A 262,130-nucleotide genomic window follows, 5' to 3' on the forward strand; every position below is an offset into this window, starting at 1 on the left:
GGCGGTGGGATAGGAGTTGGCTTTATAGGTTGGGGCAAATCTTTTTGGGAGGGGGCAGGGGTACTATGGAGTAAGATCCTTTACAGTGGTGGGGGGAAGGGGCAAGGAGTATACATTACCATAAGTTCAGTTACAATGGCAGGTGGGGTAAGGTGTAAGAGAAGTTAAGATGACAGGGTGGGGTGAGGAGTATTCACATTATCATAGTAACAGTTAAGATGGCAGGGTAGGGTGAGGGGAAGCTCTGCTGGGTGATTAGGGAGGGATAATGGTGAACTGGGTGGGGTGGGGTGGGGTGGGGTAATCAGCCGAGGCAGGCAGAACTTTAGACTTTCTGGGTCCAGGAGGCCTGACACTAACACCATCACACTGGGCATGAGGATTTCAAGAGGAATTTTGCAGGGACCCAAATATTCAGCCCATAGCGGCCTACGTTTTGTAGCGGCCACAGGAAACGGATCTCTTGGACACCGAATACAGGAGGAAGGTTTATTTGGCTGGGAGCAAGGTGGCACAGTTGCCTAACAGCCAAGCTCCCCTAACAAAGGAAGGTTCCATCTTTACATAGGCTTATACTTGAGATGTTACACGTGGAAGAATCTTAGGTTTATAGCTTAACATATGAAAAGGGTCTCAGTTTACAGTCTCAGGAATTACATATGAAAAGGGTTTCGGTTTACAGTCTTAGGAACGAAAAGGGGAAGTTGATCTTAGATGCCTGGGTCTCCCTCTTCAGTTTAAGCACATCTATAAACTTGTGTAATCCACACACCAACTCTTACAGGTCACTGTTTTATAGATAAGAAAACTGAGATTCAGAGGGGTTAAGTCATTTGCCTAATACACAAAACTGGTATGGGCGGTGCAGAGATCAGAAGGTAGGGTGTCTGCATGCTGAGTTAAGTGCTCAGCCATGACACAGCGAGGTTCCGCCTCTCAGTCACAGCAGCCAGCGGGGCAGAGCGGGTGGAATAGAACTCAATTCTGAGCCACTAGTGGCTTGAAAGCTGAAATTCACAAGACAAGCTTTTGGTGAGAGAGAAAGTTAGCTTTATTTGAGAAGCTGGCTACCAGGTGAGGCAGTGTACTCATGTTCAAAGACTACCTTGCTGAGTTGTACCTCCGAATTAGGGGTTTCTATGAGAAATTAGGGGAGTACAAATGATGATCAAAGCATTTTTGTGTGATGCCCGCAGTCTCAGCTGCATCGTAGTCATTAGTGTCTTGGTCAGTCTCATGTGGCCTTCTGCAGGGACCCTTAAGCTAGTCTTACCTGGCTGGTCAGCCAGTTTCTAGAGTTCTTGGCCAGTGTTTTTTCTTTTTTCTCTGTTAAAGTCTCTAGGGCTGTTTTTAATGAATAATCTACAAACTCAAGCAAAGCAATAATTATATTCAAGCAAACAAGCTTTTCTCAAACAGAAGTCAGTACTGTTACATCCACGCATCCATGGGCTACATCATGTCCTGAGGCCCATGGAGATCCTGCAAGCAGGGCCCTGTAAGGTGCCAAAACGCTAGGCCCTTCCTGCATTCCCGTCTGCAGGGGATATTAAAAGGAATTCTGCAGCCTACCATGTTCGCCTACACCCACAGCAATGCCACCTTGCTCTGCAGGTCATGGATTGAGTCCCTGGGTGACCCGTGCTGCTGTAACCTACTTCCCTTGTCCCCTCTTCTCTCCCCTACCCCTCTCAACATGCAGATTCCTGGGAGAGGATTCCCCATACAGAAAGGCAAAAGGGAAACGCTAGCTTAATGCTTCACCTCTGAAACATTGCCGAGTCCCTCAAGCTTTCAAGCATTGGTTCCTCTAACCTATGTTGGTTCTTATTGCCATTCTGCTCACTAAGAACAACAAAAATGAGAAGCAGGTGGGACCTGGTGCACAGCAGCTCACAGTCTGGAGAGGGGCTCCCTCCAAGGGAGCCTGGAGTTTTGGTGCATCTGTCGACAGGGCTGCTCAGTTGTCACCAGGCATCAGGCTTAGTTTCTCTGCTCTCACTTCAGGCCCCTCTACTGGGGGCAATGCAGCCATTCCTGCTCTGGGGGTGGCAAACTCGAAGGGCCAACCCCAAGGATGGAGTATGATGCATTCCACTTTGTGTCTGCTACCGAGGGGACTCCAGAGTCCTGCCTTTGCCCCAGGTGCCAGGCGAAAGTGAGCTCTGCTTTTACTTGGCGCCCTCCTCCTCTTCTTCTTTGCCTTTCCTCTCCCCATGTTGAGAGGAAGGACTCAGATATGAATTCCTGGGGCCAGGTGGGAGGTTGCCAGGGCGGCAGGTGTCCTGCTGGGGTACTCAGGCTGCAGCAGTCTCCCACACCCCCTACCTGGCCATGCTCCTGGGACCAACTTCCTCCCCAACACTTTTCCATACACTCCTTGCTTTTCCTAGCCAAGTTCTGCCGTCTATGCAGGTAGATTTTTGGCAGTTTTGTCCTACCAGAACAAAGGAATAGACAACTTTGGGTTTGAGCTAGGACATCTGCTCCTGTCCCCACCCTGCCAACACCACAAATGAACAACTGGGCATTTTCTGGAATTAGACAATGGTGATGGCTGCCTAGCATTGTGAATGTACTAAAAGTCATTGAATGGTACATTTTTAAGTGGTTAAATTGGTAAATTTATGTTATGTCAATTCTCCTTCATTAAAAGAAAAAAAGCCAATTAGACTGAGTCACTAAAAGGGGCATCGTTTGACCTAACCTTGTCCCCAAACCTGTACAAAGCCGAGTCATGATCAAAGGGAAATCTGTTTCCTCTGACTAGGGTGAGTCCAAGTCATGTAGGACAAAATGTAGCAGAAATATTTCAAAAATGTACATTCTGGGCTGGGCGCAGTGGCTTATGCCTGTAATCCTAGCACTTTGGGAGGCCAAGGCAGGCAGATCACGAGGTCAGGCGATTGAGACCAGCCTGGTCAACATGGTGAAATCTCGTCTCTACTAAAATAAAAAAAAGAAGATATTAGCTGGGTTTGGTGGCATGCACCTGTAGTCCCAGCTACCTGGGAAGCTGAGGCAGGGGAATCACTTGAACCCGGAGGTGGGGGTCGCAGTGAGCCAAGATCACACCACCTCACTCCAGCCTGGTGACAGAGCGAGCTGTCTCAAAAGCAAAAAGGACACTCTGACCAGCCATGGTGGCTCACGTCTGTAATCCCGGCACTTTGGGTGGCTGAGGTGGGTGGATCACCTGAGGTCAGGGGTTCAAGACCAGCATGGCCAACATGATGAAACCCCATCTCTGTTAAAAATACAAAAATTAGTCAGGCATGGTGGTGCACACCTGTAATCCCAGCTACTTGGGAGGCTGAGGCTAGAGAATCACTTGAACCTGGGAGGTAAAGGTTGCAGGGGTTCAAGATCACACCACTGCACTCCAGCCTGGGCAATAGAGCAAGACTCTGTCTTAAAAAAAAATTTAAAAAGACACTCTGATTTTGACAAAGTCAAGGCTTACACCTTCAGTGATCTTTGCCACACAGTGTTCGTATTTGAGAGAAGCGGTCAGTTCACCCCTGGAGCAGTAGTGAGCGGGAACCCTCCTATACATACCATGCCCCTGGCAGGGCCATCTGTTGTCTGTGCATGTCCCAAGGGCTGGAAATAGAAACATCAGCCTTAGAGAGAAGTAAAACTCCTCCTACTTTTTGGGTGGAAATGAGGACAGTGGGTGAGCTAACTGCCCCTTGGGGATTACTGAGGGATTAAGGGGGAAGCTCTGCAAGCATGGCCAGGGAACGATGCCTCCTAGATACAAAGGATTACTTTTTCTGACCCTAAAACTTTACACTAAGAAGTAAACATACGGTCCATGTTAGATGATCCCGCCCATCCTCAGGTCAACCCAAATGAGCATGCCAAAAGGGACCAGGTCCAGAAATCAGTGCGTTTCTTCAGCCAAAAAAAGCCGGAGGTGCAGACTTCCCAAAAAGTGTTTGCGATTTGGGTGGCAGCCATTCACACCTATTAGAGCTCAGCTCTGGAAAAACATCATGGGGGAACCTGTGTCAGGCCATCTGCACTCTGGTTTTATTGCTGCACTGAGGGAGAAAGGGGGAGCCCTGGGAGCTCACTGAATGCTGAACCAGAGTGCACAGCTGGACACAAGGCACAGGCCTGGAGAATGTGGGTAAAAGACCCGTGCTTTTCTCAGCCTTGTTCTCTAAATCATGAGCTTTGGCTTTTCACTCATCTTCTATTTTTCTCACTAATCCCCACACACTACCTAGGGTGTGTCCAGGTGTGGGCTGGATGAAATGTGATGAAATGTTCACTGCATGCTGAGCTTATCACATTGTCATCAGCGAATCCAAAGATTCTTGGAGAAAGAGGAACCGGGAACATGGTCAGGAGGGGCCAGACCTTCCCCAGCAACCTGAGCTCTGCTTGGCAGTGCTCTGCTGCAGCCTCAGGAAGTCTCAGGAAGCCGAGGACTGAAAATCCCAAGAACTTGAAATTCCAAATGTGTGCTCTAGGGAAACTCGGCTTTTCCTAGATCATTTCTACCTGTAGTTTAATTTTTTACATTGTGTTAATGTGTTAACATTTCCAATTTGCAATTTCTATTGTAAAAATGTAAAGCTCAAATCCTAAATTTTTGCCTTTAAAATGTATTTAATTGTTCAACTGCTATCAAAATTTATTTTCTCTTCTTTAAAGAGCAATGAAAAGAGAAAGTAAATTTGATTTGTATGTATATACACACACATATAAAATATATATACAAGAAAATACATAGAAACACTTATCAGAAAAAATATATATATTTGTTACATATGTCAAAAAATACAGATAGCCCTCCCTCAATATTCATGGGAGATTGGCTCCAGGAACCCCCATCGATAATAAAATCTACATATGTTCAAGTCCTCTGTGTAAAATGGCATAGTATTTGCATATAATCTATGCATATCCTTTGAGACTTTGCACATCCTATGATACTTTAAGCATCTCTAGATTACTTATGATATCTAATATAATGTAAATGCTATGTAAACAGTTGTTATACTGTACCAGTTTTTTAATATGTATTATTTTTTATTATATTTAAAAAAATATTTTGATTTGCAGTTGGCTAAATCTATGGATGAGGAATCTGCAGATACAGAGGGCCAGCCCTGTGTGTGTGTGTTTGTGTGCATGAATGATACACACATATATATGAAAACACTTAAACTGGCCCAATAAGTGATGTCAATGGATGTTTATAGTTTCTTTTGAATAAACATAGAAACTGACCTTCCCAGTCTTAAAACTTGAGAAAGTTACAGTTGTCTTATCTGAGCATTCTTCTCTCAAGAAACCAACAATCAGGCTTCCCAAACACCATCAAGAAACTGAAATTTACCAACCACAGCATCTGGACAATGAGATGCCAGACCCCTCACCCCTCATGATTGCCTACAAGACCACCTCCTTTCTGTTGATCAATTCCTCTTTCTTGCCCATCCCTGACTTCTATTTTTCCACACATGGTTACATTTCTTACTCATTATATAAACTCCCAGTTTTAGTCAATTGAGGAAACAGATGCGAGAATCTTCTCCCATTGCCTCAGCTAGAGCACCAAACTAAAACCTTCTCCTCCTGTAAAACATGTGTTAGGGATTGGCTTTCTGTGCAGTGAGCAGCATGACCTACACAGAACCCCTGGTATTTCACTAACAATACTCTGAAAAGAAGAGAAAGTGAATTTGATATTTATATGTGTATGCATCTACATACACACCCATGTAAGTGAATTCACTTGTGTTTATGTTTTTATTACTTTGCTTTAATTCTGGAAGCACATCCTGTACTTCGTCTTGTTGTCTTCCTTAATTTTTTGAAATTATTTTTAGTCTTTGCTTTTCCACTTGTATTTCAAAAGTTTGGATATTTATTTTAGATCCATGAGGTAATATTTTGAAAGAACAGAAGAACCTGAATCAATTGTCCTCAAACAGATGGTCTATAATAACGTTGCCATTAAACCACTTGCTTCCTGCATTTTTTAAAAGATGAGGATTAAATGACATTTGATGACACACAGATTTGATACAGTAAATAATACTATGCACTTTAAAATATCTTTTGGATTCTTCTAAAACAATTTCTTACTTATTGTCACATTATCATTTAATCACTCTAAAGGCAGTGGAGGGCCGGCATATCATTGCTTTGTCTGTAAGACAATTGAAGTCCGTAAGGGAAGGAAGTTAGCCAACCCCAAATCATAGAGTATATAATGGCGAGGTGTATTTTCTAAAACTCTCTCCCAAGGTGAGCTCGTCTCCCAAAGTGTAGCTTATTTAACCTGGCCAGTGGGAAACTAAGAAATCATTGCAAAAGAGCTCCCAAGTCTATATGTCCACTAAGAATTGTGTATCACTGATATCTACCACTCATGGATTTTCAAACATATGTAAAGGTTATGTATGGTTAGCAAAATAAAAATGTATTTTAAAATACCTTCAGAGTAGCTTTCACACAACACATAATTTCCTAGTCATGGATATGTTCAAGTCCCTGAAGTAAAAAGAGGTCTCATTGTGGAAAAGTCATGAACCACTGCCATTAATGACTGCATCATTCAGGATGTGCTAGGTCAGATGCAATAGAAAACAACTCCCAAATCTCTGTGATGTAAAACAATGTGGCCCATTTCTCACTCATTGCGATTGTTTGGGACCTCTACTCCACATCTTCCTCCTATGCCAGGGCTGACTAATAGATCAGCTGCTACCATCTGGATCATTTCCATTTACCATGGCAGAGGAAGTGAGCACGGTGAATTATGTACTGATTCTTAAAGCTTTGCCTGGAATTGGCACCTGTCAATTCCACTCATACTTTAGCATTGGCCAAAGCAAGTCACATGGCCATCACTAACACCAAAAGGACAGGAAACTACAATCCTACCAAGTGCCAGAAAGGCAGGAACTTTCTGGTGAGCACATTAGCGACTCACCACAACCATATTAACTCTTGCACTGTGGTTGTAGGACAGGGGACACCAGAACTTTCCAAAGGTAGATTGCAGGATTCTGGAGGAAGAATTTTACAATTCATACTCCTATATAATCCAGTAGTTGTTAAACATTTCAATTTTAATGACCCACTTTCCTCATCTTTGTTTCATGCCACATATTATTTTTCCACACGCAAAAAAAAAACCCCAAATCCTCAGAATCCTCTCCAATGTGCATTTCATCTCAGATCTCAGACAGAGACCAGAGGTTAAAAACTGAAAGCAGCTGGGCGCGGTGGCTCACGCCTGTAATACCAGCACTTTGGGAGCCTGAGGCGGGTGGATCATGAGGTCAAGAGATCAAGACCATCCTGGTCAACATGGTGAAACCCCATCTCTACTAAAAATACAAAAAGTTAGCTGGGCATGGTGGCGTGTGACTGTAATCCCAGCTACTCAAAAGGCTGAGGCAGGAGAATTGCCTGAACCCAGGAGGCGGAGGTTGCAGTGAGCCGAGATCGCACCATGGCACTCCAGCCTGGGTAACAAGAGCAAAATTCCGTCTTAAAAAAAAACAAAAACTGAAAGCAATGAAGTGAGAAGTGTTTACCTTTTGCAGTTTGCTGAACAGAATTCTGGAGCTGTCTCTTCTCTTCATTTCCCTTTGATATTTGCCAAACTTTTCATTTGAGAACACTGATGTCACTATAGTTCATTTTGCATTCTGATATCAACGTCATTGTGATCAGTTTTCACTCTATTCTAAAACCACACGGTTTCACACCCTTTTAACATCAAGTTGTAGAAAATCTCTGTTCATGTGAAAAGTCCTTTTCTCCTTAGATTATTCAGATGTGGCTGCTGATGCAGATATAATGAGCTAATTCCAAGTAGCCACATGCAGACTTTCTAACTGCAAATTACTATTTCATGTCCTCCATGACTAAAGATCCTCCATCATTCTTAGCAAGCTAACTGACACTAGGATAGTCCTTCTCCCCAAATGACTCCAGATGGATCACTTACCCACAAATCTCCTAGATTGCCTGTTAAAATGCAGATTCCTAGGCCCCACCCCAGCTTTGCATAATTATGGATGGGAGCCAGGAGTTTGTACTTTTCATCGGCACTCCAAGTGACTCTTACAAACACTTAAGTTGGAGAGGCACTGCTATGGTACAATCTGAACAACAGAGCTCCATCTTCTATTGAGGGAAGTGTGGGAGACAGCTTGCAAAGAACAAGAGGCAGAGAGCTAAGCAAAAGATTTTTGAGCTTCCATGCTCAATTTAAGGCGCAGTCATGCTGCCTTGCAGCAAGGCACTCCACAGGAGACAACAGTTCCTTTCAGTGATGCTGATAAATAATTTTGCCAGACAACTAAGTGCCCACTCATTTCAGAAAATGAAGCAGGAATTAAAGGCTTTGAACGCCACTCTGGATTATTTATTTTGTAAATGGTATTAAGAGTTTTTTAAAAAGTTTACATTTTATATAGTATCAATTAACAAATACTATTAATCTGAAGAGTATTTCTTTTCAGCTTATTTTTTACCTCAACTAAAATTGTTCTGTTTAGTTGTGAAGTGGAATCTCCTTAACTTTAAAATAATATTAGTTGAAAAACGTTAGATGCACCATCTGTTATTGTAGAAGTGGTGGTTAAAATTCAGTCTTTCACCAAGATTCCTTGGAGAAAAGGCCAAATGCAGGAATGGAGCACAGAAGGCACAGATGATTCTGGAATATCTCCTTGTGGCAGAAAGTACAAATGTTCAAGGTGATGGGAGCATGGCATGAGACACAGGAGAAGTCCAGTGGCCAGATCAGGGCAGCTGAGTGGTAAGCACAGTGCGTTATAATCCACCAAACAAAATGAATGGAAAGGCGCACATAGAGAGAAAGAAAAAATGGAGAACGCAAAGTTTGCCCTTACAACAGAAAGCCGACTAATAAATATATAGAGTATAATGAAGTTAGAAAATCATCTGTGTATGATACAACTAGTAGATGAAAGTTTAATGAAGAAACAGATGTTGGCACTGTCTCACAGTATCACCCAGAAATTACTTATGAATTCCAAAGTGAAAAATAAAAACGTTGTAGTGGAAAACGCTGGTAGATGCCATGTTCACCAAGCAATCAGATCTTGCATCACCAATACTAGGACACACTAGCCTCAACTGCCTTCTGATAAGATACTCTGAGAGGATCACACATCACCTCTGAAATATTTTTCCAAAAACATATAACCTGAATCTAATTATGAAAATATATCCTAAAAACCCAAATTGCAAGATATTCTCCACATAACTGGCCTGTAGTTGAAAACAATGTCAAGGTCAAAAACCACAAAGACAATTCCAGATCCAAGAAGATTAAAGAGAAAGGACAGCAAATGCAATGCGTAACTCTGTATTGGATCTTGGACTGGGAAAAACAATCACTGTAAAGGACATTACTGGAACATTTTACAGAATTTGAATATGAGCTGTGGATTAAATTATGTAATGGTATAATGTTAAATCTGGGATTTTATCAACTCTGTGGTTAGTTATTCTTTGGAAATATACAAAAGTATTTTTCATGAATCTAGGTGAAAGGGATGCAAGCATTCCTTGTGTCATCCTTGCAACTTTTCTGTAAGTCTGAAATTATTTTAAAATGAATGTTTAAAATAATACTTTTAGAGAAAAATCAACCAAATGATGACTTATTTTTATCTCAAGTGAAATGAACCAACTCTAAATAGACATATTTGAGACAATCAGGAGAGGCTGCACATGGACCAAGTACTATATGATACCAAGGAATTATTATTGATTTGGGGACTGTTATAAAGGTAATTATATTAAGAAAAAGGTTCATATTTAATATATCTTGAAATAGTGACAGATGAAATGATATACTGTCTAGGATTTGCTTGTCTTTAGATTTTTTTAAATACTCCAGGAAAGAAAAGGTGTGGAGATAAATGAATTAAAATCAGCAACCTGTTGGCAGTTGTCGCATCAAGCCCTGATTACTTAGGGCTTCATTACACCCTTACCTCTTCTTTTAAGTATTTTTTCACTTTTCCATAACAAGTTTTTTAGAAGTTAAAAAGAAAAAGAAAAATACTTCCCTGAACTATTTCCTTGCTGGATGATTTTATGTAAAATGATTAGTAATCCAGTTTTTGTCATTTTCTCTTCAATTCTCTTGCCATTTTATTTTATTTTATCTTATTTTATTTATTATTATTGTTATTTTTTGAGATCAAGTCTCACTCTGTTGCTGAGGCTGGAGTGCAGTGGCGTGATCTCAGCTCACTGCAACCTCTGCCTCCTGGGTTCAAGTGATTCTTGTGCTTTAGCCTCTCAAGTAGCTGGAACTACAGATGTGAGCCACCCCACCCAGCTCATTTTTGTATTTGTGGTAGAGATAGGGTTTCACCATATTAGCCAGGCAGGTCTTAAACTCCTGACCTCAGGTGATCTGCCCATCTTGGCCTCCCAAAGTGCTGGGATTACAGGCGTGAGCCACCATGCCTGGCCTGTTTTGCCATTTTAAAGAAAACAATAGTTCTCTGTAAAACAAAACAAAAAAAGTATGTTTTTCCCGTGCTCTTGTATTTCTAGACAAATGTAATGATGGGACAAATATTCCAAACATTCGTGCCTGCAAGATCTGGTCTTTTAGTGACAAATCTCTTGACATGTGGCTGGGATGACTACTCATCTTCCACTGAGCAACTCCAACGTGACAGGTGTGTCAGTCCCCAGACCCATGAGGGTGATATGCGATTCTGCTATAAAGAGATACATGCTTTAGCCGTGAGGTGTAGCATAGGCGGGCACCCAGCAGAGTGGAGGCAGCATGGCCAGCATCGGCTCAGGTCATAGGCAGCAGTAGGTGTCTGTAGAGGCAGTGCCAACACTGAGCAGCAGGGTCCTCAGTTCCCCCAGTAGGGATGGTCTAGGTCAGGGCCAGCTTTCTAGGAAACATAAAGCTTGCAATATGTCTTAACGATCAGTGGGAAGTTCCTTGCCAGGCCCTGTACTTAAAGGAAAGTCATTCTTAGCAAAAGGTACAGGCATGGGCAAGGGCCCTGAAGCAAGAAGCAACCCAGCAGCTGCAAATAAATCTTCCAAGCTGGAAAGCAGGATGAGAGAGGCAGGATGGGAGGGGAGCATGAACTGGAGAGAGAGTGCCAGATCACAGGGCTCGATGGCACACCAAGCTGAGGGCCCCTCAAACAATCCCTGGAGAAGGGCCTGGAAGGGACAAGGCCAGTGACGAGGAGACGGCGGACCAGCAGAGTGCAGAGGCGAGGGCCGGAGTCTGACCTGAGCAACTGATCGCCTGTGAAGTGCCTTACTGAGCTGATGAATGCCACAGAAGAGAAGGTGGGTGGAGACTAGGACCTGTAGAGTCCTGAGTAGGTGGAGCCTGTCACAGGCCAGCAGGCATTTCCAGCCATATCAGGAGAGGACTGGCCAGGGGAACAGACGGGATGGCTTAACAGATGGGATGTAGGAGAGAAGAAGGGCCAGAGGCAGGAGGGAAGAATGGAAGGACCCGCAAGGACAGGAAAGGGAGAGAGCTGGGAAGAAGAAAAGCTGCCCTCAGCCTGGCTTTTGATCAGCAGCTTGCCATTGTCAAGTAGTTTCCCAGAATGTGGGAGTGAGTCTGTGACACAGAACCACACAGTCAGTACTCTCACAGAGATTCCTCCACTGTGGGTCCATTCCTGCAACACTGTAACTGATCAAGCTATAAACCCTGTGAGTGCTGAGAACCAGGCATTCTTCCCTGCCTCATGAAGAGTTAAAAGAATGTGGCACAAATTCCACATAATGATGTCCGCAATGGTTTCCAGCAATCTTTGCAACAATTCTTCAAGAATATTTCCCCAAATAACCTTCGTTTCTGAGCTCATAGTCATGAGTGCATAAGTCATTAATATTAAAATTCATCTCTTTTACAGTCTGTTTCAAACTTCACTGTCCTCCCACCCACTGACTAAAGGAAAGACACATTTCCTAAGTGTCTTATTACAAGAACACTTTTAACGGAGACCATAACATCTTAAATTTCAAAAGCAGTTTACTGATCTGATCTTTGGTTGCTTTTTCTCTCAGGAGACTTTCCTCAGTACATTGAGAGGAGGGGACAGCTGCGACCTCAGTTTACAAAGGTCTCTCGGTGTATTACTATCACTGCATCAGTGGTGTGAGATCAATATCACACTACACTGGGAATTAGAAGCTCTAGGTCTGAGCCATAGAACTGAAACACTTGTAATTTGGTTAAGTTTCTTACATTCTGAGATACTCAGTTTCCTCCTCTGTGTTTGCATGAGTTTTCTCTGGCTGCTGTCACAAATTTTTGGAAACTTGGTAGCTTAAAACAATACAGATTCATTATCCGACAGTTCTGGAGGTGAGGACCTGCAGTGGGTCTCTGTGGGCTAAAGTCAGGGTGTCCACAGCCCCTCTGCAGGAAGGGAGCATCTGTGTTTAGATATTTAAATATTCCACTTTTCATAATTAAACTGGACCTGGAGAGATTTACTTTTACGTTCCTAAATGTTCTCCAATATTTTTAAGCTTCTCAAGCAGCTCTGACCAATAGAAATAATAATGTAAACCACATATAGAAATAAAAATTGTCTAGTCACCACATTAAAAAGTAAAAAGAAATACAGGTAGAATTCAATTTAACAATATTTTGCATTTAATCTAATGTATAACCAACATTACCTCAACACATAGTTAAATATTTAGAATATTTAATGAGATATTTTATATTCTTGTGTTATTCACTTGAGTGAATAACAATCAGGTGTGAGGTTTACACCTAGAGCCCACTTCAGTGCACACTCACTGCATTACACATGTTCAAAGTCACTCAGATGACAATTGGCCACTGTATCAGACAGCACAGTTTTAAAGTTAAACAAACACTTTACATAATGCAGAAGGTCTCAAAATTTAAATAGCATTATATTTAATGGACATTTCCAATTTTTTTTTTTTTTAGATGGAGTCTTGCTCTGTCATCCAGGCTGAAGTGTAGTGGCATAATATCAGCTCACTACAACCTCCACCTCCCAGGTTAAAGTGATTCTTGTGCCTCAGCCTCTCAAGTAGCTGGGACTACAGGTGCCTGCAACCACACCAGGCTGAGTTTTTAATTTTATTTTATTTTATTTTTAGTAGAGATGGGGTTTTGCCATGTTGGCCAGGCTGGTCTTGAACTCCTGATCTCTGGTAATCCACCTGCCTTGGCCTCCCAAAGTACTGGGATTACAGGCATGAGCCACCATGCCCAGCCTACATTTATTTTTGGAATCACCGCTGATCATTAGTTTATGACAGTTGAAGAAGAGCTACATACAGCATGATTTGTCTCCCTTTAAACAATCGTTGGGCTTATACTAGCTAAAGATCAATGTGTTTAATTCCCCAGAATATAAATTAAGTTTCTTTTCCCTTCTTTGACTGAAGTTCATTCTTTTTTTTTGGGGGGGCGGGGAGGAAGGCAGGAAGGGAGGAAGGAAGGGAGGAAGGGATGAAGGAAGGAAGGAAGGGAAGAAGGGAGGGAGGGAGGGAAGGGAAGGAAGGAAATCAAGCAATGAGAGAGACATTGCCGACCTGGATCTAGAGGTTTACAAGTTGATTTCTTTTTTTGAGAGAAGGAAAGAAAAAAAAATAATAAGTAAAGGAGAGGAAGAAACAGGGAGAGTAAACGGAAATATTGCTTTAATCTGAAAAAAATTGGGTGTTAATAATGGCCAATCAATGTTGCATTTAAACTTATGAGTAGGTGTGATGTGGTATTGACAAGAATGTATATTTTGTGTATTTGAAGGGGGGAGCTCTATAAATATTTATTAAGTTTACTTGTTCCGGATCTGAGTTTGAGTCCTTGATATCCTTATTAATTTTCTGTCTCATTGAGTCTAAGTCTTTATGTATCTGAGTGTTAGGATCTTTAGCTCTTGTTGTTGCATTGATCCTTTTACCACTGTAACTTTGTTGCTTTAAAACCTATTTTATCCGATACGAGATTTGCAACTCCTGCTTTTTATTTATTTATTATTTCTGTTTGCTCTCCATTTGGTTGGTAAATCTTTCTCCATCCCTTTGTTTTGAGTCTTTGTGTATCCTTGCATGTGAAACAGGTCTGGATGTAACATGCCGTTGGGTTTTGGCTATGTCTTTTGATTGGGGGATTTAATCGATTTAAATTTAGGGTTACTGCCATTTGATGTTAACTGGCTGTTTTATCCATTCATTGGTGTAAATTCTTCTTTATGTTGGTGCTCTTTACTTTTTGGTATATTTTTAGAAAGGCTAATACTGGTTGTTTCTTTCTGTGTGTAATGCTTCTTCCAGAAGCTCTTGTAAAGCAGGCCTGGTGGTAATAAAATCTCTGAGTTCTTGCTTGTTCATAAAAGATTTTATTTTTCATTCAGTTGTGAAGTTTAGTTTGGCTGGATATGAAATTCTGGGCTGAAGGTTCTGTTCTTTGAGGATGTTGAATATTGGCCCCCATTCTCTTCTGGCTTGTAGAGTTTCTGCTGACAGATCTGCTGTAAGTCTGATAGGCTTGCCTTTGTGGGTAACCTGACCTTTCTCTCTGGCTGCCCTTAGTATTTTCTCCTTCATTTCAACCCTGGTGAATCTAACGATCATGTGCCTTGGGGTTGCTCTTCTTGAGGAATATCTTTGTGGTGTTCTCTGTATTACCTGGGGTTGAATATTGACCTGCTTTGCTAGTTTAGGACAATTTTCCTGAATAATATCCTGAAGGGTATTTTCCAGCTTGGATTCATTCTCTCCGTCGCATTCAGGTACACCTATCAGACATAAATTTGGTCTTTTCACATAGTCCCACATTTCTTGGAGACTTTGCTCATTCCTTTTTATCCTTTTTTCTCTAATCTTTTCTTCATGTTTTATTTCATTAAGTTGGACTTTGACCTCTGATATCCCTTCTTCTGCTTGAACAATGTGAGTGTTTAAACCTGTGCATACTTCTTGGCGTTCCTGTATTGTATTCTTCAGTTCCATTAATTCACTCATACTCCTCTCTAAGTTGTCTATTCGCAATAGGATTTCATCAAACCTTTTTTCAAAGTTTCTGGTTTCTTTATGTTGGGCTACAATATGTTCTTTTAACTCACCGAAGTTTGTTATTATCCATTCCTTGAAGAGTACTTCTGTCATTGGGATGCACTCATTCTCCATCAAGCCTTGTTCCATTGTTGATGTGGAACTGTGATCATCTTTAGAGGGAGACTAAAGATGACTTTGAGTATTCTCAGCTTTTTTATGCTGGTTTCTTCCCGTCATTGTAAATTTATCCTCCTGTCGTCTTTGAATTTACCAACTTTCAGATTAGGTCCCTTGAGTGGGCCTCCAGGTTGTTAGTTCCCAGGGCCAGAGCAGCGGAGTTAAAACTGATGGTGCTTTTCTTCCCAGGATTCTCCTGTCAGGCTTCCTTCTTGTGTCCGTAGTAGGCGACTCTGCCTTCCCGGGGCTCCAAACCTGGGTCAGAAGGGGAACCGGTCCCGTTTACTCTGTGCCATGCGCTGCCCTGCCGAGGTGCCGTCACAGCCGCTGCGCCGGGCTCTGGTGTTGTGCTGGGGGCCCGTGTGGGTCCTCCGAACTTGTTTACTCTGCTCCGAGAGCTGCCGCACCGAGGTGCAGGCGGAACTGCTCCTCCGGCCATGAGAGTCGCACTGGCAACCCGTGTGTTTCCTCCACTGGGGATCTTCTGCTCCGTGAGTGACCAGAATTTGTCTGAAAGTGTTGCATCCTCTAGTTCTCTGTGCCTTCACTGAGAGCTGCAATCCCGTGATGTTAGCAATCGGCCATCTTTGATCATCCAACGAAGTTCATTCTTTTAAGGAAACTAAGTGCGCAAAAAGTAACTCAGGCTCCTGTATGTTGACTCAAGGTACACATAGTTTAAACCACTTTAAACTGAATATTTGCATCACTCATCATAAATAATTTATCTTAATATGAATTCACTCTTTACTAATGACTTGAAAGCACCTGGTTTTAAACAAGCTGGGCCTATTAACTCAGTAGAGAAACACTGTGTTTGAGAGTCTAAGATTTCTGGTTAAGGCAAAAGACTCAATATATAACCTGAGGACCCATCCCATAAATGCAAGGCAGGACTCTATTAGACGGGAAAGGTGAGGGCAAGTGGGTAAAGGTAAACTTGTCAGTACTGCTGAAAATAGCCCAAAGTTCATGCTTTAACGTTGCTGTCTGGTGGTGTTATTTTTATATTGAACAAAGGCACATCATATTTATTTATAAAATAAAGCCATAATACTTATCAAGTTCCTGTCAACAAAAACATGGCAACCAGCTGGTGTATGGATTCATTTATCGCAAGAATATTTTCAGATTTGTTTCGACTTATGCTCCAACTGCTCCAGGGTACATTTTGAGAAATAAAAGTGCACAAAAGTAAAGAGTAAATAATGAATATAGTGCTTAGTAGCAATTTGTTATTATCCAGTTCAAAGTTCAGCAATCCCTGTTCATCTTGCTAGAAAGCAACGAAGGGTCTCTGGATAACACATTTTGGATAAACACATTCTACTAATGGATATTACTTTTCTCAGTTTAGATATGCATTACCCAAGGTGCAAATTAAAATTTCAATACTCAAATTTTTAAAAATTATCTTTCCCTAAGACTGTCAGATTTGCACTGATAAGTATTAATAACAGGAGTACTTACTTTTTTAAAGCCACCTTTCATTCATGCTTTCATTCAAGAGATAATGTGGAATGTTTACTTCTGACATTGGTGGAATTAACCTCCTCATTGCGAATAACTAGAAAAGTTGGAGATAATAAAATAAATATCTTTGTGAAAATCCCAGATAGATGAGAAACCCAGGAAAGACAGCCCAACATGCCATCTAACTTTTTCTCCTGGAGACATTTGCCAGTCAGACAACAGAGACCAAGAAGCACAGTGTCAGGACAGAGAGCAGATGCTAAGAAACTAAGTGTAGCTTGACACAATCCCAAGGAACTGGCGGGAAAAGCAAAGAAAGCTGTTTTCTTTCAGTGAAAACAAGGGACCCTAATATAGAGCCAAGCTTCCAGTTTGGACCTCGAAAGGGGTATACCCTAGAGATGGGGTGCCAGAAATAGACTACCCTCCCAAAGAATGAGGCCCAAGTTCAAGTCATCTCACTCTGATTATATTAAAGGACCCACCCCTCTGTGAGAAACAAAAGTAAATCCTCTCTTGAGGAAGATAACATCACACAGAGATTCAAATTAACTACAATTAATGTGGAGACAAAAGTGACTCCATCTTGGATGCTAATCTGCCACATTGACTTCTGATTAGTCCCAGTCTCATGAACGCCTCCTGGTTCCTACTTTACTTGATGTTCTTAGTGTGAGAACATGTACTCACCATAAATCCTGCCTTTGGATCCAAGCACCCTTGATGTGGTCACACAGATTATAGGCCACAGCACACAACATCCTTGCCTGTTCTGGAGGGTTGCCTTCAACTGTCACTATAAAGCCCGTACCCCTTTCCCTATGGTATATAAGCCCTGAGTCTAGGAAGTAATGGTGCAGAAATCTACCCTTCTTGCAGCCTCTCAAGACCACACTTTCATCCATAAGTTCTCTAATAAATTGCCCTCCATTGACAAACTTGATTTGTCTGCTTAGTTCTTTAGTTTATTGGATCTTTCCACATTTGACAGTCACTTTGTATAAGTAATCCCCACATACAACAAATACACATAGCATACATATTCATCTGGCATTTATGTAAAATAATCAGGGACACAAAAAGACAGATAATCAAATATGAAACTTAAAGCCTACTAACAAAGGAATCCTAGGCATAGATGGCTCTACCTGTGAATTACTATAGATGTTTATAAAAGAAATAACAAAAATATTACACAAAATTTCCCAGGAAACATAAAAAGAGAGACTGCATTTGACTCCTTAAATGTGGGGAAAACCTGAATATCAAAATCTGAAGATACTACATGAGATGAAAATTATTGACCAAGCTTTTACATGAATGCGAAATGCTTTCTCATTGATGAAAAAACTTTAAATAAAATATTTTAAAAGTATAGCCTAGAAATATTTTTAAAAATCACAACCAGTTGGAGTTTTCATGGAATGTAAGGTTGGTCTGATGTTTGCAAATAAAATAGTGTATCTTACCACATTATTAGAATGAAGAAGGAAAATATATGATCATATCAGTAGTGCAGCAAAAACACTTGGTAAAAACAAACATTTATTTATCTTTTTAAAGCACCATAAACATATATCAGGGAAAGGACACTCTTCAATAAACAGTGCTCTAAAAATTCATATGCAGAAGAAACTGGACCCCTTTCACTATATACAAAAATCAACTCAGAATGGATTAAAGACTTAAATGTAAGACTTGAAACTATACAATGATTAGAAGAAAACTTAAGGGAGACACTTCAGGAGTTGAGTCTAGGCAAAGATATTACTCAAAAGCACAGGAAAGAAAAATGGCAATAGAATGATGGAACTTCATTAAACTAAAAAGCTTCTGCACAACAAAGGAAACAATCAACAGAGTGAAGAAAGACCCAGTTGAATGGGAGAAAACATTTGCAAACCTTTCATCCAACAAGAGACTAATATCCAGATCTAGAATATACAAGAAACTCAACAGTGGGGAAAGAAAATCCCATTAAAAAGGGGCAAAAGACATGAATAGACCTCTCTCAAAAGAAAGCAAACAAATGGCCAACAATGAGCTTATGAACGTTTATAAAAAATGCTCAACATCACTAATCATGAGAGAAATGCAAATAAAAACTACAACGAGACAGCATCTCAACCCAATTAGGATGATTATTATTAAAAAGACAAAAAAAAATTACAGATGCTAACAAGGATGCAAAGAAAAGGGAACTCAAACACTGTTGGTGAAAATGTAAATTAGCAAAGCCACTATTGAAAAACAATATAGAGATTTCTCAAAAAACTAAAAGGACAACTACTGTATGATTTAGCAATCCCACTACTGGCTATTTATCCACAGGAAAAAAAAATCAGCATATAAAAGGGATATCTGCACTTCCATGTTTATTGCAGCACTACCGATAACAGCAAAGATATAGAATCAACTTAGATGTCCATTAGTGGATGAATGGATAAGGAAAATGTGGCAAATATGCACAATGGAATACTAGTGAGGCATAAAAATATTAAAATCATGTCATTTGCAGTAACATGCATGGAACCAGAAATCATCATGTTAAGTGAAATAAGCCACATACTTAAAGACGAATGTTGGAAGTTCTTATTCATATGTAGGAGCTAAAACAGTTGCTCTCATGAAGGTAAAGAGTAGAATGATAGAGACCACAGGCTGGGAAGGGTGTGTGGCTGGTGGCAGTGGGTGGAAGGGAATAGAGAGAGATTGGTTAATGGGTACAAACATACAGTTAGAAGGAATAAATTCTAATGTTTAATAGCAGAGTAAAGTGATGATGATTAATAACATGCATTATATATTTCAAAATAGCTAGAAGGCTTGAAATGTTCCCAGAATACAGACATGATTAATACTCCCAAAATACCCTGACTTCATCACTACATATTTTATGCTTGTAACAGCAGATCAGAGGTTCAAATGTTACATATCAATTAAAAATCATCAGCAAACTAGAAATAAAAACAAACTTTCTTAACCTGGTAAAATATTTATAAAAACCCATAGTGAACATGCAAAAAATGAAATTGAGAAAACAATTTCATTTATAATAGCTTCAAGAAGAATAAGATACTCAGATGATTTTAACAACAGAAGTGCAAAACTTGTACATTGAAAACTACAAAACATTGTTGAAAGAAATTAAGAATGAAAATAAATAGGCCAAGTGCAGTGACTCACACCTGTAATCCCAGCACTTTGGGAGGCCAAGGCGGGCGGATCATGAGGTCAAAAGATGGAGACCATCCTGGCCAATGTGGTGAAACCCCGTTTCTACTAAAAACACAAAAATTAGCTGAGTGTGGTGGCATGCACCTGTAGTCCCAGCTACTCAAGAGGCTGAGGCAGGATAATTGCTTGAACCTGGGAGGCACATTTTTTGCAGTGAACCCAGATCACACCATTGCACTTCAGCCTGGTGATAGAGACTCCATCTCAAAAATAAAATAAAAGACATTCCAAATTTGTGGACTGAAGGACATAATGTTGCTAAGATAACAATACTCTGCAAATTGATTTACAGATTCAACACAAGCCCTGAAAAATAACAATGGCTTTTTTAAAATCAGAAATTGACAACTGATCCTAATATTCATATGAAAATACAGGGGACCCAGAACAGCCAAGAAAATTTTGAAAAACAAGAACAAACAGAACTCTCTCTCATTTCCCAATTTCAAAATGTATTAACAAAGCTATAGTACTAAGGCTTTATGGAATTGGAATAAGGATTGACATATAGATCATGAAATAAACCCTTACATTTATGGACAATTGAGTTTTGGCAAAAGTACTAAGACAATTTGGGTGACAAACAATACCTTTTTCAACAAATGGTACTGAGACAATCAATTCCACATGTAAAAGAACAAGGCTGGACCCTGATTTCACACATACAAAAATTAACTCAAAATGAGTCAGAGACTTAAATGTAAGAGCAAAACTATAAAATTCTTAGAAAAAAAACAGAAGAAAAGTTTCATGACCCAACATTAGGCAAAGCCTTCTTTGTTACAATACAAAAGCACAAGCTACAAAATTTAAAAATAGACTTCATCAAAAATAAAAACTTTTTACTTCACAGGACACCTTCAAGATAAGCCAAGAATGAAAGGAAATGAGTGCATGCAAGTCACGTATCTAATAAGGGACTTGCATCCAAATGTAAAAAGAGTTCTTAACAACTCAAAAATAAAAAGACAAAGGGACCATTCAAATGTGGGCTAAGGATCTGAATAGGCATTTCCCCAAAGAAGATACACAAATGGGCAATAAGTACATGAAAGGATACTCAACATCATTAATGATTGGAGGAATGCAAATTAAAATCATGAGATACCCCTTCACACCCACTTTGATGACTATCATTTTAAAAGACCATATAAACCCAAGAGAAATGAAAACGTGTCCCTACAAAAAGTGTATATGAATGTTGAGAGCAGCATTATTTATAATAAACAAAAATGGAAATGATCCAGTCTATCAATTGATAAATAGAAAAATAAAATATAGTATAGTAATATAAAATATTACTTGCCTATAAAAAGAAACAAGTGTTAATATATGCTACAACATGGATGCATCTTGAAAACTTTATGCTAAGTGAAAGAAACCCAGACACTGAAGTCTACATATTGTATTGTTCCATTTACATGACTTGTCCAGGATAGGCATATCCACTGAGAAATAAAAATTAGTGGTTGCTGGGTAAAGAAGAAAATGAGAAGCAATTGCTAAAGGGTAGAAAGTTTCCTTTTCGAGGTGATGAAAATGTTCTAAAATTAGATATTGGGGGGTGATCGCATAATCTAAAACATATGTAGTTTTACACTTTTAAAGAGTTAATTTATGATATGTTTTTAATCTTCATAAAGCTGTTACTTTTAAAAAGCTATACTCAACATATATAATGGTTAAATATTGAAATTTGGTCTGAGGCAAGAACTCTAGCTATCACTAAATCTAACATTGTTCTGAAAATTCTGAGCAGTGCAATAAAGCATGACAATAAATAAAATAGATAAAGATTTGAAAGAAAGAAAGAAAACTCTCATTGTTTACATATGACGTGATTGTGTGCATAGAAAATCAAAAAACCCATAGGAGAAAAAACTATTCAAATAAATGAATTGGGCAAAGTCCATGAACACCAGACAATAAACAAAAATCAACTGCATTTCTTTTAAATGAACTGATAAAGAATAAAAAATTTTAACTTATAAAATTACAATAGCATCAAAAGTATGTAATACCTAGGAGCAAATCTAATAAAAGATGTACAGTACTTCTCCTATACTAAGAAGTAACAGAAGCGACAGGTGTCACAGTGTCTGGGAATTTACCCAGCTTTCAAATTAACAAGTTAGCCAGACATAGTTTTATGGATGCTGGCAGAAGACACAAGTTCCTTGGGGCAGAGAAAAAAGATAGTTTAATCCTTACAGCACTAAACTAGCCAGGGTATTGACATTTGTGCTGGTTTTCCAAATCACAATTCATATAGGGCAACACAAGAGTGCCAGAAGATGCCTGCATTGAAGTAGGTTGCATTAAGGGAGAGGAACTCTCAGCCTAGGGAACTCAAATCTTTGATAATGGGTAGTAAGCTTTCCTAACCTTTACCTCAAAGGCAAACATTACCTTTATCATTCTAGACAGTAAATAAACTTTTCTTTCACTCCGGAGGACACTAACAACATCTTCCAGGGCTGTTCACTACATACACACCCCTAAAAGACACTCCAGAGCAAAGGTAGTCAGGTGCCTTTGCTTATAAGATGTACATAAACCTGAGAGACACATGGAGCACTGTCTCTTGACACACTGAAAAACCATGCAATTTGACAGAAACTAAAGAATACCTAAGTCAATGGAAGGGTATGTTATGCTCAGGAACAGGAAAACTCATTAGAAGATTTCAATTTTCGCCTTTTTGGCTCTCTGAGCAGCACCATGGCTGTTGGCAAGAACAAGCGCCTTACGAAAGGCGGTAAAAAGGGAGCCAAGAAGAAAGTGGTTGATCCATTTTCTAAGAAAGATTGGTATGATGTGAAAGCACCCGCTATGTTCAATATAAGAAATATTGGAAAGACGCTAGTCACCAGGACCCAAGGAACCAAAATTGCATCTGATGGCCTCAAGGGTCGAGTGTTTGAAGTTAGTCTTGCTGATTTGCAGAATGATGAAGTTGCATTTAGAAAATTCAAGCTGATTACTGAAGATGTTCAGGGCAAAAACTGCCTGACTAACTTCCATGGCATGGATCTTACCCGTGACAAAATGTGTTCCATGGTCAAAAAATGGCAGACAATGATTGAAGCTCATGTTGATGTCAAGACTACCGATGGTTACTTGCTTCGTCTGTTCTGTGTTGGTTTTACTAAAAAACGCAACAATCAGATACGGAAGACCTCTTATGCTCAGCACCAACAGGTCCGCCAAATCCGGAAGAAGATGATGGAAATCATGACCCGAGAGGTGCAGACAAATGACTTGAAAGAAGTGGTCAATAAATTGATTCCAGACAGCATTGGGAAAGACATAGAAAAGGCTTGCCAATCTATTTATCCTCTCCATGATGTCTTCGTTAGAAAAGTAAAAATGCTGAAGAAGCCCAAGTTTGAATTGGGAAAACTCATGGAGCTTCATGGTGAAGGCAGTAGTTCTGGAAAAGCCACTGGGGATGAGACAGGTGCTAAAGTTGAACGAGCTGATGGATATGAACCACCAGTCCAAGAATCTGTTTAAAATTCAGACTTATAATAGTGGCAAATAAAATGTGTGGCAAATAAAATGTCTTATTTGTGGCCGGGCGTGGTGGCTCACGCCTGTAATCCTAGCACTTTGGGAGGCTGAGGTGGGTGGATCACCTGAGGTCGGGAGTTCAGAACCAGCCTGGTTATCATGGTGAAAGCCCATCTTTATTTTAAAAAATAAAATAAAAAAAAGATTTCAATTTTCCCCAACTGAAAAGAGTATTTTTACATCCTACTGGATAAATTGAGTATGTAAGTGGAAAAAGCTAAATTGGATTCTTACCTCCATTATACACAAAATCAATTTCAGGTAGATTGTAGATCTAAATACAACACCTAGAACATGTAACCCCCTAGAAGACAATATAGGAGAACATCTTCATGACCTTGCGTAGGCAAAATTTCTTAAAAGGAAAACATAAAGAAAAAGATTGATAAATAGGATACATCAAAATTAGAAGTCTCTGTTTATAAAAGACTGCATTAAAAAGAATTTACACCATCGTGTGGAAGGAGATAACTAAACTAAAACCACAACTACACATATATAAAAGCTAGACAGACAGATAGATATCAACTGATCTATTGAGGGACTAACCTTGGGTCTGCCCCCTCCCAAGGGTAGCTTATTCTTAGTAGGCAGCTTGACACTGAGTGTGTGTTCCAAATGCAAACCAACCAATCCAGAACCCACCCAACCATCCCCATTATCAGGCTCTCACACTCCAGCCACTATCCACTTGCCCTGATCACCCTAAGACCAAGAACCAGACAACAAGGGCCAGCCCTATGCCTCAGAGCCCTCTGAAATTCTTCAAACTAGCCAATCCTAAGCCTGTTTACCCTGCCTCACCTGTCCCTTCCCACAGAAACCACAATGAAGGTTCTTGTCCACACTTCCTCCCTCTCCTTCTACCTCCTGACTGACCCTGGTGCTCCCCTGTGCGGCCCCCTGGTAAGTGTGGGATGCCCTCTCCTCTTGGAAACTGTGAGTAATAATCTCTCTTTTCAATGATGATTGTCTCCTGATCTGTTGGACATCAAATTTATTATACTATACACTATATTTGAAAACAATATCACCCATTATCAGATTATATAAACTATCATCTACATAGAGAGGGGAGGAAAAGAGAGATCATGGAATGCACATTCTGTATCAGGCAGGACCACCACTTACGTTTGTGTAAGTGATGCATTGCATGTTTTCCTCACAGATATTACAGGTTTGCAAAATTATCCCAACAAATATCAGGCAGGTGGTTGTACAATGTCATTGGGAAGGAATGATTTTTACATTTGTCATATCACAATACTACATAAACGTAGGGTTACTGTCATTAAGAAAAAAGTTGAGCTGCTTTTTGGCAAAATTTTGCATTTATCATTAATTGGGGCTGGGCAAGGTGGCTCACGCCTGTAATTCCAGCACTTTGGGAGGCCAAGGCAGGCAGATCACCTGAGGCCAGGAGTTTGAGACCAGCCTGGCCAAATGGCGAAACCCCATTTCTACTGAAAATACAAAAAAATTAACCAGGTGTGGTGGTGCACGCCTGTAATTCTGGCTATTCAGAAGGCTGAGGCAGGAGAATTGTTTGAACCCAGAAGGCAGAAGTTGTAGTGAGCCGAGATTGTGTCACTGCACTCCAGCCTGGGCAACAGACTGACTCTGCCTCAAAAACAAAAACAAAAAACTCAGGGCTTCCAAATCCTTGTTTCTCCCCACCCCACTCCCTATATTTATAAGACACAATCTCTGAACCACAATAGTCTTGTAAAATTGAATGCCAATAATTTCGGTCTAAAGTACTAAGTTATAATAAAAGCCTTCAGTAACAGAAGCTTAAGGCATAATCTCTTCTGGAAGCAACTGTAGTTTAAGTACAGACAACTGCAATTTTTTTAACTATCAAAATGAATAAAATCAAAATCATGCAATCACAAGCAGTAGGGTTATCTGAGAGTAGATAATAATATCTGCCCAATAACTTCTATTTTAGCCCCAGTATTGCTCATCCCTAAATAAGTATTCAAAAGATAAAATTAGCACAAGCAAATGGGGCTTAGGTGGTCATCCATCTTACCCGATGACTTTCAAAAATTATTCTACGAAACTGCTGTGTTCTGAGATAGCTCTACACCCACCTTTCAGTTAACAAATTAAGAGCATTGAAAAACAATTTATGTAGTCTCTGTCATTTGAAAAATGAAGAATCTGGGCTCCAGAGAATTGACATTACCTACATTCATTCCTGGATCAAGAATTATGATACCTACTTCTAAGAAGAAATGACATAAAAATTTACTCAAAAGGTCTGTCTCTTTTAGTTTGCAAAGAATTTCTAAAAAATGCTCTTCCAAATACCATAAAATCTGACCACAAGTACACTATTATGGAGGACAGATTTCCATTTACTGTGGAAATATTTGTGGGAGGGGCTCATGAGCTTCCAAAGAAGTGATGAAGACATAAGTTATAATCTGGTTCTTTGGGTTTGGCCAAAAATCAAATGCAATTCCTAGGACTGTATTTAATGCCATAACTTTTTATAACTATGCTACCATGGAGCCCAAAATTCAACTCTTTGTACTGGAAAACATCCTTCTACTGAGTAAGCTTTATTTCTAGGGCCCAAACACAATAAAACCATACAAACAGGATTTGAATCTAATATCCTCAAAGCGCTTTCATGATGCTTTTAGCCAAGTTGCACTACTTTAAAAAAAAAATGACAAAAGACTAGCCAAAACAGCCTTAACAGAAGTGTGTTTAGTGACTTCTGTCTTGGTGTGTTTGTGCTGCTCTAATAGAATACCACAGACCTAGGCTGGGTGCTCATGCCTATAATCCTCGCACTTTGGGAGGCGCAAGGCAAGAGAATCACTTGAGCCCATGAGTTTGAGGCCAGCCTGGGCAACTTAGTGAGACTCCACCTCTACTAAACAACAACTACTTACAAAATTAGCGGGGTGCAGTGGTTTATCTCTGTAGTCCCAGACTACAGGAAGAGGCTGTAGGTGGGAGGATCACTTGAAACCAGGAGTTTGAGGTTATAGTGAGTTACGATCATGTTGCTACACTCCAGCCTAGGCAACAGAGTAAGACCATCTCTTTAAAAAAATAAAAACACCACTGACTAGGTAATTTATATAAAAATAGAAAACCCAGGTCATAATATCAAAAGATGAAAAGAACAGAAATTTATTTTCTCAAAGTTCTGGAGGCTGAAGGCATGAAGGCAAGAGAGTTGAATACTACATGAAGTCTCCTTTATGAAAACCTTAATCTTTTTCACAAAGGAAAAGCCCTCATGGCCTCATCACCTACTGAAGGACTCATTTCTTAATCCTATCACATTGGCCAGTAAGTTTCGACACTTGAATTTTGAAGGGGACACATTCCAACCTTAGCATTTGTACTATATGTGATTTAATATTTCTCTAACATAATATTTCACGATATTAATAAACTCCATTAGAGTCAGTTTTTGTCATCTTTCATGAATGGATGAAATATGACAAAATGTAGAAGGTTTACTTTTCGTAAGTTGAAAAGTAAAATTCCCAGACTGTAATTTAGTCAATTGCCCCTGGTGTTTTACTCTTATTATTGTTGTAGCTGTTCAACTGAATTAGTAAATAAAAAGACTTATTTTGTGGAAATACTTTCAGATTGTGCATATTAGATCAATTTTGTCAGACTAGTTTACTTATTTTTGCTAGCTAAGTGGTCTCACTGACCAACCAGCTAGCCACAATAAATTAAACATTGAACAGAAATTGTACCTTAGTCTCATCTCACTCAGTCATCTTGCTATGTTGTTGATTACAAAGAAGACCAGTCAAGAGACGTCAGTGAGCACTTCCACTACATAGCTACATGGGTCTGCACAGTTTTCCCCTCTGCTTGGAAATTAAACAAAAGCAAAAGAAGAATGAAAAATTGACAGAAATAATTCCCAGATGCTAAAATATCTGAAAGAAATGTCAAAAATAAATATGATGTTGAAGAAGACAAAAAAATAATGAGCAGGTGAAAGGGGACCCTGCAAAGGCACAACTCAGAATGTACCATTGAAAATATATGCTGTGCTATAGAGGTAAGTGGCTCAACATAGAAGGGAAAGACCATATCCACCCTTTGTAGCAATAATTGAGGATACTGGAGTAAGTACAGCCAGTAGCAGAAACATTGCTAGGCTATGTTTGACTCATAGAAGCAGAAGAAAGAATCATACATGCGATCAATAGATGCAGAAGTGGACATTTTTGGTGGGAGAAGTGAGACAGCCTTTGAATTGTGAAGCTTAGGAAACCAAGCTTAAGTCTTCTCCTTCCCTCTCTCCAGTTCTCGACACTCCTCTATACACACACACACACACACACACACACACAATACACACACACGCACACAGACACATACAAATCACAAGCAAATAGCTGGCTCATAAAAAGTCAATTAGTTCAATAGTTTTATGGATATGTAGAAAAACAAAAGTTTTCAAAAGGACTACATAACACTGAGATAAAGATATTATAAGAATAAGTATTTTAGGCTGGGTGCGGTGGCTCATGCCTGTAATCCCAGCACTTTGGGAGGCCAAAGTGGGCAGATCACCTGAGGTCAGGAGTTCAAGAACAGCCTGGCCATTATGATGAAACCCGGTCTCTACTAAAAAAAACACCTATAGAACCACTATTCAGGAGGCTGAGGCTAGAGAATTGTTTGAACCCAGGAGGCAGAGGTTGCAATAAGCCAAGTTCTCACCAATGCACTCCAGTCTGTGGTAGCTCCATATAAAAAAAATAAAAAAAGAATAAGTACTTTTTAAAATGTATCAAAGCAACTAACCTTTAGTAAGAAAAACCACAAATAGAAATGCAGGAATTTGGGAAAGATATCCACAGAGAAGTAAAAGAAAAGACTCGTTACAAATTTAAACACAAAATTAAACGCACATAAGGAGATCAGACAGTCTAAGAAAAACATTAGAAATGTATACATATGGTTATAAATGAGAAAAGAGAATACAATGAAATCGATAATGTCAGAATATAAAACAAATTACAGAGAAAAATAGAATGACTGGAAGACACATGAAGATAACTAAACCAATTTTTTTCCTGAAGAAGAAAACCAAAACAATAAACCACAAAAAATTTAAATATTGAAATCAAGAAATGTTCCTGAAATTCAAGAGGTCTAGAATCTGCATAAGGCTCACTGTTCACAGGGAAAAAAAGAGTCCAGAGTGCTCAACATTGAAGGATATCTCTACAAGAAGAACTACAAAACACTGCTGAAAGAAGTCATAGAAGTGGAAAAACATACACACTCACAGATTGGAAGAACTAATATTGTTAAAATGGCCATACTACCTAAAGCAATCTACAGATTCAATGCTATTCCTATCAAACTACCAGCATCATTTCCACAGAGCTAGAAAAAGAAAACTATGCTAAAATTAATAGGAAACCAAAAGAGCCGAAATAGCTAAAGCAATCTTAAGCAAAATAGAACAAAGCTGGAGACCTCACATTATAAACGATAAGGCTTATACTATACTATAAGCTACACACTATGCTATAAGGCTACAATCACAAAAACACCATGATACCGATACAAAAACAGACACGTATACCAATGGAACAGAAAAGACAACCCAGAAGTAAAGCCACACACCTACAGCCATTTGATCTTTGACAAAGTTGACAAAAACAAGCAATGGGTAAAAGACTCCCTATTCAATAAATGGTGCTGGGATAGCTGGCTGGCCATATGCAGAAGAATGAAACTGTATCTGTACCTTTCACCATAAACAAAAATTGAAGATGGATTAAAGACATAAATATATGACTCAAACCATAAGAATCCTCGAAGAAACCTAGGACATACCATTCTGGACATTGGCCTTGCAAAAGAATTTATCACTAAGTCCTTGAAAGCAATTGCAACAAAAATAAGAATTGACAAGTGGGACCTAATTAAACTAAAGAGCTTCTGCACAGCAAAAGAAACTATCAACAGAGTAAACAGACAACCTACAGAATGAGAGAAAAATATTCACAAACTATGCACCTGACAAAGGTCTAATATCCAAATCTATAAGGAATTTAAACAATTCAACAATCAAAAAAAAAACCCTGTTAAAAAGTGAACTAAAGATATGAACAGACATTTCTTAAAAGAAGACACACATGTAGTCAACAAATATATGAGAAAATGATCAACATCTCTAAATCATCAGAGAAATGCAAATCAAAACCACATTGAGATAGCATCTCACACCAGTCAGAATGCTATTATTTAAAATGTCAGAAAACAGGAGATGCTGGCAAGGAGAAAATGGAACATATATACCCACTGATGTGAATACAAATTAGTTGAACCACTGTAGAAAGCAGTCTGGAGATTTGTCAAAGAACTTAGAACTACCATTCAATCCAGCAATCCTATTACAGGGTATATATCCAAAGGAAAATAAATTGTTCTACTAAAAAGACACATGCACTCCTATGTTCATCACAGCACTATTCACAATATCAATGCTGTGGAATCAACCTAGGTTCCCATCAACAGTAGACTAGATAAAGAAAATGTACATATACACCATGGGTTGCCATACGACCATAAAAATGAATAAAATAATATACTTTGCAGCAACATGGATGCAGCTGGAGGCCATTATCCTAAGTGAACTAAAGATCACATGTTCTCACTTTTTTTGTTGTTGTTGTTTTTGAGACAGAGTTTTGCTCTGTCACCCGGGCTGGAGAGCAATGGCACCATCTCAGCCCACTGCAACCTTTGCCTCCCAGATTCAAGCGATTCTCCTGCCTTAACCTCCCAAGTAGCTGGGATTACAGGCACCCACCATCAAGCCCAGCTAATTTTTGTATTTTAGTAGAGACGGGCTTTCATCATGTTGGCCAGGCTGGTCTTGAACTCCTAACCTCAGGTGATGTGCCCACCTCAACCTCCCAAAATGCTGGGATTACAGATGTGAGCTACCACACCCAGACACGTGTTCTCACTTACAACTAGGAGCTAAACATTGGGAACAAAGAGACATATTAATGGGAACAACAGACACTGGGGACTACTAGAGGGAGGTGGGAGGAAGGAAAGTGGGCAGTGATTGAAAATCTATTGGGTACTACCCCGGCGCAACGGCTCATGCCTATAATCCCAGCACTTTGGGAGGTCGAGGTGGGTGGATTGCTTGAGGTAAGGAGTTCAAGACCAGCCTGGCCAACATGGCAAAACCCCATCTCTATTAAAAATGCAAAAATTACCTGGGCATGATGGCACACACCTGTAATCCCAGCTACTCAGCGGGTTGAGGTAGGAGAATCACTAGAACCCTGGAGGCAGAGGTTGCCGTGGACCGAGATCGGGCCTGGCTGACAGAGTGAGACTGGGTGACAGAGTGAGACTCCATCTAAAAAAAAAAAATTATATTGGTTACTATGCTCACTATCTAGGTGATGATGGATTAATCATATCCCAAACCTCAACATCACACAGTATACCCATGTAATAAACTTGCATGCCCTGAATCTAAAATAAAAGTTGAGATTATTTTTAAAAACACATGATGAAACACTTCGAATATATAATTCAAGAAAGGTTCCTAAAATTAAAGAAAACTGGCATCTATGTAAGGCTTATTGTTTGCTAGGAAAACATTAATCCAGAATGGTCAACACTGAAGCATGGCATAGTAGAAGGCACATACACACACACACACACACACACACACACACACACACACACACATCACTTATAAAAAAATACATTTATCTGGTCACAAAAAGATTTAATGCTAAATGATAATAAAACAACATCTATAAGATACTAAAAGGAAGAAAGTGTGACCCAAGATCCATCTAAGCTGCTTCCAAAAAATAAAAGCTACAAGTAAATTGTTTTAAACATGAAAAAGCTCAAACAATATTCCCACAAGCCTTTTTGAAGACACTTCCAGCAGATTGAACGGTAGTCAAGCAAGAGCTGATGGGACAGCTGAAAGGACTGGTGATCAATATCAAATATATTTAACTTCAGCAGTAATGCTGCAACTTCTGGGTTTCAGAAGTTGAAGAGAGAAAATAAATAAAAATTATACATGCTGACAAAAACTTAGGGAAAAAAGGGGGAAAAGTAGGTATGCATGTGCACTGATACAGAAGAGAAAGAAATTATTGTGGGATTTATAAGTAATAGCTGAGAGTCAGAGAATTTTAAAGCCAATGAATCATGTAATAAAAATCTAAGCATATTTAACAGTACAAAAGTAAATAGTAAGAAAGATAGTATTTGTTAATATTTGGTAGTAGAGCAGAGATAGAAGGGAAGAGGAAAACAGTAATTATATTGCACATTTTAGGTGGAAATAATGTATCGTAAAAGAAAAGGATTAAAGTTGTTACATAAGGGTATAAATATAAGCCCAGCTATCACAACACAAACACAAACATTTCTAAAAATCAAAACTGCACACATACACAAAAAAACAGAGAAACCCAACAATATAGTGAACAACCTAAAGAATAATTATCAAAGTAGAAAATCCAACAAACAAAAGGACGTTTCCTTTTTTTGTTTTTTCACACATGCATACTGAGTTTACTCAAAGCTAGTCTGTTCTGCTTTTTCTTCTTCTGGGATGAGAGGGGGTCAGAGCCAGGGGTCTGCGCAATTGTGGTCTGCAATCCAGAGGAATCCCTTGCCTTACCCCCCAAAGTCAGGCCTTCTGTCTTTTGTTAATTTTTCTTCTTGCTGACATCCTGTTAAGACCGGCAGAAGGGGGCCGGGCTTGGTACCTCACGCCTGTAATCCCAGCACTTTGGGAGGCTGAGGCAGGTGGATCACAAGGTCAAGAGATGGAGACCATCCTGGCTGACATGGTGAAGCACTGCCTCTATTAAAAATACAAAAATTAGCTGGGTGTGATGGCATACTTGTGTAATCCCAGCTACTCAGCTACTCAGGAGGCTGAGGCAAGAGAATCTCTAGAACCCGGGAGGCAGAGGTTGCAGTGAGCCAAGATTGCACCACTGCCTGGGTGACAGAGCCAGACTCCATCTCAAAAAAAAAAAAAGAAGATTGGCCGAAGGGTAAGACCCATGGAGCACCTTACTGTAAGTCACTACTGATGAGTTGTTTGTGTGACTACTGGGAGACAGATTTATAGAGTTCTGTGACAATCTATTCTGGTGTTGCTCAATTTGGTCAGGAGCAGGAGTCCCTGTGTTTTTGCTGGTTGAGTTGAACTCGGAACTCCCAGAGTCTTTTAAGTTGTTTTCCATGTGTCTGTGTGTTGAACTTGGTTTCAAAAGATGACAGCTGCTGCGTTATTCCTAAAAGTCTGCCCACCTCCACACTGAGAATCACCTGGATGACATCTCCATAGTAGAGTCCTATAGCAGTGCACATCCGCCACTGTCCCTGATAGATTCCTGCCCTGCTGGGGCTGCACATCTGTATGCTGATATCTGTAATCTCCTGGGGCTCTAGCCATCTCACTCACCATCACCATGTGCACATGTCCAAATTGGTCTCCCCTGACATACTTAAGACAAACCCCTGGAGGCCACGCCTCTACGCCAGAATTCTGGATCCACCATGTTTTTACAAACTGAGTATCAGGAGATATTGACTCTTCTTCTCCTATAGTGACATCTTTAACAAAGGACATAGAGGGTACACACTGATGTTTGGGCTCTCAAAGTCATAATAGGTGCCATTTTTGGCTTGTAGGTTCCAGTTGTTCATGTCCAGGAGTAAGGTGCAACCAGCAGGGTTGAGCTGGAAGCTGAGAAGCCTCTGGAACTCAATGATGAGCCTATCCTTGTTGGTGGTGCCCAGGCAGCTAACTTCTGTATCAGCCCCTGGTCCAGGTCCACGTCCATGCCCTCCATGGTGTCATGCCTGACATCCACGTCCCTACTTCCTCACAACTGAGCCGCATGCCCCCCGTCCGGGGACTGGGAGGGGGCCCACTGCTAGTTAGCCTCGTGACCCCACTCCCTTTGGGTAAGCCCTGGGCCTCTCAAAGCCTCATGGAGGTAAACTCACTCTGCTACTCACTCTCCCCTCCCTCCCACCCCCGCCAGCTCCTCCGCCTCCTGCCTCTCCAAGAGCAAATATCTTACCAAATTAATTCACCTTATCAAGTTAATTCACCTATTAAACACAAAATATCTTTAGATTCCATTACAATGCAAAATTCAATTCTATCCATATAGAAACATACAGCTGCTTAACAGACAAATTTAAAACAATAATTATATATTATGAGTATATATATTAATAATTATATATATAATAATAATTATATAGCCCCAGCCTACATAGCTTGCAGTCAAGCTATATAGGCTGGTGCTGCAGCCATTTGGTGGCTCCTGGATCCCTTCCAAACTCATTCATGTGATTGTTGGCTGGTCTCAGTGGCACCGAGGGCCTTATTTAGTTCCTTATTATGTGAGCATCTCCACAGAGCTGTTTGAGTGCCCTTCAAACATGGCCACTTGCTTGCCCCTGAGCAAGTGAGCTGAGACATAGTAAGAAACAGAGAGAGAAGAGAGAACAGAAAGAGGTAACAGAGAGAGAGAGAGATAGAGACAGCCCAAGAAGGAAGCTGTAGTTCTTCATAACCTAATCTCAAAAGTCACTTATCATTAATTCTTCTATATGCCATTCACACAGATAATTTGTTCACAATCACACAGATTCGCTCTGGTAAAAAGGAGGGGCCCATTCAAGGATGTGGAGAGCAGGAGGTGGGGATTTTAGGTCATTGGGGCCATTTTGGAGACTCCCTGTGGAACACCAACAGACCCTGAGCGGAGCAGAGGGAAGGATGCCTAGAAGCATCCTAGACGGCTGTGTGCTCCCAAGAAGGCCGCGCCCCAGTCTACCGGGGTGGCCTTGATGGAATTCCGCGCCTCTCCCAAGAGCGGGGCTGCCCCCTTCACCCCTGCAATGTCATGCCCTGGGTTGGAGCAGCCCCTGGGAGTGGCCCTCTGGCGAAACTGTAACCGCTGAATCCGGAGTGCGCAGCAGGGCCTAGGCCCCACGCCCTGTGGCTGAGCCCCGCGCACAGATCACACCTCTGCGCTGTCTGCATGGTTTTATAAATCCTTAAACTCAAATGCTCAGTGGTCATCTTAACCTGACCATTTAACCACTAGACACATGTTTTTTTTTGTTTTTTTTTTTTTGAGATGGAGTTTCACTCTTGTTATCCAGGCTGAAGTGCAATGGCGCGATCTCGGCTCACCACAACCTCCGCCTGCTGGGTTCAAGCAATTCTCCTGCCTCAGCCTCCCGAGTAGCTGGGACTACAGGCGCGCGCCACCATGCCCAGCTAATTTTTGTATTATTAGTAGAGACGGGGTTTCACCTTGTTGACCAGGATGGTCTTAATCTCTTGACCTCATGATCCACCCGCCTCGGCCTCCCAAAGTGCTGGGATTATAGGCGTGAGCCACCGCGCCCAGCCTAGACACATGTTTAAACTTCTCTGAACCCCTCTGAGCTTGTGCTTCTGATTTTGTAAAATGTAGATGATGATGATTGCCTCTGAAATAGGAAGGGGAATCCCAAAGGTGCAGTATTCTGTGGGATCCCTGCCAAGTGAAAGCAATCGCTGTCGTGATGAAGACAATATCTCTATTTATGTGCTTCATTAAACCATAAAACTTGGGGCTAAACCTCGGGAGGTGATGCCTGCCTGCTGCGCTAGTGCTAGTCCGGGAGGGTGCCGCGGGAGATGAGCGACACCCTCCCGAGGCCTGGACGCCCCACAGGAGACCTCTACTGAGATCATGGTGAATGAGGCGCGTGGGGGACACCGCTGTGGGTGCGATAGCAACCGTGCTGTGATAAGGAACAAGCAGAGTCTTCTTCCTCCCGGGGGCAGGGAGTGTGAAAGGTGCCGAGCTTGGCCGCCACGGGAACAGCCAGGCGACAGCAAGGAAGTGCAGGGTGCTGAGGCTGGCTCGGACTCCGGGGAGGCTCAGGCGCTACCAGGGATGGAGGCTGAAACGGAACGACTGAAGTGCACTATTCTAGCCACCTCGCCACCCGCAGTGAAGACCAGCGGCTTTGAGGTCGTCTCTGCCTGGCGCACGTGAAGCATGTGGCACATAGCCACTAACAGTGGGTGCCTTAGAGCTTTGGCGAGAGGCCCGCCGACAGAGGAGTTTGCCATTGGCACCTCTGGACCCCAGGCCCTGCTGTTGTCTGCATTAGCTAAACTACCTCCCACCTGAGGGCTTTCTCAGGCAGCTGGAATGACAGATAAAGATCCCCCGGGAAGCCTCCAAAGAAAGCCAGAGCTCCCCCAGCGGTACCAGGCCATCATGCCCACTGTGGTAACTGGCCTGGAGGAGTTTTTTTGTTTGTTCTTTTTGAGATGGAGTCTCGCTCTGTCACTCAGGCCGGTGTGCAGCGGCCCAGTCTCAGCTCACTGCAGGCCCAATCTCGGCTCACTGCAACCTCTGCCTCCCGGGTTCAAGCGATTCTCCTGCCTCAGCCTCCCAAGTAGCTGGAATTACAGGCACATGCCACCGTGTCTGACTAATTTTTGTATTTTTAGTAGAGACTGGGTGTTACCATGTTGGTCAGGCTGATCTCAAACTCCTGACCTCCTGATCCACCCGCCTTGGCCTCACAAAGTGCTGGGATTACAGGCATGAGCCACCATGCCGGCCTGGAGGAGTTCTTAAAGCCTTGCTTACACGCCCCACCTGCCCCCTCCCTCCCTGCTTCCTTTCCCGCTCTCCCGCTGGCGTTTTCTGGGATCGCCTTCTAAACAAACTGCACCTTGTCTCAGGATCTGCTTCCAGGAAAACCAAGTAAAGACAAAAGTATAGTCCTACAGTCCTTACAGAAACAGCCAATTAAAGACAATGTGCATCTCACCTCATCACTGGCATCTCTGGGCTGAGCATCAGGCCAAACAGGATTCCTGCACTATCCCATCATCCATCAGTCAGGAGCCTTCTTCTGAGCGGACACCTGCGGAAACAATCAAGACAGGCAATTCACAATGCTGTGTGTGTGGCAGAAGCACAACTGTAGTGTCTCTGAAGGATAAAAGCAAGAAAAAAACTGTTTTTACTTTATGCCACTTCATTTTCAGAAGGGCACCAGGAGCCTAACGGGATGAAGAAACAGACTCCATCAGGCTCTGTAACTTGGCTTTGTTCACAGGCTGGAAGCTGGACACAGACCCCAGGCTTTCTGATTTTACCCTTCCTTTTGCTGTGCCCGAAGGTTTTCCCCATGTGGTCCCTGGACCAGCAGCATCAGCATCTCCTGGGAACTGGCTAGAAATGCACATGTTCAGGGTCACCCGACCGGCTACATCAGAAACTCCAGGGCAGGACCCAGACATCTGTGGTGCACAAGCCCCCAGGGGACTCTGATGGACACTAAAGGGTGAGGCCCACATACTATAACATATTCTCCCAATAGGAAGGTCATTTTTGTTTTTAAAGATCTAAAAGGGTGGTATTTCTATATTTGGCATGGATGATAAGATCATCACATTATATATAGTATGAATTTATTTCCATTTTTCCTCATTTTATTGAATAGATAATAGATACCCACCAAGCAGAACTGGGTTCTGTCATAGACACAGGAGATGGTCTAGTAGTTCCAGGGCTGGCTCAGATGACATACTTGATATTAAAGTCAATTTACCTAATCTCTATGTCCTGATTTACCAAAGAAAACATGATACCAAATCTAACAATATGGTCATAAAGCACAGCACATAAACATGTGCTGAATGAATACAAAAATCTCATTGTCTGAAGGCAAAGTGGTACTCATTACTGAGCTTCTCAGCCCCTGTATATAACACATGAAAGACTTAAGAAATGTGAAAATTATTTTATAGCAAATCGCGTAAATAAATTATTAGAAGCAGTAATATAAGTATAGCATAGTGGTTATATTACTATACTTAGTAATATAAGTATTTATATTACTTTGTGCTAAAAGCTTAGTCTGCCTGGGTTCAAATTGCAGCACAGACACTTAGTATCTAACTGACCTTAGATGGTTACTTAACCTCTGCCTCTCAGTTTTCCCAGCTTAAAAATGGCATAATCAGCTGGGCGCGGTGGCTCATGCTTGTAATTCCAGCACTTTGAGAGGCCAAGGCGGGCCAATCACGAGGTCAGAAGATCAAGATCATCCTGGCTAACACAGTGAAACCCCGTCTCTACTAAAAATACAAAAATTAGCTGGGCCTGGTGGCGTGTGCCTATAATCTCAGCTGTTCGGGAGGCTGAGGCAGGAGACTCCCTTCAACCAGGGTGTCAGAAGTTGTAGTGAGCTGAGACCGCAGCACTGCACTCCAGCCTGGCAATAGAGCGAGACAAGACTCTGTCTCAAAAAAAAAAAAAAAAAAAAAAAACCGTAATAGTGACAACAATTGCAAGAGCTCATAATTCCTACTATTCGAATACCACTGTTCACAGGACCAAGGACGATAACAGTGGGTGCTACTGTAACACAAGAATTAGATGCAGGATACTCAGTTAAATTTGAATTTCAGATAGACTGGGAATAATTTTACAGTGAAGTATGGCCCACATATTGCAGGGAGCGTGCTTATATTCTAAATATACTAAAAAAATTATTCCTAGCTTATCTAAAATAAAAACACAATTCCGGATACTTTTTTTTTTTAAGCAGGTAACTTATTTATCATCCCCATTTAATGGGAGAAGGACCATAGCTTACCTAACTTTATATCCCTGGAACCCCATAGAGTTCCTTGCCCGCAATAGGTCATTCATAAATCTTTGATTAGTGGATGAAGAGGAAATATTTCCATGAAAGGCAGTAGGTCTCCCCTTGATTGGGCAGTGTCAGAGCTTCAAGATTTGACTGTCAGGCTCTCTGACTTGAGTAGGGAGGTTTTGGTTTTTGGTCAATCCCTAGAAACTACCGGTAGGAGAATAAATATGCCTAAATTACACACCATAAAAACAAGCTTTTCCTGCCAGCATGACATAGGACCCCATATTAGAGAAGAGAGCCAGATATGCATTCTTCATTGAAGAGCTTTCTCTGTACTATGCACTGGGCTAAGAACAAGGGACTTATAATCTACATGTGAGAGAGAAAATAAGATTAATAGAAGAAAAATGTTGGCATTGAACTAAAGAAATTGGGGCCTCCAGAGTATCAAACATTCACTGAAAAGAGGAACTGTTTCTTTTTTCAAAGCAGAGAAAATTTATCTTGACATGGGCCAGCCTTAGGGGTCTGCATCTTCCTTTCAAAACATAAAGTGATATAGCTCAGGTCTCTAGAGTGTTCCTTCCTCCTGAGACCTTGAAAGCTCAGCTACTGTAGCTAACAGAGTTAAGTCAAACTCTGGGAATAAACTTTCCTTATATTAAACATTTCTTTTTCTTCTAAGGTGAAGCTAAACTCATTTTTTGAAACTGGATTGTTTCCTGAGATGTATCAATCAGGACCTTTGCTATCTTGTACTGCTTCATGAATGTCTATGCTCTTTCAGGAATAGGTGACTTTGGATTTTATGAACCATGCTAAGGGTAAAACATGGCAAAGTTGTGGTAGAGAAAAGGGGAAGAAAGGGCCCTGAAGAGCACAGACAGTGTCCTGAGCTTTATGATCAGAACTAGTGAGCAGCCCCATCCATAGCATCACAGCTGCTCATATAACAATAGAACTTGTAAAAAAAATAATTAAATTTATGACAGGCCTTCAGTAGTCATATCCTTGCATGGGGTTGAGTCAGGGAATTACAGGCATAAAAAATTAATGAGTCCCTCAAATGAAGCCATATGTGGAGACATGGATGAGTTTCAGAGATGGGAGAAGATTTGATGTTTCCTACTTAGAAGTGGTTTGGTGCTGAGTGAAAGTGACTTGTGCACAGACACAGAGATCTTCAAATTTCCCAAGACATTTGTTCTTTGTCCCCCATCACTGGAGTATCTCATGATTCATCTTCTGGGAAAGCATAAAGTTTCGCAGGGCCTAAGTCTGGTTAAATCTCAAAAAATGGTTAAATTCTGTTACCCAAGATTTTAATAGATACATAAGAAGCAAGAGACTGCTTCTGTGGCTGTTGAAAATCACAGGCGTTCCAATCTGGAAAGACTCTTAAAGAACATATTTTCCAAGTTTTAATTTTAGAAACAAGGAAACGGAGCCCCTGAAAGGACGAGGACCCCACATAACCTGACTGCATAACCTGATTGTCCTGTGATCACCCAAGTCCCACACCAATCCTTGCACATGGGCACATAATGAGCAGTACATATTTAAGGAATGAATGCATGAATCTCTTGATTGAGGGCAAGGTAAGACACAGTACAGTTTCTCAGTCCCTCTCTGTATCTTGTTTTGCTTCTCAATGATTACTCAATATCACTTAGAGAATACAGGTCCAAGGTGAATGGTATTTTAAAATTGTCCTGCCTCTGGAGTATAAAATAAAAGCCTTTCTCATATGAAATTCATCACCCTGGTGCTTGAGCATTTCCGATAAGCCAGGGTTCAAGGTGTTTGGCTGTTTCTGCATCGAGAGGACATATGTCCATCTGAGTGTCTATCTGTAGGTAATAATCAGGAGGCACTCACAGACCTTGATGGCACACAGCTAGTTGGAAGCCAGGTTGGACTGGACGCCTGGCCTCAGAACCCAAGACCACAGCTTCATCAACAATCCCCATTTGCTTCTCGGCTTGTAGAAGATGGAGATATGTGCTCCTCAAACAGCTGCTTCTGAGTGGGAGGAAATAGCATGCAGCATAAGGGATTAAGTAACAGACTCACACAACAGTCTCAGCTTTATCCTAAATAGAATTACCTTTCTATATTTACTCATTCAGTCAGCAAACATGCTCTGAAGGCCCCCCTTTGCACCAGACTGGATGCTGGGCTGGCTCTGCCCGGATCTAGTGGGCTGGGCATAGTGCCTGCTCTGTAGAAGCCCACACTTCAACAGGGAGAGAGGACTAAAGGCAACAAAATGATCCAGGTGCTCCAGCATGTGAAGTTTTGAGTCAAATATACCGTATATGAAGCACAAAGAAGTAAGTATATTTGATAATCATGGGAGGCAGAAGAAGAGGACATGAGATATCAGAAGGAAGCTTCTCTCTGTTCTACAGTGAAATACTCAAAAATGTGCGTTTATGTTGTTTCAGTAACCTAAAGCATGTGAAGAGAGAAACAGCACTCTGGCCCATTTGACTCATAGCATCTAGTCTTTCTTGGACCAGTCAGAAAGTGTAGAACTCTCCAAGGCTGTTCATTTCTGTCCATAGTGATTGTGGTCAAATTAGCAGGTCTCCTCTAAATTGTCATCCCCCAGGAGGAGACACACCCACATCCTATTCCCACCCTCACTGCCTCTCATAAGCCTCAGTCTCAAGGAACTCTTTGAGCCTCAGCAGTGCTCAAAAGCCTCAGTCTCAGGAACTCTGCGTTCTGAAGAATTATTGAGGACTCAGGCGGGCGCAGTGGCTCACACCTGCAATCCCAGCACTTTGGAAAGCTGAAGCAGGTAGATCACTTGAGGTCAGGAGTTGAAGACCATCCTGGCCAACATGGTGAAACTTCAACTCTACTAAAAATACAAAAAATTAGCTGGACCTGGTGGCAGGTGCCTGTAATACCAGCTACTTGAGAGGCTGAGGCAGGAGAATCCTGTGAACCCAGGAGTCAGAGATTGTGGTGAGCTGACATTGCACCACTGCATTCCAGCCTGGGAAACAGAGCAAGACTCCATCTCAAAAAGAAAGAAATAAAAAAGAAAGAATTGGCCAAGCACAGTGGCTCACGCCTAACCCACCACTTTGGGAGGCCGAGGCAGATAGATCACCTGAGGTCAGGAGTTTGAGACCAACCTTACCAATATGATGAAACCTCGTCTCTACTAAAAATACAAAAAAAAATTTGTTAGGTGTGGTAGCAGGCATCTGTAATCCCAGATACTTAGGAGGCTGAGACAGGAGAATTGCTTGAACCCGGGAGGTAAAGGTTGCCATGAGCCAAAATTGTGTCACTGTACACCAGCCTGGGTGACAGGGCGAGGCTCCAACAACAACAGAAGGAAGGAAGGAAGGGAGGGAGGGAGGGAGGAAGGGAGGAAGGAAGGAAGCAAGGAAGGAAGGAAGGAAGGAATGAATTATTGAGGATTCCAAAGAGCTTTCGTTGAGGTGGAGAATGTCTGTCAGTAACTACCATATTAGAAATTAAAACTGAGACTCTAAAGAGTATGTACTAGTAACTCATTTTAGCAAATAATAAACCTACCATATGCTGACATAAATGATACATTTTCATGAAAATAACTACATTTCAAAATTTAAAAAGTAATGCGAAGAATGGTATTGCTATATATTTTGCAAATTTCTCTCTCTTTTTAATGGACATCACTCAGTATAACCTCTGTCTCATACTTTCCCAAAGAAAAGGAGAATGAGCCTCAAGGGCAAATGGCTGCTGTACCGCAACTCCGAGAACCATCCTCCCCTCAGGGAGACCTGGCTGCCTTTTCCTCCTCGTAGCTTCTGATGTTCTGCACATTCAGAAAAACTTCTCTAGTGACCACAGAAATGATCTCTGAAAGTATAGCCTTTTTTTCAAATCTTTTTCACGGCTGGACTCTCCTAACTGCTCCTGCATTTAATCTGCTATAATATAGAATTGTGGTTGATAAATAGAGTCCAGGCTTACAACAACATGCCATTAAAAAAGAGAGGAGTATTGTATACTCTTTCAATGTATTAACACTTGTGAACATTCGTCTTTGATACTACACCAAAATTCAGTAAGTAGTAATTTTTTAAATGTTTGTTGCAGTATAGAATCCAAACCTACATCAATAACTTTTCATTTCTGAAAAATTCATGCATGATTTTGTAGCACCATGCATTGGTCATCTGGAAAATATTGGTTCACTGAATTGTACAGATCTTCCAAACATTGATTCATTTCATTTTGCAATGTCAGAAAAATCCCATTTGCTAATATCATCCTGACCACATCAGAAAAGTCTGTTAAGTACTAGAAAGCTACTGAAGCATTCCAAGTTTCTAATTTTCACCTCAGACCTTGAATATTAGTATCGGCCACAAATACTGCCATTTGTTTTTCTTGACATGACAGGCTCACTTTGTTAATTTTTGAGGAAATGTCTGCCAGGTACCCAACTTTGCGTGGCCATAGTTTGCCTTCCAGTTGTTCTTTCTGAGTAAAAATGGTGTTGTATGAAGCGAAGCTGCCATTCCAGTTCACAAGTGAATTGCACAAGTGCTGTTTCCCATAGCTTCTAGCGCAGTTGAGCGCCACTGCTGAGATCTGAGCTGAGGCATCCGCAGTCCTGCCCATCATTGCTTTTGCACTGTCAGTGCAAACATCAACACAGTGAGCAAGGCAAATAATGACCTAGCATTATAATGAAAACGGTTTTGGTCTACACCTTCTGAAAGAAGTTCGTGGACCCCACTTTGAGAATGACTGATCTGCCATGCCCAGGAGGCAGCAGGGGCCCAGCACACTGGAACCTGGCTTTATGGTTCTCTCCACTTCATTTCCTGGGAAAGCCCTCTCACCCAGCTGGTGTTGTGAAAACAATCTTTTGTTTACCAGTGAGGGCTACATTTGTGTTCCTTTAGGTCAGAGTTAGGTTTGAGTTTATTAAAACTTCCTTTAGAAATGCTTACATCAGAAGGAAAACCTACGCCACGACCACGTTAGCATCCGCATACTGAACACTTATTGGTACAGGGCACTGCTGTGTAAAAGCATGATAGGGCATGTAATGCAGTCCTCATCTTGCACTATCTGACGCTGACCTGGCAAAGAAACATAGAGACAAACACATACGTGATAAAGCAAGGCAGCACTTCCTGCCAAATGCACAAAGTTAAAACTGCAACAGCTCTTTAGGGAAAGGCAAGATTACTAATGCCTGGAACATCCATGCATTCACTCATGTGCCCGACACTATTACAGGTACACGTGATCTGGGGATGAGCAAGACAAAATCACTGACCTAATGGAATGTACTTTCTAGGGCAGGAGACAGACAATTAACAAATAAATAAGATTAAGCATATAATGACAGGTTTAGAGAGTTCTCTAAACTCTATTTGATTAGTATTTTAGACAGGGTAATTAGGGAAGCCTTCTAATAAGGTGACACAGGAGATACAATCTAAATAAAGAGAGAGAGTAAATATCTATGGAAAGAAAATGCTCAGTATGGAGAACTGGAAGGGTCCTTGTTTGTTGGAAGAACTACAAAGAAACTTGTGCAGCTACAGCAGAGAGTAGAAATGGCACGACTCTGATTGAACTCTGGATGTGCTGCAAAACTACTGCAGGTTTAGAAGCCTTCCATCACATTATCTCATTAAGATTGTTCAGAAACCATCCAGGGAGACAGAGCCAGGGCTATCAATATACAGTGGAGGGTCATCAGAACATAAGTAGTGTTCTACGTGTTCATAGGACTGGGTGAGGCCGGTAAAGTGCAGAAAAGGGAGCCAGGGCACTGCACCATGGAGAAGTCATGAGGAACAGGAGGAGGCAGCAAGGCCCTTAGAAAAGGCGGCCAAAGAGAGGAAAGGAAGACCAGGAGATCATGGTGACCATGAAGCCGAGGCGAAAAGAATGATACGAACAAAGCCGTTGATAAAACATGTCAAGCGCTTGCCGAGAGGTTAAATGAAATGAGAACTGAGAGCCACCGTGGGTTTGACGAGAGAGGCTTCAGTGGAGTGGAGCATCACAGCCTGACCATGGGGTGCCACAGGAGAATCAGAAGGAAATGAGACCATGAATAGAGACTAATATTGCCTGGTATGACTGCTCTGAAGGTGAGCAGAGAAAAGGTCCATAATTGAGATATGGGGTCTAGGGAAGAGATTTTTTTCCCTACTTATTATTGGGGCGTATTTCAATGCTTAGGGTAGTAATTCAGCAGAAAGGTAAACTGCATTTTTCCTGAGAGAAGGTGAATAATTTCAGGAGTAGATCTCTTAAGCAGGCGAAAGGGAATAGGATCATAGATACTTTGGCAGATTTGTAGGTGGAAAAGTAGGTTATTCTCTCCTTGCTTCTGTTTTCTTTGTGATGTTAGAGATGGAGTTATTAACTGATAGGCAGAGGTTTAAGAAGAGAGAAGATGTGGGTGTAAATTACCAGGGAAATGCAGGATTGAGGTTGAGAACTGATAGAAATTTGTAGGCATAAACTTAAAGCGAAATGAGCCAGGAATATCTCACGAAGAGATTCAATTTGTGTTGGGTTCAAAAGAAACAATAACACTCAGGCTCAGAGAGACTTGGGACACTGAGTTTAAAAAGAACAAAGAGAAATGTTAAGTACCTTGAAAGCCGGTGTCACAGGGTCTTGTCATAGCAACAATAAGTACTGTATAAACATTTGTTGAATAAATGAATGACTGAATGCCAAGATCAATTTAGAGTACAGTGCATGTGGGCCACATTAGCTGGGAATTCTTTGTCGGGCATTGAGGGTAAAGGTTAAAAAGTAGATAGGGACGAATTCAGGCAACTCTCAAACTCCATGATAAACGCTTGGCCTTACACCTTTCATAACTGTACCAATAAATCAAAGGTGGTACAAACTTGGTTATGGAAATGATGGACTTCATGGAACCAGGACCTACCCTAGTTCCAGACCACCCCAGACAATACAAATCTGTCTGCATTCTTCTGAGGGTGAGGTCTAAGAAGGAATGCTCTAACTTGGGGGCATGGAAATCTTATCCAATTACATTATGAAAAAACTCGACATGAACATTTTTTAAAAACCAACATGCTTATTCAGATATTTTTTTCCAGGGCACTTTAGGGATCAGGAGACAACAAGAAACCATTGTCATGTGACACTTCAAAGTAGAGTGAGAAACGTGTATCACATAGCAGTGTGAACCCTTATCAAAACTGAACGTTGTCGCTCCTTTCTGGGTGAAAGTGGTGATTTGTGGACAAATGTGCCCTCAAAGCTTAGTTGCCTCCATGGTCTTAAACAGTGTTTAATTGGCTTGCATTTTAATTCAATAGAGTTCCAGGAAGAAGATGAGCAAGTTGTAAAAGTCAGAGGCCAGACGCAGTGGCTCATGCTTTAATCCCAGCACTTTGGGAGGCTGAGGCAGATGGATCACTTGAGGCCAGTTTTTTAAGACCAGCCTGGCTGATAGGGCAAACTCCCAATTAGCCAGGCATGGTGGTGCACACCTGTAATCTCAGCTCCTTGGGAAGCAAAGGTAGGAGAATGGCTCAAACCCGAGAGGCAGAAGTTGCAGTGAGCCAAGATCATGCCACTGCACTCCAGCCTGGGTGACACAGCAAGACTGTGTCTCAAAGAAAAAGAAAAGAATTAAGGGGCTTTAGTGTTGGAAGCAATCTCAGAACCCATCTCATCCAACAGCCCAGCTAATAATGCAAGAGTTCCTTCTATTACAACAACTTTAGAGTTAACTTGACCCACAGGACAGTAGCACTTCAGCATTGTGTTTGGGCAAGGAGCTTAAGAAATGAAAAAAGCAGAAATCATTCAGCAAAATGCATGACATCATAAATAAATGCTGCCAAATAAAACACAATGTATAGAACCAAGGGCCTTTGAAAAAATATTTCCTGTGAAGTGTCCAGCCCTTGGCTGGGAGTTGCTGCTGGGTGACATTCACACTCAGCTGTCCTATCCCTCTATACCGTGGCACCCTGCAGCTGGGATGCACTGAAGCAAGGTCCATGGCCTGTCTCAGCAGGCAGCAGACTCTGTTCTCTTCTCTCTGCAGACTCCATCCCCATTAATTAACCACTTATCTCTGCATCACTCCTCTGGCAAGATCCTCCAGTAAGATCCTTTCAGTCACTTAAGGTCTATTATACTTGGTTCAACCCCCATGTGCCCTTAGGACAGAGGTCCCCAACCTTTTTGGCACCAGGGACCAGTTTCATGGAAGACAATTTTTCCATGAACCCAGGGGAGGGTGAGGAATGGTTTCTGGATGGTTCAAGTGCATTACATTTATTGTGTACTTTATTTCTATTATTATTTCATTATAATATATAACAAAATAATTATACACCTTACCATAATGTAGAACTGTTACCAAAACACCAAGGGTTCAGTCTAGGTCCTGCTGCTTACCGCACATAAAGTCAATCACTGAGATCATGAGTATTACCAAGGAAGAAGGCTTTAATCAGGTTTTACGTCCAAGGAGATAGGAATTCAGTCTCAAGGCAATCTCCCTAACTGACAAAAACTAGGGGTTTTTATAGCAGGGACGAAATTGAACAATATGTAAGAAAACAGGAACTAGGGAGAGGTAAGGAAGCAATCATGATGAATGAGGGGTCCAGGTCTCATTGTCTTGATGTGGTGTTCTGGTGAGTTTCGGTTCTTTGATACTTTGTTTGAGAGGCCTGAAGGTCCTTTCCTGAGGAAGGAGCTCAGATAAAATAAATGTAAGCTTCAAGCTTTAAGATCAGGAAGGTTAATTTCTATGTTTATCCAGAAGAACAGTCTATGGAACTATTGGGTTGGTTTCAGAATCAGTAGGAGCTTTGAATTTGTTTTCCTGCAACTAGACAGTCCAATCTGGAGGTGACAGGAGACAGTGACAGATCATCAGCCATTAGATTCTCATAATATCATTCATTTCTCATAATATCATCCAACACAGGTCCCTCATACATGCAGTTCACTAGGGTTCACAAGCCTTCGAGAATCTAATGCTGCCACTGATCTGATAGGAAGCAGCGCTGAGGTGGCAAATGATGGGGACTGACTGACAATACAGATGAAGCTTTGCTTGCTCTCCTGCTGCTCACCTTCTGCTGTGCAGCCTGGTTCCTAACAGGCCAAGGACTTGTACAGGGGTTGGGGACCCCTGCCCTAGGATATCACCCTGGGGTCAAATCTTAGAAAAACTGTGCTTCTTGCTATACTTTCATTGTCAAGGATATACATTTTCACTACAGAAAAATTGACAGTACTGGAAAGATGTGAAAGAGCCTCTGAGTCCCATGACTCACACCACTGTGGTTAACAAGTATGGTGTTATTTTTAGTCATCACTGTATGGATATTTATCTTTTTTACCCTAAAACTTTTTACCATCAACTGTGTATAGATCATAGTACATCATGCCTTTCCACATATTTTTATAGCAGAAGTGTTTTGCACATTTAAATCAATTCAAAAATATTGATTCACACTCAGATGTGGCAATTTCCTCACTCAGTGCTGGTGATACAGAGAACTAAAAAAGAAGCCTTGAGTCCAGAAAATAACTTTTAGGGGCAGGGTATTTTTTAGGTGAAGATGTACCAGTGTGTCCTTTCCTGAGGCAAGATTCCTGTGGTCCTCCTAAGGAAATTCATACTCCTTTTTTTTTTTTGTAGGACAAAGGAAGTTACTTAGGAAATTCCACATAATAAAGTAAGCTCTCTTAAGTTTGCCTAAAACAGACTCCAGCCAAGGAGAGCAACACACTGGTTGAAAACACTGATAAGTGTCATTACCATGGAATACATTAAATAATAGCAGCAGCAAACTCTCATCTGTGTCTACTTTATGCCAGGCACTGCTCTGAGCCCTTTACTTGTATTAATTAGCTCACAGTGATGGTTACCTTTAGATGGCTACTTGACTGAAGTAAAGGATACCCAGATGGCTGGTAAAATATTGTTTCTTGGTATGTCTGGGAGTGTGTTTCCAGAAGAGATTAGCATTTAAATTAGTACAATGAGTAAAGAAGATCTGCCCACACCAAAGTGGTTGGGCCTCATCCAATCTGCTACAGGCCCAGATACCATAAAGGATGAAGGAAGGGCAAATTCTCTCCATCTCTTCTTGAGCTGGGACATCCACCTTCTGCTTCCCCAGGACATAGGAGCTCCTAGTTCTCAGACCTTCAGATTCAGACTAAATTACACCACTGGCTTTCCTGGGTCTCCAGTTCATAGACAGCAGATTGTGGGACTTCTCAGCCTCCATAATTGCGTGAGCCAATTCCCACAATAAATCTCCTGTGATTCTCTGGAGAACCATAACTAATACACCACAAAACATAAAACATTTGCAATCTGGTTCTTAACAGATAAAGTTTGCTGACCTGGATCCAAATAAAAAAGTAAAGTCTTCCCCATACAACACCACTACCACCACCATCAATCACACTTTTTTCCCAGAGCTGACACTGCTCACAGTTGGAATGCAGGCTTTCAGGCTGTTCTACGTACATTTATAAACACAGATGTATACATACAAGTCATTTTCCACATGAGTGAGATCATATAATACATACAGTTCCATAACTTGCTTTAAGCATCCATACCTTGGAGCCCTTTGAATGCCATAAAGAGCTAATTCATCCTCTTCAGTGGCCACAGAGCGTTACCCAGTGCAGACTCAACAATAATTTACTTAACTATCCTTTCAAGGGAATGAGTTTTTTGGTGTTTTCTATTTATCAGCAATATCATTATGGAATATTCAGGAGGCCAGAGAGACCAATGGGTGAAACAGGAGGATTTTATTAAGGCAGCCATCGACTCAGCAGCTAACAGGTTTACAGAAGTCAGAACAAAGAACAGCTAATTAATTTGCAACATGTCTTGTGATGTACGTTACATTTGAAAAATCGCATTTTGAGAAATGCATTGTACATTCTTTGGGCATTATCTTGCCCTGTGACCTTGCAGCAGGTCAGCAAGAAAAACAGGAGTCTTGAGATGCCTGGAAACTTTGCTGAGAATGTGGGGACAATAGATAAGGTAGGTTTTACAAGGAGTTAGTTAATTTCAAGCAGAGCTGGGGGTTAGGACAGCAAAATTTACTTTACAAATTATAACTACAAATTATAAGGTTTTGTTTTTACTATTATTGCTATTATTTAATTCCCTTCTTCAATATTACAAAGAATATTAAATGCATATTTTTGCACAGGTAAAAATATTTTTGTAGAATACGTATTTAGAAATAGAATAACTGAACCAAAGAACATGCCTTTAAAATTTTTATTTTGATGTTGTCAAAATGCCCTTCAGTAAGAGGATATCAATATTTCAGTTGTTAACAACAGACTATACGATTACCCATTTCCTTCAAGTTTTATATGGTATTATTTGTTTTCTTCATCCCAGGCAATATGATGAGTAAAGAGTGTGTCTTGTGGCCTTTTTCCAATGAAGAAACGTTAGCCATGACTTTTGTCTTGTGAATAGCCTGTTCACAGCAGTTGTTCATTTTTCTATAACAAGGCTCATTCCACACAGTGTTTCATAGTTCTTTTCAAATTACACCAGTTGTCAACAGTTAGAAATTGAGATAGTGAATATTTTTAAAATTTGTATTTGCAGCTTCTCTAGAAGATGTGGAGGCTTTGACAACACTGGGCCCCCACTGGCAACAAATGGCTGAAGCAGAAGAAAGGCTCTTTGGGCCGGGGCACCCATGGATCCCATGTCCCTCTACTCTTGGAACAGGCCACTGCCCTTCTGTTACCTGCCTCACCTCTGCAGGCACTTGATTTTACAACTCCTGTTCTATTAGGTTATTTACCTTTTGTTTTCAGTAGATTTTTTAGTAGCTCTTTGCACATGCAGACTTATTCTTGTATCTCTTGTATACATTAACTATTTTCTTCAATTAGTTCCCTTTCTGAAAACTTTGGTTATGTTGCCCTTTGATTTTTCAGAAGCTTAAAAATCTTCCTGTAGTGGAATCTGTCAGCTTATTTAACTTTATGACTACTGGGTTTTGCAGTTGCTTAGAGTTTCCCTCAAAGTTTATTTAAAAATGCCTGTAATCCCAGCACTTTGGGAGGCCGAGGCGGGTAGATCACAAGGTCAGGAGATCCAGACCAGCCTGACCAACGTGGTGAAACTCCCGTCTCCACTAAAAATGCAAAAAATTTGCTGGACTTGGTGGTGCGTGCCTGTAATCCCAGCTACTCAGGAAGCGGAGGCAGGAGCATCGCTTGAACCCGGGAGGCGGATATTGCAATGAGCCGAGATTGTGCCACTGCACTCCAGCCTAGTGACAAAGTGAAACATCTTCTCAAAAAAAAAAGTTTATAAAAAAATTTTATTTTCTACATTATTGGTATTGTTATTATAAGTTGAAGAGTCCTTATTCAAAATTCTTGGGAGCAGACATGTATCAGAATTCAGATTCTTTCAGACTTGGGCATACTTGTAGAATACAAACGAGTTGAGCATTCCTAATTCAAAAATCTGAAATGCAAAATGCTCCAATGAGCATTTCCTTTGAGCATGTCAGAGCTCAAAGAGTTTTGGATTTGGAGCATTTTGGACTGTTGGATTATGGGTGCTCAACCTGTATCATTATTATATCTTGTGTTCTTTCCTGTTCCTGAAACTAAATTATATTTTGCGTGTATTGTGATAGCCAATTGCCCAATTTTATTTTTAGAGTATTTCATTATTTGCTCATTTACTTGAAATGCCACTAAAAGGAATACACTATCCTGTACTATCTTGTGTGTTTTTTGTTTTTTTTTTTTTGATGGAGTTTTGCTCTTGTTGCCCAGGTTGGAGTGCAACGGCACGGTCTCAGCTCACCGCAACCTCTGCCTCCCTGGTTCAAGCAATTCTCCTGCCTCAACTGGTCCAGCTGAGATTCAAGGCATGTGCCACCACACCTGGCTAATTTTGTATTTTTAATGGAGACAGGGTTTCTCCATCTTGGTCAGATTGGTCACAAACTCCTGACCTCAGGTGATCCGCCTGCCTTGGCCTCCTGAAGTGCTGGGAGCCACTGCACCCAGCCACATTTTTTTGTAATGGGGTCTCACTTTGTCACCCAGGCTGGAGTGCAGTAGTGCAATCACAGCTCACTGCAGCCTTGACCTCCCTGGGCTCAAGTGCTCCTCCCACCTCAGCCTCCCAAGCAGCTGGGACTTCAGGCATCCTCTACCACACTTGGCTATTTTTTTGTATTTTTAGTAGAAATAGAGCTTCACCATGTTGTCCAGGCTGGTCTCAAACTCTTGGGCTCAAGCAATCTGCCCTCCTTGGCCTCCCAAAGTGATAGTATTACAGGCATGAGTGACTGCACCCAGCATCTGTGCATTTTTTAACTAAAACAGTATATCTAGATTATTTTATCTTTGCATACATAGATCTATTTGATTATAACAGCAATGTTAATAATGTCATTATCAGATACCATTTCACAATTTATTTAACCAGTCCTCTTGTTTGGTAAACATTTAGGTTTTGTCTAGACTTAGGCTCCTACAAAAAGTGGCACAATAATATTTATGTTTCATTGTGCACCTGTATGAACATTAGTAGAATCAATTTCTAAAAGCTGAACTACTAAATTTAAAAGTATATGCATTTTTGAAGAAAATTGCCTAATTGCCCTCCAAAGATAAACTTATACTCCCACCAGCAATGTATGGGAATGCTGGAAATGCCATTGCCCCATTCCCTGTGTATTACTGAATTTACTGATCCTGATGAGTCGTCTGATTTATCTGATAGGTACAAAGTGACATCTCATTATTTTAATTTCTATTTCTTTAATTTTCAGTGAGAACAAGCATCCTTTTAGATGGTTCAGCCACTTAGATTTCTTTCTTAATACCTTGCTTATTCATATCCTTTGCACATTTTCTAAGATCTGTTTCTTATTGGTGAGCTAATGACCTTATATTGAATGATCAAGTCCTTGTTATATTCATTGCAAGTATTTCTTTGCCCAGTTTGTGCTTTGAATTGGAACTTTTTTTTAACTTTACTTTTTGCATTTTCTGCTTTATAGAATTTTTAAAAATGTAGTCACATGTATGATTGATACTTTTCATGGTATGTTGGTTTTGAGTATTGTTGGAAAGGATCTTCTCAGCTCTTACTATTCTCTTAATATTCTTTTAAAATTCTCCCATGCTGACAGTCAGTTTTTACATTTAAATTTTTAAGTCACTTGGAATGGATTTGGTATCAAGAGAATTATAATCTTTTTCTTCAGTTGTCTCAACCATTTGTTAAGTAACCCATCTCTTCCCCCACTGCTTTGAAATTATCATGTATTGAATTTTCTTAACTATCTGGGGCTATGTCAGGACTCTACACTATTCCAGTAATTTGTCTATTCTTTATCAGCAGGTCACTGTTTTAATTATTATGGCTTCATGGTACAGTGTTACGACTTAGAGATTGAAAGAGGTAGGGCTGATCCTTTAATCAATATTAACTGAACATATTGTCTCAGTTTTTTTTTTACATTTTTTATTGCATTTTAGGTTTTGGGGTACATGTGCAGAACATGCAAGACAGTTGCATAGGTACACACATGGCAGTGTGTTTTGCTGCCTTCCTCCCCTTCACCCACATTTGGCATTTCTCCCCAGGCTATCCCTCCCCAGCTCCCCCTCCGCTGGCCCTCCCTTTTCCCCCCAATAGACCCCAGTGTTTAGTACTCAGCTCCCTGTGTCCATGTGTTCTCATTTTTCATCACCCGCCTATAAGTGAGAATATGCGGTATTTCATTTTCTGTTCTTGTGTCAGTTTGCTGAGAATGATGTTCTCCAGATTCATCCATATCCCTACAAACAACACGAACTCATCATTTCTGATTGCTGCATAATATTCCATGGTGTATATGTGCCACATTTTCCCAATCCAGTCTATCATCAATGGGCATTTGGGTTGATTCCAGGTCTTTGCTATTGTAAACAGTGCTGCAATGAACATTTGTGTGCATGTGTCCTTATAGTACAACGATTCATAGTCCTTTGGATATATACCCACTAATGGGATTGCTGGGTCAATTGGAATTTCTATTTCTAAGGCGTTGAGGAATCGCCACACTGTCTTCCACAATGGCTGAACTAATTTACACTCCCACCAACAGTGTAAAAGTGTTCCTTTTTCTCCACATCCTCTCCAGCATCTGTTGTCTCCAGATTTTTTAATGATCGCCATTCTAACTGGCATGAGATGGTATCTCAATGTGGTTTTGATTTGCATCTCTCTAATGACCAGTGATGATGAGCATTTTTTCACATGATTGTTGGCCTCATCTATGTCTTCTTTTGTAAAGTGTCTGTTCATATCCTTTGCCCATTTTTGAATGGGCTTGTTTTTTTTTTCTTGTAAATCTGTTTGAGTTCTCTGTAAATTCTGGATACCAGCCCTTTGTCAGATGGGTAAACTGCAAAAATTTTTTCCCATTCTGTTGGTTGCCGATTCACTCTAGTGACTGTTTCTTTTGCTGTGCATAAGTTGTGGAGTTTGATTAGGTCCCATTTGTCTATTTTGGCTTTTGTTGCCAATGCTTTTGGTATTTTGTTCATGAAGTCCTTGCCTACTCCTATGTCCTGAATGGTTTTGCCTAGATTTTCTTCTAGGGTTTTTATGGTGCCAGGTCTTATGTTTAAGTCTTTAATCCATCTGGAGTTAATTTTAGTGTAAGGTGTCAGGAAGGGGTCCAGTTTCTGCTTTCTGCACATGGCTAGCCAGTTTTCCCAGCACCATTTATTAAACAGGGAATCCTTTCCCCATTGCTTGTTTTTGTCAGGTTTATCAAAGATTGTATGGTTGTATATATGTTGTGTTGCCTCTGATGCCTCTGTTTTGTTCCATTGGTCTATATCTCTGTTTTGGTACCAGTACCATGCTGTTTTGATTACTGTAGCCTTGTAGTATAGTTTGAAATCCGGTAGTGTGATGCCCACCGCTGTGTTCTTTTTGCCTAGAATTGACTTGGCTATGTGGGCTCTCTTTTGATTCTGTATCAAGTTCATGGTGGTTTTTTCCAGTTCTGTGAAGAAAGTCAATGATAGCTTGATGGGGATAGCATTGATTCTGTAAATTACTTTGGGCAGTATAGCCATTTCCATGATATTAATTCTTCCTACCCATGAACATGGAATGTTTCTCCATCTGTTTGTGTCCTCTCTTATTTCGTTGAGCAGTGTTTTGTAGTTTTCCTTGAAGAGGTCCCTTACGTTCCTTGTGAGTTGTATTCCTAGGTATTTTATTCTTTTTGTAGCAATTGTGAATGGCAGTTCGTTCTTGATTTGGCTTTCTTTAAGTCTGTTATTGCTGTAGAGCAATGCTTGTAATTTTTGCACATTGATTTTATATCCTGAGACTTTGTTGAAGTTGCTTATCAGTTTCAGGATTTTTTGGGCTGAGGTGATGGGGTCTTCTAGGTATACTATCATGTCGTCTGCAAATAGAGACAATTTGGCTTCCACCTTGCCTATTTGAATGCCCTTTATTTCTTTTTCTTGCCTGATTGCTCTGGCTAGAACTTCCAGTACTATATTGAATAGCAGTGGTGAAAGAGGGCATCCTTATTTAGTGCTGGATTTCAAAGGAAATGCTTCCAGTTTTTGCCCATTCAGTATGATATTGGCTGTTGGTTTGTCGTAAATAGCTTTTATTACTTTGAGATACGTTCCATCGATACCGAGTTTATTGAGGGTTTTTAGCATAAAGCGCTGTTGAATTTTGTCGAATGCCTTTTCTGCGTCAATTGAGATAATCATGTGGTTTTTGTTTTTGGTTCTGTTTATGTGGTGAATTACGTTTATAGACTTGCGTATGTTGAACCAGCCTTGCATCCCCGGGATGAATCCTACTTGATCATGATGGATAAGTTTTTTGATTTGCTGTTGCAATCGGCTTGTCAATATTTTATTGAAGATTTTTGCATCTATGTTCATCATGGATATTGGCCTGAAGTTTTCTTTTCTTGTTGGGTCTCAGCCGAGTTTTGGTATCAGGATGATGTTGGTCTCATAAAATGATTTGGGAAGGATTCCCTCTTTTTGGCCTCTTTGGAATCGTTTCAGAAGGAATGGTACCAGCTCCTCTTTGTGTGTCTGGTAGAATTCGGCTGTGAACCCGTCTGGACCTGGGCTTTTTTTGTGTGGTAGGCTCTTAATTGCTGCCTCGAATTCTGACCTTGTTATTGGTCTATTCATAGTTTCAGCTTCCTCCTGGTTTAGGCTTGGGAGGACACAGGTGTCCAGGAATTTATCCATTTCTTCCAGGTTTACTAGTTTATGTGCGTAGAGTTGTTTGTAATATTCTCTGATGATGGTTTGAATTTCTGTGGAATCTGTGGTGATTTCCCCTTTATGATTTTTTATTGCATCTATTTGGTTGTTCTCTCTTTTCTTTTTTATCAATCTGGCTAGTGGTCTGTCTATTTTGATGATCTTTTCAAAAAACCAGCTCTTGGATTTATTGATTTTTTGAAGGGTTTTTCGTGTCTCAATCTCCTTCAGCTCAGCTCTGATCTTAGTTATTTCTTGTCTTCTGCTAGTTTTTGAGTTTTTTTTATCTTGCTCCTCTAGCTCTTTCAATTTCGACGATAGGGTGTCAATTTTGGATCTCTCCATTCTCCTCATATGGGCACTTATTGCTATATACTTTCCTCTAGAGACTGCTTTAAATGTGTCCCAGAGATTCTGGCATGTTGTGTCTTCGTTCTCATTGGTTTCGAAGAACTTCTTTATTTCTGCCTTCATTTCATTGTTTATCCAGTCAACATTCAAGAGTCAGTTGTTCAGTTTCCATGAAGCTGTGCGGTTCTGGGTTGGTTTCTGAATTCTGAGTTCTAACCTGATTGCACTATGGTCTGAGAGACTGTTTGTTATGATTTCAGTTGTTCTGCATTTGCTGAGGAGTGCTTTACTTCCAATTATGTGGTCAATTTTAGAGTAGGTGTGATGTGGTGCTGAGAAGAATGTGTATTCTGTGGATTTGGGGTGGAGAGTTCTGTAAATGTCTATCAGGTTTGCTTGCTCCAGGTCTGAGCTCAAGCCCTGGATATCCTTGTTGATTTTCTGTCTGGTTGATCTAATATTGACAGTGGAGTGTTAAAGTCTCCCACTATTATTGTGTGGGAGTCTAAGTCTCTTCGTAAGTCATTAAGAACTTGTCTTATGTATCTGGGTGCTCCTGCATTGGGTCCATATATGTTTAGGATCGTTAGCTCTTCTTGTTGTATCGATCCTTTTACCATTATGTAATGGCCTTCTTTGTCTCTTTTGATCTTTGTTGCTTTAAAGTCTATTTTATCAGAGATGAGAATTGCAACTCCTGCTTTTTTTTGCTCTCCATTTGCTTGGTAAATCTTCCTCCATCCCTTTATTTTGAGCCTTTGTGTATCCTTGCATGTGAGATGGGTTTCCTGGATACAGCACACTGATGGGTTTTGGATTTTTATCCAATTTGCCAGTCTGTGTCTTTTGATTGGTGCATTTAGTCCATTTACATTTAGGGTTAGTATTGTTATGTGTGAATTTGATACTGCCATTTTGATGCTAAGTGGCTGTTTTGCCTGTTAGTTGATGTCGATTCTTCATTATGTTGATGCTCTTTAGCATTTAGTGTGATTTTGGAATGGCAGGTACTGGTTGTTCCTTTCTATGTGTAGTGCCTCTTTCAGGAGCTCTTGTAAAGCAGGCCTGGTGGTGACAAAATCTGAGTACTTGCTTGTTCACAAAGGATTTTATTTTTCCTTCACTTATGAAGTTCAGTTTGGCTGGATATGAAATTCTGGATTGAAAGTTCTTTTCTTTAAGGATGTTGAATATTGGCCCCCACTCTCTTCTGGCTTGTAGAGTTTCTGCTGAGAAATCTGTTATGAGTCTGATGGGCTTCCCTTTGTGGGTGACCCGACCCTTCTCTCTGGCTGCCCTTAGTATTTTCTCCTTTATTTCAACACTGGGGAATCTGACGATTATGTGCCTTGGGGTTGCTCTTCTTGCAGAATATCTTTGTGATATTCTCTGTATTTCCTGCCTTTGAGTGTTGGCCTGCCTTGCTAGGTGGGGGTATTTTCCTGGATAATATCCTGAAAAGTGTTTTCCAGCTTGGATTCATTCTCTTCGTCACATTCTGGTACACCTATCAAACGTAGGTTATGTCTCTTCATATAGTCCCACATTTCTTGGAGACTTTGTTCATTCCTTTTTGCGCTTTTTTCTCTAATCTTGGTTTCTCATTTTATTTCATTGAGTTGATCTTCGACTTCTGGTATTCTTTCTTCTGCTTGGTTAATTCGGCTGTTGAAACTTGTGCATGCTTCGCGAAGTTCTTGTATTGTGTTTTTCAGCTCCTTCAATTCATTCATATTCATCTCTAAGTTATCCATTCTTGTTATCATTTCCTTGAATCTTTTTTCAAATCTTTTTTCAAGGTTCTTAGTTTCTTTGCATTGATTTAAAACATGTTCTTTTAGCTCACAAAAGTTTCTCATTATCCACCTTCTGAAGTCTAATTCTGTCATTTCATCATGCTCATTCTCCGTCCAGCTTTGTTCCCTTGCTGGTGAGGAGTTTTGGTCCTTTCTAGGAGGCGAGGTGTTCTGGTTTCAGGTGTTTTCCTCCTTTTTGCACTGGTTTCTTCCTATCTTTGTGGATTTATCCACCTGTCATCTGAGTTGCTGATTTTTTTGATTGGGTCTCTGAGTGGACACCCAGATTGTTGATGATGAGGGCTTTCTGTTACTTGGTTTTCCTTCTACCAGTCTAGCCCCTCCACTGTACGACTGCTGAGGTCCACTCCAGGCCCTGCTTGTCTGGGGTGCACCTATAGCAGCTGCGGAATAGTGAGGGATGCTACCAGTTTCTTTTTCTGCTTTGTCCCAGAATAATGCCTGCAAAATGTCAGTCTTCTGGATATAGAGGTGTCAGGGAGCTGCTTGAGGGGACAGTCTGTACTTTATAGGAGCTCAAATGCTGAGCTTTGAGCTCTGTTGTTCATTCAGGGATGTTAGGCTGCTACATTTAATTCTGCTGCAGCAGAACTCATAAAAAAAAAAACCTTTTTTTCTCATATATTCTGTCTCGGGGGGTTGGGGTTTTCTTTATGAGTGTCCGTTGCACTGTCCTGCCCAGCTAGGAGGCAGTCTAGTCACTATTTGCCTGCCGAGGCTCCGCCCTGCTGGTGTGAGGTCCGCCCTGTTGCTGCAGGCTCTGCCCTGCTGCTGCGGTCTCTGCCCTGCTGCCACGGGCTACGCCCTGCAGCGGAGTCTCTCTGTTGTGGTGGGTTGCCTTGGCAATGGCAGGCTGCGTCAGCAATGGGAGTGTACCTCAGTAGGGGCGGGTTGCCTCGGTAATGGTGGACGCCCCTCCCCCACCGAGCTGCACCGTCCTGTGTTCAGCTGTGCCCACAGTGAAACTCCACCCAGAGCATTTGGAATCGCCGTTTTGTTTGTCCTACTGCCCTGGCCCAAACGCCGTTTCGCTGGAATCTCCTGGCCTGGCTCACTGTCCAAGTCCCATTCAATCAGATGGATATGCCAATCTGCCCTCTCAAGTCTCAGATTGCCGGTTCAACAGGGCACCCAGACCAGTGCGCTTTGTGTGGAGCGCTGTGGAGCGCTGCTGCACTGCAGCGCCAGCCGCCAGCTGCACCGGCCGCTGGCTGCACCAGTGAAAACCACTGCGCTGGCGTCCCGCGTCTCTTTTATACCTGGGAATTTCCCTGTTCTGTGGGCAACAAAGATCCGTCTGGAAATGTGGCCCTGACTCACCCTCCGCACATTCACCGAGAGCTTCAATCCTGGGTTGTTCTCACCGCGCCATCTTGAGTCGGTCCCTCATCTCAGTTTTAAAAGAGACACAAAAGAAGTTCAGATACTTCCATGCCCTTAGGAAGATAAGAAAGAGGCTGCTGCCCTATAAACCCCCGTTTCTCTAATCCGCAGCTCAATACCACCCAGACTGCAGATCAGAGGCTCTCAGTGGACCCTAGTTGAGGAGATGATGGTATTGGTGTGACTGGAGGGCAGGCAGGGTCCTTAGCTTAGAGAAATCTCAGGTCAGTCCCAGATCCCTTAGTCTAGATATAGATTTGGAGAGACAGAGGGAAAATTTCCCCTTTGTCCTCTGAAGATTTGCTGAAAATCACTGCCAAGGGGACGATTAATAGGAGCAAAGGCACACAGATTTACGTGACCACAGTTTTAATGGACATGGGAGCCTTCAGAAAGAAGAACCAGAGATACAAGGGAAAATGCCCAGGTTTATGCTTAAATTCAACAAAGTATGGACGGCCATGAAGAAACAGGATTGGACAAAACAAGTAGGGTGTAATGCTAATAGATCGAGTGGGGAACCCAGTGAGGCCTGTCTGTCTAGATTCTTCCTGGCGTCTGTTACTCCTTCTGTAAGATGAAGTAAGAAGCAGAAGAAGGGCTGCAAGCATAATTTCCCAAAGCCCCTGCCTCTGTGAGGACCCTGTGCAGCTCCTGGAAAGATGCTTTGAAGACAAAACAGAATAAAGCACATGGACCCCATGTCTCTTGCCCAAGTCACTATATTTCTTAAAAGATAAATGATCTGGCTGGATGCAGTAGTTCACACTTGTAATCCCAGCACTTTGGGAGGCTGAGGCAGGTGGATCACGAGGTCAGGAGAACGAGACCATCCTGGCTGACAAGGAGAAACCCTGTCTCTACTAAAAGTAGAAAATATTAGCCGGGTATGGTGGTACACAGCTGTAGTCCCAGCTACTTGGGAGGCTGAGGCAGGAGAATTGCTTGAACCTGGTAGGCAGAGGTTGCAGTGAGCTGAGATTACTCTGTTGCACTCCAGCCTGGGCGACAGAGCAAGACTTCGTCTCAGAAAAAAAAACTGATCCTAGTCCTTGCCTTTTCCTACAAATAAGAAAACATCTGGCAGAGTTAGTGATTATGCTTCTATAATCTATAACCAAATATGTAACCAGATACATTCTTACACCCAAACTTTGATGTGACTGTGGTTTAGTCTAACTTCTGAGCAAGAGTGATGTAATTTTGCCCACATGAACCCCATTCCTGTGTATAAGCAGTGGCTAAAACATGGCCAAAGCTCTCTCACAAAACTGCTCCCTGGCTATAGGCCTCTGTCTACAGTCCTCAGTAAGACTCCTGAATAGAATCAACTTTAATTATTTTTCTTATTTTTTGAGAGAGGGTCTCACTCTGCCACCCAGGCTGGAGTACTGTGGAACCATCATGGCTCACTGCAGCCACAACCTCCTGGACTCGAGCAATCTCTTACCTCAGGCTCCTGAGTAGCTGGGACTTCAGGTGTGCACCACCATGCCTGGCTGATTTGTGTATATTTTGCAGAGACAGGGTCCCACTATGCTGCCCCTGCTGGTCTCAAACTCCTGGGCTCCAGTGATCCTTTCATTCAGCCTCCCAAAGTACTGGGATTACAGGCATGACTCACTGTGCTCGGCCCAATTCTTTAAAAAGTTTATTTGTGGGGTTTTGTTTGTGTGTTTATTTGTTTTCTTTAATTGAGACTTTCTGGGTTTGGGGCTAGACCTTCTCTGGAATGAGGGTCCTATGACCTACAGTCAAACAAGATGGTCAGATCATTTCTTCATGGCCAGTTTTTACACAGAAAGGCAGAGGTGAAGTTAGGGTAATATTTTTAGGTTATATCTGGCTTTGGAGAAAAAGGGTTCTGGTTTCTGTGACCCACCTTGAGGAAGAGAGGTTCTAGTTTCCAAGGTTCAATCTGGGGAGAATGAAGGGTTAGAGACACAAGGGAAGGCAAAGGCCAGAGAGAAAGCTGCTTCTGAAGCCCTCATTTTGGGGGTGTTATTTTCTGAGACCCTACAGATCTCTGTACAGATTTCTTGTACATGTATTCAACTGCACCAGGCAAAAACATATTCAAAGATTGCAGAATAAAGTCCGCTACTTGACATTTCTTGCTTTGGGTCAGGCAAAAGTGGTATCCTAGCCTGCTTGTTTCACCTCCCCTTCCTGGTCTGATGTGTGCTGCCTGTGCAGGGTGTGGGCAGCTTAGTCACTGTATCACCCTGATGTGTCACATGTTCAAATGCAGGGGAAAACTAAACATTTTGTTCACTCTTCTCGATAGAGTAACAATCCATTCCCCCCAGATAATCACTTTTAATAATGTCTCAAAGAGACAGCAAGTAAAACCATTTAGCTGCTACTCTCTAGAGAACTCTGGGCAAAAAAAACAAAAAATCACATATTGTATAGGATTCATTTTCTCCTATTTTTCCTTCAGACCCAACATCAATCTCACTTCTAGCGTAAGGTGAGATGTCTGAGGAATGAACAGCTTCTCAGCAGTCACAGCGTGGAAGCTGTGCATGAGGCTTGAAATGAAAACATTAAAGTGACGGTCTTCTAAGAAAGATCAGCAAGCAATAAATAACAGTATAAAAGATACCCATCAGTGGCTTGCCTCTGGCAACTGAAAGTAAATCATAGGGACCTCTGGCAGCTTTTTTTGATCAGAACAGAACTCAAAGGCTCAGCAGAGATGAGAAGCTCAGTGTTAACTAGTGCTGGTCTCTTACACAGCTATTGGGATTATGCTTCCCCTCCCCCTCTTTTTTGAGGAAGCTTTTCTCAAGTTCAAAGAATTTCAGAACTGGTTCTGCCAGAGAGAGGGATTTATATCAAACCTGGCATCAGTAGAGTAAATCAGCAGTTCTCAATAGAGATATACATGTAGACAGATACATGCCAGATAGATTGCTGACTGAATGAATAGAGAGAGATAGAGAGATGGGTGGGTGGATGGATGGATGGGTGAGTAGAATGGATGGATGAACAGACACATAAATTACATAGACACAGATATATGAATTGATGGATATAGAGAGAAGAGGTAGATCAATCAATAGATAGATAGAACATATATCTAATTTTTAGATGCATCAACCGGAGGAAAGGAAGGGTTACAAAAGGAATCAGAGAAAAGTGGGAAAGAGATAAGAATACAACATGGGTGGGCAAGTTTTATGAACTGTTGGGCCACTGTGTGCTTTAGTAAAAAATAACGATAGGCTTTAATTACCAGAGGTTAACTTTTACTCAACAACATAGCTTTCTTTAGTACTATTAAATGATTTAACACTAAAAGATGCATAAAATGATACAAATTCGTGGAAAGCCCCACATACCTGCCTTTGCTCAACTGCATTCCCTCCTCCCTTAGCCCTTCCCCAAGACTCTCACTCCCAGCTCATTAGAATTTGGTATTTGTCATTGTCTGTCCTTTGTACATTTCACCATATTCATATATAATGTATAATATTCCTTTGCAATTTTCTCTTTTAAATTCAACACATAAGTGAAATTTATCTGTATTTTCAATGTCTGGTTTTGGCTTATTATTTTCACTGATTCGTAATATTACATTACATGAATAAATAGTAATTAATCATCCTGCTGAGATATTTAGCTTGTTTCCCCATTTTAAGCTCTTGTAAGCAATGTTGAAATAAACCTTCGTTGATATAGTTCTTTTAGCATATGTGTGAACATTTTTCTAGGGTACAAAACTAGGATTGGAATTTCTGGGATAAATAACAACATATCCTCCCCTTATAATCCTCCCCTTATAACAATTCAATCCTCCCCTTATAATAATTCTTTTGATTTAAGCTATATGTTATCAAAAAGTGTGGCGCCCTCAGTTCTTAGTCTTCTTGGAGGAAAGAATTTGGCCAAGAGATCAATTAGTGAAGTAAGCAAAAGGCTTACTAAGGAAATAAAAGAACACTGCAAGACAGGAGCAGGCTGACCAGGCTGGGAATGGCCTGGAGAGCCCTGCATTGTGGTTTGTGTTTAGTTTTGTTTTGAGACAGAGTCTCGCTCGGTTGCTCAGGCTGGAGTACAGTGGTGTGATCTGCGCTGATAGCAACCTCCACCTCCCGGGTTCAAGCAATTCTCCTGCCTCAGCCTCCCTAGTAGCTGGAACTACAGGCACTCGCTGCCACGCCCGGCTTATTTTTTGTGTTTTAGTAGAGTCAAGGTCTCACCTTGTTGCCCAGGCTGGTCTCGAACTCCTGAGCTCAGGTAATCTGACTGCCTCAGCCTCCCAAAGTGCTGGAATTATAAACATGAGCCTCTTAGAGGTTTATATTATGCGGGACTGTTTAAAACTTCAGTTCCTGCTTCTGTCTTACCTCTCCGCCTTTTTCCCCAGGTTAGTTCCCCGCCCAGGGCCTGTGAATTACCCCTTTCCATCAGTTGATGTGCATGCATGGACGAGTTGGTGATGGTTAGGAATCCTTCCTAAGGGCGGCCTTGCTCATGGCCACCACCCCAGGAAGGTCTATGGAGGTCAAACCTGTACTTATTGCCCTGGGGTTTCTCTTAGGAATTTTCCCTTTGTCCTTTTTTCCCTTTTTATCAGCATTCAGCTAGCTACATTCCGACAGGGTAACTGCAGAGTGAACGATTACAGGGTGTTTTGGGGCGTTCCTTTCTGTGTAGGTATCTCCCCTTCTTTCTCCCCACATCTAATTGCTGGCCCACTCCAGCATTAGAAATGTTATTAGCATGCAGGTTTTGGGTGGTCCCTCAGGTGTGAGGCGTCCTCCCCCTCCTGCTCATGTCTAGCTATCAGCCTACTCTAACATACATATCAACAACAAAAATGACAGTACAGAACAGAGATAAACAGCAAGTTTTTATATTTCAATTCAACCACTGATTTAATTCATTACAAAGACTGCAATGAAAGACTCCATTTTATCTCCATGTAAAGCACTGAGACTAGAAATATTTTGAATTATAAAGCCTACTAGAAGGTCATTGAAATAGACTGTGTTTCTCTGTCACACACAACTGTGAAATCTTGATATTCTTCCTAATTGTCTGACACATATAACTCAATCATTTTCTTCCCAACCAAGCTATCATTCAAGTATAAAGACAGGGAAGAAAAATATCTTCTCCTCACCCATAGCTGGGTTCATGGCTAAAGTCCCTATAACAAAAGACTAACAAAAGAAAAGTGTATTTAACAAAAGCTTTCCAGGACTTGGGAGCTTTCACAAGGAAATGCAGGCTCACAAAAACAGTTAAACTTGTGTATTTTTATGCAAAATTTGAGGAGTGAACCATCACGGAGAAATATAAATAGACAAAGGAGTGTGATCTAATGGCAGTAAACTAGGAGAAACTTACAAGTCTTGCTTGCTCAGATTTTTCTGTGTCCCTTTGTCCTCAGAGATAAGGATTTTCCTTTTTTTCCCAGTATAGAGAGAGCACCTCTCACATAAAGGCCTTACAACCTGCTTCAGGCAAAGGCCAGAAAATCTTTCCTAGGTTTTACAATCTGCTTCAGGGGAGAAGGGGGCAGAGAGTTGAGGGTAACCTTTCTGCTTCTGCCATTTCTCAAGTGCCAAGGTGTCATATTTTGCAGTAGCATTTTCCTGAACACCATGACAACATTCAGGTATTTTTAAATGTGTCGTGGACCACTGCACTCATCAGCCCTCCTTGAAGAAACATCTTAGGGACTAAAGCCAGCAACTAAGAGATGACTACCATTAGCAAGGGAGAAGGACAGATGGTGAGCACCAAACTCACTTAGATAGACTGAAAATTACAAAACAGCAGCAATCACGGTTCAACACGGACACGTTATCCAAGGCCATTGTGAGAGTTATATAAATGCAGACAATGAAATGTGGAGGAAGTCACAGAGGCAGAGGGTGGAATGTAAAATTATTTCTGTATCTTATATATGCAGGATTGTGTAGATACTTTTTAAAGTCTATAGACAGTATATGTCTTCATTTCACAAATATTCCTTGAGCATTTACCATATGGCAAGCATGGTACTAAATACTGAGAAAACAATGATGAAAAGAAGATGCTGTTAAAATACCATGGGACATGAGTAGAGTAGAAGGAAAAATAGACATCAAACAATGACTCACACAAATAAAAGTATGATGACCCTGAAAAATGATACAAAGTGAAGGCACATGACACAATGAGGTGTACATACTAGGGGGCTTTACCTAGTCAAAGGAGCTGCAGAGGGCTACTCTGGAGACAGCCTGCACTCCTGGAGTTGAGACATAGGAGATGACACAGGTGATGAGTGAGAGAGAGGAAGCAGCAGGAACAGCAGGACCCAGCCTAATGCTCAAACACCAGGCAGGAGACAGAGCCAGAGGGAAGTAGCAGGGTGTGAGAGACTTTGCAATCAGAGATAAGAAAAAACATCATTAATTAAGCAGCATATTCAGAAAATGATTCAAAGCTGTAAAAGTACCCATTTCATACCTGCCATTGTCCAGCCATATCTAACAAATGAGATAACTGGCTCAATTTCTTCAACAACAACAAAAACGACAAGGAAGGAATAAGAAGGAATATGTTGACCAAAGGTAGGGTGTAGCTTTTCTCTGTGTCTTCTCAAAAAAGCCTAACAGTAAAATAATATTTATGAGACACTTGGGGAAATCTGGGCTCTGGTTGGACGGTAGGAAGGAATTGTTTTTAGGTATGATCCTGGCATTGGGATTACATTTTTAAATAAGTCCTCATCTGCTAAAGACAAATTCTGAAGTACGTGCAAATAAAAAAGTGGGATCACAACATCAATTCTCCTGGGTAGGAAAAACAATCAGACCATAGGAGACACTTTCTGAGTCTAACAAAGCTCTTTATTTGCTAAATAATTAATGAACTAGAGAGTTTTTATTCGTAGAAACCATCTGACCACTTCCCTTCCCTGTATCCTAGAAGGTGGGCCCTACTATTCCTGTGACAAGTCCCCCCTCTATAAAGTAAGACTGCAATGTCTAGTTTAACTAAACGTCCTGAGAGAAAATGAGATCAATACAAAGTGCCTGGGGGAGAATTAGGCCTCTGCTCCTGGTGCTTCTTCTTGTACATAAAATAAATTTGAGGGCCGGGTGCAGTGGCGCTCACCTATAATTAGATTACCTGAGGTCAGGAGTTGGAGACCAGCCTGACCGACATGGCGAAACCCTTTCTCTACTAAACATACAAAAAATTAGCCAGACGTGATGGCAGGTGCCTGTAATCCCAGTTACTTGGGAGGCTGTGGCAGGAGAATTGCTTGAACCTGGGAGGAGGAGGTTGCAGTGAATCAAGATAGTGCCACTGCACTCCAGCCTGGGGGATAGAGGGACACTCTGTCTCCACCAAAAAAAAAAAAAAATGAATTTGAGAATCTGATATTTATGATCTGCAGCATGAATGATGTTTATAATGCTGCCTGTGTTTGTTTAAAACTCTAGAATTCTTTTGGTTACCTCCCCTAAATAAGCATTTGGAATCAATTCAGCAAACACTGGGGTGCTTGGAAGCTTGACGGTGAAGTTTCTTAAAACATTCTGTTGCTTTCACTGCTTTCATTCCTGGTGCTAAGTCATTCTTGGAGTCCTGGATGGGTTAGACACTCCAAAACATGTTCGATTCTTTCAACCTGATAGGTAACCAGTGTGTTCCAAATTAATTAGCGTTAACATCTTGTAAATTCCTTCTATATTCCAGGCACCCTGTTCATCATGTTAAAAATCCTCTGATCCTAACAATATTGTAAGGAAAATGAGAAAATTAGTAAGGCTTGGGAATGGCAAGTAATTTGCCAAAGGACACACAGCAATCAAGTGGCAAATTCAGAATACGGATGCAATCCTCCCTGCACAGGAAGCCTGTGCTTTGACCCTGGAGCTCACTGTTGAGGGACTGCAGAGTTCAACTTATATTAACTTTCAAGTCAATATGTATTTAGAAGTAAGAAATGCTTAATTCAGTGATGGAAGATCAGACACCTGACACAATAGGTTCCTTAACAGGACAAAAAAAAGAAAGAATTATATCAAAGAATGATATACATCCCTAATATCTAACCTTCTAATCTCCAAAGAAATTTCACCCTGACCTTTGCTAGGATCACAAAAGTCTCTGCTGATGCATTTACAAACTTGTTCGTACCCATTTCTTGAACAGTATGATGAATATCCTCAGTTTCTTAAGGAAAATGTTGCCTTCGCCTGACTTTGTTCTTGGCTCCTGTGGCTTGCACGAAGACCTGCTTCCTAAGTGGCCTTGACAATGCACCTGTATGACTCTGACCTTAGTAGGAGCCAGGGCAGAGCATCATCATCTTTGGCCTGATGTCACCTGTGACCTAATGTACAGCTCCCACCTCCTGCCTGGTAGAACATGCAGTTTTTACTTTGCTGCTCTGTTGTGTAGTTGTTATTTTTGACCAAAGCCCCAGTGCCCTTTGGAGGCAATCTGTTCACATTGAAATCTTTTTATTCAGAGGAGAATTCCACCAATGCAATTGCTGTATTCCAGATAGATATCTCACTTGCTATACAATTTCTCCTTATAAATATCTCTATCTTCTCTGATCTCTGATCAATATATACTTTTCTTATCTTTGTTAAGTTTCAACTATGTTTCAATACGATGGTCTGTTTTGATCACTTCCATATAAAACACAGTGTTTAATAAATGCTCAATAATTACTATATTAAGAGCTAAATAAGAAGAGATGTTAAAAGATTTCATAGAATATTCTACTATTTTGAGTTTACATTTACCTTTGCACTCTCAGACATTTTTACATGCCAGTAGCCAGTAACTTCTGTTTTAAGATATTGCCAGTGAAACAAGTCCTGAAAATCAAAGTGACAAGTTACCAGGTTTTTATTGAGGGCTCATTGTATACATTTTTAAAATTTATTTGCCTGTATTTTTGGTTAGACTTTAGGGAAAAAGTTATATTGAATAACGACAATGACAAAAAAAGGAAACTAACAAAATCATCAGGCTGGTAATATGAGCTATGTAGCAGGTTCTCCATATGGACCTATGTTAGCTACTAACAGCTATTAGCTCAGAAAAAGATGAAGTCATCACAAAGCACTCTGCTCAGCATGTTCCTCTCTGTTTTATGACTGCAGAGTCTAACGTGAACAATGTTACAGCTTCCATCTCCATGACACTTCCTTCAAAAAACCAAAAGTGCTATACAAATGTTTTCTTATCATTTTCATCTCTTTGATGCAGTGTTTTGAAGGTCCCAGAGGGAAGTGGTGCAACCAAAATGATTCAAAATCAAACCTTTCTTTGCTTAACTGGCTGGGCATGGTGGCTCTTGCCTGTAATCGGAGCACTTTGGGAGGCCGAGGCGGGTGGATCATGAGGTCAGGAATTCAAGAACAGCCTGGCCAACATGGTGAAACCCCATCTCTACTAAAAACACAAAAATTAGCTGGGCATGGTGGCAGGTGCCTGTAATCCCAGCTACTTGGGAGGCTGAAGCTGAAGAATTGCTTAAACCTGGGGGGCAGAGGTTGCAGTGAGTTGAGATCATGCTACTGCACTCCAGCCTGGGTGACAGGGTGAGACTCCATCTCAAAACAAAACAAAACAAGAAGATAGCACAGAAAATTACAAACAAACAAAAAATCAAACCTCCCTTTCCTTAACTCAAGCTTGGCTCCACCCTGGGCATGACTTAGCTCTTCACTTCTCTCTTCTGAACAGAGGGTTGGCCAATAGAAACTCAAATTCATCATACAGCATAGAATTGAACTTTGTTCAGTTCTCAAAAACATCTTAAATGGCTGAAGAGACATTTTTCTTTGGAGGGCTATTGTGATTGCGTTTGGAAAAGTTTCCCACCCATCAGCCTGCTTTCTTTGTATCTATAACACAATGGAATGTGGTGAACATTGATGCTCCATGAGGAATTCTTTATTAAAAAGAGGGAAGAAAGGAAAATTTGTAGAGATTCCAAAAAGTTAAACAAAGTACATATATAATATAATATATATTATATAACATATAATATGTTATATTATATTATAATATATAAGATCCCAATAAGATCTGATACTCCCACACATCAGCTGTCGTTCATTTGTAATCCGGTTTCTACAACTGAGTTGATTCATGAGGCCCATACCATCTTTGAGGAAAGCACAGAGACCCTTGTCATTCTCAGCATCCTCTATCAGAGTTTCTCCGTGGCAGCACTATTGATTTTGGACCAAATCGTTCTTTGTTGTAAGGAGTGTCCTGTGCATTGTAAAATGTTGAGCAACATCCCTAGTGTTTACCAATGAGATGCCAGGAGCACCCCCTTTTGCATCCTGGTGATCACAAACATGTCTAGACTTTGCCAAATATCACCTGGGGTGGGGCAAAATTGTCCCTGTTAGACAGCCACAGTCCTATAAGAATCCACCCTGAAGGGTTTTCAAAACTAAATTTTTTCCAAGAGTTGGTTATTGCCAAATGTTACCAAGAATGTCATTGTTCCATATGGAATGAAACAGAATCAAAAGAAACTCGAGGCCCCCACATTAAAAAGACTCATGAGTTCAATAGCGGAAAACTGCATACCCATTCAAAGAAGCAGCAGCTTGGAATACCTTTTCCTCAGAAAACTAAAGACCTTTCAAGCTACTACGGCTCTTGTTTTACTACCTAAGGCTTTCGAGAATAAGAATGTTTATTCCCCCAACCCCTAATTATAGGTGTCATTAACTAGTAATCAATTTTAAGATGAATTGCTTTGCCTTTAAAAATGCATTAGGATTATAGGATGGCTTAGTGATTAAACAAATTGACACACATCATAATCATGTTACCATTATTAACAATCACCTGTTGATGACTAAATTATAGAGTTCCAGTTAAAGAGTAAACTCAAATTTCTTTGCATTTTAATGTTTTTGGTTGTTGGAAGTTATTTAAATAAGTAATCCATCATGAAGTGCTCTTTTAAAGTGACTCGATTTATTTGGTTCACAAGCAATACTGCTAGCCTTGACTTAACTGTTACACGTATTAATTTATCATTTCTTTTTCTTTGAAATGGTTAGCTGTAGAAGCAGCACAGCCCCAGTGAATTTGGTAGGTGAAACAGGCCAATCACTTTAGCAAAAATAACAAAGGCAGCATTTTCTAAGAAAAGTCACCTGTCAGGACCCTGCTGATACAAATATTTTGGGGCTTCATTAGTAAGAATACACAGCTAAGTACAGTAGATCAAACATGACCCTGCAAGGAAACATGAGACCTCAGGAAACATTTATCTTGTATTTTAAAATAGGATTAAAGAAGAACTACAGGAGGCTGGGAGTTGAAGCCACAAGCCTTAAAAGGAAGTCTGCAGTAGGAAAATATCATTGAGAGGCCATTACCAGGGAGAAATTAGGAATTACATCCCTTAGTTCTATTGTCAAACATTTCAATTTGGTTAATATTCTGATTTTATAACACCTAAAGCCGTGTCAGGTGATTAAAATGGCATTGAATGTAGAGTAATTTTAAAAATGGGGTGAAGTGGGGTGGGAGGCTGGAGATCAACATCGCCCTCTGGGAGCTTTATGCTTTTCATGAGTTACCTGGAGGCCCCTCATAGACTGGGAACTGTAAACAGATAATAAAGCAATACCATATCGAGGTGGGGCTACACTGCCCACGTGACTTTGCAATCATTATTCTATTCCATTTTTTTTTTTTTTTTTTTTTTTTTTTTTTTTTGAGACAGAGTCTCACTCTGCCCCCCAGGCTGGAGTGCAGTGGCGAGATCTTGGCTCACTGCAACCTCCACCTCCCGGGTTCAAGCGATTCTTCTGCCTCATCCGCCGGAGTAGCTGAGACTACAGGCACGCCACAACGCCTGGCTAATTTTTGTATTTCTAAATGAGATGGGATTTCACCATATTGACCAGGCTGATCTCGAACTCCTGCCCTAGCGATCTGCCCGCCTCGGCCTCTCAAAGTGCTGGAATTACAGGTGTGAGCCACTGCGCCCGGCCAAGTCCATCTTAATAACCTTCAAGGAGTGTAGTTAAAGGGAGTTTACTGAAGGGGCTACTGGCAGATGTGGGAGCTGGGTAGAGGGAAGGACCTAAACAGAAAGCACCCAGGGGCTAGGAACTGTAGGAAGTGGCCACCCTGCCAGGCATGAAGGAGGCAAGAATGTGATACTGCAGTGTGGACAAAGCTCTCCTCCGTGCCTTGTTTGGGAGAGGCCGGCGCCCTGAGCTAGGAGAAACAGCAGGACAGCGTGTAAGCCAAGCCGTGAGCAGGGAGGAAGGGAAACAAACTCCCGGAAGTTCTCGGCGCTCACGCAGGATCCCGCCTTGGGTTGGCCGCACCCACCGATAGGTGAAGGAAAAAAGCGGGGGCGGGCGGAAGACTGAGGGGGCTCCAGGCTGCGCAGGCCACATCGACCACACTGCCAGGACCGCCCCTGCCTCCCAGAAACATCTCCAGGGCCCTTTTGAGACTCTTCTTCTTCCCAAATGGAGTCGCTCCTTCCCCTTCACGGCCACTGGCTTCCAAACACCCCCAGGTCCCGGCGCTGACTGCGAAATTCTGTCGTGGCAGGACCTGAACGCGTGGCACGCAGGGCGAGTTTGGGTCTCCTGGAGAACCTCCATTCACACCTCTGTGGTTGTCTGACCATTTTACTGATTCAGGGTTGTGATTGGAAGGATGGTCTCTTAAAAATAAAAATAAAAACCTTTGTGAAAATCTTTGCACGTACCCCTTTGAAATCATCACAAGGCCCAGACTCCGCCTTTACAAAATAGTTTTGGCCAGGCGCGGTGGCTTATGTCTGTAATACCAGCACTTCAGGAGGCCGAGGTGGGCAGATCACTTTAGGTCAGGGGTTTGAGACCATCCTGGTCAACATGGTGAAACCCCGTCTCTACTAAATATACAAAAACGTAGCGGGGCGTGGTGGCGTGAGCCTGTAATCCTAGCTATTTGAGAGGCTGAGGCATGAGAATCGCTTGAACCCAGGAGGCGGAGGTTGCAGTGAACCGAGATCGCCGCACTGCACTCCAGCCTGAGCAACAGAACAAGACCCTGCCTTAAAAAAAAAAAAAAAAAGTTCCATCTGCGACACTGTGTTAGTGGGCATATTCTAAAAAGCAGGCGTCAAGATGGGGTTAAATGAGCACGAATGTCATTATGAAAAGTGCTTAGGTGGAAAAGAAGTGGGAAGTGGGAAGTGGGGAGCAGTGAGGCGGAGAGCCATTTCAGCACAGCGCAAGTGTGACCTAGCCTAAAAGAGAAAGGGATGGAAGACTGGGTGCCAGCGCCTTAGGCTGCTGCACAGGGAGCTCACCTGTCGAAAGTCCTTGAGCTCTAAGCAGCCCGAGGCAGGTGTAGCCTCAAAGGAAGAACACTTACCGGTTTCAAATACAGCAGCCGGGCCCTTGGTCAGGTGTGCTTCGTGGAGTTCATCCTCAACCAGAAGCATTCTCAACAATCCCACACCTATATTCTACAACTGTGCCATCTAAACAATCATCCATGTATGATGGAAGATGCCGTATGTGGATTAACACTCTAATCCGGCCTACATGCTTCAAAAGGGATGGTTAATTAGCAGCTAAAAGATTCAAATCAAAGCATTCACCCTGGAGGCTACCAGGAGGCTGCAATTATCTTCATCTTAAACCAGCAGAGAAAGTTGTAATATATACTAACTAGGCCGGGCACGGTGGCTCACGCCTGTAATACCAGCACTTCAGGAGGCCGAGGTGGGCAGATCACTTTAGGTCAGGGGTTTGAGACCATCCTGCTCAACATGGTGAAACCCCGTCTCTACTAGAAAGACGAAAAAAAAAAAAAAAAAAATTAGCTGGGCATGGTGTCGCGTGCCTGTAATCCCAGCTACTCAGGAGGCTGAGGCAGGAGAATTGCCTGAACCCAGGAGGCGGTGGTTGCGGTGAGCCGAGATCGCGCCATTGCACTCCAGCCTGGGTAACAAGAGCGAATCTCCGTCTCAAAAAAGAAAAGAAAAAAAAAAAAAAAAAAAAAAAATATATATATATATATATATATATACTAACTAGAGAGCCTACCAGAGTAGACTCAGAAACCATGTTAGTGTATTAGAACTACTTGATAATTATTGTTCATGTAGTAACATTCGTTCTGAGACTTGATGACATTGTACCATAAACAGGGTAGAGAGGTTAAAAAGGAGAAAGCCATATCCCTCACCTATGTTTTAGCCAACGGATGTTACAGAGGCTACTAATACTGTACAAAAAGAAATATATTGTGTTCATGGATTGGAAGATTTAATATTATTAAAATGTCAATTCTTCCCAAACTGGTCTATAGATTCAACACAGTCCCAGTCAATCTCCTACCAGGCTGTTTTACAAATAGAGATAAGCCTGATTCTAAAATACATGTAAGGCAAATAAAATAGCCAGAAACAATTTTTTGAAAAGAAAAAAACGATCAGAGGACTCACCCTACACAATTTCAAGATTTGCTCTAAAGCAGGGGTATCCAATCTTTTGGCTACCCTAGGCCATATTGGAAGAATTGTCTTGGGCCACAAAGAAACTACACTAACACTAACACTAACTGCTGAGCTAAAAAAAAAAAACGAAAAGAAAAGAAAAAATGTCCACGCATAAGTCAGAATATTTTAAGAAAGTTTTTGGATTTGTATTGGGCTGCATTCAAAGCCCTCCTGGGCTGCATGTGGCTTGCTGGCCGTGGGTTGAACAAGTTTGCTCTAAAGCTTCAGCAGTCAAGACCGTATGGCATTGGTGAAAGGACAGACAAATCGATGGAACACAACAGAGGGACACACAAAACTAGACAAATGATTTGTGACAAGAATTAAAAAGGTAATTCCATGGAGAAATGACAAAATCCTATGCAAAAAACATGAACCACAATCCATTCTTCACACCTTATGCATAAATCACCTCAAAACTGAAAAAAAAAGGTAAAACTATAAACCTTCTATAAGAAAGCATAGTAGAAAATTTTCATGACTTTGATTTGGGTGAAGAGTTTTTATATGCAACTTCAAACTATGACTCATAAAAGAAAACATTAACTAGACTTCATTAAAATGTGAAACTTTCATTCTGTGAAAATACGATTTAGAGAATGAAACAAGATACAAACTAAAAGAAAATATTATCAAATCACATTTCTGACAGAGGACTTTCATGCACATATAAAGAGTTTCTAAAATTCAGCAGTAAGAAAATAATTTGGTTTTTAAAAATGGGCAAGAAATGTAAATAGACTCTTAAATAAGACATACAGGTGACATATAAGCATATGAAAAAATTCTCAACATTATTAGTCATTGGTAGAGTGCAAATTTAAACCACACTAAGATACCAGACACGTCTACTAGATAGAAACATATATATCTATTAGAAAAATACACCAACAATCTCAAGAGTTGGCAAAGATATAGGAACTGAAACTGGTACTCTCATATCTTGCTGATATAATGCAAAATAGTTAAATTATTGTAGAAAATATAGTATCAGTTTTTTATGAGATCAAATACATACCTATCATGTGACCTAGAAATCTCATTTCTAGGTATTTATCAAGGAAAAACAAAAATGTATGTTTACACAAAAACCTACAATACATGAATAGTCATAACAGTTTTATTCCTAATTACCAATAACTAAAAGCAATCACGATGTCTTTCAATTGACAAATGGATAAACAAACTATCATACATTTAAATAATGACAGATTGTAATCAAGTTTGGGAGGGGGAGAAATATTATCATTCAACCTTTCACTGTTTAGCATAGTGTTCGCTGTATGTCTGTGCTTCATAGATATCCTTTCTCAGGTTGAGGAAATTATCTTCTATTCTTAGCTTTTGCAGAGTTTTATTTTTATCATGAATAGATAAATTGAATTAATCATTGAACTGAATTTTTGAATTGAATTGATATTTGTGGAAGTGGCCAGTAGAATATTGGCCTCTCGGGTAATTTCAGTGTTTGTTGTTGCATCAAGAGACTCCTGTGACCCCAAAGATTTCAAATCTTCCTCAGTCTGGATGGCATGTCAGTGCCCAAGATGAAAGAACATAACTGTTTTTCAAAAATTTTGGTAGTTGCCCTAGTTTTTATAGTGTATGTCTTTAATTAATCAGAGTCTATCTTTGAATAAATATGATGTTACTTTGCTTGTAATATAAAAACCTTACAATAATATGGTCAGCCCTGGATACAAACTAACTGCATATGGAAAATATTTAAACCAATAAAAAATAAAATAAAAATGATTCAAAAAATACAGTATAAAACTATTTACACAGTATTTAGCTTGTATTCATTATAATAATCCAGAGATTATTTAAAGTATATGGAAAGATATGCATAGGTTCTATGCAACTACTATGCCATTTTATATAAGAGACTTGAGCATCAGTGGATTTTGGTATCCCCAGAGGTCCTGGAACCTACATGCTTGACGTTTTCATCTTCTCAAGGGTGATGGCCTCTGATGGACTTTACCTTCCAAATTTCATGAGTTTTCTCATTGGCCAATTCTAACCCAAGTAGGGAAATGATCCTTAAACTCAGATGGGATGGGGATGAAGATGCACATTAACAATAAGCAATGCAGCCACAGGCTAGTGCTTTTCTTGATTTTTTACCATATAGATATTGTTATGGTTTGAATGTGGGGACATTGCACCTTCTACTGAATAATGTTATCATATACGTAATTCCCAGAGTTCATACAATCCCACATTGAAAATCCACCTGGGAGAAATAGCTTTTGACACAATCACTGAAAATATGACTGCAGATCCTGTTAATTAGCATCTTTTAAATTTTCATTTGAACAGAAATGAATTCCGGCAAATTGGTGGGCATCTATTCAAATGGATCAGTGAAAGCCAATGTCAGCTATAAGCAGAAGACTGTATATGCCTATCATAGTGATTAACAAGGCAAAGAATGGCAATAGACTTCATTTGCTATTTTCATTCAAAGTAAGAAATGCACAAAGGGCTTACCCTCAGGCCCATTTACCGTACATGCCATTTTGCATTATACTTCTTTGGGGCAGCCTACATTTTATAGCACTCAGGCAGACACACTTATTGCCTGCAACAGCCTCTTGCCCCTTTCATGTTGGCAGAGCCCCAGTTTTGCTCTGAGACTCAGGTAAATTGATCTAAGCCAAACCTGGAAGCCCTTATCAGGAAACAGTTTAGGAGTGGCCAACTGAGCCTTGAGGGTCTGCGGAACTTCTTGGAAAGGTTTTCCCTGCTCACAGAAAGGGCCGCAGGGGAAATCAGCGCCTCTTCCCAACCAGACCTTGTCATGTCCGGATGCAATGTCTGTTATCACTTGTTGTCATCTTGAATCCTGTTTGGGAAGCAACCCTGGGACAAAGCCCAACCTAAAGGGTGCACAGGGAGAAGTCCTAGGAACCTGGCACCTGACCAAATCACAGAGCCCCTTTCTCTGGACATCCAGGGACTTTTGACACTCAGTGTCCCTTGCTTTAAGTCAATTGATTTGAGATTATTTGCAAGGACCACACTCTAGTAGGGGCAGCGCACATCTACACTAGGAGGACACACTTTTGGTTATGCTAACCTGGCCAACAGAGGCAACATCACAGCATCAAGCTAATGAGGACAGTAACCTGAGAATCCTCAACTCAGCACCTGTCTAATGTGACACTGAAATATTTCCACCTGAGATGTCAACTTGAATAATTTAGGAAGTTTAGAGACTGGCAAGTTAATAACTTACAAATTATTAGCAGAATCATTCAGTCAAGTCTGAAGATCAAAGAATCTGCTGATCTTTCCTCTACATGAAATCATAAAGCATGTTTTCTTGAGTACCCTACCCTAAAATACTACAAAAAAGGCCGTTGGGTTGGGGAGCTGAGTCCTGAGAGTGCAGTGGTTCTCAAAGTGGGGTCCCTGGATCAGCAGCACCAGTATCACTGGGAACCTGTTCAAAATGCAGATTCTCAAGTGCCAGTCCAGACCGATGGAGTCAGAAACTCTGGGGTAGGACCCAGCCATCTGTGCTTTAGCAGCCCCCACCTCCTCAAGGAATCCTGCTGCTCATTCAAGTTTAAGAACCTCTGTAATTAATAATGGATGGGTTCTGACTCAAGGAGGAAATGAGCAGGACAGAAATAGCTGGTATAGACAGATCCTGAAAAAACAAAACTGCAAATGTGACAGCTGGAAATCAGTCTATAAGCACCCAAGCCATCTCTGAAGTAAAAGAAATAAAAAAAATACCCTTCCCTTCTATGTAAACTGCCCTGGGGTCAAATACTTTGGGACTTAGTTGTCAACGATGCCGTAAGCACTTAGGCTAATTTATAATAAGACAAACACAGAACACTGTTTACGTGTCAGGCTCTGTACTACATCTTCTATGATTTCATTTAATACCCCAGCAGTCTAGGACAGCAGTCCTGGGATGAGAATAGTAATAACTCATCTCACAGAGAATTATTATTATTATTCTTATCTCACAGCTGCATAGCCTTTAAGGTCACACAGTGAGTACAGAATAGAGCTGGCTTCCAATCCTCTGTAGTCTGATTTCAGGGCCTAGTTCTTTTAACCACTACATTCAACATCTTCAACATTCAGCAACTGTGTATTGAACACCTGTTACTTACAAAACAATGCTCAGATGAGGGGAGGATAAAAATAAGAGGTACCCTTTTCCAAGTAAGAACTAACAACCTAACAAGGAAGGTAGCAGTGACAAGCAGCTCTAATATGAAGCAGAAAGAAACAAAGACCATGTTTGTAGTGCAAGAATAGAACTGGGGAAGCCAACAAGGAGTACCATTAAATCCAACAGAGAGCACCAGGCTCCCCGGAGTATCATAATGGCCGAAGAGAAGGGGAAAGTCAATCCAGGAAGAGAAGAGAGGACAAGAGAAGATGTAACATGACAACAGGGGTAGGCTCCAGGCAGGCATGCAACCCAGCACGGAGGGGCAGAGTGTGTGTGGAGTAGAAAATGTGGTTGCAAAGTGGAAAAACTCCATGCTGAGACCTTGAGGGGCCTTGAATTCCATGGTAAACAGTTTAGATTTCTACTTGTAGGCTACAATGAGTCATTTAAAAATTCCTGAGCATGGGAACAACGTAATTTGTTCCCCCTTCTCTTAGGAGAGGACCTGGGAAAAAAAGAGAATAAAAAAGAAAGAAAACCTACATTTAAGAATTCGGCAAAGGAGAATTCATTGAGGTAAAGACTGTTCGGCACTATGGTTAAGTGAAATAAGCCAGACACAGAAAGACAAATGTCACATGTTTTCATTCATATATGGGCACTAAAACAAAAGCAGGTCTCATGGAGGTAGACAGTGGAATAGTGGTCACCAGAGGCTGGGAAGGTGGGGAAGTGGGGGAGTGGGGATGAACGCAGGTTGGTTAAAAGATACAAACACACAGTTAGACAGAAAAAATAAGTTATATTGTTTGGTAGAATAATAGGACTAATTTACAGTAACTATAATCACTTTAATGTGACTATAGTTAACAATAATTTATTGTATATTTCAAAATAGCTAGAAGAGAAAATTTGAAATGTTCACAATACACTTGAAAAATGAGGTGATTCAGATTCTGATTTGGTCATTGCACATTACATATTACATGCATGTATCATTACATATTATATGCATGTATCAAAATATCACATGTGCCCATAAATATGTATAACTATTATGGGTCAATACAAAAAGGAAGAAAAAAGTCTGGAAATGGAAAAAAAAGACCTTCTGTGTGAATGAAATGATTTTCATGTGAGAGTATGCCATATGAATGAATGAATAAATGAATGAATGAATGAAAGCAATTAATAGATAGTGGGAAGGATTACAGAAAGGTCAAGAGCATGAAAACTAAAAGCAGATTTTGGACTTGGACTTGGAAAAGCAGAGTGTGACTTGCCCCAGGCCCCACCTACTTCTTAGAAGAGGCTTGCATTGCTCTATTTTATAAGCACTAATTACTAATCCTTATAGAATGCAGAAGTATATTTTGAAAAACAAAATACACTCCTTTGACATTTCAAACTCAAAAAAGAAATTTCTGGGAAAACTTATTGTGACAGTTTTTTTGATCCTTCAAGGTATTTTGGTAATAAAAAGGCATTTGTCTTATTAAATAGTCTCACATTTCTGCTCTGAAATTTATTATTGCTTTCAAGTTTAGAATAACTGGCTTGATCATAAAATACAAGTCAGGTGCACCTACCATTATTGGTTGCCTTCACTGAGGCTCTTTTGGTTAATATAGATATAATATATAAGCTATTTTGCATATTTTATGTATATATTATATATAATATATATTATATAAAAATATATAAGCTATATTGTGTATTTATTTATATATATAAATATATATAATATATACATAAAATATGCAAAATAGCTTAGGCAAAATTTTGGTAATACATAGAACAATAGCATCTGCTAGAATCTAGTAGCAGGATTAACAGCTGGGGTTCTTCCTATGTAAGAACCAGAAACAGAAAGTTGGGACTAAGGATATTATCTCCATCCCTACAGGGTCATGGAGGGGTCTTCTCTTAGCTGTTCATTTAACATCCACCTCACTCTCACTCTCTTAAAGCTTCTATCTCTAATTCAGTATAGATCTGTCCAAAGATGGCTTGAAGTTTATATTGCTTTCCACTTCAAGCACCTAAGAGAGAATCTCTTAGTCCATTCAGGCTGCTATACCAGAATACCATAGACTGGGTGGCTCAGAAACAACAGAAATGTATTTCTCATGGTTCTGGAGACTGGAAGTCCAAAATTCAGGTGCCAGCTGATCAGAAGTCCTGTGAGGTTCACAGACAGCCACTTCCTGATAGATAGATAACCATCGTCTCACAGTGTCCTCATGACACAGGGGACAAGGGAGCTGTCTAGGGTCTCTTTTGTAAAGATACTAATCCCATTCATGAGGGCTCCACCCTCATGACCTAATCATGTCCCACCTCCTAATATCCCACCTCCTAATACCATCACACTGGGGATTTGGTTTCAACATATGTATTTTGGGAATATACAAAGGAAGGAAGGAAGGAGCGAGCTGTATTGTGGGTTAGTTAGTTCTAGTTCAAGTCCAGCAGCAGCAGGTGGGGCTCCAAGCTGGGCAGATTCCCTCCTATGGAGGTATGCTTCTGAAAAGTTGTGTGCAAACCACATTTGGATACACTGAGTCCTATTTAAAATGCACCACAAATATATAACATTGATATAACACTGAAGTTAAAAAAATATTTCACAAGTTTTTCTTGTTAATGGCTAAACCACCACCCGTGAAGTAGGCGATATCATCTCTGTTGTGCAGATGAGAAAACTGCAGCTCTCAGAGGATGGACGAATGAATAACGTATGGCGACATGAGTAATTATCTTTAACAGTAGCAAGCATCCCTGGAGCTGGGAGGGATTCGGGGCACTAAGTGCTGATCGTTCAAAGGATTTGGCACTGGCATCAGCAGCTCCCTTTATTACAAATGAAATTACTGACAAAACTAGGTTGCACTGATGTATACTGAATGAACTGGACAGGAATCGAGAGCTCCAGGAGCTCAGAAAAGGGAAAGACTAGAAACCAGGGAAGTTGAGAAAGATGAGCCCAAGGAGGCTGAGCTCCAGTGGCCCTTGAAGGATATACAAGACATAAATCAACTGCAAGACTAAAGAGAATGGGAAAGGGAGGCCGGGTGTGGTGCCTCACATCTGTTATCCCAGCACTTTGGGAGGCTGAGGTGGGCGGATCACAAGGTCAAGAAATTGAGACTACCCTGGCCAACGTAGTGAAACCCCGTCTTTACTAAAAATACACACACACACACACACACAAACACACACACACACACACACACACACAAAAATTAGCTGGGCATGGTGGCCCACACCTGTAGTCCCAGCTACTCAGGAGGCTGAGGTAGGAAAATCACTTGAACCTGGGAGGCAGAGGTTGCAGTGCACAGAGACTCTGCCATTGCACTTCAGCCTGGGTGACAGAGCAAGACTCCATCTTAAAAAGAAAAAGAAGAATGGGGAATTGACAGAAACTGGTTCAGAAGAGGAATTAGCCTCAGGTGTCTAGCTTCTGTGTGTTTTGTTTTGTTGTGTGGTTTTATTTGTTTCGTGATTTTTTTTTAGGCAGAGTCTTGCTCTGTTGCCAGGCTGGAGTGCAGTGGTGCAATCTCGGCTCGCTGCAACCTCTGCCTCCTGCATTCAAGCGATTCTCCTACCTCATCCTCACTGAGTAGCTGGGATTACAGGCACACACCACAACACCCAGCTAATTTTTGTAGTTTTAGTAAAGACAGGGTTTCACCATATTGGCCAGGATGGTCTCAATATCCTGACCTCATGATCCAGCTGCCTCGGACTCCCAAAGTGCTGGGATTACAGATGTGAGATACCACGTCTGGCTGTGTGTGTGTGTGTGTGTGTGTGTGTGTGTGTGTGTGAGATACACAGATTTTCTTCCACCTCTGCCACTCCTGATACAGCAAGACCAACCCTTCCCTTCTTCCTCCTCCTCAACCTACTCAACATGAAGACGATGAGGACGGAGACCTTTATTAAGATCCACTTCCATTTAATGAATAGTAAAAGTATACTTTCTCTTCCTTATGATTTTCTTATTTTCTCTTAATACCATATTTTGTATGTTGTGTATATTACGTAGCATACTTTACTTTATTGTAAGAACATAGTATATAATACACACAACGTACAAAATATGTGTTATTCAGCCCAGGCATGGCAGCTCATGCCTGTAATCCTAGTACTCTGGAAGGCTAAGGGAGGCAGATCACTTGAGGTGAGGAGTTGGAGACCAGCCTGGCCAACATGGTGAAACCTGGTCTCTACTAAAAACACAAAAATTAGCCAGCCATGGTAGCAGGCATCTGTAGTCTCTGCTACTCAGGAGGCTGAGACAGGAGAATCACTTGAACCTGGGAGGCAGAGGTTGCAGTGATCCAAGATTGCACCATTGCACTCCAGCCTGGGCCACAGAGCGAGACTCTGTCTCAAAACAACAACAATAAAAATATGTGTTAATCAATTGTTTATGTTATCAAGGCTTCCAGTCCACATAGGTCAGTAGTAGTTAAGTTTTTAGGGATTCAAAAACTATATGTGAATTTTCAACTGTGCAAGGGGTGGGGCAGAGTGGCAGTTGCCACTCTTAACCTGCAAGTTGTTCAAAGGTCAATTACATACAAAAGAACATATATAGAAAACATATTTGTATCATATATATAGAACATTTATATATAAAATAAGTTTTTCTTCATATACATATATATGTACACACACACAGTTACGGAGAGAGGAAGAAGACAGAGTACATAAAAGTCATCATTTAACCAAATCCGTCTTGGTGAATGAGATTTTCCATATAAATGGATTTTTCAGCCAACAACAGTTTCAAATATCAAAATATTTTTAGTTAAACCCATTTTGGATGGAAGTATTTTCAAAGTGAGATAATCCCTATAGACCCTGGCACATAGCACTCAATAAACATTATTTTTGTTGTTAATAAAATGCATTATGCATGTCCCTGCCTTAGAAATCAGAGTTAATGTAATACACTTAACTTCTGTTGATGGCCAAAGGTTATCATAAACATTAATTATTTAATGGAGCTGTGCGTATGAGGATGTCTTGAGAGTGACTAGGGACCATGGAATTGTTGGTCTTTGCATCAAACCACCCCAGAATGCAAGGCATGGTGAGTCCTGGGTCGTATTCAGTTCCCATTTCTTCCTTTGCTGTGAAGCTGTGACTTCTCATGGCTGTCAATGTGCTTGGCCCGGTCATCCCTACCTCTTACTATAATTTCCTATTTCTAATTGTCTATGAGCTGAGACATAGAACCCTTCAATTCTTACAACTACATTCGGACACTGATCAGTGCATTCAACCTTTCTCAGCCTCGATTCCCTGTTTGTTCATAAAATCTTGAAGTTTCCAGCTCTAAAATATGTGTTCATCTTTTATGAGACAGACTCTTGATCTGTTATATAGGCTGGAGTACAGTGGTACAATCTCTGCTTACTGCAACCTCCACCTCCAGGGTTTATGCGATTCTCCTGCCTCAGTCTTCCAAGTAGCTGGGATTATAGGTATGTGCACCAGACTCAACTAATTTTTTGTATTTTTAGTAGAGATGAGTTTTGCTATGTTGGCCAAGCTGGTCTTGAGCTCCTGGCCTCAAGTGATCTGCCCACCTCAGCCTCCCAAAGTGCTGGGACCACAGACATGAGCCACTGTGTCCAGCCTCCAGTTCTAAAATCTATTGGTCTATCAAACAGTTCAATAGCACTCAATGTGAGACTCAAGGGTCTCCAGGGATTTTAGGCTGGGTGTGTCATTTTGTGTATTTCTGTTCATATTGTAGAGTTCCAAACATTGTCCAACTTCTTGCCAATCAAAAACTTAATGTCTTTTTTTTAGATTTTCAAAGAAAAAAAAAACTGGCAGCAAAAATGAGATCTCTGTAAGAGGCATACTACAGTAATGGCGTTGCTTTCAGTAGATCTAGGACTGCTTAAAATCAAACATGCCTTGAGTAGATTCTCCCTCCGTGGACTGGCCTGAACCTTCTCTAGGAGAAGACAGGGTGACCAGAGGGAAGAACAACCCCTAACAGAAGAGACTGCTCAGATGCAGCAGGAAAAGCACTGGATTTGGAGCCAGAAAGTCCAAGTTCTGCTCAACTGTGTGATGTTAAGCTGCTCTTATAACCTCTCTACACCACGGTTTCCCTATTTATTAATCTGGGATCACAATATTTGACTCAAAGGATTGTTGTAAGGATCAAATAAAAGAATACCTGTATTAGTCTGCTCGTACTTTCATTTAAAAAGTACCACAGACTGGGTGACTTAAACCACAGCCATTTAGTCTCCCACAGTTCTGGAGGCTGAAGTCCAAGGTCACGGTGTGAGCCTGCTTGGCTTCTTTTCCGGCCTGTGTCCTTGGCTTGTGTAGATGGCCACCTTCACACTGTGTCCTCACGTAGTTTTTCTCTGTGTGGGCACATCCCTGGTTTTCTCTTTGTGTGCCCAAATTTCCTCTTTTTATAAGGATACCAGCCAGATTCTGTTAGGTCCCTACCCTAATGGGTTCATTTTAATTTAAATTACCTCTTTAAAGGTTCTAGCTCTAAATATAGTCACATTCTAAGGTATTGGGGATTAGGGCTTCAACATATTCATTTGGTGGAATACAATTTAGTCCATAACACAATCCACAAAAATGCTTTGCACTTCATTTACAAATGGGAAGCATGGCTGCTGTTATACCTAGGGGCAGAGGGAGAGGCTTGACAAATGCCACTGTCATGGATGTGCCATGGCTGGCACAGAACAGGTCAAGGGTTTGCCCTCCAAAACTGGTAGCACTGCTAGGTGGTCACTTTGCATCCAACAGCTGGTTTTACAGCTGTGTCCCTTTAGCAGTTATTTAACAAGTGTCTGCCTTGCATGCCAGGCACGAATCAGGCAACCCAAGGGTTGCACAGGTATAATCTGGTGTGTCTGCTGCACCAGAAATAAGTGAGTCAGGATGTGGAGTGAAGACTTTCTGCTGTTCATCCTTGCCTGAGTGCTTCCTGTGTACCATGCCCAGGGCACTGCCCATCTTCAGATGCATATGTCCCTTAATCTTCTGAACAACTCTCAGAGAACCAGAGTTAAAGCTCAGAAACATGTAATAAATTGGCTAAAGCCAGATCATTCAAAATGGCAATGTCAGGATTTGAACTCAGGTCTTCTGTGTCAAAGTTTGGCACTCCTTAGAGCCACAGTATTATTAGAAGAAAGGACTCCAAGGATATAAAGAACCAAGGTTGTAGGACTCAGGGTCAGGTACAGACTTGTTAACTGGATGTTTCCTTTTAGAAACTCTGCTCACGTTTTAGGGGGCAATTTGGGGTTTTGTTACATAGACCTTTACAGTTGCTATAATATAATGCCAGCATAAGTTAGGGCAGTACCAACAAGTTGGGGAGATGCAATAAATAAATGAATGAACAAATACAAATAATCAGAGACTAGAAGGAAACACAGAATTGGTAAATTTTGTCTTATTCTCTGTTCTGTGAGTCCTGGACATTCAGAGTAGGAGATTCACAAAGAGTGGTGTGGATCTATCCCAAAGAAAGGCATAGCATCACTCTCACCCAGTTAACTATATGTCCCTCATCTCTGACTGAAATTATCTTTTCCATTTTTCTATACAAGGGGAAGATAAGATCACCCCAAATTTCAACTACCGGTAGGAATGCTGAACTTGATTTATTTTCTCACACTTGAAAAAGATATCTTTGGTTCTAAGCACTGTTCACAGCATGAGGTAAAACTAGAGCTCTGCTGGTATCTAATCAGTAGCCTCAGCAGTGTGGCTTCCCATAGCAAAACATTTCACCCTACCGGCAAAATATTTCTACAGTTCCTATGCTCTCGTGGCAAATGCTTAGAAAAGGGGTGCTCTACGCATCTAAGTAGGCGTTTACACCAGTTGAGTATTCCCTATCCGTAATGCTTGGGAGCTGAAGTGTTCTGCTTGTCACATTGTTTCTGGATTTTGAAATATCTGCAGATGCATAATGAAATATTAATATCTTTGGGGTGAGACCCAAGCCTAAACATGAAATGCAGTTACATTTCATATACTTCTTATACACATAAACCAAAGGTAATTTTATACAACAGTTTCATAATTTTGTATGTGAAACAAAGTTTGTGTATACTCAACCTGGTACACAGAAAGCAGAGGTGTCACTACTCAGCCACCCATATGGGCAATCTGTGGTTGCTTGGCATTATCATCATTCCAGACTCTGAAATTACATACTACTGATAAGCAGTTATTTTATTACACACATTCACATGTAAGTAGACTTAACAGTAAAAAATATGACCTACATATCTGGCATGCACAGAAAATATATGTTGCAGCTAAAGGGAGCTGAGAAGGCCTTTTTTCCCTGGAAGATGCTGAATAAAGTGTGCTGTGTGCCTGCATTTTGACTGTGACCTGTCACAGGAGGGTTGGTGTGGTATTTTCCACTTAGGTCATTGCTCAAAAAATTTGGATTTTGGAGCATTTTGAATTTTAGATTTTGGGATTACGGATGTTTAATCCACATAATTTTTAATGCAATCTTGTCAGAACAATGTACATGTACCTTAGATAGTGCAGGGGCCACAGGAAGCCAAGTTAAATGCTGAAGTCTGTCTAGATATAATTTGATTGTGTCTGACGCAGGAACGAGACAGGAAAGTGGAAGAAATGGAAACCTACACGTGCTTTTGGAACTCTGATTCTGATTCACTGTCAAAATAAACAAAGGGATGTCATGAGTTAAAGTCCTAGACTTCACAGACCCTAGTAAGTAATAAGAATCTATTTAAATCTATGGAAACTATACTGCTATGGTTTGGGGATTTGTTCCCTTCAAATCTCATGTTGAAATTTAATCCCTGGTCGGGCATGGTAGCTCCTGCCTGTAATCCCAGCAGCTTGGAAGGCCGAGGTGGGCGGATCACTTCAGGTAGATAGTTTGAGACCAGCCTGGCCAACATGGCAAACCCCATCTCTACGAAAAATACAAAAATTAACTGGTCATGGTGGTGCGCACCTGTAGTTCCAGCTACTGGGGAGGCTGAGGCAGGAAAATCGCTTGAACCTTGGGAAGCGGAGGTTGCAGTGAGCCAAGATCACACAACTGCACTCCAGCCTGGGTGACAGAGGGAGACACTGTCTCAAAAAAAAGAAAAAAGAAAAACGAAATTTAATCACTGATGTTGGAGGCAGGGTCTAGTGGATTGTTTGTATCATGGGGGCAGATCTCTAATGAATGGCTTGGTGACTTCCTTGTGGTAATGAATTCCTACTCCATTAGTTCCTCTGAGAGTTAGTTGTTTTAAAAAGTCTGGCACCTCCCTCCTCTCTTTCCCTCTTATCCTCTCTCCCATGTGATCTCTACACACTGGCTCCCCTTCTTCTTCTGCCATGAGTGAAGCAGCCTGAAGCTCTCACAAGATACAGATGCTGGTGCCATGCTGCTTGTAAAGCCTATAGAACTGTGAGCCAATTATACCTTTTTTCTTTATAAATTACCCAGCCTCAAGTATTGCTCTAGAGCAACACAGGACAAAGACATGTACCAAGATATAACTATATTTTCATCTGGGATAAATCACCTAATAGAATGATTTTGAAAAAAATTATTTTTCAAAATCATGCAACTGCACACCACTCTGTAAACAGCCTGAGAACTTTCCTATATATTTTGAGCAGTTAGTCTGATCAAGTTTCTAATACAAAGTATATCAAATTGAAATAAAAGTTTATTTCTATAATTTTTTCTTTATATATAGGATATCTAAGTTTGTTGGTAATTCTAAGCAAACTTTCAGCAATGAATGAAAACTCTATGAAACATCATCCATTCATTAAACAGACATTTATTCACAAAGATTAATGTAGTATAATATCTCACCTTCATCAGCTTTCAATTAAATGTGTAAATGAAACAAAAAATTACCTATCAGGATGAAGGTGGTGGGTACTCTCAGGGAGAGAGTAATAACTACTTGGATATATGATGATATTAAAAGATTAATATTAGTGTCTTAAGCATGATAATAGTATTACAGTGATTTTTAAAGTTCCTTGTCTTTTAAAGACATATTCTCAAATATTTATAAATAAAATAATACCAGGTCTGAAATTTGCTTTAAAATAATTTGGAATAGATAGAACTGGTGGGATAAAAATGAAACAAGAGGCCGGGTATGGTGACTCACGCTTGTAATCCCAGCACTTTGGGAGGCCAAGATGGGCAGATCAAGATGGGTCAAGAGATTGAGACCCTCCTGGCCAACATGGTGAAACCCCGTCTCTACTAAAAATACAAAAATTAGCTGGGCGTAGTGGCGTGCGCCTGTAATCCCAGTTACTTGGGAGGCTGAGGCAGGATATTTGCATTAGCCCAGAAGGCAGAGGTTATAGTGAGCCAAGATTGCACCACTGCACCCCAGCCTGGGGACAAAGCGAGACTACGTCTCAAAAAAAAAAAAAAAAAAAGGGAAACAAGATTGGCCGTGAGTAGGCAATCGTTGAAGCTGATGAGGAAGTTTTGCATGTGTTTAAATTTTTTCAACAGTAAAAAGCACTTTTGATAAACTTGGGACAATCCAAAAATGAAATTAAGAAAATAATTCCATTTGCAATAGCATCAAATAGAATAAAATATTTAGGAATAAATTTTTTAAAAGAAATATAAAACTTAGAGTGACAACAATTTAAAAAAAGATCTAAGAAAATTGGAAAAATATCCCTTTTCCACGGATCAAAAGATTTAACATTGTTAAGATGACAATATTCCCCAAACTGATGTACAGGTTAAATGCAATCCTTAATCAGAAATTCAGCAGATGCGATTGTAGAAATTGTCAAACTGATTCTAAAATTCATATGAAGCTGCAAGGGATAGAATAGCCAAAACAATCTTGGTAAGGAGGAACAAAGTTGAAGGACTCACACTTCCTGATTTTAAAACTTACTACAGAGCAATAGTAATCAAGACAGAGTGGTTGGGGCACAAGAATAGACACACAGACCACTTTAATAAACTTGGGAATCCAGAAATGAACCCATTCATCTAAGATCAACTGATTTCAACAAGGGTGCCAAACCATCCTATTAAACAGAGTTGCACTTTAACCCAGCAATTTCATTCCTAGGTATATACCCAAGGGAAATGAAAACCTATGTCCTGTACACAAATGTTTATAGTGCATAGTGATGTTCGTAATAGTACAAAGATGGAAAGTACCCAAATACCCATCAACTGAAGAGTAGATACACAAAATATGGTTTGGTCATATAATGCAGGATTATTTGACCATAACAAGAAATGAAGTACCGACGCATGCTACAACATAGATGAACCTTGAAAACACTGTCCTAAGTGAAAGAAATCAGTCACGAAAGACCACATGTTATATTCTTCCGTTTGTATGAAATGCCCAGAACAGGGAAATCTACAGAGACAGAAAGATTCGTGGTTGCCTAGGACTCGGGGGAGAATGTATCTATAGGGTAAGGGAACCTAAAAGGTAAGGGTTTGTTTTCCATTTACAATAGGGTGCAAACATGCTTTACATATTGGGGGTGATAAAAATGTTTTAAAACTGACTGTGGTAATGGTCACGCATCTGTGAACATACAAAACCACTGAATTGTATAATGTACTTTAAATATGTGAACTGTATGGTATATGAACTATAGTTCAATAAAGTTGTCTTTTATTTTTTATTCTTATTTTATGTATTTATTTTTTTGAGACAGAGTTTCACTTTTGTTATCCAGGCTGGAACGCAATGGCATGATCCTGGCTCACCGCAACCTCCACCTCCCAAAGGTTGGGATTCAAGCAATTCTTCTGCCTCAGCCTCCCAAGTAGCTGGGATTACAGGCATGTGCCACCGTGCCCAGCTAATTTTTTGTATTTTTAGTAGAGACAGGGTTTCTCCATGTTGGTCAGGCTGGTCTCGAACACATGGCCTCAGTTGATCCGCCCACCTCAGCCTCCCAAAGTGCTGGGATTACAGGCATGAATCACCGTGCCTGGCCAAGTTGTCTTTTAAAAATCATTGCAACACACACACACATGCACATATGCATGCACACACATTTGGGACAAACCTAGGAAGATGGTGGTGGCAATAGCAGATAGTTTTGGGTCTTCCCAAATCTCCACATAAAGGCATAGCAACTACGTATCAAAAAAAAGAAACCCACGGAAAACATGGACAACAAACCAAGGGTCAAAGTATCCTTCTGAGCCCAAAGGAAAAGTAGGTAGGAACAAACCAACAACAGCCACAAAACATGCTTGTGACTGTCAGCCCCCATATAAGAGAACACAGAGGGAAGCCCACTGGGTATGCAGACTGGATTTTTCCTGGGAGTTGAAGACTTCTGGTCTACGATTTTTTTTAATTAAATTGTTGTTTATTAAAATGTCTAAAATCATTTGCCTTCGTCCTTATACATTAGAATGCAAGGTTGTTGTTCTTATGTAAAGATCCTAAAAAAATTAATGCCGATGTACACTCCAGAGCTGCATAACCTAACATCCCCTTCTAATCCACCTCTGCCTTCTTCCCCTTATTCTTCCAGCCAAATAATCTCCTCTAATTTTTTTTTAATTCCGACTGAAAACTCATCTCCCAAGGGAAGCCTGGTAGGCCTGACCTTTCTAGGTTAATCACTTCTCCAGGATGACTCAGCATGCCTTCCTTTCTAGTTCTTAGATGCCTCACTTCCACTGAGTTCATTTCCCCTTGTTGAGATTTTGTGATGTTTCCAGCTGAACCTGTCCAAAAATATGTGACATTCCTGGAGAGAAGTTTGCTTTCTCTGGGACTGCTTCGCTGTGTCTAGGACATATTAGAAGACACAACTGAAAAGGCAGTTCTGATGCCAGCACCTGTATGATTTCTGGTTGCCCATCAACGGGCTACACATTTCTTTAAAACGATGAGACAATCATTCAAGACAACTCAGGTGTTCCTTCAAACTCATCCTGAGGACAGTTTTGTATTATGCACAGTAAACTTCCTAACACTTTTCTTTTTTCTAACACAGCTTTCACTTTTTTTTTTTTTTTGAGATGAAGTGCTATCGCCCAGGCTGTTGTGCAGTGGCTCAATCTCAGCTCACTGCATCCTCCACCCCCAGGGTTCTAGCAATTCTCCTACCTCAGCCAGGTAGCTGGGATTACAGGTGCATGCCACTATACCCAGCTAATTTTTTTGTATTTGTAGTAGAGACAGGGTTTCGCGACGTTGGCTGGGCTGGTCTCAAACTCTTGACCTCAGGGGATCCACCCGCCTCTGTCTCCCAAAGTGCTGGGATTACAGGCATGAGCCACCGTGCACAGCCTTCTTTGTTTTTAATTTAAAAAGTAGTATGGTTTCTAGGTGTGCCAAAGTTAAGTTCTGAAGCACATTTTCAGGAACCCACTTGGAACATAATTGGTACTTTGGCTAAAGGAAAGCAGAGCACAGGATATTACGCAAACCTGATGGAACAAACATATTTTACAAGACTGTCCTCCCACGCAAAGGGAAATATATAATGCCAATTTGCAATTTAGGCACTCATTAAAGCGGCTAATGGACCATCTTTTCCAAACAGCTATGAAGCCTTTCTTTCCATCTCAAATAGGTTTCACCTCTCCTCCCAAAAAAGAAGGGAGAGAGTATGTGGCCAGTGCAATGGCTCATGCCTGTAATCCCAGCACTTTAGGAGACCGAGGCAGGTGGATCACCTGAGGGCAGGAGTTCAAGACCAGCCTGGCCAACATGGTGAAACGCTGTCTCTAGTAAAAAACACAAAAAATCAGCCGGGTGTGGTGGCAGATACCTATAATCTCAGCTACTTAGGAGGCTGGGGCAAGGGAGTCACTTGAACCCAGGGGGTGGAGGTTGCAGGGAGTGAAGATGGTGCCATTGCACTCCAGCCTAGATGACAGAGACTCCATCTCAAAAAAAAAAAAAAAAAAAAAACAAAAAGAGAGAGAGAGAGAAGGAAAAGAATACCAAAGATGGTCTATTAACACTTTTCTGCAAGTCTTATGAGTTTTCACTCTTAAAATTGTATCACTATATAATCATGTAATTAGAGTACTTAAAAATTAATTGGACTTCTGATAATGAACAGATTTATAGTAGATAAAGGTGACTACTTAAAAGGCAAGGAATCTGCCTCTAAACTTGATGACAGTAACTATTTTCAAAAGTAGAGTTTGTAAATCATGCTGTTGTACATCTGACAGCTGCTTTTTTCTTCACTGACATGAAGTTAATTACTTAATGCACCCCAAGAGAAATCATGCTCTTTAATGGCTAAAGCAAACTTCACAAAATAACAAATTGGGGGAAAAAAAGTTACCTATAAAATGCACTTCCTTGGAGTCAAATGGTCAATCAATATTCATTGAGCATCCACAACTACAGTTGGCATGCACATTGAAGACCAGGATTTACCATAATCAGAAATCTCATCAGAAACCTTCCCCTAATGGAGAGCCAGTGTTAGCAGTCAGATATACAGATGGTCATTCACACTTTTCATGGTGCAAAAGAACACAAGAGGGAAAACCTTAAGGAATAAACTCAGAATGTTACCACTTTGCTCCTCACTAACAAGTAATTTAGCACACAGATCTTTGTACGATCTTGTAAAATTTCCAAATTCTACAGAAGTTTGGAATGAAGCATTTTAACAAGTTACTAGTAACATAGGAGTGACCTCCTCCTAAACTTGGTTTTTGTCTATCGCAGAAAAATCCCCTGTTCTAATGTTCCTGAGAAAGACAGTAAGGAGGGCCAGGGAGGTATTGATTAGAAAAGCTACATGGCAATCACCTTGAAGGTCCTTGGCCCTACTCTCCAGTGACTCAGCTTGTCCATAAAGATAAACCCAAACACTAGCAGGAAACAGAGGCGACCACCCTACAACGAACTGTCTTATACCCACAACACACATTCACAGGCTTGGCCTTCTCTGACCCAGGATCCCTGCCTCTGTCAGCAGCTTCCCCATTTCTCCCCTTTGATTAGAACCAACCCCTGGACTTTTTTGTCTGGGCTTTGGGGTCTCAGCCCCACTCAGTCCTTCAGTTATCCAGTGTTTCTCCATTGTCTTGAGCAAAACAGACTCCTTCTCAACTAATCCTAGTTCCATGGAAGCCCATCCTCAACCCCTATTCCATTTTCCCACAGTAAGGGACTTATGGGCGTCCTTGGGGAGTTGGGGTACAACTACAGCTTGAGAACATTCCTCAATATTGTCACCTCTTCAACAATTTTCAAAAAATAATATACTGATTGTTAACTCCTTCCCATGCCAGCTATTAAGGATATAGTGAGAAGATGCTAGAGGAAGACCCATGAACACCAAGGCCAATCAGCCTGCTCCACATGTGGTCAGACGGGAAGGAGCGCAGAGTCATAGTGTTCCCCAAGCTCCCTTCCTCCTCTTGCCCCTGACCTTCAACCCCCAACCTTAGACCCAGACCAGCCCTCTGCTTAGAGGGAAGTTGCCCTGGGAAAAAGAGGGCAGAACTGGAAAGGTTAAAAAAAAACACCTTCTTTCTTTGCTTTTTTGTTTTTTCCTCATGTTCTTCCTGCAGACATAGGCTAGGAGGCCATATGGTGGAGGTATATCACACAGGCGTTTAACTTATATGTTTATTTTACAAACCTGACCACCTTCCAGCCCCTCTGTGAACAGTAACTAATCACTACTCACAGACACAAGAGGCAGCCAGAGGCAGCAGACCTGGAAAGGCAGGAAGCAGGTGTACAATTTTTCTCACTTTTCAAAGGCCAGGATGTATGGACAGAAGCAAGATTTCTGTCCAAAGTCAAGAAAACATTTATTGCCACTTGCTAAGAATCAAGCCCTGTGCTTAATACTTTTAATATTTATCCCGTATCTTTTCTTTTTGTAGACAACTTGAGAAAGGAAATTTTTAGGGATGTAAATGTAAATTTGATCAAAGGCCTGGTTGCAATATTTAATTTATTAATTTAGCTGCAATACATGTTATAAAACACATGCAATAATATATACACGTAGAAATATTAATTTTTGTACTCTTTTATTTCCTGTTTTAACTCTTCATGTGAATATTTGACATGTGGCTTTATCATTACTAGAGCCAATTTTGAGTCTGTAACACAATTTTCTAGAGCACTTTACTTTTAGTTTTTGACCAAATTGAGATATATAATTTTTGAGACAATATATTATGTTTCCAATGGAAAATTGTGCCCAAATCACAACTATTCCATTTTTATAATTAACTAGAATAGCTGATTGTGTTTATGTATCCTGTATATGACCTGCATAATTTGATTACTCTATTCTTTTTTAGTTGATCTTAAAAAAAATCTGTGTGCTATGACATTTGACAGCTGCATACTAATTATTAAACCTTTGTCAAATGTCTTCCTCTTTTCCTTTTTTTTGAGACATAGTCTCACTCTGTCACCCAGGTTGGAGTACAGTGGCACTATCTCAGCTCACTGCAACCTCTGCCTCCTGGGTTCAAGTGATTCTTCTGTCTCAGCCTCCCGAGTAGCTGGGATTACAGGCACATGCTACCACACCTGGCTAATTTTTTGTATTTTTAGTAGAGACAAGGGTTTACCATGTTGGCCAGGCTGGTTTTAAACTCCTGAGCTCAAGTGATCTGCCCACCTTGGCCTCCCAAAGTGCTCAGATTATAAGTGTGAGACACCACACCTGACCTCTTTTCCTTAATGGATTCTTCTCTTTTCTTTCTTTTCTTTTTTTTTTTTTTTTTGAGATGGAGTCTTACTCTGTCTCCAGGCTGGAGTGTAGTGGTGCAATCTCGGCTCAGGGCAGCCTCCACCTCCTGGGTTTAAGCAATTCCCCTGCCTCAGCCTCCCAAGTAGCTGGGATTACAGGCGTGTACCACCATGCCTGGCTAACTTTTTAGATTTTAGTAGAGATGGGGTTTCGCCATGTTGGCCAGGATGGTCTCGATTTCCTGATCTTGTGATCTGCCTGCCTCAGCCTCCCAAAGTGCTGCGATTACAGGCGTGAGCCACTATGCCTGGCCTAATGAATTATTTCTTAGGTGACTTCTATAAGCACAAACCTGGCATTCTTTAAGATTCTTTCAGGCTTGTTAGATACAGCTAGCTCAGAGGTTCCTAGCAGTAACTAGAGACTTTATGCTATCTTAAGACCCAAAGATTGGAATAATATCTAATATTATTGAGCATTTATAATGGGCCAGACACTTTTCTAAGTGTTTAACATGTGTTAACTCATTTAATCCATACAACAACCTTATGTGTTGTTAGATACCATTACTGATCCCATTTAAAATAAGAGGAAAATGAGAAACTAGGTAATCTGTCCTGATCTGAACCTAAGGAGACACCAGACTCCATTTCTCTTACCTATAAAGGCTATACAACTCATGAGACCATGTAGTTTGTTCATTCTATTAAAAAAAAAAAAAGTCTAGATTCTCAGTGGTTCTCAACTCTCAACCTAATTGTTATTCCTTTAAGTTAATCTGTCATTTCCTTTGGGTCAGTTCTAGGAGTTTGTCTTTGAATTTGATGTTTTGTAATTTCTCTGCTATGAATTTTTATTTTTTTGTATTTGCTTATATCTGAGACTTATAATTTGTTTCCATTCTGAAAAACTGAGACATGATTTTTTTCAAACTTTGCTTCTACTCGTTTCTCTCTATTTCCTCTTTCTGGAACTCTTTTAGTAATATGTTGGATTTTCTTATTAATTTTCCACACCTCTTATAACATTTTTTATAACATTTTTTATATTCTCAACTCCAGTTGAAAACATTTATAATGTTTTCTTATAACATTTTTTATATTCTCAACTCCAGTTCTCATCAACTCAAAATCCAATGATACAATACCTATATATATTTTTTTATTTCTAAAATATCTATGTTGGGAAGGGTGCTGTCATGGCATTGACATCACTTATGATGAGGTCCTAACCTGCTTCTCTATGCTTTTTAAACTAATGTACTCCATTTCAGACTTTCCAGCAACAATCTTCCCTAATTCTTTTGGAGAATGTCTCTCTCCCCATTTTATTCAAAGACGTGGGGCTGTTCATAAGCGTCAAGTCCTGTTGGCTGCAGGGATTGGCATGTGGCCCAGGCCAATGCAATCACAGCTCCTGCTCCCATTGGCCACAGTAATTGGTTCAGAGGTGAGCTCATGACTAAAGCTGGGCTAATTCTTCACTACTTTTCTAAGTGGACTAAGTCGTAAAAGCTCCCTTTCTTCCTGGAAATGGGTTGATAAACTTTTTCTTTAAAGAACCAAATAGCTGGACACAATGGCTCACACTTGTAATCCCAGCATTTTGGGAGGCTTAGGTCGGCAGATTGCTTGATCCCAGGATTTCAAAACTAGCCTAGGAAACATAGAGAAACCCTGTCTTTACAAAAAATACAAAAATTAGCCAGGCATGGGAGCACATGCCTGTAGTTCCAGCTACTTGGGAGGCTGAGGTGGAGGATCATGAGAGCCCAGGAGGTCAAGGCTGCAGTGAACTGTGATCATGCCACTGCATTCCAGCCTGAGTGACAAAGCGAGACCATATCTCAAAAAGAATGACAAAAAGAAAGGAAGGGACAGGGAAGGAATAAAGAAAGGAACAAAGGGAGGAAGGGAGGGAGGGAGGGAGGGAGGGAAGGAGAAAGGAAGGAAGGAAGAAAGGAAGGAAGGAAGGAAGGGAGGGAGAGAGGGAGGGAAGGAAGGAAGGAAGGTTGGTTCAAAATAGTAAATATTTAAGACTTTGAAGGCCAAGAGGCAAAATTGAAGATATAATGTAGGTATTTATAAAACAAGAGATAAAACACATTTCTGGAATAATTTTATGGACAAAATTCAAAATATAGTAATAGCTGAGCACTTTCTTAGTTGAATAGGCTTATTAATGAGAACAATATAATTCTTTTTTGTGGGATAACATTTTGCTGCTTTGGTGGTCAAAGATAGTGTTCTTATTATCAAAATCAATTGCAAATATTCATCTGTTAATGTTGATCTGCAAAGAAATGTTACATATTTCATCAGTGAAAATATATTTTCACACAATATCTATATGTTGCCAGATACTGATATAAACCCATTAGCATATGATTTTACTGAGAATATTTATTGCTTGCAAGGCATTTGTAGAATTCTGCTAGATTCTTCTCTTGATATTTGCTATTTAGCATAATATTACATTTCAGATTAATTACTTCTAATTGAAGCTTAGATGGAAGCTCCCCAACTGCACAGTTAAAAAGATTTTAAAATATGGAAATTTCCTTTGCATTTGCGTTGGGGTCTGATAAACACTGCTAGAACCACAGTTTGGAATCAAAAAATATATCTGCTACAAATTGGTGTGGGAATGAAGATATTAACATTATTTCTTATTTTAAGCATGACAGCATGAGATGTATAGATATAAAGCAGTTGACATTACTGTGATTTAAACATTAGTTGTTGTTGAATGACTTTACCACAGTTTAAGTTTTGCATACAAGGGTTGTATTACCTGCTGTGCATGATGGCTTATGCCTATAATTTCAGCTACTTTGGATGCTGAGGCTGGAGGATAACTAGAGGCCAGGAGTTTGAGACTGGCCTGGGAAACACAGCAAGATCCTGTCTCCAAAAAACAAACAAGTAAATAAAAGAGTTGTTTTACCTTGCAATTTTAGAATGAATTCATTAAGAAACATTCTTGAGTTTGTAGCAGAAGCTAATTTCCAAAGCTATTTAATGTTTAATAATAGGAGTTAAATGTAGTTAATTTTGTTCAGAAATTCAATCATAACCCATTTATGTAGGCACTCTGTAAGTCCTTTCTCCTTTGCTACTTCTCCCAACAAATTTCACCCTAGAGCTAAAAAAAAAATTGCAATAAAACTTTACCACTGATAAGTCATTGAACTACGGTATGGGAGGGCAAGTCTGGATATTCAGCTTCTGTTTATGACAAAAATTCATGGAACTGAGAATGGCTATGCCCAGTAGAGTGTATCAAGCCCATTGTTGAAACAATTAGTTCAATAATACGATATATTTAAATGTTTTCCACAAAGAACCTGCTGATGAGTAACATAATAAATAAAGGTTTTAAGTACCTTGCACTTTCACAAGCCTTGTCTAACTGTTTCTGTACTCTACATATATTTTTACCACTGTCAGATGAAACACATCTTACTAGATGCCACTTCAGGTTGTACTGAATGTGTGCTTTTCCCAGCCTCTTTGAAAATATTCTCGCCCATAGTTCTTCCACACCTGAAATATACAAGTTAATTCTTCAGTTTCTTTAAATTTACCGCTAACTTTTCAAATAAATAACAGGTGAGCAGTATCAGTTACATTTATTGACTCATCAAGAGCCAAGAAAAAACACATTTCCCTTGTTTTTAAATTGACTATTAATATTGCTCCCAATTTCTCCAATTCTGTAAGAAACTGTTTCTCACCAAAAGACTAACAGTTTTTAAGCAAGCTTATTATCACTGGACGTATTTCTTTGGCTGCTGCCATAAAATATGATGTTATTAACTCGCTATTGATAAATGGCTGTCCTTGCTTAACAAATGAGTCATGTTAAAAGGTTCTTTGCAGCCTCATTTTCATTTCTTTTTTTTTTTTTTTTTTGTATTTCCATGAAAGTTTATTGGAAATCATAGATTGTATCCAGTATTTATGTTAATTGGGCAGAATCTTTATTTTTTTTTATTTTTTTATTTTTTATTTTTTATTGGATTATAGGTTTTGGGGTACATGAGCAGAGCATGCAAGACAGTTGTGTAGGTACACACATGGCAGTGTGCTTTGCTTTTCTTCTCCCCTTCACCCACATTTGGCATTTCTCCCCAGGCTATCCCTCCCCACCTCCCCCTTCCACTGGCCCTCCCCTTTTCCCCCCAATAGACCCCAGTGTTTAGTACTCCCCTTTCTTTGTCCATGTGTTCTCATTTTCATCACCCACCTATGAGTGAGAATATGCGGTGTTTCATTTTCTGTTCTTGTGTCAGTTTGCTGAGGATGATGTTTTCCAGATTCATCCATGTCCCTACAAACGACACGAACTCATCATTTCTGATTGCTGCATAATATTCCATTTTTTCATTTCTGTGAAGAAATTCTGCTTGATGAAACATTCTATTTTAAGTGTGCTAATTTTTCTGACTCACTTTCCTGTGAATTGGGGATATTGCTGTGAGTGCTTAGTCTGATAGTGTCATTCCATGTAGCACAGCTATAGTGTCATTGCATAATAAAGATAATGGTTGCCATCTAATCCAATAAAATAATCTACACTCTACTGTGCTTTAAAAATGTGACATTCAAGCCTGCTTTTCTCTTTTCTTTGATATAACGGGGATGCATATGTAATAAGAAATGAAATGTCAGCTGGGCGTGGTGGCTCACACCTGTAATCTCAGCACTTTGGGAGACAGATCACAAGGTCAAAAAATCCAGACCAACCTGGCCAACATGGTAAAATCCCATCTCTACTAAAAATACAAAAATTAGCCAGGTGTGGTGGCACACCCCAACTACTCGGGGAAGCTGAGGCAGGAGAATCCCTTGAACAATGGAGGCGGAGGTTGCAGTGAGCCAAGATAGTGCCACTGCATTCCAGCCTGGCAACAGAGCAAGACTGTGTTTCAATAGCACCGCTACCAACAACAAAGTCATGGTATAGTGATTTCTGTGATAACTGATATGCCATAGATTTAAGACTGTGTCACTGCTATTTGTAGTGTGTGGGGCAACAATGCAAAGTGACAAAATAGCCACATACAGTCTCTGTTACACTGACTTGACTCCGCCCTGACAGGGCAAAAGCAGCCAAGCAAATGATCATGCTTATGTTCCAATAATACTTCCCAGATATGGAATTATGAATTTCATTAATTTTCACATCACCCAGCTGTGAAAGATTTTATTGAAATCAACCAACAATGCTATTGCTAGCCTTATCATTGCTTTCAATCGAGTATTATCTCAAAGTTTTGAAAAAACACACCTTTGGCTAGTACAGATTTATTGTCATGAGTCAGCTATTCTTAGCAAAAATCCCAATAACGATAACACTAACAAGGGTAATAACGAGTCGTGCTTCCTGAGTGTCCATTACGTGACAGGGATTACACTGTTTTGCATCTATTATCTCTAATCCTCACAGCAGCCCTGAAAGGTATGTGTTATTTAACCCATTTTACAGATGTAGGTTCAAGGAGGCTAAATAATATGTACACAGTCATATCAGTTGGCCAGAACTGGAATCTGGAGTCATCTGCTTCTCATCCAGCAGTATGGCATCCTTTGGTATAATAATAATATGGCATCCTTTCGTATAATAATGGAATAATAATATTCTTTGTTATATGAAATATTAATCTAAATTACTAAAGAAGGCTTAAACTTATTTTCTCCTGCTAATGAATATATACCTTTCTTCTCAGCAGAAGACACAAGAATGTGGGGGTCGGAAAATTCCTTGAGTGTTGCAGGCCGTCCCCAGTGCAGTCAGGCTTCATACTTATGACTTGTTTTATTTTGGACAACATGCATAAGTCACAATAATATGTCCTGCCTCTTTTTCCAAAGAAGGATGCTTAATAAACATAAACCAAGGGACTGATGTTGAACTTCTCATAAATGCAGCCACAATTCATCAGTTGAGTCAGATATACATACCTTTACATTGTATAAAGCTTCATAAAGGCTATTAAGCCAATTAAACTGAACTTCTAAGTAACAGCTCAAATTGCAAGTGGGATGCTACAGTGTTGTTAGTCTACTATACAAGGCTCTTATTTCCTTATGTTATGGCATTGCTTTCATTTCAGCAAATCAGAAAATAAATGACCACTTCTGTTGGATAAAATAATTCAGAGGAATTTCTTTTGGGGGAGAATACTTACATACACGTGTGTGTGTGTGTGTGTGTGTGTGTGTGTGTGTGTGTATGTTTGGTTTGTTTTATTTTGAGACAGACTCTTACTCCGTTGCCCAGGCTGATGTGCAGTGGCACTACCTTGGCTCACTGCAACCTCTGCAGTGATTCAAGCAATTCTTGTACCTTGGTCTCCCAAGTAGGTGGGATTACAGGCATGAGCCACCATGCCCAGCCTTGAGATTTTGACAGACACCTTTGAAAAGGCTTAGGTGGATATTTTTAGTATTACTTTATTTTTAATTATGAAAATACATTCAGTGCAGCAAGAGAGAATACCAAATCAAATTAACATTGTTATTACAGGAGTTTAACCTTCTATTACTTTATAGTGAGCATAGAAAGCAAGAGTGATTCTCCTTTTTCTTATTGTGGTAAATTATATATAGCATGGAATGTACCATTTTTGAGTAAACAACTCAGTGGCATTAAGTACATTCACACTGTGCAACCATCACCACTTCATGCCCAGAACTTTTGCATCTTCCCAAATTGAAATGCCACACCCATTAAACAACAGCTCTCTATTTCCCCCTCTTCCCATTCACAGCCACCATTCTACTTTCTGTTGCTATGAATTTGACAACTCTGGGTACCTCATATAAGTAGAATCACGCAATATTTTTCCTTTGGTGACTGGCTTATTCTGCTTAGTAGAACATCCCCAAGGTTCATCCATGTTGTACTATGTGCCAGAATTTTAAGGCCAAATAATATTCCATTGTATGTTTATACTACATTTTGTTTATCCATTCAACCATTGAAGAGCACTTGAGTAATGTTACTTTATTTTATTAGAAATCCACCTAGGGATATCTCTTTTGAAATTCTTTTTTCTAGTGCAAATTTCCCTCTAGCAAATTCAGCACTGGGGACTAGCTTCTTCTGGCTTTTGAAAGGGCAAAGGCCTTTGGCATTTGATTTGCTATTTTATCAGTATTTCTTGTCCCCTTGAACCTGTATGTTAAAGTAGCCTTACCTGTCTTTAAAATGAACAAACTGACATCCACTTACACTGATTCTTCTGTCCTTTTTCTCTCCCCAGTATACGTTTTATCCTGCTAAAATGCTTTCTTTAGTTTTGTCCTATTAACATTAAAAATTTTTCCCTCTCAGCCATGACACCTACACATTACCTTACGATGGAGATTTGCTACCATCGCAAGAGTTCTGCTTTTCCCTTGTATTTGTAATTTAAAAGCAATTATAAGGCTGCATATAAAGTATGACAGTAAAGGAACTGACTTTTGCACATATGTCTAATGAATGTTGTCTTTCAGAATGAGCACCTTCTTACAATGTCAGTGGAACTGTCTCCACATCTATTTTATGAGTTTTATTACTTTACAATCTCAGGATGCTTTCATGGTTGATTACCTCCTCTGCTTTTTGACTCAATTTGGACACATCCCACCTTTTCTGATCCTGTCCTTGACTGTAGGACCAGACAGAGAAGTGGAAGTGGAGGACATGAGGAAGAGGACTATTTCATGTCAGTCTTTTCCATGTACCAGCTGTTTGTCTATTCAAAGTACTTTTGTAAGTTAGAATTGGTTGTGCACCAGAAACCCCAGTCACAGCAAACCTAATTGCCGTAACTCCATAGCCCCAGATGCATACAAGAAAGCCATTTCTTTCTATCTTTTCCCCTACCTTCTCATTGCATCACTATATCCTACCTTTACTGCTGACTATATATACCATGGATAGTTGTGCAGCTTGTGCATTGGCCAAAGGCACAATATCACAGAAATATATATATATATATATATATATATATATGCACATGCATACATGCATGGGTAGATATACAGATCTATATCATAACAATTTCCAGAAAGAAATAAAGAAGGTGCACTGAGGAAAGCAAGCCTTTTCCTGCTTCCAATCAAAATATCATAACGGCCTAGGAGCAGCTCTGCCTTTAAAGATCCCATGCTTGTATACCTTAAGATATCATAAGGTCTGAAAAGTATGACTTAGTAGTGGCTGATACCTAATTCACAATTAACTGATTAATTCACTATTGCCTTATCATACAGTGCTTGAGCAAAGCCCTAGGGCTTTATTATTATTATATATAATATAATAATAAATAATAAGTAATAATAATAACTTATTATTACTGAGCTCTCACCCAGCTCATTGGTTATTTTAGTCTAAAATATAAGACCAACCTTAGACTAGACAAGGAAGGAATTGCCTACATGATATAATATGGAGGCTTCTGTTCAAAACTATCTCCTCCACTGACAGTTTTAGTATGTAAAATTCACAATAAAATTACTGAACTGGAGTGAACTTTCCGATAGAACCATGAAAACCAAGAGTCATAGGTCCCCCAGTTCTTGTCCCACCCTGTCTTAACCGTGCAGGCATTACCAATATCATAGCACTTTCCCATTGTGTCTGGATGCCCTTCCTAACCCAGGGGTTCAGGTAATCCCACATTTCTACTGGAGTGGGCATGCATATAAAACTATTTGTCAGCATTGAATTCTAGTCCAGGAGACTCAGTAAAATACAAACACCTGGAAGGAAAAACACCTTCAGTCTTCACTAACACCTCAGGAGGACCTGTCACCCCAGCATATTACATGAAAGTCTCATTTGATGACTCTTTCTCCCCACTGATCTATACAATCAACCATGACATCTCTCGCTCAACTTCCAAAAGAACCGTCAAGGTTATTTCTATGCCTTTTCCACCACGACTCCTAGCTTTTCTCACTCCTGTCCACCTGAACTGTTGCAGCAGGCTTCTAGGCACAAGCTTCTTCAGAGACTGCTTCCACTCCAGCCAATGCTGCCCGAAAACCTGCCTGGACTATGGGAGCTGCTGCTTGAGACAGTCATACCCCACTGTCTGTAGACAAAAGACCAGACTCTTATCCTGGTCAGGTTTAAAAAAATATTTTAAGGGTGGAAACCAAGTGCGTATTAGGAAGGAAACTGGATTTTCTTAGAAATGCTTTTATTAGCAGGTATAGATGAAGAAGATAAGGCCTTCATGGGTATGGACAAAATGAGGGAAAACAAAAGACAAACTGCACAGCACAGAAACGAACAGGAATTCCAGAGTTGGGGTGGGATGCAAGGTTGTGGGGACAGTAGAGGGGAGGAAAGGTGTGTGTGTGTATGTGTGTGTGTGTGTGTGTAGTGTAAAGGGAAAGGATAGAAATACGCATAGATGCCATCCCAGTGGTAAAGAGGTCAAAGAAACAAGTGACACTGCTATACATGTGTACTGGAATCAAATGATTTAGTAAATGGATGGCAGACGGTGGGAACCAGGTTTAGGGAGATGATCCTAAAATGATCCATGTGGCAATGTATTAGAGTTGGAGACCTCAGTAGGAACTCCTGTTTTTAGATACAAATTGTTATCTATAGAAATATTTATTGCTATGTGTATATACAAAGGTTAGGGCACATACACACATACTTCTTTGCTCTGTGAGCTAAGAACATCTAGAAGGAACAACACTCCTGTAGTACTAGCACACCTAGTACTCCAATCCTGGTTTTTAGTACTGAAATGGCTGATCCTAGGACTGGGGCAGGAAATGTACAAGATGACTTTGGAGTTTCTTACAGTACCAGGAAGTAAAATAATGCTAAAAAAAAACCTAGAAACTCCACAATGATAGAAATATATCATTTTTTTTTGTCTTGCTCTGTTGCCCAGGCTGGAGTACAGTGGTGTGATCTCGGCTCACTGCAACCTCCATCTCCTGAGTTCTTCTGCCTCAGCCTCCTGAGTAGCTGGGACTACAGGCGTGTGCCACCATGCCCAGCTAACTTTTTTATTTTTAGTAGAGACGGGGTTTCACCATATCAGCCAGGCTGATCTCGAACTCCTGACCTTGTGACCACCCGCCTCAGCCTCCCAAAGTGCCAGGATTACAGGCGTGAGCCACCACGCCCAGCCTTGATGGAAGTATATCAAAGGCGCACAGAAGCAACCAAAAGAGCCCCCTATAACATATGCTGGCAGGATTTGAGTGATAAAATTAATCAAGTGGTACTGTATTATAACTCCAAGTATAAAATAAATATCCCTGAGTCTATACTGATATAAATAAATGATTAAGCAAATTAATAAAGGGAGAGAAGAGACAAACTCTTGTGCAGTAGAATTCCAAGGAATTTATGTAGATTCTCCACCCTTAAGGAAGAAAGCAAAATAGTTCTCTCCCTGAGTGTGGGCTGCATAGAGTGACTTCCTTCCAAAGAGTTCAGTATGGAAAGGGGTAAAAAAAGTAACTTTCCAGTGGAGACACTTGATAAATACTACCTCAGTTGACCCTGACCTGATCAAGGTCAATATCAGCAGTCACAAATCATGTTGATAGCATGAACCCTTGATACAAAGTTATAAAAATCCCATACAAATGCAAGATATCAATAATAGGGGGAAAAAGGTGTGGGCTATGTGGGAATTCTCTGTACCTTCTTCTCAATTTTTCCCTAATCTAAAGCTGTTCTAAAAATATATATATATATATTTTTTAAAAGACTTAAGAATGGAAATGTTAGATAAGCAATTTCAAGCTATTCATGATGCTGTGATATAAAACCCATCTGTCTGCCTAAACCAGTAAGAAGATCTGGTGTACTCACTCATCCTGGGGTGGCGGTATGATGAGAAATAAAACAACAGGGCAGCAAGGCCTACCTCACATCTACCCTTCTCCTAAGACCCTAGGAAAGGGAAACATATGCTCTAGAAAGGGACTCCAATCCAGGCTGGGTGGTCACTACCAACAGGAAATCTTCTGTGGCTGTGGCACAGCTGGCATGGAGGGGAAGAGCAGCTTCATGGCAGGCAGCTCAGGAGGAGGTCTGAAACCTTCTTTCTCACCTCTTTAGAGGATGATCTATCAGTTGAGATCTAGTCAGGAAAACTGTTGTAAGGATTTAGAACAGAAGAAATTTAACGAAGGGGTTTGGTTCCAAAGATGTTGGCAGGGTTAAGAAGCACCAAAGGGCTGGGTGCTGTGGCTCACACCTGTAATGCCAGCTCTTAGAGAGGCAGAGGTGGGAGGATAGCTTGGGCCCAGGGGTTTGAGACCTGCCTGGGAAATATAGCGAGACCCCGTTTTCCACAAAAAGGAAAAAACCAAAAAGACAGGAAAAAAAAAAAAAAGCACCAAAGGGAGAAGAGAGATTCTGAAGAAGCCAAAATGAAAGAAGTGATGCCCAGAGATCAAAAGCTGTCAGCTCCAGATCAGCTGAGAAGCGCGGCCTTGATTACAGGGGTAAACTTCTAAAAAGATGCTGCCTCCTTGGGGCTGCTGAGTCCAGAATCACTACACCCTCGCTGCAGCAAGTGCCAGCAGCCACTAGCAATGGCCTTGCTAGAAGAGCTGACACAGAAGCATCTCTCCTCTGCCCACTGATCTTCCTCCAGGGCCCTCTCTTAGCAGAGCCTAATGGGAAACCTGGAAGACACAGTGTGCACACTCAAGATCCAGCAGTATTCAGGAAAGAGTCCAAAGGTGCAGAATAGAGTCTAAAGGTGCGTAGCCAGGAAAGAAAGTAACTCTTGATGAGGGTGTGACTGATGCCCAGTTTGTTCTAACCCTCAAGGCCTTCCTTTCCAATGTTATTTATACCTTCGCTGCTTCTTCTTTTTTTGCAATGAACTCTCATTCTATCACCAAGGCTGGAGTGCAGTGGCATGATCTCAGCTCACTGCAACCTCTGCCTCCTGGGTTCAAGCGATTCTCCTGTCCTAGCCTCCCAAGTAGCTAGGATTACAGGCACCCACCACATGCCCTAATAATTTTTGCATTTTTAGTACAGATGAGGTTTTACCATGTTGGCCAGGCTGGTCTCAAACTTCTGACCCCAAGTGATCCACCCACCTTGGCATCCCAAAGTGCTGGGATTACGGATAGAAACCACTGCTTCTGGCCAATATACCTTTGCTTCTTGTTCTCTGCTCTTCCTGCCAGGGATCCCCACTATCTCCTATGGAAACCTTTCCCTCCCCAGCATCCTTGCCTTTCCTATTTCCTGAGGGATGCCCCTATCCAAGATATACGAGTGCAAATCCTATACTACATCCTTTCAAATTCAGCTCATGTAGCTTCTGCTCTGCAAAGCTTTCTCTCTCACTGTTCTCATCTGCAAGCAGATGTATGCTAGTTTTGTTTTCTTTTTAAAGAATCCCTGGTTTTTAGCAACTGCATATTTTCATGGTGAAAATAATCCCAGAAGAAGAGTTGCAGACTGTCAGCCCTTGTGAGCCTGTCAGCGGTCCCTGCATGGCAAGCCACAGTTCATGACCTGGAAGCATATATGATTCTTGTGAAATTCCTCAGCCATTCATGTGACCCCATCCCAGAGGAAGCACTCAGGACTATCATTTTGCTATGAGTGATAGTCATTTCTGTGCATGTCTGCACTCAACTCCAGAAAAGCATCCTCGCATCGGGAAAATCATGGCTTAGAATTCCAGCCCTACACTCCCAGCTCTGTGTTTGGTAACCCTGTTACTTCCCAAGCCAAGTAACCATAACCCTGCTACCTACGAAGTGTTGGGACAGTAATCAAATGTTCAGAGCCTCAGTTTCCTCATCTCTTAAAGACAGCAGCACTGTAAACCAGTACAGCCATTACAGAAGACGGTATAGAGATTCCTCAAAAAAATTAAACATAGAACGACCTTAGGACCCAGCACTACCACTTCTGGGTGTGTACCCAAAAGAACTAAAAGTGGGGTCTTAAAGATATTTTGACACCTATGTTCACTGTGGCATTACTCACACTACCCAAAAGGTGGAAGCAACCCGGGTGCCTATCAATGGATGAACAGATAAAGAAAATGTGGTAAACATATACAATGGAAGACTATTCAGTCTTCAAAAAAGAAGAAAATCCTGTCATATGAGACAATATGAATGAGCCTGGAGGGCATTATATTAAGTGAAATAAGCTAGTCACAGAAGGACAAATACTGTATGATCTCACTTATATGTAGAATCTAAAAAAGTCAAACTCATAGAAGCAGAGAGCAGACTGGTACTTACCAGAGAGGCTGCAGAGAGAGGCTAGGGCAAGAGGGGTTTGAGGAAATGTTGGTTCAAAGATATAAAATTCCAGTTAGATAGAAGGAATTAAAGAGATCCACTGTGCAATATAGTGACTATAGTTAATAACTACATACTGTAAAGTTGAAAACTGCAGAGATTTTAAACGTTCTTACAAAAAATAAACATGTGAGTAAATGGATATGTTAATGACTAGCTTTAGATATTCCACCAACTATAATATACATACAATACTTCATAAATATATACAATTTTTAAAAGTTTTATTTTAAACAGCAGCAACAATGCTAACCCTGTCCCCCAAAGGGCTGTTACAAGAATTAAATGAGTGTACTTGTCAGTTTTCACACTGCTATAAGGAATTGATAAAGACTGGGTAATTTATAAAGGAAAGTGATTTAATAGACTCACAGTTCAGCATGGCTGGGGAGTCCTCAAGAAACTTACATCCCTGGCAGAAGGTGAAGGGGAAGCAAGGACCTTATTTTTATGGCAGCAGGGGAGAGGAGAGAAAGGCTGAGAAGGGGGATCTTCCAAACACTTTTAAAACTGACCAGGCGTGGTGGCTCATGCCTGTAATCCCGGGACTTTGGGAAACCGAGGCGGGTGGATCACCTGAGGTCAGAAGTTTGAGACCAGCCAGACCAACATGGTGAAACCATGTCTCTACTAAAAATACAAAAATTAGCCGGGTATGGTAGCCAGAGCCTGTAATCCCAGCTACTGGGGAGGCTGAGGCAGGAGAGTCACTTGAACCCAGGAGGTGGAGGTTGTAGTGAGCTGAGATTGCACTACTGCACTCCAGCCTGGGCAACAGAGCGAGACTGTCTCAAAAAAACAAAACAAAACAAAACAAAACAAAACAAAACAAAACAAAACAAAAACCATTGGTTCTTCTGAGAACTCCCTGACTAACACGAGGACAACATGGGAAAAACTGCCCCCATGATCCAGTGACCTCTCATCAGGTCCCTCCCTTGACATGTGGGGATTACAAATGGAGATGAGATTTGGGTGGGGATATAGAACCAAACCATAACAATGAGATAACAATGAAAGTGCATTGCATAACAGTCCCTGGCACATTGTAGAAGTTTAATAAATGTTAATTTTCTCCTCTCCTTAGGCTTTGAACACTCTAGGACAGAAGCCATATTATTATTCATTTTTTAATTACCCTAAGTGTCAAAAACATTATCTTGTAACTTGTAATTGTTCAAAAGTATGTAACTGCTCAAAAATATTGTTGTTAACCTATTCACTAGAAATATGAGGGGCTTGACAGCAAGGGAGAGGGCAGGGAAGGATGAGCCCAGAATCTTCTAGGGAAGTGGGGATGGGCTGGGAAGAGACAAGAGAGGCAAGAAGTACAAAGAAATGGTGCTGCCTACATCCAAGGTCCCCAGAAGAGCCTGGAGGGCTCCTCTGGCATTTCCCTCCCTCAGGCCTTCTAGCCTCCACTGGGTACACACTTATTACTGCTTACTCTTTAATTCTGGCTGTGGCTCAACTGGACACCAGGGTCCTGGGACACCAACCGCCTTCTGGGTGGCAATAATGACAGCAGCAGCTATTTCAACTGCAGCTGCTAATGGTATTTCCATTTACTTAATCCCATGGGGCAGAAGTTGGCAATAGTATCCAGCCTCAGAAAAAAAAAATGCTCAACTACGAATGCTGGGCTTAAGGAGTTTACTACAGAAATGGCAAATACCCCACAACTTCTGGCCTTTTTCATCTAATAGGTTATCTATCAGCTAAACCCCACCTAAAACCTAAAATGCTTAAAATCTGCCAAGAAGCTTCAATTTCATTTTGCCCATAGGTCAAGTGTTAATGAACTCTTTTTTTCTTTCATTTCTGCTCCTCATCTTTAATCTAAAAACCAGAGTCATGGAATGGGAAAAACCTAGAGCCCCAGTGGCTCTAGTTACTTCTCTTTTCAAAAACCATAGATCTAAGGCAAACCCAAATAGTCAGCTATGAGGAAATGCAAGACTTACAAAATCGATTTGTTCCAAATCAGTGTGCTCTGGGGCCTGGCCCCTCTGGGAACCCAGGGCTCAGGCTCCCATGCCAGGTGTTTGTCACTTGGCAGCCTCCTTGGGCATGTCAGAATCAGGGAGCTGGGCTTATCGAAAGAAGTCCCCTCCATCTATGGGCAGAATGGATAGCAGAGGTGTTCCGCCCTTGTGAAACCGCTCAGCCTCTTTCCTCCTAGTCAGGGATTCTCAGTAGGTTTAGGTGAGAGATAGGATGGAGGGAGGTTTTATCAGAATCACAGCATTTGCACTATATAGTTTGAAAGATATAACATAAAGCTGCTGCTTTAGTACCAGCTCCCATATTTCTTTTTCTTGAAGGTTTCTAATAAATCTAAAGGAGGGTGTTCTATTGAGTGCAAAATGGCCTGAGGTTCCAAGAGGCAGGAGAGCTGCTGCTGACTTCAATTTCTCCCTCTAGCTGAAGATGAGCTCTTGAAGCCTGCAGTTCCCAAATCCAGGATCTCTCTTGACGTGGCATCACCCACATCTGTGTGTACCTGTCTTTTTTCCTCCATGGGACCAGCTCTCTGCAGATCCAACGACGAGCTTCTGATTGTCTGTGAAACTTTTGATACACTTCCCTACTTGTACTCATTCAATAAATGCTTTTTAAAGAAATAAACACAGGTACCTCCTATGCAATCAGTACAGCACCCACAGAAGAGATACACTCAACAAAAAGACTGAATGAAACACACACGATTAAATGCTCAGGGTTTTTCTCTAAGGAGAGACAGCGCGATTTCATCTTTTCTTTCCCCAGTCTATCCTAAATTAATATACTCAGCACTGCTTTTTAAAGTAATAAAAGACCCTTTATTTTTAAAAGAAAGGCACCCCAGTCGATCACAGCAGAGGAAAAAAAAATGCAGCCAGTTTTTACTTCGGCAAGGTTTAGGGGATTTATCATTTTCCCTGCCGATATTCTAACTAAAAAAAGCCAACCAAACAGCCCAGAGAACGAGGCAACTTTCTGAGGCAGGCATTCAACAACTTCAAAGTCTCGACCAAAATTAGCAAATAAGTTTCGTCTCATGGCAACACTGGAATGCCCACCGCGTGCCCCTCGCCGGGCGGGCCTCGGAAACTGGCTACTGCGGTCGCACGCTCGGGATGGGGACGCACCTCAGCGAAACATACCCCGCAGCAACTCCGGAACCGCGCCGGCGCCCACACGTTCGGGGAAAACATATCGGAACGCGCATGCGCCGCGCCGCGCCCGCCCACCAGACCTCCAGGCCACATTCTTCGAAAACCAAGGCGTGAAAGGCTGCAACTGCGCCTGCGGGAACAGAAGCCGGCTGGGCGGGGGCGGAGCTCGAGGAGTGGGTGGAGGTGCGCCTGCGCGGTGATCCCACCGGCAGGAAGCCCGGCGCGCGGAGGCGGGGACGCGCGGCGGCAGGGGGCGGGGCTATCCAGGCCGCCGCCGCCGCCGCGGCGCATTGTGCAGCAGGCGGGCCCCCGCGCAGCAGGGCCCTGGACCGGCGCGGCTCCCTGGGATGGTGAGCAAGGCGCTACTGCGCCTCGTGTCTGCCGTCAACCGCAGGAGGATGAAGCTGCTGCTGGGCATCGCCTTGCTCGCCTACGTTGCCTGTGAGTGCGCTCCCGCGGCCGGCTGGGGAGCCCCATTCGTTCCTTGGCGCCTGGGTGGGCCGGGTGGCGGCGGTGCCTGGCCCTGCGGCGGCCCTGCAGCCCGCGTTGCTCCCTGCCCCGGTGGGACCTGCGCTTTCTGCTCCCACCCCTTTCCACTCTTGCAGCAAATCGGTGGGCCAACTTGGGCGCACACCCCCGACCGCTTAGGCCCGGGCTCGGACCTCGGGCTCAGGGGCCCCTAGCCGTCCTTGGGCGGCCTCCGGTTTCTGCCTCCTGCTCAGGCGCGAGGGACTCGGCGGCGGCACTGTCGTCCACATCGCGCTGGGAGCCGGCGAAGGTCCCTGTCGCCGACACCGGAGCGTGCCGCGCGGGGACACCCTTGGGGGCACCCGCGGTCGTGCCGCAGTGTTGGTTAAGTCGGATAAAAATACTGTGGCGGTTGGCAGAGCCCCTGCTCCGACAGTTTGTTCCTCGGGAAAATTACTCAACGTTTAACTCTTGGGGAGCCAGGTGTGGGCGCCCTCCCCCGGCTAGCGGCTGTGCCCAGGTGTCTGGGCGCAGGGGCACCCCCATTCCAGGTGTTTTCCCCGGGGCTGGGCAGCCGGGCGCAGCAGGCAGGCAGCTCGGTGGCCGGGCGGGGCGTGCCCGCGTCTTCGCGGTGTGCGGGTCTCGTTTCTGTCATCACTCACAGCGTGCTGCCTGGAGACAGGGCAGGAGGGGCACTTCGCAGGCAGGTGGTGGACCCTCTGCATATTAGGGAAGTCAGAAACCGTCGTTTTTAAGATCTGTTCGTTGGGAATATGTTTTAATTGCTGCTATTACTACGTTACCAAGTACCAAAATTGGACTAGAAATAGCTCCCAGCGTGAGCTGCGTTTGAAGGCTAACCACCCAGACAGACACTGAAATGAAACCACCTGTCACCTGTTGAGTTACCAAGATCTGATTCCCAAGGTAAGTGGGGACTTGGCTGAAGAGACTTCAGTTGAACTCTAGGAAAGCAAGTAAGAGTAGATCCAGCCTGTCTGCTACAGCCCAGCTGTTCAGGAGGTGGAGCCAGAAAGCTCCAGCAGGACTCCCGGTTGCTAGTGGAGGTTTCAAGCCCCTGATGGGTGTTAGATGTGAGTACTTTTGCAAGGGAGGAAGAACGAGTCTGAAGTATGTTTGGTCAATCTTGAGTAAGAAAGCTGAGACCTAAGAGGAAAGAGCATTTAAAGTTGAATAATTATTATTATGGCAATAATACTACCTACATTTGTTGAGTGCTTAACTGTGTATGTGCAGTCATGATTCTTAGTGCCATTGTCTCAATCATTCAGCAACTCTGGGATATCGATGCTATAATGATTACTATTTTAGAGGTGAGGACGTTAAGGCCAAGAGAGATTAGGAAGTTTATGGATGATCACACAGATAGTAAGAGATGGAGGGCCAAAATTTAAACCCTGAAAGACCTGGGAGCAGGAGTTAGGATGGGTGCTGACCCAGGTCTTTGGTCAGCAGTTTCAGTGTTTATTTTGGGGCATTCTAAAGTTAGACGTAAGGGTTTACAAGGAATAAAGTAGGGGATTTATGGAGCCATGCAAAAAATTTTTTTTAAGTAGACATTCATTTGACAAGAAAATCTTACCTTACTGTTGTCACTGAACATGGCACCAGGGGACACCATGGGGTACAAAAACACCTGTTCTGTGCTGTGATAATACAGAACACATAGTCTAGCACCTTGGTTCTCATACATAAGCATGCATCGGAATGACTTAAGGGGGGTTTTAAAACAGACTGCTTGTCTCCCACCTCAAGTTTCTGATTCAGTTGGTCTGGAACGTGGCCTGAGATTCTGCATTGCTAATAGGTTCCTCTGTATGCTGTTGCTGTAGCCTGACCCCACTTTGAGAACCACTGGCCAAGATGGTGAGGTGGGCATGAATTGGATAATCACCCAAATAAAGGTTAAACTACAAACTGGTCTGAGGGAAAGGAATGCTTGGGAACTGTGGCAGGAACTCCTGAATGAGAGCGACCAGGGACGTTTATTTTCTTGAGGAATCAAAAAGTGAGCTGAGAATCAAAGGCTTATGTAGGAGTGAACAGGGAAGTCATAGGAGGGAGTGGGTTCTAGGAGGAGCAGTGAGTGTAGAGGTCCTGTGGCAGCCAAGAGCAGCGAGTATTCTAGGAAGGCAAAGAAGGATGGTGTCATTGGAGTGTGAAAATAAAAGTACAACAATGAGAGTGCCAGATAGATGGGCCAGAGCAGGGAGGCAGACCCGGGGTGCAGGCCGTGACGTGGATGATTTTAGCTATGAGGGGTTTAAGACAGCGTGGCGGCAGTGTGAACAAGGAGCAGATATGCTAAGTCTGAGCCACTCTGCAGGGAAAAATGTTACAGGGCTTGTGACTGATACTTGTGATTGATAACACACAAGGACGCTGAAAATGTAGTCCCTCAACAGTGATGCCTGTGTTTTCTAATCTCTGCTTTTCCTGATTCATAATCTTGCCCTCCCTGTTACAAGTAAAGTCTTACCAGTGTTTGAGAAACTGTTCATACTTCCCAAGTATACACACCTCAGTGTTAGCCAGTCTCAGGGCAGAAATGCCCTCCCTGTTCCAGGAACAGAACTCAAGTTCTGTTGGGCTTTCTCCTTCTACCCCTCACATCTCTCCCAGTCTTTGTTACCTACTGTGGCCCTGAGTCTTTTTCTTACTACCACATAACTCTTCTCCATGTCTTGGGGTTGACCATCTGCCACCTTGCATTGTACTTGAGTTCTTTTCCATGCATCGTACTTGAGTTCGTTTCATTCATATGTAGGTATTTTTTCCTCAATGAAATTCTGATTCTGAGGACAGGGATTGTGTTTTATGTTTCAGCTCTTGTAGCACTTATAGTAGTGCTAATGGCTCATTGAAAGAACTGTGACTACCCTTTGTACCGAATCAAAAATCAGGCAACTTATTAGGTAGCTCCTGGGCAGACTTAGTTTGAATTACCTTTAACGTATTATTATTTTTTAACATGCATATAGTTTTAAAAGTTAAATAGCCTCTGCAGGGCCAAACAGTATCCCCTGCCACCATTTCCCTCTCCCCAGAAGCAGGCACTTCACTTTTTCTAGATGATTATTTTGGTATTTATTTTTGTGTCTTCGAATCATCGGCCTGATTTTTCAATTGTAGATATTACTTAGTGACTTTGTTCTTTGGAAGATGACTTGTTGTTCTCTTTGCCCTCATACAGGCTCTCCACCCTCCTATGTAGATGTGGTATAATCTCACGGAGATCAACATGCATTGTTTATACGCATGACTATGTAAATTCTGTTCCTAGTGAGTCATGTTGTCCGTTAATTTTTGTCTTCTCCAGTGAATAATTGGCTGGTGTTTCAATTTGCTTGCTTTCTATGTAGTATGCCAGATCCAACTGCAGACTTTTCGCCAGTTGTCCTATCTTCCCCCACCACGTTCAGGAGCATCAGGATAGCCCTCTGTCAGCACCCTTTCCTGAAGAAGGGCCCTGGAGCCTTCTACTGCAACTGGTGCGTGTACCTGGCGACCAGCTGCCAGCCTCACCACCTGCACGCAAGTCATCCTGGAGCTGCCCACTGCAGGGCTCCTGTTTCCTGACTTCCACTTCCTGACTTTCTCCTGTTTCACTCCCTGGTTTGGATGTGATAGGAGGTGAATTTTGAGACTTTACCCTTAAGTATATTTTCTACCTTCATGTCTGATAAATTGATAATGTAGAATTAAAGAGAAAAAGTTCCTTGAGAATTTTTGAAGCATTGATCCAATCCTTTCTGGCTTCCAGTATTGTTGAAGAGTTTCAAGCCAGTCCTCCTCTTTCTGAGGATTCTAGAGTCTTTCTTTTGCCCCTGGTAAATGTTCACCACACATGTCCAGCCCTCTGACCCCCAGGCTTTTTGTAGGACTGCTCTCCCTTCCTCACTCCCTGAGCTTGATGGCCTGACACGGTTTTTGTGCCAGTGGCCTGCCTGGGAGCTGAACAGAAGTGCTACATCCACTTCTGGGCGTGCACTTACCTGCGAGTGTAAGTTGCCGCCAGAGTTTCCTTTCCTCTAGTTTGGTTCTGAACTCAGCTTGACAGTGATGTTGCTCAGCTTGCAGAGCCTCTTTCCACCCACCCCATGACCCTGTTTGATTGAAATAAACGTAAAGAATAAATCTTTGTTGTTTTAAGCCTCTGAGGGCTTTTGGGCTACTCACTGCTGCAGTTTAACAGTGCCTGCCCTGACTGATACATCCAACGTCCGTGGTGTTCCGAGATCCACAGTGCCGGGCCTTGGTGTATTTTATCCAGCATGTTGGGCATTTTTGTGCCCTGGCAATCCAGAAAAACTTAATCTTCAGCTCTGGGAATTTTCTTGAATTGTTCTTTGGTGATTTTCTCCCCTCAAATTTTTTCTATTTTATCTCTTTCTGGAACTACTACTATTGTGATAATAGGATTGTCTGAACCAATCCTCTTATTTCCTGTTTTCTGCCATTTTAAAGTTGTTTTGCTTTTGGGAAACCTCCTTATTTTCATATTTATACTCTTCTAGTGATTTTTTTTACACTTTTTTTTGCCATAGTTTTTCATGTACAAGAATTCTTTTTTGTTCTGTCAACTTTTATTAAAAACTAAAACATGGTCTTCATTTCATGGTATATTCTCTTGATTTTAACAAATTTTGTTTCTTTTCTCCTCATTGAAGGATCTCTTTCCTCTAGGCTGTCTTCCCATTTCTGTGTGAAGCTCTCCTCAGATGGCTTGCCCATATTTAAGAGTGAGGGACTCAGTGGGGATGGACAGTGCCTGCTGTGAGCTGAACCTTTCCTTCTCGGGGCCTACTGACCTCAGTGCTGCAGGTCAGTTTTCCTGGGCTCTGTCACAAGACTCTCCCTGGTCCCTGCAAGAAGGAAAGGCTTGGCTGCCTGTATCCTGGAGCCCAGTGATGGGGAGGTGCAGAGCTGCAGCCTAATCAGTAATCTGATTGTCCTGGGGGTATGTGGGCTCCCCTGTCGGAGACCCTGATTCCACCCTTTGCTGAGAATGGAGCCACCTGTCTTCTGACAGGGCAGGACAGAAGCTGGAAGTTGTCCTGTTTCTTAGGCATCTTTGAAAATCAGATGTCCTGTTTCTGCTGCCTCCCCACCCATTGCAGATTCGCCAGGCCTGGCCAGTTCTTGACCCTGTCTAGGTGTAAGTGGGCTGTTCCACTGTCCTCTGTGTCTGTGCCTTCTCCATGCCCCCACATTGACCCATCTTCTTTCCCCCATCCAGCAGCGTTTTGGTGCCTGTTATCCCTTCCCCTTCTCCCTATGCACGTGGATTGATTTCTTATACAACAAGAACAAAAAAGAAATCAGGGAGGAGGGACATGGAGGGAGAGGCAGGGAGGAAAATAGATTGCCTGTATTCAAGAAAAGAAAAGAAATCAAAGACAAAAGACATTTTCTGATATTTTAGTGGGGGTTGGGAACCATTATCTTTTCACCTTTAGACTTTGAAAATCAGAGTGAAGGCTGGGTGTGGTGGCTCACGCCTGTAATCCCAGCATTTTGGGAGGCCAAGGCAGGTGGATCACCTGAGGTCAGGAGTTCTAGACCAGCCTGGTCAACATAGTGAAAACTCATCTCTACTAGAAATACAAAGGTGGAAGTTGCAGTGAGCCACGATCATGCCATCGTACTTCAGCCTGGGCAGCAAAAGTGAAACTCCCTTTCAAAAAAAAGGAAATTTGAGTTGTGACATCTAGTAACATTTATGTAATTTTGGTGTATCAAGGATTTTGTTGTAGTGACATTTTAGTTGTGGTACCTTTCTTTCCTGTCAGTGTTACTTAAAAAGAAAAGAGATAAAGCCTGAAAACCATATAAAAGAGTGTTTTATGCCTTAGCTTGTGTTTATGGTAACAGACTTCAAACTTTTCTGAGGTTCAGACTTTGGTTATAGTATAGTTTTGTCCTTAATGTAATCAGCTCCTGCATGATTGGGAATTGCCCTCATAAATTCATTTGGAATCCAGTTGTTGGCCTCTGCCTTGGAGGATGTGCAGCAAGTTAGAAATCACTGTGATGCTAGAGGGCCCTGGGGGGAAGCAGACAGCTAAAAGCAAACAAGCCAGTACTGGTGGCATTCCCAGACTGACCTGAGCATGAGATTAACTTGGGCTTGTCAAATGCAAGTTCCTAGAATCCTCCTAGGCCTTATAGGAGCCTGGGGGTTGAAGGCACAACCTGGAAATTGTGAATTTTCAACATTTTCAAAATATCTATGCGGATTTTCTATTTTTACTAAAAGAATAATTTAACAAACACCCACATACTCGCTGCCCAGATTCACCAGTTGTCTACATTTTTTCCACATTTGTCTTTCTCTCACTCTTTTTGTATATATTTTATATATCCTTTTTTTGTTGAAATATTTGAAAGGTGTAGACATAACAGTACTTCATTTTTAGTACTTTACATGTATCTCCTTAGAATAAAGGTATTAATCTATATAATCTCATTACCATTATAATACCCTAAAGAAGAAAATAATACCGTCTAAGATGTAGTCTGTATTTAAATTTTCCCCCTTCTACCATATATGACTTTCATAGCCTGTCTGAGATTTTTTTTTTTTTTGCTTCTGTTTTTTTGACATGGGGTTTCCATCTGTTGCCCGGGCTAAAATGCAGTGGCATGATCTTAGTTCACTGCAGCCTTGAAATCCTGGGCTCAAGTGATCCTCATGCCTCAGTCTCCTGAGTAGCTGGGACTACAGGTATGCGCCACCATGCCCAGCTAATTAAAAACATTTTTTTGGTTTAGTTTAATATCTAAGATCCAGTTAAGATTTATATGTTGCATTTAGTTTTATGTCTCTAAATTTCTGGAGCCATAATAGCCTGATTTTTTTTTTTTGGTTTGATTGTTTATCATGACATTAACGTATATGTGTGTGTGTGTGTGTGCATGTATATATATTTATGTGTATACATGTATATACCTGTATATATGTGTATGTATGTATGTATACATAGAAAAGCCCAAGTTGTCCTGTAAATGTCCTACATTCTGGGTTTAACCTGATTGTTTCCATATGATCAAGTCCAGTTCAACATTTTTATAACAATTCGGGAGCATGTAGTGTCTGGGCTGGTCCCACTTGACCCATGGAAGGAATGGCCTCTACGTTTCTTTATTTTAAAGGTACATTTTTGCAGTATGCAATCTGTGGAGTGATTCTTAGAGCCTGTGCTAATTCTAGCCAGTGCATTTCATGTCCATTGACAATCCTTGCCTGGACCAGTTTTTATATTAGGGATTGCAATTAGTGATTTTCTAATTTTGTAAATCTTTTAATATTTGTTAACTGATGTTGTTTTGAAAAGAGCTTTTCCTCCTTTCTTCTCTTACTCTATTAGTTTCCTGTGGCTGCTGTAACAAATTACCCCAAATTAGGTGGCTTTGAAACAAGAGAAGTTTTTTTACTTTTCAGTCTGGTGGCCAGAAGTCTGAAATCAAGGTGTTGGCATATCTGAGCTGCCTCAGATGGCCTCTTTGTGGCTCCAGGGTTTCTTGTCTTTTGCCTTCACTGTTGCAGTCTTTGTGGTGGCATGACCTCGTCCTCTTCTGCCTGGTAAATTTCTCCTGGGTGTTTCTTATAAGAACATTTGTCACTAGAGTTAGAGCCCAACTGGATAATCTTGTCTTGAGATCTTTAATTACATCTGCAAAGACCTTTTTTCCAAGTAAGATAACCATCACAAAATCTAAGAATTGGGATGTGGACATATTTTGGGGGACACCATTAAACTTATGGTGATCTTTTGTTTTTTGTCACTGCGGACCCATAGCTTCTTTTAGTCTTTGAGCACTTCCTTGATGTCAGGCTGTTTCAGGCTCATCCTGTTCTTTCCTTGCCCCCAAACTTGGAATCAGCCATCTCTCCAAGGAGCCAGAATTGAGTGGAATCGTTGGCCACCTGCTTGGTGTCTAGAGATTGGGAGAATTGGTTGGTAATATGGGAAAAGCATACACATGTGGCATCAGAAGTGTTCTGTGGGTAGAAACAGGGTTTAGGACTTGGGCATCTTTATTTTCAAGAGTTTTCCCATTTTCCACCATAGTTCCTAAGAAAATGGACAAGGTAAAGTGCTGAGTACCATGAGAGAAACGAGACCTGGGACTTGAAGAGAACAGGATGTCCTTAAGACCCAGGGCACTGAGTTGGCATTTAGCAGAGGGATACAGTTTGGGCAGTAGAGTTGAAGGTGAAAGTGACGGAATGAGCAGAGGCTGGAGTGGCACAGTGCCAGGAGCAGGAGTCTTTGTGGCTTGTAAAGGCAGAATGTGGAAGTCTGACCTGACATAAACTTGAATTAATGAGATGAGTAAGCCTTCCACAAGAATTTGTGCAGCATGAGAGGGATTTTGATGACCATGACTGAAGTGTTTAGATATTAGGGCAGGGCAAAGTGTAATCAGTTTTGCATTTTGGGGTTGGCGGTGTGGTCTGAAATGTGCTTTGTGATATGCGTCTCTCCTGTGCTGCCCGCCTTTTGTAGATATGTGGCTGGATTCTAGTCCTGGCATGTAATAGGTATGGTACTTATGTACAGGCCAGTGCTGTGATCTGAATGTTTGTGTCCCTTGAAATTCACATATTGGAACCTAATTCCTGAAGTGATGGCATTAAGAGGTGGGGTACTTGGGAGGTGATTAGGTCAGGGGGCAGAGCTGTCGTGTGTGGGATTAGTGTCTTTGTAAAAGAGGCCCAATGGAGTTCATTCCTCCCTTCCACCATGTGAGTATACAGCAAGAAGTTTCTGTGAACCAGGAAGTGAGCACTCACTGCCAGTGCCTTGATCTTGGACTTACCAGCTTTCAGAACTGTGAGAAACATTCCTGTTTATCAGCCACCCAGTGTGTAATATATTTGTGATAGCAGCCTGAACACAGACTAAGACAGCTGAGAAGTCAAGAACATATCTGATGTGAAGTTTGGAGAGCTTTCACAAATAGATTTTGAATAGGTGAGGCCAGTTACCAGATTCTCCATGTATACGGAACCCACATTAATACCCACTACAAATTTCTTGTCTTGCTTTTTTTCTTATAAATGTGATGGGTCCTCGGAATTATCTGAAGGGTAAATGTGGGGAGGAGTGATTCAGGGTCAGCCCATTTCTTTTCCTTTTTATTTATTTATTTATTTCTGAGATAGAGTCTCGTTTTGTTGCCCAGGCTGGAGTGCAATGGTGTGATTTTGGCTCACTGCAACCTCTGCCTCCGGGTTCAAGTGATTCTTCTGCCTCAGCCTCCCAAGTAGCTGGGATTACAAATGTGTTCCTCCATGCCAGGGGAATTTTTGTATTTTTAGTAGAGACAGAGTTTCACCATGTTGGCCAGACTGGTCTTGAACCCCTGACCTCAGGTGATCCCCCCACCTGGGCCTCCCAAAGTGCTGGGATTACAGGCATGAGCCACTGTGCCTGGCCAGGTCATCCCTTTTCTGAATAAAGTGGTCTCACCCTGATTCAGCTCACCCTATTGCTTGGGGAAAGCTATCTAACCATCTGTTACTTTTTTTTTCCACTTGTAAAATGAAAATACTCTGTTTTCTTTTACCTTGCAGGTAAAAATAATTTGTTTTAAATACTATGAGGAATTGAAGGGATTTCTCTAAAGAGATGATAGCTTCACTTAAGGAGCCCCAGGGAAATAAAGGTGTGGGGGTTTTAAAGTAACCTGTAACAAGGAGGGACTCTTTCCAGGCAGGAAGGGCAGCGATGGCCAGCAAGGGGGAACTTTTCCTCGAGGGGCCCTGCATTTAGAAGAGCAAAGAGTGAATTTGGAGATAATCCATCAGTTTCTTTTTGGTTAAGCTTTTTAGAGTTGCAGTAACCAAAATAAATAAGTGAAGTAAAGCAACAGCAGAAAACGTTTGAACTTCAAAGCAGTCTTTTTCAGAAGGAGTCTGGATGTGCTAGGAAAGGAAAACAATTTTATTAGGATGGTGAGATCTTGGAATGTTATTTTTAGTATCTTTGAATATTTTTATAGTATTTTTAGAAATTGAAAGCAAAGCATGCTGGTTCTAAGTTAGAATTTGGTTGAATGTATATACTGTGGATGACCTCGCCTTTTTTTTTTTTTTTTTTTTGTTAAGATGTCAGCAGGCAGCTGGGGTTTATCATCAACAGCACATTGGTGGTATAGGATGGCTCGATTGTAACCAAGAGAAAGCACCAAGTTATTCTGACACCCGCCAAGGGGGCTGGGGCTAGTGATGGCTCTGGTGGAAATAGCAATAGTTGTGAATAATGTGTCCTCATAAACAGGGTTTCTCAGCAAAACTTGTATATTGCCAAATCAAGATCTTTTTCTTTCTTTTTTTGCTGTTCTGTAGAATTTAATTCCGATTCCCCGCTCCCTTACCCCAATGTATCCTAATTATTTAAAAGGTAAAATTTCTGTGCTAGGTTCTTAATAAAATGAGAGGACCCCACTCCCCTGAGGGAGGTACTCTGCCTTCCTTAGGCTTCACCTTGCCTCCGTTCGCACCTCACCCACCAGTGCAGATGCTGAAATACAGCCCTTACTTTGGGGAAGAGAAGTGGCATCTGACTATCCCGCAGTGAGGTGTGAAGAGGGGAGATGTTCTCTCCATTTCATAGATGGGGAAACTGAGGCACAGAGAATGAGTCCAGAGCACCGACAACCCTCTGGGTTGGGGTGCGGCCAGGGTGACTGAGGGTCATGCCTGTGGGTCCTGTGGTTTGCAGGTGGTCCTCCTAGACTCCTCCCTCACTTTCTTTCCCTCTCTGTCCCTTTCGAATACAAAATGAAAAGGCTCAGTTAAAACCGTTACTAAGATTTTTTAAACTCCCTTTTTTTTTTTTTTTTTTTTTTAGACGGAATTTCACTCTTGTTACCCAGGCTGGAGTGCAATGGTGCGATCTTGGCTCACCGTAACCTCAGCCTCCTGGATTCAGGCAATTCTCCTGTCTCAGCCTCCCGAGTAGGTGGGCTTACAGGCACGCGCCACCATGCCCAGCTAATTTTTTGTATTTTTAGTAGAGACGGAGTTTCACCATGTTGACCAGAATGGTCTCGATCTCTTGACCTCCTGATCCACCCGCCTCTGCCTCCCAAAGTGCTGGGATTACAGGCATGAGCCACCGCGCCCGGCCGAACTCCCATTTTGAAATTACGAAATACAGGAGAAATAAGAAAACAAGGTGGTCAATGTAGAAAACTGAGAGAATGAAGTGCAAAAAAGAGAAAAAATCCCAATCCTCATATCTGCGTATTAAATTGCCTTCCCATGCAGAAATAGCACCTAGCTTTTCTTTACCAAGCTTGCTCAATGCACCCCGAGGGCTACATGCGGCCCGGGACAGCTTTGGATGCAGCCCAAGACAAATTCATAAACTTTCTGAAAACATTATAAGTTTTTTTTTTTTTTTTTTTCGCTTTTTTTGCTCATTGGCTATTGTGAATGTTACATATGGCCCAAGACAATTACTTTTCCACTGTGGCTGAAGGAAGCCAAAAGATTGGACACTCCTATTTAGACAGACCTTTCTCTTGGCCCTCAGTAAAGTTTTGTAATTTCTTTTGTGAAGTGTGTTTCCATCAAGTTTCTCTTTAGCATTCATTCTACATCAAGGTCAAGTATCAAATACATTACTAACACAAGTTTTTAGCAGTAAGTAATAAAATGAGCCCTGAAGTCATTATCTGTCTTTAGAAAAAATTTCTCCTTTGCCTTTTGCATTTATCCTTAAGTTGTATATTTTTTCCATCTTGTTCTTAACTTTTAGAAAGTGCCCTACTTTCTGAAAGAAATAATAGAGCTTTACATGTTATGCCGGTTCTTAGCATTACCACTCCAGGGCTGCTTAGATCATAGTACTTCCTCCTAGAAGTTGTTGTGAGAAGTCCAAATTTACTTTTTCTTCCTAACTAGTATGGCCTTTTTTTTTGGAGACAGAATCTCACTCTGTTGCCCAAGCTGGAGTGCAGTGGTACCATATCAGCTCACTGCAGCCTGCACTTCCTGGGCTCAAGTGATTCTGGTGCTTCAGTCTCCCAAGTAGCTGGGACTACAGACGCATTCCACCACTCCCGACTAGTTTTTTGTATTTTAGTAGAGGCAGGGTTTCACCACGTTACCTAGGGAAGTCTCGAACTCCTGACCTCAGGCGCTCCTCCCGCCTTCACCTCACAGTGTGCTGGGATTACAGGTGTGAGCCACTGCACCCAGACTGCCCCAGCTTTCTTTACCTTGGGCATTCTAAAAATAGATTATGAATGGTTATTCTCAAACCCAATCGGTGGTGCTCACTGGAGCCTGCTGAGAAGGGAGCGTGTGCCGGGAGCTGGGGCCTGTCAGCAGTTTTCAGAGAGGTGTCGGCACTCAGCAGTGAGGTTCCAGAGCCCTGCCAGGAGCCAGGGATGTGACTGGCAGAGGGGAGGAAGAGTACAGGGCTGCTGCTGCTGCATGTGCCTGTAAGAAGAATGGCCCTGATGCTATTTAGCCTCACTGGTGACGGGCGTGGGAAGGATGAAACTCTAGTGACCTCTCCGTAGTCCACCTCGTGAGAGCCCCCATGAGCTAGGAGGGATTCCCGTTATTGGTTGCCCTCTTTTTCTTTAATGACTCTGTTCTTTCCATCAGAAAGCTAAGGAGATTTATTCGTTTTATAATGTTAGGGAAGTATATTTCAATTTCTATTGTTATTATTTGAGATAAAATATTGTCACATTTCCTTAGGTGGAGCCTACATCTCTTTAAGTAGAAAAGGGCAAAAGGAACAGCAAGGCAACATTTCCTACTGTGCCACACCAGGCCTCATTGGTATTTTTCGAAGTTGGGAGGAGAGTCCACTTTGTCATTTGATATTTGTCTGTAGTAATTTACAGGATCAAAGTCCATTTTTGCTTTTTGAAGATCAGAAGTGGTCTGGCCTTTTTCTTCCTATTTCTTCCTCCCTATTCTGTTCCCCAAATTTGATGCTATCCTCCGGTATTACAGATGAAGAGATGTTTGAATGTGCACTTGTTAAACAGTGACACTGGACTAGAGCCTTGCGTGATATGTGCGAGTGCAGTATGTTTCCAAGTACCTGATTTTCCCAGGTGGAGATTTGCTGACGGTGTATCTTATCTCCAGCTCTAAGAATTAGTCACGTAATTGTTTCTGAAGTAGTTATTGCAGCTAGCTTTCTCTCTGTAGTATTGTTGTGGCCAAGTGCTAAGTTGAGGTGGAGAACTTGGGAAGGTACCTGGTGGTTAAGGTGGTTTGTAATTTGGATAGTGAGATGCAAAGGTTGTTGATATTTTACATAGCTTTCTGGGGCTTAGTTTTAATTCATAATTTTAACAAACAGTCTGGAAGTCTATGGAAAGCATTGCTCCCTTCCAGCTGATCCCGTTCATTTTCCCGTGGGTTACTGCTTGTTTCCTTTGTGTCGTATGTTTGTAGAATGTCTTAGGTGCTTTTAAAATGTAAATGGTTTTATGTGTTGGTTTTTTGTGTGTGTCCTTGCTTTTTTACTTTAGATATGGAGGAACTCTTTCAATGCAGAGATCTATCTCATAAATCTGTGGTTGCACAGAACTTGTTGGTAGATTTATATACCGTAGTGTGTTCTCATTTAAGCAAAAAGGAGGCTTTGCATGAGTGGGGGCTTCTAGTGGAAAATCCTATTCCTTCAAACTGTTGTTCTTACAGCCTTCTTGAATAAGAGTGAAACCCCTTAAGGATAGAATGCAATATTTAGAACTTTAAAGCTTTACCTTCAAGCCTGTCTTGGGATTTGAAGGTCAGTCATGTTAAAGTTCTCATTGTAATCATATAATCTGTAATGTTGAACTTGCAGAGTAATGTAGAGAATGAATCATACAGAAACCTTGTCCTTATTGTGAAGTTGGAGACAGGAGCCGGCAGAAGACTCTGCAGTGGTACAAAGAAAGGGTCTGGGTGGGCATCTGAGAGGGAGTGAGGCCACATAGGGTCAGGAAAGATGACAGAGCCACAGACCAGGAGAAGTGCAGGGCAGGGCCTTTGTGCAGAGGCTCAGGGAAGGGCCAGGGTTTGAAGTCTGAGCAAGAGTAGGGGTTTAGGGGGTGGGGTGGAGGAGACTGGAAGCCTCATCACAAAGGGTCGCTTGGGCATCCTGTCCAGGAACATGGGCAGGGAGCCCTGGGATTGGCCTGGGCTTGGAGAGGGTGCCCCGCCTGTGCCTGCTTAGTCACGGAGCCACTGGGGGAGACTGGGCTCCTCAGGAGGAGGAGAGAGCTGGATATCAGTGAACATGCCAGGCTTTGGTGCATAGAGCAAAGGTAACGAGAAGTCCTGCTCCCAAGCTGTGCCCAGTCCAGCCCATAGGGACCTGGTGCTGAGCCAGCTTAATCAGCACCACCCTGGGGTCCTTTAGAGAAAAGGCCCAGTAATTATCAGGTGCTGATTATTTCCTAGTAAGGAAGTACGAATGTGATGGAAGAAGCTGGAAGGCATTCTATGTTTCAGGAAAGCTGGGGAGCACTGCACTGGGTGTGGTCAGAACTACACTGCCCAGCTTGCAGCAGGTGATGGAGGAGTGGACATAAGTCGGGGGGCAAGGGGGCTGGGAGTGGGGGACAGCATCAGCCATCCACTAGGGTCTGGTAGGGTGTGCTCCATGGGCCCTACTCCGCATGGAGTCTTATGAAAGAGGTTGTGGAATCACTATATATACACACACTTACATATATACACACATACATGCACACATGTATACATATATACACATACATGTACACATACTTGGGTATATGTGCACATACACACTTGTATTTACACACATACATATACACACACTTGTATATATACATGCACATAACTTGTATATATCTATACACGTGCACGCACTTGTATATGCACACACATACACACGTACCTTTACCTATAGATCCACACACACACACTTTTTGCCTCATCCTTTTACATTGTTTATTTCTGTTGTTATAATGAACATAATACAGTGGTACATATACATTTATGTGGGGTACATGCTCAAGACTGATAATTGGAAGCAAGTGATCAGATTGGAGAACTTGGAAATCTTGAGCAGGAAAAGGACAAAGACTTTTTTAACAAACCATCTAAAGAAGGGAGAAGTGCCACGTGGGGATGGCGTAGACTGAAGGGCCCGGAAGTAGGTGACCTGGTGGTGCAGTAGCCAGGGCCCCCATGCGGAGGGCACAGAGAAATGGGGGACATTTGGAAGAACACATTGTCAGCATCTACCAACTACGATGGAAGAACAGTGAAGAGGGGAAAGAGGCAGCTAGAATTTAGTAGCACCTGTGACGCAGGAGGTTTGTGCAGAGTGGTTCTTCTGGCATTTGACTCTGTTTTTACTAAAATGTGGAAATTAAATTTAACTTAAATTATACTTTTGTATTAAAATAATAAAAAAGTATAGGAAGGTCATATTACCTGATGTCCTCAGAATTCTAAAACGTGGAATGTCGTAAGAGGAACTGAGCAATTGAGAACATAGGTGGGTGCCTATAGCAGAGGATCTCAGATTTGGGCCACATCAGCATCACCTGGAGCCTTGCTAAGCCCAGATGGCCAGGACACACCTCAGGGTTTCTGCTTTGGGAGCTGTCCTACAGCTGTAATAACAAAATACTGCAAACTGAGTGGCTTATTGGCAACAGAAATTTATTTTCCACAGTTCTGGAGGCTGGGAAGTCCAAGATGAAGGCCCCAGTAGATTCAGTGTCTGGTGAGGGCTCACTTCCTGGTTCATAGATGGCACCTTCTCACAGTGTCCTCACATGGCAAAGGAATAAGGGAGCTCTCCGGGGTCCCTCTTATGAGGGCATTGACCCCATTCATGAGAGCTCTGCTTTCACAACCCAGTCACCTCCCACAGTCCCCACCTCCTAATGCCAGTACATTAGGGGTTAGGATTTCAGCATGTGAATTTTAAGGAGACACAAATATTCAGACCATAACAACAGCCGTGGGTGAGACCTGAGAATCCGTATTTCCAGCAAGTTCTCAGGTGAGCTGCTGGTACAGTTTGAGAAGACACTTTGCATAGCTCTGGTCTAAACAAGCATTTGTGCTATTCTCCATTAGAGGGTTCCCTGTGGAAGTGAGTTTCTTATATCTAGACCTTTAAACAAAGTAGTAAATTTTCTTGAGGTACTTAAGTAAATGGATTTGAATTTCTGGCTCTTCTGACTTACAAGTTTATAGGCTTTTAATTTATCATTTAATTTACAATTTGGGGGATTTTGCAGTATACTTTGAAAACCATGATATTGCCCTACCTGAACTACACAGAACAACTCAGCATCCTCTACAGACTTAGAAAAGATGTTTAAAAGTTTCTTCCTGTGAGTTGCAGAAATTAAAATAATACAAAAATACAGAAAGGTCGTATTACCTGATGTTTCCAGACTTTTAAAATAAACAAATACATGCATGTATAAACAAATAAATACATACATTTAAAAATGCATGTAGCTAGGCCAGGCTCAGTGGCTCATGCCTATAATCCTGGCACTTTGGGAGGCCGAGGCAGATAGATCACCTGGTATGAAGTTCGAGACCAGCCTGGCCAATGTGATGAGACCCTGTCTTTGCTAAAAATACAAAAATTAGCCAGGTATGGTAGCAGGTACCTGTAATCCCAGGTACTAAGGAGGCTGAGACAGGAGAATTGCTTGAACCCAGAAGGTGGTTGCAGTGAGGCAAGACAGTGCCACTGCATTCCAGCCTGGGTGACAGAGCAAGACTCTGTCTCTGAAAAAAAAAAGTAGCTTTAAAAGCAAAAACATTGACCCTGCTGTATGTATTATCCTCTAAGTCTCCAAGTTGCCCTTTTCACTTAATGTTGGCATTGGCATTTTATGTGTAAAGACTTTTTAAAGGTGCAGATATTCTGCAAAACCTACTGTGTCTTATACTTTTAAAAAAGTGACATCTTGGGGCAAAATTTTTTCCCCTGGAAATATTGGTAGGATTTTATTAGGTAAGTCTGTGGGAAGGTATTAGTCACAAATGAGGGTTTATAGCTGGATTTCAGAGCCTGCCAGCTGGGGCTGCAGAGGGGCTGCTCTCTTGCCTGCTTCTGAAGGCAAGAAATTGGAGTTATGCCTTCCTGGAGGGCTGAGAGCAGGGCGAGGACCACAGGGAGGTCTGACAAGCAAGTGTCCTCTCTTTAGGTTTGGAACATGCTGGTTGCTAGAGCCTGCACAGGCACCCCAAATTGCCTTTTTATTTGGGCCACTTTTGATCCTGTGTAACCACTTAGGATACGTGTAGGCATGGAAGGCTGAGGTCAATGGCAGAGGCTTCTCTAAGCTGGGCATGCTCCAGGGTTTAGGGCTAAGGCTTCTTCAGATTCAGGAGTAGGCATGGTTCCCCATTCAGCAACCATGATACTCTGGTGTATCATGATGCCTGATGTTTGAGCAACTCATTCTTTTGGTGGGAACTAGCAACTGGAAAGCTCCCTCACCCCAGGAGCACATCCCGCTTTCTTATTTGAAGAATTAAACACAGAGCAGTGCCTTTTTTTTTCAGCCGGAGTTTCGCTCTTGTTTACCCAGGCTGGAGTGCAATGGCGCGATTTCGGCTCACCGCAACCTCCGCCTCCTGGGTTCAGGCATTTCTCCTGCCTCAGCCTCCCGAGTAGCTGGGATTACAGGCACGTGCCACTGTGCCCAGCTAATTTTTTGTATTTTTAGTAGAGACGGGGTTTCACCATATTGACCAGGATGGTCTTGATCTCTTGACCTGGAGATCCATCCGACTCGGCCTCCCAAAGTGCTGGGATTACAGGCGTGAGCCACCGCGCCGCGCTGAGCAGTGTATTCTAATTTGAACTTTCTGGTCAGCTTAAGCAAAACTTTGAATGCTTTTCTTCTTAGAAGAATGATGCATATTCTTATCTGCTTTAAGAAAACATTTCAGTTGTGCCACCTCAGGGTTTATCCAAGGCAAGTCAAAGATTTGCCCTTTTGCAGAGTGCTAGGGTGATTGGAGTTCTTGGGAGGTGAGTAAGGATGCTTCTTTCCTATGTACACTTGGTGTTTTGTTTAGATGGTGGGGGCGGTGGGAGGACTACAGCCAGGTGGAGAGCAGCTTGGGTTGGGGGTATCAGAATTTTCCAAGCACTTTATTTAGTGCTTGACTTGTACCCAGGCAGGCCAGTCCCAATGGACAGCTGTGTCTTTCACTGGAGGAGGGCGCAGATGCACTTGGTAGGGCATGCTGTGGGTGCGGAGGGATTTAGCCTATACTTGGCTTGATTTGAGGTCTGTGACCTGGGCATATGAGCATCAATAGATTAAAGGTGGCGACAGGTCTGGCTCTGTTTTGGTTCTGGTTATGTTTCACGGATTAACCAACCACTTAGTGGCAGAAAACAGTTACTGTTGTATTTATACCTATGGGTTTGGTGGGTCAGGAATTTGAGATGGGGATGGCTCTTCTCTATTTCGTGATAGAGCATCCACTTGGGGGTGACTTCTTCACTGGCAGGTGTTGTCCTTGAGGACAGACTCAGGCTTGGCTGTTGGAGTGCCCACAGGCAAGCTGTCCGGTCTCGGGTGGTCAGACTTTATGCATGGTGGATCAGGACTCTGAGACCAGGTGTCCCAGCAAATGTGGCAGAAGCACTGGCCCTCTGTGACCATCTAAAGACATCATATAGTGTATTTTCTGCTCTTCCTTGTGGTCCAAGCAGCCCTAGTTCCCCAGGTTTAAAAGAAGATCACAGAGACACTCTTCCTGTCCCCCTATGCAAGGTGTGCCAAATAATTTTGGGACAGGCTTTGAAAGTGTCACTTTGGAGGCTCCCTTTGTGTATAACACACAAGGACTCCACATAGCTTTATTGCAAGCACTCGGCAGACAAACTGTGTTATGGCTCAGATAAGGCTTTTTGGTACAGCTCACACGTTCAGAAAAGCTTGAGAGGAACAGCAAACAGTCCAGAATCAGAGTGTATGTAGCAGCAGCATTCTGGAACTTTCTCTGCCAGTAATACTTTCAGTGTGCTTAAGGAGCCCTCTGTTTGCAGAAGGTTTCCATTTTGAATACCTCTCTAAATTAAAGTGTTCCTGCTCTGAGCACTGGAAGGCTGGAAATCGCTACTCATTCACCTGAAATGGGGGGCATCTTTCACATTCAAGGAGGCTTTGCTGCCCCCCTGAGGACTTCATGGAGGTTGATGTCACTCAGTTATTGTTTGAACACATGCCACGTGGCCTCAAGGATGGAGGATTAGTTTAGAGGATGTGTTTGGAAATGAATAAGACGCCTTTCTTCCATGCAGATGGGAAGGACTCTGGCGCCTTTGACAGGTCATGCAGGCCTTGGACTGAGCCCTCACCTTTGGAAAGGTGGCCTGGGGTGGGTGGACACTAGCTGTATGGCCTTGATTAAGTCGCAGGATGCCTCTTGGTGTCTGTCTTCCACTGTGGGATGGTGTTGATACCATTACTTTGTGATTAGAACCAGCATAAAAGGCCCAGGTTCTGTTTGCCTGTTAGACATCTTCGTGAGGGTTATTACAGGATGCCCTGAGCGGAGCATGTGCTTATCTCAGACTATCCTCCCCTGCCCCAGCTGTCTGCCTCTGGTGCTTTTGTCTTGTGACATCACTGTCCTCACCCCCAGGACCTATGGGCTCTGCCTTCTGCATTATTTACTCTCTGCCCACCTCCTCCGTCGCCCATCTGTCTCTCACACCCGTGCTTCCAGGTTTGCTTGGGCTACAGCACCTCACTGTGCCTCATCAAGCTCTGAACAGCTGTTCATTGCCTGCTGTCTGGAGCCCAGCTTTCTTGGAATAATATAAAAGGAAACATAGTGGTGCCCAAAGTTGGTTCATGAACAGAATCTCCTGGGGCTTGTTAGGAGAACAACCATCCTGTCCATCTTGACCTTGCTGCTGCATCTTCCCCTCCCCAGAGGCTTCTGCTGATGTTGCCCTTCCCTCCCCACTGCCTTCCTCCATAAGAATCTCCTCCTCTGTCCAGGAGTCATCCCACCTATGAGTATGTGACCCACAGGCATCCTCATGCTGCTCCCCAGGACTTGGGTGACTGCAGCCTTTACTTCTCCAGTGTGCATTATATATAGGTGGTTGCTGGCCATTTTCCTTCAAGGAAAAGAACTCCCTGGACTGGAGTCACCCTAGTGATTCTGGTATCCCTTAGAGCAGAGGTTAGCAAACTGTGGCCCATAGGCCACATCCAGCCCACTGCTAGTTTTAGTAAGACCCAAGAGCTAGAAAATTTTAACAATTTTTAAATGGTTGAAAAAAGTCAGAAGGAATACTAGTTCACAGCACCTAAGAATTATATGAAATTCAAATTTCTGTGTATGGGAGCACAGCCATGCCTTTACAGATTGTCTTTGGCTGTGCTCACTCTCCAGGGGTAAAGCTGAATAGCTGGGACAGAGGTTCCACAAAACCTGCAGTATTTACCGTTCTGGCTCTTTTAATAGAGTTTTGCGGGTTTTTGTTTTATATTTTTTGAGACAGGTCTCACGTTGTTGCCTAGGCTGGGGTACAGTGGTGCGATTATGGCTTACTGCAGCCTCAACCTCCTGGGCTCAAGCGATCCTCCCACCTCAGCCTCCTGAGTATCTGGGACCACAGGTAAGAGCCACTAGACCCAGCTAATTTTTGTATTTTTTGTGGAGATGGGATTTCACCATGTTGCTCAAGCTGGTGTCAAACTCCTGGGCTAAAGCAATCCACACACCCATAGTGCTGGGATTACAGGTGTGAGCCTCCATACCCAGCCTGCAGTTTTCTGACTTCTGCCCTAGAGTAGCAACTCCCAGTCATGTGGGGGAGTTTTCTAGTCATTCTTTCAGCAAATACTTAGTGAGCACATATTATGTTCATCAGTCTCAGTACCCTAGATAATAGCACTGAACAAAACAAAACTGTTGCTGTTGTGGAGCTTACATTTTTTTTAATTGGGAGCAAACAGTCAATAACATAGACATAGATAAATAGGTGTATTAGCCGGTGATAAGTACTGTGAAGAAAAAGAAAGGCTAAGTGGACTGTTGTTGGGGTGCTCTTACAGATAGATTGGTCAGAAGATCAGAAGATCTCTTTGAGTAGGTAACTTTTGAGCTGAGACCTGGAATAACTGAGGGGAGGGAGGGAGAAAAGTGAAGAGGCATTTGAGAGAAGAGTAAGTGCAAAGGCCCTGAGGCAGGCAAGTGTGACAAGTCTGAGGAATGAGGAGGCAGATGCCCTGACCCTGGACTATGAACATTCAGAGAGGTGAGCAATAGGTGGTAGTAGCAGGTCCCCAAATCTCTTAGGGTGAAGATCCTCCTCTCTCGCCAGGGGTCACAGTAACTTGGGGCACTTAAAAAATACAGCTGCTGGGAGGCCTCTGCAGAGATTCTGATTCAGCAGTTCTGACGTACAGACCATTGGCCTGGAAGGTCCTGGATTTTATCGGTTGAGACTGGAGAATCAGATCCACACTGCTCCACCCACGGCCCCATCTCTGTCAGTGTTGGGGCCTACAGAGCCCTTTCAATGCTAAAAGCAGTGTGGATTAGGAACCTTGGCTACTTGACCTCACGCATTGTTTCGCTCCTTGAAGGTACTCAAATAAATGTTTAAATTTTTAAAAAGAGACCTGCATTTGCCCTGTGACTGATGGCCTCTGTTACTGTTATTTTGGGACATGCCTTTTCTTTCTCTGTGCATGGTTCAGTCTAAAGGCCTAGGTCTCAATAAAGGGGGTAAGTTCTCCAGCATCTAGCCAGTGGTCGCTGCTTTATCTTTTATTGCAGGAATGGGTGCACGCTGTCTCCCATAGTCTGAGGTGGACCCTGCCACTGTTTGTCAGCCAGCCAGGTCTTTGGGAAAGCTTCTCCACACCCTCTCTGGGTATCCTCCCTGTACATGCTGCATTTCCATCACAGACCCAACATCACCTACTGAACAGTAAAGCAATGTGTGTGGGGTCTTACTCATGCATCCGCAGGCACTGAGTTTGTTGAATGAATAGTGGATGGACGAGCAAGGAAGGATTTTAGGAAACACTGGAAAAGGAAGGGAAAGCCTGCTTTAGGTCCCTGCAGCCAGGGACGGCCTGATTTCATTGAGCACCCAGCAGGCTGCTTTGTATATGTCATACTGTAAAGAAGGATGTGCCTTATGTACGACGTTACATAGGTAGCATAGGGTAGGAGAGCAGTCTCTCCCTAAATCACACTTTCTTCCTGTGACTTAGTGTAAGTACAGTTTAAAATAGTGATGGGAATGGCTGAAAAAACATGCTAAAGCATACTGTAGCCGTTTAAAATGGACAGGTAGAAAATGGAAATGGTGATTTTGCCTGACCCAGCCTTGTAACATTACTTGAAATAGGGCCGTCGAAATTACTACCAGACCTGGATTCCTGGTGAAGAATCTGTACTTTCTGTGTGGCCTGGCATCGGGGGATTCAGGCTGTATCCCTATTCTAAAACAAATGTGCCTCTTAAAATTCCGGGCCTTTATGGATTCTGCATTGGTGGTTTTCCATTCCTTTGGAGTCTTGAATTCATTGGAGGACTTTTCAGACCTGTGAACACAAAATTTCACATGTGCTTACAAGGTATTTTTCCCCTCTAGTCTCCCTGAAACCCATTCAGGGATCCACGGAGACCCACAGACTTCAGATTGGGAGGCTGTGTTCTAAAAGGATTGATCTCATGATAGCTGATGACTAAGGAACCAAGTTAGACTCATAAAGATTATGAAAATGTTGGGTTAGTGTTTTGATTTTTTCTTTGTTGGAAAAGGATACTCATTTTAATCATACCCTTAAAAAACCCAGTTTTTCACTCTAAATGAAAATTTGTATGAGGTAGATTTTCTTGAACTGGGTTTCCCTGCATAGTTGGGTATCGAAATCTGGATACCGACGTAATGAGAACTATGAAGCTGATATGCCACAGTTTACATGCAAAGTATTTTTTAAAATTTACATTAAAAATTAGAATAAATTAACATATTTTTAAAGCTGTGTGAGGGAGTTCAGTTTTTAAGCCCTTTGTCAAAAACTGAATAAAATATCTTTCTTAAAATACTTACTTTTCTTGATATTGATTCCTGGTACTATATAAATGGGTTTAATTCAGCTCACATATTTGTAGAGTACATCTATTAGTAATGCCCAGGTATCTGTTTGAAGCACTGTAGGTGGGTCAGAATAACTAAAGCAGGTTGCAAAAACTTGAAAGCAACATTAATTTAAAGCCGTGTTTAACTTTTAAGATCTATGCCCTGCCATCTTCCGGGCTACTCTACACAGAAATACACAAAACTAAGGTTCCATAATTGTTGGAATTTGCTTGTGTCTTTCCATTTGGAATGTGTGTAGCAGTGTGGGGGGTTTGTCCTGCTTGCTCTGTGTGTCTGTTCTTTGGTCTCGGCTGGGTATTGAATTCTCTCTGGAACAAAGCAGGTAGAGCTTTTGATAATTTGAAAGAAGGCCAGAACACTTGACATAAAAACATTGTAAAGATTAATTGGTTATAGCGCATCTGAAGATAAAAAGTAATAAGCAAGGGATAAATGTGGTAAGAAAAGGGAAAAATTACTTGGCCTACATTCAACCAGTTTTAGTACTTGAATCATGTATGCCTGGTATAGCAAATGTAAATATGAAAACACCTCGTATTTCAGAGAAACTTACCTGTATAAGCACCAACTAGACTAAAACATATAGCAGGCCTTGGCCACACGGCAGGGCCACCAGTGTCTCCTGGAGCAGGAGGGAAGGTTGAAGATGCTTTCTGGAGAAGAAAAGGATCAAATGAGGCTTGGAGGTGCAAGTGCCCAGGATACCACCTGTAGACAGAGCTGAAGGGTTGGGGACAGCAAGTGGTTTAGGGAGAGTGGAGAGTCCTATGCAGGAGGCTGCTTGTTGGGGGCTGCTCTGGAGGTCTGAGTGGGGAAGGAAGAGATTCAGGAAGCCTTCCTTTGCAAGGTGAATCAGAAAGTGCAGTCGGGGAGGAGAGGACACATCTCCAGGTGCATCTCCAGCCTCTAGGGGCAGTGGAAGAGGTCTACGCCACAGAAGTGGATCTGTTCCATATCTGCTTACATCCATTCTTATCCATTTATGAAGGGTGGTAAAGCTGTGGCTGTAGCTTGGACATCACTCCCCAGGGCTGATCCCAGGAAGCATGGGTGTCCCCTGCTTCCCCAGGAAGAGATGATTAAGGAGGATCAGTGGGCAAGGGGAAAGGGTCAGGACATTATGGTCAAGGAAACAGAAGGTGTCTGGGATGGGTGGCAGCCTTCACTGCTCTGAAATGGACTGAGGATAGAAGCATTGAGAGATTTCTGTGAAATCACCTTTTTTTTCCGAGACAGGGTCTCACTTTTGTCACCCAGGCTAGAGTGTAGTGGCGCGATCTTAGCTCACTGCAGCCTCAACCTCCTGGGCTCAAGTGATTTTCCTGCTTCAGCCCCACCATGTAGCTGGGACTACAGGCACGGGCCACCACGCCTGGCTAATTTGTTTGTATTTTTTGTTGAGATTGGGTTTTCACCAGTTTGCCCAGGCTGATCTCAAACTTGTGAGCTCAAGCAATCCTCCTGCCTTGGCCTCCCAAAGCGTTAGGATTATAGGCGTGAGCCACTGCACCAGCCTGAAATCATTTTAAACTGACTCAAAAAAAGGTTGGAAAGAAAAACTGAAAAAGCGAATAGCCGTGTGATGATTTGAAAAGTCTGCCAAAAGGTGCTACCCACCAAGAAGGCAATAAGTGATACTTCCATAGGCAATATGAGAATGGATGCTTCCATGACATAGAATACTTGTTTTCTGTGAAAGGATCTACTTTGATCAGCAGCTTAATTCTACAGCAAAACCGAGACTTTATAACTTACTCGAGAGATAGCACAGTAAAGAAAAATGCACATGGTTTTGGCAACTGGTGGCTCACGGGTGCTCTTTGTGAACTCTGGTGGCAGCAGTGCCTGGTGTCTGAGCTGAGGACTGACCCAAGTGTTCAGCAGGTGTCTAGAAAGAGGCAAGAACAGGACAACATGGACATGGAGTTTAATAAGGGTTAAAATCTCTTCCCTCTTTTTTTTTTTTTGAGACGGAGTTTCACTCAACCTCCGCCTCCTGGGTTCAGGCAATTCTCCTGCCTCAGCCTCCTGAGTAGCTGGAATTACAGGCAGGCGCCACCATGCCCAGCTAATTTTTTGTATTTTTAGTAGAGACGGGGTTTCACCATGTTGACCAGGATGGTCTCAATCTCTTGACCTTGTGATCCACCCGCCTTGGCCTCCCAAAGTGCTGGGATTGCAGGCTTGAGCCACTGCGCCCGGCCCTCTTCCCTCCTTTTTTAAAAGTAAGTAAACACTTTACTCATGTCACCATTTAAACTCAGTATTTTGGAAATTTCACAGTCTTTTTTTTCCCAAAGCATTTTTTAGAAGTGAAAGTCACACTGTTTATATATTTTTTCATCTGGTACTGTCATAACTGCATCATTATATTATAGTGTAGTTCCATAGTTATATATAACGGCTTTCTGATTTCATCAAATGGCTATATCACTATTTATCCAGCAGTGGGTGTGTGTGATTATAAATAAGGCCATGACATTTGTGAGGGCACTTTTTCTGTATGTTTACTTATTTCCTGAGAATAAGATAAAAGCAAAATCACGTGTTCTAAAGGTATAAGTGTTACAGGAGAGGGGTCTTGATCCAGACCCCAAGAGAAGGTTCTCGGATCTTGTGTACGAAAGAATTCAGGGCAAGTCCTTAAAGTGAAAGCAAGTTTATTAAGAAAGGAAAGGATTAAAAGAATGGCTACTCCATAGAGAGGGCAGTTCTGAGGGCTGCTGGTTGTCCATTTTTTTGGTTGTTTCTTGATGGTATGCTAAGCAAGAGGTGGATTATTCTTGCCTCCTCTTTTTAGACCATATAGGGTAACTTCCTGACATTGCCGTGGCATTTGTAAACTGTCACGGTGCTGGTGAGAGTGTAGCAGTGAGGTGACTCTCGTGGCCATCTTGGTATTGGTGGGTTTTAGTTGGCTTCTTTACTGCAAACTGTTTCAACAGCAAGGACTTTATGACCTATATTCTTTTTTTTCGTTTTTCTTTTTTGAGACAGAGTTTCACTATTTGATGCCCAGGCTGGAGTGCAGTGGCCAGTCTCGGCCCACTGCAACCTCCATCTCCAGGTAGGGCTCAAGTGATTTTCCTGCCTCAGCCTCCCAAGTAGCTGGGATTACAGGCACGTGCCACCACACCCAGCTAATTTTGTGTTTTTAGTAGAGATGGCGGTTTCATCATGTTGGTCAGGCTGGTCTCGAACTCTTAACCTCAGATGATCTGCCTGCCTTGGCCTCCCAAAGTGCTGGGATTACAGGTGTGAGCCATGTGCCCAGCCCGTTACCTGTATCTTGTGCTGACTTTCTGTCTCATCCTGTGACTTAGAATGCCTTAACCGTCTGGGGAATGCAGCACAGTAGGTCTCAGCCTCATTTTACCCAGCTCCTATTCAAGATAGAGTTACTCTGTGTGGTTCCAATGCCTCTGACATAAGCAGTTTTTTTTGTTTGTTTGTTTTTTGAGACCCAATCTCGCTCTGTTACCAGGTTCCAGGCTGGAGTGCAGTGGCGTGATCTCGGCTCACTGCACCCTCTGCCTCCTGGGTTCAAGCAATTCTCCTTCCTCAGCCTCATGAGTAGCTGGGACTACAGGCGCGTGTCACCATGCCCAGCTAATTTTTGTACTTTTTAGTAGAGACAGGTTTCACCATGTTGGCCAGGAGGGTCTCAATCTCTTGACCTCGTGATCCGCCCACCTCAGCCTCCCAAAGTGCTGGGATTACAGGTCTGAGCCACCATGCCTGGCCCAGTTTTTATTTTTTTTTAATAAATAATGAATCTAGTTAATATTTATTTGAATTTCTTTCTTTTTCCTGCTTTCTTGCCACTTTTATTTATTTGGTCACATATTGCTGTCTTTTTTTTTTTTAATCAAGTCTCCTCCTCTGTTTGAAGAGAGATGTGCTTTTATGGAATCAGCAACATTCCTTTTCTTGAGAGTGGGAATTTCTTGTGGGGTATGGTTTGGATACTGAATCCTGTTTAATGAGTAGCTATTAAACTCCTCCTACTACACACAAGAGGATGGCAATGGGAAGATGCCTGGGATTATGAGATTCTACCCTCAGGGCCTTCCCATCTCACAAAATTAGCAGCCAGGGACAGGGAGTATGTTGGTATTTACTCTCTCTGTTTTTCCTCAGCACCTGGAAGCACCTAAATGCACCTGGCACTTAAGAGGCCTTCAGTACTGCTGAGTGGCCAAATGAGGGCCAAATAGGAGTGTGTACAAAATATTAGGACCCCTCATTCACAGAAAAGGCTTCTTTAGAAAGAATCTCCTGCTCAGTAACTTAAAGTGAGTGCTTATGGTCTAGTATTATGTTTCTAAGTTATCTGCTGTTGATTCAGCGCTGATTTATACACATTTACTGAAGGCCCGCTGTATATAGGCACAGGTAGGGCCTGCCCACCAGGTGCCTAGAGTATAGAAGGGAGATGTGCTAAGTGCTGAGAAAGGTTGGCACTTCTATTGGAGTTAAGCTGCACTGCAGGCTGCTGTTAAATTTCTCTAGGATTGCTTTCATCATCATTACATGAGAGAGGTTAAATGAAACCTTAGGACATCTTTCAGACTTGTGATTGATTTTTGTGGCTAGTTCTTCCTCAAAGGTTGAGAACATACTGTTTATCAGAGCACATGCATCCTTAGCTAGATGTGGTGGCACATGCCTGTAGTCCCACTTGCTCAGGAGGCTGAGGAGGGAGGATTGCTAGACACCAGCCTGGTTAACAAAGGAGATCGGTCACTTTAAAAAAAAAAAAAAAGAAGCTCCATATGCACTCTCCAAGTGGGGTCTCCAGACTCCAAAAGAGGTATTCCAAAAGTATGGGGATAAATAGAAAAGAAAAATAGCTCAGAGCAATGTGAGTGAGCCATGTGAGGTCTGCAGAATTTATCAGGCCCAGAGAGTCATTATCATGGGGCTAAAGTCATGCCCTGCCATGCCCAGGGCCGGTTCTTCAAAGGCATTTTGTTTCTGCCCAGCTGCCTCACCCAATATCTTTTTCCTGGAATTTTTTATACAACAACAACAACAACAAAAAAAAACAATGTATAGCCAGTCAGTAGCTTATGTCATTTTAATGTAAATTCTTGTTAACTTAGCAATTGCCTCTTCCTTTAAAAGTGCACTTGTCACTGCTGCTGATGGGAGCATATATTCAGGGCAACTTGAGTCTATCTTCCTGGGTTGCAGTTCTCAAACTTGGTATGAATAAATTCTGCCAATCCTGTTTTTGCTTACTATGTAATAAGTCTTAATTGTTTTCAAAATAATGTGTGCCTTTTGTTGTCTTCCTGACATGATAGTTTTCTTCATAAACTTTAAATTATTGCTTGAAATTTAAGATTTCGTCCACTGGAATCCCTGAAAGTTATGGACTTAAATAATGACTTTTTTTTTTTTCTTTTTCTTACAGCTGTTTGGGGCAACTTCGTTAATATGAGGTAATTATTTTTAATTACTTGGATATTGTGGTTGGGTTTTATAGACACATTTCAGTTGGTACAGATGTCATGGGTTAATTGAAAAGTATTTTAAACACAAAACCTGGTTCTTGCTGTTCACATATCTGGGCTATTTCTTTTCTCCTATGGGTATTCTCAAGGAATGCAGCCGGTTTTAACAATTACCAAGTAAAGCCCACAAGTAAAGCAATGGTCAGCCACTCTTCCTTCCCTCATGTAGTTAATAGAGGGTCGACCTTAGGTTATGTACGATGCATTTCTGGGTGGCTTGAGCAAGAACACTGAGGGGCTTTTGCAAAACCTTTTGAGAAGGGAGCTGTCTTAGGGCAGCCATGGCTGGCCCATAACCCCAGGGGCGGGCCAGCTAGTGGATGTGGATTCTGAGACTACCTATTTAGTCCAGGGTTAAGCCTATATGCATCCTATGTGCTTCTTCCTAGGGCAGGAGGGTCTCTTGTAAAAATAAAACCGTTGTGTTATCTCTTTACCAAATTATAAAAATAGCCTTTAAAAATCAGCAAAAAGGAATAAGCATTTATTGTAAAAACAAATTTGGCTGTTTAAAGGAAAACTTGCTCCACTTTGTTATGTTGTGAGAATTGCTATTGTGATGATTAGGTTGGTATTGGAATGTAATGAGGCTGCATATGTCTACAAGGGTTAAAGGTCACTGTGCCCTCAGGAGGCTTTTCATGTGGAGTTGGGTTTTGCAAGGTGGGTGGGATGGTGTTAATCTGATTCCTATCCCCAGGGCATGTGTGTGTCTACTGACAAAGGCTGCTGTGTGACTAGGTGGGGTTCTCAGATCCCATTTAAAGGAGCTCTGTGGTTTTACTTAAAAGACTCCATTTGGTATTAAATCCCCAGGAAAGCCCAGCAGGCAAACATGTACTTCTATAGACACACTTCCTGCTTCTAATTTAAAATTCTGTGTTGGATGTAGCATGGCAGTGAGATTATTTTAGTTTAGTGGAAATAATTCATTCAGTAATACCGAGCGAGCATGTTCATAGATGCATTTAAGGGATTTCCTCCCTTGGTTGTCTTCTTTTTCTCTGGTGCATCTCTTCTGGAGGGAATTGCACCTGTGACTGATACTTGAGCAGGAGGTAGAGGTGTTCTGCAGCCTTTAGGTTGTGTTAGGGTATTTGATTCAGAAACATTCTCGAGGTCACAAAGCCTTTCAGTTAATCTCAGTTTATAGTTTTCTACTCAACAGGTCTATCCAGGAAAACGGCGAACTAAAAATTGAAAGCAAGATTGAAGAGGTTAGTCTCTTTTCCATTTTTGTATCTATTTTGTCTGTGTACTTGTCAATTTCAAGTCCTTTGCTTGTACTGTCATCCTTATTGTGGCAGCTTGATGCTGTTCTGTGATTTGAAACCATCTCTCTTGTTATTTATTTAAGAGGACGTGCAGTCTCTGTTACTGTTGGTCCATTTTTGACCGAATAAAACAAGTTCCACCTTATAGACAAAATGGGTTTAGATTTTTACATGACTTTTCAGGTAAGCCTTTTTTAGAGGAAGGGAAGTAATTATCTTTGGGAGACAGAAATGTGTACCAACATCCTCTCACTAGCACAGATGCCGAAAAGAAAACTGGCCCCTGATCAGATGCTTGTCCACAAATGTAAAGAGCATCCATGTGCACAGATGGGGACGTCACACTGCCACCCAACTGAAGGCTAGCACCTGTACTGGGTTATACACCTCCTATTTAAATACATAAAAATAAAGCCAGACTGTATTTTTAAGATGGGAGGGGATGGGAGGTTACTTTGGATATGAAGCCAAATGAGGGAGTCCTGGGAAGCCCTTGGGTTGCTCTCTTCCTACCTGAGCCCACAGTGTCTACAGACGTGGATGTGGGTTGACTAACAGCCTGCAATTTATGTGCTGCAGCTGATAACATAAATATATGTTATCAGAAACTGAGGCATTTATGGAGTAAGAGTTCAAATGGACAGTTTATCTGCTCAATTCTAGCATTGTGACTCAAGTGCTGTATCTTAATTTCAAACTGAAAGTTGATTTGTAGAGGAAATTAAAACCTGTGTTGCATTATGTCATGCTTCTCTGAAACATCAGAATGGGGTGAAAAGGGTTGAAGACTGTTTTTGCTTTAAAACTGATTTTTGTTACTATTTTTCTAGATTGTTGAACCACTAAGAGAGAAAATCAGAGATTTAGAAAAAAGGTAGGTGTACTTTTTGTCGTAAGGTCAATCGTTAAAATAAGTTTGTCTCAAGTGAGTAATTAATTCTCAGTTTGCTTTCTCCAAACTCTGCCACCTAAATAAATGTCTGCATATGCATTCCCCCCGGCTTTGAGCGTAATACCCATATAGAACATTGGGAGAAGAATCAATCTGGATATGTTAAGATCTTCCTTGTTCAAACTCTGAACATCTGAATTTCTGCAAATTTATTACATAGAAGTTGTGGCCAAGCCTCACATATTCATTTAACTTCTGTGTGTATTGATCAGTTGGATAGAATTCCAAAACAGGAGGACAATCTGGTGGGCCTCAAACATAGTATCATGTACAAACACCATGAATTAAGGATGTGGAGCCTGTGGTGTGTCATGTTTAGTCATTAGCTGCTTTTGTCACCAAAGTTCATGAAGAGGTTTCCAGAATGTAGTCCAGGTGAAGTAGCTGGGAAGGAAGATTTATGTGGTGTAATAGAAACAGTTATTTGAATCAGATTCCAGAGAGAACCCCTCCTCACCCTTTGGGACTTCTGAGGCAGCTGAGCCTCAGGCTCCGGGACTTTCTGCTTGCATATGCTGTATGCAAAAAACATGGTCTAGAGTAGCAGTTGAGTCTTTAGAAATTTTAAGAAGAAAAATGACAGCATTTATTAAAGTTGAGATGAGTTTTTTCCCCTTTCTTGGGATGAGTTTGGATGGTGTGTGTCAGCATTGAATGAGCCTTTTATCAAGTCCAGAACAAAAATGAAGAAATGAGCAGTTTTTCTTTGATTTTCATTAAATGATCAAACGGAAATAAGGTTGGAAGAGAGTCATTAAACCAAATGTGTCATTCACATTCTTATCCTCAACTGAGCAGTCAACCAAACTGTTAATTTCAAAACTTATCAGAATAAAAGTTGTCAGTAATTTTTAACAGATTCCCTTGGTAATATAAAGTTGTTATTTGTGCTTTAAATTTTTTTTGCCATGATTTTGTGTTTCAGTTATACAGCTTGTAATATTTCCTTGGATGGAAGCCAGAAAATCTGGCTTGGATAAGACAGCAGAATTGAGAGATTTTAATTGAAGCTTTTTTTAAAAAAAAATTTTTAATTTTTAATTTTTAGAAAAAATTGGAACGATAAGAAATAACCTACCACACGTTTTGTATATTGGTCAAAACGAATAAACAAAAAACTTGTCCACTAGTGATTATTTTCTTTAGACAGTGATATGCACTTATAAAAAGAAAAGTGTCTCAATTAGATAACTCCCCTAAGGCAACAAATAGCTTACAAACAAGCTCTCAGCATGTGAGAGTTAAGCAATCCCTTTGATACTTTTGTGATTGTGTGTGTGTGTGTGTGTGTGTGTGTGTACACTTTTAAACTGGACAGAGAAGCACAAATAATAATTTAATCCTAAGAGTTTACTGATAAATTTATTCTTGTTAATTTGTGTGTGTGTGTGTGTGTGTGCACTTTTAAACTGGACAGAAAAGCACAAATAATAATTTAATCCTAAGAGTTTACTGATACTTTATTCTTGTCAATTTGTGTGTGTGTGTGTGTGTGTGTGTGCTTTTAAACTGGACAGAGAAGCACAAATAAGAATTTAATCCTAAGAATTTCCAGATAATTTATTTTTGTCAACCTGTGAGGCCACCTTGAAAATAGTGGCAGAAGGCAAACATTTGCCTCTTGGGCTGCTTACAGGTGACTCATTCTGGGATGGTTCCGTCCTTCAGGTTTTTCAGCAAGTCAGGTGACCCACATGCCCACATTACTATGTCAGAAGGTCAAGTGCAGGTCTGGCTAAAAAAAAGTATGATGGTGGAAATTGATGGAATTCTGTCTAGCTTTACTTTTGCTAATTGTGTAATAAAGATGATCAAACAACCGTCTTGACACAGACAAGATAAGAATATAACTGGAAATAGGTTTACTTGACATGCTCGTCACTTTGAGCAAAGTGTCCCCCAAGAACTAAAGATATTTTTGGAAGTTACAGTTTATATTTATACAGGGAAGAAAAGAAGACAGTGTCATTCTAGAAGCCTGAGTAACAACTGTATGTGAGCTTTTTCTCTTTTTCACCACACTCTCATTTCTTAAAAGTTTGATTATTTGCCATTTGTTTAATTTTAATTCTGTATCTTTAAATGTTCTTTGAATAGATGGCAAATGATGATAATTTCAATTCTGAGTAAGGATACTACTTACCGGCTATCTTAATAAACAGTAAAGTTAGTCTGGAATATCATAAAATATTAATAATTAGTAAAGGATTAATTTGGGGCTGTCAGAAAAGATTTGTTACCTAGTTCATCCCTCATCTTGCCTCTGCTTGCTGGTTTCTCTCTCAGTCGGGAACACAGGCCTCATGCCTCTGCCGTATTTTGCTGCTTAACCCCCAGTGCCTAGTGTAGAACAGGCGCTTAATGGAAAGTTCCTAAATAAGTGGATGAGCCCATACACTGGGTAGGTGTTTCACCTCCTACAGGTCTTTAAGAAGCTTTGTGGGCTAAGCACGGTGTAATACTAGCACTTTGGGAAGCCTCGGCAGGCAGATCGCTTGAGCCCAGGAGTTTGAGCCCAGCCTGGGCAACGTAATGAAACCTCATCTCTACGAAAAATACAAGGCTGCAGTGAGCTGTGATTGTGCGACTGCATTCCATCTGGGGCAACAAGAGTGTGAGACCTTGTTTCAAAGAAAAAAAAGAACTTGTGCCCCTGCCCAACCCTGGGTCAGTCCAGCAGGTGCTTGGGAGCACTCAGCATGTGGCCCAGCCAACAGCATCCGCATGGTCACTGCGCTCTATCGGTCACTGTGCTCTGTCACCCATGACTGCAAGGAGGAAGACAGGATGACATTCATACTGAGGAGGACCCCACAGGAACTCACCCCTTCCTGTTACTTTCAGCTTTGCCTCAGAGGAAGAAGTGAGGACTACCAGATAGTTTCTTAAAAGTTTAATTACTTGAGCGTTTGCATGTGAAAGCTAAAACTTGGCAGCTACATATTGAAGAAAAACAATGCAAGAAACCCAAAATATTTTTTGTTTTTTAAATTAAGGGTTTCAGCACACTGCATTTGAAGTATTTTTTAGTCCGTCTTACACCCGTCACTGTGTGTGTCGGGCAACCATGCCTTTGCTTTGGTTCAATTTCTTTGAAGTAACATTTCCTGTAATAAAACAGTTTGCCCTGTTCCTCTTGGTATAAGTAGCACACCGCGTTTCATTTTAAGCTTTCAGACAGGGACTATTCTAAGCTGACAGCTTGGATTAACATTTGTTTCTGTGGCCCTGGATGCACATGCCACAGTCCTGTGCCTCCGCTCCTCACTGAATGGTTTCCCTTTCTGCCTCTGGTTTTCCCGTGTGTAGCTATACTCCCATTACCGAGCAGTCCTGACTCTATAATCATATACATGGTAGAGAAAGCACTGAAGGTGAGTGATGGGAAGTGATGCATCAGAGATGGCACCTGCATTTTCACAACAGTCCAGAGGAGCCACAGTGCTTGTCAGCAGTCATAGGAAGGAAAGAGGGTCTCAGCTGTGCCACAGCACTGGATGTGCTACTCGGAGATTGAGGCTGAAGACCAGGATATTGTGAGTTCAGAGAAATGGGAAAAATTGGAGCAGTGTCAGAGGTGCCCACAGATAACTCAGATTTACAATGTAGTCTCCCAAGTGTTACTTGGCAAACAGGACATCTGTTCTGATCCTGCCAGTCTAACAGCATCCCTCCTGACTGAGGGCAGAACTTGCCCCTGCTCCGCAGCTGCTTGGATACCATTCCCGAGGTACTTCCTATGGGCGGCAAGTGCTGAAAACAGTCCATGAGCTCACAAGGGGGAATGCCAGGGTTCCCACCCATGCCCTCAGACTCTTTCATCTGATTTTGTAGTCTGCAAGGGGAACTTGACCTTTTGAGACTCTGGAAGTTCTTAATAGGGGAATTCGTCTGCATTGTAATAGAAAGCCCTTTCACACCAATTTAAGCACCCTTCCAGGCCTTCTGGAGATGAGAAACTCCTATTTCAGGGGCTTCTGTCTAATGACCTGTCATATTCTGTTCAGTTGAGCGACTATAAAGGAAGTGCACTTGGTATCCTAGCAATGTGTCAGTGCTGGGGACAGGATGGGGATGGAGACAGTGCCACCTGGCCCAACACCTCTCCAACTAATATAATGACCATAAAGCTGATGTCTGAGATTTTATTTAAAGCACTTTTGTTCCTAACTGAATCACTTTAAAAATGAATATTTCAGTTCTGTGTTTATCACCTCTCACTGGACATTTTATATTCTAATTACACTACCCGGCTTCTGGGACATCAGTGTGGACTGGGGACCCATGGCACCTTAAGGTGGTAAGAGGGCATCAAAAGATAAGTGAGACTTAAGACAGGGTCAGAACTGACCCACCGAGACAGAAGGTGCTGATGCCCAATTGTTTTACCAGGGACACAGGTCAGAAAGAGGATGCTGTGATTGTGAAAATTCCTGGAGCAGGAGACAAAGTTTCATTAATATCTTTTCTGGAGTGGTTCTCCCGCCTGGGGCCTGTGACTTCATGAAACTGCTCTCTTCCATCTGGCCCCCATACAGCATCTAGAGAATGCCATGGTTATAGCCCGATGGGTTCTTCTCACCCACTGCCCTGAGAAAACCAAGGCATTGAGAACAGGAAGTGTTAACAGCCAAGGAAGAGTTTAATCTCAGGGCCAGCCATGTGTGAGAATGGGAGAGGTTTCTCAAATCTTTCTCCCTGAGAACTCAAGAATTTTTAAGGGTAGTTTGATGGGTGGGGTCTGGGAAGCTGAAACAATTGATTGGCTGGGTGTGTAATCACAGAGGTGTCTAAACTGTCTACTCGCAGTTCTTGGAAGCAGAGTCTGAGGACCACGTGACTAGGTGACATCTCTTTGTCTGTCTGCCAAATGCTAAATCTGAAAGCTATCTCAGAAGGCCATTTCTTTAGGATTCACAATAGTGATGTCACCTGTAGAAGTTGTTGGAGAAGTTATAAGTCTTGCGACCTCTGTTTGCGTGACTCTGGGGCAGTAAGCAACAGTTAGAAAACCAAGCTCAGCTAAGCCATGCAGATCATAGTTGAACTATGCTTATTCTTTAGCAAAGTTCAGACCCTCCCATAACTCTAACCTCGGTTTAGGAGTGTGGCTTCAATCTCGAAACAAGGTGGAGGGTCAGTTTTCCTTGCTTCAACGTTTCACTATAAATTCCTCTCCTAGTTATCTTGGCCTCTGCTCTAAAATAAGCAAAAACAATAAAATTTAGACTGTGAGGTTAGAAGCAAGATGGAGCCAGTCATATTAGGTTTCTCTCATTACTTACCCTTCTTCAAAGGCAGTTTCGTGGCCATCTTCCTCATGGTGTAGTTTTACCTGGACTACTAGAGGTAGTGTCTGCCCTGCTTTAGCAGCTGCTGGAAATCTATAGCTTTGTAAGCTTTCGCTTCTCAGAGATGGAATCGCGAGTCATATCCTTAGCTTGATTCTAAACAAAGAGCAGGCTGGGCGCGGTGGCTTGTGCCTGTAATCCTGTTACTTTGAGGCTGAGGCAGGTGGATCACGAGGTCAGGAGATTGAGACCATCCTGGCCAACATAGTAAAACCCCATCTCTATTAATAAAATACAAAAAAACTTAGCTGGGCCTGGTGGCACATGCCTTTAGTCCCAGCTACTCGGGAGGCTGAGGCAGGAGAATTGCTTGAACCCAGGAGGTGGAGATTGCAGTGAGCCAAGATCATGCCACTGCACTACAGCCTGGGCGACAGTGTGAGACTGTCTCAAAGAAAAAAACAATGAGCAGGTTAGATAGCACTTGACCTCAAATTAACCTGTAACTCCTTGGTTTCTCCAGCACTCATTCAAGAGTAGAGAGAAGGAGCAAACAGTAACAGTCCCAAAACCTAGCATATGCTTTGACAGTAAATGGAGAAAATATTCAAATGAAATATTTGACTTTTTCCTTTTGAATTTCTTTGTCTTATACAGCTTTACCCAGAAATACCCACCAGTGAAGTTTTTATCAGAAAAGGATCGGAAAAGAATTTTGGTAAGTTTGTACACCTGATTGGTATTTGTAGTGTTAAGAAACTTTCTTTTTTCATTGAGAGAGAATTCACATGTCATAAAATTCACACTTCTCAAGGATACAATTCAGTGACTTATAGCATGTCCACAGAGTTAGCACCACATTCTGATTGCACAATATTTTCATCACCCCAGAAAGAAGTCCTGCACCCATTAGCAGTCACTTCCCATTCCCAGCCCCCTCCTACCAGCTCTGGGAAACCACTAAAACTATTTTCTATCTCTTTGAATCTGCCTTTTTTGAACATTTCATGTGAATGAAATGATGCGATATTTGGTCTGTCTTCAAGTCTCAGCTGTAGTATGAATCAGTACTTTTCATTCCTTTTCATGGCTGAACAATAGTCCATTGTATGGTTGTGCCACATACTGTTTACCTGTTTCTCAGTTGATGGGTATTTGGATTTGTTTCTACCTTGAGGCTGTCGTGAATAATGTTGCTATGAATGCATGTGTGTAAGTTTTTGTGTGGACATAGGATTTTCAGTTCTTTTAGGTATACTTAGGGGTGGGATTACTGGATTGTGTGGAAACCCTGTGTTTAACTTTTTGAGGAAGTATGAAACTTTAGAGCAATGGTTTTCAGCCTTTTAGACCACTTTGACAAATACCCGGGGGGCTTCCTTGGCTCACAGTGCTCTTGTTAAACATCAGTATAAACTTACCAATGAAAGAAACCCTTTTAACTATTAGGTAACAAAGTATGTCCAAAAAGATTGCTTGTTGTGTTTTTTAAAAGTAACAGCTTTATTGAGATATAATTCACATACCATAAAATTTACCCTTAAAATTTATAATTCATTAGTTTTTAATGTATTCACAGAGTTGTGCAGCCCTTACCACAACTAATTTTAGAACCCCCCAAAGAAGGCCTGTACCCATTAGCAGTCACTCTATTTTCCCTGAGGCCTTCCATACCCCAATCCCTAGGAAAGCATTAATCTGTTTTCTGTCCATGTAGATTTGCCACTTCTTAATATTTTTATAGATGGGATAATGCAGTATTTGTCCTTTTGTGACTAGCTTTTCTCACTTAGCATGTTTCTAGGTTTCATTCATGTTGTAGCTTGTATCAGTATTTCATATGTTTTTATTACCAAATAATCTGTTACGTGAATGTACCACATTTTACTTATACAGTAGGCCCTCCATATCTGTGTATTCAACTAACCACGAATTGACAATGTAGTTAGGCCCACAATAGTTATGTCTGTACTGAACATGTGCAGACTTTTTTCTTGCTGTTATTCCCTAAACAATACAGTATAACATTTTTACATAGCATTTACATTGTATTAGGTATTATAAGTTATCTAGAGATCATTTAAAGTACAGAGGAGGATGTGTGTAGGTTATATGCAAATACTACACTATTTTATATGAGGAAATAGCATCCTTGCATTTATGTATGGGGGTGGGGTGTGGTACTGGAAGCAATTCCCTGTGGATACTGAGGGGCAATTGTAAGTTTGTTATATTTGTCATAGGGTGATATTATTTAACCTTATGAGGAACTGCTGTTTGCCAGACAGCAGCACCATTGTGCATTCCACCAGCAGTGTATGAGGGTTCCAGTTTCTCCACATCCTCAACACAACTTCTTATCGTCTTTTTTATTGTAGCCTTTCTCCTAGGTGTGAAGTGATATCTTTTTGAGGTTTGTAGTTGCAATTCTCTGATAGCTCATGGTGTTGAGCATGTTTTTGTGTGCTTATTGGTCCTTTCTATTACTTAACCTGTTCTTTAATTGGGTTATTTTACTTTTCATTATTGAGTTCTTTATATATTCTTGATTCATGTTTCTTATCAGTTATGTTATTTGCAAATATTTTTTCTCATTCTGTGGGTTGTCTTTTTACTTTCTTGATGGTGTTCTTTGAAGCACAAAAGTTTTAGATACTGATGAAGTCTGTTTTATTCTCTTTTGCTGCTTGTACTTGGGTGTCATATTTATTAAATCATTGCCTAAACTGAGGACACAAAGGAGCAGGCTGGGCACTGTGGCTCACTCCTGTAGTCCCAGCACTTCGGGAGGCTGAGGTGGGCGCATGCTTTTTTCCTAAGAGTTTTATAAATTTTCTTCTTAAATTTAGGCCTGTGATTTATTTTGAGCTGATTTTTGAATGGGATATTAGGTCATCATTCTGTTGCAAATGGCTGTCCAGTTGTCCAGCACAATTTGTTCAAGAGACTAAGTATTGTCCATTGAATTTTCCTGGCACCCTGATTTTGTTGAAAATCAGTTTACCATAAATGTACAGTCAAACATCACTTGACACTGGGGATACATTTTGAGAAATGCATTGTTAAGTGATTTTGTTGTTCTGTGAGCATCGTAGAGTGGACCCACACAAACCTAAATGGTACAACCTGCTACACACCTAGGCTACATGGTATGATCTATTGCTCTTACCTACAAACCTGTACAGCATGTTGCTATACTGAATACTGTAGTTAGTTCTAACAAAGATAAGTATTTGTGTTCATCTGTGTAGGCCACTTACTACAAATGGAGCTTAGAAGACTAGAAGTTGCTCTAGGTGAGTCATTGAGTAAATGCCTTGTACTTAACTAATTTTTTATTCGGTACCTTTCCCTTCTTTTTCCCTGTGGAATCTAGTTACTGTTCTTATTCCCTGTGGAATCCAGTTACTACTTTCAGTCTGAAGAACATCCTTTAGTATTTCTTGTGCAGTAGGTGTGCTAGCAATGAACTCTCATTTTTTGTTTAGCTAGGGTTGTCTTATTTTTGAAAGTTATTTTTGGTCGTATGTAAGATTCTTTGGTGGAATATAAGTCAGTTGTATATTGACTGCCAGTTTATTTTTACACTTTAAATATGTTGATAGAGTTTGGATATTTGTTCCTGTCTCCTAATCCCATGCTGAAATTTGATCTCCAGTGTTGGAGGTAGGGCCTAGTGGGAATCATTTGGGTAATGGGGACAGATCCTCATGAATGGCTTGGTGCACACCCCACTGTAATGAGTTCACATGAGATCTGATTGTTAAAAAAGAGTATGGGACCCACTTCTCCTCCCTCTCTTGCCATGTGACATACCTGCTCCCCCTTAGCCTTCTACTTTGATTGAAAGCTCTCTGAAGCCCTCACTGGAAGTAGGTGCTGGAGCCATGCTTCATGTACAGCCTGCAGGACCATGTGCCAAATAAACCTCTTTGCTTTATAAATCACCCTGCTTCAGGCATTCCTTTACGGCAGCACAAAATGAACTAATACATATGCCATCCACTGCTTTCTCCATTATTTGTTGCAGTGAGCCAGCTGTTAATCATATTGGGGTTCCCTCATATGTGACAAGTCATATTTCTTTTTCTGCTGTATGAATTTCCTAGGACTGATGTAACAGTTACCACCATCTGAGTGGTTTAAAATAGCAGAAATTTAATTCCTCACAGTTCTAGAAGGTAGAAATCTGAAATCAAGGTGTCACCAAGGCCATACCCATCCCCCTCTGAAGGCTGAGGGGAATTTTTTCTGTGCTTTTCTTCCAGCTTCTTGTATTGCCTTCATGTTCTTTGGCTTGTAGAGGCATCACTGTGGTCTCTGCCTCCAGCAGCACATGGGTCCTTGCATGACTCTATATTGGATTAAGGTTCCACCCTCAGCCAGTATAACCTTATCTTAAGTAAATACATCTACAAAGGCTCTATTTTTAAATAAGGTCACATTCTGAAGCTCTGGGAAAGACATAAATTTTGTAGGACAATATTCAACCTGGCATAGCTGCTTTCAAAATTTTATCTTGTCTTTGGTTTGTGGCATTTCTGGAATGATGTATCTGTGTGCAACTATTTTTGTTTGTGCTCATCCTACTTGTGGTTCCTTGAACTTCTTGAATATGTACATTAATATGTTCATCAATTCTGAGGAGTTTTCAGTCATTATTTCTTTGAATACAGTTTGTATTCCTTTCTCTTTTCTTACACTCCCAGTGCAGCATGCATGTTGATGCACTTATTGGTGTCCTGTATTTGTCTGAGGCTCTGTTTAGTTTCCTATATTTTCTTTGATCTTTGGGTTCCTTAACCCTTTTCAATCTAAGTTTGCTGATTCTTTAGCCTAGTTCGAATCAACTGTTGAATTCTTCTGTTTAATTTTTAATTTTCAATTATGATATTTTTCAACCCCATAATTTCAATTCGTTTCTATTTTGTAATCTCTCATTATCTATGTACTTCTTTAAGCATGGTTTTCTTTGGTTCTTTGAACACTTGCCCTTATTTTTAATGGTAAAAACTGCAGTGACTTTTGCCGGAACCTACTATTTACAGTGGTTGCTTTGGTGTCTTTACTATATCCAACATCTGGGCCTTCACATAGACAATTTTTGTTGCTTGTTTTTTTGTTGTTTTTTGTTTTCTTTTTGTGGGTCACACATTTCTGTTTCTTTGGATGTCTTGTAATTTACTGTAGAAATCTGGGCATTTTAGGTAGTATATTGTAGCACTTCTGGATATTATGCCCTCATCCCAACCCCCACCTTCCCCAACTTGTTTTTCTTTTATTTGCTTATTTACTTATTTAGTGACTTGTCTGGTCTACTTTAGTAAAGTGTTTCCTATTCCCTCCCCTGCCACTGCAGCGTGAACCTTTAACTGTTGTTTTTCAGAAGGATGTAGCGTTGGCCACATCCCCTAGGATCATGGTGCTTCTAACAGGCTTGGGTTGACAGTCTCTTTCCCCGATTTCTCTGTTAAGCCTGTGCAGTATCTCACCCAGCTGTTAGGCTGCAGTGGTTGCTGGCTAATTGCTTTATTTTTTATCAGTGTTGTGGGTTTTAAATTACTCTTCAATTAAACTCTGACCCAGTTAAACTCTGTCCCCTTGGCAGAGGCAGATTTTGAGACCAGTCTTTGAGATTTGTTCTGATGCCAGAAGGTTTCTTAAGTGTCCTCTCTGGTTCTCTCTGTTAGACAAGCTGGCCTCGGATTTCGCTTTCTATTCTCATAGATCTGCTGCCTTCTATTTATTGCTTACCATCTACATCTCCATTGTTCTTGAGAACAGCCTTATGCTTGAACTTTCCCACTTTCTCTTTTAAATAAAGTCAGCTCTTTTAGGAAGAGCATTTGAGTGCGCTGTTTTCAGTACCTCTTTCCCCCAGGAAAACCTCTGAGCCCCTGCGCTGGAGCTGGGGTGGGAGCAACAGCTCTATTTTATAATCAGGGTGCTGTAGCTCCTGGTTTTTTTCCTTGATTCTCTTGGCATGGAACTTCTCCCCTGTAAGCAAAATGGGGCAACAGTGATTGGAATCCTATTATTATCAGCCTTCCCTGTCTGGGAAGTACTGCCAAATGGCCCTTCTGGTGAGAGACCATATCTTTTGACTGGGGTTCTCATTTTATTGGCCACACCCAGCACATTCTCCACTCTAAACTGTGGGGAATGGACTAAAGTGTTGCAGAATCTTGCTTTTCTTACTCAATTTTATATTTTATTTTGTTTTTTTGAGAAAGAGTCTCACTTCATCACATAGGCTGGAGTTCAGTGGCATGTTCTTGGTTCACTGTGATCTCCACCTCCCAGGTTAAAGTGATTCTCCTGCTTCAACCTCCCAAGTAGCTGTGATTATAGGCGTGTGCCACCATGCCCAGCTAATTTTTGTATTTTTAGTAGAGATGGGGTTTCACCATGTTGGCCAGGCTGGTCTCAAACTCCTGACCTCAGGTTATCTGCCCGCCTTGGCCTCCCAAGGTGAATTTTACATTTTCTTGAATACATGCTACTTCATTTGCTGTACATGCTTAGCACAATTTCCAGAGACTTTTAATGGTTATTTACAAAAACAATTCAGACCGTTTATGGTTGTTTCCTTGGGCAACAGGTCTGCGGAACACTTTACACTGCAATTCAACAAGAAATGTTTTACATATGACCTTGATGTTGAAATGACTAGTACACAGGTTGCTTTGTTCTTTTACCCATCACCTAGGCGGTAGGACTGAATCCCTAAAACATTACTGTCAGCCCTGAATTGATATTAGACTGTTGCTCCATATAATCTCTCTGTTCTTCTGGAGGTTATAGAAGTCTCTTGCCTTTTTGAGATGGCTTATGTAACTCTTGCTGTGAGCAGTCTCTGAAGTCTGTTAATTCTTCTATGTTCCTCTTTTGAGGTTATTACTATTGCATCAAAAAGGTATTTGCATTTGAGTATGAATTTGGAAATATATTTGGAAAAATATAGTTAATTGTTCTAATCTTTTATTGTCGTGTTGTCAGCTTGAACACAAATCTTATAGTCCACTTTTCTAGGTTTGTTTTGTGCTGCTGTAAAAATTTACCACTGGCTTACAGTTTGCAGGCTGGCAGGACCAATATCAAGGGGCCTTCTTGCTGCATCATCCCGTGGCAGAAGGGCAGAGAGAGGATGAGAGAGACAAAGAGAATCAACTCATCCTTTTACACATAACCCACTGCCACGATAATCACATAAATTCATTCATGAGGGTGGGCGCTCATAGCCTAATAACTTCTCATTAGGCCTCACCTCCCAATGCTGTTGGGAATTAAATTTCCAGCACGTGATTTTTTGGGGGACACATTCAAACCCAGAGAGCATTCTGGCTGTGGTCTGTCAAATTTATGTCCTTTTCACATGCAAAATACATTTACTTCATCTCAATAACCCAGCATTTTAACTTGTTCCAGCACCAGTGCGAAAGTCCAAAGTCTCATCTAAACATCATTTGGGTAAAATTCAAGGCATGATTCATTTTAAGGCAAATTTCCCTCCAGCTTTGAGCCTGTGAAATCAAAAGAAGTTATCTACTTGTGAAATACAATGGTGGAAGAGGCATAGGATAAACATTCCCATTCCAAATGAGAGAAATAGGAAAGAACAGGGTAACTGGTCTCAAGTAAGCCCAAAACTCAACAGGGCAAACAAGACCAAATTGTAATACTCCCGATAATCTTGACTCCGTGGCCCGAGTCCTGGTTACACTGGGGTGGGGGTTGGACCTCCAAAGACTTGGGGAACCCCCAGCTTGTGGCTTTGCTGGGCTTAGTCCACCTGGCAGCTTTCACAAGTTGGGGTTCTGTGCCTGTAGCTTCCCCATGCTGGTGTTACATGCTGGTAACTTTACAGTTCTGGAGTCTTGGTGGCAGCTGTATCACTGCAATGAGTCTGCCTACCCCCTGTCACCTCCCACCCACTCCTGGGCTATTCGTGACATCCTTTGAAATCTAGGTGGAAGAAGCTGTGTTCTCATGGCTCTTGCATTCTGCACACTTGCAGAATTAGAGCACCACGTGCACGCCACCAAGGTTTACAGCCTGTATCTTCTGGAGTGGTAGCTTGAGCTGTGCCTGGACTGGTTGGGGCCACAGCTGTGGTGACTGAGGAGTGCTACGGGGAGCAGAGACTTGTAGCAGCACAGGTCAATGAATGCTGACCTCGAACACCTCTCTGGAAACCTTGGCCTCAAGGTCCCCACTTGCCTGGAGGATTTCTGAAATGCCTTTAGGGTGATTCTCCCATGACAGAACTTGACTTCCTTCTATCCATGCTAATCTGTGTATCAAAGGATCAGTTGTCTGTACTCTCGTGCACTTTTTCATTCTTTACATGGCAAGGCTGGGGATTAAAAAAATTTTTTTTGTTCTGTTTCCCTTTTAGTTATACAGTCTGCCTTTAAATCATTTTTCTCTTCTCTTATTTTACTCTATGTAGTTAAAAGAAGCCATGCAGTTCTTTTAATACTTTGCTTAGAAATTTCTTCCACCCGATATCTTAGCTTATGGCTTGTTAATTTTGCGTTTATAAAGCCAGGGGACACAAGACACATTTCAGGCAAGTTTCTTTGCCACTTTGTAATAACGATAGCCTTTACTATAGTTTCCAGTGATGTGTTCCTTATTTCCGTCTAAGACCTCATCAGAATGGCCTTTCAGTTTTCTGATCACTGTCATATTGCAGGTAATCTCTAAGAAGTTCAAGACTTTCCCTACAGCTCTTCTCTGAGCCCTCACCACTGTCTCTTTAACACTCCATTCACAGAAGTCTAGGCTTTTTCCAGCCTCTACTCGTTACCTAGTTCCAAAGCTTTTTCCACATTTTCAGGTATTTGTATAAGCAGCAACCCATTTCTCTGGTCCCCTTTTTCTGTTCTCGTCCTTTTTGTGCTGCTGTGACAGAGTATCTAAGACTGGGTAATTTATAATAAATTTATTGGCTCATGTTTCTGGAGGCTGGGGAGTCGAAGATCAAGTGGTTGTGGTCTGGTGAGGGTCTTTTTCCTATGTCTATGTCACATAGTAGCTGGGTAAAGAGAGGGCCAGAGAGAGACCAAAGGGACTGAACTCATGCTTCTATGTGGAACCTACTCCCACAGTAGCAAACTCACTCCTCTGATAATGGCATTAATCCATTTACTTCACCTCATGACCTAATCACCCCTTTTAACACTGTTGCATTGGGGGTTAAGTTACCAAAACATGCTTTTGGTAGACACATTAAAAGCATAGCAGCACTGATCCATGAATGCTGCAAAATCTTGCCATGATTTTTATTATGTGCACATGGAATGATCTTCCTGTCAGTGCTGAGGATTATAGAATTTATTTTGCTTTACACATCACCACAGCAAACAGACTCAGTTTTTCCCCCCTCATCTGTCATCTCATAGGTTAAACATTTCAAAGGCATTTGGCATGTGAAGTCTGACATGTTGTTGCTATAACTTAAAGCCTTTTCAGTAATTGGTAAGCCTTAGGACAGCTTCAACAGAAAGAGGAGGCTTGCTTTGAAATACATCATTTTTTGCTAATTTGCCAAGCATCATGAGTTTGAATGCTGACCTTGAACTAGACCACTTCAGCTGCCTATTGGTACCCACAAGAGTGAGCAAGAAAGCACCCTGAGATAAACCCCTACTCTGGAAAGGCATGAAAAGCTGTGTAAGTTCTAATCCATCTCAGTGTAAGAGGTCTTACTTTTTTTCTCCTACTCTCTTTTGAATATTAGCTCTTTGTTATTCAAAGAGTATCCTTGGGTTTGGTGATTAATGTTCCTGATGAAGCTTTGTAAGTGCTAAGCTTTCACCAAATTTGTTTCTACTTGAAACACTTGCCTTATGGGCTAACATTAATTAGGATAAAAAAATTGTGTAACCATCCAGCTATGTTATATAAATCTTAAGTATTTTAGGTAGAGAGAAATTACTACAGAAAAGCAATTCCAATGCATTCTAGTCAAGCCAAGGTGCTTCTAACAATTTTACATTAGTACTAAGTCTCGTGAGATGTTGGAGGTGATTGTGTATAATTTAATATGCTGCACCTCTGTTATCTCAGAACTGTCTGCCAGGTATTTTGAGCACAGAGATTATGTTAGAATGCCACTGAACAGTTTGTTTTCAGAAATGTTTGTACATAGTTACATTAAAAGGGGTTAATTCCGCGCCCCCTTCCCCCACCCAAGACGGAGTCTCACTCTGTTGCCAGGCTGGAGTGCAGTGGCATGATCTCAGCTCACTGCAACCTCTGCCTCCCGGGTTCAAGCGATTCTCCTGCCTCAGCCTCCTGAGTAGCTGGGACTACCAGCGTGTGCCACCATGCCCAGCTGATTTTTACATTTTTAGTAGAGACAGGGTTTAACCATGTTGGACAGGATAGTCTCAATCTCTTGACCTCGTGATTCACCAGCCTCGGCTTCCCAAAGTGCTGGGATTACAGGTGTGAGCTACTGTGCCGAGTCCGAAGGGGCTAAATTTCTTTTAAAAAGTTGCAGTTTTTTTTAAAATGCAAAAATCATGGAAAACTTGGGAAAATGCAATAACATGAAGAGAAAATGAAATCTCATCCTGTGAGTTAAGCTCTAGTGGTGAGTCAACTTTGAATTTCAATTATTTTTCTGGAAATACCTTTTTCATAGTCATTTTTCAGGTATAGTGGTAGAATGTGGGAGCCCTTAAGACGAAACACCAACTAGACAACTTGACAAGCGGTAGAGAATGTATAATTAGAAAGACTGTAGCTTTAGTCTATCCCAGCTAGTGATCTCTGAGGATTTTAGTCAAAGACAGAACTTCTTTGGGTGTTGTTTCTTATCTCTAAGGCAAAGGGGATTTGGAACATGGTGCTGTTGGTAACGCTAAATGAAAGCTATCAAGCATGAGGATGCCTGCTCTCACCCATCCTGTCCTAACTATTTTATTTGCATTTCCTCAGAGCATATGTTCATATTTAGGTGGTGGTTGAGGGATGGTTATTCTTGAGGCTGGCTTTGTTAACCGAAAAACAAAACCCTAAAATATTTTAGAGGTTTATCATGAGCCAGTATGACTGCGGCCCTGGGAAACACAAAACCAAGAAGCTTTGAGTGAGTGTGCCTGAAGCAGTCGGATGACAGTTTAGTTTTATACATTTTAGGGAGGCAGAAGTTACAAGGAGGCATTAAGCAATACATGGGGCTTTCACCTTGGTTTGGCCCAAGAAGGCTGTTTTGAAGTGGGGCTGACAGGTATAGGTAGGTTCAGAGATTATTTGTTTATTTTATTTTATATTTTATTTATTTTGAGACAAATTCTTTCTCTGTCACCCAGGCATAATGGCACAATTGTGGCTCACTGCAGCCTCGACTTCCCTGGGTCAGAGATTTTTTTTTACTTTGTAATTGGTTAAAGGAGTTAATCTTTGCCTAAAACTTTGGAGTCAGCAGAAAGAAATGTTTAAGTTATGACGAGGAAGTCGGTTCACCAGTACAGTGGGTCAGAGCAACCCAGAGGGATGTGACTTTGCTCCCGTCTGACACAACCCTAAGTCTTGCTTATGTTCTCTGTTGTAGCATTAACATTGGTCAGTTTTGTCTGAACTCCAGAAGAGAAAGTATAGTGAGGTGTGTCCAATCTCCCTTCCCATCATGGCTGGGAACTGAACTTTCAGGTTTCTCTGGGGTCTTATTTGGCCAAGAGGGGGTCTACTCAGTTAGGGGCACTTAAGCTGTTTATATATTTATGATACAGTCTCATTCTGTGGCCCAGACTGGAGTGCAGTGGTGCTATCTCAACTCACTATAACCTCCACATCCTGGGTTCAAGTGATTCTTGGGCTTTAGCCACCCTGGTAGCTATGATTACAGGCGTGTGCCACCATACTTGGCTAATTTTTGTAATTTTAGTAGAGACGGAGTTTCACCATGTCACCTAGGCTAATCTCGAATGCCTGGCCTCAAATGACCCACCCACCTTGGCTTCCCAAAGTGCTAGGATTATAGGCATAAGCCATTGCACCCAGCCCAGATTTCATTTTTAGTTATAGCCTCCCCTTACTTCTCCTCTGCTATCCCTGATCTTTTTCATCCAGGTGGCTTCTTTTTTTTTTTTTTTTTTGAGATGGAGCCTTACTCTGTCAACCAGGCTGTAGTACAGTGGTGTGATCTTAGCTCACTGCAACCTCCACCTCCTGGGTTCAAGTGACTCTCCTGCCTCAGCCTCCCAAGTAGTGGGGATTACAGGAGTTTACCATCATGCTCAGCTAATTTTTGGTATTTTTAGTAGAGACAGGATTTCACCATGTCAGCCAGACTTGTCTTGAACTCCTGATCTCGAACTCCTGATATCAAGTGATCCACCTGTCTTGGACCCCCGCCGCAAAGTGCTGGGATTACAGGTGTGAGCTACCATTCTGGCTAAATCCAGGTGGCTTTACTCTCACCCGTGATGAATAGTTCATCATGTGTGAGATTTTATTTATTTTAAATAGAAGTTTCATGGAGAATTACATATTTTAAAACCATAGACCCGGGAGTTCATGTACTTTTTATTTTAGGTAGAAAGGATTGCTGTTTTCCCATTAATTCAGTTTGAAACAGAAGGGCGAAATGAACAAGAGAATTCTGGTGAAGAGAAGGCAGAGTAGAGAGCAGGCTAGAGAATTGAGTTGCACATGGCCAGTCTGTTTTCTGAGCCTATTCTTTTCACTCCCACTGCCCATAACCTTCCCCCAGATGAAATTCCCTTTTATCCTCTAGTTACACCATTTCTTTTGAATAAAATACTTGTGTTCAACTTAAAAGTATTTTTCAAGCGCAGTTGAATTTTCACCTTCACAGTGATCTAGGTTTTGTTATTACTGAGTTCCTGTCAAGACCCCTCACGGCTGCCTCCCCACACTCTGTGGGTGGGAGTGGACACCACGCAGTGTTCACATCACCACTCATAAATTAACCACACGATGGACTTATGCATTTAGGGCTTTGGTCTACAAACAGCATGTATTGCTTGTTAATTCCTTCTTGTAAACAATTTAAAAGATACTCATTTTTCATGAGGATTTTGAATCTAACTTAAATATTAATTTTTTTTTGGTAGTTCACTAAATCTCTGTATTTTGCTAATCGTTTTTTCTATAAAGTAATTTTTAAAGTTCTCAGCAGTAATATTGAAGCCATGGAAGCTATGTCCAGCATCCCATTTGTTATAAAACAAGAACCTTTGACTAATGGGAAATTTTCTGTCAGCGAAGACATTTTGAAGTTTGTAACTGCAATTTTTCTGTTTCTTCCCAGAGTGATAGTTTGAAATGTAAGGCTGCTTAGGAATTTACAGATAGTGTGGCCTCTTTGATCTGCAGTAAGAGTCAAGATGCTACTTTAAAACCTTTGCTGTCTTCCTTCCCCACCTTGCTCCTGAGTTGTAAGTGGTGGCTGCACCAAAGATGTCTCTCCATGGAGCTGGTCCTCACTGTGTTCTCATGTGCTTTTTCTGGGAATGTTCTGCACATGCTGTCCGGACGCAGATAACCGGAGGTGCAGGGTTCGTGGGCTCCCATCTAACTGACAAACTCATGATGGATGGCCATGAGGTGACGGTGGTGGACAATTTCTTCACGGGCAGGAAGAGAAATGTGGAGCACTGGATTGGACATGAGAACTTCGAGCTGATTAACCATGACGTGGTGGAGCCCCTCTACATCGAGGGTGAGTGAAAACTGCACCTTTTTATCACTCAGAGCTCTGCAGGTGGCCTCTCCAGAGCTGTGGGATCCCCAAGGGTAAGCTGTCTGACTCAGCACATTGAATGCTATGTTGGGTTTTATTTTTGAAATGTCTCACAGTGTATGAGGTGCTCTCCTAGCCTCTGTGATAAAGAGTGGTTATAACAGTGTGAATAGTGTCTTGTCCCTTACATGGCACCCTTGGTACTGAGCCTCGTGGATGTATTGAAGTAGCCTACCCGTAGTACGCATCTGCTATGGTCTGTCTATTGGTGTTCCCGCAAATTTCATATGTTGGCATCCCAAACACCATGGTGATGGTGTTAGGAGGTGGAGGCCTTTGGAGGTGATTAGCTCATGGAGACAGAGCCCTCACAAATGGGAGTAGCGTTTTGATAAAAGGTCTCAGAGAGCCCACTTGCCCTTTCCACTGTGTGAGGACATGGCGAGAAGATTCATACATGAACCAGGAAGCAGATTCTCAATAGCATCCAGTCTGCCAACACTTTGATCTTTCTCATTTGTTATAGAAAACCAGTGGTTCAATGTACATTTCTTTGGTTACTACATATGGTTAGACATTAACATGTTAATTCATCAGAGAAATACAAATGGTTTGTTAATCTATTTTGAAAATATTCTTTTAGTATGAGTTCTTTGTAATAGGAATGTTAACTATTGGGCTTGTATTTAGCATTTTTCTCACAATCTAGTTTTTACCTTTTTGTTTGATTGAAATTGTATAACATAGTGTCATCTGTTTATATCCCTTTTGCTATTTCTTCTGTTCTCTTTATTCTCTAACCATTCCAAGATTAGATAAATACTTAATTTAATATTTAGAAAACAGCCATGGTGTTCTTTTGTTGGTTGGTTTTTTGCCTCGTTTTTAAACATTCAATTATGTAATATATTTGGGATTCATTTTGGGATGAAGCTGTAGCTTTTGTACAGTGATTTTATAAAGTGTAACAAGCTATGTGGATTATAGATCGGTGGGCTCACTCTCCTCTTGGACTTTCTCCTTGGATCTCTGTGGGGTTAACTGAAGTCCTGCATGTGACAGGGCCTGGCAGGTAGGATTCTCACAGTGCCCTGCCAAGGTGCCTCTTCCCAATGTTCAACCAAAGATGCTAAGTGCTGCTGTGACAGGAGTTTGCTGATGGAATCATGGTTATGAACCAGCTGGCTTTAAAATGCGGATGATCCTGGATTATCTGGGTTGGCCCCCACATAGTCACTTGAGCTGTCAAAGGCAGCAACAGAGAATGAAAGAGTCAGGTAGAGAGACTGGATAGAAGAGATATCATGGGAAGACCAGGCAGAAGGGAAGCTGGAGAATGTGCGACCTACCTGACCTACCCTGGCTGGCTTTGAAGGAGCCATGAGCCCGAGAGTGTTGGCAGCCTCTGGAAGCTAAGAACGGCTCCCTGCTGAGAGCCTATAAGGTGACCTCAGTCCTGCAGCCTCAGGGAACTGAATTTTGCCATCATCCTGAATTATCCTCTGAAGACAGGAACACAGCCCTGCTGGCACCTTCATTTCTCCTTGGGGGCAGGCAGAACTGAGAACCAGCTGAAACCAGCTGAGCCACACTGTGCCTGGTCCTGTAGACCTGTCAGATTGCAAATGGTTATTTTTTGAGCCTCTAAATTTGATTGGCAGCAATAGAAAACTACTACGTGGGCTTAACACAGTACTGGGCCCTCATTTCACTAAGTGCTCTCCAAATGCTACCTATTAATATTATTACTCTCTTCTCTTTTTTTGTACATGGCAAGAAACATTTATATTATGCAATTTCAGTGCTACTGAGAAGCCAGAACTTAGTAAAAATGGTGTTTTAATAAGTAAATTATCTTCTTTAACTGCGAGGTTTGATACCAAAGCTGCTCTAGGCCATTTCCGCCAATTCTGTTACTGTGTGTAGAACGTACACACTCACATACAAGTAACATGCACACCCACACACATGCCCACACACACTGAATGAAGTCATACAATAAATGACTGATGCTTGATCTTTTGCTTGGAGTATTGCGTTCCCTCGGTTGACATTTATGTTGGGAGAGCATGACATACTTCTCTGCCTCCATAGTTTGAAGCCTGATTTTTACTTTCTCCTTCAGTGAGTCCTCAACCTTAGCCTCAGGTCTTCTGTGTGCTTGATATTTTCCCCCTTGCTCTCCACCAACTCTTCACTCTTTCTGCCCCCACAATGCCCACTTCATCCAACAATGCCAGAAGGTACCTTGTTTTTAAGCTCATATGGAATATTCTCCAAGATTGATCACATTCTGAGCTACAAAAGACACCTCAACCAACTTGAAAGAATACAATCCTATAAAGTGTCCTCTCAGACCAGAGTGGACTTACACTAGAAATTAGTAACAGAAAGATATCTGGAAAATTACAAAAATATTTAATGAGAAAGCAACAAACTTCTGTGTACCATATGGGACAAAGGAGAACTCTCAAGAGAGATTAAAAATACTTTGAACCAAATGAAAGAATTAGGTTTCTTGTTTATATATTAGATAAAGAATGAGATGGAAGAGAACCCAAAATATTTTTCTCTTTTCAAAACAAGCTTTTTTCCTGATGAAGAAAATAATACATACATGTTAAAGAAAATGTAGAAAACTATTTTGCAAAGCAAATAGAAAGTTATTTTTAATTTTTCTATAAACTGTTGAGGAAGTTGGGTGGGCACAGTTGCTCACACCTATAGTCTCAGCCCTTTGGGAGGCTGAGGCGGGCGGATCAGTTGATCTTAGGAGTTTGAGTCCAGGCTGGGCAACACGGTGAAATCTGGTCTCTGCCAAAACTCCAAAACGTTAGCTGGGTGTGGTTGTGCACACCTGTGGTCCCAGCTATTCAGGAGGCTGAGGCATGAAAATCACTTGAACCCTGGAAGCAGACGTTGCAGTGAGCCAAGATAGTGCCATTGTACTCCAGCCTGGGTGACAGAATAAGACCTCATCTCAAAAAAGAAAAACAAAAAACTGTTGAAGCTAACATCCAGTTGTTTTCCTAAATGTGATTTATTTTTTCAAATTAAAAACATCCTTACTAGGCAATATGGTTATGTGGTTCCATTATTTTAAAAATAAATAAGAGATGGCCAGGCGTGGTGGCTCATGTCTGTAATCCCAGTACCTTAGGAGGCTGAGACAGGCAGATTGCTTGAGCCCAGGAGTTCCAGACCAGCCTGGCAACATGGCAAAACTGTGTCTCTACAAAAATTCGCCATGCATGGTGGTGTGCACCTGTAGTCTCAGCTACCCCGGGGGCTGAGGTGGGAAGATCACTTGAGCCCAGTGAGTTGTGACTGCACTGAGCCATGACTACACTGCACTCCAGCCTGGGCAACAGTAAGACCTTGTCTCAAAAATAAATAGATAAATAATAAACATAAAAATGGAAAAGGTAAAACTATAAAGTCTCCCATTTGCCAGTTCTCAGGTCTCCTCAGGAAACAGCTGTTGATCCTTTATTTGTATTTATCTGCAGTGTCTGTATGTGACCCAGCTAATACAAGTAGGTATTTATAGTTCTCCCTTCTTATATAATTTATTATATATTGTCCTTCATCTTATTTTCTCTTACTTACTGTGTGCTGGTGATCTTTCTGTGTCTTACAGAGACCTTTTTTGGCAGCTTACTGTTCTGTTTTGTCACTATACTAACTAGACCTCTTTGCAAAGATACGGATTTTTTCCCCCTCAGCATTACTTGTCAGCAAGTTGCCTTCTTATGAATATACTGCCATTTCCTTAGTCCAGTGTTGTTGGATCTCTAGGTTGATTGCAGTTTGGAGTCATCGTAAACCATGCTTCAGAAAGCCACACATCTGTGTCTCTGTCATCATTTTCATAGGACACTGGCTTTCCCAGGGTCCTGCTACAGAGCACCTGCGTTTCCCTGAAATGCTGTCCCAATTTACTTTTCTGTCATCTGTGTAAACAGGGATCTTGAGACCAGCATTTCCATGGGGAACAGGAAAAGGCAGAAATGTGCATTGTGTCATGGGAAGACCGGTACTGGGAACTCGTGGTATCTCTGTTGAAGAGGTCCAGGAAAATAAAAGAAAGTGACCATAGCTAACAGTGCTATTCTAATCCCTGTTTATGGTTCGCAAGTTTAATTATGTCAATACTGGTGCAAGATAGGCAGCTATTTTCCTCATTTTAGAGGTGAGGGAACTGATGCAATGAACCCTTTCCATTACCTGCCTTTTACCTGGATGCTCAGTTCCTATGGAGGGTCAGGGGGCACCAGGAGAGGGAAGACAGGAGAGCCGAGCCGTCAACCCTGGGCACCCACCCTAGAGAGGTGGGGTGGAAACAGTGTTTGCCAAGGATATTGAGTCAGTGTTGATATAGACATTTAAAGCATGCAGCTCTGATTAGAATATTTTTGTTGAAGTATCATTTAGAATTTTTTTTTCTCAACTTTCAGTTTATATTGCAAAGGTAAATAAAATGGCAGTGGCATCTTTTAGAGATTGCCCTCTGTTTAATTTAGAGCTGTGGGGGTTGCCTGTGGAGCAGCCCAGGATGCTGGAAATGCTTTCCTCTGTGGTGGCTTCACAGGGAAGGTGAGCCCCTCTGTCAGAAGCCAGCAGCACTGGCAGGCAACCCCAGCTCCCAGGGGCTGAGCCAGTCTCCAGCCTGTGCCGCCTTTGTCCTAAGTAAATACATTTGACATGAACTCAAGGCAAAACCTTGCTCTTTTGCTTCTTTGTGCTGAGAGAAATTTGGTCTTTATGCATTGAGAAGTTCTTTATCTTCTTCATTCCTGTTTTCCATCCTAAATACTGTTGCCATGCTGTGGGACTTCACATTGCAGAGGGGGACATCTTGTTGGGGAGAATTTCTGCAAGGCCTCTGACTCAGAGTAGCAAAAGAGAATTCTACTGCAAGTGTCTTTTATGATGGGAATTTAGTATATGCTCAGTAATCAAGTGAGTTCACAGAAAGAACTAACTCATTGTTTTGCATTTTAGTGTTTCCATAGTCTTCAGTTTCACACTGTAAATCCTTAACTGGCCCTTGGCAGTTCCTTAGAGCGTGGGGGCGGTACAGAAGGAGGCTTGACACAGACTATGTCACAAACTTAAGACAAAATTAAAAAAGAAAATCAACAAAGGAGTGGAAGCTGCAGTCAGTTTTTATGTGGATTTCTCCTTTGTCCTTTTTGGTAGAAGAAAATGCTTGATTTCTCTGATGCATTCTGAACAGTGGTTTCGGGTTATCCTGAATTGCTCTCGTCCTACGGTGATATTTTTTCTTCCCTATTTATGTGTCATTTATGTGGGTTTCAAGCACAGTGAAATTCAACCTAAGACCCTATAAGGGAGTTCATTTGTGGTTTGACTGGTTGAGTTTCTCTAGTCAGAATTCACAGAAGGGCCAATTAAGTCGCAGCTGTCCCCTTACCCAGCCTCTTCCCAGCATAGAATTCTGGTAGGAATGCTTATCATCATTAATTGGAGCTCTTTTAGCCTCATTTCTTGAGACTTCTATTTTTCTAGCTGAGCTCCCGGCACATGATGTTGTAAATGTGAAGGGTCGTGGCAGGGTCTCTTAGAGGTCAGCATGGAGTGGCTGTGTGGGCACCCATTAATGGGCTGCCTTTCTGTCCCGCTTTGACTTCCTCTCCCCACCTCAGCTTGGATTTTGGAACGTCAAGCTCATTCTTGGTGTACACTGAACTGCACAGTTGACATGTTCTGAGGGCCTTTGTCCTGGGCTGTGAGGGTTAACTTTGCTGCTTTATTTACATTCCAAAGCGGGTTGTTACTAATGTTACTTAGTGTTTACCTAGCACCTCTCATTGCAGTTATTTCTCCCTGCTCTGAATTTCCCCTTTTCTCTGCCTTTCAGAATTTCTCGCCAGATTATTTAACCAGAAGACTCTCATGCAGTGCCCTTTTTTAGGATGGGAACTGGAGTTATTGTTAACGTTATAGGAAGAACACATTCTCAGAGGAGAGGGTGGTGGTGGTGGGAAACTGGTTTTCATAGGGTTTTCAGGTTCCTCTCAAATAGGAGAATGCAGCAGTGCCGCTACTTAACTGAGCATCTTGACAGTTTAATGGGGTAGCCCTCGGCCTTCCGGAGCAGCAGCGGGGCTGACCTGTCCATGGAGGATGGAAAAACCCCAGTTTACTCTTCTCTCAGCTAACTTTAGTGGAGCCCTGTTCCCAAATTGGCCTGGGCCAGAGCACCATGGAGGGATATTTGTTGTAAATGGAAGGGTTCCAGGCCCTCCTGGAAATCCTGAAGTGTGAGACCTGCAGTGGGCTCAGGAGTCTTTATTTGTGGGTGCCCGAGGTGACCAAGGGGGCCTCCCCTCCCTACAGAGTCACACTCTGTGGGGAGTTTAAGGAAGGGAAAGGCCTGTGTCTTGTCCTCAGCCAGCTCATCGTCTAGTGAGAAAGGCATGTATGAATCTCTGGACAGGGCAGTGCTGAGCTGTGGTGGACTAGCAGTGCAGACAAGGGGTTATTTCTGACCAGGGACAGGGAGAAGTTTCCCACAGACAGCCTTCCGCTCTCCTCTGGATTGAGCTTCGAAGAAGAAAGCCAGGACTGGAGCAAGTGAGGAGGATAGAATAGTGCCGGGTTAATGGTAGTGGCTGTCTGTTTGATGTCAGGGAGGTATCCTGTACTCTCAAGGCACACTTTTTCCCTCCTAGCCTTTAATGCAGTTTCCTGTCTTTCCCTGCATCCCTTGTCACCTCAAGAGGAAAAACAGTGATGAATAATTTGATTTGTAAGATCAGAACCCATACAGAGTTGTTTACACTCCCTCTCAGGAACATAGGGTGACCCCGTCTGTGTAAGCAGAAATACCTGTGAGTGTGAGTCAGGTGACAGCAGGCTCCAGGTCTAGCACACCTGAGTGGGCTCTGTGGTGTCATACTCAATTCCGAAGGTCTGGCCAGGCTCATTTGTTTTGTTTTTTTTTTTGTTTGTTTGAGATGGAGTTTCACTCTCGTTGCTCAGGCTGCCCTGCAATGGTGCAGTCTTGACTCACTGCAAACTCTACCTCCCGGGTTCAAGTGGTTCTCCTTGCTCAGCCTCCCAAGTAGCTGGAATTATAGGCAACTGCCACCACGCCCAGCTATTTTTTTAATATTTTTAGTAGACACGGGGTTTCGCCATGTTGGCCAGGCTGGTTTCAAACTCCTAACCTCAAGTGATCCACCTGCCTAAGCCTCCCAAAGTGCTATGATTACAGGCATGACCCACCGCACCTGGCCCTCATTTGGTTTTGAATTTGGCATGGTCCTGCTCCAGAATGACGGTGGGTGTGAGGAGGCAGCACAGTGCCTGTTTCTGGGGTTAATGGTCTGCGTTCCTGGAAGCAGGTGTTCAGGAACTGACCCAGTCTATGCTGGTCCTAGCTGGACGATAAAAAAGATAGCTTGGCCTTAGAATTGTGGAATTTTGTGAGAACTGATATTTAAAAGTATCATGTTGAATTACAGTTTGTGTAGTAGAATGTTAGTTTGTCTTTTATTTTTAGCTGTTTATCAGCTCAGAATAACTTGTGGGGGTGAGAACAGCAGTCACAGGATTTCCTTTTACTTGGACAGATTTCTTTGGTGAACTTGAATCTTGACAGACCATCAATAATTTTAAAGATTTTGTGTTTTCTTAGTTCTCTTTACAAAAAGATTCTTCTTTCCATACGCATTGGTTCTATTTTTAAATTAACTCATTAGCTTTCAGACTTGGCTTTTAAATGTTAAAATATATATATGTATTTTATATATACATGAAGGTTCAGTGTCTCCCAGCCTGCCTCAGGGTATTGGAGACCCAGGCATTGCCTCACTGGGTGACTAGTGCAAAGTCAGGATTGATTGAGAACCGCCAGACTGAACTGCTGTGGCTCAAGGGCTTGATCTTCAGCTCTTCCATTCCCAGGACTGCGAAAGGGAGGACAGCAGCGGTCCGATGGTCAGGAGGAGCCCGGAAGGCCTGGCAGAGGGGCCCCTGCAGGTCTTCTTACACATCCATGTGCAAGGGAGGACTCATTTTGACAGCAGAGCTTCCAGATCCCTGTTCCTTACTCTCCTGTGGATGGTGGGTCTGTTTCCTCACCTGTGGCTAGAGTAGAATGGCGTGATGTGGACTTCGTCTGGAAGGATGGCATTCCTTCTGTGTATTGGTCTGTTGCTGCCATTCCACAATGAGAGGTTAGTCCCTGAGGACTTCTGTGCTGTGTGCAGGTGTTAACCTGACCTGGATCAGTGCTGGAGGGCTGTGGATAGTGACGTCAAAGTGAATGCTTGTGCAGAAGGGGCTAGGGCTTGTGTGGAATCTGAATTGCTTTGCCATTCATGACTTTAAAAACCTCCTTCCCTACCTCCCCATTCATTGCAGGGTCTGTTTTTTTTATATACAGCATGCATAAAAACAAAAGGAAAGGCTACTTTCTTCGATAGTTTTGTGTCTTTGCTTTCAAGTCATATTTGCCTCACAGACTAAAAAAAAAAAAAAAAAAAAAATTCATGTTTAATTTTGTGTCTGAAAAAATCATCTTCCTGCTGATTTGAATTCTTTGTCTGGGACAAATATTTCAGAAAACAATCAACTCAGTAATTGAATTGACTCTGATTACCTGAGAACAGACTCAAATGACTGACCCAGCACATGTTTTTGTTTCCATATAATTAGACTATTTTTGTTTAATATGTTTCTAATTACAAATGTAAATTAGTTTATATAAAGAATAAGATAACTTGATTTCAGTGAAAGATATACTAATAACTTTATTATACAGCATAATTCCTAGGAGGTCAGTATTTTTTTTAGCACTTTTTTCTTTTAAGTAATAGGCTTCTGTTTTGTCTCCTTTAGTTGACCAGATATACCATCTGGCGTCTCCAGCTTCCCCTCCAAACTACATGTATAATCCTATCAAGACATTGAAGACGAATACGATTGGGACATTAAACATGTTGGGTAAGTTGTCATTTTCTTGTTTTTTGGCTCTTGGAGATATTTTAGATGATTGCAAGCATAGGCCATTGAATGTTCTACTAGAGTTTGATCTGGATCTTGCCCCCCTCCCTTATCGCCCTGCCTGTGGTATTGGCAGTTTTGCAGTGTTATTTCAGTGTGACTTTATTTGTCAGCAGAATATGCCATAAAGGAGATGGTCTAACTTTCATGCATTGTAGTAATCAGGCTGTGGCACCCTGGTGTAGATCCCCTGGGAGTGACCACAGGCTCTTCATGTGACCGACCACCCAGCCTTCCCCACTCCTCACCTCTGAAACCAGTTGGCGAATGCTGAGGATAAGTGGCATGCCTCATGCTGGAAAGAGGCACTGGTGGCTCTGATCCCGAGGTTGGGTTGGCATGACATTACACACAGCGGTGATGCACTAGCGCTCCTTGAAGAAATGGGTGGAGATGTCTGTATGGGGTGTTATCAAGACTGAGTACCTGCCCTAGATTGGACCTCAGGTTTCGCATTCATGAAAGATAGAAGAGAGCATTGTTAAGGGTGGCCATATGTGTATATTCACAAATGACATGCCTTAGATTTATAGCTGTGGGTAATATGCACATATTACTGTTTAAAATTAGAGGCATGCTTAAATTTGGCACAGTTTATAAAAATAAACTAGGGGTTCTGATGATTTGCAAAGTGGAAGAAAGGAACCACTTTTTAAAATGGCAAGTAAATGATGGATTTAAGTATAGGAACATTTAGTACAGGTTCTACAAATAGACTTGGGAAAGACAGCACTAAAGTTTAATTTGAACAAAGCATGGAGTCAAGGGAGTGAAAGGACAGCCAGAGATTGGTTTATCTCTTAGGCTAAGTATTTTAGGGTGTTGTACTAGTCAAGGTTCTGCAGAAGAACAGAACCAATGGGATGTGTAGAGATTTAAAGAGATTTGTTACAAGGGATTGGCTCACATGAAGATGGAGGTCGAGAAGTCCCACTGTCTTCTTTCTGCAAGCTGGAGACCCTGGAAAGCTGGGGGTGTAGTTCAAAAGCCTGAGAAGTGGAGAGCCAAGGGCAGAAGGTCGATATTCTACATAAGTTGTTGGCCTTCCTCCATCTTTGTGTTCTAGTCAAGCCTCTAAGGGACTGGATGATGCACCCACATTCTGGAGGGCTATCTGTTCTTCACAGTCTACAGATTCAAATGCTCATCTCTTCCAGAAACATCCTCACAGATACCCCCCAGACCTAATGTTCAGCCAGCTATCTGGGCATCCCATGGCCTCAGCTGACACACAAAATGAACCATCACAAGGGTTACAAGAATGTTTGGAGTTAAGATGATTCATTCTTCCAATCTGGAAAGAGCTTTATCTTTTTTGTTACTGTCCCCTGATCTGGTCACTAAACAGAACAGGGTGCTGCTGCTTCTGCTTAGAAGTGTGCTTTGTGCCTTCTTCTTGCCATCACAAGTGCCCACCCTTCCCTACACTCTCTCTGCCCTGCCCCCCTCCATCATACCAAAACTAGACCATAGAAGAAAATCCCATCATGCACTTGGTGTTTAAAGAGATTCCATTTATTCTTCTGATTTAAGGGATGCAGTCACTGTGCCCGTGGGTCTTCTCCCTGTGGGTCAGATTCAGATGGGGTTATACTCAGGCTCTTCTGCACTCGGCACCCCGTGGAGACAGGGGCTGCTGAATGGGCACAAGCATCAATGATACCTAGTAGGAAAGGCTTCCAAAGAGAGGCTTCAGCAAAATGCTATTAAAGGCAAATGTGACTCGAGCTAGGGCTTGAACTATAACTGAGATTGAATGTGGAGGTCTCACAGGAATGGTAGGGTCTTCCAGGAATGATGTTGACAAAAGGTGAAGAGAGACCATTGGTAGGCTGGAAAGAAATTTAAATGGGACTTTGTATTTGGAACTGAGATGAGCTGTCATTAACCATCTTGTGATGCCATGAACTTTGCCTGGCTTCATTTTTTCTCTGTGTAACTTGCCCACCTCGCAGACCCTGTGTTAGACTTCTTCCTCTGATGAAAGCTTTTCCTAACACCCAGATACTACAGCAGCAGGATAGCTTCCTTGGCTTCACTCCCTGACAGTTGCCTCCGTGGATCCTTCCTAAATCATTCTATGAAAATGACACAGAAATAGTCCTGGTTTCAAAATCCTTAAACTCAGTTGTTTTTGAAGTACAATACATTGCATTTGTGATGTGTGTATTTGACCAAGTTCAGAGAAGACAACCAGGAAGACCTCAGGTAGAGGAATATAAAATGTACAGTTACTCTGGAAAACAGTTTGACACTTTCTTTAAAAAACTATGCACTGACCTTTTCAAGATGGCGCAGTAAGAACAACTCGGGATTGCAGCTCTCAGCTAATGCTCAGAGGGTGAGTCAAAGTCGCATTTCCAGACGGATCTTTGTTGCCCACAGAACGGGGAAAGTCCCAGGTGTAGGAAAGACATGGGACACAAGTGCAGCTGGTTCAGCTGTTGCGGCTGCTTAGGCCGGCGCTGCAGCGCAGGCACTCCCCAAAAATTCGCACAAAACACACGGTCCCGGGTGCCCCTCTAAACCGGCAGTCTGAGATTTGGGAGGGCAGATTAGCATATCCATCTGATTAAATGCGACTTGGACAGTGAGCCAAACCAGGAGATTCCTGGGAAGTGGCGTTTGAGCCAGCGCAGTGGCTAGCTGCACGGGAAATCACACAGATCCCGGTGCTATAACAGCAGGCGACCGAAACACCTGGGAGAGCGTTTTCCATTCAACTTAAAAAAAAAAAAGAAAAGAAGAAGAAAGAAAGGCGCTCTGAGGCAGGGAGCCAGGCAGGCAGGCTCGGCGGGTTTCACCCCCACAGGGACAAACAAAAGGGCAACTTGAAATGCTCCGGGTGGAGATTTTCACTGCTAGGACAGCTGAACCCAGGATGGTGCAGCTCGGTGGGGGAGGGGCGTTCGCCATTACTGAGGATATCTGCCCCTACGGAAGTACACTCCCATTGCTGACGCAGCCTGCCGTTGCCGAGGCAACACGCCATAACCGAGAGACTTCGCTGCAGGGCGGAGCTGGTGGCAGCAGGGTGGAGCCTGCAGCAGAGCCCGCGGCTGCAGGGCAGAGCCCGCACCAACAGGGCCCACACCACATCAGCAGGGCGGAGCCTCGGCAGGCAAATAGTGACTAGACTTCCTCCTAGCTGCGCAGGATAGTGCCACAGACATTCATAAAGAAAGCTCCAATCCCACCGAGACAGAGCATCTGAGGAAAAAAGGGGTTCTAAGAGTTGTGCTGCAGCAGAATTAAACGCACCTGCCTAACAGCCCTGAATGAACAATGGAGCTAACAGCTCAGCACTTGAGCTCCTATAAAGTACAGACTGTCTCCTCAAGCAGCTCCCTGACCCCTGTATATCCAGAGTCACCTCAAAAAGGACTGATCAGACTGACATTAGGCGGGCACCATTCTGGGACAAAGATAGCAGAAGAAACTGGTAGCATCACTCACCGTTCTGCAGCTGCTACAGGTGTACCCCAGACAAGCAGGGCCTGGAGTGGACCTCAGCAGTCATACAGCAGAGGGGCTAGACTGGTAGAAGGAAAACCAAGTAACAGAAAGACCTCATCATCAACAATCTGGGCATCCACTCAGAGACCCAATCGAAAAGTCAGCAACTACTCAGGCGACAGGTGGATAAATCGACAAAGATGGGAAGAAACCAGTGCAAAAAGGAGGAAAACACCCGAAACCAGAATGCCTCACCTCCTACAAAGGACCAAAACTCCTCATTAGCAAGGGAACAAAGCTGGATGGAGAATGACTGTGATGAAATGACGGAATTAGACTTCAGAAGGTGGCTAATGAGAAACTTCTGTGAGCTAAAAGAGCATGTTCTAAGTCAATGCAAAGAAACTAAGAACCTTGAAAAAAGATTTTAAAAAAGATTCGAGGAAATGATAACAAGAATGGATAACTTAGAGAGGAATATGAATGAATTGAAGGAGCTGAAAAACACAATACAAGAACTTCATGAAGCATGCACAAGTTTCAACAGACGAATTGACCAAGCAGAAGAAAGAATATCAGAAGTCGAAGATCAACTCAATGAAATAAAACGAGAAACCAAGATTAGAGAAAACCAAGATTAGAGAAAAAAGCCCAAAAAGGAATGAACAAAGTCTCCAAGAAATGTGGGACTATGTGAAGAGACCTGACGGTTTGATAGGTGTACCAGAATGTGACGAAGAGAATGAATCCAACCTGGAAAATACTCTTCAGGACATCATCCAGGAAAATTTCCCCCGCCTAGCAAGGCAGGCCAACTCTCAAATTCAGGAAATACAGGGAACACCACGAAGATATTCTGCAAGAAGAGCAACCCCAAGGCACATAATTGCCAGATTCAACAAAGTTGAAATAAAGGAGAAAATACTAAGGGCAGCCAGAGAAAAAGGTCGGGTCACCCACAAAGGGAAGCCCATCAGACTCACAGCAGATCTCTCGGCAAAAACTCGACAAGCCAGTATAGTGTGGGGGCCAATATTCAACATCCTTAAAGAAAAGAACTTTCAACCAAGAATTTCATATCCAGCCAAACTGAGCTTCGTAAGTGAAGGAAAAATAAAATCCTTTGTGAACAAGCAAGTACTCAGAGATTTTGTCACCACCAGGCCTGCTTTACAAGAGCTCCTAAAAGAGGCACTACACATAGAAAGGAACAACCAGTACCAGCCATTCCAAAATCACACTAAATGATAAAGAGCATCAACATAATGAAGAATCTACATCAACTAACGGGCAAAACAGCCAGCTAGCATCAAAATGGCAGTATCAAATTCACACATAATATTAACCCTAAATATAAGTGGACTAAATGCACCAATCAAAAGACACAGACTGGCAAACTGGATAAAAAAGCAAAATCCATCACTGTGCTGTATCCAGAAAACCCATCTCACATGCAAGGATACACAAAGGCTCAAAATAAAGGGATGGAGGAAGATTTAGCAAGCAAATGGAGAGCAAAAAAAAGCAGGAGTTGCAATTCTCATCTCTGATAAAATAGACTGTAAAGCAACAAAGATCAAAAGAGACAAAGAAGGCCATTACATAATGGTAAAAGGATCGACACAACAAGAAGAGCTAATGATCCTGAACATATATGGACCCAATGCAGGAGCACCCAGATACATAAGGCAAGTTCTTAATGACTTACAAAGAGACTTAGACTCCCACACAATAATAGTGGGAGACTTTAACACTCCACTGTCAATATTAGACAGATCAACCAGACAGAAAATCAACAAGTATATCCAGGGCTTGAACTCAGACCTGGAGCAAGCAAACCTGATAGACATTTACAGAACTCTCCACCCCAAATCCACAGAATACACATTCTTCTCAGCACCACATCATACCTACTCTAAAATTGACCACATAATTGGAAGTAAATCACTCCTCAGCAAACGCAAAACAACTGAGATCATAACAGTCTCTCAGACCACAGTGCAATCAAGTTAGAACTCAAAATTTAGAAACCAACTCAGAACGGCACAGCTTCATGGAAACTGAACAACTGGCTCTTGAATGTTGACTGGATAAACAATGAAATGAAGGAAGAAATAAAGAAGTTCTTCGAAACCAGTGAGAAAGAAGACACGACATGCCAGAGTCTCTGGGACACATTTAAAGCAGTCTCTAGAAGAAAATATATAGCAGTAAGTGCCCATATGAGGAGAATGGAGAGATCCAAAATTGACACCCTATCGTCAAATGTGAAAGAGCTAGAGGAGCAAGATCAAAAAAACTCAAAACCTAGCAGAAGACAAGAAATAACTAAGATCAGAGCTGAACTGAAGGAGATAGAGACACAAAAAACCCTTCAAAAAATCAATAAATCCAAGAGCTGGTTTTTTGAAAAGATCAACAAAATAGACAAGCCACTAGCCAGATTGATAAAAAAGAAAAGAGAGAACAACCAAATAGATGCAATAAAAAATAATAAAGGGGAAATCACCAGAGATTCCACAGAAATTCAAACCATCATCAGAGAATATTACAAACAGCTCTATGCACATAAACTAGTAAACCTGGAAGAAATGGATAAATTCCTGGACTCCTGTGTCCTCCCAAGCCTAAACCAGGAGGAAGCTGAAACTATGAATAGACCAATAACAAGGGCAGAATTCGAGGCAGCAATTAAGAGCCTACCACACAACAAAAGCCCAGGTCCAGATGGGTTCACAGCCGAATTCTACCAGACACACAAAGAGGAGCTGGTACCATTCCTTCTGAAACTATTCCAAATAATCCAAAAAGAGGGAATTCTTCCCAAATCATTTTTTGAGACCAACATCATCCTGATACCAAAACCCGGCAGAGACCCAACTAGAAAAGAAAACTTCAAGCCAATATCCATGATGAACATAGATGCAAAAATCTTCAATAAAATATTGGCAAGCCAATTGCAACAGGAAATGAAAAAACTTATCCATCATGATCAAGTAGGATTCATCCCGGGGATGCAAGGCTGGTTCAACATACGCAAGTCTATAAATGTAATTCACCACATAAACAGAACCAAAAACAAAAACCACATGATCATCTCAATTGACGCAGAGAAGGCATTTGACAAAATTCAACAGCCCTTTATGCTAAAAACCCTCAATAAACTCGGTGTCGATGGAACGTATCTCAAAGTAATAAAAGCTATTTACGACAAACCAACAGCCAATATCATACTGAATGGGCAAAAACTGGAAGCATTCCCTTTGAAATCCGGCACTAGACAAGGATGCCCTCTCTCACCACTCCTATTCAATATAGTACTGGAAGTTCTAGCCACAGCAATCAGGCAAGAAAAAGAAATAAAGGGTATTCAAATAGGAAAGGTGGAAGCCAAATTGTCTCTATTTGCAGACGACATGATAGTATACCTAGAAGACCCCATCGCCTCAGCCCAAAAACTCCTGAAACTGATAAGCAACTTCAGCAAAGTCTCAGGATATAAAATCAATCTGCAAAAGTCACAAGCATTCGTCTACACCGATAACAGACTTAAAGAAAGCCAAATCAAGATCGAACCACCATTCACTATTGCTACAAAAAGATTAAAATACCTTGGAATACAACTCACAAGGAACGTAAGGGACCTCTTCAAGGAGAACTACAAACCACTGCTCAACGAAATCAGAGAAGACACAAACAGATGGAGAAACATTCCATGTTCATGGATAGGAAGAATTAATATCGTGAAAATGGCTATACTGCCCAAAGTAATTTACAGAATCAACGCTATCCCCATCAAGCTACCATTGACTTTCTTCACAGAACTGGAAAAAACCACCATGAACTTCATATGGAACCAAAAGAGAGCCTGCATAGCCAAGTCAATTCTAAGCAAGAAGAACACAGCGGGGGGCATCACACTACCGGATTTCAAACTATACTACAAGGCTACAGTAATCAAAACAGCATGGTACTGGTACCAAAACAGAGATATAGACCAATGGAACAAAACAGAGGCATCGGAGGCAACACAACATATCTACAACCATACAATCTTTGATAAACCTGACAAAAACAAGCAATGGGGAAAGGATTCCCTGTTTAACAAATGGTGTTGGGAAAACTGGCTGCCCATGTGCAGAAAGCAGAAACTGGACCCCTTCCTGACACCTTACACTAAAATTAACTCCAGATGGATTAAAGACTTAAACATAAGACCTGGCACCATAAAAACCCTAGAAGAAAATCTAGGCAAAACCATCCAGGACATAGGAGTAGGCAAGGACTTCATGAACGAAACACCAATAGCATTGGCAACAAAAGCCAAAATAGACAAATGGGACCTAATCAAACTCCACAGCTTATGCACGGCAGAAGAAACAGTCAGTAGAGTGAATCGGCAACCAACAGAATGGGAATTACCCATCTGACAAAGGGCTGATATCCAGAATTTACAAAGAACTCAAACAGATTTACAGGAAAAAAACAAGCTCATTCAAAAATGGGCAAAGGATATGAACAGACACTTTACAAAAGAAGACATAGATGGGGCCAACAATCATATGAAAAAATGCTCATCATCACTGGTCATCAGAGAGATGCAAATCAAAACCACATTGAGATACCATCTCACGCCAGTTAGAATGGCGATCATTAAAAAATCTGGAGACAACAGATGCTGGAGAGGATGTGGAGAAAAAGGAACACTTTTACATTGTTGGTGGGAGTGTAAATTAATTCAACCATTGTGGAAGACAGTGTGGCGATTCCTCAAGGCCTTAGAAATAGAAATTCCATTTGAACCAGCAATCCCATTACTGGGTGTATACCCAAAGGAGTATAAATCATTCTTCTATAAGGACACATGCACACGAATGTTTATTGCAGCACTGTTTACAATAGCAAAGACCTGGAACCAACCCACATGGCCATCGATGATAGACTGGACAGGGAAAATGTGGCACATATACACCATGGAATATTATGCAGCAATCAGAAATGATGAGTTCGTGTCGTGTGTAGGGACATGAATGAATCTGGAGAACATCATTCTCAGCAAACTGACACAAGAACAGAAAATGAAATACTGCATATTCTCACTCATAGGCGGGTGATGAAAAATGAGAACACATGGACACAGGGAGGGGAGTACTAAACACTGGGGTCTATTGGGGGGAAAAGTGGAGGGCCAGCGTGGTGGGGAACTGGGGAGGGATAGCCTGGGGAAAAATGCCAAATGTGGGTGAAGGGGAGAAAGGCAGCAAAACACACTGCCATGTGTGTACCTATGCAACTGTCTTGCATGTTCTGCACATGTACCCCAAAACCTAAAATGCAATTAAAAAAAAACAAAAACTATGCACTTAACCATATGACTCAGTAATTGTATTCTTGGGCATTTCTCCCAGAGAAATGAAAATTTATGTTCATACAGAAACCTGTATGAATGTTCATAGCAGCTTTATTTTTAGTGGTCAAAAACTAGTAACCAGAATGTCCTATATTAGGTGAATTATTAATAGCAGTGCATATATCCGCTGGAATTTCACATAGCAATGGATTAGGAAGAAACTGTTGATAGACAGTACAGCTTGGATAGATTTTGAGAGGAATGTGCCCAGTGAAAAAATTGAGTCCCAAGAGGTCATATTCCAATTATGTATCATTCTTGAAATGACATTATAGACCTGGAGAATGGATTAGTGATTGCCAGGGGTCAGCAACGGCGGGGAGGGAGAGAGGAGAAGCTATAGACATGTGCTATGTGAGGGATCCTGATGGAGATGGAAATGCTCTATCACTTGTATCAATGGAATGTCCATTTCAGTGGAAATATTCACTGATCAGATCTATGTCAATGTCCTGGGTGTGACATAGTCTAGTTTTGCAAGTTCTAGCATTGGGGAAAACTGGATAAAAGACTTATGAGGTCCCTGTATTACTTTGTACAATTGAATTTGAATGTACAAATATCTCAAAATAAAGAATTCAATCAGGAAAAAAGATTTCAGCATCCTTCATTTTGATGCTACATTGTCAGACACGCTAATACCCCTGGTTCCCTCATGCTAGAATTCTTCTACCCCACCCAGCCTCACTTGGAAGTGCGTATAGGTTAGGTTGCATCTCGCTCTCCTAGCAGTGCTTTGTGGGCATCTGTTGGCCCCTGTTTTGTGTAGGGAACAGAGCTGAGGGGTGTCCAGCATAGCCCCCCTCTAGTGTAGTGGCAGTTGGGGAAGGGGTATGTCCCCTGTCTTAAGTACAGGGTGATTGAAGGTCAGGGGGCTTCTTGGAGCCTCTAATGAACCACTGCATGCTGGGACTCTGTGAATGAGTTTGGAAGACTTTGCTACTTACTTGACCACCATAGATAATGATGTTCTAGTCAGTTACATGTGAGTTGTCAGTCCAGGAAAGGGGTTCAGAGCAGCATTCAGGAATGTGGCAGTTGCTTTGGAGAAGGTGCTGCTTAAGCTGAACCTCAAAGGAGGAAGGAGAATGGGTGGAGAGTTACGCAGACAGGGTGACATGGGCAGTTACAAGAGCCCAGGACATGTTCAGGAAGTGGCAGGTGGACCATTGTGGAAGTTAAGGAGAGAAGGGCCTTGCCTCTGCCAACCAAGGTAAAGTTACGCAATAAAATATTGGGTAATATTTTGTGGCAGAGGAGTCTTTACAAAACTCCTCAAATCACTCTTTATCAAACTAACAGATTCTGCATTTGGCCTCGCCTACAACAAGTATTCAACAAAATACTGGCCTTCAGAGAACCCATTTGTGTTTTTCTTACTGCATTTGTTTTTTATTTTGGTGCCAGAGCAGATAATTGGATAGATAATTATATGTCTTTAATACTAAAACATTGCTTAAATTGGCCAGCAAAAAATGTGCCTGCACATGTAAATTGAGTCTCTTTTATCTTGTCTTTGCTTTCTATAGGGCTGGCAAAACGAGTCGGTGCCCGCCTGCTCCTGGCCTCCACTTCTGAGGTATATGGAGGTGAGTGGGGGCTGTCTCAGGGGATGCTCACTCCAGCCCTTGGACTGTTCTCATCCTGTATCAGATGAGTCCATGGTTCATTTCTGAGGAGGCCCAGCCTGCCCATGTTCCTCCTGTGCGCAAGTGGCTGCCTGTCAGCCTCCCGGGTCACGGAGCTCCTCTTCCGGGTGGGATGACTTCTCTTGTTTGATCACACACTGTTGGAGGACTGTACCCTGTCGCCTGGCCAATAAAGACCCACCATTTATGACTCCACAGAAGTGTTTCTGCCACTCTGCTCTGAAAGCACCCCAGAAATCATGCTCTCTATGGATCTTTTTACCTGTTTAGCTAGCACGTCATTCTTCTGTGTAAGTCATGCATGCTGTATGCTTGACCTCCTGAGAGCTCATGGGCCAGCCTTTAGGCTGACCTTTAAAGCTTCCTGGGAGAAGAGACATGCACTGACTGCCTCCCCTGTTGTATAACGAGTCTGGAAGAACCCTCAGCAGGTAGTATCAGAAAACTCATGAGCTTATTTTACCACGATGCAGCCGTCCTCTCTCCCACTGCCTGGAAAGGAGTTGAGGAGTGGGGACCAGGGGTGTATTTCAATTTGTACTGATTTCTCTTCAGCCCCAAACCAGCTGGGTGTGCAAGGTTAACAGAACTGCTTAGCCGATGCAGTGGAAGCCAGGTCCTGGCATGATGTAATTTTTCTATTTTACATTATTGTTGTGGAGAAGAGAAGGAAGTAAGAGGGTAAAATTGGAAGAGATGTGTGTGTGTGTGTATTTTAAGTAAGAAAACTGAATTAAAAAATTATAGCAACAGAAAAATTCTAAATGCAGTGATATTCTTTGTAATCTCTATGAAAAGGTTACATAGAGATTATATATTTTATATCATAGTCTAGTTTTTTGAAGTCCTGGGCAGTTGTTAATAAAAGAGCAGAGTGTGCCCCTCCCTACTTGTGGTATCTGTTGAGAGGGGCAAAGTGACATTTTTCACACTGCTTCCCCCACTTTTCTCATCTATTATCTGCATGTCTGACAGGAGCCTGTGTTCCTTAGGCTTCCTAAATAATTGTGGAGTGTAATTTGTGGAAGTCACAGGTGCTCTCTCTCCTCTGACCTTGAATAACCAAAGTAAACTTTCGTGGAGCATTTACTTAACATCTTAGCCTCACAGAATGCTAGAAAGGGGAGATGATCGAAAATTATTTTTGTATTAACAATGTAAGTTTTCCCTGCTTTTTCTCCACAATGATTTTGTGAGGGAGCCTATTTAGAAGCTTGGCATCCTGGGCATTTCAGTCCAGACGGTGCCAGTCCAGGGACAGATGGGCATACCCAGCCTTTTCTTTCTTATCCTTTGCCAAACGTATGACTGTCTCTTTTGGAGTGTAGCTTGCCCAGCTCTTGTCAAAGATCCCCAGAAAAAGGTCTGAGATCAATCACCTGATAAATCTCTGTGAATTTAAGTCAATGGTTCCCTTCTCTCAGAAAGTATTTTTCTTAGAACTTTTCTTTCACTGAGCAGTGAGAAGTTTGCCCTTCTAAAGGGAATTTTAAACCACAGCAGCAGATACAGAGTCCTTTCTTTGCAGCATGCTTCTGCATTGCCACAGAGGCCATGCTGACCTGGAGGGATCCACTGAGCAGACCTGTGGCAGGATACCTGTCTGTTTACCTCCCTGCACCTGCTCAGGCCCACTGAGTCCCAAGTCAGACCGCAGGGGTAAGATAAACAAGACTGGAATTTGTAACAATGCTTGCTTTTTTTTTTGGTCCAGATTTCATGGCAAAGACTTAAACATTTTGTATCATAGTTGTACTCAAGTATGTGTAACATTCTTGGTAACTAAATAAATTAGGTGTTTATTCACATTCCAGAAATATACTTGTGTGAAAAAAAGAATTTGTTACGTGTTTTCTTCCAGTAGTCTGTTCCCCTGGTATTTCTTAAAGTGTGATTGATTTACAAGCTGGAGAAACAGGAATTGGGAGTGTAAAATGTGTGCTAGAAGAACAGGCAGCCATTTGCCAGGGGACACCCCATCCCTCCACCTGCCCTACAACACCCTCTATTGTTGTCTCATCACGGGTCCCAGATTTGTTCAGCTGATGGTGCATGTCAAAGTCATTGTGTTCCAGAGATGCTGCATTTTTTATTTTTTCAATAAATACATGTTTTGCTCCAGTTATCGATTTTATAAGTATAAAACAAAACCATGTAGCTCTTCACATAGATTCTATTTCGTTATAATTTGTGTAGCACTCTAAAAGTTAAGAACAATTTACAGAAGAGAGGGAGGACTTAAAATTGGGATACTTGATCTTTTTCTTTTTTTTTTCGTTTAAGTAAAATGTTGTCATTGCTTAATATCAGAAGTAAGACCATCATGTCCTACTGGAACTCAGAGAATGGACTGGAAACCTGAGGTCGCCTCTTGAATGCATCACTCCATCTCTAAATGGGTCTTTCCAAAGTTCTATTTTGTAGCATAAATATGCATTGTTGGTGTGAACTGGAAAAAGGAAAGATGAAAACAGTCTCACTTTTCTCCCATCATAGATCCTGAAGTCCACCCTCAAAGTGAGGATTACTGGGGCCACGTGAATCCAATAGGACCTCGGGCCTGCTATGATGAAGGCAAACGTGTCGCAGAGACCATGTGCTATGCCTACATGAAGCAGGTATTTCACCAGGGGCTGGGCTTGTGGTTTAGACATGCAGAGCACCCCTCCCTAAGATGTAAAATGCTGTAAAGGAATCAATGCCATGACTGATTTTGTCTGGGGATAGGTATTTGGGAAGCCCAGTTTCCCAGTATTAAAAGTTAATGGTATTATCAACCCCTTTTTCCACATATCTCCTTATTTAAAAAATGATTTCCTACAGATGAATTCTTGGGTTTGGAATACTGTTTTATGATGGTGAACAGAATGCTTCTTTGTTGCCAGTTGCTCACCAGCAGCTAAAAAGTGCCTTTTCCTGAAGCCTTCAAATCAATGGATCTTGTTTTTTTTTACTTTTCTATCAGTTAAGTGTAAAAATGGATTCGTGATTGCTATAATTTGAACCTCCTTAGGAATTATTATGGATATTTATTTACTGTTGTTTTATGCTTCCTTCATTATTCATTGTGCTGAGGTACTTTTTCCAGGATATTTTATGTCACAGATTTGGTCACCTGCATGTTGTAGCAGAAATTGCTCACAGACCAAAAGGCCGAGGTTGCCACACTGGTTGTGCTGCCGTGTAACTTCAAGACATAACCCGTCAGTCTCTCTGTTCTTATTTCTGACACAGAGTTGGTGTAGCGTGCCCTGCAGTGCAGGAGCCAATGAACTGTGCAGAGAGGGGCCCCAAGGATGTAGGCCAGGGCACAGGATATCCCATTCATGTTCTCACTGAGTGTGTCCTTGGACTTGAGTCTGAACTTCTACATCCTCATGAAAATGTCTTCTGGTATAGTGGGACATGCAGGTAAATCAACGTGGCTGTGGAACAGTGGTCCAGGACAGGCTGTTTGTAGATGCGGTGTCTGTCCCCAGGAGCAGTACTCTCAGGCCTGGGTCCAGTCTGCGGGTGAGCTCAGGGAACAGTCAGCTGTGTGCTCTTTGGGAGGGGATAGTGTTGTCAGCATGCCCCGTGTTCAGGAGTCTTCCTGACCATCTGCCTTAGGCCCCGGCAGAGCCCCCTGTCAGACATGTGCCAAGGGTCTAGTCGCCTGCTCCTGACCTCTGGTTGAGACTTAAATTGCCTTCCCTCCCCATGGTACCACAGAGGACAGGGCAACGTGAAGCCACCTATGCTTTCTGAGGGGTAGACGAGAATGCCGAGGACTCTCTTTCTTATCATGTGCTTAATGAAATGCCAGCATTAAAGATCCATAAGTTAACCTTAGCTATTGTAGATATTTAAACTTTTCTGCTTTATTTCTCAGCCAGAAGCAGAAGTAATTGCCTTCTAAGCTACTTTAGTCTATTGGCATATTATTATTCACTTACTCTAAGAAATGCTTATCAGTTTTAGTAGGAACATGCTTTCATCATTTTGGGGCCCAGAATATCTTGACTCAAAAGTTTCAGATGATCTCCCGGACACACAAGACCACCTTCGTGTGCATGGGTACTTAGGAGTACTGACTAGTGTGTCAGGTGTACATAATTGCATTTTATTCTAGAATATGCTTCAGCCAGTGACATGATTCTCAACAGCCTTTTTTTTTTTTTTTCTTTTGCTTTCAGTCCTATGCTTGTATTTGTTACCTAGTGAATTTTTATATGGATAAAATTGGTGGGCAAATGGGACATTTTGATTGAGCTTTTAGTTTGAATTAAATGATTATTTGGCTAATGTGGTTGATAACTTTGTGAGTATATGTATTACCTTAAGTATATGCTCATGATAGTTGTGGTATTTGGTAATAATAGAGGCAGCATTTCTAGAACCTTGACTCTATGCCAGGCACAGTTCTAGGGGCCTGGACTCCAGCCAGGATCTGCATTTCACACACATGCTAACATTGGATCCGTTCTTGTCTTATGTGCCTGGGGGTTCAGAAAGGTAGCACCTAGTAACTCTGGAACATCAGCATTTAAATTCCTGCTCACATAGGTCTCAGGAGCTTAATGGCATGGGCAGTGTTGCCCTGAAAACTATGAATAATGCACCTGTTAGAAGCCCCCATGTGGTCAGCTGGTTCCTCCTGCCCAAGGTAGCATCCCCGACGTGAACCTTGTTGGGAAGGTGTCCCTGTCACTCACTTGGCATGATGCGCCTTCTGTGGAGTAACCAGGCATGTGCCTCCGACCCTGGAGTCCCCAACAGACAGTTGCAGAATGGCTGCAAGAGTCACTTCTGTGGCCAAGTTCACAGTGTACTTCACACAGGGGTGCCATGGGTTCTGCATGTGGAAACCACACTTGCTGCTTTCTGTCACACTGGGAGGCTTGAGAATTGCCCCATGGAAGACAAGTGCTGCACTTTCTGGGAAGGAGACTGTGGAAGTTGGTGCCTCTAGCACATGTGCTGAGGGCTTGCATCTGCCCAGGTGAGAAATGGCACTGAGGAAGGCCCACCTCTGGTGGCATGTTGCAGGGGGCATGTAAGCAGGTGTGATGTTGCCACCCTTCCCCATGGCCCCTGCCCATTCCCAGTCATTATGTCAGGGGGTGACCGTGCCCTTGACCCTAGAGGTGCTAGGTCCCTGTCCAGTTCTGGTGGTGACCCTAGGGGTACTGGGGCCATGTCCAGCTCTGGTGGCTGAGAGGCAGACAGGTGGAGGTTGTAGTTTTCTGATGAGGAAGGAACGATGTGGCCTGCACGGGTCACTGTGGTCTTGACTGAGTTCCAGGAGGCCTCTGAAGAAGGCGCAGTGTGTTCTTTCCACCTCCCAGCCTGTCATTCATGTTGTGAGTATTGTGCTCACTTGTAGGAAAACCATGGGTCCATGGCCACAAGCCCCTCTGGGACCTAAGATTGGTGCTCGAATACTTACTACCACTTTTGTCTGAATGGGTGCTGAGGAGGGAGGAAAAATGGTGCCTTTCCTCCCTGCCCATAGGAGCAGACACCTCACAGCTTAGACAGGGTTGGGTTCCTGTTACGGCAGGATATTTTGTCAGGTATAGAAAAATAAGACAACACTGATTTAGCAAGAAGAAAGAAAAATTGCTATCCATAATCCCATCTAGAGACAAACATAAGGAGGAAAAACAAAATAAAACAAATGCTACTCTGTAAAGATTGTACGGGATATAAAATGTTGAGGTGAAGACATTCAGGTGATTCTTAAACTCAGGATTTTGTGACAGTTGGCAGCAAGGGTGGGTGTAAGCACCTCCTACCACCTTGGGTCTGCCCTCTGCCCGTGACCTGGTCTGGGGCAAATCATTGGACCTTTTTGGGGCCCCCAACTCCAAAGTGATTGTTATTTTCTGGGACCGTGACTGTGTTCTGAGCACGGTGGCCCTGCAGGGTATTGTGTTGTGCCTTTCTGAATGTGCTGCTTTCTGGAGGTGGTATTGTTTGAGGATGCTCTGTGTGCCTGCTGTAGGTGTTGCGACAGAGCAAGAACTGGGGGCTGGAGTGCTTGCTGTGTGCTCAGCCTCCGTTAGGGGTCAGTCCGTTTAATCTCAGTTAATTCCCTGTAGCCCACTCTGAGGTGGGAGTGGTCAGCCCATCTCATGGATGGGAGGATGGGCTCCAATACTGGTTTCTAGCTCTGCAGACCATAAGTTGGCCTGGAACCCTCAGCTGGCTACCTGTGGGGCCTGCTCCTCCCCACACCCCATGACTGTCCCTGCAGGCTGAAGCAGGGAAGGAAGCATGAGTGAGCAAGAGGAGACCACGCAGCTCCAAGTCCAAGGGCACCAAGACTTCTTTGCAGCTTGCATAGTCATGGGACAGTGCCCAGAACCAGTGGTTCACGCACCTTGTACCAGTGTCACCCTTGCTCCTCTCAGCTGGGAGATTGAGCAACAGGAGCTGTACTGTGATGTTGTCAGTTTATAGTTCTACGTGTGCAACCTTTTGAGATAGTTTTGCTATCTGGAAACAAACGAAAAAATCAAGGAGGATGAACCAGGTGGAGTAGTTACGTCTGGTATATTTAAAATTCATTATTGTAACAACTTTAATTTCTTATACATAATAACGTATATCTTCTTAAGTATGATTGTCATTTTACTCTCAAGATCCTATATAGTGTGTGGATCTTACTCTGAATAATATGTAAAGATTGAAAATATAAAGAAGATTGAAGTATGAATAATTTTTTGTAGGAGAATTTCCCTTTTCCCAAGGATTCTCTTCTGAGTTTCTTTTAATGAATGAAATGTCCTAATATATTCAAAATAGAATTTTATTTTCCAGAAAAATCTACCAGACATCCCTTAGAAAAAGAGAAGCTCCCTGGAATTTTTTTTCATGGGATGGAATGTGAGGGAGGTTGGGATCAAAGGACAGAGCCTCTCCCGACTAGTTTGAACTTGCTAGGGAGGAATTAAATTGCTGCTTCCACGTGCATTTGGACGCGATGGCTTGATAAATGTGGGGCCTCCCCCATAGGCTGTGGTTGGTGCTTACTGCGTATTTGAGTTCATTGCCCCCTCATGAGTCTGCTTCTGAGGTCTGTGGCCCACCCGCTTGGCAGGATCTGCAAAACAGGCCATCATTCATAAAACCAGCAAATGGCAGAGTGGAAAAAAGGAAACTCAGAAATCACCTAGTTTAATGGCCCTGAAGGTATGGTTTTGTTTTAGTTCCTGGCATCAAAGTATTTTTGAAAAAGTCACAGAGTTGGTATGTATATTCTACCTGAGTTGAAAAAATAAAAATTAAATAAGCAGCCAAACCAGGTGCAGTGTTCCATGGGTAGGACTCACACCCCAGGGGGCCTGTCCTGTCCTCTGGACCTGCCCAGTAACAGCTTGGCTTCCTGGCCCCGTGACTTGCTCAGAGTACCCGATGGCCACATCCCATCTGTCCCACCTGGACTCCGGCAGAGTGATACCCACCTCTCCTGGTCTGCTGCAGAGCAAACCTTCAGAAGGTCAGCTGATTGTTGATGTGAAGCAGGACTGCTGAGGAAGATGGCCAAGCAGATGCAGACACACCCCTCCCGGACCCCCTTCCTCGGTCAGCCCCTAGAGTGAACTTGAACCTTTTGGCACCTTTAAGAATCTTGCTTCAGCACAGTGAGTTCTGCATTCTACAGTGGCCTTAGTCTTATCCCCAGGTAGGGAGCAGAACCCATTGAGATTTAGTGAGAGGCCCTAGGGGAGTTAAAAGGTTTGGCCCTCACAGCCTGAACCTGTTGCCTTAGAGATGTGCACATCTAAGGGAAGCGTCAGAGCCTGGGGTGCTGTACCTGGGTGTGCTTCAGGACCTGCTCCTACTATACAGGGCTCCGTTCCTCGACTTTCTATCAATAGTACCTTCTGTCAGTGAAGATAATGATAATGTCACAGTGTTCAGTGGCTTGCTGTAGCACACTAAGTCATCTGTTAACATCATCAGTCTGTTCTTGGAAACTGCGACTTTAAGCAGACGGACATAGAACAGAATCAGCAGTACCATAGGCTAATTGCTATAAACAAGAGTTAAGTTCCTAGGCATATTTCTGGTCACAAAAACATCACCAAAATTCTAAATAAAGACTAAAACACTTCTAGTATTAAGCGTTTGAAACAAGTGTGAGCTGTATACTTAAGGAAGATTAATAAGAACAAGATAATTATTTACAGGGTATCGGGTGGCCAGAGCCTATCTTAGCAGTACCAGGTTCAAGGCATGAGCCTACCGAGGACAGGGTGCCACCCTCTCACAGGGCGCACTCACACACACCCACACTCACTCATGCTGGGACCACAGCCCACTTGTCTGGTCTGACATGCAAAGCTTTGGGATGTGAGAGGAAAACAGAATACCTGGAGAAAACCCACACAGACGAGAGAGGAGAACATGCCACCTGCATGCAGACAGTAGCCCCAGCCAGGAAGTGATTTTTATCTCATCAGTGTTATAATGAAATGATATTATTTGAAGCACCTGTTGTACTCTCCACTGAGTGAACCCACTGAGTGAACGCATTTTAAAGAAATTTTGAGGGAGAACCCATGTGTCCTGAGTAGGACAAAGTCAGACATAATCAGGTCCATGAACGTTTGTGTCTTTCTACAAGGTCAGGCTTTTATTGATGCTGTTTTAGTCATAAAATCCATGTGCTCCATGGAGTTTCCAAGGAGGGATTTCTTAGGATTTCCCATTCACTTGATAGTCAGAGCTGCGGGCACATAGGCTCAAGCCCCTCCACAGGTCAGTCAGCACTGCAAACCATACCTAGTAGTATACTTAATATGTAAATGTTTAGATTAAACATTCCACATCAAACAGTAACATTTAACATCGAGAGATAAGGGGAGAGGAAAAGGAGTTAATGAACCAGTCTAAGGACAGTGATATGGACAAGGAGAGGGTCCGGGGTTGATCTGGACACACAGCGACATCTTGCATGGAAAAGCCCTTGACTTGGGCAGTGTTTGGTGGCAGATGCTGGGTGCTGACCGTGAGTGACAGCAAGACAGGGTCTGTCAAGATGGCTATCTTGAGCAATAGAAGTCTTCCTCATTACGGCCCTTGAGCCCTCTGGTGAGGACTAGCAGTAAGGGTTCTGCCCTTAATCTAGTTGGGCATTGTCTCTCTTGATTATGCAAACTTCTGGACCGTATTGGCTGATGCCTTTTGAAATGTGAAATGGAGTCATTTTCTAAGATAAAATCACTGATGTCAGAGGTGCTCTGTACACCGTGTAATTCCTGCTGGTAATGTTTCTGTCCTTGGGAGATATTTGGGAAGGGAGGAATCCCTTTCCCTTCATTATTCCTCTTGAATCATGTCTTGCCTGTCAGGCCTGCTGTGAGTTGGCTCCACGTCTTAGGACCTGCATACCCAAGCCCTCACCCATCTCTCAGCTGCTACAAATGGGGCAAGGAGGCATTTGATGCCAGCTCACACTGTTCCAGCCTAGTTGGTGTCTCCAAAGGCCTTTGGGAGCCTCAGCCTGTGCCTTGCAATCTTAGTGTCCTGGTGACAGTGTGTGCTCTATTCCCAATGTGGTCACTGTTACTTCAAGGTAAGTTAGTGTCATCAGAAAACTGAGGACAGTGGTCAAGGGCAATTACTGGGTTGAGAACCATTCCTTGGAGGTAGATAATAATGCTGGCAGTTTTCAAAACAGTTTCAGTGTTTTCCTTTAATCCCTGTGTTGTAGATAGAGTGGATATTATTGTCCTCATCTCAAAGATTAGGATCTTAAGCCTTAGCAACTGAAGTGACTTTCTTGGCATAGTGAGGCCATCCAGGTATTCCGGCCTCCACCCTGTGCAGGGTCCTCAGCATCCATCCTCTCTAAGTTTTTGTTGGTTCTATGCTGGTACAGCTCAGCTTGTAGGAGTTGTCTTGACTTTCCTGATGCTTGGAGCTGTCCATGACTCATGGGTCACCACAAGGGACAGAACCACAGAGCATAAAGTAAACCCAGCCATGCCTAGGATGAGTCAACAGTTAGTGTTCTGACTGACAGCCTTGTCTGTGCTCCAAGGCACCAGCTCAGTGTCAGCAGGGCCTGACCACTCACAGGCAGAACATTACGTGGGAGTCAGGAGTTCATTAATGTGTTTGCTTCTTGGTCCTTCAGAAGTGGGCTCTCCCTTAAATGAGACAGTGTTGCCTGGTATGCACTTCCTGAGTTTTCAGCCTAGCTCTTCCCTTCTTAGGAAGGTGACTTTGGGTCAGACTCTGGACCTCTGACGAATAACTATACCTTCCTGTAAGCCATGGCATGTGGGTGGTGACTGAGCTGCCACCGTAAATAGTGGTGTCCGTACCCACTGACTGTCCTTCCTCCTGCCCATGTTGTCTCACCGTGAGGACCAGTGGGGATAAGGATTCAGCAGCAAGTGGACTATACATATTGACTAGGGGTCACCTTGTGTGAAGACCAAGTGTTTGCTGATGCTATCTAGAATGGGATAGATGGGCATAAAAACTCCAGAAGACACCATCATCCCAGAGGAGAGCAGGTCTTAACTGGAGTGAGTCTCGAGTTTCTATGTCATGCAAGCTTAGGCTTCACGAGTGGCTCGTCTTGCTGGTGTAGACTGGCCTTGAGAGCTCTCATTCTTGGAAGTGTTGTTGCATTCACAGCTGTTGCACCAGTGTAGAAGGGCTGCCCTCTGTTGCTGAGTCATTACAGACTCAAATAGAAAAGCCACAGCAAGCAAGCCTGTTGATGGGTTGGCCAGTTAATGTCTGTTGATCCTAATGAGGCCATGTTCTGGAATGCTGTTTTGTGGAAAGGGAAGGTCAAGATAAAAGCATCTGATTTGCTGCAAACTTTGCCTAACCCATTGAGCTTTTTCCCTACCAGGCTGATTGGGTTGATTATTGTAAATTTGCTGAGATTTTTCTAGTCTCTTCCTAGAATAAAGCCACATCCATTCACTTTGATTCTTTCCTCCTCTTATCAATTAAATGCAAGTGGGTACTTCTGAGTTATTTTCTGTTGAGACCAGCATCTCTGTTCCCCCACCCTTTTTAATACACTCATCAGTGCAGTAGAAAAAAGGGTTGATTTATCCTTGGACTTAGCACATATCTTTGTCGTGAGTGTCTGAATGGCTCATGTGAGAGCATTATAGTGTATTGCTGGGAAGAGTTTGCACAATAAAGCACTTTGACTTCTAAAAGATACCTGTGTGCTTCTATGCTTCCCACCTCTTGTCATATCACAGCACACATAAAAACCCGCCCAGGTTTGTGGAACACTCTGGGGAAATTGATGAGGCTGCTGTGGGCAGAGGTGGCAGCTGTGTCACTCCAGCTACTGAGAGGGCTGATGGGGCCTCTGGAGCTCACAGCTCATGCCCTTTAACTCACTATACTAGTGGAGAAATTCTGTGCTAAGTAAGCCTTGTTAGCTAAGGATCCATTGGATTCCCATTCCCAGCGCTTGCCAGCCTTAGGTGTTGGTAGAAATTGAATAAAGAACTGTTTCAGCTGATAGTGGTAACTGGCACCCAGTACAGCCACTGGGCCTGTGCTTCAGTCTTAGAACACTGAGGCGATCAGGTATGTAGCTCTCCTTTCCCTGTCTCGCTGCAACCTAGCCAGTGGTTGGCCTGGGCAGTGAATGATGGGGCAGGAACAGCAGACACATAGGTGCAGTGAGAAGTGGGAGCCCCAGGTCCTCACTGCCCTCAGATGCCCAGAAAGTGCACATTTGTTCTGTAATGGATCAAACATTAGATACATATACACTGTAAACGCCCACTAATTCAGAGTTTCTGACAAAAACATTTAACTTTTCCATCCATGGCAAAGCAGTGTGTGAAATTAATAATTAAACAAGATCATTTAGAGAAGGCTTTCATGATTCAAATATGCACTTCCCTGATTGCATATTTAAAAACTGGCTTTTCTGGATTACAACAGTAATACATGTTTATTGTAATAAAAATAGGAGCATTAAAAAATACATAGAAGAAAATGAACATAGAGATGAAAATGAACAGGAAGAATGTTTTAAACAGTGTCAGTCTGTTTCTCTTTCCAGGCCATTAGCTAATACCCATTAACTGGGCACTAAGTTGTATTTAGTTTTTCATTAAAACAGATGTTTTTTAGTAAAACGGATTGGGAGTGTAGGTGCGGGGTCACTCAGTAAGAACATGTCTATGTCTTCTTTTCCCAAAATAGAGATCTTTCTTGATTTCTCTCTAGCTATCACATATTCATCGACATTTAAATCTCTGTTGATTGATAAATTTTCCACAGTATATTATGTGAAAAAGATTAGAAAAGCATATTCATAACATAATCACATTTGGAAAATACATATTCAACTGGGAAAAAATTTATATAAGCACTCTTTTTTTCTCCTTGCACTGTTAATCTAGCTGGTTTTCTACCAAAACATTAATGCTGGTGGCCTTTCAGTGGCAAGATCTGGGACAGCTTTGACTCTCTTTGGTGTAGCTCTGTGTAGTCTCCCAATTGGTTTATAATGAGCACATTATGGAATCAGAACAAAAAGCCATTTCCATTTTGGAATGGAAAGCAGAACGTTTCCTGACATGCTTTGCATGCAGGGCATTGGAAATGCAAAGTGGACACGTGGACTATGCCGGGGAGCACGTCTGACCTCCTCTTCTCTCTGTTCCAGGAAGGCGTGGAAGTGCGAGTGGCCAGAATCTTCAACACCTTTGGGCCGCGCATGCACATGAATGATGGGCGGGTGGTCAGCAACTTCATCCTGCAGGCACTTCAGGGGGAGCCGCTCACGGTAGGTGCTGGCTTCAGTGCAGGGAACACCTTGCAAACCAAATTGGAGTCTGCCCACAAGGGATGAGGGATGGGTGCATCTCTGCTTGGGGAGTGACACTTCTGAAGCTGCCATGTAGTGTTTGTGTGCATACTTTCTGCCCTCCACTAAGGGGAAGACAGGCACGGGGACAGAACACAGGCGAGTAGCAGCTGCACCTAACTCGAGTCACCTTGCCCTCCATGGCCACTGGGGTCCCTGCCCATGCCTCCTGGTCTGCCTGCCTGTGCCAGCTGGCCTATGAAGACCTTCCCTGACATATTTTTGGCCTGCTGGCTGTAGCCAGGGATGTGCCTATACTCAGTGTTTTTGGGGGTGCCAAGAAGCCTGGACAGGTGGGGTGGAGATGTGAGCCGCATCTGCTCAAGCTGGGCTGTCACCTTAACAATGCTGGCAGGCTCTCAATGCTGTCCTCCATTGGCCACTTTCAACCCAGGGAACCTTCTGGAGCCAGCAGAGGTCCCAGTGACCTTTGGTCAGTGGTCCAAGTGTGTGGCAGGGATGTCTGTGCTGACACTAACTGCTTGGCACCCTCGGATGTCATCTCGGGTCAGGGCAGGCTGCTCATTCCATACCTGTCCCCATAGCCCTTTGGCCTCCCTGGGGAGGAGTGCCCCAGGCCCGCCTGGTGAGAGGCTCTGCCTGCATCTTTGGTTTTGCTAATTGTCCCTCGCACCTGCTCCTCTCTCACCACTCCTCTTCATGGTCATCTGCCCAGGCCACTTTGCTCTTCTGATCCGTAGCCTCCCAGAGCCCTTTCTAGCATGGTGTTTGGTGGGACTCAAGAGTCGATAAGCATCCTGTTGCTCTGAAAATCCTGCAAGATGGTTTATTATCAATTGAGTATATACCAGTGAGAAAAGTTACAGCTATGTGTATATCTGTGTAGTACGTATGCACCCACCCATTGATCAGTTGATCACGTTAGCTCACTCTTCTCCTATGATCTGCAGGTGACATTATTCCCCTCCTTTTTCAGGTAAGGATGCTGGAGCACAGAGGTTATATGAGTTGCCCAGGCTTAGGTGGCCACACAGTGGTAGCCTGATTTTGAACCCAGAGCCCCCTCTCTTCATAAGCATTCTTCATGGTGTGTATGTCTCCTTGTCTGTGTTAGCTGCTCCACTACCAGTGTAGACCCAAAAGCTCAGCCTGTTACACAGTGAGATGACTCCCCGGGGGCAGCTACACTGTATAGCTGAGTTTTGCTGAACGCATTCCAGGGGAGAGGTGAGTTCAGACTCCAGCTCTAGACCCTCAACAGCCCAGCAGCTCTCTTGCTTCCCCCTGTCACTAAGTGGTGTCTTGTTGATGCCTTTGGATGGAGGCTCTGTGGCCACACATGGCTGTTCTCCTTCCTTCATGCACAGATCTACCAGCACATCCTAATGGTCTTGGATTGCCTAGGTAGGTCCATTCTCTAGTCCCTGGTCTACACTGCCGCCGTCCCACCACTATTTGTTACCATAGCCTTGGAGCCACTCTCATTCCCCCTGTCCTGTGTACTCTCACCCCCACAGCTGGAGGGAGCCTTGTAAAGAGAGGTCAGAAGCTCGAGTGGCTCTGCAGCCCCAGCAGAGCATGGGACACAGCCTTCTTGCTTCCGTGCCCTCCCTTAGGCCAGGCTTCCTCGTGCACTTGCTCCTGCCTGTCCCAGGAGCATCTTGCTTTTCTTCTGGGCATTCTCCTCATGCATTCTTCTTCTACATAAGAGAAACTTCTTGACGCTTCTCTGCATCATGGTACCAGGCTGGTTACCATAACCATGTTAATTGTCTTCACTGCCCTTGCAACCAACTGAAATACGAATTTTCCAGCCCCCAATCCCTGTTAGTACAGTGTATGCTCTTCAAAACCAGGAACTTTATTTCATTCATGGTTGTGTTCCTGGCTCCCAGAAAGAAGACCGCCCCCCCCCAGGCACATGGGTGGCAGGAGAGAGATGCTGGGTGGACTAATAATTGGGTTTGTAGTGGCCACTTTTTTTTACAGTAAGTGAAAGTAGTGAAACTGTCATCCCATGTTCCCCTTTTGCTGCTACTTGGGGTTCCGAGGAGTTCATGCCGTGCCCTGCGAACAAGAGTCCACCTGCTCAGTTGAGAATTCCACGGCCTGGTGCCTTTTTAGCCAGTGTGTTCAGAAAGTCCCTCATGCTGTGAGATGAGAGCTGCTTTGTTTGCACAATAAACTGTGAAAGCCTCCAAGAAGGAGCTTGATTTAGTGCCTCCTTGGCAGCAGCCAGGGCCCCCGCTGTCCCCTAGCCGCCCTCCCCAAGAATGCATGCTAGAGGTGATAACTCATGTGTTGCCTTCACACTGAGCAAGCTTTTGTGCCAGAGATGGAAGGGAGAAGATCTCTGGAGCCATCCATGACTGCAGTTAATTCAGAACGTGGCGGACTTTAGTCTCCGTAGGTGCCTTCTGGTGGCAGGAGGCAGAAGTCCCAAGGGAGGCCTTTCAGAATGTGTTTTGTTTCCTTTGTCACACAGAATTCTATTTCCCAGCAAGAATTTGATAAAGTCGCTAACTTCATTCTTTTCTGTCCAATTGAGATATCCTTTGCTCTTGTCAGATGGCTCTGTGGAGTGGTCTGGAGAGACACTTGCAGGCCTGCCTCCACCAGCCTGTCTTTAGAAACACTTGGCTTACTGAGGAAGGGAAATAAGGAGACATGTCCATCTTGTTTGTTTTCTGCTACATTTCCAAGTAGTCACTTCCGAAATGAAGACCTCTTCCAGGGTGGCTGGGAACAGCTCAGTGTCTTGTCCTCCCTTTCCAGGCTGGGTAGGTGTGATTGCTTACCTTGCAGCTGTGTTTTTGAGCAGATTGCTCATGTGTGTCCTAGCATCTCACTCGCTGCTGTAGCAGATTCTTGTGATGGGGACTCACGGAGTATGTCGCTAGGTTAACTGCATCATACATCAAAGCTGTATTTTAAGTGGAATCATGTAGAAGTTCAGCAAATTTTGCATCTCAGTTTAGAAAATAGACAAGTATGGTTCAGGTAGAGCTAGTGTCGTAAGTTTATTTTTGAAGAGGCTTTGGCTCACAGTTCAGTTATAGTATACAGATTCACAGGAGGGGTTCATTCTGCTTTCCACCCCATATGATTTATCCCAGGTTACAGAGGGGTAAACAACTTCACCAAGAGGAATTTGCCCAGGACAGTTCAGACGTGGCAGAATTGGGGCTTGAATCCAGTTCTATGTCATTTTTAAAGCCTTGCTATTCCTCCAAAGGGAAATTTTGGAAAAACTATACTTCCAAGACCAATTCAAAACTAGTATAATGTTTAGCCATTTTACTGATACTGTGGTGTGATAAGTGATCCTTACATTGGGCCTTTGTTTGTGGCAGGAAGCCTCGGGATCTGTTAAACAGTTACTCAGTGGTGTTGGTTAAAGTATGGTGGGAAGACTTTATTCAGGACCATCATGACAGGAATACAGATCACTGCAATGGGATTTCACAGGGGGAAGAGAGACTGGGATCAACTCCAAATACAGCACAGGCAAGCAGAATTCATAGCCAAGGAGCAGGGAGGACGTGGGTGAATGGAAATTCATTAAGGGAAGCATCAGGGATAAGGAGGATTCTAGCTAAATCAACCTAACAGGATTCTTGCTGAAGACAGGCCAGGGTGATGTGGGGGGTAAGGAATGTCAGTTATCGAGGGTGAACAGATGTCGAAGGTAAGGGTTTCTTGCTAAACTGACTTAACAAAGTTCTTGTTAAAAGAACAAGAACATTTTACAAGGAAGCTCACAAATGGGCCTAGGAGAAGGTACAGGAGCCTGAATCAAGTTCGGCCAAGCAAAGAATCTCTTACATCTTAAACACATAGAGCACTAGAACACAGTTGGGGACATTGCCAAGTGATCATCAGAGAGCTCCTTGCTGCCCCTCACCCCCGGCTGGTCCTCTCCCCTGTCGGTGACTCTTTGATCATCATGCTGCTTTGACCTGCACACAGCCCTTTGTTCCCCGGCCCCCAGTAGCAGCCTTCACTCTTGCATGAATCTCCCTGCATCTCTCCTATTGTGTGAAATGAAGATGGAGGGACCAAATCTCACACTGTCTTCTGTAAGGAGAACAATGAGGAGGCTGAGAGCTCTGCTGATGCCAGCTGTCCACACCAGATCCCTGGGATACTCATGCCCTGGATTTTGCTGCACACCCAATTTGTTACAAGTCCCTTCAGGCCTTATCATGGAGTAGGGGAGATGAAGGGCCTCAGCTCACACTGTAAGGGCTGTACACAGGGTGCATTCTAGAGCCCACGGAAGACAGATGTTTTTGGATGGGGTATAATTACGTAGCGTCTTCTCTCTTGCACACGCACTCCTTTCTTTAACTTTATATTTTTACATTAGCACACACAGTGAATATTACACACATGAATTATAAGTCCCCATATTGCAAAGTACTGTGTAGTGATAAAGTACAAGTCCCCATATTGCAAAGTACTAGGAGGCTAGTTTAAACCAAAGTATAGATGATGGATGTGATGTGCCATAGAAACTGAAATCCGGCAGGACTGTTAAAGATACCAGGAAGGAAGGGTTCCAGGCCCCACTCACATTGCAGCTTAGCCTGATGCACACAATGGAGCAGGCAGGACTGTTAAAGATACCAGGAAGGAAGGGTTCCAGGCCCCACTCACATTGCAGCTTAGCCTGATGCACACAATGGAGCATACATACCTTCCAGATTGTATCAGCAAGGCCTGTGGGGGTGTGCAGTGGGCGTCCCATGACATCCACACCTTTCCACTGCAGCCCAGGCAGAAGCACCTCCTCCTGTCCCGGGGACTATTTCCTTAAGGCCCAGTTGCTTTGTGGACATCAGGTGGGACCTCAGGGTGGGTGCTGCTGAGGGGCTTGTGTCACCAGACCTGAAGGGAGCAGAGCTTACCTGGTGACCTTGGTGCGTCCAGGTGAACCTTGTGTCGGTGCTGGCTGGGTGGGGACTGCCCCTGGTGAGTCATGCAGGGAAATGCATCCACAGTCATAACTCTCTCCCTGCAGTGGGCTTTGAATGAGGCAATAGTGGGAAGTACCCAGCAGACTGCGGGTTGTTTCAGGAGCCTTTTTTTACTTCCCAGGCTGCAGCCCTAAGGTTCCCTTTGGGCTTAAGTGACATTCAAGCTGCTGAGTGTCTCCATCATAAGAAGTCCCTTGTAGTGGGTAGAGTGGGTGCTTAGCGTGGTTCTTCACATCCTGACGCTGGCAGCCTGGATTAACCCGTCGGGTCTGGGGACTCATCCAGCATGCAGTGCCCTGGATTGTGTTCCGTCCAGGGCTTGGGGTCAGCATGTTTGGGTGGAATCAAAAGCTGCCTCTGCATGTTTCCATGGCTCCTCTCTGAGAGACTGCAGCTCTGATGGGCAAGTCTGGGCTCTAGCTCACTGAAGACTGGCTTCAGCCAGCTTGTTGAAGGCCATTGCCACACTGCACAGAGGTGGGATTTCTGTGAATATGGCTGGAATGCACCAGCAGACTGGTGAGCCCACCATCACAGTGACCCTGACTGAGTGTGGTGGGAAGGCGCAAAACAAGTAGCAGAGGTGCGTCTGTGTACTTAGCTTTGAGGGCAGAGCGCCGGATGCAGCAGAGGCAATGGGCAGGCAGTAGCACAGCCCCAAACCCACCTGTGGAGGAGCACCTGTGATGCAGGACTTGACTAAATCCAGTACTCACTATGGCAAGATTGGAGAATGGTCTGGTGCCAGTCTGAGAGCCACAATTTGGGGGCTGCAAAAACTGCATGCAGTTCTGAAATTATGAACACAATAGGGTGGGACAAAGAATCCTGAACTTGGAGTCAAGATAAATTTCACTCTGCTGGGTGCAGGTCACTCCAGCAGTTTGACCTTCCATCACCTCATCTCCAAAATAAGGTTGTTTAAAGAAAACAAAAAACAGAGTTATACCTGTGGCACTAGAGTGGAGGGGAGTTTCCAGGCTGACAGAGCTGGCCGGGAGTGGACTTCCTTTCCTACCAAATCAGGCCCAATGCTTCCTGTCTTCCTCACATGTGTCAGAAGTATCAGCCAGCCCAGAGAATCTGGTTCAGGCAAAACTGTCAAGGAACTGCCCTGTGCTTCCAAGGGGCCCACTGCCATCTTTCCTTAATGTTACTTGACTGAGATTTGTTACAGCTGTAGTTTCTATGTTGACAGAAATTTTGATTCCTCTGCATACCCAGCCTCTTCTCAGTGGAAGGCCTTCCCTCCAAGAACAGAACCCATGTAGTTAGAACTGATATACCTGTGAAATTGGCATATGTCAATGCTTATTAAGAAGACAGAGATAGCCTTTGAACCTGCTTTAAAGAAAGGCATTCGGGGAGTTTGAAGCATGTGCTTTTTTCCCCTACCTGCCCCTTTCCCTTTTCCTTCTCACAACTGGTGGGAAGAACTTCAGGAATTCATGCTGAGTATCTGGGGCCATTGGGGCTGTTCACAGAGCTGCTGGCAGGGGCTCCTTTTTGCTGTCAGGTGGGAGGAGGCCCCGGGTTTGTTATAATCAGGCTTGTTCCCAAAAGCAGTCCCTTCCTCCCAGCTGCCTGTGTTCCACCACAGGGAGGCACCCAAGCAAACAAAACCTCCAAGGGCATCTCCTCAAGCGCCTCTGTTGCCATCTCCTCCTCAGTGAGTGGCATGATCCATGGCGCTCTGCAGGTTGTTCAGCAGATGCTCATCCTACACTAGTATTGCACCATGCATTGTGCTGGGCTCCAGCAGGGCCACGGTGGGTTGGACACCAGTCCTTCTGGGGAGTTCACAGTTGGGAGGAGTTGGCAAAGGGCTTTCTCTGGGGACTCAGCCAGACAAAGCTTCCTCAGGCGACAACATCAGAGCTTGTCCCTAATGGATGAGTAGCCTCTGCCAGGTGTAAAGTAGACAAGAGGGTCTTGGCCAGCAGAGCAAAGAACACAAGCCAAGCTATGGAAGTGTGGAGCAGATGCGCTCTGGACAGAAAGGGGAGTGTGAGACTCCCTCCCTCCTGCCACCTCTGCTTCACTTTCGGAGTCTCCTGCATGATTCTCAACTTTGGCCTTACATTAGAATCTCCTGGGGAGGTAGCTGTAACAATAACAGCTTCAGCCCAAAGATGCCAGCCTCATCCCAAAGAGTCTGTGGACCAGCCTGGGCTGCATTCCCAGCTCTGCTGTTGAGCAGTCAGAGTGGGGAACCCAAGTGAAATACACGCATTACTGTTTATGTGTAGATCTTTCACCCAGCTGGACTCTGAGGTCACAGTCCCCAGAGCCTCACATGATGCCTGACACATCATAGGACTCTAGCAGGAATGAATTCCTTCAGGCACTGTCTTTTGAGGGAAAACTTTACACATGTATTCCAGGTGCACGCTTTAGGTATTGCTGCCACTGACTCCCTGTCAGGGCATGGTCTTGAAGTAGAGTGTGGGCTGTGGTACTAGGTGCTTTGAGTCAGCGTCACTGCCCCCTGGGATCAGTTTCAAGGTCAGTCTGTGTCCCCTGTAATTTCAAGGACACCTACCTACCCAGTTCTGGTGTGGTTTTCTCAGGGGGCCTAACTGTTGGTTTTCTTCCAGGTGTACGGATCTGGATCTCAGACAAGGGCGTTCCAGTACGTCAGGTAAGACTGTCCTGCCCGGCCCCAACCTTAGTAGTGCTTTGGCGTAGGGGTCTTGCAGACTTGACACCGAGTTCAGTGTCTTGTATATGTTAACCATTTCCACAACACGAACACTATATATTGATTCAAAATTTTTAATTTTATGATGGGAAAATTTGCTGTTCTCTGTTTAAAAGTTAAAATTTGCATTCATCTCCATGACTGTTGTGACTCATGTGCTAATCTTTTACTGCCACCTAGTGGTGAGTGGGTGAAGTTGCCCAGCTCTGAGGGTGACGGGTGACTTCAGTGCAGGCTGAGTTGAGGTGACCATATGCATCCAGCAAACCTGCGAATGCCAGAATCTGACCCATTGCAAGCATGGCTTATGGGGTGGAGGAGATAGCCCTTGTGAAGGTCACAAGGTAGATGGTGTTCTCATGTAGAATTTCGTGTTGAAACTAAATGCAGATTAAAATTATATTTTTTAATAGATTCACGGGGTGGTATTTATTGTTTTCTTGGCAGTCCTTAAAAATCCACTGTTCTGTTGTTCCATTCCATCGGTGATTGATTTTAAAGGCATTGTGGGTTCTGAGAGTAGTTAGGATAGAAGCAGTTGCATATGCCAAAGTGTCTCTACCGGTATGTGGCTATTGCACATTTTCTGAAAGTTTCTTGTGTTCTCCAGTTCTCGATTTTGAACCCATGTATTTTCACTCTTCATTGCAAAGACCCCAGTATGCCTCTCAGTCAGGAAGTGCTGTTCCTGCTGTCTTGGGGCCATCCTAGGGGCACTAGGGTGAGATGGTGGCTGTTGTGGTGCAGGTCAGGGAAGCCCCCCCAGTCCCACTTCAGCCAAAGCAACCACATCAGCTTCTGTATACCCAGGACTCTTAGGTAAGAGTAGGAGTCCCTTGGAGAAATGGAACTGGTAGTAAAATAAAATTTTAAAAAGAATCTAAAACAACTATTGTAGAATTTTGCTGAAAGTATTTTTGAACTTCCATTTACTCTAAAAGAAAGCTGTGAATAAACATTTATACAGTCAGTGTTTTTTTCCCTCCCCACCCATTAATATCGTAACCACAAGGGGCAAAAAGCCCAGAACTGTACTATAACCAATATTGTTGCCCAAATAGGCATGCGTATTCTAAAAAGCGATTTAACAGGGAAACAGCAGCTGCCCCCACTTCGGGACTGTGTTCATTTCAAAGCACTTAACATAGGCACCATGTCCCGGGGGAAACCGTCATGGCAGACTTCTGTATGGGGACCAAATTGTGGGCCTCCCATGGATTGAGTATCGTCTTTCCATAGTGACTGGCTCTCATCCCATCCTCCACCCACCCAGCTGTGCCCTTTCCTGAGGAAGGCTTGCTGTCCTAGGTTATGTGGGTTTGCCTTGCGCTGCCTCACCAGTGACCCCCAGGCTTCTCCAGCCCCACACCACATGGAATATCGATGAGATGTTGTGCGGTGGAAAGGAAACCAGGCAGAGCCCACTCTTCTTCCTGCTGTGATTATCTCAAGGGCATTGCTTGCAAAATTCAATTTACATAGCCACAGAGACTTTTCCTTTTGCTAGGGACTAAAATATTTTGAGCATTCGATGATGCCTGTGCTATGTGCTGTCCCATCTCAGGACAAAATTTGCCCAGCGTGCCTGGCCCGCTCTGATGAGCAAGGGTCTTTGCCCCATCACTCTCTCCGTGCCTTGGTCACTGTCCCATGCCTGCACGTGCCTAGCTGCCATCACATGCATCGTCCTCTCCCATACCACTTGACTACTTGGAAAGAGGGCTTGAGCAGTTCCCCTAGGCACATGGTTGTTATCCCTTTTAGAAAACCCCGTTTTGTAACACTTGTGCAGTATTTACTCCCCATTCTGGTGATGCTCTCTGGTTCCACGTTAGTGGAATCTGAGGTGACAAGGCTTCAGGGACTTTGCCACACTTGGGCAAGGGTTTCCCGACATTAAACATTTTCATTGTTGAGGACTCAGCTGAGTTCATTAATGTTCATTTGATGTTTTTCTGAAGCAGTTTTTTAGGAACTGAGCATCTTTTAGTAACACACAATGTCTGGTTCCATCGTTACTGAACCAAATTAACCGCTCCCCAAACCCACGATTGCCTCGAAACAGCATTGCAGGAATTCTGAGGTCTAGGTGGCCATCCGCATCGACATTTTGGCATGACTGTTTAATATTCTCATGGCTGGGTTTTGTTCTCATTTACATAACAAAGGCATGCTATATTTTCTTTAAAAGTCACTTTGTCAAAATGACACTCTTTAAGAGCTTCAGGTTAAATGAGTGTGATCTATGCAATTTTGACCTTAAAAGTTGCCAGTTTGTCATGTAAAAGGCACATGGCACTCCCTCCTGCCCCACTGAGGATGACTGCTTGAGAGTCAGCCTTTTTCCAACTCAAATAGACCCCATCCCCCAGTTATAATATTAAAACCTATTGTGGATGCAATGGAATGGCAGCTTTTAATGTCCTTCTATAAACATGCACAGATGTGTTTCGCGAGTGCACAATTGTAACTACTCTGCCATAGTGATGAAGTGACTTTTTGCCAGTTTATATAAAAGAGAAATCATCCAAGGTCAGCAGGGATTTGCATTTGTGCTTGATCCTTGAGAACAGAACATTGTAAGCATGTTCATATGAAATATCCATTTGTCGTAAAGGAAAACACAGAAATATCTTATTAACTAAATACCCTGCCCCTAAAATTTTTTTTTTTTTTCCTATTGAAAGGAAAGCAAAACCTATCTGGGGTTTTCTTTTGGAAGTTTATCCTGACCCAGAGTATTCTGCTTCTCACTGGTATTGACAGAGGAGGAGGAGGAGGGTCAGAGCTTTAAAAGTCTGCTAAGAATTATAACTTGCGAAAAATCAGCTTAGAAAAAGTGCTTGTGCTTAGCAGTGAGGTGTCATTTTTACGAAGTAACTTTGTTTTAACAGAGCCACACTTTAAAGCTTCTGAAAATAAGAACCAAACCTTGGTAAGCGGAAGTTTGCTTACTTATCTTCACCTTCATGGCCCAGCTGATCACAATCCATTTGAAACATCCAAATATCCCCGACCGTTTCATATGAGGTGTTTTTCGGGGTGGTGAATTCCAGGTTGGGGGAGTAGGGAGTGACATTTTTGTTTATTTTAACCCTCGGTATTGTTTGGCTTTATCTGTGATTTGCCAGTATGGGGATCACATACTGGAGTTCGTTCATTTCTGTGGATCTTGTTTTTAAAAGTAATCATGTAGTTTTGTACAGGTCAACTACTGGGTTCACATTAAACATGAATTTTTTTTGTAAACTTACGTAAACTCCATATTTTTTTAGTATATGCCTGTTTTAACTTATGCTTAGTTTTTAATTGTTAAAGGACGTCAGAAATATTGTGTCAAACTCAACCCCATCTCTCAGCTTCCATCCTACTTAATCATCTCCTCCACACCCACAAAAAGCAAATCCCAGACGTCAAATATATCATTTTATCCATAAATGCTTTCACATCATAAACACCATCTTAGTTTATAGGATTTTATTTTGACATTCAGTTTTCCATTTGGGTTTTTATTTTCTTCTGGGGGTGGTAATTTTTCTTCTGGGAGGGCTTCTGTGTGGCGCGTGGCACTGGCATGTTCCAGCAGGCAGAGCCTCACCCGCCTCCCCTTTTTTTCCAGTGATCTGGTGAACGGCCTCGTGGCTCTCATGAACAGCAACGTCAGCAGCCCAGTCAACCTGGTGAGTGTTCCTCTCCCTCCACTCTGCAGGACAGCACAGGCTTCTGTTCATTTGTGAAACCATGAGCAGCACCAGGCTTTGCTTCATTTGCTATCAGCACACTTAAGGCATTCGTGTTTGTTGCTTGCTAAATATTCAGGAAAAAACACACACACACAAAGTAAGAGTATACAAAGAAGTAAAGCATCTGCAAGGCATGGATAGTGATATAATCAGCCCCTCCACCCTCTGAAGGGCCCAGGACTAAAAATGTGTAAAGTCTTTTTGTGGTAGTAGGTGGACATATGTATTTATCTTGTTCTCTATTTAACAAGCAGGTCCTCGTTTAAGACCTGATTGAAATTTTAGAAGATGGAGGTTGTTCAGAGAGAAAGTTTTCTAGTTGCTGATGAAGTCTGCCGTTTAGCCGGACAGACCACCTTCATGGCTTCTTGGCTTCCCTGCGTGCTTGCCCACAGCCCCAGAACCTCCCAGTTGGAGGGGTCATCCCGCCTTGAGCAGTTTCAGTGCTGGTGAACTTGCTTTTGCTCAGAGCAGTTCATTCCATCTTTGGACAGTTCTGGCTGGCAGAAAGCACTTCCTTATATTGGACCAAAAATCTCTCTTTCTGCACGCCAACCCAGTGACCTCACTTCTCCACCTGGGGGCCATTCATGGCTTGTGTGATGCCTCTACTTTGTGGTAACTCTCCAAGGATTTAAAGGACATGGTCCTACCCCCCACCAAAGCCTTCTCCTCCTTGGCTGGGTTATGCTAGGATCTCTTACCCTTTCTATCACTGAGTGATTTTGTGAGCGGTTTTGTTCCATCTCATTTAAAATGTAGGGTGTCCAATGTGGACTGTCCAGCATTCAAGATGTTCTGCTTCTGTCAATGGCAGTGGACAAAGGAACCCCTTAGCTCACTAGAGAGCTCCCATAACCCCACCTCGATGAAGCCTTGGGGTCATTTCAGGTGCTTCTCTCAAACTACCTCTCCAGCTTTCTACACAACAAAGAGTTGTGTAGAGTTCGAGGAACTCTAAAATGTTGGCCATGTGACCCATGTCTTGCAAACCTTGTCACTGTTGCTTATGAATGTCTTTGTAACCAACCATCTCAAGTACACTGGAAACCATGCATTTTTCCCTGGTGTGAGAGGGAGGTCTCATCACATAGGAAAGAATGGGCCCTGGAGTGCTGACTCCATCCTGGGACTGTTGCTAATTCAGAGATACAGTGTGCCACTTTTGAAAAAGCATTCACTTAAAGCAAACCAGAACGTGCCTCAAGCTGTAAGCCTCACTTTGCCTGCAGCATTTTCCCGTGTAAGCTGGAGAGGCAGGAGCCGCCCCTTCTCTCTGTTTTGCTATAGGCCCTTTAGCAGCAGCGGTGTTGTCTGTGACTTCCCTGGGCAGCCAGGCTCTTCTCTGAAGATACCATCTTTGTGGAGGGCCTTTGCACAGGGTCAGTCCTAAAATTGGAATCGTGTGTCTGCCAGGAGCCCCAGTAACAGCAGAATTACTTTTCTTCCAAATTCCCATCGCTCTACCTTGCTAGTCAGTCCCCTCTGGGCTCAGTGAGTTCCAGGGTTTGTCCCTTCACATTTACCATCTAACTTCAGACCTGGGTATGAAGAGGCTTTAGGATATAGAATTATCAGACTTTATGATGGTCTCTTATGTTTGGGGGCAGTGGCGGCAGATTAAGAGTAACAGGTGCTCTGATGTGTGATGGAAGGGAGAAAAAGAGCAAGTGGTTTTCCTTAAAGTCCCCACACATATTCTCACTTCACGAACTGCATCGAGTTTGTCCTCTGGCTTGCCCAGGACACTCGCCTGTGAGCATACTCATTTCTGCCTTAATGAGAACAGATGTGAGATGGCAAGTTCTTCATCGCTGACATCGTTAACACAGCACACCCAGAGGGAAATAGATGGTGTTAGAAGAGCTAATTCTGTAAACCCAAGCTTTTATAAAAGTGACATTGTTTTAAGTTAGATATGGAAATTGCCTGATACTCAGTGAGTAAATGTGTGCCTTCATCTGAGACTCTTGACCTAGCCAAAGCCCAGCCTTGTACACAGCAGCCTAGAAGCTGAAGGTGTAGATGGTGCAGTTTAGCACTGTCACGTGAGTAACTGGCATCTTGGAAGTAGAGTATCTGCTGGCACACGGAGCTCGGCTGAAGCAGTGCAGGGAGGTGAGACTTGGCCAGCAGACATCTCTGCAGACAGGCATGTGGTCTGCGTGGCGGGTCACTGCTTTTGTCATGATGCTTATAACCAAAACCATTTCTTCCTTAGGGGAACCCAGAAGAACACACAATCCTAGAATTTGCTCAGTTAATTAAAAACCTTGTTGGTAAGTAGGATAAATCACTTCTTGAGTGGAATTGTCTGTGCCTGCCCTATCTGTTGATAATACCTTAACTAGAAAGTGGGTAATTAATCCAAGCTAATTGAATTGGATCAAAGCAGAACTTTTTATCAGGAACACTTAAGTGTTTTCTAATTTTTTAAGTAATGGAAAGATAAGGGAGGGCCAGACTGGTTTTATTCACAGTTTTCATTGTAGGTTTGCATGGAGTGGGAGGGAGGAAGAGATTTGTTCCAGTATTTGAGGCATGATTGTGTTAGATCATCCTACACAGGTGACAGCTGTTGGATTTCCAAATTGGTCATGCATGTTAAGCATAGAATTACAGACAGCACGAGGCAGCAACCACCAGCTGTGTGCTTTAGGCAAGTTTGAAATTCTGTTTGCAGTTCTGGCCATCCTGGCTGCCAGCCACTGGGGCAGTGTAGCATTGGAAGCACCCCATCAAGGTGGACTCGTAGGCCATGAGAAGGTCAGGTCTTCCAGACCAGCCCTGGATTGCAGACATAGAGTGGATGAGCCCTTGGCCTCATCCTGGCGCTCTGAGGCGTCAGGCGCTTGGAGGATGTCTGTTGTCTGGGGTTGATCCAGAAATTGGAGTGATGACACATCCTGACTGGACTGGAGGGCTAGGCTAGGGAGGAACATTGTCAACAGTGTGTCCTGAGGTGACCATTCAGACCCCACTTGGCTGGGTTAATTCCTGGCATCAGGCTGCCCTTACTGGCATTGGTCTAATAACTCTGATGGCTGGAATCTTCTCGTTGCTTGTGGCAGTAGAGGTGGTAGCTACTGCCAACCACCTCTATCCTACTTCCAAACGTAGCCTTCAGCATCTGTGGCTCCCATAGCCACTTCGATGCTGCACTTTCCATCTTCTCCATCCTGAATCTGTGTTCCTCCCGTGTGAGGAAGGGGCAGGCTCAGCTCACAGTTCTGTGAGAGCTACTCCTTACACCCTCACTGCCCAGAGTGAAGCGCTTGGGCCAGCGTGGCAGCATCATCAGGACATGTGTTAGAAATTCATACTCTCACACCCTAGCCCAGTCTCCCACATCAGGGTCTGCATGTTGACAGGCTCTTCAGGTTATCTATGCATGCTGACGCATGAGAAACTCATTTGAAACCTAAGCGGGGGTGCAGCTTCTCTGCTGTACTTCTGTGTGTAGCTTTGTGACAGCATCCAGAACCATCTATGGTGGTGATTGACTGCAGAGTCTGTGATGTGGCCTCAGTGATAGGGAGGCAGGGAAAGCCTCCACAGGCTTTCTTCTGCCAATCTGGCACACAGTCACAGGTGACATTCCAAGGATGCAGAATAGGCCAGGCTTTGCCGTCCTCCGAGAGGTCCCTTTAGCTGGGTGGCTGCACATCTTGGGTCTCGGGCTGTCTAGGCTTCGGGCACCCAGGTGTGGCCTACTTGGGGCATCCACCTCAGGGACAGCCCCATAATATGTTTGTGGTCTCACACTGGGGTCGTTCTTTGCGGGGACGTCTGCACTTGTTACCTGGTGTGGGTGGGCTGCCTGGGAGTGGCACTCAGGTACAGTTACTGCCTGGGGCGGTAACTCAGGCCTGTTGAGGTAGAGTAACGTACCCCCCCACCAAGCAGTTGCAGGAGTGCTCCTGTACTTGCACGTGGGAGAGTCCCTCAGGAGCTCCAGGGCTTCTTGGGAGCTGCATTTCCACTGCCTGCCCCCTATTCACGTGGCAGATGGGTTTGACTTTGATGTGGATGGTAAGGCCATGCTTCCCTGTTCTTTGTGCTTCTCTTACCTTTTTATTCTTTAAACATCTCAGGTAGCGGAAGTGAAATTCAGTTTCTCTCTGAAGCCCAGGATGACCCACAGAAAAGAAAACCAGACATCAAAAAAGCGAAGCTAATGCTGGGGTGGGAGCCCGTGGTAAGTGTTGGGAGTTAATGCTGTCTCATGGGGAGGGGCGTCCCGTGTACCATGTCTGCTGTCCTGTAGGCACTGACCATTGTCAGGTAGTTCCCGGGAAGCAAGGCGGGCTTGGCATCCTGGCAGATAGAGGACTTTCTCCAAGTGGTAAATAGCTTCTCCTGTATCAGGAAGCTCAGAGAATGTTACCTGGGAAGCAGCTGGAAGCCCCTGCTCTGGGCTCTGGTTTTGTAAAATCTCTGTCACACACATTCTTACACTCTCTCATACACATGCATTGTCATACAAACACTCATACACACACAGTCTCTCTCATACTCACACAGTCATACACACTGTCATACAAACACTTAGGCATATATGCTCATTTTCACACATACACATTCACACTATCATACACATTCTCACATTCATACACGTATACACAAACTCACACACACACATTCACACATACATTGCTGCTCCCATATACATACACACACTCACACATATACAGCCGACTCCGTGAACATTGTGCCGAGGGCACTGGCAGCGCATGCCCACAACCCTGCGTAGCCCCGGCTGCCTGCCTCTTGAGTGTGTGGGGCCAAGTCAGGGGCGAGTGGTTCACATCAGCCCTGCAGTAGAGCCCCTGGCTGGAAGTGTGTGAGACTAAAGGGTGTGGAGGAAGGGAAACTGCTTGCCTTCCTTCCTGTTGTGGTAGACTAAGACTCTGGCCTGGCCTGTGCAGGGGCGGGGCTGCTTCACTCTCCCTGGGGCTGAGCCTGAACTTCACCTGCCTCTGCTCTGCACCTGCCGTGCCCTTCTTGCCTCAGGTGACTGTATGCTCCTCCCTGCTGGAGAATGCTCACCCCCAGGGCTGTCTGTGTGCTTTAAAGACCAGCTGTGTAGGGAGGTTGGCTGGGCCGGCCGCATCTACAGAAGCAAGCCCACCTCATTTACTGTCTGCTCTGCCTGGCCATTCCGTCTCTGCCCACCCTCATGCGTACCTCTGAAACTTAGGCTCCCCTTAGGCACAACGTGTGTCCCTGTGTACAGCAGGAGGCCGGTGGCTGTCAAGCCTGACACACACTGGGTGTTCAACAAATGTAGGAGCATCTTGGCATGACTGGTGGGTTGTGGCACAGTCAGAGAGGCAGGGATGTAGTGGAGAGCTCACTTTACCTTTAAGAAATGTGCATAATAAGAGCTGAGTAGGATCCTCAAATATTGAACTTTAAAAGGACATGAGAATTCCAGCCTGATCCTTATTTTATTCTGTGATGTACAAGTCTAAGTGATCTGCCAAAAAGCCACAGAAATTTGTTGAATGAAATTAAAATACAGTTAGACCCAGACTTCACAAAATCTAATAATCACAAGCTGTGTAAAACAAGTTATAGCAGCATAGGTAGTTTCTTGTTTTTTGAAGCTTTGTAGGGGGCTCTTGGTCCCTTTGTAAGGAGAACCTATATTTTAAACAAAATACTTTTTGAAGAGTTAAATGTGCATTCACTATGTATTAACTATTGCTTTTTATGTGAGGTGTGTGTATGCTCACTATCTTTATTTTTCTGGAATTTTGGCGTACAATATTCTAACATTCTTATAATGTGAGCCATCTACCACTGGTTTCTCTTCTAGTAGTAGTTTTAATTTATAATACATTTTGAGGGATATGATCCAAAGAACCTTACAGGCTTTCTCCATGTTAATTGTCCCAAGTGTGTGTTTAACAGCTTGTTGAGATATAATTGGCATACTGCAAACTGCCCATATTTAGAACATACAGTTTGATAAGTTTTCGTCTGTTTTGACACTTTTGAAATCATCGCCACAGTCAAGGTGACAGACAGACCTCCCCCAGCGTTTCCCAGCACCCCTTGGCAGTGCCTCCCTTCACCTTTGCCCTGTCTGCTCTTAGCAGTTGATCTGACTTGTTTCCTGTTGGCTGCAAGGCAGCTCCCGATGAAGGTTGCTTTTTGTGGTGTGAACTGTGGTGGGTCCCCTCTCAGACTCAGCCTCTTAGGATGGTGGGGGTGCAAGTGGGCCATGATCCGCTGGGCAGTGGAAAGGGTTGATGTCACGTGGGAGAATCAGGCATGTTGATCAGATGCAGATCACCTTCCCAAAGCATCTTTCCTCCACTCCAAGGTGGATTTCTTATGAAAGAATGGGGCACATGGGCATTATCCGAAAAACAATCTTGGTAGTTGATTCAAACTGGAGTAGACATTGTACCAGCAAGAGATAGTTGAGGTCTTCTGTGGGGTGCTTACTTTACATCAGTTAGAGTCACCCTTGATAAGTCATAGAGCACATTCTGAAAGCAGCCCTGAAAGACCTCTGGCCTCTCTCGATGGGTGGTGATGCTGGATTCTGTCACAACCAAAACGTGGTTCTGTGAGTGTTCCTCTGAAGGAGACCTGACTGGCTACAAGTTGGCACTTCCTTCCTGTGATGCCCTTCTGTCAGCATGACCTTGTCTCTTTCTCGCCTTCCCTTTAAACAGGTCCCGCTGGAGGAAGGTTTAAACAAAGCAATTCACTACTTCCGTAAAGAACTCGAGTACCAGGCAAATAATCAGTACATCCCCAAACCAAAGCCTGCCAGAATAAAGAAAGGACGGACTCGCCACAACTGAACTCCTCACTTCCAGGACACAAGACTACCGTTGTACACTTGATGGGATGTATTTCTGGCTTTTTTTGTTGTTGTTTAAAGAAAGACTTTAACAGGTGTCGTGAAGAACAAACTGGAATTTCATTCTGAAGCTTGCTTTAATGAAATGGATGTGCCTAAAAGCTCCCCTCAGAAAACTGCAGATTTTGCCTTGCACTTTTTGACTCTCTCTTTTTATGTAAAATAGCGTAGATGCATCTCTGCGTATTTTCAAGTTTTTTATCTTGCTGTGAGAGCATATGTTGTGACTGTCGTTGACAGTTTTATTTACTGGTTTCTTTGTGAAGCTGAAAAGGAACATTAAACGGGACGAAAAATGGTGATTTTATTTATAAAAGTGGGTACTTAATAAATGAGTCATTATACTACGCATAAAGAGAAATCCCAGCAGTATTGTCAGGCAGGTGGTGCACCGGCATTGATTTTAGGGCAGATAAAAGAATCCTGTTTGAGAGCTTTATGTTTCTCTTTTAATTCAGAGTTTTTTCAAGGTCTACTTTTTAGTTGCAAACTTGACTTTGACATATTTCTGTTGGTTATTATGATCAAGGATATTTGAAATCACTACTGTGTTGTGCTGCGTATTTGGGGAAGGTGGGGAGGTGGGGGGGACAAAGTTAACATATTCTTGGTTAACCATGGTTAAATATGCTATTTTAATAAAATATTGAAACTCACCAGTCATGGACTTTCAGTTTTAAAGGTTTGTATAGGACTTGTTGGATTTCTAAGGAAAATATTGGGGAATTTTATTTAAAACAAATTCTGAAAACATCCAGGTTTGTGCACTATGTAATTTGTTATGTGGCTATTGAAAACATTTTTTTTTTTTTTAATTTTTTATAGGATTTTAGGTTTTGGGGTACATGAGCAGAGCATGGAAGACAGTTGCGTAGGTACACACATGGCAGTGTGCTTTGCTTTCCTTTTCCCCTTCACCCACCTTTGGCATTTCTCCCCAGTCTATCCCTCCCCACCTCCCCCTCCCACTGGCCCTCCCCTTTTCCCCCCTATAGACCCCAGTGTTTAGTACTCCCCTTTCTGTGTCCATGTGTTCTCATTTTTCATCACTCGCCTATGAGTGAGAATATGCAGTGTTTCACTTTCTGTTCTTGTGTCAGTTTGCTGAGAATGATGTTCCCCAGATTCATCCATGTCCCTACAAATGACACAAACTCATCATTTCTGATTGCTGCATAATATTCCATGGTGTATATGTGCCACATTTTTCCAATCCAGTCTATTATCAGTGGGCATTTGGGTTGATTCCAGGTCTTTGCTATTGTAAACAGTGCTGCAATGAACATTCGTGTACATGTGTCCTTATAGTAGAACGATTTATAGTCTTTTGGATATATACCCAGTAATGGGATTGCTGGGTCAAATGGAATTTCTATTTCTAAGGCCTTGAGGAATCGCCACACTGTCTTCCACAATGGTTGAACTAATTTACACTCCCACCAACAGTGTAAAAGTGTTCCTTTTTCTCCACATCCTCTCCAGCATCTATTGTCTCCAGATTTTTTAATGATCGCTATTCTAACGGGCGTGAGATGGTATCTCAATGTGGTTTTGATTTGCATCTCTCTGATGACCAGTGACGATGAGCATTTTTTCATATGATTGTTGGCCTCATATATGTCTTCTTTTCGTAAAGTGTCTGTTCATATCCTTTGCCCACTTTTGAATAGGGTTGTTTGTTTTTTTCCTGTAAATCTGTTTGAGTTCTTTGTAAATTCTGGATATCAGCCCTTTGTCAGATGGGTAGACTGCAAAAATTTTTTCCCATTCTGTTGGTTGCCGATCCACTCTAGTGACTGTTTCTTTTGCCGTGCAGAAGCTGTGGAGTTTCATTAGGTCCCATTTGTCTATTTTGGCTTTTGTTGCCAATGCTTTTGGTGTTTTGTTCATGAAGTCCTTGCCTACTCCTATGTCCTGGATAGTTTTGCCTAGATTTCCTTCTAGGGTTTTTATGGTGCCAGGTCTTATGTTTCAGTCTTGAATCCATCTGGAGTTAATTTTAGTGTAAGGTGTCAGGAAGGGGTCCAGTTTCTCCTTTCTGCACATGGCTAGCCAGTTTTCCCAACACCATTTGTTAAACAGGGAATCCTTTCCCCATTGCTTGTTTTTGTCAGGTTTATCAAAGATTGTATAGTTGCAGATATGTTGTGTTGCCTCCGATGCCTCTGTTCTGTTCCATTGGTCTATATCTCTGTTTTGGTACCAGTACCATGCTGTTTTGATTACTGTAGCCTTGTAGTATAGTTTGAAATCCGGTAGTGTGATGCCCCCCGCTGTGTTCTTTTTGCTTAGAATTGACTTGGCTATGCGGGCTCTCTTTTGGTTCCATATGAAGTTCATGGTGGTTTTTTCCAGTTCTGTGAAGAAAGTCAATGGTAGCTTGATGGGGATAGCGTTGATTCTGTAAATTACTTTGGGCAGTATAGCCATTTTCACGATATAAATTCTTCCTAACCATGAACATGGAATGTTTCTCCATCTGTTTGTGTCCTCTCTGATTTCGTTGAGCAGTGGTTTGTAGTTCTCCTTGAAGAGGTCCCTTACGTTCCTTGTGAGTTGTATTCCAAGGTATTTTATTCTTTTTGTAGCAATAGTGAATGGCGGTTCGTTCTTGATTTGGCTTTCTTTAAGTCTGTTATCGGTGTAGACGAATGCTTGTGATTTTTGCACATTGATTTTATATCCTGAGACTTTGCTGAAGTTGCTTATCAGTTTTAGGAGTTTTTGGGCTGAGGCGATGGGGTCTTCTAGGTATACTATCATGTCGTCTGCAAATAGAGACAATTTGGCTTCCACCTTTCCTATTTGAATACCCTTTATTTCTTTTTCTTGCCTGATTGCTCTGGCTAGGACTTCCAGTACTATATTGAATAGGAGTGGTGAAAGAGGGCATCCTTGTCTAGTGCCAGATTTCAAAGGGAATGCTTCCAGTTTTTGCCCATTCAGTATGATATTGGCTGTTGGTTTGTCATAAATAGCTTTTATTACTTTGAGATACGTTCCATTGATACCGAGTTTATTGAGGGTTTTTAGCATAAAGGGCTGTTGAATTTTGTCAAATGCCTTCTCTGCGTCAATTGAGATAATCATGTGGTTTTTGTTTTTGGTTCTGTTTATGTGGTGAATTACGTTTATAGACTTGCGTATGTTGAACCAGCCTTGCATCCCCAGGATGAATCCTACTTGATCATGATGAATAAGTTTTTTGATTTGCTGTTGCAATCGGCTTGCCAATATTTTATTGAAGATTTTTGCATCTATGTTCATCATGGATATTGGCCTGAAGTTTTCTTTTCTTGTTGGGTCTCTGCCGGGTTTTGGTATCAGAATGATGTTGGTCTCGTAAAATGATTTGGGAAGGCTTCCCTCTTTTTGGATTGTTTGAAATAGTTTTAGTAGGAATAGTACCAGCTCCTCTTTGTGTGTCTGGTAGAATTTGGCTGTGAACCCGTCTGGACCTGGGCTTTTTTTGAGTGGTAGGCTCTTAATTGCTGCCTCGACTTCTGACCTTGTTATTGGTCTATTCATAGTTTCAGCTTCCTCCTGGTTTAGGCTTGGGAGGACACAGGAGTCCAGGAATTTATCCATTTCTTCCAGGTTTACTAGTTTATGTGCACAGAGTTGTTTGTAATATTCTCTGATGATGGTTTGAATTTCTGTGGAATCTGTGGTGATTTCCCCTTTATGATTTTTTATTGCATCTATTTGGTTGTTCTCTCTTTTATTTTTAATCAATCTGGCTAGTGGTCTGTCTATTTTGTTGATCTTTTCAAAAAACCAGCTCTTGGATTTATTAATTTTTTGAAGGGTTTTTTGTGTCTCAATCTCCTTCAGTTCAGCTCTGATCTTAGTTATTTCTTGTCTTCTGCTGGGTTTTGAGTTTTTTTGATCTTGCTTCTCTAGCTCTTTCAATGTTGACGATAGGGTGTCAATTTTGGATCTCTCCATTCTCCTCATATGGGCACTTATTGCTATATACTTTCCTCTAGAGACTGCTTTAAATGTGTCCCAGATGTTCTGGCATGTTGTGTCTTCGTTCTCATTGGTTTCGAAGAACTTCTTTATTTCTGTCTTCATTTCATTGTTTACCCAGTCAACATTCAAGAGCCAGTTTTTCAGTTTCCATGAAGCTGTGTGGTTCTGGGTTGGTTTCTGTCTTCTGAGTTCTAACTTGATTGCACTATGGTCTGAGAGGCTGTTTGTTATGATTTCAGTTGTTTTGCATTTGTTGAGGAGTGCTTTACTTCCAATTATGTGGTCAATTTTAGAGTAGGTGTGATGTGGTGCTGAGAAGAATGTGTATTCTGTGGATTTGGGGTGGAGAGTTCTGTAAATGTCTATCAGGTTTGCTTGCTCCAGGTCTGAGTTCAAGCCCTGGATATCCTTGTTGATTTTCTGTCTTGTTGATCTGTCTAATATTGACAGTGGAGTGTTAAAGTCTCCCACTATTATTGTGTGGGAGTCTAAGTCTCTTTGTAAGTCATTAAGAACTTGCCTTATGTATCTGGGTGCTCCTGCATTGGGTCCATATATGTTCAGGATCGTTAGCTCTTCTTGTTGTGTCGATCCTTTTACCATTATGTAATGGCCTTCTTTGTCTCTTTTGATCTTTGTTGCTTTAAAGTCTATTTTATCAGAGATGAGAATTGCAACTCCTGCTTCTTTTTGCTCTCCATTTGCTTGCTAAATCTTCCTCCATCCCTTTATTTTGAGCCTTTGTGTATCCTTGCATGTGAGATGGGTTTCCTGGATACAGCACACTGAAGGGTTTTGGCTTTTTATCCAATTTGCCAGTCTGTGTCTTTTGATTGGTGCATTTAGTCCATTTACATTAGGGTTAATATTGTTATGTGTGAATTTGATACTGCCATTTTGATGCTAACTGGCTGTTTTGCCTGTTAGTTGATGTAGGTTCTTCATTATGTTGATGTTCTTTAGCATTTAGTGTGATTTTGGAATGGCAGGTACTGGTTGTTCCTTTCTATGTGTAGTGCCTCTTTTAGGAGCTCTTGTAAAGCAGGCCTGGTGGTGAAAAAATCTCTGAGTACTTGCTTGTTCGCAAAGGATTTTATTTTTCCTTCACTTCTGAAGCTCAGTTTGGCTGGATATGAAATTCTGGGTTGAAAGTTCTTTTCTTTAAGAATGTTGAATATTGGCCCCCACTCTCTTCTGGCTTTTAGTGTTTTTGCCGAGAGATCTGCTGTGAGTCTGATGGGCTTCCCTTTGTGGGTGACCCGACCTTTCTCTCTGGCTGCCCTTAGTATTTTCTCCTTTATTTCAACCTTGTTGAATCTGACGATTATGTGCCTTGGGGTTGCTCTTCTTGCGGAATATCTTTGTGGTGTTCTCTGTATTTCCTGCATTTGAGTGTTGGCCTGTCTTGGTAGGTGGGGGAAATTTTCCTGGATGATGTCCTGAAGAGTATTTTCCAGCTTGGATTCATTCTCTTCGTCCCCTTCTGGTACACCTATCAAACGTAGGTTAGGTCTTTTCACATAGTCCCACATTTCTTGGAGACTTTGTTCATTCCTTTTTGCACTTTTTTCTCTAATCTTGGTTTCTCGTTTAATTTCATTGAGTTGGTCTTCGACTTCAGATATTCTTTCTTCTGCTTGGTCAATTCGGCTGTTGAAACTTGTGCATGCTTCGCGAAGTTTTCGTATTGTGTTTTTCAGCTCCTTTAATTCATTCATATTCCTCTCTAAGTTATACATTCTTGTTATCATTTCCTCATATCTTTTTTCAAGTTCCTTAGTTTCTTTGCATTGATTTAATACATGTTCTTTTAGCTCACAAAAGTTTCTCATTATCCACCTTCTGAAGTCTAATTCCGTCATTTCATCACAGTCATTCTCCGTCCAGCTTTGTTCCCTTGCTGGTGAGGAGTTTTGGTCCTTTCTAGGAGGCGAGGTGTTCTGGTTTCGGGTGTTTTCCTCCTTTTTTCGCTGGTTTCTTCCCATCTTTGTGGATTTATCCGCTTTTCGTCTGCGTAGTTGCTGACTTTTCGATTGGGTCTCTGAGTGGACACCCAGATTGTTGATGATGAAGTATTTCTGTTACTTGGTTTTCCTTCTACCAGTCTAGCTCCTTCGCTGTACGACTGCTGAGGTCTGCTCCAGGCCCTGCTTATCTGGGGTGCACCTCTAGCAGCTGTGGCACAGCGAGGGATGCTACCAGTTTCTTTTTCTGCTATCTTTGTCCCAGGATGATGACTGCCAAATGTCATTCTTTTGGATATAGAGGGGTCAGGGAGCTGCTTGAGGAGACAGACTGTACTTAATAGGAGCTCAATTGCTGAGCTGTGAGCTCTGTTGTTCATTCAGGGCTGTTAGGCTGCTATGTTTGATTCTGCTGCAACAGAGCTCATTAAAAAAACCCTTTTTTTCTCAAATGCTCTTTGTTGGGGGGTTCGGGCTTTATATTTGGATGTCCTTTGAGGTGTCCTGCCCAGCTAGGAGGCAGACTAGCCACTGTTTGCCTGCCGAGGCTCCGCCCTGCTGTTGTGAGGTTCGCCCTGTTGCTGCAGGCTCTGCTGTTCTGCTGTCGTCTCCGCCACGCCCTGTGGTGGAGTCTCTCTGTTGTAGCGGGTTGCCTCGGCAATGGCAGGCTGCGTCAGCAGTGGCGTGTATCTCAGTAGGGACGGGTTGCCTCGGTAATGGTGGACGCCCCTCCCCCACAGAGTGTCTCTGACGGTCTGCTTGGGATTGTTTGAAATTTCGGTTTTGTTCGTCCCACTGGGCTATCCCAAATGCTCTGTCCCTGCAATCCCCTGGGTTGGCCCACTGTCCAAGTCTCGTTCAGTCTCAAGTCCAGCCCTCTCAAGTCTCAGGTTGCCGGTTCAACAGGGCACCTGGACAAGCGCGCCCTGTGGGGAGTGCTGGGTAGGGCTGGCCACCGCCACCCCGGCTGCCGGCTTCGCCAGGCAGAGGTACTGCCTGGCATCCCTCGTCTCCTTTATACTTGGGAATTTCCCCGTTCTGTGGGCAACAAAGATCATTCTGGAAATGCAGCTCCGACTCACCTCTCCGTGGATTCAACGAGAGCTCCAATCCTGGGTTGTTCTCACAGTGCCATCTTGAGTCCTCTCCTGAAAACATTTTTATGCTACTTGGGCTGAGTGTATGTATACAGTATTAACTGCCATGTGATGTTTTCAGATCTTAGCCAGCGTTAGAATCATTTTTGTGTCCTTCTTTGACAACATAGAGGGAGAAAAAGAGATGCACATTGTCTTCTCTGGAGAGATTTGTGAACTAGGCTTCTTGAGTGAAAACTTTTGAGAGCTTTTGTTTTCAGTAAGAACCCTTTCAAGGTTTAGTGCTAGCATTTTGTTTTTCTTCTTAATAAGTGGGAAGGACAATGCAATACGTTTAAGTTCCACATTTTCCAAGTAGATTGGCTCTGCCTGAGAGCAGCACAAACCTGAGCAGGCACTGAGAAGATAAAGGTTTCTAAGTATCAGATGAGAGATCCTAAGATACCTGACCAGTGTAAGCTAGATTTGCTTGTCCTTCGTGGTTGTGAATCCCCACCTTGGGATTCTTCTTATTTAGACATATTTTTGGAATCATAATCTCGGGCAGGGCATAAGATGATGTGGTTTTGTTTCTTTGTCATGCTAAATTCTCCAGAAGATTCTGGACCTAGGGCTAGTGCTAGATTGGATGTGGTGTGAGAAAGAGAAATCAAAGATAGTTTCTTATTTATAATTTTAATTATTTTGACCAGAAGTAAGTGATATGCCATTTACTGAGATAGGATGAACAGAGCTGGGAAGCTTATTTTGGAACTGCTAATGGTGGCCAAGGTGTCAAAGAAGGAGTGTAGACTGGGAAAGCTGGGAATCTTGGGGGGCTAGGCTGTGCCGTGCAATTTGGGAGAACCTAAAGACTCCAGGGTCCAGAATTCTCTTTCCTTGTTACTTGCTAGTTAGTATACGGAATTCTTTCATGGGATTCATTCTTTTGATTTTCTTCCCTGCGATTTTCATAAAATATTTTCAGAGGAGGGAGGGGGAAGGGAAAGAGGCGTTACATCTAATTCACCCTAAAGAAAGAAGTAATGTGTCAAGGATATAGTGTAAGGTTAATTCCCATGAATGTCTTGGGAAGATCAGGAAGTGGAGTTGAGGGGCCTGGAAAAGGATGAATGGGTAGACAGAGCATGGTTACTGTGGTCTGAATGTTTGTTTTCCCCCCATAATTCATGAGTTAAAACCTAATTCCCAATGCAATAGCATTAAGAGGTGGGGTGTTTAAGAGGATTAGGACACGAGGGCAGAGCCCTTTAGTGCCTACAAAAGGGGCCCAAGGGAGCTTTTTTGCATTTTCCGCCATGTAAGGACACAGCAAGAACGTGCCATCTATGAGGAACAGGCCCTCACCAGACACTAAATCTGCCAGTACCTACATTCTGGACTTACCAGCTTCCAGAATTGTCAGCAATAAATATCTGTTGTTTATAAATTGCTTTATAATCTGAAGTATTTTGTTACAGCAGCCTGAACGGTCTAACACAGTGGTGCTCCTGCATCTCAGGATTGGCTCCCGGTTGAGGCGTCACTGCTATTGCTTGCCGGGATGAGACTGGTACAACTGCTCTTATGAACTTCAGTGACAGTCATAGTGGGCTAAAAGCAAGGTGCAAATTAGAGAGTGAATACACTGGATTTCCACTACACCCTCTTAAATACTGAGCCCAGCCCACTGGCTCAGGTAGACTCTTGACTTGTGGCATTGCCTCTGCTCCAGCCCTGACAGCGTTTCTGATGACAGCTCTGGCGCTGCCTGGGCCACAGTTCTGGTTCATGGTTCTTGGTTATGTGACTTTGTTTTCAACCCAAAAGGTGTATTGAGTGAAATGCTGGTCTGGTGGTAACTGTGAAGCTATAGTTTGGTATCTTAAGACTGGGAAATCTAGAACATCCTCAGCAGTTTTCTAAGGCAGAAGAGTTGTGAGTTTTAGCATTTCAGTTTGTCTGTTTAAAGTGATTTGTTTATGCAGATTTTCTCAGCGGTTGGTTGTTACCTTTGATAGGAAATTGAAAGGTTATATTACTCTGAGAACTGATGCCACAGTATCTGGGTTGTAGTGCACTGTGCTTCAGAGATAGCAGCAACACTTGGTTCTAATCACCAGGGTTAACCCACATGTTTTCTCCGTATTAAAAATCCCTGCCTGATTGTGTGCTGCTTGTACCTTGGCCACTTTGGAGAACAAGAATCATTTTTATCTACAGCTGTGTTGTGGGAAGGAGAAAAGTAAAGATGTTATTATCAAGAACATCACTGTTTTTAAAAAGTCTTGTTATTTTGGTGCTGCCGAATTTTAAAGAGAAATCCTAGCAGTATTGTATGTATCTTATATACATTTTACTTGAACTTAAATTAATGTGATATGGTATAGAATTTCAGGATGTAAGAGTCAATATAGGGGCTCTACCATGTCCTAATGAGGGAAGGTCAGTTTTTCAATAAAGATAAAGAAAAATGCAAGGAAGAGATTACCATTTTTAGAATATGGAATAGACGTACTTTCCCCCATCTTCCTATTAAGTACAATAAAAAATTCAGGATGTTATAAAACAAGCATAAGATGCTAAAAGTAGATAGAAAAAAATAGATCAGCCAGGGACCTCAGGACCTGAGGAAGAAATGCAGTGCTGGTATGGGCTGAACCATGTTGCCTTATAATTTATGTTGACATCTTAACCCACAGGACCTCAGAATGTAACTGGAGATTAGGTCTCTGAAGGTGATTGCGTTAAAAGAAGGTTTTTAGGGTAAGCCCTAATCCAGTCTGACTGCTGTTTGTATAAGAAAAGGATATTTAGACACCAGAGGTATGCATGCACAGAGAGACCATGTGAGAACACAGCAAGAAAACAGCCAGTCTCCTAGCCCACAAGAGAGGCTGCCGGAGAAACCAAACCTGTCGACACCTATTGATCTTGGACTTCGAGCTTCCAGAACTGTGAGAAAAAGGAATTTCTGTTGTTTAAGCCACCACTATCTGGTATTTTGTCACGGCACTCCTAGTGAGTTCCCTGGGTTTTCTTTTTGCCTTCTATACACCAGCCTTGGAGCTGAATAAGCCATTAACCGAAGAGTGCCAACAGACAGTCAAAAACCCCAACAGAAACCTATTCACTGTTGCCAGCATACCAGGGAAAGGGCAACCTAGTAAAAAGGAAAACTTTTAAACAGAAATGGCTCTGGCTAAACACCACAGGGCAAACACTACAGCCTCACGCCATCCCTTCCAGCAAAGACCAAGTGAGGCCCGGAGCTCCACCCTCACCTAACTTTAGCAAGATACCTCAGCCTCCCCACTGCAGACCCACTCTTTGGTCTGGTTCTGTCAGCAAAGACCTGTAGGGGATTGGGACTAGAAGGCCTGAGCTGAGCACTTTAGGAGGCTGAGGCAGGTAGATCACCTGAGGTTGGGAGTTCGAGACCACCCTTACCAACATGGAGAAACCCCGTCTCCAAAAATACAAAATTAGCCGAGTGTGGTGGTGCATGCCTATAATCCCAGCTACTCGGGAGGCTTAGATGGGAGAATCACTTGAACCCGGGAGGCGGAGGTTACAGTGAGCCAAGATTGTGCCATTGCACTCCAGCCTGGGCAACAAGAGCAAAACTCTGTCTCCAAAAAAAAAAAAAAAGATTGGCAGAGTATATTTTTTTAAATGGTCCAACTATATGCTGTCTCTGAGAAACTTCATTAAAACAAGTATGTAGGTTGAAAGTAAAAGGATAGAAAAAATATACTATGCAAAAATCAGAGGAAAGCAGGAGTGACTAATATTAAATAAGATAAATAAGCAAAAAGAAAAAAAATGCCAAGGTCAGAGAGGAACATGACATTGTAATAAAAGGATCAGTCCACCAAAAAGACCCAGCAATCATAAAGGCGTGTGCAGCAAGTAACACAGCTGCGAAACTTAGACCTTAGAAGAGAAATAGATAATCCAAAATTATATTTGGAGACTTAAGCACCATTCTCAACGATGTATAGGGTAAGTAGACAGGAAATCGGCAAGGACACAGAACTCAGTATCTACCAACAAGATCTAATTTGCATTGATAGAACACTTCACAGAACAATAGCAGAATACACATTCTTTGCAAGTGCCCACTGAACACATACCAAGGTAGACTGTATCCTGGACATAAAACAAACTTCCAACGCATTTAAAAGAACTGGAATAATACTAAGGGGCCACCATGGGGTCAAACTAGAAATCACAAAGATAACAGAAAATCTCCTAACACTTGGAAACAGTGCAACACACTTCTAAATAAGCCATGAGCCAAAGAGGGAGTCTCAAGAATAATAATTGTTGAAAATATATTGTACTGAATAAACATGTCAAAATTTACCAGGCCGGGTGGCTCATACCTATAATTCTAACACTTTGGGAGGCCAAGGCGGGCAAATCACGAGGTCAGGAATTTGAGACTAGCCTGGCCAACATGGTGAAACCCCATCTCTACTAAAAATACAAAAAATAGCCAGGCGTGGTGGCCGGCGCTTGTAATCCAAGCTACTCAGGAGGCTGAGGCCGGAGAATCACTTGAACCTGGGAGGTGGAGGTTGCAGTGAGCCAAGACCACGTCATTGCACTCCAGCCTGGGCAACAGAGATTGTTCTGTAGCCACATACCACGTGAAAAACACTGCAGAATCCATCTCAAAAATAAAGTCAAAATTTGTGAGATGCAGCTAAAGTTGTGCTGAGAGGAAAACTTGAAGGATTAAAATTCTATCAGTAGAAGAAAAAAAATCTCAATAATTTGAGCTTCTACTTCAAGAAATGTAAAAGAAGAGCCAAGTAAGCCCAAAGCAAGCAGAAGGAAGGAAATAAGTGCAGAAATCAATATTGAAAACAAAAAGCAATAGAGAATATGGATGAAACAAATTACTGACCCCTTAAATAATGAAACCCACAAACCTCTAATGAGCAAAACAGAAAACACCATTAATGAGAATGAAACAAGGGATGTCACAATAGATATTGAAAGGATAACCAGGAAATACTAGCTACAAATCTATGTACATAAATTTGACAACTCAGATGAAATGGATAAATTCCTAGGAAATTCCCAGTATGAAATCTGTAATTTGAATAGCCTTATACCCGATTGGATTCATACTTTTAAATCTGAAGAAAAAAATCTTGAGGCACTGAAAGATTGACTGGAGAATTTTGCAAAACATTTAAAAAAGAATTCACACCAATCCCTTTACACAATCCCTCTCAGAAACTAGACAAGAAAGGAACATTACCCAACTCTCTTTTTAAAGCCAATATCACTCTGACACTAAAACCAAATAGTATAAGAGAGTACAGACCAGTATCACAAATTCATACAGTTGTAAAAAGTTTCAATAAGTTAACAATTTGAATACAGCAATATGTAAAAATAATTATATATTATTACCAAGTGGGGATTATTCAAGGGATGCAAGGACTAGCTTAATATTTGAAAACATTTATCAATATAATCCATCATTTTAATAGGCTAAAGAAAAAGAATCTCATGATCATAGCAAAGGATGCTGAAAAATCAAATCACGTTAACTATTTCACCTATATCATGGTCTGTGCTTTATACCTGTTGTCTATCTGACAAAGCTTGAATTTGAAAGATTTTGTTTAAATAAAGGGAGGAAAACTTAAAAGGCATTGAAAAGGACTAAGGAATAAGTAATCACTAAAAATGGAATTTTGTTCATTAAATGTTAATGAAATAAAAGCTTGTCATTGAAAATGCAAATATATATATATGGGTAAAGGTGAGAACACCTGACTTTCCCCCTTTGAAAGGTGATAGGTTGCAGTGATGTAATATGCAAATGTGGGGCAGAAATGGTGATTTGGTGTTTCTTCACTACTTCCCAGAACAACTGTGTCTGAGCATGCTGGGCAGCTGGAAGTCGCCCACCCTGGACAATTAACCAAGCTCTTTATTCCCACTACGGCAAGAGGTAAAATTCATCTGTTGTCTGTGCAGGAAGGACCCACGCAATGGTGCTCCTGTCTGCATTTGGGCGTCTTCAATAACAGATGCCTACCGTGTCCCAGTTTATTTTCACAAAATTTGTTTCTCACCAAGAAGAGAAAAGAAACTTGAAAACAGAAAAGGGTAAGATGAGAGAACTCAGTTTAAAAACAACAGAAGCGGTAAGTAGCAAAGCCTCAAATCACATCAAAGGTATGACACGTCATTTGCGGTGGAGTCTGTGCCACACTTTCTTCACAGATGCTACCTCTGCTTCACCTTGTTCCATTTTAACCCTGATGGAGGTGCAATGACATAGTACTGTGTTTTTCTCTCTCCAGGTCATCTTATGTTAGGTGTGTGAGGCACGGGCAGAAAAAAATGTACTTCATTGGAAAGACACACTCTTTATAAATCCCATTTCCCAATTATACGTACCTGTTTCCCTGTTTGCCGCATTAACCTGACAGGAGAAGCAGGGTATATATCAGGAAGCTGCTAGGAAAGTGTTGGCCTGGTTTACAGCAAGTCAGCTGCCTTCCTGGAGCTTTCATTTACTTGTCTGTAACCTGAGGGGGGTCGTGTATCTTCCTGTATCCAGCCTTGCCACCACTCCTTGTGCTTGTACACTACTAGTTATATTTTAGTGAAAGTTTCAGAGGAATCGGGGCTAGATCTCTTCATAAAGTCTCAGCAGGGATGGAGAAGTCAGTTGCTGTTGTACTTGAAAATCACCATTGGGTATCCCATGGCTTCAGACTTTAAGAAACTTTCATCTTTAAATGCAGGAATTTCTATAAACAATTTTTACAACTGTTCACTCGCCTGCTGGAAGCACTTAGCTTTGTGAAGTCGCCCATTTCATTTTCAGAATTCTGAGCAAAAACTGGCTTCACTGAGCAGCCACTCATGGGGCCTGGTTGTGCCCTTGGGGCTCTCCAAGGAGGAGACAAAGACTTTCCTCTTGACAGCCCTTCAGATGTTTGAAGATGAGCAGTCAGGTCAGTTCTTGACTCTGTTCTTCTAGGCTTGACGTCCCCAGCATGGGTTCCCCAGGACTCAGTCTTCTCTTTAAAAAGATGGGGGTAGGGATAGCAATGCCTGTTCACACACCGTCCTTCAGTATTTAATCTGTAGCTCTTGGTCAGTATATTACAGTAGGGGTTTTTGTCCTCCGTTGAAGAATCAGCTTTATATAAAATGTCTGGTTTATAAACTCCTGGAGAGTAATTCTGATCCACAGAATAAGACAGTGCTGCTTGTTAAAAATAGGCCCTTAGGGGAGCAGGTGATATAATTTGAAAAGCTGATGGCCACGGGTTTCTGGCCAAGCTTAAACTACTGCCGGTCACCGTGGCTCACACCTGTGATGCCAGTACTTTGCAGGTTGAGGCAGGAGGATCACTTGAGACCAGTAGTTCAAGACCAGCCTGGTCAACATAGCTAGATCCTGTCTCTACAAAAAATAAATTATCTGTGCATGGTGGCACACATCAGTAGTCTCAGCTGCTCAGGAGACTGAGGTGGGAGGATGGCTCGAGCCCAGGCATTTGAGCCTTCAGTGAACCATGATTGCACCACTGTACTTCAGTCTGTTCAGCCTGTGTGAGAGTGACACCTGTCAAAAAAACAAATAAAAACAAGCTCCACACCTGACAGGCTTGAAATTTCTCCTGTGGTCACAGCTTAATCCTGTTCTTAGGCAGCTAGCTGCAAGGGCAGTGGTTGAGTGGGAGAATGTTAATTTGCTGTTGCCAAGCCAAGTATAGGCTCAAGAAACTCCAGGTCCAAAAGGCATACTTTGGAGGGAGGAGCTGAGACCCTGCTGTGCTGGGGCATAAATAAGCTAATGGGTGGTGGGGACAAGGGAGAGGAATAATGTGAGTCATGATCTGAGTCATGATCCCTGCTGTGTTCCTAACACCCTGTATCCCAGGAGATGTTTGTCATTCAACCTCTCTGGCCATCATTTTTCATATGTCAAAATAAGACGAGATCCATTTTTCCCTACCTTTGTGTAGTCAGGATCCATTCAACATGTATTAAAGTGCACTCACTCTGACAGGCTCTGTGTAGGCTCTGAAGGTTTTACAGTGAGCAAAAACAGGTGTGAGCTTTTCCTGGGGTTCACAGTCTAGCAGGGTTGGCTTAAGTGCAGAGCAAGGAGATTGAAAACAGGAATATTAAGAGGTAGGGAGCGGGCCAGGTCTCGTAAAACACATGAAGGGTTTTCATCTTAATCCTAAGAATAACTGGAAACTTTCACCCTGGATATATTACAGGAACTGGAATGGAAATCCCTTTAAATAAGAGATCTCATGAACTTAAATAGGGGGAAAAAATGGACCTATTTGTTTCTGCTAACCCTAACTCAAATTTAGCCTTTTCTTCAATTATAAATGGAGGCAACAAACTGTGATGGAAATAGCTCTTAGCTGTGATTCTGCCACATATAGAAATCGGATATATCATCACATTATAGTTGTTATAGATGTCTCAAAATGTCATTTACTTTCAAATCACAATCGCTGTAGACCTACCAGTAAGTCTTGTTACTTACAGCATGAAGAAATGTATTTATTGCTATCTCATACATTTGTCTTTTAAAAGGTTGGAAACTTTTTCAGTGTAATTGATTTCCTTTGTAATCCTGTGTACTTGATTTTATGCATTTAAAAATGTTATTCTTAATAGAGACAAAAAAAGGTAAAGAATGTTTGGTTTGAAATAAATGACCAAATAGGAGTTTCATCTCCAGCAGTATGACAGATTAATGTAAATAAATCCCCTAATGAGAGCAAATGAAATGCTGGGTATGACTTTATATACACTTTCCTTAGATGATAAAGAATCTGCAGAGTCCCTAAAGGAAGGGAAAACCAGCTATTGCTTGAAAATGTCTGCAGAATCATGGAGAGCTTGAGAATCTTTGAAGGCTGCAGAGGGCTCAGCACAGGAAATAAAGTTTAGGTCAGATTACTCTACATCACACTGAGCTCCCAAAAGGCTCTACCTTGGTGTAGGGGCCGATGAGAAATAAATCCATCACATAGAACGGGGCGGTGAGGATGCTGTCTTTTCACATTTCAGTTTGGTGGGAGTGGACTGAGAACCATAAGTACAAGGTGTCCCTGTAAAAAACAGGTGTGGTCTGTAAATCCACAAGCACAGAATTTAAGGTGGTCCCAGTTAGGTAGACCCATTGCACCACAAGCCACTAGCAAAAGAAAATGCAAGTGCTGTCTGGAGAAATTCAACTGAATTCAGCCTTCAAGTGTTTCTTAAAAACAACATTCCAAAGAGAATGAGCAAGTCATCATTAGGAATTACATAAAATCAAGGAGACAATCACTGTGAGAGAGAAACAATGGATGGGAGGTTGAAAGAGATTCACAAAGACCTCAGATCCTGGAAGTGACAAGAATATGGAAGTATTTTATACATTTTAAAAAAAGAAACTTGAAAATCTATACAGGGAACAGGAGATAGAATCAAGCATATTTGAATAAGAGAGGAAAAATATAATTGACATTTACATATTTGAATAAAACATTCCAGAAAGAACTAATAGAATGAGGAAGAGACATCATTCAAAGAAAAAATGGAGAATTTTCCAAATTGTTTGAAAGACACCAATCTTCAGATTAAGCCCAACAAACCTCAAACATATTAATATTTATAGACATGGATGTAGCTGTAGATAACAAAGAAAAAAGTACCTCTCAAAAGCATTGGAGAGGACAGTATCACTGACAGAAGAATGGCTATTAAATGAATAATGAAATGCTTAACATCAGCAGAGACTGTAAAATAAATTCAAAGTATTGATTAAATAACGAAGAATTCTATGCCAAGTAAAACAAGGGAAAGTGCCAAACAAACTTGGAAATTTACCACCAAATGGCCCTCACTAAATGGATTCTGAAGGATATGATTCAGACCGAGGGAAAATAATCTCAGATGCATGGTCTGAGTTTTAAGGAGAAACAGTGAACTAAGATAATTATGTGACAATCTAAAGAAACCATTGATTATGAAACAAAGATAATTTGTGGGGAAAAATAAAGCAGGCTGGATGTAAAATGCCAAGTTGCAGTCACATATAAGTTTGAAGGGGGAATGCAAGGCCCAATATTGACTTATTAATGTGTATGAAATAAGGCAAACACTAATAGGATAGATTCAGTGTATACCCTCAGTGGAAGTAGAGAGAAAAGAGTCCAAATGAAGGAAGAGAAGGGGAAAAAAACAAGTAAACTGGAGCAAATCGAATGTTCAAATGTGATGCTATAAATAAAACCAAATCATTAATCACAATAAGCATAAGTGGACTAAAGTCTCCAGTTAAGGTTTTGTTATATTTTAGAAACAAAACAAAATTCAGCTATGTGCTTATTAACCAGAAACACCTAAAATACAGAAAGATTAAAAGTCAAACAATGGACAAGATAAACCAGGAAAATATTAACCCAAAGCAGGCAAGTATAGTCGTATTAATAGTAAAGGATAATTTAGGCAAAAACTATTACAAGAAATTTCCTACATAATGATAATTCCACTTACTAGGAAAAGGTATTGATTCTAAATGTATGTATATATGAAGTGTGTATAGCCTCATGATATATAAGGCTAGACTGACAGAATAAAAGGAAAAATTTTAAAACCACCATCATAGTAGAAGATTTGAACACGTGTCTCAGTTATTAGTAGATCAAACAGACCAAAAATCAGTAAGAAAGTAGAAAATGAACAGTAACACTACAGAGCTTGAATTAATGGGCTTTTACTGCCTCTGACATTTGGAAAAGACATGCTTCTTTCAAGCACACATGGAACTGTTGCTGGGATTGACACACCCTAATCATAAAGCTTGACAGATACACTTCGAAGGATTGAAATACTCCTGACCACATTTCTTACTACAATGCAATTAAGTTGGGAAACAAAGCATGTAGGATAATTAGAAAAGTTCACTCACTTGGAAATTTAATAACACATCAATGTATGGGTCAAAGGAGAAATCATAATTGAAATTAAAAGATTTCACCATCTATTTTTTTACATCAGACACGTGGAATACAATACGTGGAAGGAAATGTAGAGCACTAAGTGTTTGCCTTAAAAAAAAAAAAGCTCAAAATGGAGCTAAGATCTAATTGAATCAAAGACCCACAGAAGTAGAAGGAAGGAAATTAAAAGGACAGAAAGTGAAATAAATACACAAAAGAAGAGATCAACAAAACAAAACAAAAGACAAAAACTATGTATTTAAAAAGGCATTACTTATTTATTTAAAAAAACACACAAATGGAACAAAAATGTGTAGTGCAAATGCTGCAGAGAAAGACAAGAGGGAATAAGAACTGCTCTCAACACACTTCAGAACTTTAATATAGTGGATGACTTCCTAGAAAGACAGAACTTAGCAAAACCAATTCAAAGAGAAACACAAAATCAGAATCATCCTTTGCTGTAAAAGAAATACAACCAACAGTCAAAAATTTTCCCATAAAGAAACCAAGTTGAAATAGCTCCGTCTGAATGCTGCTAAACATTCAGGAAACAACAGTTTCATTCTCACCATTCTTACACAGGGACTAGAAAACAAAACACTCTCAATTCGTTTTATAAGGCCAATATAACCTTGACAGCCGAACTGTAAGAACACAACCAGAAAGAGGAGTACAGGCCAATTCAATCTTTATGAACATGAAGATGCAAAATTCTGAACAAAAGTTACCAACCCAGATCCAGCAATTAATAATAAAAGATGATACATTATGATCAAGTTAGGTTTATTCCAGTGACTTGACTACTATTAGAATTGTTATCAATAAAATTCACCTTAGTAACAGATTTAAAAGGAAAATATCTCAATAAAGAAAAAAATGGAATTAAATATCCATATTGTAGGGTTTATTGCCGAGTTAAATGAGGAAACGGAGACCCGAGTAAAAAAGTAAAAGCCAATTTATTCAGCTCCGGGGCGAGGTTCTACAGTCCAGAAAGGGGCCAGAGAAGTCGCGCTTCTCTTCTTAGGGCGTGGGCTTGTATAGGGAGTGGAGGTAGTTGATTGGCTGCAGGGGAAATAAAGTGGAAGTAGTCTCATTGGTTATGAAGGGACTGGGCATGGACGAGGTGAGCCGCCATTGGCAGCCAGGCGGGGCTGCTGGCAAGTGGGCTGGCTGAGGACGTACGGGGCAAGCTGCCATAGGGCAGGTCTTGGCGGGATTTTTTAAATTTCGGCGGGGCCCAGTGCCTAGTTTGCTGATGAGTGCAGGACTGAGATTGGAATGCGGAAATAGGTGTGGGGAGCCCGCGTGGAGAAGCCAGATGCTGAGTAATGCGCTCAGAATGATGACGTAGTTTTCAGGTACGGAGAGGAATGGGTGTGTCCATTTGGCCCCCGGCAAGGCAACCTGCCTTACACATATAATGTATGACATTTTAAAAAGTCTTAGCATATTTTTAGAAGGAAATTTTTTTAGCTTGAAAAAGGACATCTACAATAATAAAAAAATAAAATCCAGCAAGCATAGTTAAGGAAGTTAAGGAGAAACAGAAAGCAGTCCCTTTAAGATAAGGAATGAAGCAAAGATGTCCTCCATCATCCACTTCAATCCTCTTTAAGATTGCGTTGGGATTTGAGCCAGCTCGGTATAGTCAAAAAACAAAAACAAAAATGTTAAGGGTAGAAATGTAAAATGGTACGCTGCTGTAAAAAAACAGTATGGAGGGTTCCTCAATTTTTTTTTTTTTTTTTTTTTTTTAGACAGAGAGTCCCACTCTGTTGCCCAGGCTGGAGTGCAGTGGCATGACTGGCTTATTGCAGCCTCTACTTCCTGGGTTCAAGCAATTCTCCTGTCTCAACCTCCCTAGCAGCTGGGATTACAGCTGCAAGCCACCACGCCCAGCCAATTTTTGTATTTTAGTCCACCTTGGCCTCCCAAAGTGCTGGGATTACAAGTGTGAGCCACCATGCCTGGCCTGATTCCTCAAAAATTAAACATAGAATTAATATATGATCCAGCATTCCCAAAGATAATTGAAAGCAGGGACACAAAAAGATACCTGCACACCCGCGTTCATAGCAGCACTATTCACAGTAGCCAAGAAGCAGCCCAGGTATCCATTGGTGGTTGAATGGACAAGCAAAAGTGGTCAATCCATAAAATTGAATATTATTTTGCCTTAAATAGGAAAGAAATTCTGACACATGCTACAACATGGATGAACCTTGAGGTCATTATGCTAAGTGAAATAAGCCAGACACAAAAAGACAAATACTGTATTACACTACTTATATGAAGTCCTAGAGTGGACATTCAGTGTCTCTCCTAGAGAGACAGATAGTAGAATGGGGGTTGCTAGGAGTTCGGGGTAGGAATGAGCAATTAGTGTTTAAAAGATACAATATCAGTTTCGGAAGATAAAAAGTTTCCAGAGATGGATGCTGGTGATTGTTGCACAACGATGTGAATATGCTTAGCCACTGAACTGTACACCTAAAAATGCTTAAAATGGTAACTTATATATATATTTTACTACAATTGTAATTTGTTTGGATCCTCAAGTAAAAAAAGAATGGCCTTTGTTTATGATTGTCTGTAAACACTGCTGCTCTCAAGGCAGTGCTTCCTACTGGGCTCGGGATTATTGATCACACAAGGTTTGTGAATGGGAGAGTGTTTCAGAGGCTATCTGCAAAATTGCGTGTAATTTTTCTGAGAAAAAGAGCATAAAGCGTTCATCAGACTGTTGAAGGAGTCTGTGACACACAAAAGTCTAAAACCCATTCTGAGTGGCCCCTCTCATGCTGTTTATCTCCTCCCCCATCTCATTCTCTGCAATTCTGCATAGGCTGAGACCAGACCCCCCTCCTATCAGCAAAGGCTCAGATCCTTCACTTAGCCGCCCCCCACCCCACCCACTTCCTCTTCTCCTTCTTCTCACCCAAATGCCACCTTTTCTTTCATTCACTCAGGTTGTTTACAATGCAAAGAATATCCTTAAATATGCTTGAATTCCTGGAACAAGGTTTTATTGTTTATTTTTTAGGTAACTGTGGCTCTGAAATCAACCAAATTTCAGGGTTTTTTTCTATTGCCCTTCATTTCCCGGATGGTAATGTTAAACAGGTCCAGCTCTAGCTCAGAACCAGAAAGGTTCTCTGTCAAATGACTGGAATCCTCCAAACCATGTTCTGTCACCACAAATCATTTTCAACTAGCCTTTCTTGCTAATCATATGTCTTGCATTTCACATAGACTGCATTTTAACAAACTAAGACCTCTCACCAGGACTGTGGTCTGCCTGGGTGGCAGTGAAGAATCTCAGGGTGATAACAGAAATGCCTCTCAAATGCAACTTCACAACATCAAGGGAACGAGAAATGTCACCAGCTTAATTTGCACCCAAATGAATTCTGAGACTTTTCTTTTTAACAAAATGCTTTATTTCTATTTTTAAATGAGATACATTGTTAGGCAGTCCCATGAAATATCAGAAGGCATTTACATGTGTCATTTTAACTCTTCTTTTCTGATCACACAAAGTAGGTAGAAAAGATCTGCTGAAATAGAACAAACCAGAAACCAAGTAGTGTAAGGCCTTAGGAGATACATGAAGAGAATCACTACTGGCTTCTTGTATAGCGTGTGGCAGGTCATGGTTAGTAGTCTTCATAGTTGATGCTGGCTCCATGCCTGAAACTGTAGGGGCTCCGGGGACCAATTGCAGAGTCTTCATCATAGTGACGTTGGTAGTAATCGCCATAGTACATAGATGTCCATTTCCATCTCTGTTAAGCCAATAGGTTGATGTCATCTTCAAATTTCTGGAGAAAAAGAGAGAGAATGATAGAGAATGGATTTAAGCACACACAGTCCCCTAAGACCTAATCTTACCTGTGCTTTTCTCTATGGCGGTTTTTCTTCAATAATTAACAATGCTTAGTAAGAATAACTCCCCATTACCATATGGTTGTGCTCAGTGGCCAACACAGCCAGCAGTATTCACTCTGATAAAAGCTATCTTTTCCCAAAGGAGTTCAGGCTCATACCTTTGCAATGTTTTGTAAAATATTTGCTAAATATACTCCAGACTAAACATTTTTTTTTTTCTTTCTTGGTAAATCAAATGGACAGCTGCCCAAATACAGTAACAACTTGGCCTGACCCTCAGGCCACATCCCACTGTGGCAAATACTGTTTTATCTTCCTACCTTATTTCTGTGCCTGATTCTTTATATTGCATGTAGTAGATGCTTAATAAATGTTGCCCAAGTTAGATCAATGAATGCACTGGCCTATGATAGTGCCAGGGCAGAGAACTGGGGGTGTATTTGATGGTCACTCTTATACTATGTTGTTGGTTTGAGTGTACACAGATGTACTTATTCATTCCACAAATACTATTGTGATATAACTAGCCTAGAGTTAGAACCTGTACAATGCCATTTTATAAAGAGACAAAACTGTTTCCATTCTCCTCACAATGACTGCTAACCTCGGCCTCTGTAAAACTGCTAAGTTTACTTTGCAAAATGCAAATTGAGGTTAAGCTGCATACCTTGTCTTATCTGTAACTGCCAGAATTGCTAGCCTTTGTTGACCAGAGTAAGCACCCCCAGATAATTCCATCCTGGCACCAAGTAAATAAAAAATCTATGGATCCCACCCCTACCCAGACGATGTGAATGCTAATCTTAGCATCTATGAACCCCTTAAATGACAATCAGAATGTCATATAGTCCCCTGGCCCTCGAAATGTCCGGAACCCCCTCACCCTCATCTCCACCCAGAAGGTGATTTGAATCCACTGGCCCTTGGAATGTTTGAAGCCCCTCACCCCATCCTCTCCCCTCACCCCCTAGGTGATTTTACGGGTATGAAAGGTCTTGTCATCCTCTTTTACGGGGCCACAGGTTGGAGAGACGTGAGTCCTCCGTGGTCGCTGGCAATAAACCCTGCAATTTGGCATACTTTTGTCTTGGTGTTGACTTTCTGTGCTCAGTCTGATACAACACTATGAGATGAGCACTGTGTGTCAAAATTGGCCCTGGACTGGGCACTGGGGGGCTGCCAAAAACAGGGTCTCTGCCTTCAAAAAGCCTACTGTTTCTGAGAGACAGATTCGAAAAGAGACAGTTGCAGCTAATAAAAGGGATGGAGAGGCAAAAGCCAAGTAAGAAGTGTAGAGTGATGCTCAGGTTTTTGGTTTGGGCAACTGATCTTTGCTATTCATACATTTTTTTTTAAAGGAGAGGCTAAATTTTCTTTGGTGGTGGTGAAAGTGCAAGATTAATTTAGACTAGGACTCACATGTGTTGATGCTCAGGACATGGCAAGAGATTTTGTGTGAGAGCAAAAAGGCAGGGAGACGACAGATGGGCTGGGTGAACGGGTCATGCAGTTTGGGGTACAGGGGAGTTTTTCTCCATGTGTGGCCCATGCACCCTCTACATCCAAATCACACATGCAGGTTGTCAGGCACCAGCCGCTCCGTGCCTCCTGCGTGAAACTTTCTGATGTCTGGGTCTCGGCAACCTGTTTTTATTTTAACAAGACTGCCAGCGAACATTAATTAATATATGAGAATTTAGTGAGGCTGAAATCCACAGCCTAGCCCATGACTGTGGTCTCTGGGGCTCAGTGGTCATCCACTCTTGGTGGCTTGTGGGCCAACTGGTGCTGGACTAAAGAGCATGATTCCAGTGTCTCACTGCCATTCTCTACACCTGGAGTCTGAATCATCTGAGCACACCTCAGCCTCTGCCTTGGGAAGGAGGACACTGACTTCTTTGGCTCCATCTCTAGTTTTGCCTCTCCCATTATACAACATTTTTGGGCATGGTGAAACATTCTTGCTTCTTGGGTTTTCTCATTTTATTTTATTTTTTTAAGAGGGAGTTTTACTCTTTCACCAAGTCTGGAGAAGTGGTGCAATTTCAGTTCACTGCAACCTTTGCCCCCACCCAGGTCCAAGCGATTCTCCTGCCTCAGCCTCCCAAGTAGCTGGGGTTATAGCCATCCGCCATCACACCTGGCTAATTTTTTTGTTTGTTTTTAGTAGAGACAGGGTTTCACCATGTTGGCTAGGCTGGTCTCTAACTCCTGACTTCAGGTGATCCACCCACCTTGGCCTCCCAAAATGCTAGGATTACAGGTGTGAGCCACCATGCCCAGCCTCTCATTTTATCAAATTGAGGTTTTAGCTTAAATATGTATTTTCAAAAAATTTTTAAAATGTTTGATGAATACAGAAAAAATGTAAACTCAGATTTTAAAATCAGTATGTAAGAGAAGAGCATAGAAAAAGAAGATCATGTTCCTTTGCCAGAAACCACCACTAGTGACACTTGGATGTATTCACTGTAGTCTTTTTAGTGCATGTTGATTTATTGTAACCTTATTGGATCCGAATCTTTATTCTGGTTTTGTCACAGAGATTATTTGAGCAGTTGCTGCATGCCAAACTCTTTTTTTTTTTTTTTGAGATGGAGTCTCATTCTGTCATCCAGGCTGGAGTGCAGTAGCGCGATCTCAGCTCACAGCAACCTCCACCTCCCAAATTCAAGCGATTCTCCTGTGTAATCCCCCTGAGTAGCCGAGACTACAAGCATGAGCCACCACATCCGGCTAATTTTTTATATTTTTAGTAAAGATGGGGTTTCACCCTGCTGAGCAGGCTAGTATCAAACTCCTGACCTCAGGTTATCTGCTTGCTTTGGCCTCCCAAAGTGATAGGCATGAGCATTGTGCCTGGCCCTGCATGTTAAACTCTTAATGCCCATTTTAATCATGGTTATCAAAGAAATGCAAATTACTAAAGGAGGATATGGCATTTTCATTCTTCAAATAAGTAAACATATATTTTTAATTTTCAATGAGAACATCAGATATTGCTGAAGATTCTAGGAAACTGTTGCTCTTACATGGGACTCACAGGAATGTGCAATTTGCAAATACTCAGAGATGGTTAAACATGATTCCACTCTTGCCCCAGGAACCTCACTGGAAAGAATGTGTTCTAAGTAAAGGGCAAACTCCACAGAGATGCAAATAACAGCACCTGCCTTTTGGGTTGTTGTGCATGTGAAGTAAGTTCATACCTCTGAATACTTAGAATCGTGCCTGGCTTAGTTTTTTCTTCACCTCCTTCAGTATTGTGTATACGCCGTCTAAATGAATCATGTGCCCGTTTTGTAAAACACTTCCAACTGCCCAGTTGGAGGTGCTGCCCATGAAAAGCTTACTTGCTCCCTGGTGGGGCTGCACAGGCCACGGGAGCTACATCTCACACAAAGAGCTCAGCCTCCTCAGTTACTGTGGATGGATGCCCATGTGGCCACATCTGTGACTTCCACGGGCTTCCACCTCACCTGTGCATGCACCCCAGCTGGGAGCCTGAGATTGTAAACTCTTTGTACTTCATTCAATGAATACATCCACCAATGCCATGTAGGTGCATGAACCCTAAACTGTCTTTTCCTATAAGTGCATTGTCAAATTTTCCCCAAAACATCTACAAAGACCCATCTTCTCTTTATAAGTCCTTTTTATCTCTTTTTCTTATCATCATAGATCTGCCATCCCTGTTGTTTCTGACAGTCTTCAAGGTAAAAATGAAAAGGTTTTGGGAAATTGTGAGTTATTTTAAGAATACCCATACAAAACTGTTCCGCAAAGTTAAAAGGGTTCCCAGGAGTCAGATTCCCAATGAATCTACATCCCAGCCATTTTGGTCCATGACTGCCCTCCCTGGGTTCTGCCTCCTGAACGTGCCCTGGTGGAAACTTCCAGCCATCACCCTTACACCATAGGTAATATGATCCCGTGCCTGACAGCACTCCACATCTGATGGGGCTCTTATTTTAGGAATGAACAGCAAAGCTGAATTTTTGCTTCCTATTTCCCTGAGCCAGGCCTCCTCCCTGCCACTCTGCCCTGTGGAAGCCAGGCCTGCAGACAGAGGCAACACCCACCGCTTCATCAAAGCCCATGTAGAGAAACTGCTGGTACCACTGCTGCACCTCGGGCCGAGTCCGGTCCCACAGCTGCCGCTTCTGGCGCTTCAGGCTGCCGAGAAATTCTTTGGCTTTGTTCTCATCAACGGCCACATTAGTCTTAGTTGGAACAGGTGCTGAAATCATCAATTCCCCATCCCCAAAACACAAAGAATGATTATTACCTTCCTCACTCGCAGTCAATCCTGTTATATATCCCATTCCACACCACCATGGTTTTGACTCTCAATTTCATTCTTACTTGCATGTGACAATGTGACACAGCCTGGGAGCATCAGTCACCACGCTTCCTGTAAATTCTAATTGCTACAGCCCTATAAAGGGGCATGAACTAAATTTCAGCCTCTAGGTCCTCAGGTTAGAAATGAAATTCAGCTCATCTCCTGCAGCCCTCTCGTGCCCAGGACCCAGGCCTTTCCCAGGGGCAAGTGGCCCACCCCTCAGGCTCCACATTCAGGAAACAGACTGGATATCTAGTGCCACACGGGTATACTGGCATGTCCATTGCATATGCAAACAGAAGAGGGTTGTGCTTGGCTCAGGAGATTATGTAAGAAAAGGAACCAGAATGATGAGCCCGGGTGAGCAGGGACCAGCCCCTGCCCAACAGTAGAGCTGATTCTCTTACCAGGCTGCTGGGACACAAAGTCCCCTTAAGCCATTGCCTCTCTGCGCCTGACAGTCTGACCATTGATGCAGGGTACTGACCCTCACCGTCACACTGATGCTGCTAACGTTTTTCTATCACAGTCTCAATTGTTGAAACGAACCACTTCTGCAGGTGTGCTCGAGGAAGCCACTGTGCCATTAGGTGTTCTGCCCCTGCTGTTACATTTTGAGCCTTTGTCACTTCATCTATAAAAGCAGATGGACAGTTCGTCTTGATGGCATTAGGAAAAATGCACAGGATTATGGAGATGCAGGCCTGATGTGTTTGTTGGTCATATGGATAAGTAGCAGCAGGTTTATTTGTTTGTTCATTTGTTTTCTACAATCCCTTCAGGGACTGTTAAACTGTTTTGTACACAGTAGGTGCTCAATATGTGTTTCTTTACTGAGTAAAGGCTGCGGGATGCACATGTAGGGGTTGTGACTGTCTCAGCAGCTTGCTCACCTATGACAAGCTGGCTCTGTGAGGGCATTGTTCATCCCTGGCATCTGTGAGGAGAGGCTCCTGCAACCCCACAGCACAGGGGGGACCCTCTGAGCTGCCTCAGAGACTGGGGATGGACCAGGGTTTCACAGGTGGCTGGAAACCCAGAGAAAGATCCTGGGACCACCTCCAAGGAACTTCTTGCCCTCAAGAGGGTCCGCCTATTCTTGAGCCATCTGCTGGGTTGGGGGGGTCCCTGAGCAGCAAGTGGGGAATATGGGAAGAATGACTAGGACCCCACTTCAGGGAGGAAGTTCAGCCTGTTAGAATCCCCCGTAAACTAGGAAGGAAAGAATAAGTGACTAAATAGTCACATCAGAAATGTGGTAACACTTTTTCATTTCTAAAGGATTCTCAATTTTACAGATGGAGATGAAAGCTGGGAGAGGGAAAATAACATTCACAAGACCCCCCAATTGATCTACCTGCTCTGATTACAGCAGGTCCAGAACCTGTGTGTTGTGACCCCTAGACTTCAATTTCTATGGCATTTTGCTGCTGTCACATTTATCTTAAATACACTTTTCAAAACAGAGGCTAATAACAAGAAGGCTTTCCTGTTTGAAACCTTTCCCCAAGAGCTCATTGGATACAGGGACTACCATAACAATGCGGTTCCATGCCTGCCCCACCAACTGAGGCTTATGTGTTCCAAAGATAGTCTCTAACGTGCTTCATGGTTCTAAAATAAATAGCATGCAATTAACACTGTACCACTGTTTCTTTTCTTTTTGAGTCCATACTGACAGCTTTCAGAAAAATAACCTTCAGACATTTACTGGCACTAATATTTATCTAATAAAAGACCACACCACATATCTACATAATAAGCCCTTCATATCTGCTGACCTTCTATGGAGTAAACATTTTTGATTTTCCAAATACAAGACTCCAGTGAACACATTCCATATTGCCATTTCATTTCCATCCAGTTAAGAATGCATCCCTTATCCATTTGGGGAATATTTACCTTCTCGTTTTTGAAGCATCAGCTTGAGTTTATTTCCACTTATGCCACCTAAAGGAATGAAAATTGAAATCCATATCAGAGTTACACTGTACCCTTCAATTTATCAAATGCAGAAATCAGAGAGGGAAAAAAAGAACTGCAGGCCCCTACCCTGATTTGGCAACTTGGTGATATCACAGTATTTAATGCTTGTAGTATTCCCTGGCCAGCAGGACAAACAATTCAGGCGGCCCATGGCTAATATTGGTGATAATGACCACAGCTGACCAAGGGCATTATGATTTGAGCTAGTCAGAGTGATGCTGTTCTTTTAGCCCTGTGTCTTGCTATGTGGGGCAACCATTTGTCATGTGCATCTTCCTGCAAACTTTCGCTTCATGGTGTAATACATTGAATAGTGTCCTCCCGAAATTCCTAACCACGAGAAACCCCTGAATGTAAGCTTATTTGGAAATGAGGTCTTTTCAGATACAATCTGTTAAGAATTTAAAATTTTTTCTTTAAAAAAAATTTTTTTAACAGCCTGACTCATCACTGAGAGAGTCTCAAGATGTTACATGGGATTTAGACAAAGAGAAATCCAGTGATTAGTGTTCTTATAAGAAGAGAGGATCCAGAGAGGTCACCCATGTGAAGACAGAGGCAGGCAGAAATGGGAGTCGGGCTCCCACATACTGGAGAACTTGTTTTCGCTCTCTAAAAGTGCTGCCCAGTTTTGTAGCTTGCCCATCACCCTAAAACCAAGCATGATTTGTACCACTTGCTGATATTTGTATTCAATTTTAAAAGTATTTCTGATCAGCTCAATCATTTTTAATAGAAAATACCTTGTCTTCCCTAATAGAACACACCCCTCCTCCCAGTAAACTGGCTTGCAGACCTATAGAAGCCTCTGACCCTTAACTGTTGCATGCAGACATGCTGACTTTGTAAGTAGTGAGTAGAGTATCTTCAGGTGTAAGGAACTGGAGTCTGGCCCCAGTTGGAGGTAATGGTGACCACTTTCTCAGCAGGTTTCTTAGCCTCTCATTCCATGGACAGACTAAAAGAGGGTCTAGAAAGGTATGAAAAATTGTGGTTGCATCTGCAAAGGCACAGTTTTCTGGGACTAGGAACCATAGCTTTTGCCACACTCTCAAAAGTATCTGTGACCCCAATAAAATTAAAAAACCCCACTTTGTTTGTGAATTACATCAATAAAGCTGAGAGAAAAGAAATAAATATTTTAAAAGAGAGCCTCTGCATGAAGAAGTTACTATGGAGTTGGGGAGAAAAAAATATCCACAGCTAAGAATTACAAACTGGCTGCCCTATGTAGGGATGTATTTTATTATCATACCCAATGTTTACAGATTGTGAATTTGAAGACCTCTGAGCCAAGTCGCTCAGCAAATCCATGGTCCATAAGCAGCCACCTAACCTACTAGCCTCCTAGAGCATCTGGATTAAGGTGCTACCTACCTGCCTGCAGAGTCATTGGGCCATCCAGGGAGCCTGCTGGCCTGTCCTCTGGGATGGGACAGGGAACCTGCTAGAACTTACTAAGTCTATTTCCTGCTAAGTCCCTTCCTTGTAATTCATGGGTATGTTGGACACACTTTCTAGCTGTTCAGGGAGAGCCCCAGTACATACCGCTGTCCTTGTAAATTAATTTTGCTCTCAAGAGTGTTTCAGCTTGGATGATAATTACATGGCCACCCAATTTTTCTAGGTTTAATGGCATGGAAATGGCTTCGTAAGATCTATAGGGACACCCTGAAGGGCCAGGAAAAAGAGGTGGTGGTTGCCCTCACACCTTCCCTAGGAGGGCTGGGATTCTGTTGGGTGGCGAGCTAAGGTATCAGTGTAGTGCACAGCAGCCCGTGGGTTTTTGTTGCCTGTGCTCAGGTTGGTCTACAATGACGTTGTTGTTTAAAAAGCAATTGCAATCTTAGGCTGTTTAGTAAAGGATACTTAAAAAAAGAAAGTACAAAAGAAGACATACATGAGGCCAACAAACATATGAAAAAATGCTCATCATCACTGGTCATTAGAGAGATGCAAATCAAAACTACATTGAGATACCATCTCACACCAGTTAGAATGGTGACAATTAAAAAATCTGGAGACAACAGATGCTGGAGAGGATGTGGAGAAATAGGAACAGTTTTACACTGCTGGTGGGAGTGTAAATTTGTTCAACCATTGTGGAAGACAGTGTGGCGATTCCTCAAGGACCTAGAAATAGAAATTCCATTTGACCCAGCAATCCCATTACTGGGTATATATCCAAAGGACTATAAATCGTTCTACTATAAGGACATATGCACACGAATGTTCATTGCAGCACTATTTGCAATAGCAAAGACCTGGAACCAACCCAAATGCCCATCCATGATAGACTGGACTGGGAAAATGTGGCACATATACACCATGAAATATTATGCAGCCATCAAAAACAATGAGTTCGTGTCCTTTGTAGGGACATGGATGAACCTGGAGACCATCATTCTCAGCAAACTGATACAGTAACAAAATGAAATACCACATGTTCTCACTCATAGGTGGGTGTTGAACAATGAGAACAGATGGACACAGGGAGGGGAGCACTACACACTGCGGTCTGTTGCAGGGAATAGGGGAGGGACAGCGGGGGTGGGAAGTTGGGGAGAGATAGCATGGGGAGAAATGCCAGATATATGTGAAGGGAAGGAAGGCAGCAAATCACACTGCCACATGTGTACCTGTGCAACTATCTTGCATGTTCTTCACACGTATCCCCAAACCTAAAATGCAATAAAAAAAAAGAAAGTAACTGTCCTGTCTCTGTACCGCCACGGCTCTGAGCGGACCTCTTCTCTACTATTTAGTTCAGTTCACATCATCTGACTTGAAGAAGATCACAGAAAATCTGGAGTAGTGGTCAAAGGAGTGTCCATGGAGGACTAGGGCCCAAACATGTGTTATATGAGAAGAAATTAAAGGAATTTAGGTGTTTAACTTAGAGAAATAAAACTTCTGGGGCTGGATGTGGTGACTCAAGCCTATAATCCCAGCACTTTGGGAGGCTAAGGCAGGTGGATTGCCTGAGGTCAGGAGTTAGAGACCAGCCTGGCCAACTTTGTGAAACCCTGACTCTACTAAAAATGCAAAAAATTAGCTGATGTTATAGCACATTCCTGTACTCCCAGCTACTCAGGAGGCTGAGGCAGGAGAATTGCTTGAACCCAGGAGGCAGAAGTTACAGTGAGCCAAGATACCATTACTGTATTCCATCCTGGGTGACAGAGAGAAACAAAGAGAGGAAGAAAGAAGAGAAAAAGAAAGAAAGAGAGAGAGAGAAAGAAGAACAGAAAGAGAAAGGAAAACAAGAAAGAGAAAGAGAAAGAAAGAAGGAAGGAAGGAAGAAGGGAGGAAGGGAGGGAAAGAAAAAAGAACTTGTGGGAGGAGAACAATGGCTTTGAGGGACCGCTGGGCCGTGGGTTAGGGCATGAGTAAAATTTCCAACACTCAGATGGACAGCCGCCCAAGATAGGACAAATGGCCCTGGGGGATGGGGGGTGTGTGTTGGATTAAGAGTTGCTGGAGGTGTCTGAGAGTAAACAAAGGTGAGAACTTGACCAGCCTACTGTAGAGGGGATTTTCTAGATACACGGAGGTGGGACTACTGTTGAACATTCTACTTCCCTTCCAAACTTAAGTTCAATGAAGAAACCTATGAAAATATTTGCCAAGGCAGACAGATACGTTCCCTGGCACTAATAATAGCATTCATTAATGTCTTAACATTTGTCAGTCTCTAACAGCTCACAGGGTAGTGCATACAGAATTAGGTATGGCCCCTCCATCTGTTTGCCTTCTGTAAAAGTGCTTAACAATTAATGAACGAAATGTGGTCTGATGTTGCAATAGACATTGAGTTTAGGCATTTGCAATGAGGCTGCAATTTCTTGCAGCAAATCTATGTCACGATTACTCCAGAAATGAGAACGTCACCAAACCTTAGCTGTAGACTGAAAAGTGCAAATAAGTCCCAAATTATGAATTATGAATGTTGCTACTGTGCCAGTTACTACACACTGAACTACATATCCGTACATATAATTGGACACTACACTAAATTCGTTTGAACAAAAGGAACAATAGAATGGCTGTGATTTTTTTTTCTGTATTATGGATTTTTCACCCAGTATCATCGGCTCTTCATTCTAGGCTGCAGTAATAATCACTCCTGAATTTATCCAATCCAGTCACCTAGTATTAGCTCTCCCAGCAAATTCAGAACTGCAAGGTGCTCCTTTGGGGGTGCTAAATATTAATAAATTGATCAAGTAGGGGCCACGGTCATTTTCTTTATTAAATGTTTGTGAGAAAGGGCGTGGTGGTTCAAGCCTATGATCCCAGGACTTTGGGAAGCAGAGGCAGAAGGATCACTTGAGCCCAGGAGTTCAAGACCAGCCTGGGCTACATAGTGAAACCCATTTCTACTAAAAATTAAGAGCAAAAAAAAAAAAAAAAAAGTCAGGCATGGTGGCACACACCTATAGTTCCAGCTACTTAAGAGGTTGCGGTGGGAGGATTGCTTGAGCCTGAGAGATCAAGGCTAGGTGGCAGTGAGCTATGACAGCATAACTGTACTCCCGCATGGGCAATAGAGTAAGACCCTGTCTCAAAAAAAAAAAAATAGTTTGTAGGTAGCATAAAGAGTCACCTTTGGTGACTACATCAAGATTTTCTTTGCATAAGAACTTTCACATCCCAGGTCAGTGATGATGTTTTAACTGACTTCTATCACTGAGTTATTGATAAAAACTAAATAAAATACCAGCCAGTGCTCATTCAACTTATTCAGATGTACTTCTTCTTCTTCTCCATTTTTTTTTTTTTTTTGAGACAGAGTTTCACTCTTGTTGCCCAGGCTGCAATGCAATAGCACCATCTCGGCTCACTGCAACTTCCGCCTCTCTGGTTCCTGCCCCAGCCTCCCAAGTAGCTGAGGTTACAGGCATGTGCCACCACGCCTGGCTAATTTTGAATTTTTAGTAGAGACGGGGGTTTCTCCATGTTGATCAGGCTGGTCTCGAACTCCTGACCTCAAGTGATCTGCCTGCCTCAGCTTCCCAAAGTGCTGGGATTACAGGGCTGAGCCACCGTGCCTGGCCCAGATGTGCTTCTTAAAATGCCAAGAACAAAGAGTTGGGGGCAGGTAAGCTATACAGTGGGAGATAACTGACTAGCTTCGCTGGTGGTTCTGATGTAGAACAGTAATCTTCCCTGCCTGGACAGACCTCGCCGCCTCCCTTGCTGTTCTAGCAATCCTGGGGCTCCACCCCAGGGCTCCTATTGAATGTCCCCTGCCTCTTCTCACCTGGAGTTCAGTTTTCATACCTATTCTGAATGAGCAAAATACAGAAACCAAGCAATCGAGTGAGCTAAATTCAAGGGCGGTCAGTAGACCAGTGGGAGTTTTCTCCTGTACATTCAGGTGCAAGGATGCAGTGAGGGACTGGCAGAGTTGGGTTTAATGGGGTTTGGGGTTTTTCCTGGCTAATATGACTGTGGGAGAATGGGCAAAAGCTCTGAATGCACATAGAGAAGAAGGATTAATGGTGGGCTCTGGAATCCAAGCTGGTGTGGAGGAAATCAAGGATAAGGAGGAAGGGAGGGACAGTTGCAAATCCAGCATCAGGGAGATGTAGGTCCCGGGGGATCAAACTTTTGTTGAGGTGGAGGCACATGCCAGAAAATAGGAGGTGGGGTCGGGGGTGGGATGCCTGACAGAGATTACCAAGGGTCACAGTTATGATCATGATGCTGTCTATGATGTGATGGAAAGTGGCTCCTGGAATCCTGTGGACAGCAGGAGCCTGGAGAAGAGGAGGGAGTAGCTGAAGGGCCAGGCATTGGAGGGACTATCCATGGGAATATGCAACCCTAATGAATTACAGCAGAAGCAGTGCTGGGGAGACAGACCGCTAAGTGGCCAGGTGCTGAGATCTTCAGGGAATGAGGCCAGTGGCCTCAGAGGCGACCTCTAAGGGTCGGGGTTTGTGCCACAGTCTACAGCCACAAAGCTTCTTCTTTAGGCAGGGATTATGGGGGCCATGAGGAGGGCAGGAGGAGTATAAAGATTTGAAAGTGATGGCAAGAAACAAACAGGATTATCTCTAAGCCCAGGATGGGATGGGTGTGAGCAAAAGACACCCACCCCTCAGCAGGCAGAAGCACAAGTGGCCTCTCAGGGCCGCACCAGATCCAGTTCAGGAGAGGGACTGAAGGCATTGCTCACAGCAGATATTTGTGATCCGCACAAAATGACACATATATAGTTTACTAATATTTTCAACTGGATTCCTATGACATTTATTATAAATAACATGTTTGCTGAGACATATGAAATTTTAAGACTTATTTATTTCTTACACGCCCATCAATTTCAGACATTTCAACTCTGGAACTGTTATTATCTGGCAAGTCGCAATGCATTATAATTTTTATGCTCTTATGCAGACCACGCAGTTTGGATGAAACAATAGCTGGATACTGACTTTCCACGTTTTATTTAGTTTCTGTTTCAGCAGTTGTAAAATACAGGTAGCACTGCTGCCCCCAGGTGGTGTGCATAAAAACTGCACCTTCAACTGCTAAGAAACACCTACCTACCTGAGCACTTTGTGGGTATAGGCTGCCTGGCGTCATCTTTTGAACTTGATATAACTCAGTGGAATGACTGTAAAGGCTACTACATGTAGTATTTTACTGTAGCAGATACAAACAGGTAATTGTTTATTAACTGACAACTCCAAGAAAATGAATACTCCTCTTCACACTCAGTGCCCCAATACACCACCATCCATGTGGGTATGAAGATAAATGTGCATACATTTCCAATTCCTATGATGTTTCAAGTAGAGGTTGATAAGTGTGAATATTTAAGAATTTTCCATCTTCAGAACTGAAAATGAGCATGCAAATAACCGTTAAGCCTGTGAAATTAAATAAAAACTTGAAAGAATTCAAACTTAAGCTGTTGGAATTTTAAATTATCCTAAGCCATGAGAGGAATGTGGCTGTGCAGCCTCAGTCACGCGTCACGCAGCTGCAACCTGCCTTGCTTTCCCCGTTCATAATTAAGACCAAATGGTGCCAGAGATAAGCCCCCCTCAGATCACTACCCCTTCTCATGGAGTAATACTTTTTTTTAGAATGTAACAATATGTAATCAATCAGATCGCTGTAGTGTATGGAAAAGGTTGCAATCCCGCTAAAGTTTCCATCTAAGTGAAACCTTAACCCCTCCACTTTAGAACGCTGACCCCATCGGTTTGGTGTTTCCCGTCCTCAAGCTTTGTACTTGAATAAATTCTAAACTTAACATATTTTCTGAATCTTGTTATTTAAGATTGACAACCATTATTAACCAATACAGCAGACCTGCAGTTTTCAAAGTGTGTGCCTTGATTGGCAACATTGGCATCACCTGGGAGCTTGCCATACATGCAAATTTCCAAGCCCCACCCCGACCTACTGGATCAGCTACTCCAGGGTAGGACCAGAAATCTGAGCACTAACCAGGCCTCCAGATGATTGTGATTTCACTTAAGTCTGACAGCTGCTGGTTAGAGCCTTGCTACACCAATATGGTCCACAAGATTGACGGCACCTGGGAGGCTGTGAGACTTTCAGCCTCTGGAGCTCTTCAGTGGATCTGCGGAGTCAGAATCTGCATTTCAATAGGATACTCATCTCTTTCAAGTTTGAGAAGCACTTTTTTATAGGACACAGATGACAGAGATCGTCCTTTGCTTTCCAAATAGCCATTCCTGCCCTTCTTCTTTTCTGCTAAGACCTCAGTTTTATAATTGGCAGGGAAAATGGGGGTGGGTGTCTTGCACATTTTAAGAAGAAAAGAAATTGTTTTTATTGCAAAACTTCTCTAAAAGTTGCAGTTGCTAGTAAAAGCGTCTTTAGTTAAAATGAGTAATATCTGTGTGGACAAATGAAAAGCAGAGATTGGAAGAAGGAAAAATAAATCAGTCCCTCCTCTGGCATCCCTGGACTGAGGGTCCAGGTCTGCTTGTTCCTTACAGGAACTGGGTCAAAGCTTGCCATGAGCCACAGTTGGGACTTTTGCTTGCCCTTCTCCAGCTCTCCTGACCATTTTTGACCTAGTAGAGGGTGGAGATTATGCTATGTGAACAAGGTTTTAGAGATAGTCTGCTGTGCCAGGAAGACTGAATCTGAATCCATACATGGTCCCTCGAGAGCTATTAACTCTTGGCATTATTGTAGCTCATCTCACTTGCCACCAACTTCACGCAAATGCCGTGAGTTTCCCATCAGATGATCTATGCAAAGCCAGTTTGGAGACTGCATAGTAGCAGTGAAACAAAAGGAATTATACTAACTGCCATCATTTTTCAATGGAAGACTTTTTGAGAGGGAGTCTTGTTTTATCACCCAAGCTGGAGTGCAGTGGTGTGATCTCTCGGTTTACTGCAAACTCTGCCTCTTGGATTCAAGTGATTCTTCTGTCTCAGCCTGCTGAGTAGCTGGGATTACAGGCAGGCGCCACTGTGCCTGGCTAATTTTTGTATTTTTAGTAAAGATAGGGTTTCGACATGTTGGCCAGGCTGGTCTTGAACTCTTGACCTCAGGTGATCCACCCACCTTGACCTACCAAAGTACTGAGGTTACAGGCATGAGCTACCATGTCTGGCTGCACTGACTTTTTAATGGGCAATTTTTGAAAACGTTTGCACCAATTAATTTTTTTAAAATGGGAAACCACCATCAGTAAGTTAGGGTCTTTTAAATTTTAATTCCTTGATTACTTAACCTCAGGTCTCTTTGGTCTATTATAGTCTTCCTTTACCTTCAGGAAAAGAAAATCTGTTTGGAACTATAAATAAATATGAACTTGACCCATCTTTGATTTCCTAGCAGTTGTTTAGCCCCAGTAGAAAAAAAAATGGGTATATTCACAGTTTCCAGCAAGAAATATTACTTTAATTCAATGTACTCAGTTTGATTGTGTCTCTCCTACACAATAGGCTCTGGAGATAGAAAGCTGAATGAAATATGATAGCTTCCCTCAAAAAGTTTATCAGGGGAGGGACTCAAGATGGCACTGTGAGAACAACCCAGGATTGGAGCCCGCGTTGAATTCGCAAACGGTGAGTCAGTGCTGCATTTCCAGACTGATCTTTGTTGCCCACAGAACGGGGAAACTCCCAAGTATAAAAAGACACGGGACGCCAGGCAGTAGGTCTGCCTGGCGAAGCCGGCAGCCGGGGCGGCGGCGGCCGGCCCTACCCAGCAATCCCCACAGGGCGCGCTTGTCCGGGTGCCTTGTTGAACCGGCAACCTGAGACTTGAGAGGGCTGGACTTGAGACTGAACGAGACTTGCACAGTAGCCCAGCCCAGGGGATTGCAGGGACAGATCGTTTGGGATACCCAGTGGGACGAACAAAACCGCGATTTCAAACTATCCCGGGCAGACGGTCCGAGACGCTCTGTGGGGGAGGGGCGTCCACCACTACGGAGGCAACCTGCCCCAACTGATATACACGCCCACTGCTGAGGCAGCCAGCCGTTGCCGAGGCAACCCGCCCCAACTGAGATACACGCCCACTGCTGACGCAGCCAGCCGTTGTCGAGGCAACCCGCCCCAACTGAGATACACGCCCACTGCTGAGGCAGCCAGCCGTTGCCGAGGCAACACGCTACAACGGAGAGACTCCGCCGCAGGGCGTGGCGGAGACCACAGCAGAGCCGGCAGGAACAGCGCAAATCACACAACAGCAGGGCGGAGCCTCGGCAGCCAAACAGTGGCTACTCTGCCTTTGAGCTGGGCAGGACACCTGATCGGACATCCAAAAATAAAGCCCAAACCCCTCAACACAGAGCATTTGAGAAAAAAAAAAAGGGTTGTTTAATGAGCTGTGTTGCAGCAAAATCAAACATAGCAGCCTAACAGCCCTGAATGAACAACAGAGTGCACAGCTCAGCAATTAAACCCCTATAAAGTACAAACTGTCTCCTCAAGCAGCTCCCTGACCCCTCTATATCCAATAGACTGCCATTAGGCAGGCATCATCCTGGGACAAAGAGAGCAGAAAAAGAAACTGGTAGCATCCCTCGCTGTGCCACGGCTACTAGAGGTGCACCCCAGACAAGCAGGGTCTGGAGCGGACCTCAACAGTCATACAGCGAAGGGGCTAGACTGGTAGAAGGAAAACCAAGCAACAGAAATACTTCATCATCAACATTCTGGGTGTCCACTCAGAGACCCAAACGAAAAGTCAGCAACTACGCAGACGACCAGCGGACAAATCCACAAAGATGGGAAGAAACCAGCGCAAAAAGGAGGAAAACACCCGAAACCAGAACACATCGCCTCCTAGAAAGGACCAAAACTCCTCACCAGCAAGGGAACAAAGCTGGACGGAGAATGACTGTGACAAAATGACGGAATTAGACTTCAGAAGATGGATAATGAGAAACTTTTGTGAGCTAAAAGATCATGTATTAAATCAATGCAAAGAAACTAAGAACCTTGAAAAAAGATTTGAAAAAAGATTCGAGGAAATGATAACAAGAATGGATACCTTAGAGAGGAATATGAATGAATTAAAGGAGCTGAAAAACACAATACGAGAACTTCACGAAGCAAATGCAAGTTTCAATAGCTGAATTGACCAAGCAGAAGAAAGAATATCTGAAGTCGAAGACCAACTCAATGAAATAAAACGAGAAACCAAGATCAGAGAAAAAAGCGCAAAAAGGAATGAACAAAGTCTCCAAGAAATGTGGGACTATGTGAAAAGACCTAACCTACGTTTGATAGGTGTACCAGAAGGGGACGAAGAGAATGAATCCCAGCTGGAAAATACTCTTCAGGACATCATCCAGGAAAATTTCCCCCACCTAGCAAGACAAGCCAACACTCAATTGCAGGAAATACAGAGAACACCACAAAGATATTCCGCAAGAAGAGCAACCCCAAGGCACATAATCGTCAGATTCAACAGGGTTGAAATAAAGGAGAGAATACTAAGGGCAGCCAGAGAGAAAGGTCGGGTCACCCACAAAGGGAAGCCCATCAGACTCACAGCAGATCTCTCGGCAGAAACACTACAAGCCAGAAGAGAGTGGGGGCCAATATTCACCATTCTTAAAGAAAAGAACTTTCAACCCAGAATTTCATATCCAGCCAAACTGAGCTTCAGAAGTGAAGGAAGAATAAAATCCTTTGCGAACAAGCAAGTACTCAGAGATTTTGTCACCACCAGGCCTGCTTTACAAGAGCTCCTAAAAGAGGCACTACACATAGAAAGGATCAATCAGTACCAGCCATTCCAAAATCACACTGAATGCTAAAGAGCTTCAACATAATGAAGAATCTACAACAACTAACAGGCAAAACAGCCACTTAGCATCAAAATGGCAGTATCAAATTCACACATAACAATATTAACCCTAAATGTAAATGGACTAAATGCACCAATCAAAAGACACAGACTGGCAAATTGGATAAAAATCCAAAACCCATCAGTGTGCTGTATCCAGGAAACCCATCTCACATGCAAGGATACACAAAGGCTCAAAATAAAGGGATGGAGGAAGATTTACCAAGCTAATGGAAAGCAAAAAAAAGCAGGAGTTGCAATTCTCATCTCTGATAAAATAGACTTTAAAGCAACAAAGATCAAAAGAGACAAAGAAGGCCATTACATAATGGTAAAAGGATCGATACAACAAGAAGAGCTAACGATCCTAAACATATATGGACCCAACACAGGAGCACCCAGATACATAAGGCAAGTTCTTAATGACTTACAGAAGGACTTAGACTCCCACACAATAATAGTGGGAGACTTTAACACTCCACTGTCAATACTAGACAGATCAACCAGACAGAAAATCAACAAGGATACCCAGGGCTTGAACTCAGACCTGGAGCAGGCAAACCTGGTGGACATTTACAGAACTCTCCACCCCAAATCCACAGAATATACATTCTTCTCAGCACCACATCACACCTACTCTAAAATTGACCACATAATTGGAAGTAAAGCACTGCTCAACAAATGCAAAACAACTGAAATCATAACAAACAGCCTCTCAGACCATAGTACAATCAAGTTAGAACTCAGAATTCAGAAACCGACCCAGAACCGCACAGCTTCATGGAAACTGAACAACTGGCTCTTGAATGTTGACTGGATAAACAACGAAATGAAGGCAGAAATAAAGAAGTTCTTTGAAACCAATGAGAATGAAGACACAACGTGCCAGAACCTCTGGGACACATTTAAAGCAGTCTCTAGAGGAAAGTATATAGCAATAAGTGCCCATATGAGGAGAATGGAGAGATCCAAAATTGACACCCTATCGTCAAAATTGAAAGAGCTAGAGGAGCAAGATCAAAAAAACTCAAAACCCAGCAGAAGACAAGAAATTACTAAGATCAGAGCTGAACTGAAGGAGATTGAGACACGAAAAACCCTTCAAAAAATCAATAAATCCAAGAGCTGGTTTTTTGAAAAGATCAACAAAATAGACAGACCACTAGCCAGATTGATTAAAAATAAAAGAGCGAACAACCAAATAGATGCAATAAAAAATGATACAGGGGAAATCACCACAGATTCCACAGAAATTCAAACCATCATCAGAGAATATTACAAACAACTCTATGCACATAAACTAGTAAACCTGGAAGAAATGGATAAATTCCTGGACTCCTGTGTCCTCCCAAGCCTAAACCAGGAGGAAGCTGAAACTATGAATAGACCAATAACAAGGTCTGAAGTTGAGGCAGCAATCAAGAGCCTACCTCACAAAAAAAGCCCAGGTCCAGATGGGTTCACAGCCGAATTCTACCAGACACACAAGGAGGAGCTGGTACCATTCCTTCTAAAACGATTTCAAACAATCCAAAAAGAGGGAATCCTTCCCAAATCATTTTATGAGACCAACATCATCCTGATACCAAAACCCGGCAGAGACCCAACGAGAAAAGAAAACTTCAGGCCAATATCCATGATGAACATAGATGCAAAAATCTTCAATAAAATATTGGCAAGCCGATTGCAACAGCAAATCCAAAAACTTATTCATCATGATCAAGTAGGATTCATCCCAGGGATGCAAGGCTGGTTCAACATACGCAAGTCTATCAACGTAATTCACCACATAAACAGAACCAAAAACAAAAACCACATGATTATCTCAATTGACGCAGAGAAGGCATTTGACAAAATTCAACAGCCCTTTATGCTAAAAACCCTCAATAAACTCGGTATCGATGGAACGTATCTCAAAGTAATAAAAGCTATTTATGACAAACCAACAGCCAATATCATACTGAATGGGCAAAAACTGGAAGCATTCCCTTTGAAATCTGGCACTAGACAAGGATGCCCCCTCTCACCACTCCTATTCAATATAGTACTGGAAGTTCTAGCCAGAGCAATCAGGCAAGAAAAAGAAATAAAGGGTATTCAAATAGGAAAGGTGGAAGCCAAATTGTCTCTATTTGCAGACGACATGATAGTATACCTAGAAGACCCCATCGCCTCAGCCCAAAAACTCCTGAAACTGATAAAGAACTTCAGCAAAGTCTCAGGATATAAAATCAATGTGCAAAAATCACAAGCATTCGTCTACACCAATAACAGACTTAAAGAAAGCCAAATCAAGAGCGAACTGCCATTCGCAATTGCTACAAAAAGAATAAAATACCTTGGAATACAACTCACAAGGAACGTAAGGGACCTCTTCAAGGAGAACTACAAACCACTGCTCAACGAAATCAGAGAGGACACAAACAGATGGAGAAACATTCCATGTTCATGGTTAGGAAGAATTAATATCGTGAAAATGGCTATACTGCCCAAAGTAATTTACAGAATCAACGCTATCCCCATCAAGCTACCATTGACTTTCTTCACAGAACTGGAAAAAACCACCATGAACTTCATATGGAACCAAAAGAGAGCCCGCATAGCCAAGTCAATTCTAAGCAAAAAGAACACAGCGGGGGGCATCACACTACCGGATTTCAAACTATACTACAAGGCTACAGTAATCAAAACAGCATGGTACTGGTACCAAAACAGAGATATAGACCAATGGAACAAAACAGAGGCACCGGAGGCAACACAAAATACATACAACTATACAATCTTTGATAAACCTGACAAAAACAAGCAATGGGGCAAGGATTCCATGTTTAACAAATGGTGTTGGGAAAACTGGCTAGCCATGTGCAGAAAGCAGAAACTGGACCCCTTCCTGACACCTTACACTAAAATTAACTCCAGATGGATTAAAGACTTAAACATAAGACCTGGCACCATAAAAACCCTAGAAGGAAATCTAGGCAAAACTATCCAGGACATAGGAGTAGGCAAGGACTTCATGAACAAAACACCAAAAGCATTGGCAACAAAAGCCAAAATAGACAAATGGGACCTAATGAAACTCCACAGCTTCTGCACGGCAAAAGAAACAGTCACTAGAGTGGATCGGCAACCAACAGAATGGGAAAAAATTTTCGCAGTCTACCCATCTGACAAAGGGCTGATATCCAGAATTTACAAACAACTCAAGCAGATTTACAGGAAAAAAACAAACAAGCCCATTCAAAAGTGGGCAAAGGATATGAACAGATACTTTACGAAAGAAGACATATATGAGGCCAACAATCATATGAAAAAATGCTCATCGTCACTGGTCATCAGAGAGATGCAAATCAAAACCACATTGAGATACCATCTCACGCCAGTTAGAATGGCGATCATTAAAAAATCTGGAGACAACAGATGCTGGAGAGGATGTGGAGAAAAAGGAACACTTTTACACTGTTGGTGGGAGTGTAAATTAGTTCAACCATTGTGGAAGACAGTGTGGCGATTCCTCAAGGCCTTAGAAATAGAAATTCCATTTGACCCAGCAATCCCATTACTGGGTATATATCCAAAAGACTATAAATCGTTCTACTATAAGGACACATGTACACGAATGTTCATTGCAGCACTGTTTACAATAGCAAAGACCTGGAATCAACCCAAATGCCCATTGATAATAGACTGGATTGGAAAAATGTGGCACATATACACCATGGAATATTATGCAGCAATCAGAAATGATGAGTTCGTGTCATTTGTAGGGACATGGATGAATCTGGAAAACATCATCCTCAGCAAACTGACACAAGAACAGAAAATGAAACACCGCATATTCTCACTCATAGGTGGGTGATGAAAAATGAGAACACATGGACACAGAAAGGGGAGTACTAAACACTGGGGTCTATTGGGGGGAAAAGGGGAGGGCCAGCAATCAGAAATGATGAGTTCGTGTCATTTGTAGGGACATGGATGAATCTGGAAAACATCATCCTCAGCAAACTGACACAAGAACAGAAAATGAAACACCGCATATTCTCACTCATAGGTGGGTGATGAAAAATGAGAACACATGGACACAGAAAGGGGAGTACTAAACACTGGGGTCTATTGGGGGGAAAAGGGGAGGGCCAGTGGGAGGGGGAGGTGGGGAGGGATAGCCTGGGGAGAAATGCCAAATGTGGGTGAAGGGGAGAAGAAAAGCAAAGCACACTGCCATGTGTGTACCTACGCAACTGTCTTGCATGCTCTGCTCATGTACCCCAAAACCTATAATCCAATAAAAAATTAAAAAAAAAAAAAAAAACAGTTTATCAACTGGTGGTGGTGGTGGGTATAGATATTTAACAACAGTAGTATCTTAGCTGGAAAGAGAGTTGAAGGAAAAACTGTAGACACAGTAAATGTAATATAGTTGAGCTGTGTTTCAGTGGGACAGGTCCCCAACCAGAATAGGTTCAGAGTGCCTCCAGGGCTGCTGCATGGTGAGGTAGCATTCATGGTTAGAAAAGAGAAGGCAAGGCCAGGCGTGGTGGCTCATGCCTATAATCCCAGCACTTTGGGAGGTTGACACAGGCGGATCATGAGGTCAGGAGATTGAGACCATCCTGGCTAACATGGTGAAACCCCATCTCTACCCAAAATGCAAAAAATTAGCTGGGCATGGTGGCACATGCCTGTAGTCCCAGCTACTCGGGAGGCTGAGGCAGGACAATTGCTTGAACCTAGGATGCAGAGGCTACAGTGAGCTGAGATCGTGTCACTGCACTCCAGCCTGGGAGACAGAACAAACAAGAAGGCAAGGCACAGAGACGGCTGTATTGGTTTTAGCTGGTGCTTGCATTATTTGAACATGGCTTGAGCCGTTGGACACCTGTGCTTGGCGGAGCCTCAGCTGCTGAGAAGAGTCGGTGACAGTCTGTTTACAGATCCAGTTTGGTTACGATTCACCACGGACATAGAAACCTTTAGGACAAACTTAAAATATATAAAGAGGCAGTTTTAGGCTGGGCTTAACTGGAAAAATGTAAGCCTTTTATGGTGCTTGTATGTTTTTTGTTGTTGTTTTTGAGATGGAGTCTGGCTCTAATACCCAGGCTGGAGTGCAGTGGCATGGTCTCGGCTCACTGTAACCTCTGCGTCCCGGGTTGAAATGATTCTTTTGCCTCAGCCTCCCAAGTAGCTGGGACTACAGGCACGTACCACCATGCCCAGCTAATTTTTGTATTTTTGGTAGAGTTTGGCTTTCACCATGTTGGCCAGGCTGGTGTTGAACTCCTGACCTCAGGTGATCTGCTCACCTCGGCCTGCGAAAGTGCTGGAATTATAGATGTGAGCCATTGCTCCCAGCCAGCACTTGTGTTAATTCTCTTAGCATCTCACACTGCTCTCTCTTCTCTCCTGTGCTCTCATCTGGAGAGGTTTCTGGAAGGATGGCAGGGGCAGCCTGAGGGTTGAATTTCCAGGATCTGCCCATTAAAGCAAACAAAACACTTATGATAGCACAACCAAAGACACTCAGACAACATCACCCAGAGAGCCAAGTGAGTGGTAAGGAAACCCACATGCCCTGAATACAAGCACTCAGGATGGGAACACCGCCCCGAGACCAATGTGGCATGAGTGCTTGTGTGGAGGAAGCAGAGGGAAGGGAAGGGAATGGGAGGGAAGGGGAAGGGAGGAGAGGGGAGGGGCTGCCAGCTGCGCTGGGATGTGGCTCGTTGTCCTCCAGCTGTCACCGTGGGAGGTGGATCAGGCGAAGCAGGCACTTGTGGGGGCGTTGGCAGAGTTCCTGTTCTATAGGCTCTGATGTGATCAGCCTGAAGGTGCAGGAGAAGCTGGGCCTATACACTCTCCTGATCAAGGAATTGAACTCCCTTCTTTTTTTTTTTTTTTTTTTTTTTAAGATGGGGTTTCACCATCATGACCAGGCTGGTCTTGAACTCCTGACCTCAGGTGAGCCACCCACCTCAGCCTCCCAAAGTGCTAGGATTATAGGTGTGAGCCACTATCCCCGGCCCTGAACTCCCTTCTTTTTTGTTTTTTTGGATGGGAAGTAAATTTATTGGTGAATATTAAGAGGGGGCAGCACAGTGGAAGCCCTCATGAGTGCCGGGCCTGCCACTTGTCCAGAGGGCCATGACTGGGGATGTACTTGACCCCCACAGCCATTTGGGATGAGCCGCTTCTCAGCCACTGTGTCTTCAAATTCATCTGCATTGAACTTGGTGAAGCTCCACTTTTTTGAGATGTGGATCTTCTGGCAGCCAGGGAACTTGAACTTGGCCCTGCATAGGGCCTCAATCACATGCTCCTTGTTCTGCAGCTTGGTGTGATGGACATGATAACTCGGCCAATGTGAACCCTGGCCACAGTGCTTGGGGCCTTTCCAAAGGCATCTTGCATGCCTGTGTGGAGCCTACACTGGGGTAGTGCAAGATTCAGAGACATGAACATACATCTGAAAGGCTTGTCTCCAAGGTCCCTTAGAGCAACCCATACAAGAAGCAGGCTGCATTACACTAACAAGGAAACTGCTGTCTACAACACATCCACAGGGAGGCAAACACTGGAAGGAGAATCCAATTACAGCCAGACAGGGATGATGAGAACAGAGAGGAGAAGGTGCAGATAAAAGCAGAAGATCACAGCTGATAATAATGTGCTGTCTATTTCAAAATGGTTAAAAGAATAGATTTTTAACATCCTCATCACAACAAAATATGTTGATGAGGTGATAGGTATGTTAATTGGCTTGACTAAATCTTTCTACAATGTAGGCATAGATCAAAACGTTGCATTGTATCCCATCATGCACAATTATTATTCATCAGTTAAAAAGAAAAGGATAGGAGGCAGATCAGAGTGAGAACAGGCTATTTTTGACCACTTTGCAAAAACAACAGATGCTATACAGTGATGCTGACTCCTGGCTCCTGCCAACATGTTCAGGAAGATTCTTGTTACTAAAATACTCATACCATAATCATAAACATAAGCAACAAAGAGTCATGGCTGAATCCTCCAAAGTTATCACAAGAAAACAGACCACAGGTGCAAAAGAAGTCCCTTGAGATGATGAAAATGTGACAGAGGCCCACGAAATGGAGGAAAACTAATGTAGTGCTTTTTAAAAGAGAGTCCTTGTCTTCTGGGGCTGCACACTTCCATGCTTAGAGATGAAAACTCTGATGTCTGGGAGTTACTTCCACTCTGGGGAAGAAAAAGTGGGTTGAGGTGTAAGAGAAAAAGATCGGTTCATTCCCAGATGATGGGTGGGTCATGTTTCCATCACAATTGGCAAGGTTTAGTTCATGACCACCTCCTCGACCTAGGGTGGCCCTTTTTCAGTTTCCTTTGTGGGCACCTATGAATGACGGGCTCTGGCTTCAGCCCTTTCTCCTCTCCTCTTTCTACAGAGGAAAGTTCTACATTTCCCACATAGATATTTCCTTGGAGCCTCAGTGTGCCATGGACTCGAAAGCCCCTGGGGCATGTGTCGCTCAAAGTGGCAAGGGCTGAACACATTGACTTCTCCTTCACCGGTTCCTTTTCTCTCCATTTCCACAAAGCCCCTTACCATGCACGTCTTACCTAAGCCAGAAACCTGAGCCTTATCCTGGATTTGGCTCTTTCTGAATCTATGAATCTGATTGTCCCTCCAGCCTGCCTGATGTGTCTCACAGGTCCCATGTCTCTTTCCTACCTTCTTGCCACCTATCCTCTGGACCATAGCAATGAACATATACCAAGCATCTTGCTTGACTCCACACCATAGTTACAGTGACTTTCTCAGGTCAAAAGCTGGCCACTCTCACACATATTCTGTGGCCGCTCAGCGCCAGGAGCAAATCAACCGGGCTCGTCCCAGGGCGCACGGGATTGACTTTCCCAGTATCCTGTCCACCTGCTTGGCCTCACCTCTGCTACTCCTGCCCTCCTCTTTACACCCCAGCAGAAAGGAAGGCTGATTTGAAGATGGTGATTTCATTCCTATGTGCCTTTGCACGTGCATTCCCCTTTGTGAAATATCTTCCCTGTTTGACAGCAAAAGCCAAGACCTTTTCTGTCTTTTCGCAGCACCCAGAAAAGTGCTTAATGCATATATGATATTTTCCTAAATATTTTGAAAAAATAAACGGGGACGCTCCAGAAAACCTCACGTTTATTGGGACATATGTCTTTGCTGTCCTGCCTCGACAATCAGTTAGCAACTACAGATGGTTACAGTAGTTCAACTTAGGATATTTTCACGTTATGATGGTACAAAAGCAACATGCATTTAGTAAAAATGGTACTTCAAATTTTTAATTTTGATCTTTCTAGAACTAGTGATATGAGTTACAATACTCAGAATGCTGGGTAGGACACTGAGCCGGAGCTCCCAGTCAGCCATATGATCATGAGGGCAAATAGCTGATAATGTACAGGGTGCTATGATTCCAGATGATGTTACCCCACTGCAGGCTAATGTGCGTGTTCTGCGCATGTTTAAGGCAGGTGAGGCTAAGCTATGAGGTTCTGTAGGTTAGGTGTGTTGAATGCATTTTTGACTTGGATAGTTTCAACTTAATGATGGGTTTATCGTGACATAACCCCATTGTAAGTTGGGCACATCTGTACTTTGAAAGTAACATTCTTCATCATATACATAAATACTCCACATTCAGTCCCTTTACTTCCTTAGATGACTGTCATTTGGAAATGAGGACATGGTAATCATCTATGAGACACGTTGTTGGGAGCTTTCTAATTTTCTTATAAGAGTATCTATCAGTTGAGAAGCTGAAATAGTATAGCATTTTTATGGGCAATGTATGAGAAACTGCTATAATTGGCTCTAGATTTATAGCAAGTAAGACAATAAATAAAGCAAACTGGATTGGTTTTTAAGGAGCAGCCATTGTGAAACAAAATGTAAGATTGATATTTTTAATCTCAAAACGATTATGTTATAAACTCTGTTTAGAGATCATCTTATTATCAGACTGTAAAAAGGCAAACGATCAGGGAAATTTGCCTTGGATTTTCAAAGGGTATGTGAGATGGACTCAGATGGTACCATGTGGCAAGAATTCGTACGATGACACACGCTGTTTGTAAATTGACCTTTAAATATTAGATTTGACAGAGAGACAAGTGTACGGGCAGATTTGAATTCAGATTAAATAAAGAATGTGAAAGTATCTGTGTAAATCACCAAGTAAATTATCAATATGGTGGAGGTTTTTTATTCTGCACATAAACATGATGTACACAATTTCAAGCTAGCTTGAATTTATGAAAACTTTCAGACAGCCCGAGAAATAAGAAGGCAGCCACACTGCCCCTTGCTTGCCGCCCCGTGTGTGGGTCATCTCTCGCTAACATCCAAGGTCAAAGCCCTCAGCCAAGGGGCGCTGCTGGCAGCCTCCAGGCTGGCTGGCAGAAAAATACACTGCCACTTTTCATCTTGGTGAGTGGTCAACTTGGCAACCCAGGGTCAAAATTGCAGCTAAAGATATCTGCTGACAAAAAGGCAGAGTGGAAATTATCTAGATGAATCCATCCAGCTGTTAGAGAAACAGAGCAACCCTTCTCGGAAGGTGGCAGCAGAGGCCAGGCAGGCATCTCTCTGTTCCCTGGGACTGTGGCCAGCTTGAAATGCAGCCAAACCAATCCACTGTATCATGGCGAACCAGCCAGTCCACGGTACCTCTGGCTATCTCTAGGACCATCTTGGCTGTTGGTAGCTGGGGAGATTGTGGCACTCTATAATAACCACACAGCCTGCTCACTTACATGGGTGCATAGTGGATGCTGTTGCAAAGAGGTTTTCAGGAGTGGCTCTTCCAGAACCTTCTGAAGGTCTATACTCCAGGCACCTGAGGTTCCCTACCGTGGGCTTTTTTGCTCCATTTCATGCTTGTAACATGCCATAAGAGCAGGGCACTTGACACCACCAAGAGCAGCCACCAGAACAGCTACCAAGAGCCAGAGACTATTGCCCAGCATCCTTGCCTTCAGGAGAGGTAGCCCTGGGGCATGTCCGCAGTGTCCTGGAGGCCCAGCCGGCGGGGGCCCCAGCTGCCTACAGAGAAATCCGCTGGTTAGCATGCCCTCTATTGTCTTCCTTCCTTCAAGACTCGTTTGAAGACTTTCACTCATAAATCTGCAAATCAGAAAAAACTCTTCGTTGGGCCGTATGTCCATCTTTTTTCTTTAAAATATTATTTCTGCAATATTAAGCTTAATTACTCCTATCCAGGTTATACTTAAAGCTACATTCTGGTAATCTTAGTGCCAATCCCCCCAGGCAACTTCAGTTTTGCTAGAAGCTGTTTTGCTCAGCTCCTCTGAGGGCTCTGCCATGTGGCTCCCGGGATGGCACCGGCTTCCTCAAGCCCCTGCAACGTAGCCTTTTATGTGCGTGGATTCTAATGTCTACAGAGCAATCTTCACTTAGACTCAAGGAAGAAAACTGGGTGAGAATCCCAATCTCACTGCAAGGCCCACACCTCACAGGTGATGACGGTGACTTGGGGA

At 42.5% G+C, this 262,130-nt stretch overlaps 3 protein-coding genes, 1 non-coding gene and 3 pseudogenes across 11 annotated transcripts; 2 read left to right on the plus strand and 5 right to left on the minus strand.

The window, feature by feature from the left end:
• Positions 1-14,873: 14,873 nt before the first annotated feature.
• LOC144579140 (uncharacterized) lies at positions 14,874-111,293 on the minus strand. 2 transcript variants are annotated; one of them, XM_078348403.1, is made up of 4 exons: positions 110,991-111,293; positions 40,121-40,260; positions 36,403-36,498; positions 14,874-16,804 (listed from the first exon to the last, which is right to left on the minus strand). In XM_078348403.1, the coding sequence occupies exons 1-2, from the start codon at positions 111,291-111,293 to the stop codon at positions 40,195-40,197; spliced, it is 369 nt and encodes a 122-aa protein (XP_078204529.1). In that variant the 3' UTR covers positions 14,874-16,804; positions 36,403-36,498; positions 40,121-40,194. The 2 variants fall into 2 exon arrangements, with proteins under 2 accessions (XP_078204529.1, XP_078204530.1); XM_078348404.1 differs by lacking the exons at positions 14,874-16,804; positions 36,403-36,498; positions 40,121-40,260 and adding exons at positions 95,373-98,067; positions 98,771-98,854.
• Positions 22,643-23,509, plus strand: LOC100404525 (small ribosomal subunit protein eS1). The gene has a single exon (XM_002763706.6). It carries the CDS (start codon positions 22,669-22,671, stop codon positions 23,461-23,463), a length of 795 nt encoding a protein of 264 aa, XP_002763752.1. The 5' UTR covers positions 22,643-22,668; the 3' UTR covers positions 23,464-23,509.
• LOC118147455 (protein ILRUN pseudogene) lies at positions 23,825-33,395 on the minus strand (annotated as a pseudogene).
• Positions 41,915-42,121, minus strand: LOC118147659 (small nucleolar RNA U3). Its single transcript, XR_004734095.2, has one exon. It is a non-coding gene; the product is annotated as a small nucleolar RNA U3 (small nucleolar RNA).
• Positions 111,290-212,709, plus strand: LOC100409061 (UDP-glucuronic acid decarboxylase 1). 6 transcript variants are annotated; one of them, XM_054244671.2, is made up of 16 exons: positions 111,290-111,443; positions 132,005-132,121; positions 140,046-140,073; positions 141,299-141,362; positions 142,250-142,293; positions 148,320-148,380; positions 161,181-161,361; positions 170,254-170,358; positions 180,814-180,873; positions 183,430-183,551; positions 193,589-193,708; positions 201,327-201,370; positions 205,050-205,110; positions 207,395-207,452; positions 209,268-209,371; positions 211,863-212,709. In XM_054244671.2, the coding sequence occupies exons 3-16, from the start codon at positions 140,069-140,071 to the stop codon at positions 211,992-211,994; spliced, it is 1,161 nt and encodes a 386-aa protein (XP_054100646.1). In that variant the 5' UTR covers positions 111,290-111,443; positions 132,005-132,121; positions 140,046-140,068; the 3' UTR covers positions 211,995-212,709. The 6 variants fall into 6 exon arrangements, with proteins under 6 accessions (XP_054100646.1, XP_054100647.1, XP_078204527.1 ...); XM_054244672.2 differs by having other exon boundaries at positions 141,314-141,362; XM_078348401.1 differs by lacking the exon at positions 132,005-132,121 and having other exon boundaries at positions 111,290-112,397.
• A 20,782-nt stretch (positions 212,710-233,491) lies between these two features.
• Positions 233,492-240,444, minus strand: LOC144579116 (augurin-like; annotated as a pseudogene). The gene is made up of 4 exons (XR_013526032.1): positions 240,360-240,444; positions 240,210-240,257; positions 238,045-238,202; positions 233,492-233,895 (listed from the first exon to the last, which is right to left on the minus strand). The product of XR_013526032.1 is annotated as an augurin-like (transcript).
• Positions 240,445-258,073: 17,629 nt separating this feature from the next.
• On the minus strand, positions 258,074-258,180 carry LOC118147597 (small nucleolar RNA SNORA70; annotated as a pseudogene).
• Positions 258,181-262,130: the final 3,950 nt, after the last annotated feature.

Source organism: Callithrix jacchus, chromosome 14, assembly GCF_049354715.1.
Source record: "Callithrix jacchus isolate 240 chromosome 14, calJac240_pri, whole genome shotgun sequence".
Classification (NCBI taxonomy): Eukaryota; Metazoa; Chordata; class Mammalia; order Primates; family Cebidae; genus Callithrix; species Callithrix jacchus.

Coding starts and splice junctions, on each gene's coding strand:
- LOC144579140 (XM_078348403.1), bottom strand. CDS start 111,293: ATGCGCCGCGGCGGCGGCGGCGGCCTGGATAGCCCCGCCCCCTGCCGC. Junction 40,261..110,990: donor GGTTCCGGAGTTGCTGCGGG/GTATGTTTCGCT, acceptor CCTCCCACTCAG/AAGCAGCTGTTTGAGGAGCA.
- LOC100409061 (XM_035271821.3), top strand. CDS start 111,350: ATGGTGAGCAAGGCGCTACTGCGCCTCGTGTCTGCCGTCAACCGCAGG. Junction 148,381..161,180: donor AGGATCGGAAAAGAATTTTG/GTAAGTTTGTAC, acceptor GTCCGGACGCAG/ATAACCGGAGGTGCAGGGTT. Junction 209,372..211,862: donor TGCTGGGGTGGGAGCCCGTG/GTAAGTGTTGGG, acceptor CCCTTTAAACAG/GTCCCGCTGGAGGAAGGTTT.
- LOC100404525 (XM_002763706.6), top strand. CDS start 22,669: ATGGCTGTTGGCAAGAACAAGCGCCTTACGAAAGGCGGTAAAAAGGGA.